At 36.3% G+C, this 288,358-nt stretch overlaps 1 protein-coding gene and 1 long non-coding RNA gene across 2 annotated transcripts; both read left to right on the top strand.

The window, feature by feature from the left end:
* Window positions 1-87,183: 87,183 nt before the first annotated feature.
* On the top strand, window positions 87,184-114,662 carry LOC106491189 (uncharacterized). The gene is made up of 3 exons (XR_001293733.2): window positions 87,184-87,253; window positions 88,992-89,075; window positions 114,523-114,662. It is a non-coding gene; the product is annotated as an uncharacterized lncRNA (long non-coding RNA).
* Window positions 114,663-114,769: 107 nt separating this feature from the next.
* On the top strand, window positions 114,770-244,506 carry NLGN4X (neuroligin 4 X-linked). The gene is made up of 7 exons (XM_067296210.1): window positions 114,770-115,349; window positions 162,108-162,167; window positions 165,653-165,805; window positions 231,709-231,894; window positions 233,896-234,685; window positions 243,303-243,589; window positions 243,620-244,506. The coding sequence occupies exons 1-7, from the start codon at window positions 114,878-114,880 to the stop codon at window positions 244,150-244,152; spliced, it is 2,481 nt and encodes an 826-aa protein (XP_067152311.1). The 5' UTR covers window positions 114,770-114,877; the 3' UTR covers window positions 244,153-244,506.
* The last annotated feature ends 43,852 nt before the right edge of the window (window positions 244,507-288,358 follow it).

The raw sequence follows: 288,358 nt of genomic DNA, 5'->3' as shown, positions 1-288,358 counted from the left end.
TTCATTGGCAGATGTTCTGCTGCCAAGCCATAATTTAAGAGTACATTAAGAAATCATAGGGAAGGCTTTTTACAAGATACTTGTGGCAGTTAGGTAGCCAGCTCCCACTTGTGCCTTAGAAAAATTTCCTCCAACCCATTCTTCCAATTAAGTCTTTGATGCATCCATATTTTTATTATTTCTGATACTAATGATAAAATTTCATGTTAGATAGATATGCAGTAATGGCCCTAATCATCCAACGTCTCAATAGTGAATGATGTAAGGACCTATCAGACTGTGATTGTTTCGAATTCTAAACTATGGGAAGGATTTGGTTCTGGCTGTAGCTTGGAAATATCACCAAACAGCTAGCTTTTTTGAGCCCAACATATAGAAAAAATCTCACAAGTCTCATGAATACTGCTTGTGAATCTTGGGCCCTATAATTAGCTACAAGAACTGTCTAATGAGATGTTATTACTGAAAGGGAGGTAGGATTCTGTGCATTGTGAGCATATATAATAAACTCTGGATTTGTTCCAAAGCTTGTTGTAGCTGTTGGGAAATGTTCAGTATATTACAGTTAGCCTTGTACCAGACCTTATTCTGTACTGATAGTCGGGGTAACGAAAGCAGTGGAACTCAGACCTTCAAAAACTCTAATTTTTTTCTTGGAAGCCTAGTCTGAGATCTGTTGTCTCAGACTAATTTCACTTTTTTCTTTTCTGTTGTCTGAGAAGGTTTCTGCATCCCAGTCTTCCCACTCATCAGGGAAATCGTTCAGCTTTTTTTCCCTACTTTTGTATTTCTCTTTTCTTGACTTACATAGTAACTTGGGCCCTGTGTGTAAAATACATACGGAACTAATTAGGATACAAAATAAATAAAGCAATCAACTCTACCAAGGTGTGACCAGAATCTGTATCATCTTTGTCTCAATATAACAGCAGATGGGCAGTAAGGAGACAAACTTTTCAGAGACATTTTATAGGCAGTTCTTCTTCACAAGGAAAATACCTCAAATCCCACCAAATTCCACACATAGGAGAGTTAGAGATGTAGGTGAAATAAAATAAGGAAATAGGAAGCACACAAAGTGCTATTTATACAAATCCTTAATGTCACCAGACTCCTAGACTGCTAGGAGTCTTTGTTGGCTTGTTACTACAAGGTCAAGGAGAAAACAAGGAAATTTGAGATGACTGTGAAAATTCAAGACCCATCAGACACAGCTGACTAGAATTACATCCCAACCTAGTCCAAAACTAAGCTTGTTTCAGGGAGGAAGTTATCCTCAAACATTATAGCCATTGAACTGTGAGCAGTACAACTCTGGTCTACAACTCAGGTGTGCTATGTACATAGATAAACCACACCATCAACTCCAAATATTTGTGAACTGATCTAAAATCAGTTCTCTGATTGTTAAAAACTATCTGCCTGTATATTGGAGGAAATTGTACAAATCTTGGTTGATCTCATTAGAAAACATTAACCAAATATCATTTTGTGAGAAATAAGCCTTAACTTTTTCTAGATAAAAGACCATTAAAGTGACAAAAGCAACTGAAAGAGGACAAAAATATGTGTGATTCTAAAATGTACAGCTTATGGCTGTTAGAAGAAATCTATGATGTACCTTACTTCTCCTAACAGAAACTATAAAGGCATTTTGATGTAGTGTGTATGTTGTTTGTATGTAGTAAATTAGTGGTCTGAAAATACTTAACAAACCATCCAGACCTTCTAAAACCAGTGAATATCAAACCATTTTTCAGGAGGAGAAATGGTAGAAAGTTATCTTCAAGATACCTGTTTTTCCTCCTTCCCTCATGTGCTCTCTAACTCCTGAACAAGCTTTTGTGCATATAAGAGAAAGTAAGGAATGCGGGTGACATTGGATAATGATCTCTTTTAGATGGAAGAGGATATAGGTTTTTCTGAAGCAGTATGCACTATTGTGAACAAATTTATTACTTCATAGAAATGGTAAGGGCTACTGGTTAATTAATGCATTGAGTGAATGACTCATCTGATTACTCCTTCTGCAGTCATTGGAGGGATGAACTGCTTCTCTAATGTCACTTTCTCTCCTTACAGTGAAGGTTCTTCAGTTTCTACTCTACCATTCTTTCTGCAAAGAACAGGGCAATAAGTTGCTCTGTTGCTTGGATAGCACTATCAGCTAGCAATCTAAACCAAATGGAAGATGAGCAGCAAGAAAGTTTTAATCCAAAGAAGAAAATCGCACTGATTGATTTTAGTGGTAGGACAAACCTTGAAGTCAGTTGTTAATGACTAACCTGCAGTACTTCCTGAGGGAAAACTGGTAATCAAAGAGAGCTTCTGAAGTTCTCTGCTTTTGGACAGTTTGGGATATCACAATTACTTTCTTTCACTGGTCTTTCCTGGAAAAGCTATGTAACCTTTTGTTGTTAATGACTGGGTGTCTGCTTCTTAACAATTTCCTTGCTGAGCTACTGCAACTCTTTGTACTGTATGTATGAGTTACCTAAGAGTCTATTGATTACTGGTCCTGGTTTACTTCAGGGGTTGCATTTTATAAAATGGTGAAATTAACAGTAACATTTTAACAAAAACAGGTCAAGCACCAGATGACATGGTCTTCAGAACAGAATCTAAAGTATACTTCTTTATTAATTCCCGAATACAACAACAGCAGCAGCAGGAGAAGCTCAGAACAGAAAATGCTTGACAAAAACAAGGAGGGGAATGCATCTCAATAACATTGTAGAAAGGAAGTGTATATATAGTTCGCTTGCTCAGCCATATCTAAAATTTAAGTTCTTTTTTATAAGGCACTCAAATACGATAGTGATGCTTGCTTGAATAGAACTCATGTAGACAGATCTGGACTTTTCCTGAAGTGAAAAAGATTGATGATGTCTGCTATTACATGAAGGATGGGTAAGTGGCTGTGAATGCTGTTTTATTGACAGTGCTTGAACCTTGACTGATCTCAGAGGAAAAACAATAGATGTATAATACCACTTCATCACACAAGGAGCTTTTAAGACACGTTGCAAATGATTTGTAACGATGTTTTATCACAAGAATTTCAGATACCAGTTTATTATTACTTATTTAATGTATTCAAATGCAACAAACATAATTAAGCATTGATTAACTACTCATATTTATTGCTTAGAAAACCAATGTCTTTGGAGAACAAACATCAGATATTATTAGGATGTTAAACTTTTGTGTGTGTTTTGCAACAGTGACCACTGTCAGGATTCAATTACTTTTTATGCAAATGCTCTTTGATACCATTTTGGCAACGTAAATGGGATTTAAAGTGAGAATTACTTTAACTTCTTAGTTGGAGAATTTACTTCACTGGTGGTATAAATTTTACCACAATTAAAAAGAAGACAATTTTTAAATTAATGTGCCCAAGTTGGTTTTCACAGTACTATTTCAGCTATTAGTTATGACTGAAAAGCCTAATTAGAAAGTTACAGCAGCTTTTCTTAGTAATGCATCTGGTTGACTAAATGAAATACCGTATCTTGGGGCTTTTGACAGCGCTGCACCCTGGGTTTATGCCCTGTGCCCATGCATTTAAGCCAAATGCTAAGCTGTTTAAATTTCTCTTGAAAAGGTTGGTTTGATTTTGATTTGCCTTAAAACTCCATGCAGTGAACTGTAGTTGTTCAGAAGCTGATCTACAACCAAGTCAGCTGTTCATGAACCAGAGGATGGAACAGAAAAGATGGTAGAGGAGATAACCTTCTGAACTGTCTCAAGCCAAATCATCTTTACTCACCACCCAAACTCTTAAACGCATATACAATCATTGGACATACAATGTCAATTCCTGCTCTATAACTTCAACACAATATCCTGTACTTGTGGACTATTAAAGTGTTATTCCTAGTATCATCACTGGATTTAAAAGTTTATCCACAGAGGAAAGCTTGGTTTCAGTTAGTTTAAAAAAAAAAAAAATTTTTACTATTTCTAATCTTGTTAGGATTTTTTGCTTTAGTCATTCACAATAAATTTTGATGAGAAAATATTTAATCTTATGTCTGAAAGTCTTTCTTTTTCCTTGCTTCCTAACTAATTCGTTTTGCTGTTTAACATTGATCCCCAGTTTTGGGGGGTATATGGTGAACTATTTTATCGAGTAAGAGTTTTTGCTCCACTTTTAAATAAAGTCTTCAAAATTTTTTCTTTCTTTGATGTCACTAAGACTTAATCTGCAGACAAAAATAGTTCAGTTTAACTTAATGATGATAGTAATGTGTTAAAGCTGCAGATAGGGATTCCCCCGCTTGTCCCCACATAACTTCTGGCGCAGGTTTGGCTCATGCCAACTAGCTGCTTCCCAGACATTGCCTGAGCATAGTTTGGAGATTATGATGGGCCAAAATCATTCTCACTAGGTAGCACAGATGAGGCCACACTCTTGTTCCTGGGAGGGGAGGCATGGACAGAAGGAGAATGTAATGCATTTCATTAAAATGAGTGATCTTGGCTCATTTCCTCTAGTAACATATACCTAGCATGTAAGAACAGTGTGGGTTTTAACATTGGGGAATTTAGCTAAATCGTTCTTAATCTTAGTTTTGCCTTGAAATGAGACCATGTTCTAAATAGTGAACATTTTAGCTGTGTGTGTGAGAATACAGAGTTCTTTCTCAGCTTTTTCTGTTGAAGTTTGCTCAATTTCAAAGTGATCTTTCTTTCCCTTCCTGTCAGAGCTATGCATTCAACCTGAGATTAGAAAATTGGTCCATTCTGTCTCATTTTCCTGGACTCTCATCATCTGTAACAAGGATTTCTGAGTCAGAATCAAATATATCAACAAAAATGTCAGCTACATGAAATGGAGTAAAATCCAGCTTACTCTTCTATAGCTGAATTAGTACTGTAGTGTTAGCTATGGTAAAAGCTTACTTTTGTCAGGAAAGCAGTTGACTTGCAAAAAGAATAGCCAATATGTTAAATAACAAGCTCCATATTGACAGCCACTTTTCTGACTATAACCACAATCTTCAACAGTCCATTTTAACAGTTCCTCTGACAGAAAATTCTCCCAGCAGATTGAGTTTAATAAGGCGAGAAAAAGCACATTATTTTTAAAATACTACTTACAGAGCCCCCAGCATTGTTAAAGTTATAACAAAATTCTGTCTCTGATAGGCATTTCACTGTATTTTAAATATATAATATGTTACGTAGGCAAGATTCTGCTAGGATCACAGACGCAGGTATAGCAAATCAACACATTCATGAGGACCTGTATGAAAAAGACAGTTCTTACCTTTACCTTCCTCTCCCCACTGTGGTCACTGGATATGCTAGTATCTGAGACTAAAGTCAGATGTGCAGTTACTCTTAAGTGACCCAGAAAAGATAATGAGAAAGAAATTGTCTGGCTAAGTTACAGAAGTTTCTGTTTATATCCTCTTTCATGTTTATCATATGACAGCAATAGCACCTGATACAGCCTTTCCTCCACAATGTAGATGAATCTGAAGTGACAGTCTTGGCATTCTTGATCTACTACCTTAGATTTAATGCCAAGGGTATGGAGGAAGTGCTGTACCATATCATGTAATTTGAGGTAGGGTACATAGTGATTGTCATAGTTAGATTGTTCAATAGCCAATTCCTGTACTTGTACAACCTGAGCTACTTGTACTTGAGCTGGCGTCACAGGTTCTCCATTGTGCCCTACGCTCATTGAAACTTTTTTTCCTCTGCTTGAATATCCACTAAGAGTTAGGAGAGTGCTTTGTGCTGTTTAAAATTGATTGTGTATTACAGAGTTTTCCATGTTGTCAGCTTTCTGAGAGACTGCAAATTTGCAAGGAAATAATTCAATGTTATAAGTGTTTTTATGCCTTATTTTATGTATACAGAGTGGTTTTTTTGGAGTGCTTACCTGAATTTCAGGTGCTTTTTAAGTGTCTGTTTTAAAGTGTCTTGCTGTGTAACTCCTCATACATCATATTGAAAAGGTACCTTTTTGGAATGTCACACACAGATTGAATAAGGGTTTATAAATGCTGATCCTAACTGAAGAGCTTTCAAGTCCTGTTTTATAAGTCTGTCATTCGTATCCCAAGCACAAGGAAAGATTTGTAGATCAAAACATTTTAAGATTTATTAGCGTGATTTAAAAAATGTGTAGTCAAAAATGCATTTTACTGACTTAAGAAGCTATGCTTTAGCTAGAGATGATATTTAAAATAATTGTTTCTAAATCATATTCTTGTGTGGGATTTAATAAGAGGCTTTTATAAATCCTAGAGAAAATATGTTATTCAAAAATTCAAAAGTGCACATTTTAGGTATACAAATAAAAAAAAAACAGAAAAAATGCAAGTTTTTTTGATGCCCATTTTCCTCTTTATCTATCCAGTTACTGGGAACATTCTCCATATCTTTTAATGTCTTTTACATCAATAATGAGAACTTATTATCTCTGAAAACACCGGCCAAGTTTTGGCTACCTGAATCAAGCACATATGAAGCCAGTGTTATAAAAGCTGTATTTTAAAGACATGCACAGGATTATCAGTTTTGCTATTCAGAGGTCTAACAAACTAAAATAAACCAAAAAGATGAAAAAAATCTGGCTTTATACTGGCATATCTTTCTATCCTAATTAAATAATCAAGTTAATATGGTAGTAAGAAACTAGCTGTCTTAATCCAGTCTTCATTTTATCTTGATTCAGGAATACAAGGATGTTATACTTCTTACGTGATTTCTGATGCCAGTGACAAAGGACGTATAGGTTTTTCTTAGAAGATTATACAAGAGCTTGAATGACATGATAGGAATTCACATTTTGTAAATGCATGTAGCAAAACTCCCACATATACAGAAAATCAGTATAAAACCATGCTCTACTTAAAGCTCTCTCTACTTTGGTAAATCTGCATAGAACTATTATCATTTATAGTTGTTACATCTCATTAGTATCAAAGTGAATGTACAAAAAAATATATTGTCTCTTATTTAAAAACAACAACAACAACAACAAAAAGCTTGCATTGTCATAGTTTCAATCACTAAATATTCCCAGATCAAATCAGTAGTCCTTATCTTCAGTATTCTGTCTGAATAACAGCATTGAAAGAGTTATTTCCTTGCTGTAGAATTAGATCTAGTATTAGAGCAAAACCTGGAACACTATCAAAAGAGGTCTTGACTGTTTCAGGATTTGTTCGTTCTTAAGTTTTTCTGTTTCGCACTGTGGCGTTGTCTCTTTACACACTTTTCTGAATTCATGAGTAAAAGTTTAACTTTTATTCATTCCAAATAGTAAATCCTGGAAAGGGTTCCTGTTGCATGCTGGCCTTATTTGTAAACTAGAACAGAGTCTGATTCTTGAGAAAACATCTATGCCAAAGGGCATGCAGTACTCCGTGCATTCAGTGATCATTTTTCCTACTGTTTTTTTCTTTTGTATTTCCGTTCTGATATATATTCTTTTACTCACTAATATGAATGTAGAGAAATTCAAGCAGGAAAGGAGCCTGTAGAGGTTTCTGAAAATGTATTGAAAAATACTACTGGGAAACACTGCCAAAAAAACTACTGGCAAAGTTGACAGTAATTTGGAAACATGAAACATGATTAATTTTTAATTATATTTATCATGGTAGTTCCTGAATACCGATCAAGAATGAGTGCAAATAGTGCTAGGAACTGCACAAATACAATGTTAGTTGCAGAGATTACACACTGAACAGGTAGAACCAAAATATGGGAGAAGCATAATATCCAAGTAGGGACTGTAGTCTTTGGTAGTAAAGTTGTGGTTAGGTTGTTCAGTTTTGTTTCATTATTTTTGGGGTGTAGGGAATTAGTTTGTGGCCATATGTGGCCATATAGAAAAGAAAGAGAAAAGGACATTCTAGGGTAGAGGAACATGTGAAGGAATTATACCACTGAAGTAAAAACGTTGTTACAAAAGTGATATTAGAAAGGTTGAAGATTTGGGCTGAAAGTAAAATCAGAATTCACAAAGTTCGTTAAATGTATGGAGTTTAGCTGGCCATTTCCACTGACTGGAGTATCTATCTGACCCTTTTAAATCTCTTTTAAAAAGACCATGTGATATGAGGAGGGAATTTGTTCTTCTTTGTGCTCTTCTGGAGTTAGAAAAGTCTTTGCAGGGAAGTAAATAAATAAAGTAATAATAGTTTATTATTAAGGTGTATTGTGACTATGGACAACTCTAGTCGTTTAACTAGTGAAGAATATTGATTTTAATTTACTCGTGTATAACGTAATAATGGCCAGAGATGTAAGTAAAAGCAGAAATCTGTTTCAATGTACATAGGTAGTATCCATAAATATACATAGTAGACAATGCATGGCCTGGTTTATGTCACAGTGAAAAGAATAGGTGGAAAGGGGAGTCAAGAAAATTTCTTGAGTCTTTCTTTAGTTCCAACAAGAATATTGGAATGATAACCAGTCAATTTGTAAGCATAACAATACAGTGAATAAGAGCTGACATGGTTTTATGAGGACCTCTAGCAAATCTTTTGAATAGAGTGGAAACAATAAAAATTGAATTTGTCTGACTAAATGTACTGCTGACTCTAGGTTCCTTACACAGCTAATATAGAGAGTGTCCAGTTCTGGACATCAAAATTCAAGAAAGATGGGATGGGGCTGAGTGGTGGTCCAGAGTACAGCAGTGAGAATGATCATAGATCTAGAAATCATGGCCTACAAAAAAAAGACTAAATGACTTACATCTGTTTAGTGTACAGATGGATACAGAATGAGAGATGAGACCAGTATGCACACATGTAGAAGGCTGCTGTAATAAGGAGGGGAATAATCAAAGGTAATTAGGATAAAGACTGAAAGGTTTAATTCACAGCAAAGGAGATTTATTTAATTTGAGAAAATCTTTCTAATAAGAAGTGAATTAGAGGGGGTTGCCTGAAGAAGTTGTGGAAAGGTTGTCATCATTTACAAAGAGGTTGCATGAACTTCTGTCAAGTATCATGTAGATACGTTAGTCATGTCGGGAAGCAGAGGACCAAAGCAGATGAACTTCTAATGTCAGTCCTAGTATTCTGTGTTTCTCCATTACCTAAAGGTGAAGCCAACTATTATAATATATATTGAATTAGAGATATTCCAATATATATTGTTAGACATGTACATCTATAGAATACTTCCAGTTGCAAGAAAATGAATTATTTACATTAAGCTAGAACGTGGGATGCTTGGGTATATCTGAACCAAACTGAATTGAGCCTCCTACGTCCCAGACTGATCCGGTCAAGAATGCTGTCTGCCTTTATTCTCCCTCCATCCCCCTTCCCCCCCCCCCCCCGCCCCTTTCTGACAACGATCAATTAAACCATCAGATGAAGAAAACACTCCTGATTAAATTTCTTTGAAAAAAGTTTTGATTTAGATAAATCAATACTTCTTCTTTAAAAAGATTGTTGGAAAATTCTTAGTCGTTTCATCTACAAATTAATGTAATCAGCTTCTGCTGTTCATTCATAGGAACATTTTTGTTATGCACTTTCCTGAAGAAAAAAAAAAATCCTGTCTACAGCAGATGTTTATAAAACATCTTTCATCCTTAAAGATCACTTTATTATTATATATAAAAAAGTGGCTCTAATCTTGAAATTATTATTCCTTAGATTTGTATTCCCTTTTTGTGTAAAGATTGTAAAAATTGTGTAAAGATTTATGGAAATGTGATCTGCCTCTACAGTTCTGTTTCTAGAGCTAAACCACTGAAAGCTGCTTAACATCCCTTAGTCACGTGAAACCATAATTTCATTAGAGTGCTTAAACTTCTTACTGTTGCTTCTCCCAGGCTTTTCTGTAAGTCCATTCAGACAAGGAAATATAGATTCCACTTGTGGACTAGGAACAGCCATAAGACTGTCCTCTTTTATGCTTTTTTTAACTCGATAAAACATCCCACATAATTCAACAGATGGAGTGCCAATATGGTAGATGCAATATGGTGATGACACTGCAAAGGTTAAAAAGGGGAATATTTTCTGTTTAAAATGGTCAAAGGAAAAATATAAACACATAGCTTGCGTGTGGAGAGACATTTCCATGATAAAATTCAACAAACATCAGATTTCTACCCTGAATTTTTTGTACAGAAGATGCTTTTTGTTACAGCTGTGATTTCTATTAGGTTTTTTTTAAGCTTCATGAGCTCTAAGTTTGAAAAATCTGCTTTGCAATCTGTTTAGTAAATAACAAAAATGATTTCTAATTTGTGAAAATAAACATAAATTTAGCAGTGTTTTGTGTCAACATTTGTAATTTTATAGGCAAATGCCAGCATTCGCAGTTACCAAAACATTGTAAACCAATTGGTAGCCACAATGTTATTTTACTTTGACAACTTCTTTCTTGATCTGTCCTGATCCTCTTGCACATTTTATACCATTGTCAAAGTACTACTCACTCTTCCCTGCAGGTATTTCTAGTACACTTTTAAAGTTTTCCTTTGCAATACATTTTTCTACCCAGAGGTGATAAGAAAATACAATTTTCTTTTATCAATCTGCAAACCAAATACTTCTAGTTAAGTTACACTATTATAGGGAGAAAACACAGCTCACTCCTACCCACTAAGTTCTTGAATATTAGAACTATAACTGTAGGCCCAAAAGGGCTTATCAAATTTCAGGTTGCCTTAATATCTTTAAGTTCTCAACAATGACCAGAGAAGACTTCTCTGGTTTGGTTTTAAGGCAAAAGATGCTATTAGTCTTTCAGAGAAAAAAAAAATAGTATTACTTCCATTTTCTCTGTAGGAAATAAGCCATTAATAAAATTTGCTGAAAGGGAAAAACATGTTAGCAGTTGAAAAGATTCCGGGTTTTGACTGACAGGCATTTCTCTTAAGAAAAAAGTTCATAGTATTTTGTTAATGGTGCTAAAATCATATTAATAAATACCAGTCTCCAGGTAGGAGAGCTGCAATTAATTTGTATTTATTATTATAGACATAGGATTTAAAGTAAATGAGTAGAAATTGTATCCTTTCCATGTCTGGAAATTTTGGAACCACTATGGGATGTGGAGAACGGAGGAAAATAAGATATATGGAGTTAATCATCCGTATATTGTCACAATTTCTGTTACTGTAGCCAGTTTTCTTGCAGTCTCAGTCTCTTTTCTAATTCAAATGCTCAATTTGTTGCAGGAAGGTAAGATATCATGGCAGCAGGTTACATTAAGCCACTTCTATTCATAATGAGGCGCTAAAGTTTTCTTTAGCGAAAAGAATGCTTCTTCACAACTTCTAGGCTAACAACCCCGTAATAAAACCATCTTCAATCCATTCTTGGTAGGAGTGTAGCAGGAGGGTCAGTCCTGCTGACTTTTTCCTTTAGTAAAAAGCTCCAGGAAGAACCTGCTCCAATCTGCAGGACTAGGGGAAGGTGCTTCCTTGGAGGCTGATTGCTGGTATGACTTAGTGGAGGAAGGAGCATATGTACTGATGGATTTCTATGGCTAGATTCTGGAAACCAGACATGGCCTAGGTTAATATATAACCTTAGTGAAATAATTTAGTTCTTTCTTCCCTTCCAATGGATAATTTTACAGTAGCACTAACAAACTGAGAACTGAAATGTTAAGTTTAGAAACACCTCACAAAATCTCAGCATTCACTTTGAAATGTATTTAAGCCTTATGTCTCTAATGACAAATTTGAGAGAATCACCTGTTACCTACGGCCTTAAAATTCACAACTTTGTATTGTATTTGCATTTTATTATGTTGAGATTTATATCATGATAAAATATTCAATACAGTCTAACAATGCACATAGAACTACTTTAGCCTCTTTCTTCAACTGTAGTTATAATTCAGATTTATTCTTTCTTTCAAAAGGGCCGTGTTGCCATTCAGAGAGACCTGGACAGGCTGGAGAGATGGGCAGAGAGGAACCTCAGGAATTTCAATGAAGGGAAGTGCAGAGTCCTGCACCTGGGGAAGAATAGCCCCACGCACCAGGACAGGCTGGAGGCTAGAAAGCAGCTTTGCAGAGAAGGACCTGAGAGTCCTGGTGGACAACAAATTGACCATGAGCCAGCAATGTGCCCTTGTGGCCAGGAAGGCTGATGGTATTCTGGGCTGCATTAGGCAGAGCATTGCCAGCAGGTCAAGCGAGGTGATCCTCCCCCTCTACTCAACCCTGATAAGGTCACATCTGGAATACTGTGTCCAGGTCTGGGCTTCCCAGTACAAGAGAGACGTGGAGCTATTGGAGCAAGTCCAGCGGAGGGCTACTAAGATTATTAAAGGACTGGAGCATCTGTCATATGAGGAAAGGCTGAGAGAGCTGGGCCTGTTCAGCCTGGAGAAGAGATGACTGAGGGAGGTATCTGAAGGGAGGGTATCAAGAGGATGGGGCCAGAGGAAGATCCTCTTTTACCCCTCCTGGGAAACCTGCATGCTTGGTCACCTCTCTGAAATGCCTGTACACCAATGCACGCAGCATGGGGAACAAACAGGAAGAACTAGAGATCTGTGTATGGTCGCAGGGCCATGATCTCATTGCCATTACAGAGACATGGTGGGATAGCTCGCATGACTGGAGTGCTGTCATGGATGGCTACGTGCTTTTTAGGAAAGACAGGCCAGGAAAGTGAGGTGGTGGAGTTGCTCTTTATGTGAGAGAGCAACTGGAATGTATTGAGCTGTGCCTAGGGGTGGATGAAGAGCGAGTCGAGAGCTTATGGGTAAGGATTAAAGGGCAGGCTAGCATGGGTGACACTGTTGTGGGTGTTTACTACAGGCCACCTGATCAGGAAGAGGAAGTCGATGAGGCTTTCTACAGACAGCTGGAAGTAGCCTCATGATCCCAGGCCCTGGTTCTCATGGGGGACTTCAACCACCCTGATATCTGCTGGAAAGACAACACAGCTAGGCACAAACAGTCCTGGAGGTTCCTGCAGAGCATTGATGACAACTTCTTGACACAGGTGGTGGAGGAGCCAACAAGGAGAGGAGTGCTGCTGGACCTCATACTAACAAACAAAGAAGGACTGGTTGAAGATGTGAAGGTCGGAGGCAGCCTTGGCTGCAGTGACCACGAGATGGTGGAGTTCAGGATCCTGCAAGGAGGCAGCAGGGCACCAAGTAGGATCGCAACCGTGGACTTCAGGAGAGCAAACTTTGGCCTCTTCAGGGACCTACTTGGAGGAATCCCATGGGTTAGGGCCCTAGAAGGAAGGGGTGTTCAAGAGAGCTGGTTAATATTCAAACATCACTTCATGCAAGCTCAAGAGCGGTGCATCCCTATGAGTAGGAAGTCAAGCAAAGGAGGTAGGAGACCTGCATGGATAAGCAAGGAGCTCCTGGCAAAACTCAACCAGAAGAAGGAAGTATACAGAAAGTGGAAAGGGGGACAGGCCACTTGGGAGGAATATAGGAACGTTGTCAGAGTATGCAGGGATGCAACAAGGAAGGCTAAGGCCCGTTTGGAATTAAATCTGGTGAGAGATGTCAAGGACAACAAGAAGGGCTTCTTCAAATACATCAGTAGCAAGAGGAAGACTAGGGAAAATGTGGGCCCTTTGCTGAATGGGGTGGGTGCCCTGGTGACGAAGGATGCAGAGAAGGCAGAGTTACTGAATGCCGTCTTTGCTTCAGTCTTTACTGCTCAGGCCAGCCCTCAGGAACCCCAGACCCTGGAGACAAGAGAGAAAGTCTGGAGAAAGGAAGACGTTCCCTTGGTGGAGGAGGAGCGGGTTAGAGATCATTTAAGCAAACTTGACACCCACAAATCTATGGGCTCTGATGGGATGCACCCACGAGTGCTGAGGGAGCTGGTGGATGTCATTGCTAAGCCACTCTCCACCATCTTTGAAAGGTCATGGAGAACAGGAGAGGTGCCTGAGGACCGGAAGAAAGCCAGTGTTACCCCAGTCTTCAAAAAGGGCAAGAAGGAGGACCCAGGGAACTACAGGCCAGTCAGCCTCACCTGCATCCCTGGAAAGGTGATGGAGCAGCTCATCCTGGAGGCCATCTCCAAGCATGTGGAGGAAAAGAAGGTGATCAGGAGTAGTCAGCATGGCTTCACCAAGGGGAAATCATGCCTAACCAATCTGACTGATAGCCTTCTATGATGGAATGACTGGCTGAGTAGATGAGGGGAGAGCAGTGGATGTTGTCTACCTAGACTTCAGCAAGGCTTTTGACACTGTCTCCCATAGCATCCTCATAGACAAGCTCAGGAAGTGTGGGCTAGATGAGTGGACAGTGAGGTGGATTGAGAACTGGCTGAATGGCAGAGCTCAGAGGGTTGCGATCAGCGGTGCAGAGTCTAGTTGGAGGCCTGTAGCTAGCGGTGTCCCCCAGGGGTCAGTCCTGGGTCCAGTCTTGTTCAGCTTATTCATCAATGACCTGGATGAAGGGACAGAGTGCACCCTCAGCAAGTTTGCTGACGATACAAAACTGGGAGGAGTGGCTGATACACCAGAGGGCTGTGCTGCCATTCAGAGAGACTTGGACAGGCTGGAGAGGTGGGCAGAGAGGAACCTCATGAAGTTCAACAAAGGCAAGTGCAGGGTCCTGCACCTAGGGAGGAATAACCCCATGCACCAGGACAGGTTGGGGGTTGACCTGCTGGAAAGCAGCTCTGCGGAGAAGGACCTGGGAGTGCTGGTGGACACCAAGTTAAGCATGAGGCAGCAATGTGCCCTTGTGGCCAAGAAGGCCAATGGTATCCTGGGCTGCATCAGGAAGAGTGTTGCCAGCAGGTGGAGGGAGGTGATTCTCCCCCTCTACTCAGCCCTGGTGAGGCCACATCTGGAGTACTGTGTCCAGTTCTGGGCTCCCCAGTACAAGAGGGATGTGGCACTACTGGAGCAAGTCCAGCGAAGGGCTACAAAGATGATTAGGGGACTGGAGCATCTGTCATATGAGGAAAGGCTGAGAGAGCTGGGCCTGTTTAGCCTGGAGAAGAGAAGGCTGAGAGGAGATCTTATCAATGTGTACAAGTATCTGAAGGGAGGGTGTCAAGAGGATGGGACCAGACTCTTTCCAGTGGTGCCCAGCGACAGGACGCGAGGCAACGGGCACAAACTGAAACACAGACAATTCCATCTGAACATGAGGAAAAACTTTTTCACTGTGAGGGTGACAGAGCACTGGAATAGGTTGCCCAGAGAGGTTGTAGAGTCTCCTTCTCTGGAGATATTCAAAACCTGCCTGGATGCAATCCTGTGCAATGTGCTCTAGGTGACCCTGCTTGAGCAGGGGGGGTTGGACTAGATGATCTCCAGAGGTCCCTTCCAACCTCAGCGATTCTGTGACCCTTTTCAGTGGTGTCCAGTGACAGAACAAGAGGCAATCGGCACAAACTGAAACACAAGGAGTTCTGTCTGAACAGAAGGAGAAACTTCTTTACTTTGAGGGTGACAGAGCACTGGAACAGGTTGCCCAGAGAGGTTGTGGAGTCTCTTTTTTTGGAGATACTCAAAAGCCATCTGGACAGGGTCCTGGGGAACGTGATCCTGTTCTAGGTGACCCTGCTTGAGCAGGGGGGTTGGACTAGATGATCTTCAGAGGTGCCTTCCAACCTCAACCATTCTGTGATTCTGTGAAAGTAGGTATGTCTAGAATTCATCATAATTTCTTAACAAGGATTGTGATTTGACCACAGAATAGATACCAGCTGACAGAATTTTCACCTTGTTATTGCTGGAACCTGTGTTACTGACCATACCAACTCAGTTTTAAACGCCATAGGCTTCTTTTGGGGGGGGTGGGGGGGAACAAATAAGCAAGAAAACCTCAGCCAAATCTTTAAATGATCTTCATTCAACTGACACAACCACAAATTTAAAAAGGGTTTTGTTGCACATGTCTGCAAAGTTATCTAGTACAATTTCAGAAGTTTACACCTATTCTTGAATACAGTAAGGCTATGGCTCTAGTGGGTCAGCCAATATCCTTTTCCCCAATTAAAAATATTATATGCTTATTATGTAAAGAAACTAACAAGGTAAAATTTCATCATCTCAGAATGCTCATTGACTAGGAATGTGTCCGGGCATCTTTAGCCAAAGAAATGTCCAGGCTTTTCAAAAACAAAGTTTACTATCTTATCCATCTCTCTGAAATAGAGAATTCTCTTTAATAATAACCCCATTTTGCAGCTTAAAAACCAGAGGCACAGAAAGATCAAATGGCTTGTCCCAAAATTACTTAAGTGTTCTCTGGTATATCTGGGAATCAAATCAGATACCAGAACCTGGCATCCAAGTTTAGTTCTGTAACTGCAAATGTAGTCTTCTATTTTTGCTCTTAAGAAGATAGGATATTGTTCCCTTATCCTATGATTATCTTTTATGGATGCCTTGTCAACGTTTCCTTAGAGGAAATTTTTTAATATGTCTCTTTGTTACCTATTCTTTTACATTTAAGAGAAAAGACTACTACAGTGACCCTAAGGATGATTTTGGCTTTAGGGGTCACAGGTGGAACCATCTGTCTCTTCTCTTGCTGCTGAATATTTTTAGCTGTTGCTGAATTTTTTCTATTTCTTCTCTACCTGTAAAGTAGCATGTCTTTGCCAAGGCATTCTTGAAGTAATATGAACACATTATTCACAGCCTTAATTTTCTACAGCTAGTAAATGCATCATTTTGGAAATAACCTAACAACACAATATAAATGCTTAATTTTAATGGTCACCTATCTGCAGGTATCTATTACCCTCTGTAAAGTATGTGGTAAAACACACAGAACACATGACAGTTATAAACCCCCAGTAATTGCTGCATATGAATTTGTTCTATTTTAAGGTTTAGGAGTTTTATTAAATATGGCTTAGATAAGGCTCAGTAAATTATTTATTGGGCAATAATCCTTAAAATGAATTTGCTTTTGTTAGTGGTTGACCAGTTACAGCTGTTTAACAAACCATTCATAATAAAATAAGTACAGGCTTAAATGCTGCATAAACATCAACCAGACCATTTTAAATTAATGTAATCATCTGTTTATAATTCTTGGTTTGATTCAGTGATTATAGCAGCCTTTTACAAGAAAAGAAAACTGGCCAGAGTTATTTTGTTTGTTTTTATTTTATATATGTTCTTCTTCTGGGTTTGTGGGGAAAATCTTGATATTATAGTAAGGCCATGCAATATACTTATAAGTTATGCATTTGCTGGGTGGATTTTTTTTGTCCAAGCTGGGTATGTGTTACAGCTGTTATTTGCTAATATTTTCTTGAAAAATGACTTTGTAAGAAGGACCTTTTCTTGGCTTCCAACAGTTAGCTCATCTCAGCTCTCACATGATCACTGTGGGCAGTGAATCACCAACGCTGTAGTGATTCACTTACTTTATACAAACTGTAAAGGTACAATATAACTATATTTAGTTACAGTCTATTAGAAGATTCATGGATTTATCTATTTGTGTTAGAAAATGATAGATCATGAAATGATGTTCCACAGCACTCCCTCCACTCTTCATCCATATGTTCTTTTCCTTCTTGATTTCCTGAATTTTAACCATTTTGATGGATAATTTCCATGGCAAACCTGTGCCTCAGACTGAAATTTTCTTTTGAAATGTTCTGTTAAAAGTTAGTTTGTGAGGTGTAGAAAAAATGAGTTGTTGCTGGTGTTAATTATCTTCTCTGAATTGGCCTTGAATTTTGGAGCAGGGGCCTGGATTTTGGCCATGGATTTTTCTCCCTTTAGAAACTTAACAGGGGTGTTGTCTGTGAATACCTAGCGGAGAAAAATTCTCTAAATATTTGTGCTTGCTCACATAATTATCTTGTATGATCAGGAAAGACAAACTTCCAGATGAGTGCAGGCTGGAAGGTAGGATCAACACTTTAATATAGGAGAGGTTGATCTTGGTTAAAAGAAGGTAGATTGCAAATTTTTCCAACATTTGATGTTTCTTCTGTGTTTTTTGTGGCCATTTGAGAAGTCTCATTTGGGAAAACAGGTGCCACTCGTCCATTCTACAAACAGAAAAACTGAGAGATTGCAAAAGTGCATTTGAGTAACCCCCTCTCCCTCCGAATTTCTAATATGATGTTCTTCAAAAAGTTACAATAACATGTCCTTCTGAAGGAAGCTAAGTTACGTATTTTTCTTTTTTGTGAAGATTAGATCATGCTTTCTCAGGGACCAGGTACTCTGTCTCTTCGAACAAAAGATGCTCAGCACATATTTCTAAAAGCCGCTGACTACACCAGTCATGTTGCAATGGAAAATAATAGTTTACTCCTGCTACTAGTCATTCCTCTAGAATATATAGAAGATAGGAATTTTGAAACGGTAAGCTGCTAAAATATGTAAGTATTTGTTTCCTCTGATGCTTTAGTTTTCCCTGTTGAAGTCTTCCTGCTACATGTTTCATGAAGTTATTGTTGTATAGATACTGAAATTCATTTAATGCATAAGAATGTAATGCAGAGAGGAGACAGAAAGAGAGCTTAAAGTGTAATGACTTTCAAAAGAAATAGAAATAAATAGTAATAAATTCTTCAGCCATGTAAGTAAAAGGAGAAGTGGGCATGGCATTGTGAAATGAGAAAGATAATCCAGGTATAATCCCAAAACAAAATTGAACAGTGTTATCACATGTGAGGATACAAGCAGTGTGGATAATGTGAACAAATGCAGGACGGAAAAATGATAATTATATGTGAAGTAAAATGAAAGGAATGTGATATGCTCAAATTAGATTAAATGGACAACATCCTGTCAGGATTTTGAAGAGCTGGTACTTGAAAACTCAGGTTATTTTGACCTTGATAACATGAATGACTTTAGAACATTTTTTTTAGAAAGAAATACAGATGTCAATGGAGAAATGTGAATATTTCACTCACCCGAATCTTCTACCAGTGGCAGATTATGCTGCAGTGATATGGTATCTTTCTTTAAGATAACTGGTCTAGATGAAGTTAACACAGAGGCATTAACCTATCTAGATTTCAGGATATTTGATATGAAGTCACATAGAATTTATTAGTCCAATTCCAAAAGAGTAACTAATTAATTAGTGGGAAATCTTTAATGCATGTATTGATTCAGCAGGAGGAGATTCAAACAGGTTGTGATAAAGAGAGAGTTTAGGGTGATAAAGGCCCGTGATTAATCTTGTGTTGGAAATGGTTTCCTCAAAGATCATTCTGGAGTTAATCTTGTTTAATTTTTGACCTAACATGGTAACTAGGAGTATGTTAGTGAAGTTTGTTGATGGCACACAATTTGGAGGGGATCAGAAGATAATAAAACCTGGGTGACTGTGAGGGAAGAAGTCATCTGCCTTGTGAGAGTAAACAAGTTCAGATCCTGTAGCCTAAGAAAATGAAGGCTGCAAGGGAGTATCTTTCCTTTCTATGACAATGATGAATCAGGAGGTCCCTCCTCTCCTTTGTTCTTACGGGTTATGCTGAAATTCAGGAGAGATTCACACTATCTTTAGTTTTCTCTGACACTTTGTAGCTGAAGTTAGGCAAGACTGCACAATTAAGAGAATTGAATTGGAGTGACTGTGGCACTGTTAGTAATGGTGGCTGCTTTCACAGCAGGGGTAGTAACCATGCCACATCCTGTGGCTAGATGCAGCCTGTTAAAACGGTTCATCCGCTCTCCACCTTACTTCCTGATGTGCCATTTCAGAGAGTACAAGGCCCTGCAGTTCCTTCCTTCTGATTACGTGCCCATTTATGAATCCAGCATCTCTTATTAAATTGCGGGCATCACATGTCATATGATTATTAGGTCAACTATTAAGATTGCTTGTACCTTCTGGCACATGCCAGAGGATACCAGTATTTTGGTCCTGTGATTCAATCCCTGCTAGTTGTGATGCGGGCTGCAGCATACTGCTGTTATGAGCTTCCACAATTAATTTTTCCCCAGTTTTTGCACCACTTTTCACTGTCAAAATAACTTGGTATTGTTCTCTCGATAGCTTGCATTTACAGTAAAAATTAATGCAAATACAAACTGCAGGTCAAAAAGTACATAAGCACAGCTCTAGCTTTACCATGAGAAAAAAAATCACCTCAGTTTTGTGGAGATTTCTCATATGCTTAGAGTTCGACACATTTAAATACTTTCTGGAATCATGACCATTAGAACCATTGTTCTGCTTGTATCAGACATCAATTTCAAAAGCAATGTTTCAGGAAGATTGGTTGGTTGTTCATTTGGGAGTTAGGTGTGTCTAAGTATATAAAACCAAACCAAACCAAACCAAACACCTTATAAAAAATTACTCTCTGAGGTCAGAGAAAGGGATCTTTTTTCTACTATTCTTCTATTCAACTAAATGAAAAGTATTAGAACCTGACAAATTTAATGTGGCATCTCTGCCATGAAAATGAATAGGAATGTTTTCACGTCAAGGGTTTGACTCCAGTGAAGACTTTAAAAACAAAACAAACAAACAACTGTGATTCTGTGAAAAAAACAAGGCAACATTAGCTGCATTTATCCAAATGAGGATGGGAATGGTCATGTCATATCCTTTCTTAAAGATCTAACTTGTGGTTAAAATGACATTAAACACATTACTTAGGCACGTTAAGTACTCACTTTATTCATTATTTTATTATGTTAAGATCTCAAATCTTTTCCATTTTTTCCACATCTGCTTAAAGGAGTGTTCATGGTCATATTATCTCTTGTTTTCTTTCTGGAAAGTTCTCCAGAGCAGAAACATACGATTCCTTTTTGGCTGCTGAGTAATCATTTATGTCTGTAATGTGATGTAATATGGTAAGATAAAAAGTCCACTCTGCATCAGCTCTGCACTGTTTTCTGTCTGTGTATTTTTTTTAAGGCAAGTAATGGTGTTTTAGTGGGAATGTAATCAATATTATTAGGAAAAACCCTACTGTACTGTAGTATTAAATGTCCAAATCTTATGGTGAATTTCATTTAAATCAATTATTTGCATGAATTAGCTGAGTTTTCAGACAGTCTGCTAGGATTTTATCTGGGATCTTGTAATACTTTTATGCTGAGTCTTTTATTTCTCAGTTTTCAGGTATCTTCTCGTCTTCATTTGTGTTTAAAATTTTTTTCTATATGTTATCTTCATTGGGCTGTGCAATATCTTTGGGTTTTGAGATTCTGCATGAATTCACAATGCAAAATATCTTTAACTCATTTGTATGCATTTGTGTGTACATGTGTGTCTGAAATGGATGTATGAATTAGAGAGATCTTTCTTTTTCCCCAAAAGATTGCAGAAAACTTATCAGTCTGCCTTCTTAATTTTTTCCAGTATTATTGTACTTATGCCAGGAAATGTCAGTAAGACAATTTCAATTGGCCTGTTGCAATGACAGTTCATGCAGAATAATTTCACAGGGTGAAAAGAAAAGTCAAACAAAACCAGAGGAGATAACCATGTGCACTAGAATTGGAAAAGATTCTTGCAAAGAATGATTCTGTATCTCGTCTCATTTACTGCTGTCACTGTAAATCAGGAGCATTTGTAAGGCAGTTGGAGTTTGGCTAATACGAGTTAGAGCACAACTGGATAATGCTTAGTTATTTACCTGTTAGCACTCTGTGTACAGCTAGTGTGCAGTACGGTGTTTTGTCTCACTGCCAGAGAAGTTATCCATGAAGTGTACAGAAACTCTGAAGCAGAATATGGCCTCTAGCAGAGCCATGTCTAGAGCAATGAGAAAGGAGACTCCCATCTATTTCTTTTTGCCCCCGTTTTCTGATGCTAAGAGGCTACTACCAGTCCTCTCAGCTATTTCCCCTTCACACTTGCTCACTCAGCTTCTAGGCCGAAGGAGCAACATGTTCATTTATCTTCTGTGCAACGTTTCACAGCTTGGCCCATGGATGTCTCCATAGTGACAGTTGTTGTGGAAGGCATTCCTCAAACAGCCTTGTTCAATAGGACTGAAAAACCTAAAAGTAAAGTGCCCTGGTACTGAAATTCATGAACCTGATTTGATCACCTGGAGCTTGGTCTACTGTGTATACATCCAAACTATAACCAAGTTCTCAAGGGTGCAGACCAAGCACCCCATTTGATTTATGCGGGCTGAAGAAACACATTTTATATGCAGAGCCAGGAATTTATTGATAGTCTAACCGAAATGTTAATAGTCTAATCAAAGAGATATTATTAATCAAGTTACAGTGATACTAATAGTCCACTACTATAGTAGTCCACTTACAGACCAAAGTATTTGGTTATTGTTAGTTTCATATAACAATAATACAGTTGAAAACTACATACACAAACCATCTTGTATCTATGTGTTTCTCTGGTGCTTTGTTCAGCCTTCCTATACTCTTCTGGGTTCTAAGTACAAATATGCTAGCCTTTCTCAAGAAAAGGGAGGATAAGGTTTATGTCAAGGCATCAGCCATCAGAATTCTTCACTGGGAGGAGCAGTGGGGGTTTTTTTTGTTGTTTTTTTTTTGTTTTGTTTTGTTTTTTGCTCTTCTTGTTGAAATCTGACTCTGATTGTGTTTATTTTTATACATTTACTGACAGTCTGTTTACTCACTTCACTGGTCCTTGAATTGTACTGGACTTCTAATATGTATGGTGTGTTTTACATTAGCTGGATTATTTTCTTTGTTCTTTGTTATCCCTTAAACCCGATATACCCAGCTTCCAAGGTTGCATTTCTTTAGTGAAAAATGCACTAAAGATGCAGTAAATGCACTGACCATTTGTGATTTGTGTTTGCGGTCCAGAGGCCTCTGTTATCATCTGTGCCTGCACTTTCAAGGCCCTGTGCTTGTATTTTGGAAGTCCTTGTTACAAACCCCTGTGTTCTTCAGCAGTGTTCAAGCTGTGGTTTCCTGATAACTAATGTTTTATTAGCACAACCAAGTCACACGTATATCTTTGTCATGGGTTCACTGAAAGTTCATTCTATAAGAAATAATGATCCATTAGAAGAGGTATCTGTAGATAGAGGTATAAAGCTGTGATAACCACTTATTATTAATACTTATTAGTTACAGGAATATCACTGATATATTATCAAAATCACTTTACAACACACTGGAGAAAGTTAGGTCAAGTTACATAAAATTGTTTGAGCTAATCTGTTTGAAGCCACAAAAAGAAAGAGTGGTTTTCTGGGTTATGTAATGTTTTTCTTATGTCTTGATAGGGATGACAACAGTTACATGACAGAGTACTGGAAAACCCAAAGAAGTCAGTAGGAAACTCAAAAAGATGTTTTTGTGTTGGGGTGGGGGGAAGGTGTCAGAGCTTCTAATATTTGCTCTTCTTCATGAGCTAGTCACCTCTAATCAAGCTGCATCTAAAAGCCTTTTCACAATAAAAATTAAAGCTTAAAATTACGTCCTTTCTTTAGGTGTCAGGAGCATCACTCATCCACCTAGTAGTGAGATCAGCAATGCAGAAAGAAGGAAATGTATTTCTAGGCCTCCCCAAGTTAAGAGGAGATTAATTCATAGTCCCTATCCCTCAGAATTTCCCAGTAACCAGGCTGAACTCTGCACATTCCGGAAAGATTTTGCTTCAAACCTCATATATTGGAAAACTTCAGCTATCCTTTTTTTTCCTCATTCTCCTGAGAACAGGTATATATGTAGCAAAAAGTCACTTTAGGAGCCTTAGTTTTGTTGAATGCCTGTACGTGGAACTGCTAATGAAGCTTGCACAAGATCTACAGCTTTTTACCACTGCATTAGTCCATACTTTTGTTTGGACTAATGTAAACTTAAAGCAGTGTAAATCCCTTGCAGACCAATTTAGGCTAAAATCTCCATAATTTTCCAGCTTTAGGATGATGCCTTGGAACTGCAACATAGCCAGGTAGATTGGATTTATAGCTTTTTTGGTAGAAATTCTGTTTGTAGGATACATTAGGATATTTAGTTCCTATTACTTCCTAGTAACTTCAGTGAAGTTACCTTAGCATAAAACTGCAGTGCTGCAGTGCTGAATCAAATGCAAAGTTTTCTAACCAGTAACGGTAGCAGTTATTTTTGGATACTTAATTTATGTACAGACACAAAATCTTCTTTCCACAAATGAGTATAAATTCTAGGAAGTTATTTTCCTTAACTTTTCTGAATTCTTGAATATGAAATACTTGCTTAAGAGCTATGTATTATCCTTTATGTAGCCATGTTTGTTTTAAGATACACTTTGTGTTAAGCCTGAAACAGCAGTGAAGACACTTTGTGCTTGGGATACAAGGACAATAACCCTTGCATTGCATCACAGTCATACTCAAAAGTTTGTCCGGTATTCCAGTGCAGTTACCTACCAGCACAAGCAATACCTTGAGAGTGTTAGCATGGGAAAGGTGCTTCCTCCTGAAACTTTCTGAGGTTGTTCTACACTCAAGTTACTCAATACAAAAGGGATGAAAAAGAATTAACCTCCCAACCAGTTTTACATACTAGATCCAACAAAAGAGATGGGTATAATCTAAAATGCTCTGTTTATGTGCATAACCCTGGCATGTAAACTCAAGAGATGGCTTGCCTTTTCATATTAAAGTCTGAAACTACTGGAATTGTAGTTCTGCTATGCTGCAGTGATTCAGTTCTGTACCTGCATCCCAGAGAGAAAGCTAAACACAAGTTCTTAAGCTTTTCATTGTAATGTCACTACACTGCCACATATCTTTCTCATAAAAGCAGTGGTTAATGATTCATGAAACTGAAGAAAAGATCCCAAAGTGCCACTGCAAGCCAGTGGTTAGAACACAAACTAGGGATTCCTAAGTTTTAGACCATACTTATTGGACTGTTTTTGCATTTCATGTTAAATACTGATTAAATTATATTCCTCACAAATACATAATTGTGTTGCACTTGAAAATTCTTCACCTGCTGTGATCTTTTTCTGATCTTATTCTGAAGTGTCAAGCTCCCCCCATGAATACTGGGAGACTCAGTGCTCAGTTCATAATCCTTATTGGCTCTGTCCCTACATTGTCTGATCTTGTACTTGATAGTATCTTATGACATGGAAATTAATCTTTCTGGTTTTATATATGTAAAGTCTAATTCATCTTTTATTCTCACCACTTAAAAGTGTATAACTCAACTGGGACTTTAGGCTTCTGCTGTGGGTCAATGGAAAACAACACACACTTATAGAGAGAAATTCAGAGCACCTTTGTAGAACATAATGCTCCATCCTCTGGAGTTGTCTCTATAGGAGCCCAAACAGTTCTATTAGATTCTACATTTACCTCATGAATAATTAAAGCTAAATGAAATGAATTACACACATGGATTGGTTTTAGTTAGCTGTAGAGAGAACTATTTTAACAATGTATTCTTTAGAGATAAGAGATATAATCAAAAATGCTTAGGTTAACTTGTGACTTCTTTGCTGGGGAAAAGGTAGGAAACCTCCTAAAACAGAGTCCGGTTACAGTGGAGGTGCAAGCATTGTACTTTACTAGCACTCCTTCATATAGTCCATTTTAGAGGACGCAGACATTTCACAATGAGAGACTATTTTTAGAAGAGGAAAAGACTTGTCTCCCCTCAAAAGGCTACATCAGCAGATGTTCTTGCAAATCCTCTGTTCACCAAAGAGTTAAATATTAGTGATTGTAGTTTTACTATAGTAATAAATGCAACATATGGTGTGATGCATGTTATGCATATGCATATTTATGTGTTCTTTTTCATGTAAGAGCATAGTCTGCTTAATCCTAGATACGATTTTGGATTAGAAGAAAAAAGGAAAAGGGAATTCTCCGAAGTGGGAAATTACAGGTATAGTATTCTTTGAAGTGTAGTCTGTTTTGGTTTATTTTTAATGGCTCTTTGCTCTTGTCTCCCTTGACTTTTGGTAACTTACCACAGATATATGTAGTCTGTATGTTTAGCAGACTTCTCACCTTGTACTGTGATTTTTATGAAATCTTTAAAAAATAATCCAGATTGGATACTTCAGTACCTAGTCTGCACTGGGGATTTCATACTTATATCCTTCTTGGAGTCTCAGTGTTGATTCAAGTAGCAGCGCTCTTTCCTGCATCTCATATGCTTTGAGCATGTTTTCACTGCCAGGCAGGTGTGAGGTTGTTCTCAGGGCTAGAGGTACTTACTATATATATATACAGACACACACACACACATATATATTACTATATATTACTATATATATATAGTTATACACACACACACACATACACACATACATAAATACATACATACATACATATATATATTTTTTTGTGCAATTTGAGCTCTAGTGTAAGTGATCTAGCAGTCAAAAGCTGGAATATGTTTGTACCATGTTTTATATTCTGGACAGATTGAGCACAGATAACGTCAACTATACTATTCATTGAGCTTCTCACCAGCAGGTTTCCTGAACCTGCTTCTTCCCCATGTATAGATGCTTTCTTCTTGAATGACAACTGGGCTAGGAGCAAGCAAAGTAGATGGAAGAGGCATGGGTCCTAGACTGGTACAATTATGTTAAATCCTGAGCCTGCTTATAACTTTGCACTATAAATACAGCAAGTTATTTTAATGCATGATCGCATATCTTTTTTTTTTTTTTTCCCCCGCTCTCCAGAGGTTGCTAATCCTGGTGTCCCGGCCAGACTGCAATGTAAGTAATTCTGTGCTGACTTCTATGATTTTTTAAATCATTTTATTGCAATATATTTCATGTCCAAGACTTAATGCTAACATAGGTTCTGTGTTTGAATGTAGCTGCACTCTAACCCAGAATGAATGGCATCAGTTTTGTTAGGAAATCATAGCTGTTGTTAGTAGGATGTTGAAATTTTAGTTCATCAATCTTTATTGTAATTTTTGAAGTTAAAAAAGAAACTGCTGCAGAAGTATAAAACTATGATACATTGTATTTTTCTTCTCCAAAGAGATATGATTAATTATATTAACTTATATTAATTTATTTTATTTATAAATTTATATTGATACTGTACATATTAATTTGTTTCTCACTATATCTGTAACCAAAAGCGATGTCATGAAAATATTTTTCATAAAATGAAATTTAAAGTTGAACTGTTTAAATTAATACTATAGTTGTTCTTACATGAATATATACAGGATTTTACTTTCTGTTACTTACATGGAAGCCATGAAAGCGTTCTGGTGTGTCTACCCTGTTGATGCAGAGTTGCCAAAATCTCATGTTCTTCTGGAACTACCAGATCTGGAAAGGTGGTTGCAAACATATAAGGTGGCTCTGCCTCAGGTCTGGAAACAGAACAGCTGTATTCAGTCAGTGCTTGACCTGATCCAATAAACCCCACCTAAATTTTTAAGGTATGGGTATATTGGATTAGGTCAGTAAAAGCTCAGGGACACTTACAACAGTGATCCAAAGTATGAACAAACCTAGGCGTATCTTATGGTAATACTGGGGCTGAAAGTATGTATTCAGTCCTAAAGAAAAAAGATTCAAAGTCAGTGAAGTAATACTAGAAGTCTATTCAGTTTATGAAATTTTAAGACCAATCCTATTACCCTTTGAGATAATGAGTTTTGTGACTGAATAAGCTGTAATCCTGATTAGAATCTTTATACAAAAATTGCATGGAAGTTAACATATATGCTTAACATGAACAAACCATGAAATGTAAAAGTGTGTGTGGGGAAGCTGAGTGGGAAAAAACACAGAACAAGATTATGTTTCTTGTGGTGTGGCACTGCCTTCAGCTCGTGAATTTTTCTTGGGAATGTTAAGAATTTAGAAGAAGTGGTGATACGTAAAGGAAAAAAATAAAGGGAATATCTTAAATTATTATAAATGTATAATAATTTATAATGTGTGCACTCTGGGCATGCATCAAACACTAATCAAAGACTAAGGATGTAGAAATGTAGTGGAAGTCTTCCTTGACTCTGAGTTGCAATGGCAACCACCAGAAGGGAATATTTGAGGAAATGATAAGAAGTTACACAGTTAGAGTTTTGTAATGTTTTATTAAATATGTGTAACTCAGAGTCTTCTTATCTTAGGGTGTAACATTAATTATACCGTGGCAACTGAAAAAAAAGCAGCAGTTTTTCTGTGGGATCAGTTGTTGCAGAAAATTACAGCGAACAATTACTATAATGCAGATTTCTTGCAAATTCCTCACAGCAGGGAGTTAATTTCTGAAAGAATACCAGAGTGGATAATGGAATCAAGACTGTGGAGAAGGAAATGTGCTGTACAGTTATCCCTTTCTATTTTGGCTTTTTACTAGCACCTAACTCTAGCTAGTATAGGTAGGTCTAGCATAATCCAAACTTATTCCCCACAGTGACTGCTCTGGTTGATCATAATATCCCATTTTCTTTCTTGATGACAAATTCGTTTTCTATTTGAGACAACTATTTTGACATGAAATGAATTCTGCCTTAGAAATGTCCTTCCTGGATTTCTAGTTGACATTTAGTGTCCTCACTGCAGACATCTGGAAATCCATCCATTCTTCACTGCGGTTAGTTTACCCCTCTTCTGTCCGCTAAAAGTTTTCCGTGATATTAGTGTTTGTTTCAGCTTGTACTCAGCTTGCCTGATGTTGAACAAGGACAGATCTGCATTTCTGTTTTCACAGAGTAATTAAACTGTCCACAGTGAAAGGGGAAATTCTGCAGAACTGGCATCTTCACTATATAAAGTGTCCCCATGCAGTCAAAAGAACAGAAAAGTGCTCTCAAAATTAAACCATGGGGGAAAAAAGAAAAAACAAACAAACAAACAAAAAAACCCCAACCCTTCATTTACTACAGTAAATCATATTCTAGATTTTAAAAGGGCTTGGGTGTATTTTTTGTTTGCTTTTTTACACAAGCCATCACTATGCTACCCAAAATACAAAAGAAAACTACTAGAAAGTGCTGATATTATTCCTAGTGATTCTTCCATTTTTTCGAATTCTAGCACTGTTACTATAGTTCATACCAGTGCCATTCACACACTCTTAAACGTTTTTTTTCCTGAAGTTTAAGTTCCTAAGTTTCATTAACTACTTGGAACCTCTAAGAAGAGTTTTTGGAAGTTCTTGGTATGATGACAGAATTCTGTTTGCATACGCTTTGTGGTAGCGTCACTCTCATTTTGCTTTTCTAGCTCAGGATTTCTCAGGAAGGTGAAATGTAGGTGGTGAATAGAATTTTAGTTCCCTCCCTCTAAATCATATAGTAATTTTGGTGTGTGTGTGTATATATAAAATCTAAACAAAAAAAAATATGTCTTATTATTTTATATATATGTTTACTTGTTTATTATTATAGCTATAGGATTATTTGTTCATTTTATGACACTGTTGTTTATAATAGCTTATCTTGTTTTTCTGCCATGGTTTAATTGCTTTATTGGTTTAACATCCCAAAAGAGAATATTCCCTAGTTGCTTGATGCCATATTTGTGTTTGCATAATGCTTTAATTTAAGTTACTGTTTAAGTACATAATGAGCTCTGCATGTTTTAAGATAAAAAATATAACAATGTGCCAATTTTGAATATTTTGCTTAAGAAAGGAGGGTATGTACTTTGAGTTAATTTTCACAAGGTATCCAGAGTATAAGACGTACTAAAATGACCTCATTGGTCTATTTGAAAAAGATGGTATTTTCTTGAAAGTGCTGCAACCTCAAGCATGACTCTAAATCCTTTAAAGCTTTCTCACAGAATGAAGAAATTGTATTTATATTGTATGTTCAAAGTTATCTTTGCTGCAAAGACAATTGCAAATGGATGAGTTGTTTTCTGTCTAAATTGAAATGGTAATTTTAGTTCATTTTATGTATTGAAACAACTGGAGATAATAATAAATAGAAATAACGGCAGCTAACACATATAGCTTTGCACTGCCCAGCAAGGCCTGATAAGAAGATAAATGATGAGGGCTGTGAAGTCTGCTCATTGCAAAAAAAGTTTGGAGCTGTTTGGCAAACTGGGAGAAGATCTGCAGCAGAACAGACTGGGTACAGAGTATTTTGGAGAAACAGATTCAAAAGTAGGAACGAGAGAAGTGCCAGCTTTTGATTATTAAAAAAAAAAAGAAGGAAAAAGTACTTTGTCAATTTCCCTTGTAAGAACAATCCTGCAAGATGCCAAGTATGCCTAGCCATTATGTACAAAGGAATGATCATATGCAGAGGGTAAGTTAAAAAGAATATTGATAATGGATGCTTTTTGCTTCCTACTTTCCCATGTTAGCAGTGACATTAATTTGTTATAATAACAAATTTTATACATTTAGATTGTAATCTTTTATAAGAGACTGATTCCTTATCCCTCTATGTATGTAGCTTCTAGTGGAATTGAGTTGTTTTAAGCAGTAGTAAGCACCTCTGTGGAAAGAATAATCATTGTCAAGCTATAGTTGGTCTAAACTGTTATCTGTGACCCTGATCCAGAATTGCTGTATACAGTGCAGGCCATTAGCTTTTCCTGTATCCATGTGAATAAGGAATCAAAGGTACTTCCTGCATTTTCAGCCTTTGATACGGATAACAGTTTGATCTTCTCAGATATTGGCTTATTCTATTTCATGTACTACATAGGAAAGAAAGGAAAGTATTTATAACTTTGTTTTAGAATATGTATTTTCGCAAACAGGCAGATTTAAAGTCTCCTGGGTATGCTTGGGGGCACAGATTGAATGTTGTCTCCATGTTCTCCTCACAGGAGCCTTAAAAACTAGGACTGTTGGCACTTTATAAGGCATTCATTTAAAGTAAAGCCCCTCTATGTGTGGCTGACCTATTATATACCATATGGTATTAATAATGAACTTATGTAGGAATACTATTTCTGGGCTTGTGAGACTGGTTATCTCCAGCAAAAAATAGGGGAAAATATATTTTGACTGTCTTTCAGCATATTTGTCATCTGAGATATAGTCAGGTCAGATCTGCCAGATGATTTTTGCTGAAGAAAATCTAGTGTTTTATTTACTCTTTCTTCAAAGATTCTATATGATTTAAACTAACATGTTATATCACAGAAGTGGCAAATAATTTAAGGACTGCTTGGTAACTTACCAAATGCTTTATAAGAAGCTATAAATCTAATGCCAAAATAATATCAGAGAAAGAATTAAGTTTTAACAGCTCTCTGCTTATGTCATTTTTCAAGGAAAAAGAAGAAAAAATAAATTTTGGGCCACCCCAAGACATTAGGAATAATAGTATGATACTTAATGTATGTGGCATTATTAGCAAATATTTTATTAGCTCTAAATTATAGAATGATACAAAGGTACAGAATTTATGGGGAAAGAAAATGAAGCTATAGAGGAAATCTCTGCAAAAAGATGAAAAGTGGGGATGACCTTTCACAAGAAACTGACTCGTAGTGTGCAGACTTCCCTTCAGTAGGCATCACAGACGCACACTGAACAAGAAGATGAAATCAGTTGATTCCCAGAGAAAGCCCTACAGAAGAAAAGCATCATTTGCTCAAAAAAGAAGGGAGGGGGGAATGAAGGGGAGGAGTGAGGAGGCAAGCACTTTGCTGTTCATATCAATATCTCAAAAATAGGCTTTTATTTCTTGATTGTACCTTATGCTGACATGGGTAAAGGAAGCAAAAATCATCAAGGCAAAGATTTCAAGAAACAGTCTACATCATTCAGCCTTCCTGTGAACAGGAACATGGACAGAATATTAAGAAGAAAAAATGCTGTCATTAATAAGCTCCAAGGAAGTGCACGCATACAGAGTACTTTTACATTCACTCTTCTGCCATGAGGATGTAAAGGCTTAAGTTACAATTTTAAGGACCCAGAGAAACTGTCCCTAGATGTTGCTCAGAAAGCGTGACACTGAAAGGGGGGAGGGAACAGAAGAGTTATTTTTCTTTGGGGGGGGTGGCTGAGAGTGTAGATTTTTGACGCTAAAACCATGCTGAGTGCTTTGAAAGCATACCTACTAATAACACACTGTAATGTTCAAGTGGATCTGTGGTGTCCCTTGCCTGACTGATAGTAAAAATAATACGTACTTTCAGCCTAGAAGAACAAGAAAGTAGTGAAATGGCATGAATCATGCCACAGCAAGGCACTGAAATTGGCTATTGTGAATGTACACTCAATTCTATTTACTTGACTGTGAATTTCATTTGGTTCCCGAATCTGACTCCAAATACTATGGGAAAAAAAAATCTTAAAAAAAAAACGAACAAAAACAGCTTTTGGGCAGACTTTACCTGGAGTACTGGATTTGATAGCACCAGGTGACAATAGAGGAGCTGTCATGTAGCGAAATGAAAATGCAACCAAAGTTTATAGTATCATGCCTCTGAGAGGAAGAAAAAGTGGTTGCTTTGGTGTGTCCCTCCCCCTCTCTGATTTGCTGCACCTAGATAAAAGATTAAATGAGTGGAGTGTTTAATACAACAAGGCCAGTCATTGCACTTTTAACACCCCAGTCATTTAGAGAAAAATGTTCTATGACTTTTCTCTGATGGGTCCTTAGAAATCTGTTCTTTCTTACTTTCTAAAGAAATAACTTTGTCAAGAAATCTGAGCATTTTAGATTTCTGAGAAAAAATAATGTGGTCTTTAATATGTTCCCTCACCATACTGAGAAGGAATAGTCTTTTCTACAAGAAAGCCTCTTTTCTTTGACATACAAATATGCTTGTTTGTTTATTTTACAAAAATAAAACTGAGCATAGCTGTGAGATCTGTATAAGCAAGGAAAATACTCTGGATTCATTGAACAGATACTAGTAATCCTTCTTTGCTTACAATATTGCTGTATCTGGCCAGAAATATTACAGTTGACAAGATCAATGGACAGCATTTAAGACAGACATATCTTAAGACTTTTTAAAATTACAAATCATTATTGTGTTTTTGAGCAGGAGCAGAAAAATTGTGGTCTATTATTAAAGAAAAATCTTGTAATGGTTCTTCAACATAGACATTTGTCTATGTTTTTCAATGTTTCTAAGCATTATTTCCTGCTCTATTATGGTATATGTCACCTAATATTCTTTGCAATTTCTTGCATGTGTGTTTAAAAGCAAATTCAGTAGCAAAAGAACCAGGCATAGGATGGAACCTGATGCTCTAAGAGCCTTTACAAGTTGAGGAGATTTAGCAAAAGCATGGGATCCCTGTAACCTGGCAGCATCTGTTATCATATTCCTGTAAGAGAATTCTCATAAGAGAGCTGAATGAATTGCATTGGTATCATTCTCTGCTGCTACTTTAATAGACTGAAAGCTGCTGTCCCCACATTATCACAGCTGATGACAGGTCAGGAACTTGCCTTGTGTTTCTTGCTGCTTTCAACAAAAGTCTATGGCTGTTTCCAGTCTGTCTTTTCCAATTTGCAGCAGTTATGTGGTTTCTCACCCCACCCCCCCCGCCATGAATGCGAAGAACTTTCTCTAAATTCAGGATGAGCCTTGCCATTTTGTTTTTGTATCGTGGAGTTGAGAGGGAAGCAAAAGGAGGTAACATTTGTTGTGGAAAGTAAAAGATTTGGCCTTGAACATCAATCTGTTTCACACCTCTCCTGAACAGTCAGTAATTGAAGAACAATAGATCTGCAAAGCATTAATGGTCATTCTGGAGGCTTTGCTTCATAGCAAGCCCAAGACGTGAGAAGTCTTGAAGTGGAATTATCTCAGAATTGTTATTTAGATGCATTTGTTGAGCTCTCATATAAAAGAAATGAAAGGAGATACTATCATGGTAGTTTAATGATACCTCATGTATCTGTTGATAAGCTGGCAGAACACAACTCTCAAGGGGAAAGTATTCTATCCTCCCTCTTCCCAGTGGGGGGGGGGGGAAAGCATTTTTGTGGCTGCTAAAGTTTAGACAGACATTTTGTCTTGAAAAGAGACAGAAGTGTGACAGGATAAAATGCTGTCTTGTATCGGCGTGTTTTTAAACTTAATTTTCTCAGCCTAAGCAAGAGTAGAAAGGAAAAGAAATGCTTTGGCTGTGATTAATACTTATGTTATTAATTTCACACATGCGTAGGGATAACCTTTACTTGAAACTGAGGAAGGAGTGGCATATGGTAAAAATTGTTTTGCTTTCTTTTGGCATTACTATATTGATATTCCGTGTGTTTGTTTTAATAGCCAGGCTCCTTGTACTTTTATGTTCTTTGTAAAGAAATTCAATAATGAAATTTTTGTAGTTGGTGTTTAGCATGTTTTTAAAGCAAAATGTGTTTTAATCCAAATCAGATTTTACAAGTCTACATAGTGAGTTTTAAAAATATTAAGATATTAAAATGGTTGGAGGACTTTAATGACTTTGATTTGTCAGTTAAAATTTTCTGACTTTGCCCTGTGGTATGGACCAGCTTTAGAAACTGGAAAATCCTTCCTGGATAACATTTATTTGTTTCAGGGTTTGCTCTCTAGTAGCTGTCTGTGAATAGGGAACATCACTGTAAAGTGAAACAAAGTACTTTACAATGATGATGGATGCTCTGAGATTCACGCACTGCTAACTTTTAGAGTCAAGCATTGGGTTTTAGCAAACGTCTGGAGTTAAACAACAGTTTTTAGTGATGTAGTACTTTAGTGATTTTCTAGGTGTTTATCATCATTTCAGGACTATGAAATGAAGTAGAGGAAGAGGTTCTGTAAAGTCCCACTTTGTCCTTTTAGATGAGGAAGTTGATGGTTTCAGTTGGGAGAAAATTAGTTCATTTTGCTAACTGTGGGGCATGTAGCAAAGACAGATTGCTATAAGCTTAGAAGGAATAAGGAAGGAAAACAGAACACGTATCAGAGGAAGCTTTTCTGTTATTTGTATTTGGAAAAAAACTCCACTGACATAACTGATGTTTGCAGTGTGAATTGTCTCTTAACTGATACTGATAAGAGAGGACAGGGGACATTGAACATAAGGAAACCTTCATGTCTTTTTTTATATTTCAAAGATTCATTTCATAATCCTGGGTAAGGCAAAAGAAAAAAGAGTATCTTTCTTAACACTGCAAATAGTAATTAAAATAGTGTGTTAGATGTGTCATCATTCTCTCAAAATGAAACTCTCTAAAGGAACTGGTGAGCATATGAATGTAATGTCAGAAGACTAAATCTTACCAATGCAAATTACTATCTGTGTTGAAAGACGGAAGAATGGGTTAAGAATGGCTTCATCCAGAAAGTATGCCACTTAGATTAAAACAAATAAATAAGGGCCCCCACCACTCCCCAAAGCACACAAACACAAATTGACACATCTTTTATTTTGCTATGCCTGAAACTGCTGACCATGAGGCAGTGCTGTGACCTCTACTCTCAGCTGTGATCATGGCATTGAAAAGTGTCATTGTGAGAAATTGGAAAAGCACAGAAATTTCGTCAATGACTGAGTGGACACACACACTAAGGGATGTGCTTATTATGGAAAAAAATGACATGCTGCTTACAAGATAAATGTAACAACAAGGCTGCCACCTGGTACCCTGCTTTTTAGTTTTGTCTGTTTTTATTTTATTTTTGCCAAACTTGTAGGTGTTGCATAGTTTCTAGTTACCAAAATTTGAATAGTTTTAAACATTGGAATGAGTATGTATAAACTAACACATATGAAGAAGCTAGCTATAAGAAAAATACCTCAGCTGGGAAGTCGAATTTTGTGCAGCATTAAGACAATGGTTTGCAGACTAAGCTGGGGCTGTCAAGTGTTCATGTTTGTTTCTTATTGAATAACATGCTGTAACAACAACTTAATTTACAAAGAATGACATATCAGGGAAAGTCAGTGGTGGCAGTGCTATTCCCTAATAACATGTACACAAAGAGTTTATTCACAAGATTAAGACACAGTATATGTTTTTGTATAAAAATATTCCAGGAAAAAGGTTTGGAGATATTCTTGCTTAGAATCACCTAAGAAAACCCAAGGACAGTTTTGTTAGCACATTATGCTAATATTTGTGTTTTAAGTATTTTATACAACCACAATATTTTTAGGTGTTACATGATATCCTGTTCCTATCGTTCATGTCCTGAATGTTCTTCCTCAATAAAATAATAACTATATTTGTGATAGTGGTGTTTAAGGATGATTTTACAAGGCAAATGTTAAGTTTTCCAGACAGTGTTGGAAAATATGCTTTTCTGAGGAATGAGAGAGTTCAGACCTCAACCGCAACAAAACACTTAAAGCACTCTAATCTCTATTAGAAGTAGTTTTCACTGCATGCATGCCTCTTATGGTCTGACACTACTTTGTTCTATAACCTTGTCAGAAGTGTAAGCTGGCTTTCACTTGTAGTACATCTGAGCTGTATAAATAGAGTAAAAATATGTATATCTCAGAAGAGTGCTAGATGAGTTTACATACCACTCACTGGTGAAATTCTTGTTTTGCAACTTAATCCAGTGCTTAAGTAGCATTGCCAAGACTGTGTAGACTGGAACGCTCTGGTCACATATAATGAAGGAGAATGAAATACTGAGGTTTGTACCCAGCTTTTTAGTGATTGAGTCCTTTAAAAAAAAGGTATTGATATCATGAATAGTGTATGTACATCTGCCTTATTTGATAGAACTGTTTTGCATGGAATTACCTAGAGATTAAGACACCATATCTTGTACATGTGATGGATATAGGCCATCAGTTATATTTGCAAGTCATCATAATACAGGTGTGACTCAGATATGTATAAAATGGCTTTCATTAACACAACATTGTGCCTATAGTTATTTTGCTCAGTTTCTAGATGGAAGATGAGTTGGACAAATTTTGCCATTATTTCATATGGTTATCAGTATGAGAGAAATAGAAATACTTACCAAGTAGGGCACAATCCAGTCTGAGTAAGCGTAACATATACTGTGGATTTAGATTCAGTCTCTTCTGCTCTGTAATTCTTTTAAATACCAGCTTTGTATTCATTTTCAGTTTACTTCTGTTTTCTACCTCCTACACATATGGAAGGGTCATGAAATTCTCTTGGTGGAGAAGATAGTTTAACTTGTCAAATTTCTGATAGGACAGCAGTCGGAGGGGTAGGTCCAAGAAATTTTCTGATCTTGTTAACTCTGATCTTGCAGAAATATTATTCCATATAGAGGGAAAAGTTCTGACTGGCTTGTCTTGACTGATATTTTATTTCCAAATGGTTCCATTCAAGGGAATATGATGACTTAGAAATACTTTCAGAGTAAAATACTACTCAGTAAAGATATAGCATGGGAATTTGGTCTGTGATCTTAATATTTCTCCCTTTTGATAGGGAGGGGGAAGATATCAAAATGGAAAACCTTACCACATCAGCATCTTTCCCATGGAAAATATTTTCTACAGATATTAATGTCTCAATGCTGAATCCCCCAAAATTGCATTTTTCCTACCCGAACTCTTCATTTGAGCATTTGAGTGGGATGTGATGCTATTTGTCACATTTGGTTGTATAATATTACTTATTACACTCTTAAATGCTACATAGTCTGCCTTTGGGGCTATATGTCACTTACATGAAGTGTTATGTAAGGTATTTCCAGGAGCAGTGAAATAAAAAAGTACTAGAAAAAAGCAGAAAGGTAGTTGGTTCCTCTTTTTTATTATCATGCACTTTTTTTTTTTTAATCAGGTGTCCTAAAGAGCTATTGCTTCCATAGAGAAGCAGTGGAGGCTTAAGCACACGCTGCAAAAACCAAGTGCTAGTCTTCCTGTGTTATCACTCAGTTGCTCTGTGACCTGAAGAACCCCTGTTCTGTGCTTCTAATCCCCTGACTGAAAACCCTTTAACAGCTGTCATATCTTGGGTCTTTCATGCGTGCACTTACACTGTGTGAAATACAATACTTCTGTCTTGGTTGTATGTTTTGGATATAAATATGTTTATAAAAATAAAGTTTAAAAAAACCTTTGAGTTCACCAGCAAGAACTGATCATACTGTAAAACTGAAGTCTACCCACAAACCAAGTTAAACTTTATTGGGAATTTCCATCAGAAGATTAAGTGATCACTTAAAAGATAGAATTGCAATCAATCTGGAGCAAACTAGTGAGATGGCTAGATGGTAGCTTATTCAGGATGTCAAATGACTAGAAATCAACATGTTTCTGAGAAATACAGCTGGACATGCAGCACTGGAAGGAGCAATTCTATCCTTTTTTTATACATATATTTCCTTTTAAATGGCATCAGTTTTGAAGTATGATAGAAATTTCAGGGCTGACATGACTTACCAATCCCCCCACAGTTTCATATGCAAATCTGATAGATAAATCCTGCCTGTCAGCCCAAGTGGAGGCTTACTTTTTGTAGCACTGATTTGTTGTCAATGCAAGTTTCAGGAGAGACATTCAAAGAAACTCCCCAAAATTGGAGGTAAGGTTATTCCCACTAGTGAGCAAAGAAATTCTGATATTAAAGTTTCTGGACTCCTGATGTTGATACTTGCATTTGTATTGTGAATGTAAACATTTTGTCAGGCATTTATGGGTGTCATGTTTTATGGGTGTGTCAAATGATTAACTAGTAGCTCTCAGTAACAAACAAACTAGGAAGCTTCTATATAGGAAATTACAGGCATCTAGGGTTGGATAGGTCACTAGCATCCTTATAAGTGTGCAACTGCAATTCTCAACCTTTTCAAACTCTGATTAGTCATCTAATTGTGCGTCCAAATTTAGCTGATGCATTTTGCATGCATAATTAATTGATTTTCCTGAAGAACTCTCCTAATTTCTAATTACTGCTGAAGCTAGCATTAAATATGGAGTGAGCCAGTCTGCACACCAATTTCCTTTGGAAACTGGATGCAGACAGCTTGTGACAGGCGTGAGTATTCATGGAATACAGAAACTGGCTGCTGTCTAGGCAAGGACAGGTGAACTTGACCACAGGTTCAGGTTAATTCACTTACTGTCTGGCTGCAGTGGAGTCATTCAGTCTTAATTGGTTACTGAGACATTGCTTAAATATTGTCATAGGAAGAAAACTTTTTATGCTTAAACTCTTCTGAAGCTCTTGCCATTTAAACCTGTAACTGTATCAAAGTGTAAAACCAGGAATACAGGAGAGTGATAAAAACCCTGTCTAATCTGATTTTCAGTGCTGAAATCAGAAACTAGATGACAGTGTGTCCCCCTTCTTCTGGTATGTATTTCCATACCTTGCTAAGCAGATGAATATCTCTGCATGCAACTATTATTTGAGCAGTGATACCACTGAGGCAAATGGGAACTTTGCCCAAGTAAGGACTTAATGATTTGGCCCACTTCTTTCCTCTAATCCAGGTTCTTTTGTGAATAAGGGCAATTTGTCCTTTAGGTGTACATCCTAAACCTCCATAGTTCAGTCAATATACACTGAAAACAGCGGGGGCACTAAACTGATGCCCTCTGTGAAGGGGCTTTGTATTTTGCTAACAAAAAGCTCACAGATTTGCTGAATATGTCCCTATTATCAGGACCCTATTTCTTTCTCCTTTCTCCAGCATCTAACAATCAATGACTTTAATAATGACTCTGCTGCTGTGCTCCAATTTTCATCTCAATCTCTGTTCTGCTTCTGTGGAACAAATCTTAACAAATCAAAACCGGAGGACCTTGCTTCATTTTTCAACTTTTCTTTTCTGCCTTGATAAGTAAAACTCTTTATGTAAATGAACTTGAATATTCTCCACTAGCCTTTCCCAAAGCAAAGTGGCAGTGTTGATCAAAGAGGAGATCATAGGAAATACTTTTGACTTCTATGGCTTGTTCCTTCTTAGTGTCCCAAACATTTTATGAAGTTTGACTGTCTTAAACCTACTGCATTATAGGGAGTAAGTGTTCAAATCCTAAGGATATAAAAACATGGAGAAGGAGTAACTGATCCATCATCTGCCAGAGAGCTGTAGTTAACCCATATAACATTTATATAACATTTATATAGATTTCACCCATATAACTACAGAATGAGTTGCAAATATTGTGTATTTATAGGATTGAGATTTCTGTACTGGGATGTATTTAAAACAGACTTTCTGTTATGCATTTTCCTACTAGAATAAAATATACATTTTATTTTATTGCCACTGTGGTGGCAGATGGTATCAGTAGATTCAAAAAGGAATACCAAAAAAATCATGTGCAACAGATCAGTAAACGGACATTGAAAGGACTAATCCGGGATGACCTTTCTAGCTTTCCTAGTATAACAAGTACAAATGTTAGGGGAATACAAGGACAATGGACCACAAAAAGTGACGAGGATTATGTGTCTAAATAGGATCTCCTATTGCTACTGCCACAGGCAAATATTTGGCTAAATGGACAGTTGGGCCCAGTAAGGCATTTCCTATGTTTTTATGAATATAATAGCTGCTTCCTGATGATATGCCTAGCACCAATCCTTCTGTTCCTAGTAACAGTCTGACCTAGGTATTACAAAAAGTAGTAGAGGAATTGTCTTTTCTTCTCCCTCTATGAATTTAACTTACGTGTTTGTCACTTTAACTTACCAAATACTGCAATTTGATTTTTTTTATGAAAAAGTGAGAGATGTTAAAACAACTAAAATGTTCAGGAACAGCTTGCAGGTTTTTTAACTACATCTGGTCTTTCACTGAAAAAAAATCTGAGGCTTTAAACTGAAAACTGCTTCTGTGTTTTTTTGTTATTTTTTAATTAGTTTCTCTTTATACACATATCTCTAGTAAGACTTCCCTTACACTTAGCCTTACACTTATCACTTGTGCTGGCCTAAGTTCTTTTCCCTCTGCATCCTACTTGTACGCTCTCCTGTCTTTTAGAAAAACTGTATCTGTTTGTAATCATATTCTTTTTCTAATACTGAAGACAAACTGACCTTTGAAAGAAATGAAGACCTTTCTGAATCAGTTTTTACTTGTTCTTTACTTTGTAGTCTCCTTTGTCCTTTGATGGAATTTCGAAATTGCAGTAATAATTACTGATTATTAACATAGTCTTCTACAATTCACCTCTTACCCATGTGCACATCAGTTTGTTCGTGTCACCTTGATTTTTAATCTTTATTTTGTTGATTAGTCACTGCATTAAACTACCATATTAATGCATTGGTTTAAAATCTAGCAGATAAAACCTGCAGGGTGTTATGTACCCAGGTAACTCTGTTAATGGAATATATACTGTATAAAAATGAGAATCTTGCCACAATGAAGACTGATATTTCTGAGTCTTCCAGTACCACCAAGATTAGTTACTGTGTTATTAAGATCAGTAGTGTCAATTCTAACTGACTGAAGAGTAAGACTGCTGATATATCCAGAAGATATCTTAATAGTAGCTCCATCAGAAGAAGCTCTGTTAGTTCAACAGCAATAGCTTCTTTAATAAATGCTTATGAATAAACGACCAAAGAAGGGATACTGCTTAAGAACCACCATCCTTGTGCATTACTATTGTTGCTAGAATTTTCAAATACACAGTCCCTGGGATTTTTGTTCTGTGTTTACAAAGCATCTTGCTGTAATAAGATAATGTTTGACAATTTTGAATGCTGCAACAAAAGAAGTACTACGCAATGCAGAAACTATAGAAATTTGATCTTTTTTAGAGGCTTTTAGAGACTTTGGCAGTGCTTTCAGTTATAATTTTTCTTCATGATGTCTTCTCATTTCTATTTCTAGTATATATCCATCAGTGTGACATCATGGAAGCATTAGTGAAGGCAAGTTTTGGAAGCTAATTGCTAGGTTTTCTTAGCAGCTGCTGCTAGCGACACAGCTCTGATTCTACTAAATTAGGAGAGAATTATATGTCCTGCTTATAATGAGTTTGCAGTGATCTAATACCACATAGAAGAGCAGACCAACTGCACACTGTGGTTGTGGCATAGTAGGGCATGAGGAGAAATTTCTTTGGATACGTTCCAAGTTGTATAAGAATTTATATTATATTTTAAAGATTTCTGAAGTTAATTGGGAAATCAGATGACTACCCCCACTCAAATATGTCCATGAGGACAGGTTTCATGTCCTTAAGAAATAAATGCTCTGTAATACAAATGGGATGGCATATTTTGGACCATCTGAAATTTTGCTAGATATAAGATGCATCTCACTGTCATATTCTAATCTTAAAGTGAAAAACAATAAACACCATTTACAAAATTAGTATCCAAAAGAAAAGTTAATTAAAAACTGAAGGAAAAATACTGCCCTTGCTATAGTTGCTCTGTGTTCTTGAAGCAGGAGTCTGACAAATGCAAGTTTAAGCAATCAATGTCAAACACATATCCAGTGTCCACGGTGAAATTATTAGTCCAGCTTTCATTACCTTTCCAGCCAATCAGCATCATTTCAGTTTTTGTCTTGGTTGATTTTCCATGGCTATTTCTCATCCTTGAATACTGTGTAATCAAATTAAGTGACACTGTAAGAAATGACTCTGAACGGTTACATTATTTAAGACTGGAAGATTAAAACAAAACTTGGGGTGTTCATGTATGCACCTATACATGCTCTTGCATATCTGTAACACATATATAATTAGTTTCAATTCCAGGAAGAACATGTCACATTGAAAAGATTCTTTTCACGGAAATTTCATACATTAGTATTATTAAAATGTCAACTCTTTTCTTCATTTAGACTTAGTTTAAGAAATAGAACAATAACACTAGAAAGCACAAGTGTCCATCTTATTATGGATGTATAAAATACATGAACAAATATTTGTGTGTGTGTGTGTGTTTATGTATATATACATGTATATGTGTCTGTGCTTTTGCTTGTCCAATTCAATAATAGATAAAGCATTTTTATGGTCAGAGTCTGCTTTTCTTGTGTAACACCTAGCATGTTAAAGACCTTATTTTTGATTTGGGCGCTCCTTGTGATAATGCAATGTAATTAATTTCATTCTTGTCCCAACTGATGTTTTTATTTACTTTTCACAAAGTTTTATTTATAATTTTGAGGTCTGGGGGAATATCAAGCCATCCTATGCTAAAAAGTATGACTAAGAGGCAAGCCTCTGCCCTAAGGAGCTGGCTTATAATCTAAATAGAGAAAACAAGCAGTATGTTTTATTATCAAATACATGCAAAGATTCACAAACTTAGTATTTATTTTAGAGGCATGAGCTTTGAAGAAATAACTTAACTTCACAAGGTGTTTCCGTGTACTCAGGCTGATGTGTCAGAGTGGAGGATTTACACTGACAGGAGGTTGCTGGCAACTTTAGGTTGATATTTTTGAGTTAGGAATCAGAAACTGTTCTGTTTGACAAATTGAAAAGTCAACATCTTATTTTTTGATACAGCTGTAAAAGGATAGTGAATGGAAGGTGTCTTCTTTTTGCTTTTAATTTCTGCACATTTTAAACAGTGTCCTGCATACTTTATATAATAGGAAGGTACTGGACTAACAGAGCTTCTTTCATCAGCAAAAAACACCTATAGTTGTCAAACAAGTTCTGAAAGCTTCTAAGTGTTATGATTATAATTACACACACACACACACACACACACACACACACACACACACACAAATGTATACTTGTATATGGTGCTAGATGATCATGCACAAACAGTACACATTTTCTGGAGAAAAATAGTACAACTATCTGGTAATGAGCAAGCCCAGCAACTGGAATTTTGTTTTATTTCACTGTTTTAGTGAAATGCAGTACGTTTTCATGCAGAATGCCAAGGGTACTACACAGATTGAAAAACCTCAACATATGTTCATTTAAAAAGGTCATGCATATATATTCATCAAGACTACAATTAGATGATGAAATATGTTTGTTGGTTAAATCTGAACTCTAGGAGCATTTAGAGGACATCATACAATTTCCACGGGTATATTTTAGCGATGAAAGCCTGCAACATCTGAAGCATTTCTTGAATACCAGTAACAGTCATAAACCTTTCTCTACAAATTTGCTGAGTTTTAAGCATGATAGCTAATTATCAGATGTCATAGCCAAAATTAAAGAAAACAGCATATTTCTATGTGAGAAGTTAGAGAAAGAAGGTAGTTTATGATTTTTGATATTCAACTGATTTGTGACAGACATTAGCCACAGCAAGGTCTATGGAATGGATCTGACCATGCTAGAGTTTGTTTTCCTTTGCCAATATTTTATCTGAGCTTTTGGAAACTTCTGAGAAAAGAAGAGAGCAGAGCTGAAAACTGAAAGACAAAACTTGCATTACATGAGCAACACATACAGCATTAGGTGAGCATCCAAGAGCAAAGACCTTTGGGTTTGGGGATGTATTTTGTTTCAGTATCACAGAATCCCTATCATGAATGTTAGTTTATCACTATTGCTTTTGATTTTTATAAAGTGATTCCAGTAAAAAAAGTGTTTTTCAAAAGGTACAAAAATGTGTCTGATGGAAACTCATTTATTGAATCATAGTATGGTACTGATACCCATTCATATATTCTCTCTCTTTTTGTTGCAAAGATCTCTGATATTTTTTGACAGACATAACAAAAGAACAAGTGACAATATTCAAAGTGTCATAATTATTCATGACTTGGGAGAAATAAAGCCCTCTTTCTCTCTCCATGTTCTGCAGGCCATCCAAAGTGCACACCATTAAACGAGCAAACATTCCACTCATACTTACGGAACAATTTAATGTGTGCTAAAGTCAGTGGGAATCTTTCCACTCCTCTTTGCATTCGCTTGTTAGATCACAAAGTTTTTAGAATGGGGATTGTCTTTTTATTAGGCACATACCATGCTAAGCAAATGTGATCTCAGTCTGGATTACTTAGTACAGATATAATTATCATACAAAATAATAATGGGTTTTCAATCCAATGTATGTATGTATGTATGGCCTATGCAAGGAAAAAAAAAATCCTTTAAAATATTTGCTTTTTTTTCTTCCTCTTTTTAGTGCTAAGTGAAATGCCAGCCTCCTTACACTAACTTGAGTTTAGTATTGGCTTTAGTAGCGCCAAATTTTTTTCCAAAATACCAGTTTAACAGAATCCTACATTATTTATTTCATTTGATACAATTACATCCTTCATTCCTTGTTAATTTTATCTCATTAGCTGCCTTTTAACAAATATTTTACCAAAGCACAATAAAATCAATGCTAAAAAAAAAAGTAGATAAAATTAGATAAAGTATTACCAATGAAGTTCAATAAATACTTAAGATTTGCAACTTATCTATAGCATTCCCATAGGTTTGAGCTTGTTTACTGACTAACACAAATGTTTATTGTAAGTTGTTCTTTTTTACTCTGTACTCAGAAGATGTATAACACATCAAAAGAATACTCCTATTGCCTGGAAGTCTTAATATTTTTAAGTCCATTGTTTCACATCTATTGCATACCATGTTTTATGTGGTTCATTATTTATTGACAAAATTAACACAGATTCCAAATAAGATTATTTTTATATCACTGTTTATCAATCTGAGTTCTCAACTGGGATTAGGAAGATTAGAAAGCACAAACCATAAAAAAGCATAAAGATGTGTTAGCTTGTGGCAAACCAGCAAATCTGTTACCATCTTTGGTTATCTTGTCTATGTTTTGAACAGAGAAGTTGCCTACGGCTAAAATTACTCAGAGACAAATAGTAGACACACTGGCCTGTTCATACCATAAGCAGTGTTCAACATATGTAAATTGGATTTTGGGTGCTATCCGGATCCAGCTAGCCTCTAGCATAGCCTTAGGGCTTCAGTCATCTGTGCTGACAGACACAAATGTCCAAGCAACTGTTCTGCTGGAGAGCATCACTTAGTGCCCACTGCTCAAGCCCTTCCACCTCTGACATACCATCCTGACATCTGGAGTTGGTTTTCTTGCATCAGGATATTGCTGTCTGAACATACCATTCAATTCCTTCACATTGCCAGATTCTCACAAATTGTGTTTGTACGAGACAAAGTTTGGATTCCAAATGATTTGAAATGTGTCTGCAATAAGAATGTAATGCTCTCACAATGAATCAAATTAAATCCAAAGGAGTCCATAAATCAGATCTTTTTGCCTCCTTCATTCACCACCCAATGTATAAAGGTAAATTGTTGGCAACTTTTATAATAAAATTTGTTATTTCTAATAGCAAACACCAGTCTAAGTTAACAGACAAGTTGTAAACTCTGAGAATTGAGGAGCAAACATGGTATAATATGGGAGCACCCCGTAGAGGGGCAGGATGGACAGCTGTATGTAATCACCTCTTGAGTAATCAAATCCTGTAAGCTAGAACCCTTAGAAACCACATTCTGAATGGACCTAAATAGCTTGTTGGACTGTTCAAACACATTGGTTGCTATTTGAAAAGCGGCTTTCTCCAAACAAAGCTTGCAATTGAACACACATTCATTTTGATTTTCTGTGACCTTATCAAGTCACACCTCAGTTCATGTAACCTTAGTGCTTCACTGTGATTTTTTTGATTATTTATTTATTTATTTATTGTTCCCATAATTACCTAAAAAAACAGCAATGCTGACTCCACCTTGTAGTATAAGTGGAAGCAACAGTGTAATCTACTGGGAGCTAAGCCATGGCTTTCTTTGCAGTCCACTCAAATTAGAAATAGCACCCATTTCTAAAATATGGTGCCAGTACAGTATTACTGTATTCACTGTTATCTCCAAAACCCCACATGGGGGTCAACTCATGTGGAAATACAGCAGCAATGGTACCAATGCTAACTGTTATCTTATATTTCAAGGAATCTAAATTTAAGAAGTTATTTATGTAAGTTATCAACTTAAAAAATCACCACCCCAAAAAAGCAGGAGACTAGCTTTTTTAAAATATTGAACCATAAATTATTCAAAATGTGTAAGAAAATTAGATGAATGCTCACTTAGCGTTTGACAGAATATAGCATTTCTTTCCTAGCTTGCCAGCTTAACCGACTTACTTGAAACAAAGAGGCAAAGTGCAAACCTATGAGTGCACTCTCAAAGGTTGGTTACAGTGTTTGGTGAGTCATGTCAAATAGAGATAAAAATCCACCAGCTCTATTTTGTTTTCTTGTGAGTCCAGTGAGTGATCGAGGGGTACTCAGAGACAGTAACTGCATTTGATCACAGTGGATTGTTTGCACTAACCCTGTCAGCTGCATGAAATGACTGACAACTGTGCTAGAAAACAAGGAGTGCTAAAAGGGGCAATGATATGTTGGGAGAAAACAAAAAAGATAGCCATAAGCCACTCTTCTGTTAAAAATAAATTTGTAGGTGACTGTTGTGATGGCTGTTTACTAATCTTCAAAAGTGTTTTTACTGTAATCTTATGCAACTTCTATTCTGCCTGCTCTATCCACCTGTTGCCTCCCATTTTTAATGAATATAATAAGGACTTCAGGGCAGACACTGCCTTTTGATGTGTTTATACTAAATCTCATGGGATACAACTGCAAAATATTTATAATTGTTAATAAGATATGAATTACTGTTCTAATTTTATTAATATTATGAGGTCAGGAAGAACAGGTCATCACCCGTTAAGCCTGTCATTAGGTCTAATGACCAAGCCCTTATTTAATTAATATCTACAATGCTTTTTTTGCACACATCACCCTTTTTAATAGGATATTGCAATGCATCTTTTATTACAGTCCACACAGATTATAATCTGGCAGAGCTCGTTAGCTGTGTTGCCATTTGACAGAGAATTATGGCTTTTTTTTTAGACTGCTGGTCTTAGATATGTCCACTCCCTCTCACTTTTCCAGGCTCTCACAAATGTATGTAGTCATATGAGAAAAGTAAGAGACTACGCAAGCTTGACTTTTCATTACTTGGCATGAATTTAATATGGCTGTAAGTCAAAGCAAGCAACAGTGCTGTAAAGCTAACCTGATTATGATTAAATAAGTGTACTTAGTTACACTTATTGTATATATCCATATTAGTATTTAAGATGTATACTGCAATGGTGTCCAAAGACCTCTATCAAAGTTAGGTCCTGTGTAAAGATAAATAGGAAAACACCTCTTCCACAGAGTTTACATTCTAAATGTTTCACAAGCAGATGCAGGGTGAGAAGGATATGACCTATAAATAAATGAACATGATGATGACTGACACAGTTTTATTTGTTAAATATGGTTGTTGTTGCTGCTTTCCCTAGATAACTCGTCCTGAGGAATTATGTTAGAAACTTGCTGCAAAAAATTAAAAAAAACATCCAAGGCAGATGAGGCTTTAAATGCTGTAATAGATCCTCTCTAGGTCAGTGGAATATTTTGTCAGTGAGGACTTTGATAGCACTAATGGAAGTCCACCTGAGTCCCTACTGATGATAATACTATCAGCAGACACACTGATAAATTATAATGTGCTCAGCAGCAGAAGCAGCCACTCCAGAAGCATCCTTAAAGTGAATTTCCTTTTAATGGCTGGGAAGACAAATGGCTCACATTTTATCATTGGATTCCTCCTCTTTCAGAAAATTGGCAATAAACTTCCTGTCCTTAGCTGAAGATTTGGCAGCACCTTAGGCATAACAATTTTAACCCATTCAATGGCTTTCAGCTGTTTATTTATATCAGTTATTTGTTTAACCCATTCTTCTTAAGCTAACATCTTAAGTATTTTCATATCTGAAATTAGGAGGATTTGTTTTTAAAATGGCTCAAAAACTGAAGTAGAGTTTCTGAAGAGGTCAGACTCCTGTAACATTGCTATTCAGAAGTGATTCCCTGTACTGAGAGCACCTAAATTCACTAGATACTTTCCATTTGTATTTCAAATTTCCTTACTTGCCTGAAGCTGCATTTCTGGTCTTCCCAGAACCAGCATGAACCTTAGTACTTAACTCTTACTAAACCCAGTCAGACCACCAGAGCATGAACTACGAGAACACAAACATGCTCAAATTACTGTGGCTTAATGAGTTACCACACATTAGCTGAGCTTATTTTGCGCTCTTTTAGGACTCTGACTTTCTTTCACTTAGCAAACAGTTGTAACTGCCGCAGTTTATGATAATATTCCCCAATCTCAATTTTTTTGTTCCTGTTCTGCTGCTGAAGATCACTTGCAGCCAAGGTGGCAAAATAAATTTTCCTTTTCTCAGTAACTTTAGTACAAAATTTTACAATTAGTATAAACTCCTATTCACTGCTCATTTAAGCTAGTCTGTTGCTTTATACTAAGTGTCTGTGGCACAGGCAAGCATTTTTTTCCTGATGATTTAGTTGTGAGGAATGATGATCTCTGGTAGAGTTATATCAGTAAAACTGGAGGGAGCTTCATTAATGCTTGTCTATAAATGCCTTTAGCTCATTTAATCACAGAGTAAAACATGTTATTTTGAATCTATGTGAAGAAAATTGCCTCGCTTTTGGGATGAGCTAACATGACAATGAACAGATAGCTCAGGTGAGAGACAGAACCTGACAGTGTTCTCATACTTTAGGGATCTCACACCTAGGTCCTGTAAGTGACTTGCTATCCAAGGCATTTTCAAAGAATGTCTATGCATACTAGCATCTTCTTGCAAAAGTCACTGTCAGACATTAATGCTTCCGAAATTGCCGGGTCATTATATAATAGCTCTTTTTACTCAAGCATTCAGTGAGAGAAGTTAGCAGACTTGGATTCAATGCCTTCATCAGTCTGAGGAGTTAAAATACATTCTCAAAAGACTGCAGTACAATAGAAGCTAGTTTGAGTAGAAAGCACTCTCTACCTTCCTGCTGAAACTGTACTTTGGGTAGCAAAAGAAACAGGATTATTTTGGCTAGGAAGAGCATGAATTACATAATCTGTTGAGAAGGACATACAGAAATGGGTATCATTGCCTAAAACTGAGACTGTCTTTCACGTAATTATTTTGCAAAGAGAAAATAATTCTAATACTTCTAATCTTCTAATTGACTCTTTTTGTAGTCCAAAAACAGATTTTCCAACAAGTTCCAAGAATGATTTTGTAGAAAACTTACTTGCCTTTTGAAGCTTAGAGCTATAGTGTTCTTTTGAAGTACACAGGTCTGTGAGCAGCATCTTATAGACCACCAGTTGTCAAAGGAGTTACCTGCAGAGCTATTATGTTTGGTTTTGAAAGTCCAGATCCTTAATATTGTGGCTGTAGATGAAACCCAAGTTGCTGAAGAGAGCTGACTTGTAAATTAATGTGGGCTCTGGCATTGCCGTTAGATATTTAGGGACTGCAACTCATTTCTCTTGGCTTTCATTTAATGATATTTCTGTTCTCCTTCCTGTGCTGTTCAAGTACGGTTAAGGTTTAAGATGTACATGCATGCCAGCAAAATTTTTTTTTTCGTATATGATGTTAGGCATATTCTTTCTTGTACGCTTTAAATTATGCTATAAAAATTGTTCTCATATTAATAACTTGTCAGTCTGTGCAGCATTTTAAAAGGTTACAAAGAACTTGTAAGGTCTGACTACAAGGCACTTTGTGTCTGTATCTAATTTAAGAGAGAATGGAAGCAGGGGTGAATAACTAGCCTCTGGTTAGCTCAATCTTTCATATCAATGAAAAGTCACAGACAACATTTGTCAAGATCAAATCAAGATCTTTCTATGGGTATGGAGGACAAACTGCACTTTCAGTGTTTATGTGACTGCTACACAGAATTCCCAGAAAAGTATTAATCTGAATCAAAATCTAACTGTATTAACCTTAAAAAATGAGCTGATTGTACAGCACAGGGAATAATTAGGCTTATTGTTGAAGAGGCATAGGTTTGTCTGTTTGCCTGTGCTAGGAGCAAGGCAATCTTTTTTAATGCAGTTATTTATATTAACTGCAGTAGCACCCAAGGAACCTGGTCCCACTGTATCTATGTAGTGCATAATACAGAAGAGAGAAAGGTCTGTCCTCCAAAGAGCCTACAGGCCTGAATGCCAGTAGGGACATAGGCTGTGAGTATGCACAGGGATTGTCTTGATTCACTATAGCTATATTACTTCAGGCCTCGTGCTGTGTTGATGAGACTGGTTTCTGGCCAATTCAGTTTGTGGGTAGAGCAAGTTTTCATCTGTCCAGAATTTATTTCACAGAAATACCCTCTATAGTTTCTGTCATGTTTCCAAGCATGCAAAAAGAAAATAGCTGTTAAACTCATCTCATGATTAACTTGTTCATGTCTGAGGGATATTTGAAGCTTAAAGATACTATGGTTTGGAAATGCTAAGTACTGTTGTCAGGTATTGATCAGCAGTTTGACCCCTTAATGAGGTTTAGTTTCTGATGAAAGGAAGAACCTTGTTTTGAATCATCATGAATGGAAAGAGAAGAAACGAGAGAACTGAAGTCAGTTTCCAATTCAGTGTCATCACTGGCAACCCATAAAGATATTTTTCTTCTGTGTGAAATAAAGCTAGACAGGCACATTGATAATGGAGGGATGGGCTTCATCCAACAGAAGAGAGAAATACAAGTGATGACTGAACACTTGCCCATAGACAGGACTGCATACTAAACTGGTCTCTTAATAGAATGATGTGTGTATTAAAACTGACAACATAGGTCACACTTAAGATGAGACACTTACTTTTTGTAAATCATAAAGAAAAAAAAAAAGGTAGAAATCATGATTAGTAACCAGGAACAAGAGGCCAAGATCAAATGTGATCCTTGGATAAATAAAAATGAGACTTCACAGTAAAATACTGCATTAATATGTGTAGGATGACAATACTACATCCTATTTCAGAGTTTACACTTTAGAAGAGATGTTGATAAATGGTGAAGGTTGAGAAAAGGCTTTCAAGGATGAATCACAGTCTGGAAAACCTGCCTTGCAGTACAAGACTAAAGAAGTAGAATCTAATTATCTCAACAATAAGAAGGTTAAGGGGTGACTAATCATGATCTGTAAGTATGTAAGTTGAAAAAAGAAGTTAATAGCAAAGGGCTCTTTATTTTAGCAGACAAAGTCAAAGTGAAGTCCAACTTTTTAAGACTACAGGTCAGGAACATGATTTTGATGGTGAGAATAATTATCTATTGCTAAAATATACTCAGATAAGGTAGAATCTGCACAACTTGAAATATTTACTTTTTGTTGTTAAGGAAAAGCTTGCACACTTTAGTTCAACAGTAACTTGTTGGCTTAATGAAAAAAGAATTACCTGATGAAGCACTTAGCCTAAATGATGTGAAAGGTCTCAGTAGATAATTATAATGGTCTCTTCTAGCTTTGACTTTATGAAAGGAAATCCAGAGCCTAGCAACTGTGTCCATTCTTCCAGGAGTGAAACATTGGCCCTGTTAAAGTCAATGTCTGTACCCCCTAGTAGATTTAAGATTGCATCTCAAAAGTTGTAAAATTAAGAATTCCTATATTTTGCTCTCTAAAAAAATCTAAACAGGTGAAGTGATCTTTGTGATCTTTCTGTGCTGTTACCTGTGTTTGGGACATTTTATTTTTGAACCTTTCTCAAAAGAAGAAAATAACACTAGAAAATTTTAGTAAAAACACTAAGGAAAATAGAATATAACTAAAAAGTCAGGAACTTATCACAATAAAATTCATATTCTTGAAAGGCTCTACTGAGTATTCACTCTTACAGTATACTATGAAGTGGTCAGAATGGCCATGCAGATGAGACTCTGCAGTATATTTGTCACTTATGTGGCATGTAGCATAAACAGCAATGCAGTAAGCATTTTATTTTATTATAAATGCAAATTTTTGAATTTGGTAATATATATGTGCTTTTTCTGGATGTTATTTTTGTAAACCTGTGTAATTTTCTGTGAAAATACTTACAGATCACCAAATCATATGAAGATAAGCCACATATGAAATAAAACATTTCCATAAAATGCAGCATTTTCAGGCTACCCAACTAGGAAATGCCTACTGTTTCCCCAAATCTCCCTTTTCTGCATATTCATTTCAGAATTAACTCTGCATGTTTCCTGTTTACTTGGTGGACCTGATGGATTCATTATTTAGTTCTTTTCTGTTCTGTAGTTAGGCATGAATTTCTTCTACAGCTCTCATTCACTTTAAGTCTTACCAAGGAATATACCTGCTATCTATTATCATCCTTCTGCTCTGAACTGAGTAGAAGATGCCTTGTGGACTTCAGCCAGTGTAAGATGAGCCTCTTGCACCATGAAGCTGGTAAAAAATGCTATTCTAACTGCAGGAAATGTATTAAGACCATGCAATCATTGGTTCACCCTTGTATAAAAGAGAATGAAAGTACATTGGCATAATGAATATTTGAATAAGAAGACCATGCAGACAACAGAGGGGGGTAATGAGGCAAATGTTCATGCAGTTGTAGAAAGCCCCTCTTGTTCTGCTTCAAGTTTGCATTTTGAATATGAATTGTTTGGAAGGAATAACTAGCCAAAATAAAACAAGATTTGAGAGACACTTTTCTTTTTTAAATGGGTATCTTTATGGGTTTTTGCGGTTACATTGAACATCAGCATGAAAGATACTAAATCTGTTTTAAAAATGAATTTGTGGAAAATTTGCAGTGATTGGACGTGGGAGACCAAATCATGCCTCAGTTTGACTGACACAAAATGGGGTGGCCTGGGATGGAACCCAGCAGAGTTTGGCCGGTCTTCAGTCAAACTGTCATGTACTGTGATTTCTTTAGATTTCACTGTTCACAAGTAGAGTCAAGTTGGGTTAATACTAGAACACAATGTCTGCTTGTAACAAGTGATAGTATTATTTAGCAAGTGGCATTCCTCTCTCTGAATCATTGCTCCTGGTCTCCTGCTTACTGTTATAAATATGCAGTGGACTGCTGCAGATGCCCTCCCAAGTAAGCCACAACTTTCAGATGTACATTTAGCTTTTTGAAAGTTGTCAGAGGAGGAAAGTTAATTATGCTGTTCTGACCAAATGCCTTTTACTTCAATCCTTTTTCCTTTTTCAATGGGAAGGGAGAGGAAAGGGAGATTTTTTACTTTTGACTGATCATATGCTTGTGTAGAGTCTATGGGAGGTTTAGTTTTATTGATGTACTTGTGGATATTTAGGACTGATTTGCAAACATTAGAGGTGATCCTATGATAACCTATAATAAATTGCCTCCTGATATTTCAACACAGGTGGGAGATCATTAGTCAAATTAACTAGTGCATACTTTAATAGCCTCCAAATTTATCTTGTAAAACGCATGACATACTCATCAAAATAAAGACTGTCCTGCAAAATTTGGGACAGATGGCAGTGCAAGATGACATCTTTTCTAAATGTGTCAAAATGTTCACTCAGTCAAGCAATTCGATTGGTTGCACATTCCGGGTGCGTTATTAAAATAACAAAAGCCGTAAAATTCACTTGCATGAACACCTGCTACTAGAGTCACTTAAGTAAGGCAAAACATATAATTACGTCATATACAAATAATTATTTCACTGGCAAATAAGTTAACAGTTTAATGTAGCTGTTGCATTGCTTGAAGTGTTTTATTTAAGTCAGTGAATTATAGCTATACTTTATTTATAACATTTAAAAACAAAATATGCCTTCCTAAGATGATACTGAAGGAGCTACATAAGAAGAACACACACATAACTGGCCTACTGCTGTCTGGTACATGGTGTATTTAAATAAGATAGTATATACTCCTTTACCACTTAAAACAAAAAAAAAAAAAAAAAGGAAGGCATTGAAATGATAAACTCAACATCAGAGCCAGAATCCAGATGGGAGGAAACAAAGCACGGTCATCTGTTCTGTGCTAAGGATCTGACATAATCAGCTATGGTGGTAGAAACAATGAACCTAGGACAAAGCAAAATAAAGCAGGTAACTAGAAGAGTTGCACATTTTTTTTCAGTGTTTTAAAATGTCAAAGACTCAGTGTATGAAGTCTAATCCATGTCTTGTGACAGGAAGGCTCATTAAGGCCTGAATTGGATTTTTGTTTCAAATTATGAAGAGATTGTCAAGAGCCCTTTACTCTCTTGTTCTTGGCTTAGCTGGGAGAACTCAGGCAATCCTCACCTGGTTTCAGTTCAAGATTGCACACTTTGGGTAATAATAAGTGCTATTATTAAAGTGACCAAAGGAACATGCTGTGGAGTGAAACAAGGCGTCTGTTGGAGGCCTGAGCACATATTTGTTACACCACCTTCAGTCTGAAATCATAGGCAGGAAGTGAACCAGAGACGCTGTGTTGTAGTACTTAGAAATAACCACAGGGCCCCCTCTTCAGCCCTTACACTTGACCTTCACAATAGTGGTTAGCTAACTAAAATAAGGACTTTAAACAGCCAGTCTCCTTATGAAAAAAAAAAAAAACTATCTGAAACAATTGGGCACTAGGCAAACGCCTAGTTTGCTGTTTTTGTATGGGAGGAAGGGGAGCAGGAGCAAAACAGTTCAGTGCCTGACAGCAGTGTGAGTAAATTTCATCACAACAGGCTGGTACTGCTGCCACTGTAGCAACCCTCTACAGAAACTGTCGCTTAAAAGGGTTAACAAGGAGTGCACTTGTATAAGATATCGGAGCAGGAAGAGCAAGAGTAAAAATTGTGTGGTTCCCCCCGACACACACACACTTTCTTTTCCACATGTGTAAAATGCCCACCTGTTCAACTATGCAGGCACCCTGGATGATTCTGTCCCTGCTGCGCTGCACTCGGATTAGATGTTCCTTGCAAGAGGTTGTGGATGGAGATACGGTTTCTGTAGTGATGGGGCAGACTGCAGAGAGCTATTGGCTGCCGGCTCAGGAAATTTCATTCAGTTTGGTCCAATAGCAGAAGGAGAGAGTCTGGTACAGCCTGGACCTCTCTTTCTCTCCCTCCTCAAGCTCTCTTTTCCTTGCAGATCAGTCTCTCTCCCCGTCTCTGTCTCTCTGCATAGGCAATCAGAGCTCGTACTCGCAGACCTAACTCTCCCTCTCGCAGTGACTGTAATGAATTTTCTGCCTGAATGTAGGTCGCTTACAACCGCAAACACGAGTTTCCTTCAAATCCAGTGTTGCTGTTTTTCCTGTTGTTATTTTTATTTTTTTTTTCTTCGTGGTCATTGCATTCCTTTGGAGAAGCAAATCGCTTTGGATTCCAAAAAGGAGAGCAGGAACTGTGCGTGAAGAATTCCGGCTGCGAGATACCCTGTCAGGATTTCCTGGCTATGTAAAAAGGACCCTTATGTATTTGCAGCTATTGCAGTGTTAAGGTAGGAGTACCAGATTTACCATTTGCGTGTTCATTTTCATTCTTTTTCTGTTGCTTTTTTCCTTTTTTTTTTTTTTTCCCGGCAGGGGTGGGAGGAGAGGGAGAGGTGTTGCAGTTGGTACTCTGGCAAAGGGCGATCAGTTTGCTGCAGTCATCTGTGCTTTTACTTTTCGCATCATTATAAAGCGATACTTTCTTTCTGCCATCTCCACCATCATATGCGATCTCGATGCCACATATGCATATTTATGCAAATTTATTTCTTTTTTGTCTTCTTCGGTCTTGCCCCCCCATAGCCCCCTTGCACCATAATTTGTTTGGAGGCATTTTGCTGCAATCAGCTATTTGGAAAGGCTCTGGGGTTCTGTGTGAGATGTTTACAAAGTAGCTCTGCCTTACAGCCAAATAAACAGAAGAGTGTGGAGGAGAGGAGGGAAAAAATATCTGCAGTACAGGGAGAGAGAGAAAGAGCAAAGCCCGTTTCCCGCAAACGCGGACAGGGGCAAGAGAGGTACCTCATGTGCGCCTGTGGTTTTGGGGGAAAAACAAAACCAGCACGTAGGTCCTTGGTTAACCGCTTCCCTCCCCTCCACCACCACCACCACCACCACAAAAAAGGGTGGGGGGGGGGACGGAGAGGGAGGAGGCTGTTGAGCAGAAATCTTGGTTTGTCTTGGATTAAGCGGTTCGCCCGCTTTTTCTTCGTTATTCCGTGGGATTTTTTTTCTTTTTTTTTTCTTTCTTTCTCTTTTTCTGGGCTCGGGTAAAATGCCTGCTTTTGTGATGGGCATAAGCTGCCGCACGTGATGGAGCGGAGACTGGCATCGAGGAGAGCGCGTGTGTGCGGAGCGGTGGCGAAAAATAACTAGAGTGGTGGGGGAGGAAAAAAAAGAAAAAAAAAGAAGAAGAAAAAACGCGCCCGACAGTAAATCGGCTTCCCTGCAAAGCCGCGGCGGGGGCGTGAGGCGCCTCCGGGCTTGCCCCTGCCCGGGGGGAGAGGCCGCCGCCGCCGCCGCCGCCGCCCGCTCCCCCCCCCCCCCCGGCAGAGGGGGGCTGCGGGGCGGCCCCCACCGGGGCGCCGCTGCCTGACGGCGGACGCCGCCGCCACGGAACCGGCGCCGCGCTCCGCGGCCGCGCAGGGCGCCCCGCGCCCGCCCCGGCGGGGAGGCTGCGGGCGGGGGGCAGCGGGGCGGGCCCGGCCCCGCCGTATTGTCATTACCGGGGCTAATAATAGAGCGCGCGCTGCCTCGGAAACTTGGCTAATTTTAATATTCGGCGTGGGGAAAAATAACTTTGTGGGAAGGAGCAGGTGCTGCTCTTGCGAGGAGATTCCACAAGGTGGTAGTATGGGCACTTCCGAGTCATTATTCGATTTGATTTTTATTTTGAAGTTGGGTCCTTTGCGTGGAAGGCTTTAATTCCTACTACGTATTCTGGCTTTTAAAATGCCCACTGCATGTATGTTTTAAAAATAAACCGGCTTTTGTAGCTTAAATGGTTTAACACACGGAGTAGCGTAGCAGCGCGCTGAGCCTTGGACAACAAACGACCTGGAAGGCTTTTAAGGGAAAGTTTTTAGCCATATTAGAGCGGGGCGGGGGGAGCAGGGAGCCCGGAAAACCTGTAGAATTGAGATAAGGGATCAAAACTCTGTCAAAGACGGACTAAAATGCGAAGGACCGCCTCTGTTTTTCATTTGCAGATGAAGTGCGCTAGCTTAAATTGTAGTAGCCTTGGTAATACAGTAAGCAGAGCAGAGAGTGATGTAGCCATTTAAATTACGGCACAAGGTGCCTGTATTTAGTTTTTGGCATCTATAGGCTTTATGGGAGTACTGCTTGTCATAATGATGGCATAAATGCATATACATTTTTAGACGCTTTGCATTTAAAAAGAAACTTAATCCCCCCCCCCCCGAAAAAAGCTCTTCAGCTATGTTTGATCGGTGTTGGAGCAAACATCTGTAGAACTCTAGACCGATTTTTGTTTTTAAATGATTGGTAGTGTTACGGTTATATACATGTGTTTTGAAGCAGGGAATTAGAAAGCAAGGGTGATTTGGATGAATTTACAAGGAGTTATGCCAAAATGGAAATCTCTGGTGTTTTACTGCTCTGAAAACATGAATATAACTGCAAGTTTAAATATCTCAGATAAATGGAAGAGCAGTAGCCTACATCCTATGGGACACAAATTAAGTCTATTAATTATTAGATGTATAAATCCTCTGTTAGTATTAAAAAAAAAAAAAAAATCTGTCATCCTAAGAAAAGTATTTCCTCTAATTTTAATTCCTGGATAAAAACTCAAGTTTGCTTTGTAGAAGTGAGATAATTTTTACATCTAATGAATGCTAGGTTTTATTTTCATTTTATTTACCAAATATGATATCAGGTCTATTAATCATTTGATAGTAGGTCTACTAATAGTGGCTATAGATAACACTATGTCTTAAGGTAGGACTATGAAATATTTTTACTTACAGTACTGAATAGGGGGTTGCATACACAATCATAAGCATATTCCAGTGAATCATTAAAGACCAAGGACATGAAAACATGCCGTGCAGTTTCTGGTAACTCAAAACCAGATGATCTATGATGGCATGTAATTTTCTAAGAATAAATTATAATTAAATTTAATTTTGACCCACTCATTCTTAGCATCTTGGCATTGTTACCCCTTTGTATATAAATACAGATGTTATTGTTCTCTTTTCTCTATCCATATGCCTATATGTCATATAAATGCAATTATTTTTGGTATGCTGCGTTCAAGTACAACTGGTTAAGTTGTACCAGGTATTTAAAACTGAAACTCAGTTTGGCATCCAAAACACATTCGTCCTCATGAGGATTCTGATTCAAAGCTATTTTAGATAATTTTTTCCCCTTTAATTTTAATGTCCTTTGGGATTTGTCTCTACTGGAAAACATACGTATGGACAAGAAAATACATTTTCTTCCTTCTGCATTCCTAGAGGGAGTGATTACTTGCCTAGTCTTGCTTAAAAATGCAGTATTATATCACAAACATATAGACTGTAAATACAAAAATCTGTTAATTCCTGATGCTTTTTTCTTCACCAAAGTGTTGTGGTCAGTGAGTATGGTGGGGTTTTGTGGGTTTTTTTTGTTTTTTTTTTGACAGCATCACAATGCAAACAAATCAAAACAAGCCCCATAGCATGAATACAGAAACAAGGATATATTTGTTGGGTTTTTTTAACCAAAAAGTGATTCAAGGGACATTCACTGACTACTGCATAGAGGGTTGCACATTTGTTTTTGACAGGTTCTCAACACAGCCTCCTCCTGGCCATTCAAACGTGCATGCTGCTATTTGATGGCTGAATCACATAGTGTAAAGAACAGCTCCACCTGGGTAGGACAGGAATAAGCATCATGCTATAACCAACATATAATTTAGCCATTCTGTCACTTGCAGACTTGTCATAGAGACTTAAGATCTCTTCTGCATCAGTAAGATTCATTAGTTATGTACACTGGATTGTAAGGCCCTGTTTTTTTTTTTTTTTTTTTAAGAAATCCTAATAAAACCAAGACATAAACATGAGCTTGCCAATGAGCTACTGAAATCAATATAAGGCTCTCATTTCCTTTTGCAGCTATCTGTCACAGTTCAGCTCAGGTGCGCTCAAACAATGTTTGCAAAGCATTTATGCTCTGAGCCATTTTGATCCCCACATCTGACGAGGTTATGTACTCAACTGTCACCTTTTAGTAGTTCTCATTGTATTTGTTTTAGTAGTCCCCAGACTGGGTTTGCAAAAAACAGAAACAGCCCCCGCCCCAACACAAAAATCCATTCCCCTTCATGCCCCAATCTTTGCTGTCTGGTGAAAAAAACTTTTATTGGCACTCTTTCTGGAAATAAGAGAGAGGAGACACAATGAGAATCAGCTTTTTGCAACTTGAAAATGGATTTAAGATTAGAAAAGCAGCAATTGAAAAGTATAATTTATGTACAGTTTACAACAGGTGAATTCAAAGGTGGGAAATTATTCTGAATGTTACATGCAAGTTCATCTCTCTTCAAATCCCTGTAAAATAATCGGGAGTTTTTTCTGAATTTTGACATTAAAAAATACACTGTATCTTAAACATCTTTACTTCATGTTTACATGCACAACTTGCATGATCATTTGAACGTCAGTGGCCCTTCTAGAACATTGCCTTTTCCTGTGAGATTCACAGTGGGGCTTTCCTATTAGCATGGCTATTTCGAACAGGATGCATTTCCATGCACTGGCAAGATCGCTATCGAGAAATGTTCAGATTTATACTGTAATAATCTAAAAATAAATTGTAGCTGTTGATGTCACCATGCACGATTCTGTCTTTCTGCTGTGTTCAGTGCTGAACCCACACACAGCGTAGTGTTATGGGATGTATTTTGGTAAGTGTATGCTACTGAGTAACTTCAGCAGAGGGTTGAGATTTCCCATGCTTGTCTTTCTTGTTATTTATGTGCTCACTGAGATTTGCAACTTGATGGGAAGGCTGAGCCTTTTAAGGTGAGTTAAGCTTTGAAAATGAATGACACTCTTATTAGAAAAAATATTAGAGATGGTATCACACTGGACTGATTTGATTCACTCTGAAGACTAGAGAAGGACATAGCTGTTATCATTTTCTATTATTCAGATTACTTTCTTTAAAAGTACTTTTTTTACTGCTTATAGGGAAACTACTTTAAGTATTGCACAGCACCACACTGAAGAGTGATTATTGTATTAGCTAGAATATATAATTATATTTGATAAATTATAGTCATTTCATAATAATGTAACTATATACGAGAGTTGTGGAATTGTTTGTTTTTTTTTCCATAAGTTAACCAGCAGCCATATAGCCATAATTCTGAAGTGGTTACTCTAACTTAATATATAGAATGAAGTAGCTCATTTTTGTTGACTATTATATGAAATTATTTTTATTTATAATGAAGTTGTTATTTCAGATTTAATTACAAAATCATTGAGATTAGTCACTACAATATTTCACTATAATAAATGACAGATGAAAAAAGTATGGGTGTAGCGTCATCATCTGATGGTAGTAAACTTTTATCTGACAGAATCTTTCAGATTTGTGTTTGTTGAATGCAGTAGAAAAAAGTATAGCTGCTTCTTAATACAGATGATTCCAGAAGTAAGACCTTTTCTTTTTCTTCCAAATGGAGATAGTCACTGTCATTCAGAAGAGGCCTAGTACAGCCAGAACTGGAAGAGGGGCACCATAAACAGGCATTTGTGTCCCAAGGTGTTGTCTTAAGTGGTCTAATAGCTTAATTACTTTGAAAATACTTATTCCTGTAAGGCCTGGGTAAGTTACTGGCCCAGTAAAGACCGGGAAGGAACAGATTTTCAAACTTGTGGGACTGTGCTCAATAATGTTGCGATTCCAGTTAATGGCCTTTCCAAATAAGACTGACCGGCCATGTTGATTAGTGCCATCATGTGGTGATTTTATGATATCGTTACATCTCTGGGTTGATGATCAAGCTTCTTTACATTTTGAAGTCCGATTTGGACCCTTAGTGAAAAACAGTCAGTTTAATGGGAACAGGTTAATCAACTTGTTCTTTCCCAAATCTGTTTAGAAATACTATGAAGAGAGCTCAAATAAATTAGTTATATTTCATATAACATAATTCTTTTCCTTCTTTTTAACTTCTGCAGAAAACAAGTTGCAGAGCTTTGATAACTCTTCCCTTCAGTGTTTTTGCTCCAAAACAGAGTGCTTTATTCAGCTCGAAAGACCTATTTGTTCTTTTAAAATAAATAAATAATACAGTATGTGTCATACTTTTGACTTCTGATATATAAAACCACTACTTTTATTCCGCCAAATATAATTAAACAAGGGCAAACCTGATAGACTCATTTTGAAATGAAGAATTTGGAATGGAACCAGATTTTTTTCTTGTTTGTATCATTTCAAACTGACATTTTAAGTCTAGATTTAGATCTCATTTTTAAGTTTTCCAAAAATCTTAAGCTTGCAAAGTAAGTGTGGCAGTCAGTTTTCTGTTAAATATACAGGTATTTTCAGACATTATACGGATTTCTGGTATTAAAAAAGGGGTGCAGGGAATTACTTAAAAGTTATCAATATTATAGTTATGCATTTGAAAATTATTTTTCTGAAAATAAAACTTTTACCTTCTTCTTTACTTCTTTATTTGTAATTCTCAGCAGATCTTTATCCCTTATCCATGAAATATCTCTTTCAAGCACCTGAACTTATACAGAACATGTTGCAAAACACCTGAAGGTTATATAGGGAACGTATTTTCACTTGTGCTTTGACATACAATTCTACCTTTGCTGATTTGCTGTGAAATATTTCCAGACCCTCTTTTTCAATAAACACAAATAGTATTTTATTTATATTTAACCATATAAGATCTTAGCAATATGTTATCCAACATACAACAGTTTTTTACTCATTTTCATATTGGATGTAGCACAGACCATTATTTTTAACAGATTAGTATAATGGGACCAAGATTAACAGACCATTGACAGATTAGTGTCATGGAACTAAGGCTGCTGCATTCAGTGGAAAGATTCCTGTTGATTTGAAAAGGCTTTTGGTCAGGTCCTGTGAATAGGTAGTATTTGGATAGAATTATATGTAATATTTGAATAGAACTGACAATGTCATACAGCTTAAAGGGTCTCCATCAACTTAATGGTAAGTTCTGCTTATGAAATTGCCTTGTCGTTTATGTGCAACTATGCAAATGTGCAGTTCCATCCCTTCTTTGAAGAGCTTGTTATAGATGAAGATGATTATGTACACTAGAAAAATATCCTAGATCATGTAGGTACATGTATGGGCTCAATTCATGTTTGTTTGGTGACTGCATTTATAAAGACAAATTGTTTTACAGACTTTTTACTTCCTGTGATTTCTTTCTGAGGTTTCCTGACTTTGTTTTTCAATAGAAGCTGGGTATCTCTTGGTAACTAAACTGATGGATTGCACAAATCCAGTTTGTACACTTTTCCATGCAGTGTAGCTGTGGTTGTGTTGAAGAAGTAGTTTTTGCCTTATATCTATACTAGCTTTGTAATACTGTTATATAATCTCCCTAGATTTTTCAACTGTATTGTTCCTGGATCATAGATTTCAATACTGTTTTATCTGAGATTCTGAGAAAAAGAACAAAAAAATCTTTCTTGAATTCCAGAGGAATTGTGGAAGAAGAGGTGACGCTCATGTAAATCTTTGACATGTTTGCCATTACCAAAACTCACTAATTTAAATTAGGAGCATGATAGCACTGCTTCTGGATTTTGTCAGATCTCTCAGGCAACTGAAATAAAAAGATTCCAGTAACACTGAATATTGACAGGCAGCCAGAGAAAGAGATAAGCAGCTTGTGAGTTATTGCTGTATGAGATGTTCCCTTCGCCCAAAGTCTAGAGCAAATGGTTCAGTGAAGTACTTCAAGACAACATTCGTCAGAGAGAGTGTTGCTTCTCAGTCAGGTACATTGTCACTGATTTGTTGGCTGGAGTCTTCCAAGCCCAGTATAGCACTAGCACTAATGTAATTATTATAATGTCTGCCTACTGCATTTTGCATCGTCTACATGAAAGCAAAGATAAGATCTCAATACACAATGGAGCGAGGAGGAAGTAGAACTTGCTGCAAATTATGCACAGCTGGACAGATGAGCTGCAGCGCTCGAGGCTTTGAATTTATATTAACACAGCCTGCAGTAGGTCTTCTGCCTGAATTAGAAACGTTCAGTGTTTGTAGTTTCCAACATGCAGGTGGTGAATGGGGGGACAGATGATGCCGATCCACTGGCTTTGACGGATTAAATATTAGTAATTGTCGTAACTGGAAATTAATCTTAGAGCTGAAGGTAAGAAATAGTGAAGGTAAGAAATAGTGTATTAATTTCATGTTCATTGTGATAGTACTTTGCCTTAGTTGAGGTGCGGAAGTCACAGTGCAGGATATGGTGGATTTATTGCTTCAGTCTAAAGGGGTTAACAGTTATTAAGAAAATACATCAGTTTGTTTCACTGAATTATATTTAGTCTTGCATTTGTTATGTCTTTCTTTTTCTCAAGACCTTGTAGCTGATCCATGTTTGAATTATGGCCTTTAAAGAGAAATGATTAGTGTTTGTGTTGGTTTGATGTCATCTTTCCATATACATAGTGCATCAAACACAGTGCATTAGGAATATAATAATTCAGGCCATGTATCTAAAGATACATGGCATGTGTATCTAAAGAACAGAGTAAATTAGACGAGCCAGTAAGACTTTAATACTACTGGGACATGACAGGCACATTGCATAGATGTATCTGTCTTGATCTGGTACAGAGATGTGATGTTACTGGAATGCAGTGGGTTAATGGTGCAGTTAGCATGTACCGTTACCTTACACTGAGTTGTTTATGGTCAGGTGGTGGCATCTACGCACAACCAAAGGTAGTTCCCATCTTCATTTACACTTTTGTTTAGCCAATAAATCATTCTCCTTGGAATTGTTGGCCTGAATTTTCCTTTCCTTGAGAAAAAAGGTGTTCTAGTGAACTGTCCTCCTGCCCAAATCTATCTTGTCTAATAGTTCTGGCTCCGGAAAATTGAAATTAGAACATGCAGTTAGGATCTTCCATTTTGTCTATTTCTGCCTTTGCTGTAAGTATTTTTCTTTCCTTTCCCTTAACTTAGTAATTTGTCTTGGCAGATCCCAGATCCTGTGCACTGCTTTCTTACATTCATGAGTTATTAAGGGTGTAATACTGGTCAAAGTGATGACCATAGCCACAACAGCTAAGCAGCAACCCATTTATCTCTTGAATGATTTAAAATAGCAGTTTTGTTTTGTTGATTTTGTCCTGGCAATAGAAATCATATAAGTTATTTTAGCAATGCTGGAGAAAAGGACAGGAGATCAGAGCAATTGTAATAGTAGTAATGTGTTGAATTCTGTTAGCTATTAGCTACGTAAGCGTGAAATGCTAGACAAATCTTGCACTTGAATATATGAGTAAATGATTATGATCATTGGGCCCTAATACTTCATAAAAACATCTTTCTGTGGTGGATTTTGCTTTCTGTTTGCCCCTGGAGAGTTACCATTTGGTTAGGCTTGGTATTTCACTATTTTCTGAATTCATTTACCCATGTTACAAAATAGTGAGCTGGTTTATCAAGAGGGACCAAAACTCTAAAGTCTGGAGAAGACACTGTCTGGAGTGGGAGGAGTCAATAGGGGTGGTGGAAAGATGGTTCAGTTTCTTTTTTTGCTGCAGTCATGAGTTTCTCAACAATAATGATAACATTTGTAACACTTCTTCCACTCTTCAGGCTTGAAAGCAAAGCACTGAGTGGGACAGTTATGATTATAATATGTCTGAGATGGAGAGACTGCATATTCCAATTCTTACTTTTTCTTCTGTGCATGATGAAGGTACTTCTCGAATAACTCCCATCCCTTATTCTTCATCCTAGCTTGGTCTGGTATTTTCCTTCTGTTGTTTCTCATCAGTCCAAGATGGACTTGTTAGTTAGTGAATGTAATTAGGCAGTGAGGTGCAGACAGATTATGGGGTTCAAAGAAAGGCTAGCATGGTTAATTTTCAAGGAAAAAGAAAAGCAATGAGAGAAGGGTGAGTGGGATGGGGTAAGAAGTCAGTTGCATTTGGGGTAGAGCTCAAAACAAATTCAGGAAACTCACTGAAGATGGAATAGGAGAGCATGAGAAAAGACAGGAAAGAGGGGGTGACATTTGGGGAGTAGAGATATTAGAGCAGAGAGAATAGAGAGTAGTGAGAGTTCAAACAGTAGATGCTGGATAGCTTGTAGTAGTGGCGTATGAGTCAAGACAGCCTTACGAGAGGAGGTGATGGTTTTGAAGATAAGAGTTTGGTTTTGCCTGAGAGTGTCCAGTATACTGGAAATAAGTTTACTATATGAATCACATAAAAAAATAAGATTCTTAGTATCATCATCACTCTAAAGGGATCTAGATTATAGTCTTTGAAACCAGTCTTTTCTTTTGAAGAATGATTTAAAATACTTTTTGTCCAAATAAAGCACCTATTAAAATATCAAAAATTTATTTCTTTTTAGTGGAACTATATCTAATTGTGTCATCACTTAATATATTCCTATTTTTTTATCTCATTTTTTCCAAAAACTACAATAAACTTTTCTGTTTCATTTCAAAGATATATATATTTTACAATATGACAAATACGACTGTTAACCCACAGTTTCTGAGAGAAATTAGTCTTGCAGAGGAAGCATGCAGAATGTGAAGAAATTTATTTTGTATTATATAAAAACAGGCTTATCAAACTACGTGGGTTTTGATCATTCTGCCATTGGTACATGAGGAAAAAAAAGAAGAAAATTGGAATAAAATTTATCTTCATCCTACTCATATACATCACTCAAATATAGTAATTTAATAGTTGATGAAGAGTCCATGCATGGGCTGCTGTACCATTACATCACATCTATATTATATTCTATAGTTACGAATCTTTTCTTTGCTCACTTTTTAAGCAAAATAGAGTTGATGTACTTCTGCCCAGCCAAAAGTGTTGTCTTGTGAAACAGCACATCTTTGAGATAAAAAGGAGCCAGAAGAAATCAGTCATTTTTCCTCAGAATGTGTAAGGCACTAGCCTTCCCTTTCATGTTCCTAATAAAGAAGTTTCTCCTATGCACATAGCTTTATATAAAGTAGAGTGTATACATCATGACTTTTAAAACAAGTTTTTACTTTACTTGTTGTAAATTGTATGTTTGAAAGACTACGAGCATGACTAAGATCCCATTAACACTGTTTTTACCTTGTTTTATACCAGTGCCTTCAGTGGCACTGTGCCTAATATTTGAGTGTCTAGAAGTATAAATTTATATGCTTAAGAAAGAAAGTCAGGCTCTGAGTTTTTTCTTTTCCTATTGCAGCTAACATCTCACCATTAATGTATTAATTTGTTAGATGTCTCTTTTCAGCTAAGGAGAACATATTCTCTGTGGAGTAAATTGTTTACCAGCCAGCTATATGTGTTTGCCCTAGTGAATGTGAGTGAAATGGTTCATCACAAATTCCTGTAACTTCATTAACCTTCTTGACACAGTGACTCTGAGAAGTTAAGATGAGGATACAAATGAATGACAGGAAGTGGTGGAAAGCAAATTCTTGATCAAGACACACATTTTACTGTGCGTAAATAGGTTTAGAATTTAATCAGATCATTTTCTGAGAAAAATTTTTGTTTGAAATTTATTTGTCCCCATGAGATGATTCTTGTTAAACAGGAGAAATTTATGTTATTGGAATTTAAAGGTGAAAATGTTTTAAATTCCTAATCTGTACTGACTTCTAATATGTGCTCAGATTTTGTGTTTAGACAACTAGAACTTTCATGTATAGGAGGATGAAACATCAAATGGAGGAGGAAAAAAAATTCCCCGACAAGCTACTTTATTACCTTATACTGATTTCTGTCTCTGCTCTGACATGCACCAGGATTGATTATTTATAGTACATATTTTCTATGAATAAATAAGCACTGAATTTTATGTCAGGAGATACCTCAACTCAACCCAGAAGTCATTTTCCAGAGAAGGCTGATAAAATGTTTGGCCAAAAAAGAACTCAGTTTTTGTAGAACAATATTCTGTCTTTATTTACAAAAGCATGAACATTTTCAGAGATACATAAAAAGTAAATAGAGTAGATTAGAAAAAAAAAGAAGAAGAATCTAGACTTTGTCTAGACTGCTAAGTGCTTTCCAGATTCTTTGATAAATCTTTGGGAATAGGGTTTTGGGTGGAGAAGGGGGAAAAGGCGTGAATTTCTTGTATTTTTTGTTTTGTTTTAAGTTTCTCTTCTTTAGGAGAGGAAATGGTTTCAAATATCTAAACTTAAAACCCGTTTCACACATTTACAAGATGGCAACTTTTGGAAGGGAAAGGGACAGTGAATGGGAACCTTGTCCAAATACAGAATCAGGATATAGCTGGGTCATGAACTCCAGTCCGCAGACTGACATATGCTTCTGGGTTCTCTGATCTAGATGTAACTGAAGTCGTGCCAGAAGTTATGTTGGCCTTTTTATCGGCCCATGATTTTGAGGGCAGTGAACTGACTTGCTGACAACTTCAACTCATTCCTTTTTCCTGGGCAGTGTTTTAGAGATACAGGAAAGAATTCCCATCCTGAATTTTCTTAACTACTGTTCCGTGAAGGATGCTGAGACAGGCTGGTGTACACAGAGTTTTATTAGAGGGGTCTGTAGCTGATGGCATACATCAACTCTAACGATGAAAGGTACTTTAGGAGGAAAATAAGTAAGTAAATAAAAAAGAGGAGGGAGAAAGGAAAAGGGCAAACTTTCCCCAGTGATCAGCCAGGAAAAGCAGTGTTGGGGTCCTTGGAAGGCATCTTCCTCTCAGTGTTCTTTCTGGTGCAGTAGCTGGTAACAATGAAGATGGAGAGGATGATGATGATTTTTTTGACATGCTTCCTAGCACTGTATAAGTCAATACCTGCTCAAACTCCCCACTGGAAATTTCCATTTTTTATTCTATTAGTTCTGACTGGAGTATGCTAGTTTTTAGGTGCAAGCATTGCACATTGGCTCTTAAGCTTCTGCACATGTATGTTATTGGATAATATTTATTAAGTATTTAAGTGACTATTATCTATTCTGCTGTGTACTCTATTTTGGTGTTTTTTAATATAAACTAAAGTCTACAAAACAAAAGGTAAGGAGGGCGGGGGAAGGGTGGGAAGAGGGGCCATTCTCATATCAGTGGTGGTTGTTTTCCATGAGAACCCCCCATAATAACATTATTTGCAATTGCAAGTGTGTGTGAATAATAGTGCAAGACCCACCGCATGAGAACGAGGGGAAAATAAAAATACTGCTACTAAGGCTCTGGAAAACACTGCCTCAGTGGCTTTGGGGAAAGCTTACAGAGCTGCAAATACCAGGCCCTTAGCATTATTAAGGCTAAGGTGCGAGGTTCTTAAGGCAAAATATGCCTTAAAAACATTCAAGAATAAAAAATTCCCAGTAGATCACCTAAGCTTAGAATTAGAGATATAAAAATTAGGATCATCTAAACATAGCTTAGGACTTTCTCTGGAATATTACCCCTGCAAAAGAAAGTAGAGAGAGTTCAAAGGGGCTTATGTTTGTTTAAATTGCTTTAAACTCTGGCACAACATACCAGTATAATACTTTTATTTTTAAAAAAGGTGATATTTTAAAACAAAAAGGTAAATTTAGATTTACCTAATGTTTTGTTCTATTGGTATAACTACAACCAGTACTTGTTTGTACACTGTTTCAAAATATGAGGTGATTTTGAATCCCCTTATAACTTCCTAGTATTTTATGATGTATCCTTTGGAGGGAAGGGCCTTCTCTCTTTCTAAGACTACATGACTTAGCAAATAATTGCAACCGTAAATTTAAATGCACTGTGACTTTTAAATCATAAAAAATGCCTGATATCCACATTACCCAATGCCTCAGGGTATTCCAAAATACAAAATTTAGCCACAGGCACTAACAACACATACAGTGAATTCTGTCATATCTTGGTGCTCTTCCCAGAAATGCTACATTCAGAAAGCTGTACTTTGAGGAATGATGTTGTAGGATCAGATGGCGAGATTCATTAGAGGCTGAGGTAGCTCAATAGGGAGTACAGAGCTATCCTTGATGCTCTTGACTTTTGTAATGATGGCAAACAATAATGATGCCCACAGAATTTTTTGAGCTAGATGCAAACTGATAAAATATTCCTAAATTAATCCCAACAGTTACAGATTTGGTTTTTCATCACATCTCTAAGCCTAGCTACAGTTTTCTTTCCTGAAAAGCTATGCATTGAAGGATTGCAAAAGTTTCCTAATGATCCAAGAAACTACTTCAGATCATGTGAGCAGCTGTCCAGTGGCTGGATGTGTCAGACTAGTTATTCCCAGAGTTTGGCTGTTGTGAACACAGGAAGCTGAGGAATAGCAACGGTTTAAATTCTTGACTGTTCTGTCATGAGAACAGAAAACAAAAACAAACAAACAAAAATACCCCTTTGTTTTACCATACGCTCTGCTCACTGACTAGTACTTGATGAAAGATCCGTGCAGGGCTGCTACAGTTGTTTCCCACTATGTATATGAGGCCAATAGCTCCAAAGCAGCAAGACTGTGTTTAAAAACTTTTATCCAAAAAAAAAAAAAAAGTGACTACATTACACAAACTAGCAAAAAATTGGTTCTATTTTTGGTTCACATATTTTAGGTAATTTAATCTGCATCTCAAAAATACGTCATGCTGTCTCTTTTCTGCACCTGTTTCAGTGAAGCTGGTTTTGGTGTAAGACACCAACAGCCTTTGGGTTTCTGTGATTTCTCTTCCAGTGAATAACCATCTCCTCCCCCAAAGAAGTGTCAGTCAGATAAATGACAGCTCTGTCTGTCTGCCAGTGCCTTTGATTCCTGAACTAGTCTTTTATACCACTATGTTGGCCCAGAAATCACTGAAAATTAGTACTGTGGTTCTGAATCTCTTGGAACTGCAGCTTTATTGGTTGTAGAAGAGTTGTAACTAAGCCTAAGAGTTACTACTCTTCCTCTAGTCCAGATACTATAAGATGCTACCTAGATGAACTTCATAGCATCATTAAAATAATATGCAAATACTCTGTAAGATTTTTCTAAAATTTTTACAAAAAAGACCTTGCTTGAGTCCTCTGTGAAACAACTCATCTCACCTGCTACAGAGGTCTGCTTTCAAAACTGTAGACATCTACATGTGTACTAGTTACTCTGGGCTCCCATTGGAAATGGGAAGAAATAAGAACTTCTGGAGGCAATTTATCTACCTATTCTAATGTCTTCTTTAGAATGAGATGAAGTATTCACTGTTAATATTTGTGAGTAGTAAATTCTTTTGATCAGATGAATCCTAGCCCTGCATATTTGACTTTGGTTAGTTTACAATGCTCCATGGACTGCATGCTGTTGTTTTTCTTGTTCTAAGGCCTTGTCGAGGAAACTCAGACACATATTATTTCTGAAGCAATAGCTGTGGCAGAGGTACCTTACAAATGAGCTTTATTGTTATCTCTGCTATTGCAGAGTTGCTAGTCTCCTTCTAACATGAAGGACTGCTCTTTTCTTGGCAGTAAGATTCTTGATGCTTGACCATTTGTATCATTTTCAAGTACGTTTTCCTTAGGAAGGTGCAGGATTGTTGGATGTCTGATATGCTTGAAAGCCAGTGATATTCTAGACTCCACCCGTAATTTGAGGTTGTTACGTTTATCAAAGGCCTGAATGATCAGATTATCATCCTTTTTGAACTTTTGCCTGCTAGTAGGTTTTTCACACAGCTTCCCGTGGGTTGTTGTTGATGACAATAAACCTCATTCTTCTGTCCAGCCCAAGCATATATTTTTAACCCTGCATATAGCAGTTAAACTTTCAAAAGCAACAACAGAAACACTGTTTTCATTTTCTAGGCAATCTCTAGGCATTCTCCACCCAAAACTTTTTTAGCACTATGAATAAATTAAAATAAGAAAATTTGGAAGCATAAGGCAAGTTTCATTATTTATAATCATGTTTTAGCACAAATATGATCATTATATAACTCCAATTAATGGCAATTATTTCAATTTCATTTTAAAACATTCCATAACAGTACCAACCAAGGGAAGAACTAGGGTTATTCCCTAGCCATACTGGGGCTGTTGCAGGGCATGTCTCTCAATTCACTAGCAGCAGTTAATATTTCTGACATGAAGAGGGTTAAAAAGTTTAGACATTTTAGGATTTTTTGTTGTTAAAAACCATCTAAGAAAATTATTTTTAAAATAAAAATGTGAACATTTGCAACATTTTTCAAGTTCTGTCCATTTTTTATATAAATATATTTTTAGCTGTTTTAAATCTTCATTTTCTATTGCCAAATACAAGAATTGCATATAGCCACTTGATAATCTTGAACTGCTTTTATGAATAGCATTTTTTCACAAAATCAGTTTTTTTAAAATACATTTGAGACAATTGCAAACTCAAATTCTGAAAATTTTGACCATCTGTAGCAGTTCATTTGCAATGAACATCTGTCTCTAATACCAGCTAGGGATGTTTGTTTTTGTGATGGCATACATTCCAGTTAGGTTCTTGAGTAAAACAGTAGCATTTCTTGTGCATAGATAATCAGATGGTGATTTCTATTCACCTTATGTTTGGAAGCGGTTACATTACAAGAGTCTCATTTCAAAGGAAGACCAGTTGTGTTTTATACAGATAGGGCTCTTTCTCAATATCTCAAGTTCAGTTGTGATTTATGGGGATGTTAGCCAAAATATTTGAGGTCTTCCTTAAAATAATGATGTTCTGCTTACTGACCAAATTTAATTATTAAATTAATTTATTAATTAAAACCAGCTGATGACTACGACAAAGGCTTTTATCACTTGCCTATCTGTAAGTCTTGCTCTATTGCATCTTAGATGAGTCAAGAGGAAAAAGGGAATAAAAAATAACTGCAAACTGCAGTGTGTTCTTAATCATGTTCTAGACTATTTGTATGAGCCTCAGAATAATTAACTACATGTAGAATATCTTTATTAACATAGTTACCTCTGGTGAGGAAATTTTGCACAAATAGGCAATTTATTTTTTAAACACAACATCCTGAGTTTACAGTGCCTGAGAAAGACAAGGATTTTACTGCTGCAGTAGTTTGACACCAGTAGGATCTGTTGGGGAACTGGGTTTCAAAGCTTTTGGAAATCAGGCCATTTAGCTGCCTGAAGTGGACTTAAACTTTATTGTTATCCTTGATATAGATACTGACTACACATGTACATTTCTAGAGGCTGTGTGTGCTCAGAGGACATCTACAAAGTATTATGCAGGACTGTGCAATGTGTAACTCCAAACTAGCTTCAAAACTGGGCTCAGTACAGCCATATCAGCACAGTGATGGGGCAGGGCTGTTCAGCTCTCCTGCATGTTCGGTGCTTTGCTTGGGTGGAAAGTCCTCTAAAGTCCTGCTTCTGGGACCTGAACTGTTGTCTTTGCACAGCACTACAGCATAATACGTGACGTACCAACCTGGTCAGAGTTAGCTTACTTTCTCTAGATAACTCTTATGGTGTATCATCAGTTCTTGTAGCCTGTTCAGATACAATTTGTCTTGTGGTCTGCAAAATGGCAGCAGTTTGGCTTTTGTGCAAGGGACTTTAAAAAAATTATTTTCTTTAAAGCTATATTTAGAACTTGGGATAGTTACTGTTATTAAAATCATGTTCGTAGGTGTGATTCATAATTTTTTAGTGGCAGCCACCACTGAGTACAGTTACCTATCTCATGTCATAATTTCCTCCCAAAATTATTTGTCCAATAGCTTGCAGCAAAGTATGAGACAACAGGTATGAGACATGGATCCTTAGACCTATTTCTGCAGTCTGGTGATCTCATGAGGATTTCTATTGACTTCAACAGGCTCTGGGTTGATCTCTTAGTTTCTGCTCATAGCATCTATACCCTTTCTTTGACTTTGGGAGCTAAAATACAAAAGGGCCAACATATTTGTAATTTATTTACTACTGAATATTGCTGTTCTTCCAAGTAACCAGTAACAGCAGGGCAGAGAAAAACAATTGGCTTTTCAACCAGATAAGTGGAAAGGAAGTGGAAATATTGGACTCATGACAATCATAAATTTATTTTGATATGACCTGTAATCAACATCATATGATATAACCTTTTGACACTGTCTCCCATAACATCCTCATAGACAAGCTCAGGAAGTGTGGGCTAGATGAGTGGACAGTGAGGTGGATTGAGAACTGGCTGAATGGCAGGGCTCAGAGGGTTGTGATCAGTGGTGCAAAGTCTAGTTGGAGGCCTGTAGCTAGCGGTGTCCCCCAGGGGTCAGTACTGGGTCCAGTCTTGTCCAACTTCTTCATCAGTGACCTGGATGAAGGGACAGAGTGCACCCTCAGCAAGTTTGCTGACGATACAAAACTGGGAGGAGTGGCCGATACACCGGAGGGCTGTGCTGCCATTCAGAGAGACTTGGACAGGCTGGAGAGGTGGGTGGAGAGGAACCTCATGAAGTTCAACAAAGGCAAGTGCAGGGTCCTGCACCTGGGGAGGAATAACCCCATGCACCAGTACAGGTTGGGGGTTGACCTGCTGGAAAGCAGCTCTGCGGAGAAGGACCTGGGAGTGCTGGTGGACACCAAGTTAAGCATGAGGCAGCAATGTGCCCTTGTGGCCAAGAAGGCCAATGGTATCCTGGGGTGCATCAGGAAGAGTGTTGCTAGCAGGTGGAGGGAGGTGATCCTCCCCCTCTACTCAGCCCTGGTGAGGCCCCATCTGGAGTACTGCGTCCAGTTCTGGGCTCCCCAGTACAAGAGGGATGTGGCACTGCTGGAGCAAGTGCAGCGAAGGGCTACAAAGATGATTAGGGGACTGGAGCATCTCTCTTAGGAGGAAAGACTGAGAGAGCTGGGCCTGTTTAGCCTAGAGAAGAGAAGGCTGAGAGGGGATCTTATCAACATGTACAAGTATCTGAAGGGAGGGTGTCGAGAGGATGGGACCAGACTCTTTTCAGTGGTGCCGAGCGACAGGACGCGAGGCAACGGGCACAAACTGAAACACAGACACTTCCATCTGAACATGAGGAAAAACTTTTTCACTGTGAGGGTGACAGAGCACTGGAACAGGTTGCCCAGAGAGGTTGTGGAGTCTCCTTCTCTGGAGATATTCAAAACGCGCCTGGACGTGATCCTGTGCAACGTGCTCTAGGTGACCCTGCTTGAGCAGGGGGGTTGGACTAGATGATCTCCAGAGGTCCCTTCCAACCCCAACCATTCTGTGATTCTGTGATCTTATGGGGGACTCAGTAATGTTGCATCCACTGTTCAGCTTTAACCAAAAGTAGCATGCCAGAAGACAGGAAGCCTCTCATCTGTACACTCCCCCTAAATGGATGTATTTCCAGTTGTATTCATTGTCTTCAAGTAGATCAGAAAGATATGGTGGAACTTGTGTTGCTTCTCTCTCCCTCTAACATATTGCTGTTGCAGGTAGGAGATCTAAAGATGACTGACAGTATTGAAGAAGCAAGGTCTTGTTGAAAACAGAACATTCTAAATATGGAACAATGACTTTATAGTCTCACAGTGGGACAAATCTTTTCATTTCTTGCTCTGATGGGAGACAAGACAGGATTTATTACACTTTTGGGAGGCTTCAGAATCTTCAGCAAATATTCCAAAATACTGAAAACATTTTAGTCAACTTACTCGGTTCATATAATGAAGTATAAATAAATTTACCAACATACTGATTTTCTGTCCTGTAGAAATTTAAGAGATGTTTTTATTATTGTATTTGTTATTAGCTTGTTCAATTATTCTACACTGTCTGGTGCTAATTTTGGAGAAGTAATACTAAATTTAATAGATTCAGTTAGTACACTGAATAATTGACTAGCTGAGGAAGATAATCCCATTGCATGGATTCATTTCTGTTGTTGATGTTCCAGGAATATATAATCACTATTACCCTGTAGATATTTATGTAACATTTACTGCATGGTTCATTCAACACAATAAACAATAAGAGTATAATGAATAATTAAGTTATAAAATTAATGAATTACACTTTATGCATTGGACAAAATTCTTAATAGAACATTAGACAAAATACATTTGTTGTACAAATATCTCTTGAATATCTGAAACTAAGATTTAGGGCCACATTCTCACCTGCTATGGCTGGCTTTTCAAGACAGCCTCGAGTCACAAAATGCAATGAAGGCATGCCGAATAGTGTACTAAATTCTTGCCTCAAATATTTCAATTAGATATTTCAGCATATGCCTTAAGGTTAATGATATAAATCCAAGGAATCTTGTGTAATAATTTTAACATGTTCGCTGGGATACTTGTCTACATTTTAATTATCAATGATTACTTGGCTAAGATTTGTCTAAGGAACCTGAAAATCAGTTTGCTACAACAGGACAATATAACTGGATAGAGGTAAGTATAAATAGGGAGACATTATTTTTAAAAGAGAAGACAAACTTCAAAACCAGAAGAGGGATGAAGGTAAAGCTATTACACCATAGTGCATGGTCAGTGTATCCCCCCCCCTTTTTTTTCCTCCAGCACACCCAGCAAATTAAAATATGGTGAGAGAGAAATAATCAATATTCTGTGGAATAATATTATTTCTGTGAAATAATCAAACACTGTGGAAGATATATAGCAAATAGCAATAACAATATGAGTTGAAAGAAGGGATGCTTTGCTATTGATATTATATTAGCCTGCAAATATCATTCAGATGAAGAAAATCAAACACGCAGAAGTTAGAAATTGGCATATTTAAGGTTGCTTGGGAAAAACAAATTCTTCCAGCTTGTTCAGTGAAAAAAAATAGGTAATTTAATTAAAGATTCTATCCTTTAGTGGGGCCAAATCATAAGAGGATCAAATTGTTTTGATAATTCAGTTTGACTTTTGAATTTAAAACTTTGCAAAAATCAATAATGTTCTTTTAAGTTTGCGAGTATTTTTGAGTTGTTTTTTGTATGCTTTTGAGTATTGCAAGTTAAAGAAGAAAAAAAAAAACCAAACATGTTGTATTTAGTACAACTCTTACTACACCTTCTGTAATACAGCCAAAGTTTCAAGACACAGCATGAGTCTGGTAGCAAAGAGGGAGGTTGTGTCTCAGGTACAATGCCCAAATCTTAAAGGGAACCTAGTTTAGTTTTCTATCTCACAAATGTCTTCCCATCCCCTCTCCCTGCCACATAGGCTTCTAGAGATCAGGGAAAGGGGTTGGTCCAGATGTTTCTGTCAAGATAGGATCCCTTCTCTCGCATTCTCCTTAGGCTCTCCCAGTATTGTAGTAGTGCTGGTAGCAGCTGCCATCACTGCTGTCATGTTGCATTTTGGCTGCAGAATGGATGCACATTTTTAACTACTTGCTTCTTCATGTACTATGGTTCTAGAAGACTGCCAAAACTTTCCTGAAAACAGAAGGTGAGAGAAGGGGAAACTGATAGTTTCAAGTAAATCCCAGATAAGCCAGAATGAAATGTCACTGGAGGAAGAAAGGTTTCCAGCCAAAGATCTTTCTCCCCATTGAACTCCAGAGAAGAAAAATGGGGACCTTAGATAAAAATTTACAGTATTTTTTTGTTGGTTTTGCTTTTGGTTGCTAAAGCAAATTCTGGCTGTGCTCAGGCTGGAAGCTGGAGGTTAGGAACAGCCTGGGCAGGCTGAGCTATGGGCAGGTTGGGCTGGGATATGGAACTGCACTGCTTTCCCTTTTACTCCTCATCCTCCCATGTTATAGAATTTGTTGGAAGGAAACCCATATACACCAGAAGGAAAAGGAGCTGTGATTTTTACCGAGGGCTTCTGATGCAGATGGCGGTGGGAATGAGGACTAGGGGAAGGCAGTAGAGATACAGCCACTATACTGCAAGCTAAGAAGTGCTCTCACAACAGTCATGTGAAACATGGGCTTGTGGTTTTCAGTATGTGTTGCTTTACCTAGTGAGGCAACAGCTGCCAGACAGAAACGTGAGTGCCTTTCTGCCCGTGGCAAAGAGGCCAAGGGAGATTCCTACATCCTGTTTCATGTCATGCTGGAAGAAGATGCAGCTGTTTCTCCTTTTTCTGACCCTATAACTTTCCATTGCTAGGCAGGTGATTCTGTACCATGATATAAATCAAATAGAAAAGAGTTAAAATACATTTCTCCCCTCCTCTCTTTTGGGGACAGAACAATCCCTGGCAATATGGGGCTGTTCTGCTTGACTTAAACCTGGCTTTTGCTCAGTTTTGCACAGATATTCACTTGAGATGTGGAAGATTATGGTTCAAGCTTTTCTTCAGTTACTAATACCAAATGACACTGCTCCAGAAGGAGAAACAATGATCTGAGTCACTGGTGATGTGAGTCATTGGCATGAAACCAAGCACTGAACATCTGCTATAGCCCTTGCCACATCATTCTTATAGCAGATTCTATCTTTCTTGAAACAGGCACATATATTTACAGATCAAATTTTGGCTTAAAAAAATGTCCGGAGAAATCTATTTAATCAATTACTGAATGCTTCTAGCCATACCCAATCTTTTTAAAGAGTCTTCTAAGATGATCCTGTCAGATTCCTGTTGTATTTTGGGTCTGCTGCTTTCCCCCCTCCCCCTCGTACTTTTGTGATAACATTATTCTTTTGCAACAATCACTTTGAGACAAGGAAGGAGGCTAGAAAAACACTTATCTCTCAGTTTAAATTGTGTGGATTTTAGTCACTTGCTCTCAGCAATCAGGAGGTCTATTTGGAAAAAAAGAAAAAACAAAACACAAAACCTATGCGCATTATGTTTTCATAGCGGCTCTTACAGGAGTTCAAATCAGGCTGTGAATGCTCAGGTCCACCCAGCATTTAGCGTAGACAATTTTCTGTAACTAGGAATTTATCAAAAGGTTCATGTGTCAGTCTAAGGAGGATGTGTTTATGTCTGTCCTGAGTATGTGATGATAACCTCTGCACAAGTAAAAACTACTTAGAAGAAATAATTTGTTCAATACCTTTTGGAAGGAGAAACGGCAAGGGTTAGAGAAGGAGGCAGAATGTCAAGGTAAATGACAGGAAATGATTCCTAAGTAGTCTCAGGCTGTAGTGCAGTGCTGGCCACATATTTACATTGCACATATTTACAACAGTTTGAGAAATTTATTTTCAGCTGTTCAGGTGGCTGTTACCACCCCTTCCTCACCAACCTGCTTCCAAACTCAGTCTGTGGAATGGAAAGTGCTAGTTTACTTCAAAACAAGATTAGCTTAAACTGCTGCTGTAGATGGCTTGAATTAAGGCAACTGATGTTGCACTGAAGTATCTGAAGATGCTTCCGTGTCTTGTTCTCTGACTCAGCTGTGTGGGTTTAACAAACTCCAACTGAGTCAATGGCAAATACTGTTTCTACTATGACCCATTGCCTGGTTAGATGTGTTGGGTAGAACTCATACATGCATTTAGCTGGACTATTGAAGTAATCTTAATTATTTAAAATGTCTTCATCCAGCTACTGTTACTGTATTAATAATGTGTTGCTCTGTGTCTCACTCCTATCACTTGTCTGTTTCAGCTTTTTTGACTAAATTAATTCTTGTTTGTATACAAGATATTAATCTGTGTGGCTTTACATGAAGCTGTCAAGATGCCAAAAGAAATGAAAGTACTAATATATGCATCTTAGGTGGGAATTTATCTTCATTCAAAATTGATAAATGGGGTAGTAGAATTAATATTACTTTAAAGAGGAAAGCCCTGATTCTGTCCTACATTTAATCTTGGATAGCCTATTATCCATGTATGATCTGAACCAAAAGTGGTTTTAAGACTTTCTATATGCCATTTTATATACAAAACAAGAAATAACTTTCCAAAGATCAGTGGGAACACACTTCAGATGAAGAGACATCAAAGTGGCGGACCTCTAATTTTTGTATATAGAATACATTCCTCAAATATTTTGCATGCTCTTAATTCATTTGGGAGGAAATAGAACTGAGATGTTTCTCCTGGCTCCCAATCTTCTTTGATTTTAATTAATGATGATTTAATGTAAAATGCAAGGAGATGGAACAGTGATCTCATTGCTCCATCTTTCTTAATACTAGGATGAAGACCATTCTTATTTCATTTCATTTTTGATTGCTCAGTTTTAAGTGGAGACCTGTTGTTAAAATTTCAGTTCGGTAGTTTCAGAGTTTAGTAAGGTTTGTGAAGAGAGTTAACATCACTCATTACAGCAACTGGTATGCCTTGAAAAAATGATGAGATTCTGGATGTAGAAGACCATCTCCTAATGGGGTGAAACCAAGGCAGAAAACTGTGTGCTAGGCAAAAGCTGTCAGCGATTATTCTGAGCATTACCTCCTAAAGAAATGTAGTTAAAACCACTTTCGCAACATAATTAATGCATCAGTTAGACAACTTGAGAGGCCCACCTGTGTAGCAGAAGTAGGAGGTGGCTCAGGTAATGAGCACTGAGGATAGGATATTATAAAAACTGAGGGCTTCTCCAGAGAACAGAGACAAAAATAATAACATGCCATAAAATTGATGTGTCTTTGGAGTCCGTAATTTTGTGTACTTGTTGGAGGTAAGGATTTAAGTTTTCAGGTTGATCTTAGAGGTTTTAGTAAGTCTGGGTGGAGTATCAGAGCTAAATTTTTCAGTGATAGAGGAATTATTTTATAAAAGATGGTCTTTCAATGATAATTAGTTGTTTCCATCCTTTCCTGATTGTCTGTGTGAGTTCATTCTGCTGCAATGTTTGTTTTTTTGTTGTTGCTTTTGTCATCCGCCCCCCCCCCAAAAAAAAAACAAAAAACAAAAATAACCCACATAGTTCCCATGAAGTTGTCTGGGAAGCAGTATATCCCAGGCTTAGGATGTGGGGCTTTCGATGGTTCTGCCGTGGGTGGAATTGATGATTGCAACGAAAGGGCTGTGCTCTGCTTTTGTGTCTGTACATCACTCTGGTTCCAGCTGGAGTTTTTTGGTACATGAACAGTTTATTTGCAGTGACGAGTTTAGTAAGGTTGTGCCGGGGTGCTACAAGGGCCCAGGGCTTGCCAGGGCCAGGGCCAGTGTCGAGGGTGTCGGTGGGGGCTGCCAACGGGGCTGGGCTGGGTCTGGCCACCCGGGCCTGTTCCCCCGCACCGAGGGAGCAGGGCCCCAGCCCCGGGGGGGCGTTGGGCACCGCTGCGGGGCCGGGCTGGGGCTGGGGCCGGGGGGACCCATGGCCAGGCAGGGAGCGGGCCGTGGTGGGGCTGGAGCCAGCACTGGCACTGCTGCAGCGTTGTGGGGCAGCGACTGATGGCCCCGGGCTGGGCTGAGATGGGGTTGGAGCTGGGAGTGGGGGAGGCCGGGGTACAGCGAGGGCTGCCGAGGTCCCCAGGGCCCAGACAGGTTACGAGGTTTTCTGTGAGCATTTATTTTAGGCGTACAGCATAGATGGGATAGATACTATGATTTTTTTACTGAAATAGTTCAATTTCCTTTGGGAGTACTGGCATAGTTTAAACATTGTGAAGGTGAAAATGGGTAAGAGTTCAATTTTTAAAACAAGGCGGACCTGGAAATTCTGATTTTCTTAATATTCAGGACTCTCTGCCTTGTATCACTTATCTCAAAAGATATGCTGCAATATTTTATTTAAATTTCAATGGCCAACTTTTCTATTATATCAACATAAAATAGGAGTAGCTCCATTTTCTTCAGGGAAACTCACTGTGCACGTCCTATCCACTGGGAAAATATTTAGATAGTACAGGGATGCAAATTTATACAGCTAGATCAATAAAGACCTAAGACAGACTTTGATGAATTGATTCGTTTGATGGGTTTGATTACATTTCTCTCACCTTAACTACATTTTAACACTTGGGGTGGTGGGACACAGCTCAGTGTCTTATATTCTTATATTTTGACTGTTTGTTAACCAACGATCATCATATCTGTCTCTTTTATAAGAAAACTGGTGTGTAAAATAGAGATATGAAGCAAATATTTTCCATTACGAGAGGATTTTCATAAATGAATTTTCATTGAATGAATTTTTGTTCATTCCGGTCTTATATTTTCATTGATCTTTTGCCTACAGTATTGTGTATTCTTACTACAATTTTGCTGAATCAAAACAATTCACTTAGTTACTAAGTTTGAAAAGAGTGTAAAGAAACATTTCTTTTTTCCTTTTCAGGAACACTGCTACACACTTATATCTATACGATATGCAAGCTGCAGTTTTCTCTTATTGAAGAAACTTAATTTTAAATAGTAAGTTAGATTGCTCTTCTCGAAGCAGCATTATGCAGTTACATTCATTTCTGCTGAATTTCAGTGTGAACCCTCTGAGCTGGCGCAAATCACCTTCTATAAAATTTTGTTGTGTGTCTTTATTCAGCTTTTGGTTATCCTCAGGAGAAATAAAAAGGCTGAATTAAATGTATTGAAATTCCTTTCATTTAGTCGGCTGTTATGTATAAAAATGTAACTGAACAGGAACAGTTCAGGTAACAAAAAAGGGTAGGGTTTTCAGGTACAGGTATCAGGTACCTGTATCAGGTACAATTGCCTATGCTGGATGAGCATGTTTCACCTGCAAGTAGTGAAATAATGAGCAAGGTTGCTGATGCAGCTTTAAATAAGCTTCAAATTAATACCCTTTTAAGATGAATGGATAACACTGTCAGGATTGTCATAGAAAAGAACATTATGAAGATGGTTTAATAAACAGAATAGCTAGAAAACCTCAGCTTAAAAAAATATATATCAACAGTATGTAGTAATTAGAGGAATTTATCATTTCCTTGACAGCAGGGATTTGTAGGTTAGTGATTGTCAATAGTTGACAGCTACTGTCCAGTCATACAGCAGATGAAGATGTCAGAAGTTTAATCTGATTTGTTTATGTTCTGGCTAAGAAAATTTTAGGAGAATTTCTTCTTGAGTTACATAGGCTCTTAAGAGAGTCATATGGGAGAAAGGCAGATACATTTATTAGAGCTTGCTTGCGCACAGAGTGGCATATATGATTTCATCAAGGGTAATTGCTTTACTAGTAATAACTTGGAAGTGACACAGATAGTCAACATTACTTCAAGAGCCTCACTGTAATAGATGTTTAAGTGCCTTTAGGCACATTTCTTGCTGTTACTTTCAGAAACACAGAAAGAATATTAAAAGGCCCAAGGAGACTTAACTATATATTTGAAGTGAGGACTGAAAAGATAGATGATCTGAACTCCATGCCACTGGATGGATTATTCTGTCTTCTATTCATCTGATTCTCTATCTACAGTCTCTGAAAACTATACCTTGACAGTCTTGAGGATTATTATGTGGAGCTCTTGCTGTTCCAACTGATCTTTAACTTCAGTATGTCTCAGCATGGTCTTGAAGCTCTCTTTGGATTCTGTTCCTCTGACTTCAAGTTTGTCCTTAATCTCTTTTTTCTTCAGATTGGTCTTTTCCCCTCCCCTTTGTCCCCTGTCTCTCTTCTTTAGCTGTTTCTTGGCCTCTTTTTCCTCCTCCTCTTTAATCTCAGGCTTGGCCTTTCTCTTCTTCTCTCTGATTTGAGGCTCAGTTTTTCCTTTTGACACAGGACCGGCACTGTCTCCCCTTCTTTTTGACCTTAGACTTAGCCTCTTTATGTCCTTCATTTTTAATATATTTTATTCTACATTCTTTCCTGGTGTTGCATACTCTCTGGCCTGGAGTTCCCATCAGGAGTTTACCATTCCGTCTACCATTCAGATTTCTTAACATGGCAAATCACTCTCTTCTGCATCATCAGCATTTCTATTGTTTGTTTTGCTGTTTTGGGCTCAGACAGCATGAGTTTAATTCTTCCTGACTTCTATACAGCAGTTTGCAAATTCTTCAGAAGGTTTTGTTTTGTTTTGTTTTGTTTTTTTTAATCCAAAAGGAGTCTAACATCTTTGTTTTCAGATTGCTTTTGGGGGGTTGTTTTTTTGCTGTGTTTTCTTTTTTGCTTTTTTTTTTTTTGTTGTTGTCTTTTGTTTTTTTCCCCCTCAGCAGTTGTGTTCTGAAGCGGCTCAGGTTTTTATCTGCAGTATTTATTTTTAGGTTTGTTTGGAAGCTCATTGCACTGCTATTGTCATCCTTTTGTCCTTTAGATTTTCATTTGTTAGTGTTGTGAAAATCTTCAGATTTCCTAATAAAATGTATATCATATGTTACCCAAGTATTTACTCTTATTCTTTTTTCTGATCAGGAGTTTTCAGTGGTCTTCTCTGCCATATCACACACAGTATCTTTCATTTCATAGGTATCATAGTTTGTGATAATCCTGCTGTAACCTACATGAGAAATGTAACCACATTTGCCCTTAGTCTTATTAGCAAAGAATATGCAGGTGTATCTAAACACTTTTGAAGACAGGAAGATATTTCAAGAAATATTAGTTCTGGTGTACTTGGAAAAATAAAGTACCATGTCTTAGAAACAGCTTCATTCCTCCTTCCTGGTCTCCATCCAGTGGAGGTGGCCTCAGCCTTTCAATTTCTGTGATATCGTTCCTCTGCTGCTGCAGTTGTATGTTTGGAAGCAGCCCATTTTCTCTGAAGAGCAGTTTCAGATTGTCATTTATGTTAGGCTGTTCTGCTTGCTTTCTCTGTTCATCTTTGGTTTCTGCTAGGATTTTTCCTGACCTTGCAGACCTTGCCACAGATTCATATCTCTTCTTTCTTTTTCTTTTAGCTTGTCTCTGAAGCCACCCACCTGTTCTGTGGGAAATTCTAGTTGCTTGTGGCTGAGGAAACAATCCCTCACCTCTGACTTCAGAGGAGTGTCAGTCTCTCTTTCCTGCTTTCTCTGAGCATGCTACTTCAAGGGGATTCTTATGGGACAGGCAGCAATCAAGACCAGAAGCACAGGTAGGTTTGTAGGTAAAGCAGACAGATGTAACAGAGGATTGTGACGAAACTACTATGTTAGAGGGAGAGAGAAGCAACACAAGTTCCACCATATCTTTCTGATCTACTTGAAGACAATGAATACAACTGGAAATACATCCATTTAGGGGGAGTGTACAGATGAGAGGCTTCCTGTCTTCTGGCATGCTACTTTTGGTTAAAGCTGAACAGTGGATGCAACATTACTGAGTCCCCCATAAGATCACAGAATCACAGAATGGTTGGGGTTGGAAGGGACCTCTGGAGATCATCTAGTCCAACCCCCCTGCTCAAGCAGGGTCACCTAGAGCACGTTGCACAGGATCACGTCCAGGCAGGTTTTGAATATCTCCAGAGAAGGAGACTCCACAGCCTCTCTGGGCAACCTGTTCCAGTGAACTATTACCCTTGCAGTAAAGAAGTTTCCCCTTCTGTTCAAAGAGAACTCCCTGTGTTTCAGTTTGTGCCCGTTGCCTCACGTCCTGTCACTGGGCACCACTGAAAAGAGTCTGGCCCCATCCTCTTGACACCCTCCCTTCAGATACCTCCCTCAATCATCTCTTCTCCAGGCTGAACAGGCCCAGCTCTCTCAGCCTTTCCTCATAAGAGAGATGCTCCAGTCCCCTAATCATCTTTGTAGCCCTTCGATGGACTCTCTCCGGTAGCTCCACATCTGTCTCGTACTGGGGAGCCCAGACCTGGACACAGTACTCCAAGTGTGTACTCACCAGGGCTGAGTAGAGGGGGAAGATCACTTCAGATTTTCCATGTTAATGAGTTTCCTCTCCCTTGCTTAAGAGAGAGTTCCTTTACATTTACGAGCGAGATTAGCAAACGAGAAGTTACATTTTACTGCCTTCTAAATTACTTGATGCTTACATTTGTTTTAAGTAAAGAAAATAAGGTGCCACCACTTCTTTTTTAGATATCTGTAAGTCAGCTAGTGTATGTGAGGAGTGGATGGTTGTTTTCTTACTTAAAGCCCATACTTTTTGACTCATGAGATCAGTCAGTCTTGTAATATTTGGGATGCCTAATTTTTCCCATTCAGTGTAAAGGAAGCCTGAGGTCAGATTTAGATATTTAGCTTTTAAATTCCTATATTAGGGCAAAAGTCGATTTTGTTTGCATACTTCTGACACTCTTCCAGCTGGTATGTGTCCATTTCCTGGTGCAAGATCTACCTTTAGCTGCCTTTCCTTTTCTGACCCCCTCCCCCCCCCGGCCCAAACATTAAACAATTAAAAGAGAATAATCTGCTTGTCAACTATTCTGACTTCTGGGCAATTGATACTGCGAGAACATCACAAAACTGCCCAGACACATCTATCCATTGTCATCTCAATGATTTTCTGATTATAGTTTAAAAAATTTGAAAAGCTAATTGCTATGGAATGTGTCACCACATATACAGTGCTTAAATTTTGATTTGAGGAAAGCTTATTAATAAAATTGTCAGAAAAAAAGAATTAATTTGGTATGAAACTGAGTCAATAGAGAAAAATATGCAAGCACTGTAACTGACAAATTTAAAGATGTATTTAAAGATACATTAAGGACTGCATTTAAAGTTGCTGCATTTAGAGATGCTATGTTTTTTTCAGAAATATCCCATGAACCTGATTGCTCAAATTGAAGTTAATTATGATATTCCAGTCATTGTGATGAATAAAATTGAGCATGAAAAACTAAGTAATTCTGTTTAGGTTATGGCCCGATATTGCAAAACACTGTTAGAGGTTTTCAGTATTGCTAGGGAGACTGGGTCGTAATGTTAAAAATGCAAGACACTTCTGAGACAGAGATTTAATTTCTTGTAAATGTAATGCTAGAACATAAGTCTTAGTTGTTTTTAATTGTATTTGCTGTATTGCCTACAAAGTCAAACCGTTGTGATAATTCTAGGGAATAAGCCAAATAAGTAAGGTCAAGTTGAACGATATTAAAACTAGGGTGATTATAATACCATCAGACTTCTATATTTTGTTTTACAACTTGACTACTAGTGATTTTATGTACCTGTGCTGCGGCTTGTGCCCAAGAACATTCTGATACAAAGGAACTGTAGTGTTTGCAGTTGTTTTTAAGAGAATGATTGCATATCAAAGCAATAAAGTCTGAAGAAGAGAGATCAGTGGTTTAGCAGTCTAAACTATAATCTAATAATCTACAATTAAAATCAATCTAGCAAGGAGAATTAGGAGATCTATAAAACAAATAGAATGGAGATGAAGAGGATAAACATGGAGGTACAAAGTTAAAAACCTGGAAAACTAAGTCTTCGAAAACCTAATTGACAGATAGCACTTCCTTCATTCCTTTTTGTGCTTCAAAGCTGAGCATTGCTTTGGTGCTATGCGGAGACCTGAGGTGAGTTTTGTTCACTTCCTGCAGTAGGAATTAAACTATAAAGAGTGACAAAATAAAGACATACAAGTTTAAACTTAACTGAGAAGGGAAAGAATGTTAGGCTTAGTGGATATCCACTGTCCAGCCATTCCTTAAAACCTTCCTTATTTCTTATATCCTAGGTTTAATCACCTACTACTCTTGGAGAATTGGAATGGCTGTCAGAATCTACATAGTGAGCAGTGAAATCTCCAGTAAAAGTGACACTATCATATGGAGAGATTTAAGACATTACCATAGCTTGGAATAAAGACTGCCCTAAACTTCAACATCTGATTCCTCAATGGGTGTGTATGAAAATTTACAGTGTTGCCAGGCTTCCCATGCACTAAGTGTCCAGATGGACACTTTCACAGTTTAGCTAGGATATTTCACACATTGTTTATTCATGAGGAATTGTGCTTTGCTTCCATATTCTTAAATTTCTCCCTTTCAGGCAGAAATACGTATATTCAGCTACCCATCCACTGATATGTATTTTCACTTTCTAAAGATAATCACCTTCTTCATACTGAAGTAAGTCCTGCGTTTGCAGCTCTTAAAATGAATTGCACTTACATTGAGTGGTTTAGTTGCAGTAAGTCAAAGAATTAATGAGAGCAACAGTTATTCAGTGTGATTAAGACTGCAGAATCTGCCAGTAGCACATAAGGATTAAATTCTGATTTCATTTACACCACTGATTTTGGACAAAAAGTCCAAAATCTGACTGATTTTTTTTTCTTTAAATGATATGAGGATATTTTCTGAAATCCAAGATGGTAACTCAGTGCATTAAAATACAGGTTTTTTTGTGGTCCTTAGGATCTGCATTGATAACAACCAATAATTTCTTATAATAGACTATAACTATATTTGCATACTTAGTGTGTGTTTGTGTTTGTGTGCATAGGTATATTGTTTGTGATGGTAGTCATGTTTTAGCAGTTATCTGGAAGTTATTTCTGTTCCTACTGAAAAGTACCATGTAGATGGACTTTGAAAGCCATGTAAGTTTGCAGAATATGTTTATCAGCTCATTGCGGAAGTGTTTGCACTCTGTTAATAAGCGCTATACTGTGGCCAAATGCATTGTGTGATATTTCAGACGCTGTTTGTTTGCTTCAATTTTATTACCAAGCTAGTAGGAATACTGGATGGCCTAACCCTTGCCTCTGTAATGTGTTTTGAAATTCTATTTTCCACACAAAGTGCTCGCCTCTAATGATTAACTTAATTATAATAAGTATAAATGATATGCAGTGCCTTCATGCTTTGATAGGGGTACAGCAAAAAATACAAGCAGTGCATGAATTTCCCCTGCAAAATATGTGTAGCTATCAGTGCCATAAATTCAACTATGTTGGCCTTTTTGAGGAGAGAAGTATTTCAGCTAGCACAGTCTTGGAACATGTTCAAATGATCTGAAATAGCTTTTTTAACACATTAAGGCCAGAGTTTTAAATTGCAGTGTCTCAGGATAGTCCTCACAAAAGGGACCGCTATTGGAAAATTAGCTATTCATTGAAATGTCATTTGGAGTATAAGCTATGGCTTTGAATTACCCATTGGTCACAAAGAGACTTCTGGTAAATGCATATTGTAATCTGGCCATCATTGCTTTTGTGGAGAGAAAAAATAATAATAAATAAAAGCATTATATACTGATGTGAGAAGACAGGTAAATCCTGGGAAGAGAATTGAACTGCTAGTGACTGTTGTGAGAGGAGTTAATATACTATGATCAATGTATTTGTCCTCTGGGTATCAATATTCTAAAGTTTTTTTTATCTTGAAAAATCAGAATTACAGCTGATTTCATAAATACCTTTTCTTCACCATTTGTGACTCATAAACTTGGAATATGGGAGAGAGGAATGAATTTTAGCCAGCAGTATTTTCTTTTTTTATCTTTTATGGAACGTTGAAAGGATGCATAAAAAGAAATTGTTATGGGGACTTCTGTTTATTTATTTATTTATTCATTCATTCATTCATTTATTTTTCTTCTTTAACTGACCAGCACCATATATTTCTTCCTAACAGGGAAAACTGCTGCTGCAACTAAAATGACATCATGCTGCTTCCTTTGGGAGGATTCTGAAGGCTTCTCAAAAATACGACACAGTGGTAGGTACTAAAATACATTCAGAACAATTCCATTTTCTGTAAAAGTATATTAAAGAAATGAATAATGATTCTCTGTTGCTGGTGTTCTCAAATTTGTTTGAAGTATGTCTTTGCATTGTGTATTTCCAGCTAAAATGCTTACGGTTCGCAGTGTATTTATACAATGAGACATGGAATGCAATCCGTTCCAACATTTGTGCTGTTTATGTGCTTATTCTTGATAAGCATGAATTTAGTATTATTTTTCAATTCTGGTAAAATTAACTGTAACTAATCAGTCTTTGGTTAAAAAACATGGAATTAAACCTGGCTACTGTAACTTTGCTAATGAATAAAATTTGGGTTTTCCAGGCCAAACTGTATTAGATAGAGCTGAAAATCTTCAGTTTTCAAAACAAGGTTAGGTTCCAAAGTACATATGGAGACAATTAAATAAAAGGGACTTGGTTGCTATGGCCTTTCAACCTTTGTTTCATATTGCTACAATAATGATCTATCTTTTCTCTCTATTTTATTAGCAAATTACGAGGGAATATAATTTAATAAATAATACACCCATAAATGTTCACACACACACACACACACACATATATAAACATTCCTGTGATATCAATATGAAATATTAAACAATCAATATGAATAAAAATAAATAAATAAAATAGCAATATGAAATATAAACATTTCTATGATAACAATATAAAATATTAAACTGGTTTAGAAATCAATGTGTAGAATATATTTTATTTATAAAAGAGATAAGATTAATCGAGTCACCCTTCTTTCATACCGTGCCTGACACATTGATCAATAAGGAGGGACATATACAAATGGCCAGAAAAGAGTTTCTCTGATTCATAGGTCTTCCTTCTCACATTATATGCACTATGAATTTCCAAGCAGATGTGGCTTTTGCTGTGATCATTGCACTAGCTGCAGTGCAATGAAGTTTCAATTTAGTATTATCATTGGGTCCTAAATTCAAGGAGAAGGAATAGTAATATATCTGGTGTGATAATAAAGTTGTGAATAAGCAATAATTCATACTATGACAGGTTAGTTATGAGATCCAAGGGTACCATTTTGTGAAGTGTAAAAAATCAGACAAAGAAAATAACAGCTTTGAAAACTCCTGTGATTTTTGCATCACTGAACCACATTTATTCCAATTTGTTGTAATTTAAATGTAATTGAATAAAAAGCATTTTCTGAACAGGAGCCTGTTTAATAGCTTAGCATCCATGCTGATCATGATCATAGCTAAACTCTTATTGGTTATTATAACAATAGTACACATATGCATGAATATCATCCATAGGATTCAATTACATAGTCTTCTCAAAAAACACATGAAATTTCTTCACAATAGAGGCAAGGAATTGGTGTAAAGAATCCAAAGCTGCAATCAGAGTCAAAGTAATCCCTGAATTCCTTTGGAACTAGCAGTTTATAGTAGTTTTGCATCACCTTGTACAAGAATTAGCCACAGCCCTTTTCCAGGAAAGGAGAGAAAGTCTCTCCTCAAGATATATCACAGTACTCTGTGATAATTGTGAAGAGAAAAAAAGCAACCAAAAACCAGCAGTTCATGAAGGAAGTCTGGAGGAGACACTGAGGGGGAATGGTGTGATTTTAATTTTCACTGTTTTCTGAAAATTCTGTTTGCTTGTTCTTAATAATGCACAGAAAGAAAGTCAGAGAGAGAGAAGGAGAAGAAAGGGAAACAAACAACATTAAAGCAAAAAAGTGAGATACAGCCTATTGATGTCAGTTGTTTAACTCTCATTCCAACTTAGTGGACATCAGAAACCAGTTGTGCCTTTTGAAAATTTTCTTGTTAATGTGAAGTGATAATTGGAATATACATAAAAGAAAACAGAAGAGTAGAAATTAAAGCTGTAAATATGCTCCTAATTTATTTCAGCTTCTCCTCTGCTTGCTAATTTCCTGAAGTACATGTAGTGACAAGCATGTATGCCCATTTGCAAACTCCAAGTAACTTCAATAACACACAACAGAGATGTGCTGGTACATGTTAAGGAATTTGTCCTTTTGCCTGGAGGAAGCTTGAATTCTTGTGAGAAGTGTGCCTAGAGACAAACTGAAATGGATCTGAAGACTTTCAGAAAAGTGTAGGACCCAAGGCAAACTAACTTTGACGATCACAACTGAGTATTTGCAGTGGATCATAGTGATCTGTTTTTATGAACAGAAGAACTCTGAGAATGGTGTGAATCAGTATCTGTGTTGGTTCAAAAGCTAATTAGGTGTGATAGCTTAGACAAATTGCTGACAGGTTGTTGTATAATGTGCTGTTCTTATGTTTAAGAAAAATACAGAAAAGACTCCCCATGCCACTTTTTTGTCACTTTTTTTCTTGCTATCACTCTCATCTGAAAATGTAACAAAACTTCTTCATCATAAACTGATGATCATAATGAATTTTTTTTCAAGAAAAGAAAAGTGTAATTTATTTTTAGATTATGCAGCAAGTTTTTGCTGGCAATGGGCAATACAGTAATAAATATGAAAGTGCACAGATGACTGTTTGCTTTGTCCTCGGATGTAATCTTATTTCCCAAGTAGACGCTAGTTTAAATGATAGGATTTCATTCTAAAATCCTGACCTGACAGCTGACTGTGCAGATGGAGCCCTGTAGTAGTCTGTGGGGTGCTGTGTAGGTTCTTTGATGTAGCCACATACTGTCAGATTCTTGATCGTGTTCTCAGAGTCTGATCAAGCCTTCTGTCTTGTATCATGTATGATAACAAATGTGAAGGAATAATAAAGATTTCATATTAGAAAGCAGGAATAAATCATTCCAGTTACAGTCCTGGGAGTTTTAGGAAAGGGATCAGCTCTTAATTCACTGAGGAAAACCCGGGCACAATGTCACCCTCCTCCTTGCAACTGTTGACCTCTTCTCAGCCTCCTTTTCAGCTCTCGGCATCCCACTCTGTTGATCAGAATCTTTCCTTTGCCTCCTGTTGTCAGGGTTTATGACTGCTGAATGTAAATGGAAGCACACTGAGCAGTTCGACTGCTTGTTAAACAGTGCCTTCAACTCTTCTTTCTGGTTTCCTGGTTGATTTTCACTGTATTTGATACTCCTAGATGGAAGGAAAATACTCTCTCCATTTTTTCTCTCTTTGGGGAAAAATTAGGATAATATTAGCATGAGACTGAAATCCATCACTTAACTAGGTTCTTAAGACCTATACTGTGATATAGAGGTTGTGCTGACATTGTCTGTAGTGCACCATCTTCCACCAAATTCCCTTAATTTTGAAACGGAACCCAATTTGAAGTGGCCCCTTTTGAAAAGATAAGAGGTGTATTTTCCAAACTGAAACATAATGACAAGTAAGAACGTCTAATGAAGTTATCGGGTGAATATCCCAGAACTGATAGTCTGGTCTTGTTGATTAGTTGTGGCTGATACTCAATACTTCAATAGCTTTCACTGAATAGCATCATGAGTAAGTAAGTGAAAGAGAAATAGAAAATCATCATGTTATGCATTTTTCATACAAAATTTATTTGATTGATTAAAAGTGATTTTTTGAAGTTGGGTCATGTTCAATTCAAAGAGCTGGAGTACAAGTTTTATTACTATCTGTAATGGTAGAACTTGAAAATGTTTTATCACCCTGACACTGTACTGTATTGAACAACAAGTAGAGGTGTTATATCAGCTTCTACAGGGAACTTCTAATTCTTGAAAGAGAGTTAGAAAAATTGTGGTGTTTTTTTTCTAAAAAGAACAACAGCAAAACCTTTGAACATAAGGTCCCAGTGTAAATGAATTACATGTAAGAAGTCATTCTTTGTGCTATCAAGGCTCAAAACACACTGCATCTTCATTATTAACTACAAGACTGTGATAATTTTTGTTTGTTTTATGCATAACTCAATAGTAAGGGAAGGGAAGGGAAGGTCATCTCCCATATCTTTTGGTAAAAATCCCTTTAGCTTACCATTAGTCATTCAGTTGCTACCTTTTTCAGTATTTATATACAAGGTATAGATCTGAAAGATTCTCTGTAAGAGCAATATTTTGTGTGCTTATAGAGACCCCATGGCTTAATTTGAGCTCTGTATACTGAACTTTCTTTTAGAAACAATTGGCGGAAGGAGATCTCTGGGAGCATCAACTGTAGTCTCTACCATAAGAAGAAACCATATCATGTAATCCTTTTTATACAGATTATGATGTAGGGTATGAAGCCAGGGGCCACACTTATAAAATATGCAAGAGTCTTAAAGTAAATGACCTTGTACATACATGAATAATTATTTTTAACATACATAAACCACTATTTGTTACAAACAGCTCAGCATCAAATTTGAAATTTTGGCAGAAAGTTGTTAGAAAATCAGTAATGATAGAATTGCACAGTTATATATTTTTTGTGCATATTTAAGAAATTATATAAAGCTGAACCTTTTTGAATACAGCTCTCATGGTAAATTTTTTCAGCTAATTTTACTGGTGAGTTAGCTAGCCACGTTGTGTGAGTGTTTATCAATCAGGAGATCAGGAGAATTAAGTTTTTTTGGTTCTTCAAGAGAGATTTGGTCATTTAAATACAGACTTCTCATACAATTTTAGGAATCCTGTCTTAGCATGTTATGGTTCTAGCACTGCTCCAGAGGGCTTGGTTCTCCCATAAGTCCAATGTCTTATCTACCAGCCGTATGTAGAAGGGTTGAATACTCAAAAACATGCACCTACATTTCATTTAATATTTTCATATTCTGAAATTCTGACTATGTCTCCAGACTGCGTTAAACAGACTAGATCCCTATTGACTAGCTAGACACCTTGCTCACAGGTAAACTACTACATTTAGACACCAAAAAAATAGGTGTCTGCTATCTGGAACTGAAGGTTGTCCCTAGTTTTTGGTCTGAAAACATACATATGTGTGAGGTAAGCAGCAAGCCAAGATTTTGGACATCTGGGCAGGCACAGAATCATATCCTTGTGTGTCTAGGGAAAACTGTGGTTCCTGTGAGCTTTTCAGATGCCTTGAATAGTCGCTGGGATTTTGAGTGTTACACCCAAAAGTTCACCTGCAGATTTTTGTGATTTTGGGCCTCAGAGAACATCACAGTGCCAAAGAGGCAAAATTGTCTGAGTTTAGGCACTTCTAAAGTTAAACAGTAAGTCATATGAAGACTATTTGGATCCCATTCTGGATACAAATCCTGTGTGATATACCCAGAATTTATTCGATTTAACCTCCACCTTATGGAGGTGCATCACGGGGAAGCAGAGGATTGAAGAGGTGAAAATCTTTTAAGTGAAGTGAATGCTGACAAGATGCGACACAGCTGCTCCATAATGTGAGGAATGAATTTGGGAGTGCCAGTGTTGGATACAAGTCTGGAGGAGAGCAGAATGGTCTGGGTGATGTTTTTGAAAAGCTGACTGAACACTTCATTTGGTTAAGTATCTTTAAAAGTCCTAGTATTGCATCACTTGGGGAAACAATGTAGCATGAAAAATACTGAATTATTTTCACTCTCTGCTAAATGCCGATAATCCGCCAAAATTATGCTAACCACTGCCCTGAAAACAAATTGATACAGCTGTTGAGTGACCAGGGAAAATGATGATAAATTTCTTTCTTAAAAAAAAGGAAACTAAACTGCTTTTGCCAGCAGGAAGTCAAAGCATTTACGGAATTCTCTTAGAATTGAAAATTATTATGTGATTCTGAAGGAAAATGTGTTTGTTTGTATTTGTGAATATAAAATATATTTAGCTTTAGTTGCATGCCAAATTAGACCCAGACCTCAAAGTATTGTTCAGCAGTATATTTTAAAACAGTATTTTGTTTTGATTTTCTATTGAAGTTGTACACAAATTATGTATATGCAACATTTTTCTATTGAATCTTTTAATATAAAAGCAGAAAGTATCTGAAATACCCTTTCTACAGGTTTTCATTATCCAAAACCACATTCTCTTTTATATATACTGTATTGCTATCCATTGTTCTTTCCCAAGGAAGAAGCCCAAAAAAGGGAACACAACACAAATTTGATAATATTGCTATCCACTACCTAGAAAAAAAAAGGTTCAGAATTATCTTTGTGCAGATGACTTTACTTAGGTAAAAAAATATTTAGATTCTATCTGTTTTCAGGTATTGTAGTCTCTGCTTTTCCTCAACAGATATGGACCAGTACAATTCTCTTTTTCATCTGGTTACAACTGTGTTGGTAGCGATGGAGATTCACACACGCGCACACAGCATGAATGTGACTATAAAGCTTACATAGTTATTCACAGAAAGTTAGCAACACCAACTTAATTTTTTGTTTCAAAATGACTTTAGAAAGTAAGTGACAAAATTTGGTCCTCAATGTTACTATTTATTACCTTAAAATTTTGTAATTTGTGTTTGCGTAATAAATTAGCAATCTGCTACCAAATATCTATTCAAATTCTGTTTCAGTTTGCCATGGTGGAAACAAAACTCTTTTAATCGGTACTAAATCACTCACTCAAATAAAATTTATTTTGCAATCATTGGAGTTAATATTACTTAAAAGTTAGATTGCTCTATGATATGAGACTTTGTGATTTGCTTTAAAAATATGTAAATGTTATTTCCTACTCTATGTTATATACCTGTGACTACTCTTACCGGTAGAGCTATCTCATGAATTTGTTTCAAAACCAAGGATAAGATACAAGTCCTTGAAAATTCTCCTTGAATAATGAGCAATCTGACTGTTACTATAAGTTGCAATTGACTCTTACTTAAAGCTAATGTTACCAAAATAAGATGTTAGACTGCAGGACACATATTTAGACTGCATGTAGGCAGTATTTGAAATTCATCTCTTTTGCGTGTAAAAAGATAATGTAGGAGACCTTAGAAAGAGTATGACTTTGTCTTAATTATGAAATGCTATTGAAAGTTTTCAATAATCTGAATTTTCCTTCTTTCATTTTCACTATTCCTAACTTAGTAATATTTTGATATATAAAATACACAAAGCTTTGTGTGAAGCTTTAAAAAGTGCTTTTTTTACATCTGTCATCCTTTCTGTCAAAAAAGACGTGCTTTTACACACATGCATGCATACATATATGCACACCCACACACACGGAGTATCACTTGAAATTTAAAGCTCCAAGAAAGAACACATTAGGAGGCAAAGGAACCACACCTATTTTTTAATGAGGATTATAATAAAAAAAAGCTATTACCATAGCTAATTTCCAATTAGTTACTTTTTTTTTTTTTTTTAACCACACTGAAAAACACTTGCTTTGTATTTTTAGATTAGTAATTCAAGGAATACAAAGAAGTCTTTCTAACAACAAGTTATCTCCATGACCAGGTTTGTGTTTCTGAAGCTGATCTGAATACTATCCAAACTCATGTAACAGCCTTCCTGTCGTTTTACATGGGAATGCCTTTTGTGAGTTGAATGCATGTACGTTGCCAAAATTCTTTGGGAAAATTAAGTTATCTGTACATCTGAAATTCATCTTATTCTGATCCAAGGACTTTGGTCTTGCTGACTTTAGCGAATCACATGTGTTATTTTCTTCACTGACAAGAAAAAAAAGCTTCGAATATAAGACTTTTGACAAAGGTATGAAGAATGAATTATCAAAATTGGGAAACCTATAAATGTAAGAAAGCTTTTGAGAAAATGTCTCCGGTTTGTAATACTTGCTAATTAAAATCACATCACAGCATAAACTGAATATACACTAATTTCAATTTAGCTATAATTAATTCTTTAAAAGATTTATCTCAAGTTATATATTTCTCTGTCATTTTGCTTTGAAAATGCAAGCTGTCATTGGGGAATTTTGAATCTTTTAATTTGCCATTTGAATGATAAATGATTGGCTTGTTTGAATGAGTCTTTACCTTAGAAAGTGTCTGATACTCCAGCATTGTAAGATGGTAACATACATATTTAACAAATCAGTTTGACGACTGTTGTTCATTAGCAAAGACATGCTTGTAAATATTTTTTGCAGTGATTCCGACATACAAATTGTTCGTGAAAGAATATTTTTATTACATATGACCCAATCTTTTCAATATATTTTCTTTTAAAGATAATTTAGTTTATCTGAGAAGCAGTGTTACATCTAGATATCTTCATTTAAGAGCAATTCAACTTTTCTTCCTATAGATTTTTAAATAACAGTAGCTCCCTTTCTGTTTCATTAACTGGAGCTAGCAAAAAGGAGAAGAAGAAAAATAAGACTATTATATTACTGGCTTATGTTATGTAATGACGACCAGTCAGTTCAGCAGTTAGGGGATGGATAATTAGAGACTGACAGCCTGCAATGTAACTACAGTTCTGGTTAACGGAAAGTAATTACAAGAAATATACTGTATTAGGCCAAATGAAATGAAAATTAGATATTTTAAAGGCTACTGAAACCATTATTATTTTAGTATTTTTATGAAAGTATTAGTGAAATGCATCTGACTGAGTGCAGTGGTGTGAGGATACAATACAAAGCTCATCCAATGGCAGAAATAAAATGTATTCTCCATAAACTTAGAAGCCATTGCAACAAAAAAGAAAGGTGTGAGCAGGTGGGCTAATGTGCTATATATGGGCACAAGAAATTTAAATCTATTATTCTCAATATAAATTGTAAATTAATTCAAAAGCAGGATTCACTAAAGAACACACAGCTGGAGGACAAAACTTTGATGATAATGTGTTTGCTGACGATACAAAACTGGGAGGAGTGGCCGATACACCGGAGGGCTGTGCTGCCATTCAGAGAGACTTGGTCAGGCTGGAGAGGTGGGTGGAGAGGAACCTCATGAAGTTCAACAAAGGCAAGTGCAGGGTCCTGCACCTGGGGAGGAAGAACCCCATGCACCAGGACAGGTTGGGGGTTGACCTGCTGGAAAGCAGCTCTGCGGAGAAGGACCTGGGAGTGCTGGTGGACACCAAGTTAAGCATGAGGCAGCAATGTGCCCTTGTGGCCAAGAAGGCCAATGGTATCCTGGGGTGCATCAGGAAGAGTGTTGCCAGCAGGTGGAGGGAGGTGATCCTCCCCCTCTACTCAGCCCTGGTGAGGCCCCATCTGGAGTACTGCGTTCAGTTCTGGGCTCCCCAGTACAAGAGGGATGTGGCACTACTGGAGCAAGTCCAGCGAAGGGCTACAAAGATGATTAGGGGACTGGAGCATCTCTCTTATGAGGAAAGGCTGAGAGAGCTGGGCCTGTTTAGCCTAGAGAAGAGAAGGCTGAGAGGGGATCTTATCAACATGTACAAGTATCTGAAGGGAGGGTGTCGAGAGGATGGGACCAGACTCTTTTCAGTGGTGCCGAGCGACAGGACGCGAGGCAACGGGCACAAACTGAAACACAGACAATTCCATCTGAACATGAGGAAAAACTTTTTCACTGTGAGGGTGACAGAGCACTGGAACAGGTTGCCCAGAGAGGTTGTGGAGTCTCCTTCTCTGGAGATATTCAAAACGCGCCTGGATGCAATCCTGTGCAACGTGCTCTAGGTGACCCTGCTTGAGCAGGGGGGTTGGACTAGATGATCTCCAGAGGTCCCTTCCAACCTCAGCGATTCTGTGATTCTGTGATTCTGTGATTCTGTACTCTGTGTCTATTAATTTTCAAAGCAAGAGTTTTCAATAGATGATCTTGACAAGGAAAATAAATGCATGAGAATTTCCAGCATGGATATTGGAGCTGGGGAAGTGCAATCACAGCAATAATATGTAAAATGATTTGTAGGTGCCCAGTGTGAAAGTCTGAACATATTTCATAAAATAGGTGTAAAATGGATTCATTTGGCATAGTCAGACTGGTAGATCTATCAAAGAAGAAATTACCCTTTGACAAATTGTAGATGAACAACAGGACTGTAGAATAGGTTTGTATTTGGTTGCAGAAAAGTTTGCAAAGGTATGTATTGGTTACTAAACAGGATGCAAAATATGTTGTTAAAAAAGAATGAAGAACACGCAGGATTTTGATTTGTAAAGGATGTGATCAGTATCATTGATCAAGGATTTAACATAGTGCAAACTATAAAGTCATACTGCTCTCAAACATTTTAAGGTCTAACCAGGAAAATATTTGGAAACTACTTTTTCTTTTTTTCATATACTTTGGCTTAATTGGACTCAGAAACTCCACTTCATTTTGTTCTTCTTATGAATATATGTCTGATACCAGCGCTAGTGCTTATGACTGGTTGCTCTGAAGTAGCATCTTCTCTTACTTTGCTGCCAGAGATCAGAGGAAGGAGCAACCAGTTAGGTACTTGGTATGAAAGTGTCATACTGAAGAGAAGTGACTTTGGGAAATTTGTTTTTGAATGTATGAGAAGGATAGTTGTATACTTTGGCCACTGAAAATGGACTAAATACAATACTGTGAAGGGGAAAAACCAAGAAAATGAAATTTGATGTGGGATTAAATGCATTTAGACAAAGCAGAGGTTAATTTCTGCTGTGTTTCAATTTCTTGACTCAACATTTTTAAGTTTTTGTCACACATTTTGCTATTCAGAAAACTAAAGGAGATACTGTACATATGTGCTACATATACTACATCAACCACCATGTTCCTCAAACACTGGACTTCGAAATAAAAATTGAAGTGCACTACATATTGCTGAGTGAAAACAGCATCAGAAAACTGTGCTAACAGCAAACAAATGCTTTAAAAAGGATTTCAGATACTCCGATAATCAAAGTATTACATGCTGAAGTGTTCTCAGGTGTTCACGTAAGGCAAGGTTTGGATGAATCCAGCCATGAGAAAAGCACAGAATTCTGAATCTACTTTTAGGCATTTTGAGACACTGCAGGACTTAGGCATCATTTCAGGTTCTTTGTAGCTCCGTATGCAGTGCAAGCAGTGTTCTGCTGACTTTTCTGCAGTGTTCAGGAGAAAAATAATTAACCGCAATGTGAAACTGTCCCACTTTTTGCAACACCATTTTTTGCAAGGACAGATGCTAGTGACAGGATGTTAGACCATCTTCTAGCAAAAATGTTTCAATGACAGCAGAAGAAAAGGCAGAGGTTCTTTGGCATCTTTGCCCTTCCAAGCAACATCATCCTTATTTTGTCACCATAATTTGCTCAACATCCTCAGAGTGTTGCTGTTCATGAAATGTCATGAGGAAGGGTATGTGAGAGGTGTCATAAAATGGAAGTGATAAATATTTTGAGAACAATCTGTAAACCTTGATATACAGTCTTTATGCAAGACTGTCATTCAGTAGGATGTTCCCTGATCACCAAGGGAAATGTATACATTCATGCTTAAAGAGAACTCCTGGGAAAAGAAAGAATAGATCTCCCCCTAAATCTATCAAGGTAGCAAAACAATAGTGCTAAAATTAGCCATATAACAGAAGTGATTTTGTAAAACATACCTGATACTCAGAACTTGATAATGAATTGCAAACACAAGAAAAATGTTTTTAGTTGGCCTGGCTGTAAGTTTCTGGAAAGAGATGTTCTTTCAGGAATGCTTCTTATCTGGTGTAAACAAGGGATTGAAGGGCAAGGAGTTTGTTGTTTTAATTGCTGAACATTTAACATATAACTTTGACAAATTCAAGCGAGGAAAAAAAGGTCCAGTCTTAAAACAGTTTGAGGAGGTAATTCTTTGATGGGTAGCCAACAAAAGGAACTTTGGCACCTCAAGGCGTAAGAGTTTATTGTAATTGAAGAGATGAAATTGCATAATTTGGGAATTGGTGGAAATCATATTGTGTCATAATGCAGTGTTAGTCTGGCCACACAGTGCATAATGACAGCTGCTAATCAAGATATTAAGCACTGTAAAAACAGAAGCAGAGGTGTTTTCTTCTGTCTGGTCATGAATAGTGCTATCACAGTTAATATACCCAAATCTGAAATCTTAAAATACATATAGGAAACAGTATAAAAGAATTTTTTAAACCCCGTGAAATTCATGATCATTATTGTCTCCACATTGTAATAGAACAGAAAAGTGAGTAAAATTATCAGTGGGCTACTCAAAATATTTCAGTTCTAGCAATTTATAGGTACCACTAAGGAAGACTGACCACACGATATAAGTTTTGGATGAATTTATAACTGATAAATTAAAAAAAAAAAAACTCTTTTGGCAACTCCATTATCTTTTGGAGTACAGTCTTCAGTACTTTAAAATATTTGTGCAGTATTAGCACAACAGGGTTCTGAGCTCAGTAACTTCTAGATATTACAATATGTTAAAAGTTGGTTTGAAAACAAGTAATTAGAGAGTTATCACACCTTTTGAATTTGATATGATGATGTTCTGGGCTAGAACTTCCCCCCCACCCCCAAATGAATTGTAGTCAGAAACAAATTGGGGTTCATTTTATATGGAGTTTTTTCTTTTTTTTGGAAAGTTAATTCATGAAGAATTTCATTTAAATTCATAACTACACAGTTTTTAACTATTGCTGTTTATGACTTAGCGTTTTAATGTATAGGCACATAATCAGCAAGGTGTTCGTAAATGTGAAGTATCAATATTGCCAGAATGTTACAACAGCACTTGTAATTTTTAGTATTACCAGTGTACCTGATATACAGAAAGACAACCATCCTGTTGACAGCATTTAGGAAAGATAAGTGTTGCAAATATGCTGAAATACTTCTAAGATTTCAATGTGCCAGGAAATCAGAGCCAGAGAAATAATGAATCAAGAATACTGGTTGGTTATCTCTAATGCATATGGGCGAGAACAATACATTGCAAAGAGAAAGTGGTTAACAACTTGCCAAGGTGATAGTTATATCATCCCTTTGGGTGGCAGACTTCAAGAAGAGTAGCAGTTGTCTAAACAAAAGCAAAGAGGATATTTGATTTTTTTGTTCTAGAGTCAGTAAAAATACTGCTGACAAAACATATGTGCACTTTCCCACCACCTTAAAAATAAGTAATTATAGAGAACAGCAAGCAATGCCTTTAGATAATAGATCTCTCTCTCATGCCAAAGAAACCATTATAGAAGGAATTATTTTGATGAATAAAAGTGTAAGTCAGATCAGACAGGAATTACTGACATATCTCCAATATGAAGTAGAATAATCTTCTCCTCTGTCAAAGAGATTTAATTGTCTGCCCTGACCTCCATCTGTTCTATTAATTGACTGCATTAGTTTGTGGTAGATATTTTTGGTTGGTATTATGTTTTATTAGTAGGATTTCTTAAGCTGATATAATAGTAGCACACACGAAGCTGTAACTCTTGCCATGTGACAAGGTAAAATTTTTTCAATCCTGACCTAAATCAGTTCTTCCTTGTCAACTTGAGAGCTGCAAATTGTTTTTGATTCTTTTGTTTCTGCTGTATCATCCCATAAGGATGTGTTAAAAAGCAAAAAAAAAAAAGGGGGGGGAGGAGGAGAAATCCTTTACAAAATAAATGAAATCTATATTGCCTGAATTGAAGAATGAGAAAGAAGTACATATGTTTCTGTACATGTCTTACATGTATGTTAAAAGGGAAGAAGGGAAGCTAGAGAGAAATAACCATGGAGAAGAAAACGCCTGTAGGAAAGAGCTGTAATTTGGAGAAAAGAACAAGCTAGTGGAGTGCAGTCAGTGAGCAAGATTTGAGAATTAGACATGAAACTGAGAAGCCATGTGTGAATGAGAAAAATTCTAGAGATATTTTGATAAGAGGACAGATTTTGAAGTAGAGGAAAACAAGAATAAGAAAGGTCTTAGAAAGATAGTGGACCATAATGTTTTGTCATAAAGTCATACTGTTAAAACTTATTTCCCCTCATTATATAATGTGCCAGCATATTTACTCACCTTCTCCTGTTCTCTTTACTCAACTGTGATCAGAATTTTATATCATATAAAAACCTAGAGCACACTTAGTTTAAGAAGACAGTGAGTGTTGCTGTGTGTATAATGATGTATTATATGGTCAAAGAAATCTTTGAAAGGATTCGTTTGATAGGATTCATTTCTGTATCTGCTTGCAGTTATGAAAGTCCCATGTAGTTTTTGATGTCCTGTGAAAACAGGTAGAGTTCTAAATAAGATGATGTGTAACGATCTTGCACAGCTTCCATTAGAAAGTTATTCATAAGTAGTACTTACTGCATCAAAAAATTATGGGAAACATTAGAAGAGTGATATGTTTTCTATCTATTTGAGAGAAAGAAGCAAAATAACCATACATTTCTAACATAATATTGTTTTTTTTTTCTCAAACCTATCAGTTTTATGTTAGTAAAGACTAATGTTAGGTGTAGCTGGTGGAAATAAACTGATAACCTTGTTCAGTGAGATATGACTTTGCTTCAGGGAAGATATCATGCAGTGGAGTTTTCAAAATAACACAGAGAAGGTGATGAAAAAGAAGTTAATATTAGAGGATGAAAAGAATTGAAGGTTATGAGAGAAAATGGCTGAAGTTCTTTCTAAATTCTATATACTTAATTTCTTACCAATGCATTTCACATCAACTTTTAACCATCAGTAGAACTAGTCAAAGAACAAACAAACACTATTAGAAGCTCAAACTAGAATATGTTCTTTCTGATTTTAGTCATGAGGACTTGGTTCACATATGAAATTCACAGGAAAACTGCAATTTTCCTATATTTCTGTATCACGGTTTTAGGGATAATTCTGTGTATATTGTTAAGAGGTGAGGGAAGAAATCTCTTGCCATACTTCAGCCAGCCGCCAGTTAGATGTCCAATGACTTGGGCTCCTTAAACATAACCTTCAGAATGTTTTTATGGTGTTTTGTCTCATCTCATGTTTAATGTCAGACACTGTTACAGTAGGAATAATAGCTGTGTGAAGTGTATGTCTCTAGTTTAGGCAGAATGTCTAACTTTGTCAGATAACATTAGTGAGAACAACACTAGCTTTAGTGATGAGCTGTGAGGTGTCCAAAGTAGAGGAGATACCTTTTCATGGTGCTAGACAGAACTGTAAAGTTCCACTAATGGTAGTAGCAGGATGAGCAGGAGAAGGAGAAATGACCAATTCTCAGATTCATTGTTGGCTTTCATTTTCTGCTTTGATAACAGTTCTACACACTACAAAGCAAATATACTAAGTTAAAGTTCTGAAAAGCCATGGATGCAAGAAAACTTAATTAGCTAAACATAAGATGATTTTAGAATTGTTATGCTTGTAGCAGAATGGTAGGGGCTGTCAAGCAAATCATTTAAAGAAATCTGTTTCATTTTTTTGTTCTTGTTTTGTATTGTTTTGTTGTGGTGTGTTTTTTTTTTCCCCTCACAGGATAGCATTGACTTAGTGATTTTGAAAATTCTTTTGGAATTGTGAAAAAGACCATGAAAGATGATCTGATTTGTATTCTTTGGGGAGTCAGGATTGGGAATAGAAGATCTCTCTAACTGAATAGGTAATTTACTACAAACAATTTGTTTTTTACACTATTTTCATTTCCCATCTCAACATAGCTTTCTGTTCTTTTCCTGTTGGCCTTTTGGGCTTCAAATAGATACATTTGGAAAAATAGTGATTAAAAAAAGAAACACAAATCATTGATACTGGGAAATTTTGTTCAGGCCTCTGTGTGTATTGCATTTTGTCTTGTAGTTCATCTTCTTGGTACTTTGTGTAACTTAATTTCCAATGTCCCAAAAGAATGGAACTTCTGCTACCAGAAGTCTGTCTTAGGTTTCTAGATTTTATAGTTGGATTCTGGACAATTCCTTAATATTACTCGACTTTCAATGTCTTTTTACAAACTCATCCCGCTGTTTTGTTAAGTTTATATACTCTCATATTATGGATTTGTCAACATTTGTGAAGTCAAATGATGGCTAGATTTCATGAATTTCCTGCTGGAATTCCTCAAACTTTGTTCTTATTTTTCATATCTAGGCAATAAAGGGACAGCCTGTACACTAAATAAAAGCAAGTAGAGGCAATCTTGGGTTTCAAGCACTGGTGGGGAGGAGAAAAATGTCTGGTTCTGCCCATGAGGCTATGTCTAGTAGTAAATGAAAAGGTCCAGCTCCTGTTCTCTGGCCCTGAGGCCATGTAGCACAGCACAAATTGCATCCATATAGTTAAAATCTTTCTTACCTCTAAAAAAGGATTGCCTTATCTGTACTGCCTGTTGAGGGCAACTTCTGGTTTGGTTCCTTGATCATGCCAGTGCATTGGCTTAGATATTGTTATGTGACATTTTGCAAGGGAGTTTGCTAACAACTGTGCAGGATGAATATTGTGGCAGCCCTGTGCTGACGTCCATGCACTAGCTCTGTTTAGTTTACTACTTAGAGCTAAACTCCAGTGCTACTGCAGTGGCTTAAAAACAGCCTGAGATCTGGATCCATATGGGGACTTCTGTATGGTAATATTCTGCATAATGCTGCCTAGCTTTTGGGTGTCCACATTGCAGAATAGAATCTACAAACCCAGTAAAGTGCCTAAGTCCACTATTAAGTTGAGACAAGCTGTCCCTCTTCCTAAATATAAAGGGCTCAAGCCAGCATTTACAGGAGAAAGCCCTTTCAGTTAGGCAGCAAGAGAGCAGCACGAGAACAGAAGTTGTAGGGCGTTCTTCCCTTCTGCTGACGAAGTTGTCCACTGTCAAAAAGAAAGCAAACTTCATGGAGAAAAAGCTCAGTTTGAAATCTAATGCTTGTAACATGAAAGATGGGAGGTGTGGATTTAAACTTCTTCGTGTATACAAGGTAGTCATCCAGCTCTCCCAGTTCCAGGATGTGTGTCATTGTGTCATTGTCATATAAATGAACACCACCTGGTCACTGAACTAGGTACTGCAATGAAAATGTCATAAAATCTCTATCTTCTACTTAATTCAGTGTTATGGGTGTGTTTAATAGCAGAGCAGTGACTGTTTTTCTGCTATATAATATGTTGGAGTGTGGGAAGCTACATGCCCAGCTAGTTTAATTTGCTTTTCCCACCCAGTTTTTAGCTACTGTAACATTGGTAATGTTTTTTCTTCTTGTGCTGGAATGACTACAGGAAGAGATCCAATCCTAATCATTAAAGAGCCCAGAGATCAAATTGCCTAACGAACTGAGTTGGCTCGGACTAGGGTTTTAGTTCCTCTCATCCTTTGGGAGGATGTGCATGGGTTTAATGGAGAAGACAGGTAGAGAGGAAAGAGACCTATGAGTTTCCTAATGAACATTTAGACAAAACTGATAGATTCCCTTAAGAATTTTTCTTTTCGGTGGTTTGATCTTTCTTACTGGTGAGAAGTTAAGCCTGTTCTGTTAGGAATGTTTAATTTTTCTATCTTGGAGTGGTAATGGGTGATGATCTTTGATATTTGTGTAGAGTCAGTTAAATTACAAAGATTACAAAGATTCTATAAACCTAAAAAAATGTGTAAACCAGTGATTATTGTATGTATTTCTTTTCATTTTTTTATATTCATAATTGATTTTTTTACTCCAGGAGCGAGATGTTTTTCTCTACAGGAGCTTTTGTGTTACAGAAACTCAGTGGTGAACATCCTCTTTCAGACCATAACACTTTCTTTTGGAATAACACATCTGAATTTTTGAAAAGAGAGGTGCAGCAAAGAAATAAAGGGACACTCCAAGAGAACTACAAATCTTTTACAAGGTTATGTCAGAAAATCTGGCAATGAAATCAGGAGTCCTGCTAGACTGTACTGATGCTATTTTTATTCATTCACCTAAAATATATTCTTGATTAGAATTTTCTTAGACTTTGCAGCCACGATCAAAGATTACCACATTGATGTGTGTTGTGATCGTCACCCATGGTCATGTTTTAGGCTTGGGACTCTTTCTGAATGAGAAAGGCTTAGTACCCTGTCACACACTACCCTGCAATCAGAATTCATTTTTGCTTTATTATCTGAGAATGTGTCATGACCTCCCTGGCATTCTGCGTTCGGGCATTTTGAAGGTTTCAGGCTACAGTGTCCATTCAGTCATGAGAAGCTCAAATTCATATCATGAATAGTTCGGTTTGGATCTGACTAGAACACAGAATGAAAGTTTGAGATAATTAGTAATTTAAAAGAGTTTAAACAGTTTATGCAGGTTTTTTTCTTTTTCCCCTTATACTGATAACTCATACTTATTTGCAATCTTTATCAATTTATCTCAAGAAGCAGAAAATATCATCAGAATTATCTGACCACTGAAATTTTTCTATGCATCCTATGTGCAATAACAGTCAAAGGTGGAGTTTAAAAGTCAGAAGGATAAGCGCAGCTGTCTAACTGAGCATTTCCTGTTAGTCTTATGTCCTCCTGGACATGTTTTTTATCATTTTAAATACAGAAAAAAAGTAATGGAAGGCCATACCTGTGGCTGTTCAGCAAAAAAGCCAAAAACCTGATTTTTTACAGAACACTTTAGAAATGTATTTCTTTTGCTTTTCTTGGAAGGGAGTGATGGTCATTTTTTTGCTTTCCCTCCACTTGCTTTTCAAGTTGTTTTAATTGTTGAGAGAATTGCAGTTTTCAAAAACAATTTAGGGACCAGACCGCACAGCCTTTTCTCATAATCCCATCATTCTTTTAGATAGTGTACGAGATTTATAAATTCAGAATAAGAGTGGTAGCTGCAGGAAAGAAGCAATAATACAAGATAAATGTGTATCCATTTTCTGAAAAGTAAATGGTGATTGCAGTTTCTCACCTGAGGGATCTGCTGACATTTTCACAGCTTGTCTGAGAGACTTTCTGGGGATGCTCAGAAGAGGGTAAATGTAGTATGTCAGTTGAAAAAGTGGATTATTTGAATGTTTGTGTATCATTTATATTGATTTGCACATTTTCTTTCTATATTAAGAAAAAGAATGATCTACCTTTGTCCTCAGCTAATTCTAACCATAAATCTGAGATCAACTTCAAGTTCTGCAGTGTTGTTTATATAGTTTGCATTTGTTTTCACTTTAAGAAAAGACACAACATAATTCTTAATTTTGTATTGCTGATATTTAACTTCATTTCATTTCTAGTCTTCAAATCTTCAACTGAGTATTCACAGGGAATTAATGAGGGACACATTAGAAAGTGAAGTAAAAGACACATGGCCAAAAAGTAGTATTTTGAATCACTAAAAATCCCTCCTAACCCCTGTTACCTGTTGAGTTGCTCTGATTGCACAGTAACCTGATACTACAGCAATAACACCAACATCTAACTAGGTTAATCCAGTAGTAATGTAGCTATGCAGATCGTATACTCAGTAGACAAAGTTCAGTTGGTTTCAGTGATCTCTCATCCCTGGTGAAGTTTATAATGATGAGTTAGGGGCTTTTTTTTTTTTTTTTGGTTGGCAGTACTTTGTGGTGTCACAGGTGAATATTTGTAATTTTTTCCCTAAGTGTAGGCAATTAGCATAATAAATCCACTTTTGGAATCTATTCTTGCTGTGAAATTGTTTACAAAATCCAAAAAATAAATATATAGCTTCTGTTGTGAAAAATAATTTGAGTCATAAGACTCTGCTGCATGCTAATTTGAAGCTACACCTTACTATGGACTCAGTTTTGAAATTTAACAATATATATGGTTTGCTAATTTCAGTTAATAAGCTTCCCACCAACTTCATAGTAATCCAGGCCAGAAACTGCATATTAGCTCATGACTGGTGTTCCTTTGTGTTTTCCTTCACTGTGGTTTTGTTTGATTTTTCTGAATAGCTTTACGTAGCATGAGGAAAAATAGAGCTAAGTTCATTTCAATTCATGAAAAAGATATTCCTAGAAATTGGGAAAAAGCCTAAAGAAGTCATAATTGTATATTATTTGAAGGGGTGGTAGACAGCAATAATATGTTTTTGATGATACTTGATGATACTGTTCTTATGTTATTGAGCAAATGTTTTGAATAATTAAAGTGATGGTTATGAGATTGTATCAGAGTCCAATACTCTCTGACCAGGTTCTTTTAGATATTCCACACATGGAGGGTGTAATGTTTAATATCAAAATTTACTTATTTGAAGGTATTTGATGTTACATGTGATTTTTAATTTAGCACAGTGATACAGCACTATACTGAAATCACAGTACAAGTGTACATTACACTTAGCAAAATATAGCAATTGCAATATACAGTTCAATCACAATACCAATGGGATTCCCATTACTGTTCTCTATGATATGCTCACCATCAGGACATGGGTGTCCCCAGTCACTGGGAAGGAATTTGTGGGTTGAAACCAACTCAAACCTTTTGCTCTCTGAAATTGTTTAGTTTTTATACTCTCTGTTGGGCTGAGTCACGTATGCACTCCTCCCATGCTGGTCTGGCTAACTCAGGGAGACATTCACACTCTTTTGATGAACTCAGGGAGAAACATTTACACCAGTTGATCCACTCAACTGGAATTCAGTGAGCTGATCCACTCAACTGACATAGCTGTTTATCTAAAACAAAGGCCACCCTCCAGTCCCCTTTGTGTTGAGATGAAGTCAGCTTTCTGTGTGACAGCTGTGGTCAGTCACACCCTACATTATTCCTGAGCTCCATGGGCACCTTGCCCTTGCCCATCTCCTCCCTGAGCCTTCTTTCATTGAATGGGTTTATTGACTGGTCACAGGTTGCAAAGCTGAGTTTGTTACTGCCAGAGTTTTAAACTTGGTATGGGAAGAGCTTTTACAGAAAATGACTGTGTGATTAATTCTTTGTTAAATATCCAAATTCTATAAATGTATTGTTAAAAGTAATACTAAAGGCTTATTCACAAATTGCTATCCCTCGGATCGTTCTTATTTATGATCTCCTGCCATGGCATTCATTTATTCTAGAATAAATAGGTAGGTATTTAGGTAATAGGTAGAATAGGTAGGTATTTATATTTAAAACAGGATTTTTAAATTAATTTTAATAAAAGAAAAAAAAAGAACCCAAAAATTTACTTTAGAACTTTCCAGCTGACATCTTTAGAGGAGAAGAGAGAAGGGAAAGAAGGAAAGCCACATTTCCTGTTCTTGGTAAATGAAATATTTGTGACATCCCAATATTCTGTAAAAATGCATTAAATACTATACAAAACATCACTATAGGGAGAATCTGAAATTGCAGTGTTTATATTATTTATAATTCTTGTTCTGGTGATTAGGTTCCAGCTAATTAAGCCAACTGTGTGCTCTCAGAGCATATATCTAAACAAGAGAATGTGGGACTATACCCTGCCCATCCCAGACTCTGTATTGGGATCAGACCTATGTACACATCAGAAAACTTGCCCCAGGGGATTTGGACAGAAGGGAGAGACAGATGGTAAGAGACTGAAAGTTGAGGTGCACAATAGTGTACTAGTCAATTTAGATAAAGCCAGAGAAATCCCAGGAGATCTGTGTAGTCTTCAGTCTCCTGTGTTCATATCGTTTATATTTGTGTTTGCTTTTCTTGTCACTGTCCATGATCCCCACAAGCAGGTCACAAAAACTTGAAATCACTTTAGAGTGTGTTGTCAGACCCTGGAGCAAAGAAGACTTATAAGCTTTGTCTCAAATTTCCCCAGCAGGTACAAAATCAGGATAGAGCTATTGACATACTTAGTTGCTCAAGGTGGAAAAATCAGTAAGTGCTAACTGCAGATCCTGGAAAAAACATCAGGTTTGCCCTGAAGGCCTGATTCATACACTGTTTAAGCATCTCAAACTGTGGCTTGGGGCTTAGATTCATAATCAAGCATAAGTGGTGTTTTTAGTAGATGCATATCAGTGTTAACTTCCATCTACATTTACTTCAAAGGCCATAAATGTCTCATTAGCCTCAAATTACGCTCCTCTACCAACAAAAAAACACATGCATAAAAGTGTGTGATTTCAGACCTTCTTTGACTTCTTTTCATGTGTCAAGTTGGCAAAAGCTGCCATTTTAAATCTAACATGTTTTTGATTGTTTCAGTGAGTGATGCTTCCAACTAATAATTGTTTTTACAAGCCTATTTGTGCACATTTTTCTAATATTTAAAGAAGTAAAATAAAGAAAAAAAGCAGAAAAAATAGGATTTCCTTTCCTTAATTTAACCATTTAAATGTTGTCAACGTAGACATTGAAGTTCTCCCTGTAGTCAATGGAGAGCAGGACTATCTCACATGGCAATTCATGCAAAACGTGTCCAGCATGCCTAATTTTCTGTTACTCAGTCACACTTCTTTCCAGTCCAGAGGTAGATCTAGAAATAACCTTCAGTTTTCTTCCACGTGGGAATTAACAGGGTAGAGAAGATTATGCATTTGTAAATAAAGTTACCATGTTGTCAGAATGTGAAAGGATATGTGCTTTTGCTGCATTCCACTGTTCATTGTTTCAAGTAGCACCTAGCTTGGGAGAGACAATTCCCACCAATAGTAAATAACAATGATGAGACAGGTACATTTCTTCCTCTAGACTCAATATGTAAAGGTATATTAAATAGTTGACTGGATGAATATAGATGTGCATCTAACTAAAAAAACCCCATAATCTTGTTATACAGTAATACCTAAAACATTTTAATATACACACTGTTTTGTACTGAAGATTAATTGATTAATCTCTAATTGCAATTTGTGATTCTCTGTTTATTCTGTGTATTCTTTATTTCCAATGTTTTTAAAGATGTACATCTGCTGTTTCATGAATTTATAGATAGCAAGCTGCCCTACTTGATCTTTTGATACTCTTACTGAAAATTAGTCTGTATATCTTTCTGTGTGTATAAGTGTGCATGTGTTTCATGTGTGAAACTAACTTGATTAAAATGATAATTTCTCTAGTAATAAGTCAACAAACTGGTAATTGTGGGATATTTTCTGGCTAATACAATCTATGAGAGGCCCTTTCTTCATTAGACATATAGCAAAATATCAATACATGCTTTATTACTTAAGTAAACTTTTTGAAGAGAACTATTTAATAAGAAATTATTAAAAACCTTGATTGTTCCTACTGCCATTTAATTGGATAACAGCAACAATGTTTAATAACCAGAACATATTACAAAAAATAGTGGTCTTAATCTGTCTATTTATAATCTTAGAATTGCTTTTTTATGGTATATACCTTGCCTGTGTTAATGCACTTATCACTGCTGTTCATTTACACTTTTGTGCTGATTGTCAAAGGCTGCAGGTCTGTCATAGATCAGACTGTGGGGCTGAGACAGATAGCTATATTGTTTATTAAGTCACACCTTCCACAGCTGTTTATTATCTTTAGTATGTATATTAATTGAGGACTTACACTTTCCTTCATGTTGTCATTTTTACTTCTTTCCGTGCTGGTAATGCTTTCATTCTTGTTTATTTGTCATTCTCATTTTCTTTCTTTTCTTTTTTTTTTGTTTCCTTTTTTTTTTCCTTTTTCCTATTTGCTGATTGCTTTCCCTGCCTAATTTTCTCTCTGTTCACTTTTTATCATTTGGATCACTGTCTTTCCTTCCACCTTGGCAATTTTCTCATAAGTTTATTCTACATTTCTTTTTCTTGCAGTGGTGTTATAGACTCCTGCAGTATGGGTCTCAGGGGAGTAGGACCTGCTGCTGCTCCCTGAGCACAGAATAAAGCTTCAGTTGGCCACTTTGTGGTGCACAGCCAGAAAAGTGTTCCAAGGTCAGGATGGAGAGAGAATGAGGAAACAGTACCCAAACCCAATTGCCCACTGCTGCTTTCTGTTGTTACGGACAGTAGCAGAAATTGGAAAGGAAGACAGTACCTGAGGAGGAGTTTCTGGTGACCAGTACCAGCTGACCGCTCTAAGCGTCAGGTATCAGCAGGAGTGAGGCTGCCCCCGCTGGGGAGGATGAGCTGGGACTGCAGTGCCCGCAGCACAGCAGGGCAGCGCCCTCTCCGACAAGCGCCATCCTGCCACTACTGAGGATGGATGGATCGGGGCTAGGGACAAGATCCTTCCCCACTTGGCCATCATCCAACTGGGAGAGTCAGGTCTGAGGTCAATCCAGGAGCCCCGTCAGCATGTCAGGGCAGCAGAGCAGGGTGCTGGACATGGGCCTGGGCACAAAGCTCCCCATAGCACAACTTGAGCAGCGACTGAGGGCCCTGAGGACCCCCTGGGCCCACGGGCAGGGTGTGGGTGAAGACCTCACATAAGCCTGGTTGGAGCAAGTAAGGCTTTTCAGGGCTCTCAGAGCCCTGGCACTTGGGGCTGTTACTGGTTGTTCCTTCAGAAACTACGCTTAGGTGACAAGGTCTCTGGGGCAAGCACTGAGGTCTATTGTCCACCAGTAGAAGAGCTAATAGGAATTTTGATTGAGAGATCCATAAATCTCTAGATGATATATTTCTGGAGTGTATCTGGTTTCTTGTGTTCAGGTATTTCACAAAGTTTGTGGTGCAAGTGCTAAAAACGAAGTCATTAGAAGAATTCCAGAGGTATTGAAAGAATGAAGTATTTTTCTTTTGAATGTCTTTCTTTGTATAAAACAATCAGAATAGCTCCCTTCTGTATTTTTTTTAATTGAAATCACTGTCAATAGCTACTTACCTTCTTTTTTTCTGCTCTTGAAAACTCATTATATAACTTCATGAGACAGTCCTGACTGAAAACAGGACCTAGTAGTCTGCATATATATGGTTTATATATAAATTATGTGATCATCCTATCAAAGGTAAAGTATCAGTATCAATTTTCTATAGCAAGGATTTTTTAGCTGTAGAATTGTTATCTGTGATTTTAAGTGGGAAAATGGGTAAAAAAGGAACCCTCAATTTATTTGGTCAGGGAGAAGAATGCAAATATTAACAAGTGTTGTATGGTTATATGTATTATTTGTAATGGTTACATATGTATATGAGTTACTTATTTGTCATTAAAGATTAACAAAATTATAGTATAAATTGCCTTCTGTCAAAAAATGAAAAGTAAGAGCATACAAGAAGTAAGGTAATGCTACGTTGTTACAATATGTAGATCACAATCTGATTTCTCAGTGATTTTTTTTCAGTTTCCATTGTTCCTTTTTCTCAGATATAGGACAAGTAAAACAGACATGAAAACCAATAACTTTGTACCTGATTTTGACTAATTCTGTTCTCACACTTTGAACTAATGAAGTAGATTGTCCAGTGCAGCAAAACATTGAAAGACTGTTTGTTATGTGAGTGCAAATATGCTTAAGACAGAGATACTGTTTGCTTAGGGCAGAAAATACCCTGGAGCTAGCCCTTAAATGTGAGACACCCTTCCTGAAAGCAGTAACGCTTGGATTGTGGTTCGGTTTGGAAGCATATGGGGGGCAGAATGTTTGATTTGTGGTATAACCTGGGACAAGTTTGTGGCTTTAATTTTCAGCTTTCCTATCTTCCTTACCTTGAGAATCTCATAGCTAACCATGGTGGCTAAAGTTCATAAAACGTTAGTGGGCCTTGGAGTGGAACTAATGCATAGATTAAAAATATATATTTAGATTTATGCCAATATGAATGTGTCTGTTGATTTTAATTGTCTCTTTTCTCTTGGCCACAGGCTGACTGAGTGGGCTGCAATTCACTGGAAGGAGCTGTTGTGCCAGGGAAGTGGAGTAATTGTGGATCTCTCCCCTCTCTACTTGTTGGAAAGTGTTGTGTCTTGTCAGGATTAAGCCAACACTGAAATCTGGGATGGGCCTCAGGGGCAAACACTCCCTTGTTTCTTCTGACGTTGGAATTTGTCTACAGTCAGTCAACTGAGGCACCTGCCACTCATCAACTTTTGTTTCTTCTCTGCCTGAACAAGGTTACGTTTTCCCTCGCTTCATCTCCTTTTGACTTTTTTTTTTTCTTGACTGATTAATTTTCTCCTGGCTGTGGAAAAGAGAGCCCTGCTGATGTTGTTTTAAATAATGTCGAAACCAATGGGACTCCTATGGCTGCCTTTGATCTTCACCCCAGTCTGTGTCATGTTGAATTCTAACTTCCTCCTGTGGATAACTGCACTGGCTATACGATTTACTCTCATTGATGGCCAAGCACAATATCCAGTTGTTACCACGAATTATGGCAAAATACGTGGTTTAAGAACACCTTTGCCCAATGAGATCCTTGGTCCAGTGGAGCAGTATCTAGGTGTTCCTTATGCCTCCCCTCCAACTGGAGAAAGGCGTTTTCAGCCCCCGGAGCCTCCGTCTTCTTGGACGGGTGTCCGTAACGCCACACAGTTTGCTGCTGTCTGCCCTCAGTACCTGGATGAGAGGTCACTGCTCAACGACATGCTGCCAGTCTGGTTTACAGCCAATTTGGATACTGTCGTGACATATGTTCAAGATCAAAATGAAGACTGCCTATATCTGAATATCTATGTGCCCACAGAGGATGGTAAGTACGCTAACAGCCACACTGCAGATCACTCATCAGTTCTGCAAAGGATGGGTAGGCAGGTTTTTATAGCGGCTTGGCCAGTTTCCTCCATGTTTTATCTGTGGAAATGAATCATTTCTCTTTACACTCATTGTGAGTAATACTATACAGATCAAATATGCTTGGATGGATTCTCTCTCACGTATCTGTGTATCACCAGACTTAAATTTATTTTCAGGCAGTGGCCAGTGTGTGTAAGCCAGTCTTAAGTTTACATTTGAACTACAGCGGTGCATCATTCACAAAAGAGGAAGGGGAAATTAAACATTAAGCAGAAGTAACATTTTATTTTTCCACGTAGGAATGACACAAATACTGCAACATACTCATTTTAAAGGAGAATTTTCCTTTTTTTTTTTAGTATTATTTTAATACCTTTGAACCTACGTTTAACTTTGTTGATTTTAATAGATAAAAGAAAATGGTTATAGAAGTTCAGTCTGCATTTTTTTCCAGGATTACCAATGAAGTTTTTTAGTTCAACTTTTTATTCTTCATTCACTAAACGTAAAGTGAAGTGAACATGATTATATTATGCAGAGATGTTAAATAAACAACCAGACTTAAACTTTCGTCTATTTTCTGCAGTCTTCTTTCAGGACTACTTTAAACCACTTTCTATAGACAAAAAGGATGAATACAATTGGTAACAAGCAGTTCTTTGAATGTTTTCATGATCTCCCTTGATCTTAAAGATTCTAGTTTTATATCACATTAAATGTATCTTTTGAGGTTCTGAGTGATATTGCTTCCCACTGAAAACAAGACCTGTTTTCATCAAGCACCAAATGATTAAAGTTTACTCTATATCACAAGGAAATAAGAAATTCTAGTGGCAATTATATGTAATATTGTGCTAAAAGCCAGTTGTTTCAGCCACTTAGAATGTAGTTACCAATGCATAACACGACAGATTTCTCTCAGATATGCAAATCCCTTCACTTTAGCGGACAGCTTGATTTGCATAACCATGGCATTGTTATTTCTCAGTAACCATACTCTAAATATGCAAATTTTTGTACTTTGATTATTATTATAATCTTTCTGCCTTGATTGGCTTCTTTAGTCAGAATTTCCAAGCTGTTTGCCAGCAATAAACGTACCACCTTCTTTTCCTGTTCTCATCAGCTAAAGCAAAAACCTGAAAATTAAAAATAAAGGGGTAAGGTTTGAGAATATGGGGAGCTCTGGCAACATAAATACTACCAAACTGCTTAAAGGAAAAGTATTTTGAAAGAAAAGCTCTGTGTATGCATGTGTGTGTGCGTGTGTGTGTGTGCGCGCGCACGCACTCCTACATGAAGGAGTAAATCTTCCTGCTCAGTTCTTTCTCTCTTCCAGTCTCACTGCACTGCATCTCACTCCTAGCACATTAACTTGGATAATTCTTTCTCATATTTATTTACAACTGGGGTTTGATCTTGCAGCTTTTAATTAGTCACTAGGATAAGTTTGTCCTAAGATAACATTTTGGGTGTAGGTCCTATTTTTTCACACTGGAAGAATCCCAGCTCTGCTAACCAATGCCATTTTAAACAAATTCATAAATTTCTCCTGTCCAGTAACAGGAAGGTTGTTCCATTAAGGAAGACAGGAAATCAGAAATAGAGAAATATATATAAATGTCTAGGAAAAAGATTATTTAATATCAAATAGATAATAATACAATGCTGTGTGCCCAGTGAATAACAGCCTACAAAATTGCTCATCTTGCATGTAATAGCTAATGGTATTTGCTTTTAACTTATAAACAAAAAGGACTGTCAGGTTTCATTGTACATCTTGTAGACTTTTATGTCTACTTAACTCTGTAAAAGCACAAATCTTTCTCCTCCTCCCAGTTTTTACATGTCAACTTTAATGTGATATAAGATTTTTTTGTAATGCAAAGTAGCATGCAAAGGGAATCTATTTTATTTTATATACCCCCTTCAAAAAATAAACCCATGTATACAAGAGTATATAGCTGAATAGTGACAAATACAGTATGGTGTCAGTGATGACAAAGCAAGATTGAAGTGAGTGAAGGCAAGATTGATCCTGTGCTATATGACAAGCATTTTTAGCAGGCTGCAATGGAGAATGAGAAATTTAAAAACAAATATATGGAATGCATGAAGTTTTAATTGTGTACTATATATCTTATCACTAGTTAAATATAACTCAGTATATTTTTTTGGTGAGAAAATATGCAACCTTTTGCTCATAAAGATGATTAAAGAGACTGACCTACAAATCACAGTTTATAAGTTAGTGTGTCTCCAAATCAAACTAAACACAAATTGCCTTAAATTGTAGTCCATACGATCTGATTAAACACATTATGCTTCATTATATGGGTCTTAGTTGGCAGCAATAAGCTACGTTGTTATGGAGACAGACCATGAAATTAGTTTTTGAAGCAGGGTCTCAAAGTGAGTGACTTTGAGTTCAAATCACATTTTCAATTCCTTCTCAAGTACAGATTTCTTTAAAAGGGCTCTGAAACTGTTTTTTGTCTGTATGAAAAGGTGGATGGAATCATCCAAACCTAATTAATGTTCTAACTATGAGACTTAATCTGAATCATTTTATGTTGTCTTTTTTTTAACCTCCAGTGAAAAGAATTGCTGAACAACTCTAATGAATCAACTGTGGTCACATGCAGTGCTTACTTCAAACCAGTTCTAGGGAACAACTAATCAAAATGCAACTCCTTTTTTTTTTTTTTTTTTTCTTTCTATTTGGCACTATATAGCATGACCTATCTCTTATCACTTGTGTAGTTTAGTCAAAAGGAACAAAATTTTGATCTTGTACTTTGAATGAAGTGTTGAAGACTATATGCACACATGCATTCATCGGATTTCAGAACTGCTTCACTGGAATTCTGCCAGTATAAACTAATGGAAATAAAAGTAGAATCCAGGCCCATTAATGGGGTAGATAAGATTACTTATTGATAATAAAACAGTTTGAAATGTTACTGCTTCAGTTTAAAGAAGTGTACTGAAATCAAATGACACAAAATTCTATAGTTCCTTAAAATGGTTGGAAAATCTAGGTAAAGAAATTAGAATGGCCTGTTGCACATTTTAGATCTACTTTAAACATAGCCTCCATTTTTTTTGTTGTTTTGTTTATAACCCAGGAGATTCTGGATTCAAATTTTTGATGGCAGAAGCTGAAAAGCCCTTTCAGAATTTTCTGTGTTAAAATGTTCCTACAAACCTACTCTACTATCTTGTTTTTAGGGATTTTTTTTATTATTTTTAGGTGAAAATGTTATTTATGATATAAATCAAAACTGATACCAAACAGAATATTCCTGCAATTTGTCTGCATAGTTCTTTTTTTTTTTCTGTTGTTCACTGGATGAATGGTTTGTACTAACACATCCCTTAGAGTAACCTTTATATTTCAGAGAATCTACAGTAGCTGGAGAACTTCTTTGTGTGTTTGCCTCTGTCTTTGGAGGTGAAAGAATTGCTAACGTTATAATCCAGTGCTATATATTTGTTTCATCATAATAAGTAGAAATAATAAGGTAGTTATTTTAAAGATACTTATTAGTGTAAGCATTAAAGAAAGATAAAATTTAGCAAATTGCTTTTATTTTCTATGTCAAATCTATAACCATAAGAAATTACTCAGGACTGAAACAAATAAAATATTTATAGAAAAATTATCATTTTATCCAAATTGCTTTCTAAACATTGGCTTCATCTTTTGAATAAATAATATCATAGTTGTGTGGATATCTGTTGTAATGTCTGATTTTCCTTTTAATGTAATTTTCCGCAAGAATACTTGAATGACAGTTTTGAGGAGGTCATCTAGGGAAATGATATTGAGGACAGTCTGTTTATTATAACTTCAATCTGAATATGGGTTTATCTACAGTGGAAATGCTGGATTGAAGAGGACACAGACTGTTAATCAGCTGTGTTTAATCCCTGGCCTTTATCATTTGAATCTGTGGATGCTGAAGGAGATTGCTAACTCTTATCATAACTGTAGAAAAAATATAACAAAAAACAAACAGAAAAGCCCTTTAATTTGGATTTCTTTCACTATAACCTTAAAAACTGTATTAGTATCAAGGCAAGATAAAAAACTTATTTAAACAACATGAGCAAATCTTTCATTTTTCCGTTTAATCCCTGCTCTGTTCAGAGCAAAATGGAAAAGAAAAAAATAGATGACCTTTCTTTGCGTGATCAATAGTAAGCGTAAGTACTTTACTTCTTTTGGTATATGTGAAAAGGGTGCATCTTACACAAGTAGGTACCTTCTCAACAGCTCTAGATCTGTTAGGGATAGAAGTGTAGTATTTAGCATCTTCAGAGGGTTGCTCACTGAAAGTGCTCTGTGGATTCTTGTCTCATTTCAATCACAATAAATAAAGTGGCAACAAAGGGTGATAGGCCATGATAATTATTAAAGGTAGGGAATGATTTATTACTTGCACTAGGAGAACCAGAGAATATTGTCCAAGGTTAGTGATATATTTAACTGTGAGCTATCATAAGAAAAAAAGTCATAGACAACAGCAAAGGGATGAACAGCATTTCTTCTCTGAACGATAGTCTGAAGGAAAGGTACCTGCATCTTTAGACTCTTTTCCTAGTAGACTAAGCAATAAAGAAATGAAAAACTTGAGCAAAGCTGATGAAGAAGAGGGACATAAAATGATTTCTATATCGCTTGCACGCTGTGCCCCTACTTCATGTTTGACAGATGTCTGCTTAGTACAGAACTGAGCATGCACAGCCTTCTCCACATCGTTGCTGTTCAATGGCAGTGTTGGTTTAACTTGGAAGAAGTATTTTATCAAAATTATTATGATACAACTTGATTGATAAAAATTCTGTTGATAGAAATTGTTTTTTTTTCCTTTGGGGTGGAGGAAAGAAAGGCAAAGATAGACGAAAGATGGGTCCCATATTGATAATCTTTTGATGTAAAGAATAAGAAAGTAAGCTACTTAGAGGCTTCTTTGCTAATATGAAGAATAAAGGTCAGTACAGAAAAGTAATAACATAATGTACAGGATATGTCATTTTTGTTGAATTATTAGTAGGTGATAATAGTGACTTTTTTTCCCTAAATAAGTCTAAATTTCCATAGACTACACCATCCTAGATTATATGTAGTTTCAAGTTTCAGTAGATGTATATCTGGCATGTATCAGGTAATCTCAAAATAGCAGTTTTTCTGTTATTTCTTCACTCCTTTTGTAAATTTAAGCAGCTACTTAGGAAATCAATACAGTGTTTATGTGGATAGTTTAAACAAATTCAGAATCCAGTATCTGTTGTTGTTCACATGTTAATATTTTTGTTACTTCCTTTAAATCTTTATGTGTTTTTTAATTAATTTGTAATTTATATAATTGGTACAGGAACACAAATTTGTATTCTGTTTTATGAGGTATTTTTAAAAGCAAACTACTTAAGTTTAGTTATATTCAAAAAGATGAAATAACATGTTTAGTTTTTTGGTTTTTTTAAAGGATGATAATGTTTGAACAGTTTCACAATCCAAAAAATGTCTTTTTGAGAAAAAAAATATAAAATGAATTTCTCCTCACTTTCAAGATTGTCACAGTTTCTGTTGATGACGTGTTTATTTTTGACCTCTACCCTTTCAGTCAATTCTTTCTCTTCTTTGGAAAAAAAAAAAAATCAGACTTAAAATTCTCCTGTTATTCAAATGTGTTTCCAGCTTATACTGTACAAAAATCATACACAATAAGACATATCCTCTTGTAAAATGCTTGTATAGCTTTCCAAAGTGAGAGGGATTAATAACAGAAAAGAAGTATTGCACATAATCCCAGTTAACCAGAAACATAAACTGAACAAGGGAGAAAAAATCACTCTCCATTGTGAAGGATAAAGTCCCCGTTGTGTCTGAGTGCCTCACGCCAATTCTTTCACTGTTAGGGTCCGATAGATCCCCTCCTCCTAATCCAGAAATATCACAGCATCTGTGAGAGAGGAGAAGGCATATGTTTGACTACCCTCTTCCTAGCAGGATAAAGCTGTGGGTAATCCAGGCCCTTATTTTACATTCTTGCTTTTAACAGTCACAAAGACGTTCCGACACTGAAGAACAGGATTCTAATCTAGATGAAGTAAAGTTCTTAAATCCTTAGTGATAAATTCAGATTTAGCTGCTGATTTCAAAATGCTGTTCTTCCCTCAAGAGTTGCCCATTGCACGGGCACGTTGCAGATTGTACCCAAATGACCTTTTCAGGAATTGATATACGGTGAAGCCTAGCAGAAGGCTCAGCATTCAGTATGGCGTTATTTAATCCGAACAGGATTTTTGGCACAATTTCCTTGAGTCTCAGCATTGCCTCATGTTGAAAAAACTGCTAGAGTGGGGGGAATGTTCTTTAAAACACGATGAGTTACTGTTTCTGCTGCAAAGATAAATTAATGTTATCATCCTTTTAGTCAAAGAGCAGTGCCTTTGGAGATGTAGAAGCTGTGCCATTTGGTTCAGTGACGCAAAAGAAACAGTCTTTAGTCATGTGGGTCATGAGACAGATCAGACAGATGATTTAACTTCATTCTGCCCATTGACTGCTGCTAGTCTTTTCCTTTTTTTTAATGTAGTTTTTCTCTACATTCCTGCAAAACATGTTCATATACACTGCTGCTTTTCACTGTGCACCTTCTTGCTTTCTTCCAAAACACAAACCAATATGAATTCCCCTAAAATTAAGGCATTCTGACCTAAAGACAGTGGAGTGGGTCCTCCCTAGATTTTTGGGTAATGAACGATGTGGAATATGCTCTGATCTTAGCAGTACTGTAGTTACACCATTTGTATTAGTGCTGATTTCGTTTCATCAGTAGAAGTGGTAGAAGATTAAAGGTTTTATGATCTCATTGATTTTCATTCAGGTATGTTTTGCATAGATCTGTCTACTTTTTAAAAGTTATTTTTACCTTATTTCAAATTTTCTTCAGTTTCTCTTACTTAGCACTGTATTTGCATCTTCACACAAAACTGACACTTGTTGAATAGCTGAACTAACTCCCAAGGATGATGAACCATCCCTCATCTATGGAAATACCTAAAGGAATTATTACTTTTCTGATTAGTAGAAATTAGACCTATTGTAACCTTGAGAGATATTAGGGCCTTGGGGTGATTTTCCAGGAGAAGTGACAGAAGCTTGCTTTCACTGCACATTTAAAAGTAGACTGGAAAAGGAATAGAAAGAAAAGATGGGAATGACAACGTGATAGTCATAGGTAGTGTCTGATCCAAGCTGCTATGTAATTCTGTACTGTAAATGCTGATGTATTTAGGAAATAAATGAACACAAATTGAAAGTAAAGCAAATGCCCATCATTTTCTTCTCAGAATTCCTCAGGCAAAATTGTTCACAACTGCAGTGAAGGCAAAAATTGCTTCTGAACATATTAGGTCATTGCACAATGCTTCAGTTTGGCATCCTTTATCAAGTGAAAGAGCATTACCAGCATGCACGTCTTCACGTCAGTGTCTGTTACTTACAATTCCAGTTAAAGTTAATAATCTTAGAATGACGTGTAATCAATTAAATACGCTTACATTTTGTGGTGTTAACGCATTAGTTGTTAGCCAAGTAAGAAAGAATATTAGAGACAGCATATTTCATTTCTGTTTGTGATAATATCATCGTCTAAGGGAATATGGCTGGTTTTATCTTGTTACTTTTTTTTTTGCTTTCTTTAATGTAGAGGTAACATCTATCATTATATTGCCCCTGGTACCCGAAAAGACAAACAAGATAGAAATAATTATGAAACGATGAAAATGAACTAATGCTTACAGCTATCTGGTGCTGATGTACTAAAAATCCATTATAGAAATGTTATAATAAAAGGAAAATTTGTCTTTTAAAGTACTTGCTCTAGGCAAACTTATAGTGAAGAATAAATTTATTTGCAATGCTAAGTCAGCTTCTTACACCATTTATATAAGGAATTTTAGTTGCAAATAGGATTTGTGGTGCCTCATTCCAAAATGCTTATTATTTCTGGGTTGGTATTAAATGGATTTTTAATTGACAGGGTGTGACATATTTAATCTAATGGAGAGAAATTACTTTGTGCTCACTCAAATGACTATCCCATTAATCATTCGTAATGTTTATGAACCATCATAGCTGAAAATCATGGATACATTGTCTCATTTAATAAATATGCAGTGAGGCAAATGAAAACCCAATCCAAATATATACATTTCATCCTATTATAAATATGTAATAATCAAATTATCTTTTATGTGGTACTTTTAGTGTGTCTAAGACATTTTAAATAACACATTCTGCATGTGTAATACTGCTCCAATGGTTATGCTTTCACTTGCTATTCATGCTCTATTCAGCCAGCAGAGGGAGCACAAGTTACCTAGCAAACTAATTTTTTCTAACACTTGACATCATTGGAGCACCGCAAATAATGTTGGTGTATACAGAAGTAAAACATGCAAATAGGTGCTGGTTTATGTCCTTAAACAGATAGGAAGACATCATATCCATCTTTGCCAAGCTGAAAATTAATAAGGTTGCAATGTTAATTCTATTTTTGTGCGCTGAGGGTTTTATAGAAGGAAAAATACCTATCCAAACAAAACATGCATTCACACTGACAAACTCACACCAGACAACTGATTTTTTAATATAAAATAACAAAGGTTTAGAAGAGAAGCTTACTGAGAATTCACTAGTTTGTAATTGGGTGGTAATGCTTGATCTGAAATTCTTACAAGGGTTTGGATGGCAGAATTGATTCTAAAGTAGAGCAATTTGGTTCTATTAGGTTATGATGAGTTAGGGTAAACATTCTTGCGTAAAAAGCAATTATTTTGTCCTCCTAATTTATATGTCAACTTAGGACAGAGATAGATTTATCAGAGGGCCATTGATTCTCCATTTTCCATATTATCTTTACAAAGCTGAATATACAAAATGCCAAATGCACTTTGCATCCTCTTATTTAACTGAGACAAAAATGTTAAGCATGGTGAAGTTTCTGCCTTGCTGACAATGCACCGTATTTAAAGTTTTTGCTATCATCATGTTGGAGTTAAAACTACAGCTATGTTAAGTTATCCAGCGTGCTATGTTATAGGAGGGAGAGCTTTCACCCTGCAAATGCCTTGCTATCATACCTGATGTATCTTGGTCAAAAGAACTGATACATTTATGCCTTTGCTGATGCAAGCCGCTTTTGTCATTGGGACTCACTCTACCTAAACTATGGCTTGTGCAGCCTTCAGGGAATAGGTGCAAGATGCTGAGCTGTAATTGATAACTAGGTTGTGTCCTTGGGAGTTGGATCAAATCAGATGTGTACTGTGATGGAGATGTTGTTCAGTGTGAAACCATCCATATGGAGTAATTACTTGGCCTTGTCACTCACAATGACCCAAAAAATATTTTTAAGTCAAAGAAAATATTGTACAGAAGAGAGCAGCTGAGTATGACAGTCTCTCAGAGGGAATATTTTAATAAAAACAGGTTGTAGAAGAATGGAATACCAATAAATTCAGTAATATGAACTCAAATGGGAAAAGTCTCTAAAAATCACAGTGGATGCTTTAATCTTTATTTCATTATCAAGGGATTATCCTTATGCCTTCAGTCTCACTCCCAAAACTAAAACAGGGTAAATGAATTTAATAGGTAAACTTTAATTTTTAACTCTAGCCACATGTGTTTTTTACCATTTTCACAATAAACTGTTAATGGATATTCAAGCCATATTTCTTTTCTCTTTATTCAGTTTCACTGTTCCTTGCAATCACTTATTCCACTTGTCATTGAATTTTGTTGTGGTCCCTATGCTCACTTTACAAGTGAATACCATATAACAGATGTAGTTTCAATTTCCATTTCCCCAAATACATTATTCAGAGATTCTTCATTATTTCTTGTTTTACCAAAGTTACACACAAGGAAGAGAAAAAGGAAAGGAAACATCAGCTAGGGCTCTTAAATAATTTTTGGAAGGGAGACAGTTAAGGAGTATGCAGACCAGAAAAACAACTACGGAGGTGTAATGAGTTGTGTGAAGGAAGAAGGACTGCTTCTATCTCATAGCTTAGTCCCTCAGTACTGGATTCATCATTCCCTGAGTTCCTTCAATGGCCTGCATTTGTCCTGCAAGGTACTACTTGAGGATCCCATGAAGTCTGTGGTGGTACATTAGTGGTTTCTTTAATTTAGTTCATTTAGGCTTTTTTTTATTATTATTATTTTTTTTAAATCTGACCTACACTTGCTAGGTTGTCTGTTGTCATCATCAAATGCTTGTCCCACACCCTATTGTATAAATATGCTCTGCAAGTACTGGGGATATTGCAAGACTTGGGGAGGGGGATAATTTTTCAGATAATGGAAGCATCAGTTTTCTAAATGCATATAGTGGCCTACAAAATGCCTAAGCAAGACAGGTAGCCAGCTAAAGACCATTGAAATACCTCCATCATCTAACACCTATTTTGCTTTAGTCCAGCAATTATTTTCATTTTTAGCACCTTTGAAAATGTGGCCTGTAATACTTAGATAGTTTTATCATATTCTTAAATAATTAAATAATAAGTGATATTATATGTATAATACAGCAGCATGAACAAGCCTTTAAAAATATTTAAAAGTAGTTTATGCATTTTGTGAATGTTGCTTCCACATGTGTTATTTTTAATATGATATTGAACTTCTGAATACACACCATTTTATCCTACTTGTTTTGCATAATATCTTATATGGGCTATCTAATACAGAATATCTAATAAATCAGTATGGCTTAGTGTTAGGATTATTAACTGACTTTTTTCAAAATCCGAATGTGGATTTTGGATTTGCTTGTCTATGTTCATTTTTTTTTCTCCTATGATCATTCTCCTGCTTTGTTTCAACAGAAATAAGAATACAGTCACCATTACTTCAAAAAACAAGATGATAAAACAGTTCTTTCTGCACTAAAAATGGGCCTACTTCAAAGCATCTGTTCCTTCCTGATGTGCTCAGTGAATGATCTTCTTATGTCTGCTATTTTACCAGAAGTAATCTTTTTTGCTGTTTTGTCACTTTTCCATTTCTTTTATAAGCATTAGTTGGTGCTGTATGCACTCATGAAGTTACCTTCCAATTTCTCCTTTTTACATGCAGGTTTATTACAGCTTTCTGTGGGAATATGCAGATGTGAACCAAAATTGACTGTTTTTTTGTTCCTTTCTTTTTTTTCTACTGAAAGTGTTGTATGGTTTTTGTCTTCTCTTGTGTTTGCAGATTTTAGCATGTGCTTCCACAGCACCATGTTTTTTAATAACTTTTTATTTCTTAGAATTTTTTTAATTATTTGAAATGTACTTTCTTAAAGTCTTGTTCATCCTAAGCAACTTTTTTGTGAAGCCAGTCTTCTCTGAGAAGAATTTGAACATTATTTACTTACACATGCTAAGTTATTTTCTCCCAGATAAATAATTCTTTTTTATTCTCTAAACTTTTAATTTCTGTTCACAATTTTTTCTTCTCTGTAGTCAAGTTACTGCTAACTGGAATTATTGTCATTGATACTTTCTGATCTCTTTTTTATGTAAAGACCCACAAAATATAACTTGTCAGTATATTCAGAAAATTTGATTTCTCTCTCTAAAACAGTGTTATTTAGGATATGCAGATTTTTTTTTCTATTTTCACTGCCATGAATATTCTCAACAAGTCAGAACTTTACAGGTTAGGGTTTCAAATCAAGGGATCAGACAGAAAGATTTCTCAGGGAGAATATGTTGGGACTGAGATCTGAGGGCAGTTCTTCCAGAGATCACATTAAATATTTACCGATAATCTGCTACATTTGTGCCTTGGTTGCCTGTTTGGAAAATGAGGATTATATTTGTTTTCTGTGATTAAGTTTAGAAACTTGTGAGAAGGAAATGCCTCTGGGTGATAAAAGGCTCAAGTTACTTCCCATATACTTAAAACCTGATAGACTACATCTGTCCATTTACGTGCACTGTCTTTTTTAGGCTCTATCTTATTCCCCTCTGTGACCCATTTACCAGCTGCAATTTGGCTATCATTGCTATTAGCTTGTGACCTCTAAGCAACACTCTGGCAGGTCCAAATGACAATAGATTTGGGAGCCATTGTACCATGAAGATTTTTAAGTATCCAGTAAAGAAGTTTAAAACTGGGGCATCTAAAAGATGATCTGACTCATTTATAGATGGAAGAGAGAAGCCTCGCTATCAAAGTTTACATTTAATTCTTTATTCTTGATGTTCATAAAGTAGGGCCAGAAATGAGATAACAGATATAATTTCTTCCAAGAGATAGAAGACATATTATAAGAAATAAGAACTATGCCAGAAGAGGGTCCTAGGACATTCAAATATTGAAAGATGAGAAAAGCTTTGTGGATGGATATGGCATACAAGCTGCCAGTGTAATGTATTTAAATTCGTAAGATAAATTGCTGATGAATGGAAGAAAAGCTGTGCTGCATAGTTAATGTGTTTCTATCACAAAGCTTACCAAAAGCATGAATGAAAACAAAGCACGTAATAAAGTTTAGTAACCAGAAATGGGTTTTGGAAGAAAGTGTGCTGTTTAGAGATGCGAGGTAGTCATTTCAAATGTCTTTGAGAGCCCTTTAATTTTCTTTACTTTCTCTCAGCTAATAAAGAAATTACTCCTGAGGAGAATATGAAGTGTTTGCTCTAGCAGGTCTGCCAGATGGCTGTGACCTAATTGGCATAACCCTTGTGCATCGTGCTAAAATGAATACTTCGCATGACCTATAAACACCCTCCTGAGACTGCATCTAATGGGCACACATGCTTGTACACTGGGACCAGGCTCTTTGGGAGCTCCAGCTGCATTTTTCTTTCGCACAGCACTTGCTTAGTACTCCTTGCAGCGGGCTAAGACAGTGTAGGCCAAAGACCTTACCCCATGCTGACACTGTTAACTTCCTTGTGGCTGCTAAACAAACCATACACAGAGCAACCAACTACTTTTGTGTTCACAGCTTAGTTCTTCAGAGGCATTGTATGCTTATTGCATGAAGCACACTTAGGTTGAGTAGGACTAGAAAATATTATTTTTTACTTACAATACCCAAGAAGTTTTTATCAGTAGAAAAAGTCACATTTTTCCCTGGTCCCAATTTTCTTAATATAGCATTTGGTCATGTATTCCCTAACTTGCTTTCTCTGAGCAGTTAGCTGTAACCTCGGTTGTAACCTTGATTTCCTTTCAAAGTGGAAATGGTGCCATGGTGGATGTACTCCCTTTCCACTGACAGACGCATAATCCTTTCTTCCCCCCAACCGAGACTGATTTAAAGAGCTCAGACACACAGTTAGGCTATTGCAGTACAACAGATAACTACCCAAGATGACTGTGTGCTCATCCTTAGTCTGTTAATGCATTAATTTGTAAACAGAAATGTAAAAAGCATTAATGAAGGATGTTTAAGCTAATGCATTTTACGTTATGTTTGTTGAGAGTTTAAGGTACACATCTTAAGAATAGCCACAGCTCATCTAATGTATTGTAATGGTAATGATTCACACCTTGCTAATTTGAACATATGTCAGCTCTACCAATCAAGATGATATAAGTATATACAATTGGTAATTTTATTCTAATCATTATATCTGAAGGTAATGTGAACTTCAGCTGAAATAGAATAAAATACCAAGAGTCACTAACTTCTATGTCTACCAGCACAAAATCAGGCTGATCCTCCCCCCTGTCCCCACACGACATATTGTAGAAAATCAAGTGAGTGAAGAAAGTTTTCTGTTTTCTTATCAGTAATATTAATTTGGTCATTTGGACAGCCTGGGAAGATTGTGACTCTGATTTGTTATGTTTTTTGTGAGAATTTTGAGACTAGCATTTCTTAGCATTTTTCCTTAGTAACACAAAGTGTGACAGACTCCTGCAGAGTTGATACCACTCACATATAGTCTAAGATAGTTCCTGAAGTTTACGAAGAAATAGTTTTAAGAGTCTTACCTTCTGTTATCCAAAAGCGTGATGGCTTGCCTATAACCCAGAAAGTTTATCCTTGTAAATTTTTCATAAATAACACAAAAGCACTAACAAATTTGATTTATAATTTCCTTGTTTGCCTTATAATTTCTGTGCAATTACTTTTGTATTTGATTGGCATTTCCTGCCACATTACCTTTGTACTCAAATATAGTTCACTGCTCTCAACTGTGCAGTTGGGTAGCATAGACGGAATCAGGTAAGAGGCCTAAGGCCAAGCTCCACATTTTTGCTCAAAAGTCACACTTAATAGGTAAGGTCATTGGTTACAGAAATGAGTAAAGAAAAATAAATTGTTCTTTTGTTTCCTGAGCAAGGCTGACAGTCCCATAGGTTGGAGGAAATTAGTTTAAGGAAGCTGGTGAATCTCTCAATTCTTCCCCAGAATGGAAAACTTTTACTGAGTTTATCCCTGAGTCTGCCATTACAATTTTTGAGGGGAGTTGTTTGCTCTGTTAGATATAATTTAAGCACTTTATCTCTTTCCTTAAGTTCAGCAGATGGTAGGTTGGATCTTGCCCAGTGCCCTGACAGGACACCCAATAAAGCAACACCTGATAGCAGCCAAACCATTCAGCGTGCCCAAGTTAAGTATTTAGGACTACCATGGAGAAAGCTGGCTACCGCTGGAGAGCAATCCAAAACTCTAGCAAAATGGGAAACTGCTGACTGTTAGAAAATAAGAAATTTAATTACAAAAGGGTATCCTGTCCCTTTCTGACTCGAGGTAGCATGGAAGAGTTCTTACACTCTGGACATGATAATGCATTTCTCAGGTCCTGCTCACTGAATAGGACTGACTCGATAGCAAAGGTTTTGGAGGAGGAAGGAGCAGCCACCTCTAAAACAGTCAGTAATTTGCACGCTCACTGGGAAAGTCTGGCCTGGATTCCTATCAGGCCATAGAGTTCACAGAGTGAATCATGTTTCCTCTCTCATAAGGTGGGTCAGGGTGAAGTCAGTCTAAGCTTGTAAAGGAAACCTGTATTTTTCCAGAAATAACAGTACAGATATCAAAGGATAAAATGTTCAAAAAGCTTGTAATGGGATACAGACTATCTTTCTTATATTTCTATTCTATTATATTTCTATTATTATTATTTCTATCTTTCCTACTATTTCTGAATATTCCTTCCTATATTTTTGATAGCACAGCATCTTAACTATTTTTGGCTGTGCTCCCTTTAGTCTGTCTTTTGCTCTTTCTCTGAATAATGTACTTTTCTAATATACATCTCTAAGGACTTTGGCCCATGCTTTTCTTACATCAGCCTTTATCTTTTTTTTTCTTCTTTTAGACTTTTATAGACAGGTCCAAATAGTCGTATTTGGTAGTTCTATTTCTATTTTTTAGTGTAGGCCGTAAACAGTCTTTTGTGTAGACTGAAATGCATTCTTGTTTCCTAAAAAGGTTCTAATCTACAATATGATTATTTGGGGATCTCTTTTTAGGATTTCACATTCACAGAGTCTAGTTTTGGAGCCTGCCAAAGACCATATGAAAAAACAACATTGATTTGTAGAGAATTTGCATCATACTTTTAAAAGATTAAATATACTGCAATAAGTGAAAATGAAATCTACACAGAAAAGTGGAAATGAAATCTACACAGCGTTTTGTATTGGGTTAAATGTGTTCATTTCAAAACCAATTAAAATATTAAAGGACTCTTGCATAAGCAAACTCTTAATTTCTAATATATCCAAGTACATGTATATATTGAAATATCTATTACTTCAACTCCCATTTCATTATATCCACTCTATTCTTTAATAATCTGAGTTCAAATATTTTAGTTGAAGGTGGCACCTAATCCCTTTCAAGGGCTGATGAGAGACGTCTATCATAGGAAAGAACAAAATTTCATTTGAATCATGAAATTTGAGTAGTTCAGGAAATCTTTTCCCATTTTAATTTGAATATATTAATTTTGCAGTTATTAATGAACATTCATTGTGTGGGTAATTAGAAACTTCTCATGTTCCACTGCAGTCTTAAGCGTCTTTTCAAGTTTATGTCTTTATTTTTTCATTCTCATTCTTCTCCAGTCGTGATATTAACCTAGGATGTACTCCTGTTTATTTCTTTTTTTTTTTTAATTGACACATTATATTAATTTTATTACAGTGGTTTCAGTAGTTCCTTGAGTTTGAAAATGTTTTCTTTTTGCTGCATGTTTGCTATCTTGTGGTTCTCTTTATCCCTAGAACATAAGTTTCCTTTCCAGGATGTCTCATAGATGCATCTGAAAATAATAGTACAGCACTTTATTATACACAGAAGCCACCTGCCTATGTCTTCTTCCTTTTTTTTTTTTTTTTTTTTTTTTTTTTTTTTTTTTACTATTTCTGACTATGCAGATGGATGTTCCTTTGAAAGACTCATCAAGGTTTGTTCATTGTCACCATCACTTATAATTGCCTACTCATCCATTTCACAGTTACAGCACTGCATCCACTGGAGGCTTCTGTATCAGTCTGTATGCTTGAGATTTCACTGGACTGCTACAGAAACACAAACTTATTGATAACTTCCTTAATTAACATTAATTCGCTTAGTAATTCTTGGTTTATTTCTTTTACATCTGTTTTTTTAAGCACAGGCATGTAAGTAACTTAATCTGGAAATAAAATGTAAGTGTGCTTCGGCTGATACAAGAGTCTTCACTGTGAGAAACTCCACTTTTGTTGATCATAATCAGGCCACTGACAGGCACCAATGAATCTTTGATCTGACCCAGAACAGTCATACTTATGTTCTTTTGCTGTACCCATCCTGTAAAAAACCTGAATATTTCTGGTTTGAGAACTGTCAGCATAGCCCGTTCATTAGAAATAAATAGATTTAAACCTTTCAAATTAGGAGGGTAACTGCCTCAAAGCCTCCAAAGTGGCATCCAAGTCGTATGACAATTTAGATAGTTGTTAGGAAGATTGTTGTGTGATTCAGTTTATTCTATCATTTTTCATGAACTCTTCAATTTGACATATTTGAGTATAAATAAAATTTCTCTTTTTACCCCTCTGAACTTCCAGTCATTATCTGCTTGAACAACCTCAGAAAATATAATGCTGGTACTGGTCTTTTTTTTTGACAATGTGATGTCTAAATTTAGCTTCACTATAAGCAGAGCAAAGCCCAATCAGGAAGTCCTTGTTTTAAGCATACACATTATCAATAATTTAGTAGCCATGCAACATGTAGCATTAGTAGCCATGTAACACACCAAGTTAATGTTTCAATTTGATATATTTGGAAGCTGTTGCATTTTTTTTTACTTATTATTAGTCTTTTTCTTTCTTCTAGTGATTATTTTAGTATTTTAGTATTTTGAAATACTACAGATAATTCTCTCAGTAGATATTTTCAGTCTCCACATTTTCTTTTTAGGACACTCTGATACAAGTCACATTTTAAAAAATAGTGTAGAACTGGAGAATGCAGAAAAGAGCTATTTAAGGGCCAGAGACAATGCCTTGCAGCAAAAGATTTAAAGGGCTCAATCCATTTAGCTCATGAAAAAGAAGATTTGAAGTGACTTTATTACAGTGTTTAGGTACCTTTACAGGGAGAAAATAACAAATACTAAAAGACATTTTAATCTAGAGTATGAGAAAGGCACAAGAACAAATGGGTGAGATTTTGAAGTCAGACTAATTAAAATGGGAAAACAGTCCTAAGTGTGATTATTTTATTTTATTTTATTTTATTTTATTTTATTTTATTTTATCAGTAAGGGCTATGCAATATTGGAACAAAATGTTAAGGAAAGTGACCATTTAGTCTTCATATCAAGAATATATTCATCTAGGGTGTGCATTAGAAAAATACAAGTTGAGCTCACAAGGTTTCATCTGAGTATAAAGTAATAGTAAAGAATATACAGAATTGTAGTTAATAATTTGTATAATTCGTGCTGTCTTTAAAGATTATGAATATGCTGAGTTAGATATTTCTTTAACTTGAAAAAACACATTTTTAGTATCTTTGTTTTCCATGATTCAGAAAATGCTTGTTAGATGCCTTTCCCACTACCAGACTGGCTAGACAGTCTGTTCTTCCTGCCTGAGTGTTTTCAGTCGGGCCATGGGGGGCACATGCCTGGCTGCATGGATGGACTTCTGCACATTCAAAAGGGAGTGTAAAGAGAGACCTCTCCTTGCAGGAATGGTATGTTGTTGCTTCTGTGTCCATTCAGCTGCATTTCTTGGAAATACATGCAATGTATTTCTTTTACTGAAAGGTCAAAAGTGGCATATGTGGGATTAATTGAGATTAATAATGCCAGAAGAGAAGAGAAAAACAGTGCAGGACGGAGTGTGGTTTTATTCTGTGCAAAGACTCTATTGTTTCTAAAAGTATCATAAATAAATCCTGAGTCTAGTAAATCCTTTTTATGAAATGCAGATTTCATTGTGTTCATTCATTATTAATACTTTTACAGATTCCAGTGGTATTTTGTCAATGGTGTGGATTTACCTAAGCCACAGACAGGAATCATTCCACCTGTTCTTTAGCAATTAAATAATGGTTGTCCAGAAAGGAAGAAATAGCTTCTGATTTGTATTTTATTTTCAGCTTTGACAACAAGGGGCAAAGTTGATTTGTCACGTCGCATGCATTTATAGTATGAACTGTGTTGTAGCCTTTAGGCTTATGTGCAGTTTAAAAGCAAATATTCTCAGACTTCTAACGCTTTTATAGATTTTTTTCAGGGATGGATTCAGGAGGGCAGAAGAGAAGCAGATTCCCTTTAACTCACTATGTGACATTCAAGGCACCTATGCAGAATGTGGCAGGCAGCCCACTTCTTTCCTCCACTAAGGGAGCATGAACCCACATGTTCCTCTCGAGAGAATGGAAAGTGCTTCAATCCCCATACAATAGGGTATTCTAGAGTGGATTTTCTTAGCTGTTTCCATTTAGAGGGCATCAGATTGCTGAATGTTTGTTGATCTAGGCAGCATCATAGAAAAGGTTGTTAAGGTGCTGTTGAAGGAGGGAGGCATCTGGTTTCTAATTCCCGCTTCAGGGAATACTTGACAATTGTTATTTCTGAGTGTGGGAAAAAGAACTACCTCAACAAGAAACTTTGAAGTTTAAAAGAAATAGAATCCAATACTTCAGTATAAAGCATATCAGTTACAAAAGCAGCTAAAATCAATTTCTCTTTCTTTTAAACTTCCTTTAACACTGTCACTTTCTTCCTCAAGTCCTCTGTTTTTTCTGTCTTGACACTTATATTAAGATCGATTCTCTTTCTTGACACCTTTGTTGGAACACAAGTAAACTTCACTGCACCCAGTTCTCTTCGGATTTCTTATTAAATCCTATTTCCCTTTCTTTCTACTAAAGAGATGAGACTTTCTTTTTTCCCTGGCAATTTTCCATGCACAAGTTTTATGCTTTTCTCCATCCTAGCACAAATATTTGACATATTTTCACCTTTCCATTGTGTGGATAGTACTATGTCTTTGATGCCAACAGCTTTTGTGTGGGTCACCAAAGCTAAACTATGCGAGTAAAACACTACCACGGGGTATAACAAGAAAAAAGAAATCAAAAAAAAAAAAAAAATCACAAAGGAGATTTTCATAATGTGAGTTAGAACCACTTTTTTTTTTGGTTCCTTGGAATCACCATATCTGAATTGGATATCTTTACAGATTAAATACATAAGGACAGAAAATGTGCCTTCCCCCTGCCCACCTTCTCCAGTGTTTAGCATTATGGGAACTCTCACATAATATTAATAAATAATAATTGGTAGAATACAGCAGAATTACAATTGTTTGTTAGAAATTGGTACCTCTGGTCTCCTGTTCAATCCCTTTGCCTCCCTGCCTTTTACAGTACTCCCAGATCTTTCCATGTCCCCTGTGACAGTTCAAAGAGGCAAAAGATGGCATTGTTTTGGGTAGTGCCGGGGTGAACACTAAGTGGTCAATGTGCTACTGTGGTCTGGGCTGCTGATGGTTGCAGTTGGGAGGGTAAAATGTCTGAGTTAATCCTGCCTTCCCTCAGAGACAGCATTAGACTGGATCTCTGCTGTTGATTTTTTTAAATTTATTTATTTTTTTTTAAACTTGTAGCAACCTGATACTGAAATTGAAGCTGAAATAAATTAGCAGTGTAATTATTTGTATGGATGGACACGTAATTCCCTGAGTGTCATAGCCATATGAAACCAGGCTAAAAATGTAATTGCGAAAGAAATGCTACAGTCTTTCTCAGAAAACCTAAAAAAATGTAGAATAGCTGTGCATACAACAGTCACAAAAATTAGTGCCTAGGTAACATAGGAAGTTTCAATCCAATTTTTGTAATTAATAGGCCTGATGGCAGAGTTATTATTTGTAAAGAATAACATATGTACGGTAGATGAAAATACTGTCAGGAAATTGTCAATATGCACGGGGAGTACAGGGTAGTATCGGTTAGCGCTGAAAACTAACTAACAGCAGCAAAACTCTCGTGGTTCAAATTTACTGTTTGAAGTAAGAACAGCAGTATCATACGAATAACAACATTAAATATAGAATAGAGCCAAAAGAATGCTTGCTTTCTGTTCTAGAACTTTAATTAAAGTAGCAGTAAAAATCCTTGCATAGAAAAGAGATTTAATATTGTAATTAAAATAAGAAAATAATTCATGACTTTCTGTATAAGAAATCAAGTTTAATATAAGGATAAATCCTTGTTAAATTTTGCACTGAAAATGTGTTTATCATTCCAGTAGCTATTTAGGCACAGGAAATGAAGGGCATTCCTAGTGTTTTCTTCTTCTTACATTCTTCTTGAATAAATTGAATGCAGCAGTAATCCTAATGCTCTAACCCTATGTATCCTGGTTGCTAGACATTTTAGAAAATTCATTTTAGCCATGCAGCATTTTGAGAGATCTGTTTGTAACAAGTACCCAATGTTACAAATAACAATAGCAACAACAACAACAATACTAATAATTTGTAATAGAAAAACTAAAGAAGATTTTGTAATCTGCACCAAACAAAAAAAAGACTTTTCCACTTTTCCACAGTAAACATCTTGGAAAGATGGCATTTAGGTAGTACAGTCTCAGAGTAGAAAGCAAATAAGATGTAGGGATGCCAGCCTCCTTCAGAGTTTATCAGGGTGAGAACATTGTACAAATGTTCAACTCAAATATTGCAGATTTTTTAGCAGAAATGAATGATGGTCAAAGTTGGATGAAGCAGGGCACTGTGAATGTGTAAGAGGATATATTGATGATGTGTCCATTCATGCCTATGTAACAACCTTCACTATTGTTTAATTGTAGCTCTCTTTCTGGATGTAGAATTTGGCTTTTTGTTGTAACCCAGGAATATCTATTTAGGACTGTTTCATTCTCTATAACGTCATGGTTTCTATCATAAAGTGTGAGATTTCCCCAGGCTTCTCAACACAGCAGATGATGAACATGCAGGACCCTGCGTGATACCACCAGATGCGGTCCTCAATAATTATGTGGTCTTATATGGCTGTAACCCTCATAACAGGTCATGTGGTAGCTCCATGGGTGAATGTGTAGTTGAAGTTTGGAGCCAGGGGACAGGCTTTCCCGGCACGAGCCTTTCAGCACACAATGCTTTACAGATTCATTTCCTAGGCATGGCTCAGTGCTGTGATGCCATCATGTGAGATTATAATTACAGTGAGGGAGCCAGGATGATTGGCACTGAATATTATCGGAGGGCATGGCATTTGGGACTGGTCTGAAATGATCTGGAAATAATACAGATAAATAAATGGTATGATTTCTCTCAGGGTTAGAGAGATATGACAGAGGTAACTTCATTAGCTTATGTTTTGGAGGTGCTTTGCTATCACGTTGAACTATTTTAGCTGAATTCATGGAACTAAAAATATATATATGGTCTTTTTTTGTTTGTTTTTTACCAGGAAAAGAGAGGAACTGATCTTTTTTAACTTGGCACCTGACATGCAAAGCCATTATTGTAACATATATTATTACATTAAATTGTAATAATAATACATCTAGAATAACATATACATTAAATTGTAACAATAATTGTACAGTTGCAAAGATGCAACAAAACTTTTTTTTTCTTACAAAGATAATATTTCCTTTGTAAACATTGCTATTTGATAGTACCAAATTCCTGGTAAGTAGTCAAAGGTAGTGCAGTCAAAAAGAAGAGGATCCATTTGTGAACTGGGAAACTTCTAATTTCTTTATTTTGTTAAAAGACGCTATTTTAATAATTGCTTGAAATTATGAAAAAAAGCCATTAGAAATCCAAGATGTTTCAGAGACTGAATATAATACAGATGAGTTCCAGCTGCTGGAGGCAAAACCTTCAGAGGATGTCTTCACTATAAAATACAGGACTGTATTAAGTATTCCTGAGCTAACCCCAAATGAACCCATGTATCTACATTGCATGGTGCTGAATGGGGAGAAGAGAGCTCTCCCTACCCAACATAATGGGTCGCTGCACCCAAACTAAGTATTCTGGCCACTCCGAGCTAATTAACTTGGGTCATAGGAATGTGATATAGTTATTCTGCTTCTAGTTGCCAATGAGCTTGTTCAGTGCTAGCTCAGGGATCTCTGTGCTCGGCTACTTCACACATTGCAGACAATCTCTAAGGGACTCATTAAAGCTGTTTTATTTCTCCCCATAATTGAAACTCTGGTGTGTTGCCTACATTATATATTTATTAATGTAAGCTTCTTTGTTTTCCAAGTACGTTACTCCTCTGAAAGCTAATTTGGTTCTTAGTATTACATTTCAAAGTTCTTTCAATTTCCTGTCTTCAAGGTTTTACTGCTTGTGATGTAATGTGTAGGTTTTTGTTTAAACAATAGACTGTCAGTCTGAACTTCTGACAGGATGGGAGAAACTGTTTTACAAGAGAATACATATTTCATAATTGAAACACTGACTGATTGCTCATAAATCCTGCCTATCACTGGTGGTATGGATTGCTTTTGGGAGAAGCTTCCCCTGTCTACTGTCTACTGAGCCTCAGTTCTTTCTTTTCTTTAGGGGCCTAAGTTGCAAGTCGAAAAGAAATTTTACACCCTCTACGTATGCAGAAATAACTGGGCTTATTTCTCTGCTCCCTAGTTCTCTGCTCTTTATCTAATATTGCACAAGCAGTATTTACTTCTGTGAGTAATTACATTGATTTCAAGCTGTTCACAGTCATTCAACAAGTAGTATATGGAAAGAGGGCAAAAATGTCACTGCGTTTAGTTAGAGGTTAAACCATTTCATCTTTATAAAGACTGAGTAACTGATATCTGTGGAGAAAAAAAAAAAAGAAAAAACACTACAAAGACATTAAAAAGGTGAAATCTGGAACCCAGACTTGGGCCTGCTCCTGGTTGTCACATCTGTTACATTTGCTGTAAACTGGAGAAACCAAACATAACTTCCTTAACTGAGCGTTAACATGAGTCTCAGGATCTCAAAGATCTAACAACATGCAGCTTACTTTTTTTGAGCAAATTTAAACCTCATATTTGAATTTTGGTCAAAATCTGTATAAATGTGTGGGATCCTCTGGACAAATACTGAAAGTGTCATTGTATATGCTCTATTTGTTATTTTAATTGTCTATTTATTTTCTTTCCTGATAGTCTTCATTTCTGTTCATGAGATAAATATTTTACAGATTTTCAATTCATTTGAAGAATAGTTAAAAGATAACTGTATATGTGTGTGCAATTCTGACTTTTGGTGCTCTCTGACTCTTTCTAATGCCTTTGAACGTAATAAAAGGCATGGAAATGTTCCACTATCACTCTCTCTTCTGAAGTCTGCTGGAGTGGTTACCTTTGTTGTTGATAGGTTATCATTTTTCCATTCCATTCCAATCTCCAAAGCAATACAATTACTTTGTATGAGATTATATGCAGCCACATTCTTCTGTCATATATGCCATGTACTGAGTTTGATTAAATTATCTTGGATTTTCAGAAGTAAAACTGACAACAGCTTTTGGCCGATAGCCATCACACTGTTTCCAGAATGAATTCCCAAGGGAACATGATTGAAGCTAGTGTCTTACAGTGTTGTCTGAGGCAACTAGTCAGTAAAGGAAGGTAGTCCTGAAGAGCAGGCATTTCTTTGCATACCTCATCAGGAAGTAATAAAGATCCCATCAGAGTTTTCAGGTAAACACATGTCATTTTTTATTACTTAGACCATTAATGCAGGTCCTTTTGGTAGGGCGTGCTGTTTGCTTTCTGCACATTCTCTTCCAGTCACTGACTACATATGGAAAGTTGGGAAAGGGACTTTAATACTGAAACTGTTGATGCTAACTTGTATGAACAATATGATGCAGGTGACATGCATTTTGGGGAACAGGATCTGTTGGTAAAATAGGTTTTCTGTAATTCAGTCCCTGGAAAATACTTTCTAATTTGTATTTATCCATAAGTCTCTTGTTAGTTTGGATTGACTACCAGAAGTAATGTTAGCAGCACAAGCTGTACAGTTTCTTTTTGTAGTCAGTTAATGCTTTTATTTCTCTTCGAATTTTAGGTGGACTTGACATTACAGTTCTCTGTTAAATTCCTGCCTTCCTATAGATCATTTCCAGGTCCATTTGCAGCATGTGCATAAGCATTGGAACAAGCATTACATGGACATATACCTATGGTTTGCCATTCTAACAAGTTGTTTAGATTATATCCTACAGCCACCCTAAGAGGGCTTTCTCACAAAGCTCATGTTATGCTCAGGTATGCCGAGGGTAAAGCAAGGACCAAAAGGACCCTTTGATCCTTTTAGGATATTTAGGATCCACAAGCACATACTCATGTGCACATATAATAGGATCCATTTTGGAAAAGAGAGGATGCTAAATTGAATATGGGTTGAAGAAGCAGGATTTTTACTGTACTAACTTTGTCCTTTTTTGTTTCATTTTCCCTAAGCTGTTGAAGGCCTACTTTTTTCCCTGGTATTGTCTTATTTACAGCAAATGAATACCATAAAGTAGTCTTTCTCTCATTCCATCTACAAATAATAATAATAATGATATTTTATGTGGAAACAGACATATTATTTCATTATGTGAATGAATGTAATCTGTGGCTATCCTAAAGTCAACACTTGTTTCACCCTCTTTTATGAAGATGCATTTCTACTAGTGCAATAGATAGTAAGACTGTCCTGTTTAAGATTTGGATTAGGGTGTCTGTATTTTAGCAATGAAAATACTGATAATATAATGACTTAAGATAAATCATTTTCAGTGTCCCATTCAGAGTGCACAAGGTGCAAGGAGTGTAGCTACAGCATTTGGGAGAGAGTAAATCATGTTATGTAGAAAATTCATGCTGGGGTCAAGACTCCTTGAGACTGGAACTTTTAAAAGCATTACTAGGTTCCTCGTGGTCCTGCTTTTTCTCAAATAGTTATGTACTTCATTTTAAATTTCAAACAACTTTGACATTGTGGTAATTCAGATGCGTGAATTTTGCATTTTATAAGTAGGTGAATGTGACTATCAACAAATATTCATAAAGTTGAATACTTTTCTGTACTCACACTTTATTTTGATGTGCCAGTGTGCATTTTTTCAAATTCTCCATCATAAAGTCTACTCTGTATGTTACTGTTATATATATCATGACTGTATATCACATCCTTTTTTTTTTTTCATTGTGAATATGAAATACGATGCCACATACTTCATAAGCCAAAACAGCATTTTGCTAATGACTTCACTTGCGGGTGACAAACTGCTGAAGTTTTCATTCTGCTAGACTGTACTTTTTCCTCATTAACAGAAGTCTCATTTATATAACTTAGCTTGTCATATCATGAATCTTTGCTGCTTGGGTGAAGGAAGGGCACAGCGCTTTCCTCTAAGATGGCAGAAAATTCTAGAAAAAAGTGTCCTACTAATTATAAGGAAATTTAGGTTGTTTTAGCATAAGCCTTAGAGCAAGAAGTTCAGCCCAGATTTTTCCTTTAAAGGCTTTGCATAATCTAGAAAGGAAGACTTTTCAGCTTACTTAATGTTTATGAGATTCTGACCTGATTCTGAGTTTAACAATGTTGCTGTAGAAAAGAATCAGTCTTTGCAGGAGTTGATGTTATAAATAATCACTTATGGCTCGACCATGCCTTCCGGCAAAGCCTTGAGTGAAGCCTGATGCATAATTAGCACTGTCCCAGAAGGGGCCCTGGAAGGTATAGTGCCTTAGAGACACCCTTCAAGCTCAATCCCCTTTTTGTTCCCTGTTTGCTCCAGGGATTTAGTTATTTTAATATAGCAGAGGTAAAATCTGTTTGCTGTTCAAATACAGTATCTAAAAATTGTTCTCCATTTAAACCAATCCACATTAATATAATGTCATATTCTCTGCCTGCACCATTGCATTTACATTAGATTTTTTTTTTTTCTTTAGAACTGGTCTTTTAAGATGTAACCTATGCATTACTTTACTTTGAGTAATGCCTGACTTTCTAAATTGCCCTGATTTCATAGGGACTGCATGCCTAATACATATATAGACTTTTGCAGAAGTGCCAGAATCAAGACCCCATTCCATATGTTTGTCTTTCTATTTCAGTCATAAGTAGTCACTCTGACTGTGCTGTGATTTGCGTTCAGGCATTTTATTAGTATTTCTTCAGATACTCTGAAGAATAGGGGTACTGTATGGCATGTCCTGTCACTGCAGAAAGAGGACAAGGGAGAATATGAGCAGAAATGAGATGAAATATTTCTTTTGCAAATCAGAATCACTGATTTTTGAGAATCAACAGTATCATGACGCTTTTACTGTCATTTTCTGGCATCTACTCTTTTATAAATTATAGCTCCTGCTTCCTCATGACATAATACCACTTTACTTTCCAGCTCTGCTCTTAGAGATTGAATTAGTGTTCATCCTTCTCCAGCAAATTCTTAATCCTTGCTAAAGACTTCTCACCTGCTTAAATATTTCAGGGAAGTAGATACACATCCTTTTCGTACTGCAGCTGTACCAGCTGACAAAGTTACTGCTTGTCACCCTCCCAGATTGCAGTTGCTGCCTCTGCTAGCGAAGCTACTCATATGGCTGTCTCCTGACCCATTTCAGTCAGAATGCCTTAGCTTAAGCAGTTTAAAGAGTGGTTCTTTGCTAACCTGACACATTTTTGCCTGAGATGAGCTTTGGAGAAATCACACAAGCAGCTGAATTAGCTTCTAGCAAGAGCATAGTAATAAGCAGGTAAGAGAGAGTGTAGAAGGGGTGGGATTTAGTCTAGAAAGGGTAAACTCTTTATGACTACAGCTGCCAATGGAAGAGGATGCAAATTCACATCTAAGTCTCAGACCAACCTTGAAAATCATTCCAGTTAGAGTCAGTTCTTCAAAGGAAAGTGATGCTCTCTATGTGTGTGTGTGTGTGTGTGTGTGTGTGTGTGCAAGCTATGAGTAGAGCAAGGTGTGCAAAGTGGAGCAGAGTAGAAAATGAGCAAGGCTATATAGAGCCACTGTGTATGCCTTTAATCAAGGTAGACAGAATGGTTGAAATATTGACTGAACATGGACAAAACAACAGGGAGAATACAGTGTGCTTGGTAGATTAGATATGCTTTATGCTCAAATCCAGCAGCAGAAAAACCAGGAGAGAGACTGAAACATATGTCAGTTTCCTTTCCAGGATCTGTGCATCCTATGCTAAAGGTGCTTTCCCTGGTCACCATCTAAACCTGATTATTAAGGAGTACGGGATTAATAAAAGAGTTAATACATTTGTGAATACACTATTCATCTCTGATATGCTTAAAGATTGAAAGAAAAGAATCCTTTCCCAAAGGATAGTATGGAAAACTGAAGTGGGAAATAATAAACTAACTGCAGTCTTATCTACAAAGAAGCAAGCCTAATCTTCATCTCACCTTGACCACTTCTTTTCTTTTTCTTACTCTAGTGCTGGTGCCAGACCCTAATGCTTGAGCAGCATAATCTGGATATAGTTGTGGGCAATTTTACCAGATGTTTTCTATTTGGAAATGTGACGGATATTTGAATGCACAGCTGTAGCTCTTTCCTGTCATAGAGTATGGCTAGTTTGTTATTCCACACTAGGCAAAAGATTACTGTTGCTATGGAGTATTTGGCTCTAATCACGTTCATTGCTGCTACCCCATCTTTCCGAATAATCTCTGGGCAGCCACACCACCATCAACCACAGTTTGGCTCTTATGGACTTGGGCACATGCAGTGGAGGCACTGGGCATGGGGCTGGGTGCGGGGCTGCTCTGATGCCTTCAGCAGCCTGCCACTGCCTGGGAATGACTGCTGCAGCTACAGCCAGAGCCTGCTTTGGTAGTACAAGAGCATAACTGCTGTGACGTATTGGGAAACTTTACCTTATCCTAGAATTCTATTCAACACAGTCCATAAAAAATGCAACTCTGGTCAAACAAAAATATGTATTTTATATTTAAAGAGGTAATATGTTTATAATAAGAGTGAAGCATCTGAGATTTTCTTCCCTGCTTTACTTGCTTCTAAGTTTACTATATAATGTATTCAGGTGGTTGGATGTATTTTCATTTTGTGGCCAGACCAAGCCTACCTGCATGCTATACACATTTGTTATATATGTTTAGAACATATTTTAGTTCTTTTGGCCTTCCTACTTTCCTTAAAACAAGGAACTTCATGAATACCCAGAAATGCTGTAGAAGTACAATGATTTTAATTAACACAACCACAGCCTGTTTTGGCCATGGTGATCCTGTGGACAAGCTGAAAAAGTGCTATTTCTTTAAGTAACTGACTAAATGCGATGTGTGCATTGCATTGCGACGGGTTACATCACTGGTCGTAACATGATGTAACCCAACGCAGCATGATGTAAGCGTCGTGATACATTGGAGATTTAAAGAAACAGCAGCATTTCCCTGTGTCCCTCTGCCCCTTTCCTCGTATGGGCTGTTACTCTCTTTCCAATTACTAATAACCCAACCCAGTTGACAGTCCATGAATACTCATGTCTGATTATTATCATTTCTATTAATAAAATACTCTCCCTTCTGATAAATGCAGCCTCAATCCTTAAAGGACAGATGTTATAATTTTTATATGCTTATACATTTATTATATGTATTATAATAATTAATTGTTATAATGATTAATTATTAATGAAGTATAATTTTTATAATTATTTATATATATATAATATTATATTATATTAGGCAGTTGTATATGGGAAGGAGTGCCAGACAGTCACAGCTTTCCTAATTTATCATTACAACTTGATGTATTTTTTCCTAAGACCATTGCAGCTCTTGATCAGGTGCGCCTATCTCCTGTGCTGCTGTGTGGAGGTCAGGGTGAAGCTTTGTGCTTGCTATTGCCATTGCTGCTTTCAGGACAGATCACTATATATGTCTTTTATTACTGTGTCCTTTCTGAACATATGCTCATTAGTAGGCACATACTTACACTGCAAGTTTAAATGATCTTTAGAAAATAGGTTGTACCTCTTTTGTGTACTCCCTTGGCTTTTATTTTTTGAGGAAGTGTATTTTAAGACAACTGTGAAGCACACGTTCTTAAAGATGAACAGAGGTCCACATTTATCCCTGACAACATTTCTTCTAGGATGCTAAGGTTGGAAGAGAATATCACATCATGAATCAATTAATACACTCAGGTTTACAGGTAGAATAAAAAATAAACCCTGTTTTAGTTTTGTCATTAGGATTAGAAATATATGGTGTACAAGCTAAGCAGTAAGTTTACGACAAACACCCACACACAGCAGAGAACTTTTCATTATGACTTTATATCATTAAACACACATACACACACTAGCAAAGTAAGAATGATTTCTTCCTTTAAGAGATTATGTTCCAAAAACCTGAAATGAAGGACTTTCATCACACACCCAGTGGTTTCATTGTCTGTTTTATTGTGGGGTGGAAGTGAAACGGAAGAGCTGCATTTTTATTGCTACTATCTCTGAGAGATTGGCTGAGAGAAGGCAGAAGGGATCCTCCCACAATAAACACGTGGAGCTGGCATCAGCTTCACAACTCCTCCCTTCCCTTTCTTTCACTGAATCTCTTACTTTGGTAAAGCCATGCCAGAGAAGGTTTAATGGTGAGGACAGCGGACAATAGCAGGTTCTGACTTCGATCCTAATATTACTCTGGCATTTGCACGCATCTGCTTTCACGGTTGTCTCATCCGGAGAGTTTCATCCTTGTACATTGCTGTACCGGTGAATTTACTCTGATGTTGTTAAAAACTGAAGTCGAAATGGTTGTTCAGGATAAGCCTGGTGATTTTTATCCTGTTCCTCTCTCTCAGACTGGCTGCTTTCTCATGCTTCAGTACAAGAAATCATAACAGTTTAAAAAAAAGAGAATTCTGTCACAAGTAAACTTCACTGGAATTTTCCTCCCAGGTAGCTGGTGGCTGATTTAGACAGTGGAACATACAGCTCATGATTTCTGCAGTAGAAGCTCGATTTTGAGCATAAAGCAGTCCTGTTTATTTCAGCACAATAAACAGTGATAACTGTCTATTTTCTCTTCTATTGAGTTGTTGATGGCAATTATATTGTATAATATGTTTAAAAGTTATTACAAAATGTTGACGAGTGTCTGATATTTCCTTCTATGAGTTATGAATGCATTGCCTTTTAAAAATATCTATTTTTGATCTTTTTTATTTCTGCTCTAAGTTTTGTGTGAAAAGGAAACTGGAAGTGAATGCAACGTTCCTAGTATACACCTGCCATAACTAGTTATTATACATTAAAATACAAAATTACAGTATTTTCAGAATTATCTTGTTTTATGCTTTGACATTCTAAACATTGTATTAGGGGTTTTGTTTGTTTGTTTGTTTGTTTGTTTGTTTTGTAAGGTTCTCATTGATATGACTAGAGTGGTGCCCAAGCCTTTTTCCTTGGATGTTATGGATAATTTGGAACCTAGCAATTGTGTATCTAGCTCAAGTTATTATTTCCACTGGGCATGACTATTCTTTTTTAAACATCCCACAGTACAGGTATCTCCATCTCTGTGCTAACCATTCCTAAGCCCACATTTTATTCAATAAAGAGAAAAAAAGCACACCTAGGTTGCAATTCATCTCAACCTGGGGCAGACATTCTTTCTCTCCATTGACTGTAGGGAGTGTCTAGGGTGAATTGGTCGTATTTTTTTAGGTATGTAGATGTATGTTTGACTTCAGTTCAAAAAATAACACCTTAAGAGTCATCCCTCACTTATCCAGTTTTATAAACTTTCTTTGAAGATAATCACATTCTCTTTGGCCTTGACTCATGTAACTTGTAATACTGAAAAATTTTACTATATCATAATTCATCCTTTTTTTCAGCTCATTAACAGAATATTAAACAACATCAGCTTAATATAGAGCATCATTTCACTACACCGCTAATCTTTTGCTACGTTGAAAATTGACCTGTGGTTACAACTTAACGCACTCTGTCTAGTTTGTTTTGGATCCATGACATTATTTCACCTCTTTCTCTGTGACGAATTATGTTCTCAACATCTTCCCACAAAAAAGGGTTTATCAAAGGCTTTTTGAAAACCCAAATAAATTTTATCAACAAGTTTCTTTTATCAAGTATTCTATGGAAATGCCTAAAGATTTCTAGTAGATCAAAGCGGCATGCTTTTTCTTTAAAGACAGCTGTGGTTTATTTTCTATCAATGTATCTAAATGCTTTATGATGCTTTTAATTGCTATTTTCCTTGGGTATCATAACTTTTTTTTGGGGGGGAGGGGGATTAATATGTACAATACCTGTTCCTACTAATCCTCCATTATATTAGCTTATTTTAATTAGACACTGAAGTATTTTGCCTGCAGATCAATAATTTTATCCTCAAGCCTTTTTAAGAATAAAATATTGGTTTATCCTTAATGTATCTAAGGATATAGGGGCTAATTTTCCTCTTCTGATACATCAGTTTATTAAGCTGTGGCTTATTGTAACTGTCTCATATGTGTCTTTGATTCCTGGGTGCTCTAAGAGAAATACTCATTATCCTATTACTTCTTGTAAAACTAGATACCCAGAGAAGAAATAAAGAGTAAATGAAGAGTAAATACCAAATATGAAATCAGAGAAACCAAAATAATATTCAAGTATTCCTGGACTGCTAATGATGGTCAATAACTGAAGACAGCATGGAATTGAATTAATTTTGATGGTGCAGGATAGTACGTATTAAAGGCAGTTGAGCATGAGGCGAGGGTAAACTTAAATGAAAAAAAAGAAATGGAACATCATGAAATGAAGTAGGAGGGAAGAGAAGGATCAAAGACTCATAAGGCTGAAGTAAAAATATTATTTCAGAAAGCTGACCAGCGTGAAGAAAAGTATGGCAATAGAGGATGCTATGAGATGAAAAGGAATGAGGAAAGAGTTGGAAGAAAACAGCTTGTCAGATTATATCACTTTCTTGGTGAGAAAATCTGTGAGCTACTGTGGAGAGAGGGAACATTATCAATTATTTTGATGGCCTGTTTTGTACCATACTGCTGATATTAATGGATTTGGAACCTGTTTTCAAAGGCAAGAGCCTGAATCACAAATTAAGGTTTGTTACAGGAACTGCTGCTTTTTACAACAGGAATTCATAACAAAGGGAAGAGGGAAGCCATGCAGAGACTTGGAAATAAGAGACTAAAATGAGATGTGGTAAAGTCAATATGGGACAGAAAAGGGTAGTGCACTTTGATCCCTAGGAAAATTATATCATCAGAGTTAAAATGTGGGTGATGGCAAAGGTTTATTTAAATGCCAACATCCAGAAGGACGTTTGCACTGAACTAAAGATTCAAATTCTGCAGATCCTGCCATTATCCTTTTATTGCATGAATTATTAAGTATATGGCAAAACTAACGTGTCAGAGGTTTTAGAAGATACATGCCAAACCAAAACACTCCTCAGAAATACCATGGCAAGTTCTTAATAATTTAGATCTAAATATTGTTGTGATTGCATGAGGGTCTATTACTGAATTTATGGTGAAATTGGTGCAAAATATAGCATTCACACAAAATTTTGCATTCATCCAAACTCTCACAGCTTCCCTTATTTCTTAGAGAGTTCAGTGGCTTTTTTATTCATGAACTGATTTTTTTCCCTTTCCCTTCCTCCACTGTCTGTGGCCAATTTTATCATGCTTTGCTGGTAAGAAGTGTGAAAATACCCATTGTGGTGCCTGAGAGATAAAACAAAAAGCAATAGACATTCTTAGCATTTTCCTGTGTTGTTAAAAACTCCAAATATGGAATTTTAAAAGTATGTATAGAATATGGCAAATGTCACACAGACACACACACAGGCAAACAAGCACACAGCAAAACTGATGAAATTTGCCTTTTGGCAGTTTTCCAAAAGAGCAGCAACAACAGCAACAATCACCTTTCACCTGGCGTATTTTTTGTCTTCAAATTTTGTCTCAGGTGAAAAGCAGTTTGCAGATACTGCTTTTTTTGTTCAGTAGCAGAGTTGTGCATCAGAGTGCAGGGGAGAGCTCAAGGTTACAGAGTAAGTTCATCTTGCTACATCATTTAGGCTTCATCAATGAGTTTTAAGCTTGCAAAGGCAATTTCATAGATGCCTGAAGAAAACTGAAAGTAATGCCCGGAGAAACTTGACCACAGCAATCATTTTTTAGTATTTTTAAGTGCGATATCTTGTTGTTGTTGCTGTCAGTGGAAGAGAAGCTGGCTGTGGTGCCAGTATTTCTGTTTTGATTCTGTAAGTGTATTGCAATCCTGAGATGAATGACAGATTGCCGACAACATACAGGCAGGTATAATTTGGACAGATGCTGTGCCAGGTCTACCATCAGACACCCACGCTAATTTACTTTGTCAGTGACCTTCAACTTACTTAAGTTCCGTGGCTTTTTTTCCTGAGCAAAACTGCCAATTACATTTAATTTCCTTAAATAGGTGGTAGGTGTTTTAAATTGTAAATTGCACTGATTGAGACAAGAAAACATTCAGATCTCTTTTGCAGCTGAATACAAATGCAATACTAAGTTCTAGTTTTCTCCTGTAGGAACGGTAGCACACATGCCAAACAATAGATAACATGAATATATGTATAACAATATTCCTTAAAGAAACCAAAGAAAGAAAAACATGACCTGTTCCTTCTCGCAGGAGCCATTCATTTATACTTAGCCATAGAAGATTGGAATATGACTTCTTAGAAGTAATTGCATACACAAGCCTCATTATTTCACACGTAATTCTACATGATTTGTATAAGATTCCCTTTAAATGTAAAATTCAACATGTCATTCTTCATTGTGATTCTAACCACCTGTTTTTATATTAGCATAATAAAATTATATAGTACATATGAATCAAAACAATCCTTTTTCAGCTTTAAAAATTTTAGTTATTCAAAATCTCAAAACAACTTCCTAAGATGCTCAGAACTTGTGCTTTGTAATATTAGAATCAAAATATTGTGGAATGTTGCACTTTCTGTTAGTGCTTTTTTCTTCTTCATCCTTCTTCCCTAATATTTTTCTGTGAAAATTTCCTCTGAATCTCACCAAGTGGAGGAGAAAGGAGTATTGCCAGAAATACTGTGTTTTCAAAATGCAACTAGTATGGATTGATGGATTTTTTTAAAGTTGTTCTTTAATGTAGCCAGATGCATGAAAATTAAAATCCTGTAATAACTCTATGCATATACTACAAAGTCCTACAGCTGCTTAGCACTCTAATGTTCGAGTGACAGGGCTACTCCCAAACTTTGCATGTCACAAACTTAGAGCTAACAAACGATAACATGAACAAAAACCAATGTCCCTTCTGTTTCCAGATTTGTTTATTTAAGTCTAGATCTGCTCCTTCTCATTGCCAGGATCTTAGTGAGACTCTTTGTGAAGTGGCCTGCTCATGAACTACCTCCTTGTTACCCTGTGAGTCTATCTCCTGATGTTTGGATGGAGTTGCACATTTTCTAAGTGGCCTGATCCTCATGTCTTTTGGTCTTTACTTATGCTTCTGTAACAATAATTCAAAAGTAGAATGCAAGATTTTCTTCTTTAAAAGTACGGTTTTTGTGTATTTTATTTAGAAGCGTGGCAGTGAATATTTCCCCCTGTATCTTCTCAGAGCATAAGCTCTTTGGAAGACAGATTCTTAATATGTGTTTGGCAAAGTCGTATATGCTTTCAGTATTGAATAATGAATAAAATATTTCAATAAACCTTCCTTATCAATCTCCATCTTATTTCATAAGCATACACTATCAATCCTAGTGAAAATCTTCTCTGCATGTGCGCTATTTTTGGAAAGTATTAGAATAATTAAATACTCATACTTCAAGTTACAAAGGTCTTCATTAGATCTGATTTTCCCTGAAATAGTTAGAATATGTTCTATGTCATCTCTTTGTCTTAATTTTTAACTTTCAACTCTTTTTACTAATATTTTAATTGTTTGCGAGTGTAATTGTTTAATTGTTGTGAGTAGATGAAGATGTCATGGAAATTTAGTAGAGACAAAAAGGAAAACTTGGCATCATGTGCTGAAAAGGAAAAGGAAAAGAAAAAAAAGGAATAAAGTTTTGCATGCTGTCACATGTATCTCCTTTGAATGTCTTCTATCTGTTAGAGGTCTTCTACTTACCTGGTAACTATTGTGTCCAGAACTCCCCCCAAGAAATAAGATGTTAGAGATCCAGTAAATATCAAAATTACAAGTGAATATGGTGCAAAATATTCTATTATGCATTACAATGGAATAAAATTCCATTCTCACAGGATCCACTGAAATAACAAACACTATTAGTTCTGCATCTCTCCAAAGACAGCTGCCTATTGAGCCTGTGCTCAAAAAGAAGAATTAAAATAGCAGCACCAAATGATTAGAGGTATTCTTAAGAGCTGATTTTTCAGCTCACAGCTTGGTGTCTACAAATACCCAACAGGAAAGTCTGCAAAAACAACTTCACCACCAGTTGTTGTAAATGCGAAATGTGTTCCTGGATTATTCAGTTATGTGCACACAGGATTTAACAGTTACCGCAAGTTACTAAAACTGGATGTTAATTCAGATTCTTTTACAAGGCAAGCACATTCGCTTTAAAGGGTGCTCACTTATACACTTTTAAACTTATTTGAAATTACTCTGCCTTTATAAGTAATGCTGTGCCAAAATGATTAAACCCTTTCTGCAAAGTCGAGTTACTCATAGACTTAGGAAATTTGATCAATAATAAATTTGACTTGTGCCTTCAAATTTAGAAGTCCTATACATTCCTGGAAACGTAACTGTAGTATAATCGTCGTAACTGTTTTATGCCCCTCTACAGCTAATCATACTCTGCCCATATCTTACACCTGCTCACTTGCCAATACAGTATGTTATATGTGCTGCTGGACAAACTTTGCAGCGGGATTTATATAGTTCACTTCTGGTTATTTTTATAGTAAGTGGGACAAGTATGTGGGTAGACCTGGTCAGGTGTGCAGTTTCTGCCTCTGTTCCATTACAGCAGAGTTCTTTGCTAGCACGGCCACGGAGAAGGTGTGCAGTGGACAGAAATCAGTGTCGGCTGAATCCTACAGGGACTCTCATGTTCTTGGCGCTTGAATGTAGGCAAAAACTTACTCGTATCTGTCCTCAGACAAGACTGAAGCTAGCTTGATCACAGTGCTGAAGCTTGCGCATATCGGTACTGAAATCAACAGGACTGCTCATACGCTTAAAACTATGTATGTTCCTAGGAGCTTTGCCCGGTTAGAGCCAGCATGTGTAACACAAACAGAAGGAGTGTTGTTTTCAATATTTGAATATATCTGACTGATTGTTAGATTTTGGATTTTGTAATGCAAGAAAGAAGCATCCAGTTATCTTTTCTGAATTTCAAAATGGCTTCACTGGCGAGGGAGGTGAGACGGGTGAAAGCAAATGCTCTGCTTCTACATAGCAGCATTGTGCACGCAGACATTTTAGCATTTTTACATTCATACCTCATCAAGTGCACCAATTTAGCACAGACGTGTAAGCTGTTTGAGATCAGTGCCACGCTTGCATATAGACAGTATTCTTCCTGATGCTCGTAGAGAGAGAGAAAAAAAAAAGTGCTTCTCTTTGAATTAATTTATATAACTATATAGTAGATTTTTGCTTTTTAATGAGTGTTTCATTATTCAATCAGTAAGAACTGCAGGCTCAGTCCAACCCTAAATCAAACAGAGCAGATTCAGTTACACTGGAAGTGCAAGAAACACTCCCCTTATCTGTTGGAGGTCACTGAAAGGATAGGCGGCACAATGGCTTCTTTCTTTTCTGCCATTATAGGCTGTTATGTCAAAGCAGCGTACTGCATTTAGAAGACTTTAAGCTCTAGATCCTCTCAGGCGGTGTAACTTGTGTAACAAAAATCCTTACAAAAAGGACTGCTGAACATACACAGCTACGTCATTTCTATATTCATAATAGCCTTTAATTTTCTAAATGAAAAATAATTAATAAAAGCAATAATTATTAAAACCTCATTAAAAATGATTGTCTTTGATAATTTTTATTCAAAGCCATTTATTCTAACAAAAATGATTGCACATTAAAATAAATCAAATATTTTTGTTTTGATTTTTTAAGTATTTCTTATGTACCATGATGAATTATTCATTAAAAAAACTGATGCAAGAGAACTAGGTAGTGAAATGGATTGATACAGAATGAAAGATCAAACTGGTTTTATCACCTTCTCCAGGATGAATAAATACAATCTAAATAAACACAAACAGTTTCAGAATAGGGGAAAGCTTTCAGGTGTGCCTATTTTAGCAGCTATGATAAGTGTCCAGTCTAAATGCCTAACTTTTACCTACATCACAGATGTATTTCTAACAATCTCCCTTAAATTAATGACTCATTTTCCTCCATGGAAATATGTAGAAAGCATTGAAAACTGGGAGAAGGAGGGAGAAATCCCATTTGTCTAAATATATTTAAGTTGAGGTTTTATCTTTTGAATCTTTCTTGGAATAAGAGTCAGTAGCAACCCACTGCTGATGTGAATACAGAATAGGATAATCAGAGTGTGAAAGGAAAAAAACTTTGTATAACAGCATAGCTCCTAACTGATAACTGTTGTTGCTATTTTTTGTAAGCTCTTTGTGGTCCTAACCAATGATCAGGATCACATTTTCTTTTTCCATCTGAACAAATAGTATGAAGACTTTCGCTACCCTGGAATCTACATAAATCTAATATCTGATCAATGTCACATAGGCTCTGTCTTTACATATCTGATACATATCATGTTCACAGTGCAACATGAGTTATCTGTATATTGATAAGCATAGAACACCCCTTTTTCTCTCTTGGGGTTTCTTTTCTTCATTGAGATGAATCTACTTCAACATATTGCTGTGGAATAAACTTTTAAGAAGAATAACTCCCATATCCATCATAGTTGATATTGAAATAATAATTATTAATAATTATTACTAAATTTCACAGAATTCTCACCTTACAAAAGTGCTTCCATCCTTCTGTGGAACTGTATTGGACAATGCAATAGCTCTACGTACCAATTAATATATTCCACTGCCCTGTATTAACTTGATGGAAGATATAACCTCCTTTGAAGCATGTGAAACTCTTGAGTTTTGATCTGATTTAATGTACTTACTGTCATCTAGGGAAAAAGCTTGTGAAAAAAAACCAACATAATTTAGGGCATGGAGGAGTCATTATTTCTGTCCTTATCCGGGAGGAACATAAATATAAAGAGTACTGCCATTTGTAAAGTATTGCAAGTGTTATCCCATTTTCAGTCTCTGTACATGGAACAATTAATGCACTAAGAGATGCAAACAATCTTTCTGAAAAAAAGCCATTTGTCATCATGTAATTGAAGGCTATGTAATGCAGAGCAAAGAACTGAGGTTATTTTAGAATTTCATAATTTTTGATGCAACTGCTTTGCAACTTTCTTTTCCTATAAAATTTTCTATGTAGATTTTTTATTGATAAGGTTGTTATTTGAAAGAAACCTATGAAATATCATTTTCTTTTTGTTTTAATTCTCACTAATGCATGGAACACAGAACTCTAGGGATTTTGCAGCATTTTCTGGCAGCCCATCCAATTTTGAATATGACACAAAATTGTCCTTTAATTTTCTTTTCTTGAAAAGACACATTTCCTGGCTATACAGCAGCAGCTACACATTTGCTCTGGTCTGGAATGCTAGTGACTTTTTTACTGTTGCACTGGGGCCATTAAGAAAGTGTTGTGGAGAAATACAAATTCATTTATGTTGCTCGTTCTTTAGTTAAATGTTGCTACTGTACAGTGCCAGCCATTGCAACACAAAGGATGTTTTTTTGTTGTTATTGGTATCAGAATGATGATGACTGTAATCTGTTGTCTTCTGCTATTCAACTATAATATAAGAATTAAAACAAAACCAAACAAACCTAATTCCAGTAAATTTAAGTAAAACTCTAGGCCTAACAAGCTTTAATTGGCCTCCACATTAAAGACTATGGGACAGCAGGAATCTAAGTTTACTTGTTATTTAGGAGAGAGATGGAAGGCATCTAATTCACGGCTAAGATTGCTTTGAAATCATTGAAAGCAGATGTTTTTAGGAGTTATGTATACTACATAAAAGATTAAAATTTAGAGGGTGAAAGTTTGAACAAACACTTGAACAACCACTCAGAATTTCAAAATAATTACAAAAAATAAGTGAATACACTACTGCAATATGGTCACCTCTTTGATGCAAATTCTTCTCATAGAATGTAATATTTTTTCTAAATATTTTCTATAGTGATAGTCAAAATAAATTTTTGATAATATGCATGTGTTCATAAAATAATACTTGAATGCAAGCTTCCCTGCCCAAGGGGAAAAGAATGCATTCTGGTTAATCAGTGAGGTTGTAGGATCTTCTATTTTTTGCCCCTCCTCTGATCCTCCTTGTGCCTTAAACCTAATGTAAACCTAATGCGGGTGTACATGGGGGAGGTGCTAAAGTCACTGTTTATTAGTTCGGTTTTCCTGTAATAACATGAGTCGACTCTGACCCACCATCTCTTACTCCAGTTTAGTTGTCCCTGAGGATAAGGGATCCTTGAACCAAGACATTTGTGGTACATTTTGAGATGATCCTTGAAACATATGGACTCCTGCAAGGGGAGACATAAGGTCTGTGTGCAGAAGGCCTTGCTACCCATGCATGTCCTGTGATCTTTGAAATTTTCAGATTGTCTCTAATTGTAGCAAAACAATCTGTTACAAATTCATGATTTTCTATCCCTTGACAGGTAATTCTTGCAGGGAAATCAGAATCTATACTGTAAGACTAATAATCAGTAAACTGACAAACTATAAATTGGGTAAAATTTGCCATGGAAATGATGGAGGATTAATAAGTATCCTCAGTCCTACATTTGTACAATCTCATACAGAACACATACAAATCTGCTAGATAAATATACCTCCTCTCAGAAAATATAAGTAAGCTGCATTTAGCATACTGTTTCATACATTTACATAAACTAAAGTACAGGTCCTCCTACTTTAAAGTTATATTGTATTTAAAAATGGGAGGCTAATTACATGTATACATGAATCACTTACAATGTTTCCCGGATGTTCACTGGTAGGTATATCAAGAAAAGAAATGATTGACATCAAACTATAAAATCCCTATATTTTCCTATCAAGTTTACTTTTGTTACCAAATTATAAGTTCATGGGCATATAAAATAATTACACTCCTTCAATTATTATTTAATTAACCAGATAAATTGTCTAAAGAAAAAGTTGTCCAGAACAGTTATAAGAAATCATTGTTAAATTAATTTATTTTGTTATCCCAGAAAATGAGAGTTCTAGAATATGTATGTCTGCCTTCTGACCTCAGAAAATAACCAGAAAATACCTGGTTTCTGCGTATGTGGACAGTACAAATACCTCAGATCTAGACACGTAAAATTGAAAGACTGTAATTTTATTTTAATGCCATGGGAAGGGAAGGACAAAGAATAAACCCTGTGTTCTTTCTGAAAGACTATTAACTATATAGTGTTTTCATGTTTATATATTTGTGTGCAAATACTCCCACATACAAATGCACACACACATTGCCAGTTTTCAGTAAATAGTTGAGAATTATTGGATGTTTAAATCTACAGAATATACATATATGTCTCCTTCTTGATTAAAATCAACAATCTTTTAAAAATACAGGTGCATAAATAGATATCTTCCCTTTCTTTGAGCTCTCTCCTGGTGTAGGTGACCCACAGCCAGACTCTAAGACACTTTGACAAGCTGTAATTCTCGATAATCTTTTTCTTGCACTTTTATCTGAAATGCCTACATGCCTCTTTTGATCTTTCTTCAGCTGCCAAATGAGAATTTCTTGGTAGAGCTATAAAGCCAACTTAAGAGCCTTGGCCATAGTCCTGGAGCCAGGGATAGTGTTATGACAGTCAAACCCACCAGCTGACAGACCCCGCTTTTGGGAAGTGTAATAACTTAAAGCTTGTGCACTAAGTAAGAATCAAGGTAAAGCCAACCCACAAGTCTCACAAGGGAGCTATGGGAAAAATGCAGAAAGGAAAGGAAACTTCTGCTTCCCTATTGCTATTCCCTTGAGATGGTAATGAACTGTTGACTTGAGCTGATTGTAAAATTATAATAGTTCTCATGGGATGGGAAACCAAGAGCATTAGAGAGCTACTGGAATAGCTGTATAAATAAGACATAGAGAGAATGACTATTAAATCCTTTATTAATCTGGTATGAGCTAGAAGTTTCCAGAAGGTTGAGCATGCTGTGTGTGAAGCTGGGAGGTCATACAACTAATAATGTGCTGTGTGATTTCTGAAAACTGAGTGCTTTCCCAAACTTTCATGATGTCAAAAGGTATGCAGTATGACAGATAGAGCAATTGCATATAAAATGCAAAGAAATGGCATCAGCTTAAGCAATAGTTGTAAATTATTTGCTGCTGTTAAAGGGTGCAGAATGGATACCTAAAATGCAAGCACTGGTAAACTGAAGGCAGAGGACCTACTTGCATTACATATATATGATATATTTGACCAGATAGGAGAAAGATTTAGCACAAATTATGAATACACCTGCAAAGACCTGCAGCCACAGAAAATGTGTTTCTCAATGAGATTTTTATTCATAATCAAAGGAAATGTGAGGGAGTGGATGCATATTTGACTGACTGACAGTGGGGTGACTTCTTCATTTGTGATAGATTTCTACGTGGAATCCAGACAAAATGAATGTGGGAGTACAAGATGAACCTACAAATAAGTGAAATTAAGTAAATTTTTAAGTGAATCAGCACGTAGGTCAGCATTTCAAAATGAGAATCTTTTTAAAGAGAGATGCTTGCTGAATTAAAGCTTACAACTACATTGCACATAGAGCTTCTTAGGAAGAAAGAAATAGCCCAAATGAAACTTTGCACTACTATGGCTAGGCTGGCTGGCCCTAGTTTAGGAATGGCTTATGTGCTACCTTCCTATGTTCTGTACCTGTAATATAGAAGTACATTCTAAAAGATAGCAAACATTTTCTGACAAGCAAAATTCCTTTATAAAAGAGGTTTGACAGTTCAGTGAGTAATTATGCCATGCCTTTTAGCATCACTCAGCAATCAATGGAATTGTAGGGCAAATGTCAGGAGGTCACCCAGCATTTGGTACATGGGTTCTGAAGTCACATCTTTCTCTAGTCATCGCTAACATTAGAGACTCTTAGAACTTTCCAAAACATGAACTTTCATAGAAATGTAATCCTCAATAGATCTACAATATATACAGCATACTTAATATATGTGATTAATAGTTCCTGGTTTTCAATAGTTTTCAAAGCTGAAAAATGATTTCCCATCCTATTAAGAATTTGAAATATTTTTCTTTGGTACTCTTCATCTGCATCAACTTGAAACACTAATCTTTCAAACTGAAAACTCTGATATCCAGTCAAACCCTAGGTTGGTCAATAGAATATGAGATATTCCTGGAACTCTGTTTATAATGCTCTAGATCACAGTTGCTGCCTGCCCTGTTCTCCACTCTACTGCCAGTGCCAGGACGGCTGTTAAGATTTACAATCTCTCTATTTCATGTTGGCTGAATGGTTGAATATTTGTTAGCTTGCAGAAGGGTTGATCCTGTAACACAGTGATAATATTCACTTGGCTTGTGGGAATCCAAGGCTAAAGTTACTGCTCCTATAACTTTTATTCACGGAGAAGAAAAATGCCTCAATCCCCAAATCCCCCCAGAGAAACCCTAAAGAAGAGGGAAGCACTGGTCTGTGGAACAAGCTGTTTGTGCAGGTAGGGAGCTCCCCTGAGCCATGCAAGACTGGTTCAAGCTCCCATTCTGTCTCCTTAGATTAAGGACTTGAAGTGCAACCTTAAGCTATTCTTAGATGGATAGTGTGTCTTTTCTTTTTCCTAAGACAGGGGATAACATCTTCTTACAGAAGTTTCAGGATTAATGAATCAATATTTTTAACAAAAAAACCCAAGCAACTCAGTTGGAAAATTCTAAATCTTTCATGTCTGAAATAATAATTTTGGTTCTGGTAGCTTATATTTGGTAGCTTATATAAAGGTTGATATAATTTTTTTCTAAACTATGGTTTTAGGTATATGTGTCTGGTGCTACTTAAATAATTCCAGCAGTAACAATTCTTTTCTCCTCAAGCTGTTCCATACTAATATTATTATCCACATGGTTAGTACCTTTTCTATTTAGTGGTACTAAAAAAAAAAAAAAACATAAAATCATGGTGGTAGCAACACAGACACCCAGTTTGAGAATTCATTGATGTAATCTGTTTTATCAGATCTCAAAAAGAATAAAAAAACCAAACCCAACAACCTGGACAAGAATTTAGTCATAAAAGTATATTTCAGTTAGAAAAAAACAAAAACAAAAACAAGGGAGGCTCACAACAAATGAAAGAATGTTACACAAGAGGTAAGAGAAACAGCATTCCTACACAACACACTGTAATACGTTTTATTGTAGTATTAAGCTGTTCTCAAAATAGGTGACTCCATGATAACTTCTTCAAGTTGTGAAGAATGAAAAAAGAAAAATTTTCAAATATTTCTAATACCTCATGTCACATGCATGTGTTATGTGATGTTTCTGTTGGATCACATCTAGTAGCATGGTGTAGAGACACTTCCTAAATTCTCATTACACTTGAGTTGTTCTTTCTGATGTACCTTGAACCAGGGTCATTCTAGGAAGCACTACGTTAAAGAGAAAAATCCATGCAGTAGCTCACTGATGTGTACTGATGATTCTTCTTTCTGTTTTGAATAGTATCTGAACTGAAACATTATGGGGCATATTTCCTTCTCACACTCAAAGTCCTTCAAAATGGATTACAGTCTAAATAATTGCACCTATGTTATTTGCCTACTAGCACTATGATTATGGGATCATGTAGGTTTTGTCAATTTTTAATCCATACAAATGACACAAGGCTACTTTTTTTTCATGCATCGTAGTTGATTTGTATTTGACATGTGAGGATCATATGTTGTTTTATCAAGTAATTAGAAGGATATCTCACTGGAGGAACTGACGTCAACATTTCTTGTGTTATATGTTTGCAACCTTGTGGGTTTATTATCTATGAATAGTTATTCTTCTTTTTTTTTGCAGGGCTTGAAAATAATGGCATTTTACAAGTGGAGTAACTGTTATATCTGACTACAAAATTAATATTATTTGGGTGGCACTTGAGAGAAGATTCTACCTTATTTGGACTAAAATCTATGTGTAAAAATTAAAAAAAAGTGCAAATTTGGATGATGACAGAAATTTAGAGCCTGTATCTGACATTTGTTAACAAAATTGATAGATTAGCGAACAGCCATATTTCACTGTCAGTGAAATTTCACCTAGTTAATTATGTATTGAATACATATAACTGAACTGACTCATATACTACATACACAGTTACGTGTGCAACTGAATCAAAGATACAGGCTTTGGGTGGAGATGGAATCTCATCCACACATTTGACTGACTAATCAGCCTCACTGTTAAAGCATTCAGTTAATGAGAAAGTAAATGTTCTTCACTGGAATGTGAATTGGCTATTTCCAATTTTCAGCTAGCATGTATGATATATTGGTAGTGGTACCAGAAAATTTCTGTACAAAATCCACATTCCATCTGTATCAAAAAGGCTCTATAAAGCAAGCTAGTGCACAGAACATAATCCTAAAACTATGTGTATTAACAAGTCTTTAGTACTTTAACAACAATTAAGCACATTCTGTCTTATTTACAGTTATTGGTTGGGGTTTTTTTGGAACCTTGAATTTTGAGGGAATAGTGACATTTTAAACAGAAGGATAGAAGAAAATAATAAAATAAGCATTTTAGCTAAATGCAAATATAAAGCTTTCCCTTCCTCCCAAAGTAAGAAGCTTGAATTTCTTGTAAACCCACAGGAGACTAAATTTCTTGTTCAAATTTCAGCTATAAATTAACTTAGAAATTGAGTTTCCAATTCATATTTCCCTATTTAATAAATATTTTTTTACATTGCAGAGGGCTACTTGCCACAGGAGTAAACACAATAAAATGTAACATCCGATGTGAGGATAGTTCACTGTCATTTTTTTAGTCAAAAGACCAATTTATTACCAAAGGAGAAGTGTGGGGAAAAACTATCATGTTTTGGTTCCCTCTGCTCCTGTAAGCACAGGCTATGGTGTGTGTGTGTATGTGTATGTGTGTATGTATGCGTGTGTACACCTAAAAAGTATTTTGAGAAAGCACACTGAATGCAAGGTAGAATTAATTCTTTATTATTTTTTTTTTTTTAAAAATAAGCGCAAGTTCATTATTTTGGTAAGTAACTGTTTTCAATTAATTTCTAGATTTTTTTTTAAGAGCATGAAATGTGGTATAACATGAACCAGAGCTACTTTTGGACCAATTTCATATTTGGGATTGACTCAACCCTATTTTCTCCTTCATTTTGAATTTGCTGTTTGAAATGTCTTTTTGCTCACACAGGAAGCAAGGTTGAAAGCAGGGCTATCTGGTTTGTCTTGGTCCCTTCAAGTTGTATAAGATTCAATGATAATTTTATTTGCATTGGTTCCATTTGAAATTCAGGTTGTGGCTAGTAGTTAATATATCCTAATTGGGATGAATAAAATGTGAAATCATTGACAATAGTGACTGAAGGCATTATTTCTTCAAGGTTACAGAATGGAATATATCAATTGCATTTCTTATGTAGAAACCATAATCTGGTGAATTTTTAAATATACTTTTTTGGTTTATATTATTCTTTTTTAATAGCACATTAATTTTGTTTTTGCAGCAATCACTTTTAACTGAAATAACTGCATTGTCACAGAATATGATACATTTTTTCAAGTATTTTCAATTTGTTCTTCTTGACATTTTATGTTTATGTGCAGTTTGCATCTTTTTTGTTTTTCAATTTCAAATGTAACAGATTTTGGCATTTTTGTTACATTTTTCTTTTTTTTTGGGCTAGTGTTTTTTTTTATTTTTGAGAACCTGCTGTTTTTGAATTCTCTTTTTTCCCTTTATTCTCCTCCTCACTATGACCCCAGGAGCCAACACAAAGAAAAGCGCAGATGATATAACCAGTAATGATCGTGGTGAAGATGAAGGTATTTTTTGTTTTTTCAAAGCTCAACCCTGATGCATGAACATAAACTTTTTTATTATTATTATTACTATTACTGTTATTATTGTTATTATTGCTGTTATTTCAACGTGATTTTTAGTCCCTTATTTGCAAGGGCACACTTGAGTGTGCTTCTTTATTTTCTTCTTGTCTAGAAACTACTTTCATTGTTTTTCTTTTTTAAATCCAAATTAGCATATAGATGACTGCAGTTCCTCTGTGACATAAGTGTAAAGGTTATCCCTAAATATGTCTGAAGTGATTAGTGTAAATATTATTTACAACCACATGCTTTTCCCCCCTATTCTTGCTTAGGACAGAGAAAAGGAGTTTGAAACATGCATGTGGTCTTTTCCCTCTTATACATTTTGTAAATTCACTTGTTTGAAACTCATGAAATAGCTCACATATATCCTTCCTTTCACTTCCACTCTTTCCCCTGTGCACATACCCTATGTTGGATGCAGTTGCATTGTGCTTCGTTTGTGGTATTTTTATGTATTTTTTTTCTCACAGGACATGGTTTATTTCGAGGACACAAAAGTAAAGAAAGCTGTTGATGTTGCTTTATTGTTTTTTTCCTATAATCAGCTATCCTCTGAGATACATTCGTTCTGGCTTTGACCAGGTTCCCACTGAAATCAATGACAATCTTTTTCATTGACTTCTTTCAGAGTTGGATTGGATGCCCTGAAAGGAAATGATAAAGTTCACAGTGAAGTACCCAGAAAAAGTTTTACAATGAAATACTTTTTTCTTGCCTTGACACAGCAAGCTATTTAGGGTGCACTGAAATGGAAAGAAGTCATGAAATCTTCCTCTGTTCTCACCCTTCCTTTTCATTAAAGTTACACTGACAGTTTATTTTACTTTATATCCTTATCAAATTCAGAAAAATATTTTCAAATTAATTGAGTAGCTAACAGCTTTGGGCCATTTATTGTTCCATTTTTGGAGTAATGTATCCTTTATTCCTCTCATGCTTGACCAATCCCAAGTGCTATTCCATGTCTTTGTCCTGTTTTCTTCTATCTGACATCAGTTAAAATAACTTTGAAACATTTGTCCTCCCTGTTCCCCTTAGAATCGTGTATACTGCAGCGAAGTCACCTTTTAATCTCCTCTTTTCTTGAGAGTTCAGCTCTACTGGAGCTACTCTAACTATATAAAATACAGTAATAAAAATCACTGGTCTTTTATTCACACTTGTTGCCCTCTACTGTACCACCTTCATTGCTGAAGTACACTATTTCTTATAACACAGAAAACACTGTGCAAAGTACTCCAAAGTGAACCTGCTATTACCTGAATAACACATTCTTTTTTCTGTGAAACACTTTTTTTTCTCCAAATTGTGGTATCATCATTTGCTATACCAACTCCTGTAATTATTTTTTAAGCAAAAGATAAGTAACAAGCAAAACCAAAATTGCTTTAAAAACTTAACATAGATACACTATTATGAATAGATTATTATTCAGGCTTCTTCCAAAATTATAACATGTTAGGATTTGATGATTAACAAGGGCATCCATTTGAGATCTAATCACATAAAGAATGGAGCTTGTTCCTTTTATATTGAAGCTAATCATGCTCCCATTGAACACAAAAAGGAAACCTCCCATAGACTTCAGCACTGAAAGATTTAACCCTCAGGTAGAACTATGTAATAAGAAAAGATTAAATACAACAGATCATGCCGTGAGTCTTTTGGTACAGAAGGAAAAGATAATTCTATAACACAAATAATTGTAGCTTACCTCTTTTGAGGGCTTAACTGAGCCTTCACAGAAGGCATCAAACACCTTTTCATGTACTTTGCTGAGAATACGGAGAATGTAACAATATGTCCAGTACAATGTGTCTCATTTCTTTATATGATCTGTGTCTAATGACAGAAGAGAAGCCTCAAACTCTTGAGAACTAGACAGGTGTAGATTTGGAGCTTGACTGTATTTTCCTTGAATCCCATTGACTATTCTTGGTAGGGTACAGCATACATATGAGGAAAGTGAAAAGTGGGCCATAGGATATGGCCATGAATAATTTACTTTTAAATAATCTTTAAGTAGTTCCATGTACAAAAAATATTACATGTTTTTTATAAGTATATGTAAAAATTTCCTTTAGAAGAGATTTTGTCTCATTGTTGGTCAGGTTTTTGGAAGGTCAGAGTATTTCCCAACAAATCTGAGAGGAGGGAAGAATCTTGGAAGGCTTTCAGACCCAAGTCTCCTACTCCTAGCCATTTAGCTCAGCTTTTTCTTCCCCCACCTCCTTTTTTCCACTGGTCAATATCTACCTAATCTACTCAGAAGAGAACTCAGTTTTTGTTTTGAATCCTGATCAAACAGTCAGACACTCTGCTTTGCCTAATATGTTGTATTATGTGATTCAAAGAAGTTCTTCCCATGCAGATGTACTGAATTATTTGTAAGAATTGTGTAGTTAATGAAGAGAGAAATTTTAAGGTAGGCTGCCTAAATTGCATTTTAAAGGTGGCTTAGCCTCTGGTTTTTTTCATAGAAAATGTGAGTTCCTAGTTTAGGTAGTCTGAACCATCCCTGGAGTCAGGAGCTTAATTTTTTGATAATTAGAAAAAGATATATGAACGCAGTACTAAATATACCTCTATACCCCAAATCATTAATTTTTGTATCTTTATAACTCTGAAGTATGAAACTCTTACTGTCAATTTCATTTAATTTTCTTTTGGAAACTAACACCCAGCTGTTTATCTGTTTGAAAGTAGTGAAGAGCTTTTCTGCATGTACAAAAGACCAACCATGCAATTCAGGTTCCTAAATTCAGGGCTACTTTTTAACACCTAACTACTTTGAAAAGAAAAAGTACAACAAAAAAGACTTGAATAAATACAAAAGTCTGGACCCTGAATTCAGTTAAATTCTCTGTGTTAACTCCTAGGCTGCTTTAAAAGAGGGATGATTGGCTATGTTTATTTTTAACAGAACAATTTAGTTTTGGGATATTATCTGTTACTGAATATTGGAAATACAATTTCAACAAATATGTCTCATTTGGTGAGGAGTAGGAAAGTACAGATCATTATTGTAATTTTATTGTTAAATGTACAGATATTTGTAAATTGGTATATATATAAATAGGAATATTCTAAAAATGATTATTCCATGATCTGATTTTATTCTTGAGACTTTCTGTTTACTTTCAAATTAAATTCCCTGTAATATTGAAGGCATCTCTAGTTTTCTGAGAACATTTTGTATGAAACAGTGTTTGAAATAACAGACAGAAATATTCAACCTATAAACCTATTAAGCTTGTAGATGATCCTGAACTTTGCAGTCTAGCTGATTAAAAGTGGTGGTGATGAAATGGATAATATGGGAAATAATTAAGAATTTTTGTTAGCATGTTTGTATATAGCTAATGCCATTTTTCATTATTTTTTATTACTTTACTATGTTTTCCTTACTTGAATTTTTTCAGACATTCATGATCAGAACAGCAAGAAACCAGTTATGGTCTACATCCATGGTGGATCTTACATGGAGGGTACTGGCAACATGATTGATGGGAGCATTCTGGCAAGTTATGGAAATGTCATTGTTGTCACCCTCAATTACAGGCTGGGGGTTTTAGGTAAGTGGCTCTTTTGTTCATCATCAAATGTATATTGCAGTATTTAGATGGCATTTCCATTAAATGACTGCTTGGAGAGAAATATTTAATTGCTTAATATATCCACTGATCGATCACAGCTCCTTTTAAGAGCACTTGGACCAGTTTTGTTTTTAAAGAAGAACATTCTTGCTGGTGGATAGCTTGTCTGTATTACTAGTACTGATTCTGAATTCTGTTCAATATTTCATGGAAACTGAGCTAGACTACATCTCCCCTTCCTTTTGACAGATGCCTTCACCTTAAACAAAAATGACTGCATTTTCATAACTACATTAGTTTATGTTAAATTTGTCATCATAACATAGTTGTTCTTGGCTTGGTGATTTAACCAGTGTTGAGTACTAATATCTCTTTTACATTAAAATCTCCTCCATTACATGCAAATAAAGAAGAAAACTAATCAAGAAAGAGTACTTACCAGTTTCAAAACCATTCATAATGGTAGGAGAGGGGAAATGTTATTTATTTGTATTATTTTGATGGGGAAATTGCTTTTTAGGGCAGAAGATGTAGAGGTAGTACAGACAAAACAGACTATATACACTAATAGAATTTATGTTATAGGTAAAATGGAGTCAAGGGGTTTCAAGGAATGATGTACATTATCTTTCTGAATATCAGGAACTCCATAAACATGAATTATAATGTTGAGTGACATTATTATGCAAACTGATAAGAGCAGCATCTCTTGACATTGCAAATAATCCCCTGTCAACATTAGATTAAATAACAAAATACTAGGCTAGAATGCATTTTGCTTGAATGCTCATATTTTCAGCATTTTAGATATACAAGGTAAGATTTAGTAATTTCTCAGTGTTTTTGATATAGGATGACATTTACAAAGATTTTAAATCTTGTTTTGTTGATAGCAAAGGTGGTCTGTGTTCTTGGTATGTACTACTTTGGAACAGATGAAGCTTCTTTTGCTTGGTTTATTTATTACTGTGTTTAAAGTGTTTAAACAATTTTCTATCACATCAAAGTACTGAGATTTTTTTTTTCTTGGTCTTGATTTTGACTCATGTTTAAATGTGAAACAGTGTTTTGTCTAAGTTAGCGGCAGATTTAAACTTAAAGCCAGAAATGGAAAAAGGTCCTTTAGTATATTTGCACATGCAGTTCTGAACACAGATACACAAAAAGAAAGAAAACAAAAGTATATATGAAAAATTCAAGACACTTTTATGGGCACATACATAATCTTTCACAAAATGGCTTGTTTCTGTGTTAAATAAACTGTATGCGCAGGAACTTGGTGATAGTTACCTATCTGTGAAAAAGATTATTGAAAGGATTTCAGTAAGTTTGTGTTAGTTTCTTAAAATCATTGAAGGATACAGATGATTATAAGTAGTTTAAGATGTTTCATTGTCCAGCTGCTATATATCAATCTAAAGGAAAAAGCTTGTAATATTTGTATTTATGAACTCATGTTTTATGTACTTATATTGAAAATAAACAAAAAATGGGAGAAAGAGAGACAATACTTTTTTTATATTATTTTTTTAGGAAAAAAAGGCACAATACAGAGGTACTCATATGAGAAACTGCAAAGTAATAGTTGTGAGTTTTTTAAACGAATTGGGAAAAATAGAATGTTATATTTGGCATAAAATAAATATGCCTCTCAACAGTAGCAATTATAAAATTTGAGACACCACAGAATTTATTCTTTGCTATAGAAGGACTACATTTGAATTAGAAGCCAAAAGATATTCAGAATATCTGTATAGTATGCACTTAAAACAAATCAGAGGAATTGTGGCTTTATGAACATGTTTCTGTTTTTTTCTTCCTCATCTTGTGGAATATGAAAATATGATACTTGAGAATGCATTAGATTCCATAGACTTTGGAAAATGTTAGAGGAATTCCAAATATTTTTCACTTAATCTGTAAGGAAAATAATGAAAGAGAGGACACATTTCTTCAGGTAAACAAGCATATGGAAAACAAACATATTTGTTCATAAAACAGTTAACAAACTAGTATAGTTAGTGCCACATACTTAAAAAGCTATCTAAGATTTTTTTCCTCTGACAAATATTCAGAAAAACACAATGATAAACAGGATTTGTTTGTAAGGGATGTACTCATACCAAGGTTTTACAGAAATTGCTTATGCAAAGCCTGAAATTTTGAAGATTGACAAGATCTGTATCCAGTAGTTCTAGTTAATTATCTTTTTTTTTTTTGAAAGATGTATTTATATCTGTAAATATGGTGTTTATACATAGGAGGACACATACAGACCTGACTTAAATGACAGGGCTGTGTAATTCTATTACTATTATCACATCCTGTGATAGGGGACTATGCACTTCATCAGTCAGAGATAATAATAAGTTACTCAAACTCCTTAAGTATATTTTTCCTTCCTCTGGAAAATTCTCACCTGAATGCACCTGAATCCTATATGTTATTATTCTTATCATAAACATTAGTCCTATAATTGTGGTACATTAAATTCTCTTCCTGTCCATGTATATTGTGTCTTTAACAGCAATAGAAAGAAAATCTGTGAGGACAGCATAGAAAATCATTATATGACATTAGCCAGAAAAATCTCAGTTTGAAATCCAGAGATCAAATTGATAACAGTGATTACATGATGTTTAAGAAAGTCTGGATTTTTGCAGTGCATCTTCATAGATGAAGGAAAATGAAAACTGTTAGGGACCACTTATTGTACTTGACTGTCTTTCACTGAGACAGTGTTTGGCCTCAAGAAAAACCTATACAGCCATGGCATTTTTATCAAAGTGATAGAAGATAAGCTGTCTGGGCTTTTTCTTTATTTTTTTTTTCTTTCTTTTTTTTTTTTACTGCATTCTATTGTCATTAATTTTTCATTGTATTTAATGGAAACTGTGCTCATCCTATAACTTACTAAAATCTTATGATTTGCAAAAACCGGCTCACAACACACACCTCTACACCCCTAGAATTTTAAAACTAGATTTTAGCAGGCACCCTGAAGACAAGGTTTCTGTATCTGGCTGCAGTCTGGTTGACTATCGGCTATAAGTGAGATACACTTTTAGTCTCAAGTTACTAAAAAGCAGGCATCTCGGTCAGGAAAAAAAATAGTTTTACTTGCAATAGCAATAACATAGTGACCTTTAGGGCTATAAATCATTTTAACTGGATGTTAGAGACAAATGTCTTTATCTCTTTCTTTTCTTCTTGCATCTGGCTAAAATAAAGCCTTTGGATTGTGCTCTGAGTAGTATTTATTTTCATATCCAAAAGACAGGAGATCCACATTCCCCCCCCCCCTTGAAGGACTGACTGCAGAGCTACCTTGGGAATAACTATCTCACTTCTGCCTGTGTGTTCAAGTAACGTGATGGCAAAACAATGGACAGTGACGCCGGACAGCTTAGCCTGGTTTAGCAGCTCAGCTAAGACTTTCCAACCTTTTTATTATCCCTCTCTATCCTTTGAATAGCAGTACTGTGGGGACCTGGGGTACCTAGAGCCCTGAGAGTGTATACAGCCATAATATAATTGTTCACAAGGCCATATTTTCCCTTTGAGGTTAGGTTTCCATTTATCAAAATCTATCCCCTGGATAGGATCCCTTGGGATAATAAAAGAGAACAGAGGCTTAGTTTCTCCTTTTGCTTAGAGTGCTCCTGCGCCATGTTGAAGTCTCCATGCAGCCCCTGAGGGTCTGGCGGGACTGTGCCTTGCCCAGCTCAGCACCTCCTGGTTCCTCGCCCAGGGACAAGGGCAGGTGCCTCTGGGGCAGGAGGAAGTCGCCGACGGGTCCCCAGTGCAGGGTAGTGCTTTCATATCTCAATGAATTTGATGCCCTAACATGCAGAAGTCCTATACCCCAGTGTCCTCTCCCCTCCCACCCCCAACCCGGCTTCGAGCACTGTATAGGATGGTGTTTTCTATAATGCCTTTTAGTTATTCAACATTTAAGGGGAATTTTCAAAATTCCCAAACTCCTTGGGGCATTACTTAACTGAAATAATAGAAATTCAGCAGGGCGGGAGGATTAGGGAAAAGAGATACCTTCAAGGAATGTTCTAGTAATATTGAAAATGGGATAGTTTGAACAGTGATTCACTCGGTCTAGATACTCCTCAATTCTTTTTTATTCCCTTTATGCTCAGTCTTCATGGCTCTGCTTTAAGAAGAAAAAATATCTTTTCAACCTAGGGATAAACACTCTCTGTTAGTGCCTTTTTTCAGGATTATGATGCCAGGAAAAATACGGAATGGGGATTTATGGTTATTATTATTTTACTGTTACATGACCTGAAGTGTCTTGTGATGATTCTTGAATATGCTGAGTACCAGGTTAGCCTGTGTGACAGTGGAAATAAAATCTGGTGAATAGGAGAGCTAGAGATATTTTCCATTTTTTAAAAGAGCCCCCCAAACAAACCATAGCCATATTTTTATGCAGTTTAATTCAGAGATGGTTTTATAAACTTTGAAAAAAAATCTTCAGTAATCCTCACAAAGGTTTGCATATTCAAACATCAACTTGATGTTTTCGTGTGAGCTATTAAGGGCAAAACCTGAGATGAATTCTAGGAATATGAAACAGGCATTTTGGAAGCCAGAGTTCAATGAAATATCTAATGCAGCAAATGAGACGTGCTCAGAGTTCAAAATATAAGTAAGATTGACTTAATATTTTCAAAATGACTTACAATTTATTATTTTCTTCCTCTAAAAACTCCAAATCATGCAGATAAGAATAGTCTATCTTTTATCTATCTTTTTTTGGCAGTAAGTACTCTGTCTTAAAAAAATGGATTTCTTTTCAGTAGAATTAGATCCACATGCAATTATAGTTCTCTGTAAATGATCATAATAAGCAATATTGATTAAATCAGGGTTTATTTTACAAGGAGGCTCCGTACTTCAGCAAGATATTGAGATCCTTAGCTTTCATTACTTCATTGAGTGTCTGGTATGCGATTTAAAACATCAAGCACTGAAGTAGCATATGTTGTAAAGGAACTGCTTAGAACTTGACTGACCAAAAGCATGTTATAGGATTATAAAATGTGATGTAGAATTTTAGGTAATTTATGGATTCTTTAAGAAGTCATTATGTATTAAATAAGCAGAATGTGGTGGAATTTAATTTACTAAGATTGAGAGATTAGTGGGTTTTCAGAGATAAATCTTGAATAAAGTACTAATTTTCTTGTAGCAATTTGAAAGCCTATTTTTCCAGGTAACACACGAGTGAAGTAAATAGTTATTGACCATTAACATGTGTAACCTGCAAGCTGACATTCTTGCGCACACCCTATATATAATACTAATTTGTAAAATTATGCTCTGGAAGCTGTATGGCAGTAATCAAAGGAATGAATTAGTATTTGACCTTGCTTTCCAACAGAGCAGATTCCTTCATGCTGGCAGAGCCTGTCTGTACAATATCCTACAACATGTCGCAATTTTATCTTCGCGAGTGTAATTGTTGTACAGAAGGATTCTTTTGTGGGTTTTTTTGAATTGAGATATCAATTGAATTGAATGCAATTATTCATTCCCTTTGTGCTTCCATGTTGCCCTCCTCTAGCTCCAGTGCATGCGACTCCAGTAGTATGGGGAACTTTAAGGTGATACGCTGGTAGAAAGGACCAGGGTAGATTAGTACCCATGGAAATGGTCCAGGAACTGGAGTGCATTAAGTAAATCACAGTTCCTTGCTTACACAGGAAAGGAGGTTTATTTAAGCTCAATTTAGCTTACAGTGACTGTTGGTGTTGATGATGCCAGTGTAAGCTTCACTACATTGCCTCACCTGCATCTCTGAGCTTCATGCAAGGAGATTCTATGGTTATTTTGTTCCCTGGCCTGTCCTGTTAGTTTCCCAATAACTGTGCCAGATAATGTCAGTTGTGCTGACTTTCTACTTTAATGGAGCTCCTAAATTCTCAGCAATGATAGATAAATAGTATTTCCATGAATGTTAACACCTTTTTGTATGCCTCAGAATTATGCTATTTTTTATTTAACTTTTTGAACAGCATTTTGTTCTGTTATTTTAAATCTTCTGATGCTGGAAGCCACAAGTACATGAGTTACAGTATCATCAGAAGCTAAATGTACATTCGTATGGTTTTTAACATTAGATATGTTCCTTACATAGAGTGAGTACAGATTAGAAGTGTCATTATTTCTCTAAAAGATCATAATAGCTTGTTTAGCTCTCACATGGCTTCCTTTATAGAGTCTGAAATCATCTGAAGTCTTAAAACTTCTGACAGATTTAGTTAACTTGTACATAATTCTTCAGGGGCAAGTATTTCTGTAGGGGCAAGTATGGACATTCTTAGTATGCAATTGTCAAAATTGGATTTTAGCAAGAACCTTTTGACTGAAGGTTCCTCTTACCTCAGTGCAACAAAAAGGATTTCCTCCAAGCCTGATGGATTGAACCAGCTGATTGAGCTAGTAAAGCATGCTTTCAAAAATTTTTTATTATAGACTATATTGTCAAATAAAGCAAAAAGCTACAAGACAGCATAGAAGAGGTTACAAAGATATACATTTAGGAAATTCACTGAATTTTGACAGTCAGTGAATAGCCTGATGATTGGTCATCACTCTCACCATACTTTGTTTTGTAAGAATATTTTATGTCAACTAAGATTTATAATGTTACTCTTTTAATCAGTTTGTCCCTAGCTTTGTGCCAAAAAATTAGAGGTTGGTTATTTGAAACTATGCTCCTATGCTGGTATTTAGGCAGTTTGAGAAGATTGTCCTGATTTGGTGATTCATCTCTGGAAGTGATGAATAACAGGTGTTCTGTCTTTTTTTTTTAAGACTACTTTTTGTGTTGATGCCCAAATATGGATAGAGGACCTGAATTTTAGATGGATAGCAGTAAGGATTGCTAGATCTTTATAAATAATATGTGGAATAAGTGAAATCAAAATGATGATACTTTAAAAAAAAAAAATCTGATATCAGGCAATAGCTACTTCCAAAGGAAATATCAAACACACAAAATTATGCATATATTGACATATAAATTTGTAACATGCAGGTTTAAAAATAAATGATAAAGTCATTCAGAGTATTTAAAACTAAAAAACTAATTTATTTAAACATTCTATGAGGTAGCCTGCACAAATTGAACTACAATGAAACTATTAAACATGTTTGTATAGGAAATACAAGTTTTTCAAATCCCTAAATCTCATTTAAAACTAAAAAATATTTAAGCACATTTTTCTGTGGTACATTTTTATGCAATTGAAAGCTTGTTTAGCAAGATTTCTGAACCTGATGAAGTGTATGTATATCAGTGTATTTGTGAAATGTTGCCACATTGACTTATGGTCAAAACTGTGTTTTCATGGGTTTTTTTTAGTATTAAATTGTTTTTACATAATCCATACAAAGCTTGTGGAGATTTCATAGTTAATCATTTTATAGAAAAGACAAGTTGTTATAAAATCCAAGGAAATTTTTGCTGAATCTCATGTAAAAAATGTTGAATCTGGATTCCTCTGTTTTTCCTGTGATGTTTTGAATTCATAACATCATTACTGAAGCTCTAAAATGTTTATATTAATCAGTGACCTATTGGCACTAAATGTAACATGCTATAAGGAAGCTCTTTGTTAGCCAGCTTACATTTCCTATTGCTGCATATATATAGAAGCACCATAGTCATCATCTGATGACTTCCAGCATCATCAAGGTAAGTGCTATTCTACCTAGATTAATATCTTAAAATAGCTTTCTGATTTGAAACATGACTATGAAAATGTGACAGTTTTTCATAATACATGTTAATATTTAGTTTTTAGTTTTATATATATATCTATTTAACTGTAATAACATTGAAGAGTAAGAACGTCTTGCAAGGTTGAGTTTATTTTTCAAACTTCAAGCCCTTAGCTGATCTATTTTTTTCTGTGAATAGCTAATTCCTTTCTTATAAACCTGTGTTTTTACATTTATCAGTGAAGCAGTAGTTTGCCTGTATTACTAATATTCCTCAAGAACATTTGAAGAAAAACAGACGGGGATCATTTATTTGAGAATTTGCAGACAGGCAGTTGTGACAATTTGTACTTTAAAAGTAGCAAACCTTGACCATATTAGTACCATTTTTTAAGACTTGAATTATATTTAAGAATAGTTTCAATTCATTATTATTGAGTGGAGCTTTTGCTTGGAAGTTTGCAAGAATAGATCAAAGTTAGGGTCAGTTCCATCCTCACATATATCCATAAAATAGGCTGAGTGTATAAAAATCTCAGAGTATAGTCTGTTCAGTTTTTATATTGAACTCACTGTGGATTTTGTGTTACTATTACAAAATTCAGAAACTGACTCAATGTCAGCGCTAAGCTGGTATAAATCTGAAAGTATTGCCCTACTGCCACTGGGCTAATCAGTGATGAAAAAAGTGTAACTGATTGGAATAACCTGAGATTAAACAAATGCCAGTATAAAATGACCATTGGTAGAAAGAAAGTGATTTGAAAGTTCAAGTGAAGTTCAAACTTCCTTTGACAACTAATAGAGTGTATATAACACTGAAACGGAGGCGGGGGGGGGTGAGGGGGGAAGGTTGCTATAAAACCTTCCGTTTCATCTTTGTTATTGGCAAATCTATTTAAACCTAGAGTAATAGTTGTCCTCCTCACAACTACAGAATTTCAGTATAAGTTCAAAGGGGAGAAAACTAGAATGACAGATTACTCAAGCTTGCAATGATGTGCTAGCCTGCTCTACAGTGTCTCTCAAAAATCTCATCTTGTAGAAACAAAAGCTGTCAGTTTTTCTTTCATGCTTATCTAAGCCTGTGATGGCCAGCAGGCTTTTATGCAGGAAATTCTGTTTCAGGCACTTTGAACTTACTAACCACTGTGTTGTTATTTTTCCTCCCTATGCAATTAATACTTCGTTTTGGTGAAGTTAGTCTGATTAAAGTTTGCAGTTTTTGGAACTTTAAAAGAGGTTGGAAGCCATAACAAAGGCGAAACCAGAGTGCGTGCCATAAGGCATGTAACGCTGACCTTGCATTTGAAAGCGACGAGTTGCAACCCATTTTCCAGCTACAGTTTCTAAAGGCTAACTGGCAGCTGTCAGTTTCTTATTAAGGCTTTTAGTAAAATCAGATGCTGCTTAGGATTACTCAGTATTTTCATTTGCCTGTGTCTTGTGAATGGTAATAAAAATTCTTGCATAGCATAAATTGTATCCATTCTTTAACACTTAAGGAATTGTCTTCAACAGAAATGCAAAAATGGTAGAAAATGACTAGATGAAACGGTGGGAAATCTGAAACTCTGCTGAATCGGTGCAAGAAATCTTGAGTAGAAAGACGGGGCTTCTTAATTTTTTTTTCTTCTTATGAGGACATATTTATTTATTTATTTATTTATTTTCTGGAGAACCAAGCCAATCAGAGCGTTGGATCTACATTATAATGTTGTTCATATCTGTGAACTGGATGTTGTGGTGGGATAAATCGTTAGGATTTTACTGGATGTTGCCTATTATGTTTACTTCTCATTTTTATTTTCTTTTCAAATTTGTTTTTAATATACATAAGATTGTCTTGTCAGCTTGGAAATATGAATTGAAATCTAAAAATTTACACTTGACTTCACAACTGTCAAAGAATGTAAAAGGTTTGAAATGCTTTTATATGATAGAATAAGCTCAGGTAATATGGAAAAGTCCACCAATATTTTAAGACGATGTCTGAATTTGGAAGTAAAATATTTTCACAATATTTTTGAGATTTTCAGGCTTTAAAAACACTAATTTAGAGCATCAGGCTGAAATAAAAGACATGAGAAATCCTGATGACAATATATACCTTGCTTGCATTGTAGTTTATTATAGAAAAAGAAATATGGCTGAAATTCTAGGTCCATTGAAGTCTATAAGAAATCAGCTCAAAGGGGTCAAGATTTCAAAGTATTTAATCCCTTTATCTCATAAAAAGCCACCAGCATTATTGTCTTTGTTTCTTAGACAAAGGTATGTATAGTTTCTTCAAAAGTGTAGATGTACATTGGCTTAGTAATACCATAAAGATTATGGCTGGCCAGAAGATATACATGTGAAATCTCTCATCTTGTATGAAATCTTCCCTTGTCACAGTGGTTTGCAACATTTTATGCAGAAAGTAGAAGGAATAATGTAAAGTATTATTCAGTCTAGCCTTTCCTTGGAAACTATCCTGATGGCAAAAGTGTGTGTGAGGCATCTGGTAATAGTACGAGTATGAGTACGCTGTTTCAAGGAGGCAGGGGAGTTTTGTGCAAGAGTTCGCAGAGTTAAAGTTTCAAGCTTGCAACAACCCCTGACATGCAATCTCAGAAGGACAGCACCAAACAAATGTATTTTTTTCTTGAATTATTTCAGACCTCCTTGTAGGTGTTCCTTGAAATCACAGACTGTCTGTCACTGATTGAAATATTTCTTAGTGTTTTGCAATACCCTATCAAGCTTTAGCTCTGTAGTACTAGCTGCTATATGAATAGACACTATACAGAGTTAAAAATATGTCCTTGTGTGTTTTGGGGGCTTCCCTTTCAGAACTGACAATAAAGTTTTCGATTTAATGACTCCTAAAGCCTATCTAGGGTATCTGAGAATATTGAATGAATAAAGCTTTTCCTGGTGATGGATGTTAAGCGGGTTCTTTGGTAGATACCTGCTGGTAAAGGTTAGCAGCTGAGACAGGTCATCAATTTTCATCCTTTCATTTCTGCCTTCTAATTGAAAATGATGACTTCCATTTAGGGAATCGAAATAATGTGCTCCTTTGACATTCATTAATGCCAAGTCTCCTGCAGTAGCAGCGGTTCTTTTAGAGCCTAGATCGATTATGAGAATGTATAGCAATGTGAGATGTAATAAAATTGCTGTAGGAAAAGGTGAGCAGGCTTAGAACAGGCAAAAAATCGGTTTCAGATTTTTACATTTTTATTTATTTGTTTCCCATTTCCCAAGATATCTATGGATTGCATTATTTATATTGCCTGAAACTAAATACCTGCTTTGGGATCTGGGAAAGAGTAAAATAAATGCTTATAGTCTTCTCAGAACTTTAGAGGAAAGAATAAGAGCAAAGGGAACATAGTTTCTTCTCTGATTCAGCATTAATTTGCAGAAAATCAGAGTTTGGAAATTTAAAGAAAATCAGAACTAATCTCTCTGGAATTACTGCATAGGTTTGTGTCTTCATTTCCTCTAGAAATGTTAAACCATTTTTTAACATTTATGCAGGCATGTGACTATTTGTATTGTAAATATAAATTTTCACATTTCATTTGTGTTCCATGTATAACAAATCTGTTTGATTATAAATATTTGTGCTCAGTGAATATGATCTTTTTGCATTAAATTAGCAAGTAGCTACCTAACTCCCTAGTGTTTCTGTTATAATCTAATCTACAGATAATTGAGTTTCTATGAAAATATATTTCAAAGCATTAGAAAGGTATCAAATAATACATTGATTTACACCAGAAGATTATATAGCTCATAGCCAGTACCAGACAGAGACTAATTAGTCATGACATAAAATTTTTATGCTCACATGCTCTCAATAGGATCACACTTGCCCAAGCAAGACGTAAAAAGTGAAACTCTTGGTCTGTTGGGACTCTTTTAAGGAAAAGAAACATCACTAAAGCTTTATGCCTTTGGTAAAGATGACCTAGTTACTGTAAACTTTTAGGAAGCTTGACTGTGAAGCTTCATAACACAATGTTACACAAACATATTATGCAACTGGTGTGTAATTTTCCATTTACCAAAGAAATATCACCATTATTCCTGTGTTTCTTAAACAGAGAAAAAAGCAACTCCTGTCTTTTTTTTTTTTTTTTAACTGTGGAAAATAGGAGGAATCAAACACATACATTCTACCCTAGGCACTCAAATGTTTTTCATCAAGGAGCTGAATTAGTCCTGGATGCACATACAGAGAACTCAACTCTGAATATCCTTGAATAAAGGGTAGCTCACAGATGCTGTGCTCCTAGAATAGAGCAGAGAACAAACTATGACTCATAAGGTCCTAATTTCATCTCTGCTTTTGCCTTGCTCTTGAAAGGAACTACATTGCTTCATTTAATGTCTTTTCAAGGAGCGGAAGATTTCTCTTTTCTTTTGACCAGGGTTACAAATTGGTAAGTGGAGTAAGCCTTTTTGTTCGTGGCAGAAGAGCGATAGGAGGATAATCGCTTTTCTTTCCACAGAAGTCTCTGGAGAAGGCTCCATCTTTCTGTTGTTTGGTCTATCCAATGCAAGGGATGCCCTTATCTGTGACTGCTGCTCCTAATTGACAATGCAGCAGAAATTATTAAAGTATGAAGAGCAAAGACACCTCCTTCTGTTGTTCAGGAGGCTAAGAGCTCTCAGAGTACCATCAGTCAGATTGGCATGAATAGACTCAGAGTCTTCTGGGTGGCTTTGCTTGGACACCTCAAGATGAAGGCGCAAAATACAGATTCCAGTTCACAGCCCATTAGCTTAGAGCTTATGCCTGTTTGCATCTGTTTGTGTAGACACCCATAGCCTCTACCATGTCAGTCACCATTTCATTTTTAAAAATGGTCCCATCTTCCTTTGCAAATATTAAAATTGCATTTTAAAGGGGAAAATATTTTAGTCACTTACCTTGATGCGTGGAAGTTTCTATTTCCTGTCTGAACGGCTGAGTTTAAATCACTTGGCTGTTCTATCAAGAAATAAAAATTGGGCCTTTGTCAAAAACCTATGGACTCTCATTTATTTGATTTTTCTTGTGATTGTGGTCAAGGCTCAGCTGAAATGCAATCTAATTTTACTGACATCTTTATAGTGCCTGCTGAAGCTGGCTAGCTTGTGTCTGTGTCTAATAAGAGAGAATCAAGCCTAGCTAGTCGTCTTCTACTTTTGTATTAGTGTTGTGATTTCTTTTCTCTCTAAGAAATAGCAGATATTTAATGAAAGCCTATCTTTGTAAGGGATGCTTATTTATTAAAACTCAGTAGTTTGGTCCACTCTTTATGACCTTCATATAGGACATGTACATGGGCAGCATTTATGAGAAAATATTCTAGAGATTTCCTTCAAATACAGTCTTTTAAAAGAGAAAATTTATAGAGAGGAAGAAACCCTTTCTGCATCCATGCTAAAATAGCACAGACCTTGATTATTATTTCTGCTTCATAACTGTATTCAATATATTCAATAACCTGTGGGGCAAATTTGTCTCACATTCATGATGAAATCCTCCTGCTGTTGAAATCAATAGGACTTTTACCTTTCAATTTAAGGCATCCAGTTTTCACCTTCAGATTGCTTTCTGTAAAAGGCATCATCTTTTCCTAGTGCAGAGGAGGTCATCCTTTCATTTTAATAACTTCACTCTCTCTACATTTGCAAAGATAATAGCAAGAAGCAAATCACTTGGACAAAGAAGTATTTTAGCCTGCTGATCAGTTACCTGTATAGCTGACTCATCAAGAAGCAAATTGCCAGGATCTGTGTATCTGTTCAGATGTGGTAACTAAAAGAAGACTCTGGTAAAATTCCCATACCTGGAAATATCTTCTATATCATCTCAAAGACATTTATATTCACAAACAGAAAAAAGCAAGCTCCTGCAGAAGTTCTAAATTGGCAACTTTGTCCCCTGTCCACTTACAGTTAGTAAACTTTTTTTTTCTTCTGAAGGCAGTTCTTTTACAGTAAACACAATATGCCTGACCTTGATATACCCTGCCTAAGGGAAATTAAACTGATGGGATGGGGAAATAATATACAGAGAGTTGCTGCTTTGGAAAATCTAATGAATCATCTATATCATTTTCCATTTACAAGAAAAAGAAAATAGAGGACAGGATCAGAAAAATGAGAAATTGCCATGTTGATCAGATATTAATATAGTTAGTAAATATACAATACAATATATTTTACTTAGGAAACAACTATGCATCTTCTCTTTATTAGTAAAATGAAACATCTTCATGTTGTTGTCTACAGAAAAAGCAAGATTGCATAAAAAAAATTCTGAACAAGTCCTTGATTAGTCTCATTGATCACTAGTACGTGTAATTGGTTAAAAAATATAATTTAACATGCTGGTTCAGCAGGAAGTTCCTGTACTTGGTTACAGAAGTTAGACTCTAATCAGCATGCTGGTAAGCAAGTTGGGATTTTCTTACTTTTTTTTTTTTTTTTTTTAATTTGTAAGGAAAACTGCAAGGTCAGCTTGAACTGTAACAATATTCAAAGAACTATATCCAAATCAGTGTGCTAGTTTATGTTCTAAATAATTGTTTCAGGTGTTAGCTGCTTTTTCCTTAGTACTTCGCAGAAACAGAATAATCAATCAAAAATAGTTCACAGTAATAACATGACATAAATGGCAAGTCTGACCTGCGGATGTTAAGCAAATTTGCTTGGGTGCCTGTGAACAGCAGCAATAGAGACATTTTACAAGATATTACAAGATATTCAACAGTGTATTGTTTTAAAGTAGGGCTTTTGTTCATGTAATTTGAATCCTGAATATATAGTTTTTTTAAAGGATATTGAATAAGATAAGCATTGTTGCATTCAGGGATACAGTCAAATTTTTTTAACTTACCTCTTCATAGGCTTTGTGTCAGAGAGCGCCTTGCTATCTGTTTCGTGACACGCTGTTATTCTTTGCTCTGAATGCATTGCAGGACAGCAAAAAACAGGTATTTGTCAGTTGCTTCTGATTCAGTGTTTCCGTCATCTCAATATGACGGCCAGATTAATGCAAATATCACAGGATTTTTCACAAGATGGTAGATTTATTCGATAAATATAATGGGTAATTTTGTTCTACATGCATTTGACTTGATTTATGAACAAATGTTTTCAAGGTGCTCAGATACGCTCTCTTGGAAAATTTATGGAAAGGAATGTCTTATTAATAAATCCCTGTATTTTGTGAATGGGGACACACTCATCTGTAGTCTTGCTGCTCCCATATCTGTAGTCTTTCTGAAGGAGTCTGGGAGGGGCAGAGCATCAGAGGAATTGTTCTGGTACACATCTTCCCCTATCGTCTTTTCCAGTGCTTCAGCGAACCCCGGTCGTATGATGTGAGGCAGATCTAACATGTGACAAAAACACAGTTAATCACTATTATGTAACCAGCTGATCATGAGGTGCAGAGAAGGAAGGTTACTAGTGTTTTGGTCTCATCTCTTCTGAGCCAAGGTGTGTGCCATAAAAAGCTATGTGGGCCTGTGCAGCTAGCGAGTTTCTCAACCCAGATCTAAATAAATATTTAATAATATTAAGTAATGTCATTGTGTATAATTTACTCCATGTATGCCTGACAATGGGTAAATATACACAAAGAATTTACCATCTAAGCAAATGTCTAATCCCATATACCTATGACTTACATAAAACATTATCTGTTCATTTAATAAAATTATGTGAAGGTGTTTGAAGCCTTAATTGTCTTACTTTTACAATTTATATAAAAAAATATTGATTTATACTAAAAATCAAGCTATTAGTGATGGCAAATTATTTTCCATGTCAAAATTTTGTCCACTTAGAAAAGATTCTTGAATCATTCTACGAGCAACAGTGGTAGCAGGATTTCAGATAAGAAAGAACCGCAGATGAAAATATGTCTAGGCATGGGAGATAGTCTGGAAAACTTAGAAAATATATGGGAGCTGTACTGTAAGGGCTATCAGCACTTCAGTTTGGAAAAATGATCAGGGAAGCAGCATTTACTGATAGAACTGACCTTTTAGCTTTTTTGTATGTATTTGTGAGCCACAATTTACAGGTAATGCAAAATTCTGAGCATTAGAGACTCTAAGTCTGTATTTGCCTATTTGCTTCTTTTACCTTCTAGTGATTATGAGATAGAATATTAAATTACAAATAAAATCTACTCTTCAAGAAAAAAAAAAAACTTTAAAGAAGTTTATTTAAGCCAAACTAAACTTTACACATCACTCAGAAGATTAGGAATTAGAGTACTTCCTCTTAGATAATGCTGTTTATTTACTGAGCATCTTCACAGGTAAACTTATATACTCATGTTACAAGAGGGAAGGAGAAGTAGTGAGAACATAGTGAGAGACAATAACTTTATAAAAAAATCCAAAAAATCAGTGGTAAATTCAAGAATAAAAATCCCATTCTTTGAAACTGAGGCTAGTGTGCCCTGTAATAGGCAATAACTATTCAGAAGCAACTGCTATAGGAACCTAAAACGTGATCAACACATCAAGTACGGACGGAGGTAATTCCACAAAAAAAGGATGTTTCGGTACATTTATTTTTCTTTTATTGAAAGGACTCATAGGTGGCCTTTTGTGTCGTATGGGAATATTTAATTCAGCAGGAAACTAACTTAAGAGGTTTTTAATTTTTGTCAGGTAAAGAAAATATGCTGTTTTAATTCAATCCAGATTGAATTTTTCCTCTCTTTCTGCCTTTCTCCCCTTCTCCTTTGGTTCCTGAATCAAAATTGAACTGTTTGCTTAAACCTACTCAGTTTATTTTTCAAACTGTTATGCAGAAGACTAGTGCTTGAGGTTTTTTTTTTTTTTTAAGTATTGTCACACTTTTAAATAATAGGTCTTCATTATTAAATACAATCATACATTTTTGAATGTAAAAAAACCCAGAGTTTTGAATAAAATGCAGATATGACTATTACACAATTTCTTAATAAACATCCACAAATATATAAAGACCGCATTGCTTCTAGAAAATACGAGCTACCTCAGAGTCAAAACAATGTTTGATATATTCCTAGTCCTTGGTTTTCTAGTATCTTTTAAGTTTTCTCTTTCAGAACAAAATGGTGTTGCAAGGCAGAATTTATGGTTTGGGAATACAAAACTACAGTGATTATTAAAATATTGGCTATTTTAAAATGTAAGGAACTTAGTAGATAAAACATCAGAGCAGAAGTAGTGAAGGACCTATTGACTGGAATGTTATATTTCTTCCTCTACTCCTTTGACACCTTTTTTTTAAACAGTTTTACACAGTTCCCTAATTTTGGCTACAGTGGAAATAAGGTCAAACATTTCTAATACTAGCTCTTACAAGAAATTTCTGCTTAGATGGAAATTTCTCTAGGGTACTTACTCTTTCCTGTGTCTTACAGAATAGAGTAACACTTTAAAAATTGAAGCATTTGGCATTATTACTGAAGATAACAATTTGTTATATTGTAAAACCAAGAGGTTAGTGAATACTACCAAGTATTCGCTATTTGGAATCAGCTGAAAGTACGAGTATTCACAGAACATTTTTAACATTTTTTACTGTGTATGTTAGGGGAAAAAAGTCTGTTCCCCTACCCTGAAGTGTGAGATCTTTTGTAAAAACATACCTTCTGAATCTTGATCCTTTCAACATACAATAATTGCTCTTTTATTCTTTAGTTTCTTTGTGCTATATGCAGCTTTAATTAAAAATTACACTTGGTCATGGTTGTGTTGAAAAAACTTCAGGTCATATAAAGTGCTTTGTGACCTTGAAATCTCAGTTATACTCTTTGACCAGTGTATTTTTCCTTCTTCCATTCCACTGTGATGAAAGATTAGGACATGGGATGGAAATCTGGGAGGACTTGCCTTGACGTGTATAATGAGCAAATCAGAGGTAAAATTATTTTCTTTAACCTGCTCTACCAAACATGAAGCTGTGGGCTGAGATAGAGCAATTCACAGATGTGACTGAATACTGTTCCTGTAAATCATAGTTTTAAGTCTCAGCAAACTCATCCCATTTACCCGTGGCCATATAAGCATTAGAACTGACAAAGGAAGAAAATAGGAACATGAGGTTGGGTGCAGAAGCCTGAAGTTTAAACCAATCATGAAAGCAATAGGTTAGAGTTCCTTCTCAGGTGTCTTCAGTATCACAAATATGTGTTGTCAGTACCTCTAGAAATAATTGTGAGCATATCAAAAACTGTGCAGCCCAAATCTGTGAAACTGTAGCCCTTTTATACAGAACTGTGGTGAAATGTGTCCATCAGACTCTATCTCTTGCTTCCTCTAGCCGCTACTTCTCTGTAATGCTCAGTATCTTCTAGTGGTCCTCACTAGTAGGTTGTACATAATGTTCCCCAGGAAGGTGATTACTCAAATGCAATCAAACTGATCATGAATATAAAGCTTGTCAATAATGAGAAGATCCCTTTAAAACAGTATGAAAAATTTTATCTAGACCATGCTTTGCTCTGTCTTACGCTTTTTTCTGTTTTTGTTGTTGTTGGGTTTGTTTGTTTGTTTGTCTTTTGACAACGCTCAGGCAACTTAGAATGGTGTATATACCAAGTGCAATGCAAAAAAGAAAGCAAAATTAAAAAAGCCTTTCTGGTTCTAGCCACTGTTTTTTTGTTTGTTTTTTTCTTTAAGTCTACTCAGGATATTCTATCGCCTATGCCACATAGAGTGGCAATCTTTGACCCATTCATGTAGGGACATAAAAATATTTCCTAAAATTGGCTGCTTTCATGCATTCCTCCTCTTTAAACTGTGTATCTTGGTTCTTCCCGGTAAGTTAGGAATCACATTCAGATCCTCTTAGAGCTGATTCTTTTTCATATGTGTGAGCATTAGCTGTTTCCTGAACACGGCCTAAGGACATTGGGCTGAAGGTTATCTCTGACATGGTTTCAAGGCCTGATGCGCATTGTGCCCTGAATCATTTTCTGAAGCACACTGTATTTTGCACATGGACTGCCTGTACAGTTATATTCAAGGGGCTAATGGTCTTCTAGAAAAAGAAAAAGAAAATCAAAATAGAAAGAGAGCAAAACTGAATTACAGCATCAGAGCAAATACCCAAATACCAGGTGAAAGAAACAGCAAACACAACCAAATCAGAACTAGGTGATTACCTGTTGTATTTGGGCTGGATTTGGCGATAGGGCTAAAGACAAAAAGAACTCCAATCGTCAGAGTAATTATTAACTATTTACATTTTTTTAAGATCTATTGACTTAATATCATGTCCTTTTAGTTACTATCCAAATTGTATCATACTACATTTTTTGTAACTACTAAATTATCTGAAGCTTTAGTGCTATTGTATAGCAGTGCCTGAGTGGCAAGAGTACCTGAATGAATGCTGTAAGTATTCATTCAAGGAAAGGCTATAGCAGAAGTATTGTGTTCTGTGGGTATCACTGAGCTGAATGTGAAAAGCCCTGATAAAAGTCCCGGTAAAAGCCCTGGTGGTTTGATTGTCAGGCTGGTGTATTTAGAAAATAGTCTGATCTGAGAAAACTTGCTTGATAAAGAACAAAGATCTAATTAAACACACAAATTCTATTTGCTTTCAAAACAGCTGTTTTAAAGGAAGGCATAAAAAAATAGGAACACGTTATACATGCATTTATTTTTATATATATCAACTTTTCTGAAGTCCTGTGTAGTGCTCAATTACAGTACTAGTACTCAATTACATTTGAGAGCCTTGTTTATTTTCCATATTCTAATTGCATTGTCATAAGTTGTAATATCTTTTTCTTTTTTTTTAATAAGCTGTTTTGGGATCCTTTGAAAATTCTTGGGATAAAGATATTCAAACTGTAATTATGACATTGGAAATCTGAATTATACCTATGCAAGTTCTAGAGTTTGTATGGGTGTTGAAGGTAGACTCAGTGCAAAATTTTTTAGGTATACTTCTCAACACTAGTAGCTTGTGTTTTTAAGTGATTCTAATCCTGTCTTTTGCCATCTATTATCAGCCCAATTTGTTAGGCTCACGTTTTGCTTGGTTAACTCTCTGCCTGTCTGACATACTCAGATAGGTATATAACTGTTTACACGTACTATGATCATTATTGTGGAATAGGTAGAAATAACAAGGATTCATTTTCTCATGAAGGGAAGAATCTTATCAAAGTCCTTCTTATCAAAGAAATAGAACGAAAAGCAATGATCTATTTCTGAAGAACACCGTCTGGTGCAAGGGAAGCCATGACATTCACCACTGGTATTAACACCCTTTTTAGTAAAAAACTGTTATTTCGATATACTGGTCCTTGTGTGATGTGCAAAAGATCAGTGCATTAACACATTCTAATTATTTTCAGTGCTGAAATGTTTTGTATCCTTTGGCATAAACTACTTTCTCTTCTGATTTTTTTTTTCTGCTTAAACATAAATACAAAATTGAAAAACAAATTCTGCAAATTAAGTTGTACCACTTAAGATTTTCGGTGAAGAAGCAGGGATTGGAGTGGTAACTTCAGAAGGTAAAATTTTGTTTATGGTCATGGAACAGACAAACAAAAACTAACACAAAGCTTTTACCAAACTCTGAGTATTCTAAGTAGAAAATATGTGTTAAATAAATAATACATATCTAACCAAACAAAAAATACTCGGCAATGTGGCAGAAACAGGTGGTCTGTGTCTCTGGGTATATATTCAATGTTGTACCAGGCAAACCTCTTAATGAACTACAAAAAGAATATACATCTTAATTTTGTTTTCCTGAAGTGTCTTTACTCTGGATGTCCCAAACTGTTCCAAATTGTTACATCAATTCAGTCTAATATCTTTCTTTATGTGATACACAAACACACATACACATACACACACACACACACACACACACACACGAGTGTATATGCATATTTATATAACATGCATTTATATGCATATAAGTATGCATCTATAATATGTATATTTTAATATGCATATTTATATATAATATATATTCATATATAATATTTATATAAAAATAAATATATGTATATAATATGTATGGACACATATGTCTAATATTTATATTATATACATATATTTATATGCATATAAATATACATATATATCTATAATATGTATAAATATACATATATATCTATTCTTGCTGAAGCTTGCAAGCTTCTGCTTTGTAAAGCTGCTAACTTATAGGTGCGCTTTTGTAATTCTAAGTTTAGTGTGTGGGCAATACTTTCATCTAGGCATTTGTAAAATAAACAATACCTTTTCAAAAAAATTTTTGCTTCCTCAGTTGCCATGTAAAAAGATACTCAGGTCTAATTACAGTAAATAATCCATGGACTGGAGAGAAAAACAAAGGTCTAGCTGGAGATGTCTTCTTCCTTATCTGTGGTTAAGATGTGTTTTCTTAAGTATGAAAAAGCACTTTAATGCATGTTTGTTTGTTTGTTTGTGAATGTTTTTTTGATCGCATTAAAGTGAATTGGATTTGAATATCTTGAGCTTGAAGAAATGCCGTTTTCACAATCAATATATACTTAATTTATGTGTTAAATTGCCATATTAAATTCTTGTCTAATGTTTATTGATCATTACTTACTTAGTGGCGATTATGTTCTAAAATCTAATCCCAGTCTTCAAATAGAGCAAAAAAGACTACACTAAATAATTACCAGTGAGAACACACACTGTATAAACACAAAGGGAAAAGTTGGTTGTTTAAAAGTCTACTTCAGTACTATGAAGACTGATTGTGTTTGTCAGTACATTGCGGCTTGATAACAAACTGATATGAGACATACCTGTTTCTTATCACATTCCTTTCATTTTGTTAGAAAGCATAATTTAGTCTTTTATCTTGCCCTGAAGAATATACTCTGTTGTGTGTATGAGATGATAAGTTTCACATAGATAACCACTTCAACTGGTCTGTGCGCTAGCCAAGAGGAGGGAAGGACTGGTCATATACTAGATAGAACTAACAGTAGAAGAATAATCAAATTGAATCCAAAAGACAATTGAGATGCTAATGATACTTAATGGCACCTTGTCCTCTAAAATAAAGGAGACCATTAATGTGAATGAAGTATGGCTGAGGTCTGAGGTTTCCCATAAAGTCAGTAAGAAGATTAAGTGGACGGGGTTCTGTGAAAAAGGGAGGCCTTCTTGCCAGGATAAAGGACATGTGACGTATAGATAGGTCCTGGACTCCCAAATGGATGCTGAGTATTTAGAAAAGCTCTGGCACAAATGTTTTTATTTTTACTTGCTCTGTGGATGTGTCTAAGGTTCCTCTGGAAAGTCTGTGTCTTATGTGCTTTATGTCTCCCAAAGACTTAAACTGCAACCAACAGTACCCCCATAAGATTAGAGATCTGTGGAAAGTGTGCTAACACTATTGGTCTTACTGGGAACATATTTATACTGCTAGCATGAGTGATGGGCCATCAGGATTCATATTGAAATTTCCCTTTGTTTCATATGGCTTTCAACAACTTTCAGTCCAGGGGCTGGAAAGAAAGCAGTGAGGTTGTGAAGTAAGCAGAAGACTGGTCTCACCAGGCTTGCTAGATAGTCAATAAGGGAATGAGGCTCCTTCGGTGAGTGCTTTAGAACAGTAGCTTGATTCAATTGAATGACCCACTGGAAGATCCCACAAATCTCACTGACTGTGCAAGGAAAACAGTAGAGACTATGTGCCTAATGTAGGTGTCCAAATTCAGTTTCTTCAGTAAAAGAAATCAAACCCTTTCCTTGAGATCCTTGAGAAAGCCTTTTTGGGGTGGGGGGGGGGATCCTTCTGCTTTTAATAATTGCTTGAAAAGAAATCTTCCTTTGTGATGTTTTCCATAAGAAATAAGAACTTCACTTTTCAGAGATGGGGAGAAAGATTATAGGATATAAACAACTCAGTTTGAGACACCGACAACATGCGCACTATGTATATTGCTCATCAAGTCATGGTTGGCACAAACCTGCAAAAAAAGAGAAGGGAAAAAAAATAATCAGGAGTATATAGTCAGATGGCTACAGAAAAATATTTTAAGTTATTAATTGAAAGGAAAACCTCTATTCAAACAGTAATGACTTGGTCTAACATACACTGAACTTTTAAGGTTGAATTTAGGAGGTTTTGGATTAATTCTTTTAAATTCTTAAAAATGTCAACAACTACTTAAGAAGTTAATCGAATGGGGGAAATCAAAAAAATCAGTTAAAGATCATTGCCACACAAAACAGTAAGAGGCTGTCAGGGCACAGCAAGGGCTGGCAGCTCCCCAGGTTAGGTGAGCTAGAAGCTGAGGGTGCTCCCAGCGCTGGCCATGCCCTCACCGACGGGGTGTTGTCCCGCAGGGTCTGCATGTGGTGGCAGAGCTGGGGCTGGCAGTGGGGTCCATTGATGGCCCCTGGCACTGTGAGCAATGAGGTGGGTCCGGGGTCCCTCCAGGAGCTCCGACCAGGAGCAAATAGGAGACGGGGCCAGGGACAGGGACAGGGCTGGGGATGAGCTGCAGTGGCATCCAAGGAGGCTCCAGGAGGGGAGCTGCTGGCAGTGTAGGTCCCCCAGGAGGCAGTGCCGTGGCGGGGCTGGAGCTGGCACCGCTGCAGCATCACAGGGCAGGGACTGACGGCCCTGGGCTGGGCTGAGATGGGGCTGGGGCTGGGCAGAGGGTTGCCCAGGGGGTCCCCAGTGAGGCTGGTCAGGACCTGTAAGGGTTGGTAGTGCCCTCACAGCCCTGGCAGGACCTCAATGTAAAATAGAAGGCTAGCAAATAGAAAAGTAAACATTATATGTAACAGTAAGGATACATTAGCCTTCTTGTGTCTCTCCAAGACTGTTTCATAATCGGCTGTGTCAGAGCATATTACCTGTTCATCTTCACATGAAGATATATAAAAAGTTTTTCTTTTCAAAATGACAGGCTCAGTCATCAAATGAGTGAATCTGACACTTGATTCTGCAAGATGCTGAGCAGTTGGCACTGATCCAGCAAAACATTTCACTGGTACTTCAGTCTCATGAATACTATTCATTTAAAAAGCACTAATGAATAGAGCTTCACTGTTGGAAAAAAGGAAAAAAACCCCAAGCCTAAAACCTATGATGCAATTTTAGCAGATTCATTCATTCAGGGAGACATTTGAGTTGTTAGTTAAAGCTCTACTTTTAAACCTGCAAACAGTCTCCGAAAATTGGATTTGAGCTCTGTTTTGTTTGTAATGAAAGCCTTACTATTTCTTTCATTCTCTGATTTGGCTTTTGGTAAGGTAGAAGGGTGTTCTCTCTCTTTGCATGCTTTATTTTATTATTATTATTATTTTCATTAATGTTATCAGGAATAGGTCTGATCTTTCCTAATGTTTTTGGAGGATCACAAGAGGATCACTGTAAAAGACACAGAGTATGCACAATTGCAGAATTGTATTATCATCATCATTTTAATAAGCAAGTTAGCATGAAACACATAAAATCTTTAATGAAGTGTTCTCTGATTCACTGATTTAGAATATTGTGCTGGGTTTGAGTCTACCTAGACTTAAATTCCAGATGGGTAACCAATTGACTTTTTTTGTTTGGTCACCTCCTTACCTAAATTCTGCACTGAGATCCAACACACCCTGACCTGAACACCTAAATGTCCTGGAGAAACCTTGAAAACTAGACAAGCTCAGACCTGTAATTAACTTCATCTGACCTGATGGTTGTGGTGGATTACTATCTAGTGCTCTAGTGGTTACAGTACTCAGAAAGTGGAAAACTGGGGTTTTTGCCTGTACTTAATGTTGTGGGAAATATAACCAGTAATTCTGTGCTCAGCTGGATTTGAATGTGAATTCTGCACTCTTCTAAGTGCTCTAACCCTAGAAATTGGGCTTTCTCTTCCCTGTTATTCCTGACATCTTGCATTCCCAGCTGTGCAGTTTCTCAGCTTGATGAAAAGGAATAGTGGAGAATACTGTACATGCATATGATATATTGGAGAATAGGACAATAGGACACTCTTCTGGAGACAAGTTGTCTTCTTTAAGTAGACTGAAATCAGCACTTTGTTTGACTTAATTTAGCTCTTGTTTTCAGAAGAGGACTACTCAGCCTAAAGTTCCAGTGAATAACACTGCATGACATTTCCTGTACTCTCAATGGATAAGGTTGATACCTGATCTGGGTAGACTAGATCACCCTGCCGTATCTATTAATAGGGCCTAAGTTAGACACTAAATTGATGAAGGTGGATTACATGTTTGTTCTTTGAAACTGAATAATTTCAACCAAGACAAATAGAAGTTGGTTGTTAAATAATTTGACTAAGGAGATAGCAAACTACCTGCACAAAATTTTAATACCAAAGCCTGAGAACGAAATGGAAAAGAAAATTTCAAAAAGTTTTATTTTAACAAAAGATGTGGTCACCAATACTTCCCTACTTGCTTCTCAAAATGGCAACACTAACAACTTTTTTAAAGTTTTTCTATTAAGAAATGTTTCTAGAGCATCTGATAAATTTTAGCTTGAATGCCTCATGCTGCTATCTGTTTCTACAAGCTTGAGTTTATGGAGGTGCAGTACTTTCTTCATGAGGCAACAATATCACCTCTTGAGGATTTAGGAGGCGAGGTCTGATTAGGAGCTCAGATTGTATGCTCCCTACATAGTAGATGTAGACAGAATTAATCCGATCCATTTTAGGCACCCACTTAGGAAGAAAATAAAGTCTTGGAAGTGCCTTCTTCTCTGAACTTACTGTAAAGAATGTCTTGACAACTCAGATATGAAAGTCTATTTGATTAGTTGAATCCTACGTTATATGCCCAAATAATATTCCACTGAAGTATTGTGACATTCTCCTGAATCTCATTTTTACTTGTTTTACACAATTAAGTTGCTCTAATATCAATAAAAAGTTGAAAATTTCCACAGAGAGCAGGGATTGTTCAGAAAACTGGTAACCAGTAACAACTGCTTGCAGGTACAACTATGTGCACTAAAAAAAAGAAAAAAAAAAAAAAGGAAAAACTTGCACAAAAAACCTACTCTGTAAGACTCCAAAAGACCTCAAATATTTAGGCAATTACGTTTTCTGTGTAATGGATTTCAAAGCACAAGCTTGTTACTAGAGAAGAAAGGGTTTTTTTTTCAGTTTTTTCATATAGGGGAACTAGCAAGACAAGGGTAAGGACTGCAAATGACTCAGAATCACCTGCTGAGGGGATGATTCTGAAAAAAAAAAAGTTTCCATGGGATACAGGAAAGCAGTGCTATATTGCTTTCCTGCACAATAAAAATAATATTTCAGACTGGGCTATCCTTTGTTTATTTATTTTTTAGGCATTCTTTTGGTTCACGTTGTTTTTTTTCACCCCTGTAACAATCATGTTTTGCAGGGTTTCAGAATCTGAAAACCTTGAGGAAAAACTATAATTAGCCTCACGGAGTATTTCTTTTGACTATCATTTGAGCTGAGCCATGTCAGTACTTGACATGGGAGAACATACATAGGCATAATTTATTTTGTTATATTTTTGTCATGTAGGTAATCTTACAGTACAGACAACAGCTTTCGTGCTTTTTCTTTATACTATATGTGTGTTTTCTAAGTGGAAATATTTAGAGATGTGCTTGAACAAGAAACCTGGAAGTAGTGTAGTCTTTCTTAGCTTTTGGAGCTATATAAAGAAGGATGTGGTTTGATCCCATTAAACAGATAACTGTGTTCAATAGCAAAGGTTGAACCAAAACTTAAATTTACTCATGCATTTTGATGCAGTCTCTGGAATGAATTGTTGTTCATTATCATGATAAGTAATCTTCTGTTCCTAGTTTGTCATTTTCAAACAGAAAACAAACCAAAATAGCAGAATATGTAAACATATTCAACAAAGTTTTAAAGCTTTTTTTTTTTTTTAGAGTCAAATTATCCTTTTTATGCTTGGCAATCCAGTAACTACTAAGTAAATGGAATCCACAAGAATATAGAATTTTATTAGGCAATAATTATCCAATGTCCTTAGCCTGCCTTCCTAACTGTGTATTCTTCCCTGGGTTTGTTGAATGAACAGTGTAACAAGATGTGTAGATTTGGGGGATGAAAATAACACTATATGCATGAAATACCAAATAGAGGTGGCGTAATGACACACCCGTTGGTGTCACTTACACTGCAAGACATGCTGAATGAAAGGAGTCCTGACACCATTCCCGGAGGGGACAGTATACACAACAGATAATGGAAACACTGCATCTCAACTCAGGAACATGGAGAAGACATGACAGCACTAACGGCTTTGACAGCAGAAGATGCAGCTCCAGTGTTTGGCATCTGACCTTTAAGAAAAAATCTGTCTCCCTAGCTATTAAGTGCAAAGAATAAAAAGGATTTGTCAGAATGGGGTGACTGAGTCACCATTTCCTTCAGCATGACCAAATCCAGGACAGAACGGGACAAAAATATGTGCATATCCTGGGTTTTCGTTTCCTTCCTCCAAAGCTGGTATTTTACATTGCTATGTGACAAATAATAGTTATACCAGAGGAATGGAATATTGAAAAATATTTTAAAATGTCATCTACTTTGAAAACAACATACTGAAATGAGTTTATTTTTTACATGACCTAACTAGCAGTTACATCTTATTCACATAATGATCTTGTAGAGAGTTGGATCCAGAGAGGGCCACAGCAATAAAGCCAATGAATAGAAGAGCTCTTTGTATGGCAGAGGAGAATATCTTCATTGTAGCTAAAAGGTCCAGAAAAGATATTTAAAAGAAAAAAGACAGATTAATAAAACGATGTATATAAGACATCATTTTCCTATTTTGTCAGGAATGTGTAGTGATTTTCAGTTTATAATTGAGATGTTGCATACAGGACTTTCAGATGACATTAGATCTTCTCAAAACTGTTTTGTGTAAAAAATGTAGTTCCACTATTACATCCAATTGGTGTGTAAGATACAGAAGCAGCTCAAGAGAGGAGAAAGGAACAAAGAAACAAAGTGAGGAACAGAAAATGGACTAAAAAGGAACAAGAACGTTTATTTCTCCATCTCATGGTTTGTTCAGCAACCTGCATTCTGTATGTGGCAGGCTGTACTTACTGCTGTTGTTTTATTCCTATACTCAATAAATACCTTCCATAAAGAAACCAAGTCTTCTAGCTTGTCCCTTACTTTATAGATTAAATGATCATATGAAGTTGTTGTCATCACTTAACCACAATTTTTAATTACTGAAATTGCTAAAGATTATTTATCTTCTAGTGACAATGTTTTAGTCCAGAAGGGAAAAAATGGAGTTACTTGGGAAATAATAACTTACAGTCATGAAAAGGAGACATCATTTTTGCTGTCCATTTAGTTCTTCAAGTACAAGGCAGTAATTCAAATAAATAAAAATAGAAACTATGGGATATAACTGAAATCACCTCCATTTTTCCTAATGGAACTGATTTTTTTTTTCACAGAAATTTTTGATTATTTCAGTTATCAAATAGCTAGATATATAAGAGAGTTCTTAAAAAAAAATGACTACTGTGGTACTGTCATGAAATTTAATATGCTTGACTTTTGATTCCATTCTCCTCAGCTGGACAGACTCTTCAGATAAACTTAACCTACTATCGACTGTTGCCAGGCATAGACTGTCTCCTTTCTCCAAGTGAGAAGCTCTGATGTATTCTAGCACATACACAGACTAGGAAGACTGGCCTTTACAGGAGAATGAAGCTGTGCAGAATACAAATCACAGCTCCTGTAAAGCACAATGACAAAAATTTGCTTTTCTCCAAAAAATGTTCAGAATTTTTACTGAAATTATCAACAGCTTAAATTGAATTTTGATTGATAAATCTCTGTCTGTTTGTCTTTCTATATAAAGATGGATAATCATTTGGAACTATTGAAATGTATGCACAGATGCAAGGCAATTATGTTTTAGCCACAGAATTCCTGGAGAAAATTTATATGAGTGCATGATACTCATGGCGAAAATGGGTGGTGTATGCTGCGTTTCAAGAATGGTAAGATTTACAGCCTCGCTGCCACTGAATTCACTCAAACTTTAGAAACAGTGTTGCTATGCAAAGTCTTTAATGTACTAAAATAATCTTGAGACAGTCAACAAATGGTAAAGAAATGGAAAAAAATACTGATGTACCCATCAACTACTGCATGTAAAAGGCATATTAATTTTTTGAATTTTCCTGATTTAGAACACACCCTCATCTTTGTCTACAAGCACAGGACATATGGCAGAGACAATCATCAACCCCATCAGTCCTTGTCTGCAGGGATAACCTTTATCAACATTAGCAGCCAACATGTTTTACGGAAACCCAATGACTGCTTATAAGGGGTATAGCATGTTGAGTGTGGTGTCTCCATGAACATACATTGAAAGAATGAATTCAAGCTCTACTTTGCATCATTAAACATTATGTTTCTTCAAACCTTCCACCTGACTTGTGCATGTGGCCTGTCCAACCTGTAGCACCTCACTTACCTCGTTTATTTCCACACCAAAATACTAGCAGGCCTACCTAATGATCTTATTGAAGGTTTTCAGTTAGTCGGTGTACAAGATATGGCCTAAAATGATGTTAGCTGGAGAGGAGAACATGTTATTTGCAACTACTTTTATTCTCTTCTCTCTCTGCACTATCCTTATCCCATTGTCTGTTTATATACAGTTGGCATCTGCATCTAGCTTTCAGGCAAATCAAGATGAGGAAGGAATCCTGCTATGGACTGAAGCCCTACATACTTTGGTCCCTGAGTAAGAGTAAGCAGCAGTAATCCTGGAGGGCCAGAGCTTGAGCACTGGAAAGTTTGAACTGAGTGGAACTTTAGTTGTGGAGACAAGTTATTTCAAGGTGCTTTGGGAATTGAGTGTGGGTTAAGTTGTCTCTGTATATGTAGCCATGCTCAAAGATGTGCATGTGGTTTGAATCTTTATTTTTGTATTCAACCATTGTATGTTTAAGGATCTCTTCAGGGTATAGGTGGAGGGCTATGTTTTAAAAAATGAGAGTGTATTTTCTAAAATTAGAGTATGTTTTTTAAAGGCATTTTAGTTGGACAGTTTGTGAAACTTTTATCTGTGCTTAAAAACAAAGGTAACAAAAGATTATAAGATGAAAGGTGTCATTTATCTTCTGGGTTGTACAAAACTGTGTAGTAACGTAGTAGAGAAGTGCAGCATGTGTCCATGCATATTTCTGAGATAAACAAGTTTAATATAAGCAGAAAGATGTGAACTGTGTTCTGTGCCTTTGTGGTAGAAATTACCTAGTGTTTCAAACTTCTGTTTGAAATTTAAATTCAAACTAGAAGGGGAAGAGGGATGCTAAAAGGAAAGAGAACAAAAGCATGAGATTAACTTCTTTGTATCTTGGCTGAGCTTTTGCTTTTGGTAATGATACAGATAATTTTCTAAGCTGAATTATTTTTACCATGTTTGAAGTGAGTAATGTTTCATGCAGAGTGAAACTTCTCCTACATGAACATATAGCATGTGAAAAAAAAAAAAAAGATTGAATAGTCTTTAATCAGGGAAAAGCTAAAAAATCATCATAGCAGACAACCTAGTGTTACTCGGACAAGGGGAGATTCAGGTCTAGATTCAAATAACTAAGTTTAGATATCTTTACTGTGGGTGTTTACACGTGAGTTAGGTCCTATCAGTGGAGTCAAGGGAGCTATTTAGCTCTCTCTAAAATAGATACCTACATTTGTGCAACCAACTGATATCAGTTCCATTGATGGTATTGTTTAGATCTCTGTTGCTTCTGATGGGAGTTTAGACACCTACCGTATGTGCTAAACTTGACTCTAGAGACATGTGAATTTAGAATTTTTATATGAAATCAATAAAATACTGAATGCATAAAGACTCCCTGATATTACTAAAGTGAACAAATTCAAGGAATTAATATTAATATTTATAGAGAGGATATTGACCTCTCTAAAAATAACATCAGCTTAAATAACTGATTTAGTCCTTGCAATAACAAAAGAGAAGAAATTGAAAGAGCATCTTAGTACAAGTTTTATCTACTTTATCTTTGTATGTATTACTCTCTGCTTTAATATCGTTTCCTGAAACATATTGTCTTTGTCTTTAATGCACTGTGTGGCAAAGAATTTCAATCCTGAGCCTTTTTTTAATGTCTCAAGAGATCATAATTTCCTGCCAAAGTGTGAAGATGCAGTCTAGAGAGCTCAAAGAATTCAAATATAATAAAGATTTGGATAGCCTTGATATAACATTATATGGTGGTAGGATCTTGAATAATCTTTGATTCCTAAATAGACTCATATGGCAATAAGAGTCAAAAAATTCTCAAAATTCTTCTCTCTTTGCTTGTCCCCAATGCATTGAGGCTCTTTTTGTGTTATTATTATTATTTTCCCTTTTCATCCTAAGTGCTTAGGCTTTTTGCCTAGAATATTCCTTGGCCTAGTGTTTGGAGCAGTCTTTTGGAGTGTAGAAAATGTGACTTCAGTTCCTGTGTGGCTGGGTGGGACCTAGAATTAGAGAGAGAGAGAGGGAGGTTGTGTTAATTTTCTATTCTCCATCTCAACCTCCACTGATCCTCTAAGGATGATGAAACAGGTTCATCCAGCGGATTATGGGGGAAACACCACAAAGATGGAATCTGGTCTACCTAACATAGGTACTGAACCCCTTACATTTTGCATGTCTTGGCCCAGAAGTCTATTCAAATGACTAGTATTTTCCAGGGAAACCTGGGAAAGGACACAAATCCAGTCCTCATACTGTATTCGCTCCCTCTGTTAGAAACCTCTCTTTCTCTATATATATCTCCCTTTCTGTTACTTTTTTTTTTTTTTAAGATATTTTTAACTATGTGAATATAGAGGTCCCATTATCCAGTTTTATAATCCATATATTATTTATTTAGCTTTGAACAGACCTCTAACTCAACTATTGCCACCAGGCTCTACTCCAGTTGACCCCTACACACTAGATTTATTTTTTGCATTAGTACTGCATTACATTGGCACGAGTATACTGGGCTTGTCTTTGGATTTTGCCTTATCATATTGCAGAAGGAGCAACGTTCTCTTCCAATGTAAAATAAAACAGCTACACTGATTTAGCTGAAGTATTGTCCATTTACATCAGGAGACAACTAGGTGAAATTGTTAGCGATTTGTATCAGAAGATTTGTTAAAGAATGCAAAAAGAATTGCCTCTTTTACTTTATCAGAGTGCTGAACTAAAACCCCAATGTACTTAACAGTTACATTAGTCACTAATTTAACTACACAGAGTGTTGGCCTGATCCCTTGCTTCCATGAAGAATATCTGCTGCCAATATCCAGCAAGACACTATTTCTTAATAGAGGGGTTTCCCACCAGAGTAGTTTGTCAGTGCTACAGTCCATCACTGAGTACAGCCAGCTACTCTACTGTGACCATCTTTCACATAAAGGAAATGCTGCATGGTTCTTCTCCCCCTCAGAGATAACACTGCATATAAGCAAAGTCTTTATTCCTTCTGTAAATTTTTCATGAACATGCAAACAGTTGCTAAGGAATTCTTTTCTTTTTTATAAAAATTAACAGGAATTTTCTAACATATAATCAGGTGAAATATATCCATGGAAATAGGTCAGTATTTAGACTTCCTATGGGAGTATATTCAGTTGTAGAGAAAATGGTTTTGCTCCTTTCTTAAAATACACTAAGCACTATGCAGAATAAAGATTTAACTTACACCACATTTTTGTACTTTACATTCCATTTTTCTTGCACAGAATTTTTGTACTTCCAAGTGTGTCTTTGGAATTTTGCTTATTAGTATTTAGTATTCCACTCAGCTTTGGGACAACTTACCTACTTGCAACAGTTTGAAATATTTTGCATTTGTTCAGAACAGAGAAGAAGTGACACCATAAATTAAGATGGTCAAATAATTTATTTGGATGGTTAAAACTGATCTCTTCACTTTTCTTTTTCTGAAGGACTTTCTGTGCTGTGACATCAAAGAATTACAGCTTAGACTAACATGTAAGATTGATATTGGATTTTAACTTTGTTTTTCACTTCTGGAAGATTTCACATAAACTGATCTTCCTGTGCATGTTCTAGTGCCTAAAATAGCTTTTGGATCTTAGCAAAATATTCTGAGTGTCTAAGTCAAATTAATTGTGTGCGTTCTGTATAAACATTGTGGGTAAAATCCTGACCTAACAAAACAGCAGCAAAATGTTCTCCTGAATTAAATAAAGCCTGCTTTTATCACTGTTGAAGCAATTGAATGCTATTATTATTACAAGGAGTTGTCATGCAGAATTTTGGTGGTAGGTACACAGAGTTTCATTGATAATGTCTGAAAATTTAGTCCACTTGCTTGCAGGTGCAACTCTATGCACCCACCATGTGATACACTGTAGTTATAGGCAGGCATATATATTGTTGTTTCTCAGAGAGAATAAAAATGATGAAGCTCTACTGATTTTCAAGGATATCATTTGCAGTAAATGTTAATTTTCTATGAATTTTTACAAAATTTGCAAGCATAATTCTGTCCTTTGTGTTTACTTACGGACATCAGGACCTGGTCAAGATAAACTGTCATGTATGTATTTAATTTCCTAATAACCCTGTGAGCAATTCATCCTTTATATGATTTATTTTCCAAAGCTGGAGACTAGCATTTTCTTGTTCTGTTTTGTGTTTGTATCCTTATTTATATGTCTTTGACCCACAATACTCTTAGGGATCATTGTCAATATCATGTTTAATTACTACTACAAAATTGTTTGGGAAGCTTTTGAAAAGATGGAGATGGACTGATTGTTGATTTTTTCCCCTCTTCTTCAATTTCACTAAGAAAGGATGTGTCCTTTTTTTTTAAAAAAAATATTAATATATACAAGTATATAGGATGAATATAAGCTATAAAATATGAATAACCTTTGGTGGCTTCAGGGGAAATATTTGTGCTCACTTGAGGCAGCATTTGATCTTAGTATTAATCAGATTTTATATCTGTGGGACAGACAAGAATGATATCTGTGTTAAGAAATATATAGACAGAGCAGTGGGCAGTCTCTGTACTAAAAACTTAATGTAGACAGGCACTCACATGGAAGGAGGATGGCAGAGGAACATAAAGAATGTGGTGGTAGGAGAATTTATTTGAAGAGAAGGGATTCTTAGGAGGGTCATCTAAGTGGAAAGAAAGAGGAAATAGGCAGAGAGGAAGGATAACTGAGGTGAACGCACTAAAGACAGGAGAGCTAAGACAAGTGGAAAGGAGGGAGAATTAGGAAAATGTGGACAAAGAAATTTCAGTCAAAAACTGCCAAATATTCAAATGTCCAGCTTCAGCTTCTGCATAGTGGTTCTACTAGCCTGATTTCTTTGTTGGTTTGTCTGTTGTCTTCTGCCAGGGCATATGATTTGGAAGGAAAGTGCCATCAAGTCTTAATTGCCTTTGGAGGCAACTTCATTTACTAGTTTGCACGCCGAGAACGTCAAAAGGAAGCAGAGTCTCATTTTACCTCTCTAGGCAGTGCAGCCTTTGGTTTGGTTGTTAGGGCGCTTACTAGCTTCATGCCTGCAATCTTTACTTGTATCCAGTTTGCCTTATGTGTTGACCTACCCAGTGAATACTATTTCTAAATGGCATAGGAGTGCATGAGATAACATAGGAAGGTGACCCAGCTGCTGAATGTTACAAAAAAAAAGGGGGGGGGGGGTATGTTTTGGTTCAGACGGTGTATTAATTTAATTTCAGTGTTACAGTAACTCTTTGCTATTCACTTGCTTCCAAAACATTGCTTCCAGTACATCGGACTCAGTGCAGCTTGCACATGACAGTACTTGAAAAAGTAACAAACATTGAAAACACAGTACAAAAAGACAGGAGGTAAAGAAAGAAAATGAGATGACAAAGACAAAGGGAATTATACCATTTGCTTATCTGTACTTGTAACAGTAAGAGCAGCACTTTTTGTTTATTTATGAACTATTAAATCAAACTTAAAAGTTTGTCATTGTTTATTTCTCTTTTCTGTTGAAAAGATACTCTTCATTTCTATGTAGAGCTACCACAAGTAATGCATTTTTAAAATGGCCTTTTTTGACAAATAATCAAGTCCACAGTAAAAGAAGTTGAGAGACTTTGTTATTCCTCTGGTTTGCATAAATTTATTCAGACAAACACTCATAAATTCTGTGTTCTACATAACTAAAGCTGGAAGTAAAGCCATAAAGAAAATACATAGTTTATTTTATGCAATGAAATCATGTAAAAGTCAGATTTGAAAAACTGATTTTCTGAGCAAAATCTCTCTCACTAGCAAGTCTGATGGTATCATTTTCTTATTCTCTTATAATGCAGTAAACACATTTACTACCTGTATGAGAGTTAGAACCTAGCAAGGAATAAAAGTAAACCAAATAAATTACATGGAATTTATCATATATCACTTCTGTCTAATCTCTTCTTCTTATAACAGCATGGTCTCATTCTATCAGTTGCAGTCTTTCATAACCTACTATCAAACAGCATACTGAATTTTATCCTTGAATTTGGTAGGGTTCTTTTAATTCATCCTTTCCTATCATGACACAATATCGAGGGAACTGATTTGATATCTTCTTGTTCTTACCTCTTTTGAAAAATGTGTAACAATGTTTTCTTTTATGAAAATAATAAAAATGGAAACGATGTTGTCATTTGTAATCTTCTTTCAAGTGAATATTTTATTATAAGTTAGCATTCAATGTTTGGGTTTCTAGTCACTCTAACATCCATTCATAATATTAAACTCTCAGAAAGATGATGGGCTGAAACAGATTTCGGTGATGTTTCTAGGAGTTTGGAAGTGTTATTGAACAATAAATAAATACAGGAGACAAAGCCGGTATTTTATAAAAGGTTTTTAAGAGTTTCCAATGGAAAAGATGCTTTGGAAAGATGCATTAAGAATAAAACAATAGCTCTTCTGCCACATTGTTTTTAATAGTGTTTGTGTCCATTTTATGTGTATTTAATCACTGTAAATGTTATGCATGATCTAGGTTTTGCATAACAGCTTGAGAGCCACAGTCCTGAAGTAAGTCGGAGGGCATTCCTAATGCTTTCCTTTCTGTGAATTGCAAGTGAGATATAGAAATAAAATGACTATAAAGAAGCAAGTGATTCTTTATAGGGATTAGATAGCAAATAAAGTGGGAATTGAAATAAGCATTTTTACCAAAGGCAGTAATTTGAGTGAGAACAAAACAACTTCTGAGCTTAAAGACCAATAATAATGAAAATGGAATAGACAACTGGACTAATGGAATAGACAAGAAGAATCACCACCCTTAAGTGTATATATTATTCTTCTGTAGTGTCAGGTTAGACTTGAACTAGAAACGTGGTTGATAATGATCTATGTACATTGTGTAAATACTTGTCTAGCCTTGAGCAGAGCAGCTTACAGTGGGATTCTCACAAAATGGTCTTTTTCTTGCAGTATAATTCATTTTCAGGTTTGCATGGCAATTAGAGAAATTTATATTGACTACCCACCTTTATAACTGAGATAGCATGTGTTGATTTGAGAAGGCCATAAATAAAGCCAGACGCTTCCCTCCCTCTTCTACCTCAGGACATGTGTCTACAGAGGGAGCTATTTTGAAAGAGATACTGCAGGACTCTTTATAAGTAGCACACCAATCGGTCTCCTCTGTTCAGGGAAACTTTGCTTCTTGTTTCTTAGATATTTAGATCACAGTAAGGATCTCATTTGCCCTTAGGGTTTTTATCTTGTGTTTGATTTTGTTCTTTTCTTCTCCTTCCAAATATCATATGGGACATTCTGAAGTTTCTGTGTGCACAGTCGTGATGACAAAAAAAATTTATCTTCATATAGCATTGATGTCACTGCATGTCACTCTATCACTAAGTTTACTTGCATAATAGGGCAAGAGTATGAAAGGATATATCACTCAAAACATGGCCTGCTACTGATATCAATTACAAATGCCAGTCCTTTGGCCATACTGGCCAGTGCAGGATTATGTGAAGGCTCTGAAGATCCTGTATGAAACCCAGCTTATGAACGTGGCATTTGCAGCTGTGTGTATACTCACACAGCAGTAATGTGTATACAACTGCTCTAGAATTTAGCATAAAATATTTTTCATAACCATCCATCTGAAAAATTCTGAGAATCTCATAGCAACCCCTTAAGTGTCACATAGAAAGACCAAAAGAAAGACTCTTAGCCTACATGAAAAATGGGCAAAGTTGCCTTTAGGCAGTTTCCATTGACTGGCTAAAAGAAGAACCTAGATGATAAGCTTCAGCAAGGCCCTTTACTCAGATATTGCTTAAGTTAATAGAAAAGGAATCCTACTCTTGACTTCCTGCTCTTAACTTCTGGGTTTGGTGATACTTTTGTAATACTTTAATACCTTCAGTTGAACTTAGGTAGCTACATCATTTTCCTGCCTAAATGAGTTTTTGAGACCCACAATGGAGAATTCAACTGTGTATCCACTGTATTGTTGCTGCCAACTGTGTGTTTAGTCCATCTGTGTAAGAAGTCTCATAAGCAGAGCTGGACAGGAAAAATCTGAAAGGAAGCTGACAGTCTAAGATGTACGGCATTTCCAATTTGATTTTCACTTGCTTTGTTAAAAAATATTTGGATTAAAAAAAGACTCTCAAAAATGACTGAGATCATGTCAAAAATGTAGTGAAAGCTTGAACTGACTCATGTTTTTCACTTTTTAAGGCAAAGAATGACTTCTCCAGTGCTAATGGGGCTTCAAACTGACATTGACATTTCAGTATATAAGGTTTAACTTTTTTCACTTGTGTCTTATGTAGATGGCTGAACAGACTTTTAACATATTTGATGCTCTACAAAATGTCACAGAACTGAATCTGTTAAAGGTCTAATTTTATATTTGAAAGGACTACTGTTGTGTTAATTGTACAGTAACTCCAGATAAATAGTTGGTAGTCACTGTGCATAGTTCAGATTACAGCTACTTATAGAGACCGGTCCTTTTTTTTTCCTTCTTTTTTTTTCTTTTTTTAATTCAGAGTTTTAAATGAAGCTGTCATTGATTTTAAGGAAGTTTATCCTGAACAAAAACTGCTTCAGCTGATATTATGGCTCTTATCCAAATCTTCTTGAGTCAATGTTAAGCTTTCTATGAATGTGTTTAGGATTTATGCTATTGAGCAGAAAGGGTGCACTTTCAGTTAAGTTTGAAAGAATGGGGTTCACCTTCAAATATTAGCAGACTTCCTGCTTTACCTTGGTTTTATTTAGGCCTTATTCTCAAAAGAGTATAAACACCTGACATTCAGTTGGGTTATGTGCTGCATGATTTTGTTTCATTGTCCTATCTGTAGTAGAGGGGTAATTACACTTTATTTCTCCCACCAGTTGTTTGACTTTTCTGTCAATTTAAGCAGATAGGCACCCATGTTTATATCTCCCTGATATTTTTGAAATCCCCTGTTCCCTACTGGCTAATCCCTTAAGAGCTAAGGTATCTGTAGGTTCTCTATGTTAAGTTATTCACAGAAAGGGTGTTCAGAGACTTTTTCTCCATTTTTTTTTCTTTTGTTCCTTTTTTCTAAACCCCATCTTTATGCAAACTTAGGAGACAGAGAGGATAGTAGCATAAACGTAAGTACTCCATGAATTTAACCTGGTGATTACCAAGTGTATTGTTATTGAAATAACAAAGCCTTTTTTTAAATAACAACTATCAATCTGACTTCAGGTTGACCACATAATAGTACATAAGTATCTTCAAGATAGGTAGGGTCTGATTCTCATCTCTACCACAGTATATTATACTGTCAGAAGCAGCAAAACATGGCAGAGTCAAAGCGAAGTCAAAAACACAAACACATGCAGAGAATTTGTTTTGAGATTTGAGAAGATATAACAATAATGATGTCCAAATATTTAAACATATGTGTTTAAATTATTCAAAGCCTTCAATTGCAAGTAAACACACAATCTGCAATAGTAAAATCTGTCATACATGCTATCATATTCAAACATTGGCATGAAATCCTCAGCTGGTGATCATAAATCCATCTATATCAGATCATAGGCTAAAAAGATGCAAAAATGATGTTCATGAGCCTGTGACTTGACCATAAAACAAGAATTATCCTTTATTTTGGGTTGCTATGTCACTCATTTTCTGTATTATTTATTTTATTGTAAGGAGCAAAAATATGCTTGTACTAAGTGAAAGAATATGAAGACAACCTTAAAATACGGAAGGACAGATGAGGAGAATGGGAAAGAAAATCAGAAAGAGAATTGAATATATCGTAAATATTTTGATATCTTGTTTCCTGATTTTTAAATAGCCAATATTATCCTGCTGGAAAGTTCTGTTTTGTCAAAAACAAAAGTTTGCATTAAAATATATTGATTTTGATTACAGCACACTGGGAAATCCAGGACAGAAGTACTGTTTGGGAGAGAGTCACTCTGCACTGCAGCTTAAATACACACCAGGGGTCTCATTTTTGTTGGGGCAGAAAAAGTGGGAGGGGTACATCAGAGATATTGTACACATAAGTACATAATTTGGAGAAGAGAGATAAATTTGGGATGGCCACGTCCCAGGTGACTACCCCTAACTGTGAGTCCTAGCATAAAAACACCTGAAAAAATCCTGTGTGCAAAGACTATATTGCATTCAAAAGTGTCTAGAGAAATGCTTGAAGCAGCAAGGGTTTCTGACTTGAGAAGAAGATTTTTTTTTATTATATGGCTTCCCTAACAAAAACAGGCAGCACTTGTATACACTGAAGTGCACAAGAAGAGAGGGAAAAGTTCTTCCTCCTGTTTTTTCTTCATTTGTCATTGCTGGCAATTGAGAAATTATATATTTTTCGGTTGCCAGCCAGTTCTTAGTAATCACCAGCCTTTTGTGAGCACAACTGAAAACTGTCAGATGTCAGTTCATACCTCCCAGAAGCAGCTCAGTATGAAGTACTCCACTTATTCTTTCCTTGTGCATTGTTTTGAGAGCAACAGCAAAGACTAAAATGAAATCATAACAAGTATAATTAAGAATTACATGTATTAGGGAAAGTAAAGCTTTACTGCTGCTGTGGATGAGGGGAAGTTTTTACAGGTTTGTCCTTTTGTCCATAACTCTTTATTCTGAAATGTTAATAGTGTACTGCTGTTTTGCATTCATATGTTTGTAGTAATTTTGGAAGTTTTTTTCCTTGGGATTCTGAGGGATATAGTTGTTATTCCTAATGGAATCCTTATCCATCCCCCAAAGTATTGCTAATAATATTTCTGCATGATTTATTTATATTATTATTTCTCTGAGTTCTCTTCTAAATATTTCCTTCTATATTAACTTCTCCCATTGACTTTCCACTGTCAAGGGCTGAGCATGGTTTCTTCCTTTGCGCTGTTATGACTTAATATTATCACAAATATCTTATATATCAAATATCAAATATATCTTATATAAAAGATAAGATCTTATATATCATATATGTCTTATTATATTTGGTTTTATTACATCACAGTTGCAATAGTTCTGTCAAATTTTCATCTTTTGGGACACAGCAACTTATTTTTCCTTTTAGGATAACCTTTGTTGAAGTTTGGGTTGTTTTCTTTGCGCTGTTTTTCATTCTTTAACCCTAATGATCTCACTTACTTAGCTGTGAAAACTTTTTGCAGTAGTTTTCGTCCTGGCAAAGCTTACTGCAAAAGGGATGTTGTGCTACAGTGCTTCTCCTGAGGTCTGATAAATAGAATTTCTGCCAGAGGAGCCGAGCTTCTTAACTCCGCCTTTCAGTTTGATAAATGGGCTACCATTTGGGGGAGTTGTTCCTCCTGTAATATAGATGTGGTTGCAACTGGAGAAAACAGTTTCACATTGTTTAGCTTTTGACTAATCAGGGAAATAAGAATAGAGAAACCTCTTCTCTAGTGGAAAGTACATTACAGTCTGGTGTTTTTAGATAAAGCCTAGTTTGTTGGCAGATGGTAAATATTAAATTACAGCTACTGGATTTTGCATTTGGGAAATGGTTTGTACAAGATATGCAGTCTCTGATTTTGCAAACACTTAGGAACGTAAGTGGGTCCATTGATTTCAGAAGGCCTAGTCATATGTGCAAAGCTATCCCTGTCTGTAAGCGACACTCTGCAAGAGTGGGACTTAAACAGGTTTTCTGCCTAGAAAAAAACTTGCTATCATAGCCATGTTAGTCTAGAAAGGCTAAGGTTATTCTTTATTTCAGCATTTTATTTTGCTTCACACAGGAGGTCTGTTAAGTCACCAGTGAGTCTGTTGTTTGTTTTGAGCTTTGTTTTAATCTAATTTCTTTGCATTCTCATGGCAATGTTCTTTTTACAAACATTGTGAGGCATTTAATAAGTAGGCAAATGCATGTAATTGCCACTATCAACTTCTTGGCTTAAAAGATACAATGGATTAGTCTGTGTTGTTGTCTTAAAATTAAATAACCAGATACTGAAAATGCTAGTTAAAAATCCATTCTGTTTTCCCTGTTGTTCACTCCATGACATATCTGTATATCCCTTGCCTCCCTGTAACAGATTAGTTAAAATGCAATTTAACATGCAGATTTGATTCATATTTTTTTCAGTAATTTCCAACTGTGGTCTGACCAGTTGCTGTCTTTATGATCATGTAGTATATTTAGATGTAGTGTTTATTTTTATTTTTCAGTTCTTTCTCAAATAATATTTTAGGAAAGAGTTCATTTCTATATAAAATCCGTTTGTCTTTTTTCTTTTACTTTAATGACAGGAAGAGCATATAAATATGAACATTGATGGCATAGTAATGTAATTATATTGTTTCACATTCATGGCATAGTAGTAATGTAATTAGACTGTCTTACATTGCTTCAGTTATTTAAAATTATTATTTTTAAAGGAATATGGGCTTTCCTACCAGGCAGTAATTTAAAACCTCATCCCTCCCCCCAAAATCTCTAAAATATGCTGCAAACTTATTTTTTATGATTTTGTCTCTATATTTACCAGAACAATGTCTCGTTTTATATATAAAAATGATTCACCATTAGAAGAAAATAACCCTCAACAACAGTTGTCATAAGTAACATAAAATCCCTGTAAGTGACAGCAAGAAAACTGGGTTATCTGTAGAATGCATTTAGAGGAAATCAAAGGAAAAGTTAATATCCATTTTCTCATACAGCTTAACACTTCTCATTTAAAATGGAATTACTGGTTTGTGTTGTATTGTACAGGAAAGGTGATATGTCTCAAAACTTAAAGATTCTGTGAGAAACATAATTTCTTCAAGAACTGTTGATTTAATGCCATGGTGCAGCTGAATGGCTATCCTAAACAACCTGTAGAGGACAAGATAAAGAGACAAATGGTTCCCTGATTGTTGTGTGGGTGATCACAGGTTACCACATGAAAATCCCCCTTTATATCCTTGAATAGCAGCGATGTGTTTTCACAGCATTGTGATCACCTGCCTCCCTTTAGGGCATGCAGTTCAGCAAGCTGAACTGAGCACCTCCCGGGGCTTGGTCTCTGCTCTGGTACACTGAGCAGTGTAAGAGAAGGAAAATCTGATCAGGAAAAAAATAGCTGCAAAATAAAATGGTTACACACTAATGGAAAAATTCCATGGAAAGAAGAACGGTTCCATCCTGGAGGGAAAAGGAGCTTCCACCAATTTACAAAATTGAAATGTTTAATCAAAGGGTCAATTCTGATGAGTGATTTCTTATGCTAATACTTAGTGCTGCCAGTTTAATACTGGCTCTGCAAGAATGTCAAAATACCCTGTAGCTCCCCCTGCTGTGCTCTGTGTCAGCTCTGCCATTCACCTGCCCTAGAAAGAGCCCTCCATGCCATCCTTAATGGGTATGCAGAAATTTCAGGCGAGCCATCTTTTGGTCCTAGGCTAGAACATAAGATTCAGCTCCCTTCTTTATTGGTAGTCTGAAAGTTAACCTGTGTGCCCATTGAGATTGCAATATTATAGCCAAGCAGCATCTTCACAGCTGTGTCCTTTCCCTAGGCAAAGATGTGTTTTGTGAGATAAAATAATTCTGCACTTAAATTTTATGCTCCTGAAACAACTTCTTAGTGGGGTTGAAGTCAACATAATGCACTAACCATTAGATTAATGTATCATCATTACTTACTCTTACTGAAAAGCCTGCATCTTTTATACCTCATTTGAATTTGTCTCACTTTAGCTTATAGCTGTTTTTTTCCTTTTATGACTTTCTGCTGCTAAGTAAACATTTTTTTTTGTCATCAGAAAAGTACTTTTACATTGCAGTTAAGTCATATCTCAATCTTCTTTGAGCAAAAACTCAGCAGATTGGGGCTCCAAAGTCTCAAGAACTGGATTGACTTTTAAGGGAGGCCTAGAGGACCAGCTCAACTGTCTATAGTGATTACATCTGAAATTAAAAGAGATGAATCCTATTGTTGCTCTCTGTCATTTTCTCCAGTTCCTACATTTTTTGGCTTATCCCTCATTCACACTGATAATCTTTTAAAATAAAATAACATAACATAACATAACATAACATAACATAACTCAGAAAGGATGGCTGTGTTCTTAGCAGGGATGAAGTCATCTCCCCGTTCTTACAAGCTGCTCTCTGCTTATATATCCAAAGATAGCATCAGCCCATTGCACTGGAGTCTTCTCTTCAGTTGATCTAAAAAACCCTAGGGCTTTTTTAGTCATTGATTTCCAGGATACTGTCCATTGCTTCCCTCATATTAACACACATTCTGTAGCTATGGCTTCCATTCCTTGTCTCTATATAACTCTGCACTTTGCTTTAAATAAAGATTTTTTATTTGGAAAAAAAAAATCAGAGTTCTAAGTGATTTTGTATCATGCTGTCTGGGTGCTTTATCCTCATTGCATCAGTCATCTGCAAAATTTATTATCAGTGATTTTCTATTTACTTTCAAATCATTGATGAAAACATTCACTTTATAGCAGGCTGAGCTCAGGACTGGGAGCCATGTACTTCTTTATTCTATTATTAATTCTAAAAATGTTTTTCTCTGTTACTTGGGGTTTCAGCTTCTTTGCTTCAGATTCTCCATTTGTAAAAGGAGGAGAGTTCTACTTTCTAATTCTCAAAGGCATGGCACCAGTGAAGTCTCTTGCTGATGTGGCATAAAAGAGAGAAGAGGGGAAGAGAAGGCAGGAGGGAGGAGGACAAAAGTAATCCTACGACAGGAATGACTATGTATGCCTGTAGTCAACAGAGGCTAGCAAGGATGTGGTTGGAGAGCATGTATATTTATTTTTCTCTCTCTTTCATGCTCACCTTTTCCATCAGTCCCTGTTCCAGAGAGCAAATCTGTAGGGGCGCATGCGCTTATTGCACTTATTGTTTGGGAGATAGCAGAAGAAACACTGACAGTCTTCTAGTAATTTCACATAAAGCCCATTAGTATTAAACTGTCAAAAAAGATTCTTTTTTTTTTTTAACCTAAATTGTCACCATTTGTTTTATTTGATTTAAAATGAACATTAGGTCTTCAAACTTCAGTATGAACAGGATTTTTAAAAATCCGCAGATATGAACTGAAGGAGCTGGGAACTAGAAGCACAAGGGAACTTAGAAGCTGGCACTTTCAGAGTTTCAGCTCTCCATGTAGCTGAAACTTTCTGCCAGGCAGCATGGAGTATGACCTAAAGGTTAAGTCTCTGGAAGCAATAGCTATGGTGATCTAACAAGAAACTAAAAAGTTTCAAATCAGTCTATGAAAACTAAAAATCCTTGGATTCATATATCTTCTAACCAGAAAGGAGATATACACATATATAGGTATATCTATATGTTAAATATTTCAGACCAAGTTTTAGAAAAAAACACTAAGCTTCTGTTCAGGGGATTGGGGTATTTTCCTGGTTTAGTTTTCATTCCTAGACCTTGTTCACTGTGCTCTGGTATTAGAAAATGCAAAATATATATATATCTGTGCACTGATATGTCTCTGCAGCTCATTCTCAGGAGGCTAATACTGTAAGGAAAAAAAAAAGAGTATTTTGTATCTTGGATCAAAATAGGGAAAAAAAGAAAAACTGTGAATGGGCTCAATGACCCACTTACAAAAATATTTGGTGACCTGCCATGAAATAGTTAGAGAATGAAGAAAGCACCATAAAAATCCTGCATCCTGTTAGGAGCTCTGATATCTTCAGTAAGAATATTGGTACAAAGACTTGTTGTCACAAAACAGACAAATAGCGCTTGTGAGTCATTCTTTGATCCCAAAGTAGCATGCAAGCGGAATTGTCTCTTTATATAATGCAACAAATTCAGCAAATGACGGCAAACAACTAACCAACTCACATAAAAGAACATTCACAATATCCAGGCTGCTTTATATGGTTCACAAATTGTTAGGCAAATACCAATTACCATTAGCTGTTTTACCACAACTCACATATTATTTACCCATATAGTATTTATCATGCAAGAAAAAAGCCCTCCTTGTCTTAGAGATGTGTGACTCTAAAAGGGTGGGCTTTTTAAAGTACTCAGGAAGTTCTTTTTGAAATAAATTGAGATGTTAGCTCTTAATTCTTTTTTATTTACTTTTTAAAATTCTATAGTAAGCAGTGCTGCAATTACTTCTGAAGAGAGTATTTCATATGTTTGTATAGATGTTGAATTGTTTATTTGGTTTTGTATTGCCAGCAAAATAAGGTGTTCATAGGATCACAGGCTAGTTCAGGCAGGAAGGGACCTCAGGAGGTCTTTGGTCCAACTCCCTGCCAAAGCAGGGCCAGCTCTGGGGTCAGACCAGGCTGCTCAGGACTGTGTCCAGTTGGGTCTTGAAAACCTCCAAGGACAGAAATGATACAACCTTGCAGGGCAGCCTGCTCCACTGCCTGACAGTGCTGACAGGAAAAAGTTTCCCCTTATATCCAGTCTGAACCTCTCTCATTTCAACTTGTACTGGTTGTCTCTTTCCCTCTCACCATGCCCCCCGTGAGGAGCCCAGCTCCAGCTCCTCAATGACCCCTCATAAGCACTGGGGGGCTGTTTGATGCCCCTGAAGCTGTCCCTTCCCCAGGCTGTGCAAGCCCAGCTCCCCCGGCCTCTCCTCATGGGGCAATTGCTGCAGCCCCAACCACCTTGGGGGCCATCCGCTGAGCTTGCTTCAGTTTGTCCAGGTCTTTCTTCTTTGTCTAGGTGACCCTGCTTGAGCAGTGGGGTTGGACTAGATGATCTCCAGAAGTCCCTTTCAACCTCAACCATTCTGTGATTCCTGTACTGGGGGTACCAAAACTGGGCGCAGTAGTCTAGATGTGGTCTGATGAGTTGCTGCATAGGATAATCCCTTCCCATGGTTGATTAGCTGTGCTTCTGTCCATACAGCCCGGGGTGCTGTTGACCCCTTTGCTGCCTGCCATGACCCCAAGGCCTTCTCCACAGAGCTGCTCCTTGGCCCTTCCCTGCAGAGCTGCTCCCTGGCCCCTCCGTCCTCTGCCTGTGTCATTGCAGGGGCTCTTCCTTCCCTGGGGCGGGACTTGGCATTCGTCCTTGCAGAGTTTGATGAGATTCCTGTTGGCCCGTTCCTCCAGCCTGTCTGGGCTCTGGGCCTCTCTGAATGGCAGTCCTGTCCTCAAGTTAATTGTCCTTGCTTAGATGATAAACTGAGATACTACCTCATGAACCTTTCAGATGCCTGACTCCACAGTTAGGATCTATTCTTCAAAAATAAACCAAGTTTCTAGCACAGTCAATGAAGAGACATAGGCAGCTCTGAAGACCTTAGGAAAGATTCACTTTGCCTAACTTAGGTGTCTCCCAAGTTAGGATGAAGGATCCATGCAACTGAAGGTAGGCAGCACTAGGTACCTTCCTCTTAGGAACCAGTCTGACTTGCACACAGTGGTAAGCAGCATATAGAAACAGCTGTCTGCTCACCTTGGGCAGCATTATCTGGTAGTAGTGTGTTCACTAAAGAAGTGGGAAAAATAGTTTTCTCATTTATTCAGCTCCCAAGGAAATATTTGGAGTGATGGTAGACTCTATTTTTTTCTGGTAAAGTGAGTTTACCAAATAAATAAATTAGCTAATAACTAATAAATAGTTATTCAGGCAGACTTGAAAAAGTCATGGGGCCAGAAGGTGAAGAGGCAAACAGAAACCATGTGGTATCTGGTGATGAAAGCAATTGTAGGAGGAAGAAGATTACAGATTACATCTGCATTACACCTTAAATTCCCATGGGGAAAAAAAAAAAAAAGAACAACAGTCCAGTGAATAGGGTCTGCAACCTTCTCCTAGTTTAGAGCTTTAATTTGCTTACATTTCCTAGCAAATTTCCACTTGGGGGTGGAAATGTTTAACAAAAGGCATATTTTTTTAATTGCTATTTAATGAACACTATATATACATATACATATGTATAGGTATATAACTACACGTATATAACTGCCGGTGATATGCCAGAGTCAAATGCAGAAATACACAAATATGTAGAAAACATACATAGGGAAAAAAGTATAGTTCAAGCTGAAAACCAGGAAGGGAATTACATCTTTTTTGCATAATAACAGTAAAAAAATATAGATGTCTGAAAAAATGCATTTGAAATCATGTATGAAATCATGTTTTTTTTTCATTGTATGATGACTGTTTTGAATGAGGATGGACTTATACAAATGGTACTTTTTTATGCTTGTCCCATGAGGTAAATTGGAAAGTACATCTTAAAATAATTTTGTGTTTTTTTTCAAGAAAGACACCTTGCATCATATTTACATCCAAATAAAACTAGAGCAATAAGTAAAGTTGCGGAGATTGAATGCTGTAGCTCAGCCTCGTCTTTGTGCCAGCAATCTAGTGAATGGGCACAATAATCCATTTACAATATTATCTGAAATGCTTTGAATATAAAGGAAAGACCATAAAATCCAGTAACCTGCTAAGGTTATTGCTATCTTCAGTAAGAATGGTTTATTGTCACCATACATAAAGTGACTGTAACAAAAAAAAAAAAAAAAAAATCTCTAAACAGAAGGGTAAACAAACTGGTAGAATAAAGAGTAAGTAATTTTCATCTGTGATTGCTTTATTTGTTCATATGTTTTAATAATATAAAGTAGCCTTCTGTTCTGTCTCTAGGCAACACAAAATCATTCCATTTTTACAATAAAGAATAACAGTAAATAACCATTTTAATAGGCAAATACTGCAAAAGAAATAAATGACTGGTTTACCCTCTAAAAGAAAGAAAAAACATATTTTTGAATAAAAGGTCAATAAGAATTAGATTCAGTAAAAAATTTCAACAAAGTACAACCATAAATATGAAAATGCTTTTTTACATTTGCCTCTAGTAGCATAACAACAAGAGACATTTGGTAAAAAGTTACCCTCACTTTGGTTCCGTTCATTTTAAGAATAATTTTATTCCTTTCAGAGATGTATGCAGACATACCAGAAATTGTTATTTCTGAGGATCCAAATATGAAAACAAATTCACAAAGAGCATTCTTTTTTCACATTATTTAACACTTAATGCTTTGTTGTCAGAATTCTTTAGAAGTATGATAGAGAGAAGGGAAAAATTGTTCTATTTCTCTAGTCATTCCCAGGGATTCCTGGTTTCTGTTGAGCAATAATTTAGGGATGGGTAAGATGCAGTGAATGTGCTCTCAATGTGGTCAATGCTAACATTATCCTTAACTTCTAGAGGACTGAGAATCTCTTAATTTTAAGATTATATTCTTGAACATATGATATTGGGGAGAGATTTGAAGACGGTTTCATTTTATGCAAGCACTGTTTCTCTCTTCTCTTCCAGCTTAAGAATTCCTGTAATCAAAGGATAGGGAACAAATATTCATCTCTGGCTTTCTATAGAAACTGATACAAAGAGCTTTGCGAAAACTGCAGAAGGTGAACTCATTGTCTTCAGAACCATTTGTTAAAGAGACCATTATTTGTGTGTAGTTGCATTCTTTGCTTAAAAATAACAAATAAAAAATTACGATTTTTCTAGTAACATTTTGAAATATTCAAAATGTTAATACTGAACAGTCTCTAATTTGTTTTTTTCCTCACAACAAATAACATCTGTTTGATAACCAAAAGAATACAGTATGGAAACAATAAAGACCGTGTACTCAACAACTACACTTTTATTTCATAAAATAAGATGTATATCCAGAAGCAAATTTGTCTTTCCTATATACTTTATAAGTCCCTTCAGGACTTTCTGTCATAATCTTTTACTGTTTTAAAGAATCTGAAGATACGAGAACAGTCCCAAGAAATTAATATTTTTGTTTTTATAACATAATTTAACCATAAGCTTTTCGAGCTTTTCAGATACATTTTCTGCCATGGGGAATCATTTCAGCAGATCTGACTTTCTCTATCTCACTGGAATAACCAAACTAAAGTCTGGAAATGGACAGACTGTGCAATAACTATAGAAAAATTTATGAAGATTAATCTTCCCCTGCCAAATTTTGCCTGTGTGAATAAGATCCTCTTACTATTCACTTCTTTTTCTGAAGACAAATTCTGAATACTCTTGTGATTTTTTTCTAACAACCGATCAAGGATTTGCTTTGCTTTGTATTTGAAACGTTGCTTTGAGTACAACAGCACTGGGGAGGATAACCCCCAAAATCACCTCTGAGAGGAAGCGACATCACTGGATGATTTCCAGTGGTCTCACAGAAATCATCAAAAGTGAATGTATCCTGCTGGAAAAAAAGATGATCTTGAGCAATAATTGCAGATTAGTCTAGAAGTCCCAGAATATTGGCTCAAGCCAATTCTAGTTTATTCTATGTCTTTATTCTAGTATTGCTAGGTTTCTCACACTGTATTAGTGAAATCACTCAATGGCTAGGTAAACGGTGCAATGAATTAAAAAAAAAAAAGAGACTGAACAAAGTAAATTTATTTTGAGTCTCATAAAAGTGATTTTTAAAACTAGGGCATAATAATTCATTATTGTTAGCTCTTACGGTGATTTAGTTATAAAGCATACACTACTAATTCCATTTTCAAAACTCCGTTGTGATATTAGATAAGTAAGTACAGCTAAAACAGGGAAGTTATAGAAGCCATATTGCTTACATTATTTAGAACTAAACTCAAAAAAAGCCAAGTACAAATATACTATTGGGAAAATCCCACTTTATGTGGGAGATTAGATTAAAAAATCTAATTGTCATTTTCTTTTTTTAAATTACGAATATAATCATTAAAAATCCATTTTCTCCCTAATCCCCAGAGTAATTCTATTAGGAAGCCATTATATACCACTTAAGAGAAGGAAGTTTATGTGATATCCATGAACATGATGTCAATTGAAGTGTAAGCTCAGGTACCAGTAGGTGGGGTTTGTATTACAATGTCCAAAATTTACATATTGGTTCTTTCATAATATTTTTAGCATTAACCCTTGTCTCAGCTGTTATTACAGCTTTAATAAGCACAAAACCATGAAAGAAAAGCACCAGAGCCATGAATAATTAAATAGAAGGATAAAAATACTGTCAGATCAGTAAAAGTAAACAGTATGTAGGGCAAGCTCCTTGAGGAGCAAGTGTCATAGACTATTTGGCTGAATAAGCCCTTTTCCTCCTCAAATTCCTTTTTAGGATTATATGCAGATCATAGTATGATTGAGAATAAACCTAACTGGATGTGGTGCTAAATCTTCAAAAGGATATTTAATTCAAAAATAAGAACTGCAAAGGAAGATGCAGAATTTGTATTTCTTATATATCATCAGATATTGGTTGAGATTGGTACAAAATAGCAAAAATATTTGACCTGCTATGATAATGTGTTAGGGCAAGACTGCTCATTACCTTCCATATTTATTTAGGGCTTTATAGAAAACTTCAAAAATAACGCATTAAAATAAAGAAAAAACTTAATGTTTTCACTGATCTGAGCATACCATATTATTATTGCTAAGTTATGATTTGTTCAAGTTGAAGAAATGCCTCAGTTTAGAGAAAAGAAGTAATTTATGACTCACAATGGCTGTTGTTTAGCAGATCCTGGCATTACATAGACATTTAGTTGATATTTCTCTAGGTAACTCAGGATTGTCAAAGTATTCTTTAAAATATTTCAGATCTCTATGTTTAAATGATTGGATTACAGAGGCTGCAGAATTGTTAAGAGGGGTTTTATACTTCCTTTCTTCTTTTTCAGAAGAGTGGTTTTGGCACATAATAATTCTACAGTCATTGTAAACTCCTTAGAAACTCAAATCAGAATATTCCATGTGTGTGAATGTGCAGGAGAATTGATTTGGATCACTTTGTTAGAAGCCCTGCAGAACTATGAATGCTGGAGCATATTATTTAAATCCATTTATTTCTCACAGGAGATTCATGATGTACAAAACTAATCTGAGACAATCTATTTTAATATATTCTGAGGATTTCAGTGTCAAAGACTTAGAAAAGATAGCTTTATAAGAAGCTTCCTTAAAAAAAAGTTAATGTGCATATAGAACTATTTTTCTGCCAGCAGAAGTCACAAAATAATATGCATGTTTTGAGTATATTACTAGGATTTAGAGAAATCTGTTCATATAATCGCTGAAATATGCCTGATCTGATTCAAGTTTTCTGAAGCTCTTTTTTAGATAGCAGGTGGAAACAAAAGTACATAAACACTTCTAGCTTTCTAAAAACCTAACTTTAGCCCTTTCTGAAGCTGCCTGATGGACCACTCAGACAGCCAACCCAGTAAGTACGAGGCTTGTGAGGGATGGGAGACTCGGTCGCAATGTTGCTCTCACCAGCATCAGAAGGGTTCCTGGGAACCCTGTAATTCAGCAAAAGCTTGAAGGCTCTTTAAGGTTTATAACAGCCTAATTAGTGCAACTATAGCTCTGGAATTAGAAAAGGTAAGGTCTAACTTCGGGATGTAGACACTGAATTCATCCTTGCATGCCAACCAGTCTTGTACTGAAAAAGATTAACTGCACCCAAAACTGATCCCTCTGAATACAGCCATTTTGGGCTATCAGCAATAGAACTCATAAAATTTGCAGTCTTGTCTGCCAATTAGCGTGGATTAAACCCAAAGTAAGTTTAACCACATTGTGAAGCATGTTAAGAAGGAACAAATATTAGAAGACCAGAAATTATTTTTTTTCAGGCTTTTCTTAAAAACTGATGCCAAAGAAAATTGGCATAAAATTGTTACGTCCTGCATAATCTTCTGCTTTAAAACACCATTTTTTTTGTTTAAGTGGGACATCTTGTTTTCATCCACTTACTCGAACTGGGTTCTGTAGCAGGTATTTTAGATGATGCATTGTATCTTAGAAATTGCATTTTAAGGGAGCATGTAGGACTGAAAACCTAGTGGATCAAGATAAAAAGCTATGAATCATTTACTCCAGTTGGAAACCATTTGTGCTATGCCCTTCTCAAAGGGGTCTGTATAGTATGCTTATTAATCTCTTTTACAAGATATATCCAGAGTATGTAGCATAAAAAGACTTTTGGTAATAGTCTTTCTCTTCAAGTCTATTTTTGGCTCCCAGGAATTTTATTTAAGGTTTTGTCAAACCAGTGATTAGTCACTATCAGACCAGCAAGTGGTAAGGTTAATTTCTCTCCAGTCCCTTTCCTTAGTGCTTTGTCAAGGAGTCAAGCATTTTTCAAAGTATTAAGGATATTACCAATTCTAGTCAAATATTATCAGCAGAGCTGATTTTTCTAATTCCTCAGCAAATCCTACTGCATGTTATATGAGCTTTCAGAACATAATGCTATTTAGTTTATAGGTTATTGATGCCATGCTTTATAATGGTATCCACCACAAATTAACAAGTGCAATGGCGTTATCAGCTTTGTTTGATAAAGAGGTCAATAATAATTGGTTAGGATTAAAATAATGCAATATACTTGGTACTCTTAAACAATTTGCTATCAATTTAATAGTAATGATGGTCTGATGATCTAAAAATCCACAGCAATCCACATCATGAAAAGCTCAACTCTTATGTCAGTCTAAATAAACATAGCATTATTTATTACACAAAATAAATATTTATGAATTGTTTTGTTTACTAGTACAAAATTTTTGGAAATTAAAATTATGATGGAAGGTAGAGAAATAGAGCGAGTGCTTTATTTGTACTAAAAGCCAGTTTACCTTTTCTCTCAGTTACCAACAGTGTTTGTTTTCTGTGTGCTTATCAACAACAGCCATTTTGCTTCACCAGTGTTCAAAGAATGTTTTTGAAGGCAAGATCCAGAATTAATCCATAATGAATTCATGGCTCCCACACAGGGCACTGATGAGTGTCCAGGCTTCAAACCAGCTGAATATTACAAACATAAAATCTCTATTTGCTAAAAGAAGAAGGGTTAACTGTGATGCTTTTTTTTCATCATAGATTAGCTGGCACTGATGCAATAGCTTCTGGCTTTCAAATGTTGCTGAACGAATAATTGCTGCTGCATTGGGCCAGGTACATTTGCATTACAGTTCTGCACTTGTGTTCTTCTGCAAGCATAAAAAAAGAAACGGCAGCCACAATAACTGGACAATTTGTGGATATGTAAAAGAAGTATGAGGATCTCTGCCTGTGACCAATATACCCGTCTGTTTCTCAAGTTAATGGTTAGAAAACAGTCATTCTTTAAGTACGTCCTGCTGTCATTATTGGAGGGCCATATAGTTATTCTCCCTTAAAGCCTTGAACTCTGAAACAAAACATTATACAAAAATATTTCCAATTAGAAAATGAGGAGTTTGTTCTTTTCTTCAGCTTGGTATACTTCTATTCTAATTTAGATTTAAAAAGATTTCTTACTCTGTATTTTTTAGCCTGAAAATGGACATACCTCTTTGATGAAAAAAATTTCATTAAACCAAAAAAGTTCAATTTTTAATTTTAACAGGATTTTTATTCTGAAGCTAGTATTCTGTATTCTAGATGTACAATATGTTGCTGTCCTTTAATATTTCTAGTTGAAAAACAGCAAAGTTCATTTTCAATTGTATAAACTAAGCAGTCTAAATGTTGGGCATTGTTTGCTATTTTAGAGGAATGGGCTTTGTACCTGGATGACAACAGAAAGGCACACAACCCCCAAGTGAGGTAACTCCCTATTGTCTGCTTCTTGTAACTGAGAACGGTGTTTAAGACAGTAAGATGGTTGTCCATGGAGCAGAAGACAAGTAAGCTAAGATGCAAGCCAACATTAATGATCAGTTGTTAACCGTTGCCCTCTTCCAAATGGTCAGTCCTCATTAGAAATTTGCCATTTGAAAACACATAACTTTTTCTAACAGATGAATGAAGGCTTGTTGGCTATTAGGGAAAGGTTTTGCTGTATTTTATTACCTGCTGCTTTCTCTTTTTTGCATTGTCCTCCCTTTTGCATTTAAAAAATACTTACCTCTACAAGTAGTCCATTCGAACTAAACAAATGCAAATCAATTATTTTTAATGAGGTGTCTTGTGCAGTGTGTTACTTATTCAATATCTGCTGGTCCTCCGCTTCCTGATACTTTTGCTGCATACATCCTTCCAATTACTTGTTTTATGTTCAAATTGAGACGTACATGAAAAACATGAACACGGAGGCACAAAGCTGCACCTTCCTTTGGGGGACATTTGTTTCAAGTTGGGAACAAGATTGCAACTGACGTTTGTGTCCCCGTTGATAATGGGGCCATTCTGACACCTGATCAACCCACTGGAAACCACAATTTATGCCAACTACCTGCATGCCCATGGAGGCATTTTTGGCACCAAGGCTCACCGAAGACTCTTTTCCTAGATCATCCATTCTGCACATTCCCAAGGAAGATGGATGAAGCTGATCTGTAAATACCTATTACCTCTCTCTAGGATAGTGATAAGGGCATTGTAACTTAGCTAAACAGACATATCTGTAAGAGGCCACAACTGATCTCAGAATCAGTGACCCTTGCCACATTGTTTTTACTTCCATGTGACCCTTTTTTTCTACTGTAGTGACAATGTAGAGTGCATGCATCGTCCTACTTCCAGCTTTGCTGCAATCCACTGAATCCTTACACTTCTCATTCTGTGAGAAGCAGCATTACTGTGTGAGCTGGGCATGCTACCTGTAGGGTATCTGTTGCATCAGTGTGCATCTGCCTTGAAAGCACCAGATTCACAGAATCAAGGTTGCTGTGCTATATGCACTACCCAACATAACAGTGTTGTTTTAGATATGGAAACATACAATTCCAAGTGTCTTTCCACTGGAGCTAGTGGAGACATATCTCAGTGTTTCAGGTCAGACAACTTGAGTGCTGTGTGTTCCCAGACACTTATTAAGACATCAAAGAGCAGCAGTCTTATAGGAAAAGATGTGGCTAAGCAACAAGAAGATAAAACTAAAAGTCTAAAAGAGAGTCTAAAGTCTAAAACTGAAAGAGATACATGTCAGTGTTGGTGGCTACTTCCTAAACGGCCAACAGGATTCATGGGGGAGCCATTTAGGTAAACTTTTAATTTGGTTAAATATTACTACACATTTGGCTTTAAGAAGTACACCTGCCTGTTTGCAGAGGTATGGTTCAATCATGGTATCAATCACATATCCACCAGCAGAGAAGCCTGCATTTCAGTGAGCTTCTTTACAGTTCAATAGAGACTTATGGGTTTACAGTGCAATTTTATTTTTCTTAAAAATAGCATTGTGCAATAACAGTAAATCTGTTGGGTAGCTTTCTTTTGATATTAAACAAAAGAAAAATAGCTCATTGAAGTTCTTAAAGCGATGAACTCTTATTTCTCATTTTTAAAGTGACTTGCCACTACTTAATAATACTATCTGCTTGGTCACTTGGTGTTTTTCCTAGCGAAAAAAATTATGCCTAATCTCCTATAATCCTTTTATTCAAAAGATTCCAATCTTTTGAAGCTTATTATTAAAGGTAAAAATCCCCATGCTGTGTTTGCAGCTGGTTGCCATTTGTGTCATGCAGGTTAACTTTCCTGTCATTCTTCTTGAGTAAGCTTAATATCTGTGGCTATACAATAAGTAATTTTTTTCCCTACGTCCTTTTAATTGTTCTCTAATTTGGATGGCCAGCCAAAGATGTTGTCTCTTCCTTACCATATTGATCATTTAGTTGCAAAATCGAAAATATGTTAATTAAGTCTTGGTTTCATGTATAAGGTTCGTATATGTTTGATAATAATAAAAAATAATAATTCTTTACGTCTGTTATAGAACTACAGAACACAGTCTGTTCTTGATGAAATAGTCATTACCAAAAAAGACCAGATGCTTTGGGAATGGAGATATTTGCCATAACTGTGGAATAATTAATAGGTTATTCACCTGATTTTCTATACTCGTTATGCATTTCTCTTGTTTGCTAAGTGACCATTTAGACCAGTGGTTAGAGAATAGTTTCTAAACATAGACTGCCTGAGTACACCAGATATTTGTAAATCTATTCTCCAACACATGCAAACTTTTTTTTCTTTTTCCCCCAACAATAGCATTCTTAGATCAATTGATTGAATTTAGCCTCTTTTTTTTCTTTCTTTTTTTTAAATTGGGCTGTTTATAATGCAGTCGACAACAATCTTTTTATAGGACCTGCTGTGTTATTGATCATATTTTGCTTAATGGCAAGTTTACTTGTGAACACTTGGGTAAATAGTAAGTGAGAAGACAATAAATCAATTAATGTGTTTTGTTGTCATATTTATTCACTATTTTTTTTAAACTACATTCATATCAAATGGCAAGACCTTCTTCAGTGGCACTTCTTAAACAGTTATGTGCTAACCACCCTGAATAATGATGATAGAATTGAATGCTGAATCTCTAATACTTTAGACAATATTCATTGGCCTAACCTGCAGTAGTTTCAGAGCTTTTTACATTGAATGAGGCAAATTTAAAAGCAGTTAAGGTGTCATGTACAAACTTTCAATTGGATTCATTAAAAACATTTTATGGTAGAAATAGCACAACGGTTTAACTAAAGGAGGCTTGTTGACCTCACTAATGCTTTGCTAAATTTATGCTTTATAAGAGCCTTTTCACTGTTTTTTATTTATATATATATATAAATATATATATATATATATATATAAAAATGGGTTTTAAATCTCACTAAAATGCATCCTATTGTCTTTTCTCATTCTTTTCTCCCTAAGTGTTCTTATAAACATAGGAGATCCAGGACATTTTCAAAGGGCTTTTATATATTTAAGGCTAGATTTTTCTCTTTAATTGCATAGGGCACACTTTAGATTTCAGTATTGAAGCAATATAGAAACAAGCGATAATATTTTCACTTCACCCTCCCTCTGACCTATTCTTTTGTACCACATGTGGCAATGAGCTGTTCTTTCTAGACAAGCAGACTTAGCTTTTGTCTTCACAATAGAAGTAATTTGAAAGAATCCATCAAGGTAGAATCTTAAGAGATTTTTTTTCTTGCTTACACCTGAGTCGGAAAATTAGATTAAAGTCATTGCTATCCTTTATAACTTAATCTACTAAGTGATACGAAAACTGTAAGCTGAGTTGTCTTCACTACAATTTTCTTTTCACTTATTGTATTTTGAGTTTAAATTGAATGAGTCTTATCTGGAGCTGAGTAGGATAAGAGGTCATAAGGTGCAGAAATTTCCTTCTGTGACCAGCGTTTTATAGTAGAAGACAATATCTGAGTGCTTGAGTTGCTGAATATTAAAAAAAATAAAAAAATTGCTTTGCAAATAGCACCTGCAAATCTCAAACCATTTTGCAGCTGAAGGAAAAGCGTTATTTTTTTTTTGTTTTCAGTATGAAGAACTATCTACCTTAACATTATTTCTATACAGACCCATACATGGCCGCTCTACAGTCCTCCTATTTGTCATAGTCACTACATAACTTATCTCAGGATCACTCTGCCCAGGGTAAGTCTATGCAGAAGTGATGTTCATAGGATTGCATAGGTCCTTCATGCTACAGGGAAATTTCAGTGGTGTTTTTCTTCCTGCTAAATGTGTGCCAAGGACACCATCTTGCATGCCACCCTCATTCCAGTAAAGTTTAAACTGCACTGTCAAAGTTAAGCATAGAATCAAAGTAAAAAGCAGTATACAGAATATGATGATAAAGGAAACATAATGACAGCTACACTGATTCCAACCAATTGATCATCAAGCCAAGCATCTGGTCTCCAAGCAGTGTTGGGGATGCTTGGTGATGTTTAGCAGATGGTTAGGGAAGGTTAAGCATAGAACAAACATGTGTGATAGTTCCCTCTAACAACCTCCTAGCCTCCAACTATTTATATCTCAGAGACTTCCTGAACCAGCTATGGTCTTCAAGTACACAGTAATCCCCAGTGGATTTCCTTTTACATTTGAACACTTTAACATTTGAGTTCAGCAGGTACACTTTTACAGAGGTAAATGTGATGTGTACAGACAAAAGCCATTAGAAAATATGAAAACCCTGCTGTATACTTTGCTTTAAAAATGCCCTGCTCTGGCATTTCACAAAGGAAACCAAAAAAGACAAGATAATGCTGTGAAGCATAGTCTTTTGTATCTTATTTTATTGCTTATGTCATAGTTTCTGGTCAGCTCTTGTACAAGTCTATCTTCTTCGCAAGAATTTTGTTTGCCAGACAAATTGCAGCAGGCTAGACAGCTCTGGGCAGCAGGTGTGAAGAGGCATAAAGACAGACAAAATCTGAAATGAAAGAATACAGCGGAGGCTTAGAAAGGAAGAGACAAATGGGATATAATGCACTAGCTTGTTTATTTTGTCCAGGTTTCCTGATGATTGATATCTCACTATGGTATCTTGGCTACTCAATGTGGCTTATTAAGTTTGACATTAGTCTTTATGTAAGAGCTCTGGCTTCAGCTCATAAATTAAATATTTTGTTTTTAAGAAAGTCTACGAAGGGCAGAAGGGGAAGCAGAAGTACTTCATTTTCAGGGAAGGGTGTACCTCATTTTCAGATGCACTTTTAAAATTTCTTGTAGAAGCTATTAAAATATTTGAGAGAATGAGGCTTTTATCTTTCATTATTCAGATTAATTTTTTCTGTTAATTGTGAAAAAATCAAATATAACCAAATATCAAATCCAAATATATTTCTGCATTGTGATTTTCTTTAAATCTTAAAAAGTTAATATAATTACTAATATTGAATTGCATTTGTAAATTTTACTACTATTTTGAAACAGTAAGAAAATATTGGCTTTGATACACCAAATCAGTCTTTTCTGTTTTCACTGGGACATTTTATACTATCCACTGCAGTATAAATTTAGAACACCAAAAAATTTCCCAAGAGCTACTAGAGTGGTGCAAAAGCATTCATCCTTGAGAAAAGAAAGCACCTATTTATTTATTTATTTATTACTATTGATAAAAGTTACTGAAAAAAGACAAGCTGCAAAAAAGTCACAACAGGGAAATCTTTCTCATTTTTAGTTGTCCCTAGCTTCCCCTTATGTTTCTAATAACTTCTAGTCTGTTACACCCTGGCATGGTCTACAAAGAACTATGTTTGCACCCAAGTGACTATGTATATCCATTGGGAACACTGTAAGAGGAGGAAGAAATGAGCATACGTTAGTTAATAGTTAAGCAGAGAAAGCAAAAGAAAGAAATGTTTTAAAAGAATGTAATGTAGTAGAGGTGTTATCAATAGTTGTTATCACTGTTTGGTTCTTCACTTAGAGCAGGCAACTTTTATCATATAAAACTTTGTTATTGGGGGCTGCTGTTCTTCATTTACAGCAGCTGGTGTTGATATTGGAATTCAAGTGTCATTGCTGACTGATGCGGAAAGGATGAGTAAGGAAGCAATCAAAAAAATCTGAACACAGAAGTGTAGCTCAGTTTCCAGTGTCCTGCTAGCATTGCTTTTTGAGCAAACAAACAGAATAAAAAAGAAAAATAAAGGGCACAAAGCAATGGAGGAACACTCACAGTTGAAATTCAGGCTTTCAGCCAGCTATCAAATTGATTTGATATGGATTAGGCCCAGGGGCCAAAATACAGAGATAAAGAATAGGCTTTTCCTGCAGTGATATAATACTGGATAATACTGTGTGGGAACTGGCAAAGGAAAGTTGTCATAGTGTTTTATTATTGGAATGATTTAAAAAGAATGAGAAATCAGTACATAGGAATAAAATGAATGCAAATTGCTGCAGGATAGCAGTTATCTTGGTGATGGCATTTATCTCTCAGGCTGAAGCTATAGTTCTCAGGACACAATCTACAGTATTTAACTTCATGGTGGCTTTTTTCTCTTTTTCCAAAGTGTATGCATTTTAGTTATTTTTCTGTTCTTTTTAAAGTGAATTTTTTAGTCATGCAAATGGCTTGGTTAATAATTCTTGAAAGATAAAACATCTCCGTTTCTGTAGAACTACTTCAGAGCAAGTAGGAGCAATGAAAAGTGTCCTCAAATGGAAGCAAACTTCTCTTCATTTTTCTACTTGTTAAGTCCAGGATAGCTGCAGTGAAGTCAAGGGAGTCATTCAGTATTTTCATCTCCATAACAGTCAGAACAGAATCTTCCTTATTTCCAGTCTCTCTGTCATGATCAACAGGAGCCACCACTACTAGAGGTAACATTATTCTCTAGGTAGGTGCTGATTTCACCTTACATTGCCTAAAAGATAGGCAACGGGTTTAAGCTGGTCTTTTGTCTGTTGGAAAGTTTGTCTATTTTCCACAGAGAAAGAAAATTACTTTGTGATGGGAATTCGACTCTTCCAAAGATGGGTGTGTAAAAAGCTGAAGCTGCTTTTAGAGATTTTTTTTTTTTTTTGTCTCCCTGCATTAGCAGTCAGGTTAGTACAAATAATATTAGATTACAGACAGAACTTTTAGATAGCTAAAGTTCACTGAGATCCAATCATCCTTTCATATCTCCTCTGATCTGGAGCTCTACATGACGCAAAGATGTCATGATTGTTGCTTCTTGACATACTCATGCTGTTTCCCCCAAATTATATATTCAGCTTCCATAAATCATTGCATAACTTTTAGTTGTGAATACTATTTACTAAGTATTAGGCTAGAGTACTTTCCAATATCTTATGAAGTGAAATGCTTTATAGTTGTTAAGCAGTCTCGTGAACTGTTCACGTATCTGGGCAAGATCCACAGCTGAAAAGGGGCTGTACCAGAGCTTGCTCCTTGCACACTGAGATTCTGTTGCTGGAAGATTATCATTTTGACCCTGAGTATATCCACACTAGTCTTTCAGTTCAGATCAGGAGTGCACTTTCATAGGAAACCTCCAGACTGTCCCCACCTCCTGCACATTATCTCATATTGCAGAGTGGTCCTGCAAGGTACAAGCTGGATTCCTTCTAGATAAACCTTCACTGGATGATGCACTTGCCCTAATGCTCCACCTGCCAATGATCAGTCCATGGGACCAGACAACAGCTAGTCCAAAGTAAAAAACAAAATGAGCAAATAAAGAAACTCTGAAATGTATAGAGTGTACATAAGGCCCTCGCAGTGACTTTTCTGTTCTGCAGACCCACCTTTATGGGTTTGCAGTGCCTGCTAATGCAGGCATAGCCCCCATATATGAGACAAGGCAAGAGATGGGCAGCAGTAAAACTGCCTGGGTGGACTGTGGGGATTTTGGATTGGCACTGGCTGTATCTCACTGCAGGTCCAGTCCTGTTTTACTGCATAACTTTTTAGTAGTTCTCACTGTGCAGGGGAAATATCACCGCTTGTTTGGTTTTTAGTGTCTCAGTAAGATTCCAGTGGCATAGTGGGAAAATCAACTATAGAGATAGAGCGAGAGATTTCCTCTTGTGTAAGTGGGATCCAGAGGAGCTGGTTGTGTAGCTTTGTGTCTTCATTGTATTATTGAAACAGTACAAATGACAGCATGTGACTTATGAGTCTATTCATTTTTAAAGGCTGTGGAAAAGGAAAATTCCCAGTAATTTCCGCTTACAGTCTTCTTCCCTTTTCACTAATTTAGCTGGTAGCTAATTTAGTTGGTTAAAACGAAAGCTTTCATCTAGAATGCTTCCATTATTAGAACCAGAGACAAATCAAAAAAATTTTTTTTTTACTTCAGAAAACTCATTTTGAGGAAGCATTACTTTTTTCTACATGAAAGAATGTAGAAAAAAAAGACAACGCTAATTGCAAGTCACATAGCAAAACAAATCAAGAACTCTTTAGGCTCCCTTTTATTATCATAAAATGGTGTATTTTTATTTGTTTTAATGAAGTAAAGCCATAGGAAAAAATGCTAAATTCACATGGTTTAAATCAAATCAGGACAAAAGCAGTTTATTGATTTATTAATGACACATAATTAACCAACAATCTGTGGGCTATACATTCAGGATCAATATCAGCAATACAACAGATAAACCACAACACCAGACACTTACAAAAGGTTAGTAAACAGTTACAAGTTTCTGAACAGCCTTGTAAAACTAATCCTAAAAGTTCTGATCACATCCTGCACACCCATGCACGTGCGTGCACATACCCCTGCACACACACGCACATGCACACACACGCACAGTCGGGTGCCCCCTGGCTGTGGGGGTCAGCAGCGTCCCTGGGAGTGTGGGTTCCCCTCTTCTCCCCGTGGGAGATGCAGATACTCCATCGATATGTGAGGCCCCGCCGCCCCAGACACCCCACAGACTCTCGCACCGGGGGACACCCTGCGAAGCCCCCACACGCCCCCGGGACTGGTGCCTGTGTGCCGCCCCACATGGCCAGCCCCCGGCTGGGTGCAGGCGCCCCACAGGGGGATGCTCTGCCCAGGCTGGATGGAGGTCGCAACGCTGGGGCGACTTTCACAGTGTCCAGCCCTGTTTGGGAGCTGCCTTGTCCCCACTTCCCTCTCGCGTCATGCTTCTTTCGCACATCCTTCCAAGGGGATTTCTCTTTGCTTGCAGATGGCTGCTTTGCAGTCTCTAATTCCCTGGTTCCTGTTCAGACCAGCTGATTGGTACCTTCCTCTTCATCATGACCAGTCTGGAGCAGGTGCCCCGCAGGCATTTCTGGGTCTTCCATGCACACGCAGGGGCTGCACTCGCACTCCTGTTTATCTGCTGTTGTTATCCGGGACATTTTGCAAAGGGAACCACGTGGACACCCTTACAACTTAATATTTAAGGGAAGAAGTTTTGTAAAGTCAAGAAGTGAATATCACAGTTGATGCCTTTCCGTGTCATTACATGAAAGAAAACCCTTTGTTTTCCACATTCAACTATTGTAATTCCTTCCTTTTTTGTATTAGAATAGTGAGAAGAACTTCCAGATTCTGGCAAAACCCTGGTCGAGGGATTTTCAGTTTGCAGACTGGCCTTCAAATCATGCCGTACAGTAAAACTGAAAATATTTTTACTGCACTTAAAAACATATACCTAATGGCCACAAAGGATAAATCCCCATTTGAAAACAAAGCTGCGTTCATTTTTGTTCAGGATTTTAGAGTGACACATGAACATACTGCTGTGAAATCTTCATAGTGGCCACACAAAGAAAACATTCTGATAGTGTTGTGTATTTCTGGACAAATAGCTACTCCTTGCCTGAATTTCTTGAAATGGCTTTGAAGAAATATTTCGATTCAGTATGCAGAGCATGAACATATATATATCCTCATCAAGAAAAGGCAGATTTATGAATTCATTTTGTGTCATGTGAGCCGACACTTCACTTTGATGACTAGTTTTTAAATTAGGAAGATTTGCTTTTGCAATTAATGAGAATCAGCAAAGAACTGTGGAAACAAAAATTCTTCATTTGTCTAACATCAGATATTCATTGATTGCAGTTTCACTCAGTCACCTTTTAGTACATTTGGAAGGAATTCAAAATCACAAAGATCAACCAGCTTTAGCTTGATGCTGCTAGAAGAGCTACAATGTGTTTAGGCTCTGAATATTAATTACCATGCTGCTTTAAAGGTTACAACAGTCACTTTCTCCCAAGGAGGTCATAGTTCTGATTGAATAAAGGCTTAATTATAGAATATTATAGAACATTGAAGTGAATTGCAGAAACAAAACCAGCAAGTGGGTTATTCTTTCTTTGACAGTCCTAAAAAGATAATAAAGGCGTGTGAAAAGAGAAAAACACATCTGTGGAAAAAAAGGGGGAGGGGGCAATTATGGATTAATAATTTGTTTGTTTTTTCCCCCCACTTGTACGGAAGCGAAATAAGATGTAACTGCTCTTATAACTATGGTGGTTGCTATTATTAGAAAATTTTTTATGAGAAAGCTACATCAAATACTAGGTAATAAGGGTATGATTCATATTACTGCAAATTAAAGCAACTGTTTTGTGATAAATACAGGGGCTCATGTGACACTCACTGACATTAAATAGCTATTAATAATAGCTAATTAAATATGAAAAAGAGTTTTTCTTGGTGCAAGATAAAACATTTCATTTAACCATGGCCAAAATTGCATGTAGAAATTTATGCCACCATAATGTAGACTATATAGCTATAGACTATAATGTAGACTATAGTTTGGTCTTTATGTTATAGTATTTGAGGCTGGATTTTGCATCCCATGGTAGGAATTTTACCATAGAAAACAATATAGAAATCCAGGTGTGATGAAGTCTGACAGCTCTGATTTCTTCTGCTTCTTTCCTCTTGCTCTTTCTTCTCTTCCATTTCCTCTGTTTTCATTCATTTATTGGCTTTAACCTTGTGAATTTACATTCTGCCCGTCACTAAAAAAATAATCTCAGCCAGCACAAAGAAAGCTGTTCCCCTGTGCCAAAGCAGTTCAAATGTACTGCAAGGCCTTTCTCCCCTAGGGAGCTCGGGTTTCCCTTACAGCCCTTCCTAGGAGCACAAAGGTGTTTTCATGGCGTGCTGAGGTGCCTTACAGGATTACAGACAGTGAATCTCCCTTTCATTGCAAATCCTTTCAGGGTTTGCAGGACTGCGTATCTCCTGAGTCCTGGGGCCCTCTTCTGGCAAATGTATCTGAAGTTATAATTGACTTGGAAACACCAGCGAGTGATTCCTTGCTTTGTCTTGATAAGCAACAGTCAGTGGTGCCTAAATCAGTAGCGTCCACCTGCTGTAAGGTATTTCTAATAGGTCTCTTTATTCCAGTTTGATGGGAAAAGGTCTGTGGGAGTTAAAAAGAGGAGTGTGAGTACATAACTCTGTGTGGTAATTTGGACATAGCACAAGGTCTAGCCTGTGAATAATGGCGAGGATGAGTGTAATGTTTCAGGTTAGCAGGTTTCAGAAAAACAAAATTAATCTCAGTCCTAGTCTCTTGGTCATTTTGTTCTAAGTTGCAAGACAAGCAGCAAATATGTCATGCTTTGTTTCTAAAATCTGATAACCACAGTGCAGGAACAAAAAATAGCAGCACAGCTTTTCCTGCAGTTTCCAAGGAAAGAAACAAAGCCTGAATTGTTCAGATAAAATCTCCATACCAAAGGCTGAAATGTGGGGATTTACCTGCTATCTTCCTAATAAATATCCTTTGCAAAATTGGAGTGTATTTTTTTCCTAGGCTTTTGCTGTTCCTTTTATTTTTTTCTTCATTTTTCTTTTTCTATTTCTGAATGTCTAGCTGTATCACAAGTGCAATAGCTTATATAGCGATAGCGTATAGTATAAACTAGAGAATAATTTTGGTCCATGGAAAGAAACATTTAAATGAATATGTTAGGGAAAATTGTCCTTACTGAAAGAAATCCTATCCCACTTCTTCCTGAATGTTGTCTTTGCACAAAAAGTAAGCATTTCATAAGTTTTTGTACATTACTCACATACAGTTATCAAATATTTAAAATCTTTGATGTCTATTGTTCCTTTGTTAAAGAGTTATTTCAAAGAGGAAGTAATGATTTTTCACAAAAAAACCCTGACCTCTGCAATAAGAAAAAAACAAACCAAAACCAAACAGCATACAGAATGAGTTCCATACTTGCATTGGAGACATTTAACTGGGACTGTGACCTTTAAAAAAAGAAGCAAAAAAAGGCCCAGAAGATGAAAAGATGGGAATATGTGTTGTGGATATGTGGATACCCTGTAGCTAACTCTGTAGCTGGTGAACTAAAATTATCTTTTTTGCCTTATAGGTTTTCTGAGTACTGGGGATCAAGCTGCAAAAGGCAATTATGGATTGCTTGACCAAATCCAAGCTTTGCGTTGGATCGAAGAAAATATTGGATCCTTTGGAGGAGACCCAAAAAGAGTTACTATTTTTGGTTCTGGGGCAGGAGCTTCCTGTGTTAGTCTTCTGACACTCTCTCACTATTCAGAAGGTAACGATCTTACAAAGTAGAGCAAAGTAGTTCAGCTATGGTAAAATGATTCATTTTTTAAATCTAGTGTGACTAGGTTTTTTAACATTATAGTGTAAGGCAAATGGCCATATAAGGCAGGCTCTTAGAATTATGTGAAGTCTATAATTTTTGTAAAATACCTTCTAGCTAGTGTTCTACATTCATATTAGTCAACATAAATATTTTTGACATTAAAAAATAAATGCTATTATAACAGAAATTTTATGCAAAAAGTGCTATGGGCAATATATTTTTTCAAGTTTTGTCAACATTCTCCACTGACCCTTCTATCAAAGAGTTTGCCCTAATTAAAATAGAAAAGGGCAGAGACCTTTTTCATTTCTTATGCACTCTTGTCTGCACTTCCAAACTGTATTTAGATGCTTTCATTACTCATTACTTAATAATAACATAACAATCTTATTCAAAGATAAGTTAACCCCCCACAAGTAGTGTGTGATCCTACACAAAGGTCTTAATATTTTGATACGTGTCTGAGCTGTGGGATTTCTACTCTCAAAAAAAAAAAAAAAATATATATATAAATATGTATGTATGAGTGTATATATATATGTGTGTGTGTGTATATATGTGTGTGTATGTAGACACACACACAGCAGCAGCACTGAACCATACAGGTTCTCATTGGTAAGACCAGCTCTACAAAGAATTAATAAAAGAAGACAAGACCAAAATATCTGCTGTATTTATAACCCCATGCTCCTTCTACTATATTAAACATCCAGAAATCTATGTCAGAAGGCTAAAGCATTGCAGGCAGTTGTAGCAGAGCTGCTAGTAAGAACACCGTATTTGGGAGTATGCAGAATTATCCCTGACAATTCAGTGTATTGATACAAATAGGGTGTATTGAATAACTGTTGAGTAAGCCATGCCAAAAGCAAGCAGATGGAGCAATGAAAAACTTAACTAATTGCAGCATTGAAATTTTGTAGCGTGTGCAGTAAGTAATCATCACAAAGGTATATCAACCAGAGCAACTTTTCCCTATAAAAACTTCTAGTTTTTTAAATTTTTTTGAAGCTTTTGCTGTCTTAGGCATTTCAAGAGCTCGTTGTTGGAAACTGTGTGCAGAAGAGGCCCAGGCATTTTAGCTTAAGTTTGAAATGGGCCATTTTAGCAATGCTATCAAGAAAAAGCAGGTGGGGCAGATTCACCAGTATGCTCTAGTTGCTTTTCAGTGCTCTAGTGACACAAAGAAGCTCTTCAGTCTGTATCTTTGGTCAATCTGTATATTGGTACATAGAAAACAACCAGAAAGGACGATTGAATCTAGTCTCTCTTCAGAAAAACACAAATATATTTTAATTCACCACATAGGCAATTATAACCAAAGAAAAAATAGGCATATATATATATATACACACATATACAGACACACACATATATATATGTATGGATGGTAAAGAAAAAATGATGTCAGAGCAGAAAGCTCAAGACTATTAGACTGATTTTAACAGAGGACATTTTTTCAAATGATGTGATGCATGGCTTCTGTGAAGGAAACGAGAGTGTGTAATTTTCGTTTGACCTTTAAACTACTGAGGACCGCATTTATGAGAGTCATTTACATGGAGAAGAGGATATGATTGCTTGTAGCTGCCACTCCTTTAAAGGAGAAAGTTTTACAGCACTGCTGCCGTGCTAAAGCTAGGGGACTTCCATTAAAGATGCAGAAAACTACATTGCAAGGATGAGTTTTGTTCTTGAAACAGTAACCTGAAACCTTCATGCTTTCTGTGTATGAGCATCAAGAACAAAAGAGATTTTAATTAGTAGGCTATTGGAGATGCTATAGAAAGGGAGAAGTGAGTAGAATATATGGAAATTGAATTGAAATATAGGAATTTGCATCCTTTAGGTATCATACAATCAAAACATTCTTTGCTTAGCGAAAGCTGCTTTTAATTATTTTTTTAAATATAATTTAATTTTCATTTAAACAATTTGCACCTGCAGGTTTGTTCCAAAAGGCAATCATACAGAGTGGAACAGCCCTGTCCAGCTGGGCAGTGAACTATCAGCCTGCCAAGTACACTCGGATTTTGGCAGATAAAGTGGGCTGCGACATGCTGGATACCACTGATTTGGTTGAATGCCTTCGGAATAAGAACTACAAAGAACTCATTCAACAGACCATCACTCCAGCCACATACCACATTGCCTTTGGGCCTGTGATCGATGGGGACGTGATTCCAGATGACCCTCAGATTCTCATGGAGCAAGGGGAATTCCTTAACTATGACATAATGCTGGGCGTCAATCAAGGGGAAGGTTTAAAATTTGTGGATGGCATTGTAGACAATGAAGATGGTGTTTCCCCCAATGACTTTGACTTTTCTGTCTCCAATTTTGTGGACAATCTATATGGTTATCCAGAAGGGAAAGATACACTGAGAGAGACCATTAAATTCATGTATACTGACTGGGCAGACAAAGAAAACCCTGAAACAAGACGGAAGACCTTGGTAGCTCTTTTTACCGACCACCAGTGGGTTGCTCCTGCTGTGGCCACCGCTGACCTACATGCGCAGTATGGATCTCCAACATATTTCTATGCATTTTATCATCACTGCCAGAGTGAAATGAAACCAAGCTGGGCTGATTCAGCTCATGGTGATGAAGTCCCTTACGTATTTGGCATTCCTATGATTGGTCCCACAGAACTGTTCAACTGCAACTTTTCCAAGAACGATGTCATGCTCAGTGCAGTAGTTATGACATACTGGACAAACTTCGCCAAAACTGGGTATGTTTGACCTCCAGCATTCCTTTTGGTTGATAACATGCTTCTAAAATATTCAGTGTTACATAGCAGTGTATTCAAACACTGATCTTACTATAGTATTATAGGACTATTCGGGATGTGTAAGGCAGTATGTAACTGAGTCTTATTCATATTTAATAGATTTTTAACTAGTGTATTCCCTCAAACTATTTTCTTTCACTAGCTCAGCGAGAAGAATAATGCTCTGTACTTTTGCTGCAAAAAATAGGGCAATTATTATTGAAAAAGCATGTCTCAGAGAGAAAAGGCAGCTCACTAACTTGCTGAAAATCAGAGGAAATGTCTATTACTTGAAGAAGGAACCGTGAGGCAGATAGCACTTATTTGTTACAAAAATAAGGAAGTTCTTAGGGACCTTCATGGGAATGGGAACTCAGAGAAGATGTGGGTTAGAAAGACAGACATTGGAAAGATTTTTCCCTTAGAGAGTTATAAAGGCAATAAGAAGTAATTGACTAGAATCAAGAAAAGTGTCAGATATAAAATGTGTTTCAAGACAGTTAAAATTACCAAACCATTAAAGACATGAATGTTTTGCTGCAATGGAATTGTAAACATCAAGGAAAGAACCCTCAAAGCAGCTTAATATGCAAGTCCTGTTAATAACTTCTGTGCTCTAAACCCTCTTTCTGTAGCATTCTTTTAAAGAGTGTTGCAGTGCTTTACTTGAACAGCAAGGGCTTTATTGTTAACCTTGAGTCTTTGGTACTGAATTAAAATAAAGATACTTGTGGCACAAAGGGGCTGTAAATCTTTTCAATGAATGTTTAATGGCAGGATTGGGCTCTGGAAACTGCAGCTTTACTGCAGTGCAGTGAATGATATGCAGCAATATAAGAAAATTTCGGCATGCCTAGTGTTCTGACACTCAGGGGTTTCAGCAGCTCTAGCAGCCTTTAATGAACCCAAATGACATTGTAGTGAGGGAGATTTTGCAATCTTAACAAAAAGCTGGAGCATGAATTGAGTGAAAAATAATCAAATGCTTCAGGTCACTTTACAAGACAAAAAGAAACCTTTTGTTGCACTGCATGCTAGACAAACAGGTACTTTTGCATGCAGAAATCCCACCACACTGCAACAATAGAGAATGAAGAGCGGGATGTTTAGACGTGTTTGGCAACAAGAAGTCATCAGTACTGGGATGGACAAACTTAAGGGTGAAAGCTTGCTTTATAGACTAAGAATGCCGCATGCTGCCTGTATTCCATGCTCTGAAAGATTATTTTACCATCAATCTGCCATTATTATTATGAATGGAAAACAGGACTTCTCATTTTTAAAAAAAATACATGATCGAATTATTATGGAGATGTGAGATCTCTACTGTGTCACTATTATTTACAATTTTTTTATATTTTATATTTTCTTTATACACACACACACATACACACACACACATATACATACACCTTTATATATCTTTATATTATCTTTTGTACCCTGTAGAGTAAGGAGTCATATTCAGGTATTATTTGAGACTGAAAGGAACTTCTCACAGCCCTGCCTGCCACCATTACTCATAATTATAAGCAATCTCCAGGTATTGCTGCTTGAAAGCTAATTTCAGCAGGCTACACATACCATCACCAAGTCCTCTGTCTATGAACCCATGATCATGCTACACCTGAAGACACCACAAATACTTTGGGAGGACCATTAATCATTTCCGAAGCTTCTTCATTGCTGATATGCACAGCAAATGGAAATGAGACAGGAATGCAGCATATGTTCTGTTATAAAATTTCCTCTTTACAAGTAGTCTGAAAAATGTGTCATTTATAAAAGACCTGTGACTGTAAAATTTCAGTTGTTGCAAGGACAGGAAAAGAGCAATGCAAGTCATGTTACCTTTCTTTTTTTTTTTCTTGGTTTATATGAACAATGATTAATTGTTCTGCGTAGTGCAAGACAATACTTGGAGGTAAAGAATATTTAAGATTACATTTACTCTGCACCTCTGGTGCATCCAATGGAAAAGATTGTAGCCCTTCAAACCAAGAGACACAGGGGACTTCTCTGGGGTAGCTGTTCTCCTCTCTACCCTCCCACGAGCAATCTGGAATTCATGTGCACGCTCAGGTCCTCCAGCTCTCAAAAAGACTGATACGGTTCAGGGCTGGTTTTAGTTCTTATTTTATTTATTTATCATTTCCCTTCTTTATTCTGATATAACTTGGCTTCTTTTGTGTTTGTACCCATGGTAACATGTATTAAAAAATCTGTTAGCAGGATGGCTGCAGATTTATTAATTTATTTTAATGTCTCTAACACTCTTCCAGTCTTGATGACTCTCACACAGAGGCCATATCCAGGTACTTACTGCATAAATACTGCTTAGTTAGTGCATCTTTCTTGATGGGCTGTGCTGGGCTTTTAACTGACACGCACTGCCTGCTGCTAAAAAACACACATTGTTTAGTGGGCCAGCTGCCAAGGCTGGGTTTGGAGGGCAGGTCAATGCCCTAAAATCACTAGGTGTCAAAGCCACAGCACAAAGCACAGTGCTTTCATTGTGTTTTACTTTGAAGTCAGTTACTGAAGCTAGCAAATAGGAGGTGACAAAGTGACAGTTTAATGTCAAATGGATCGTGCTTGAAATGAATACTTAGAAGCTGCATTTTGCCAAGCCTTCATTTTTTACCTTGCTGAGACTATGTTTTTTGCATTCACAATCATCTTAGCCTTTTCAAAACTCTATGTTTCTGAAAACATGCCTCAGGAATAGGGAGGTAATTTGTTACAGAGTAGGTGTGAGAAACCACATTTGGGATATAAAAATGACATGAATATATGGCTTTTGATCCCACTGTTTGCAAAATTATATGTGAGAGCTTCATTAAGAGGTGTGCTGAAAGCTTCCGTCTGCTGCCAGTAGTACAATCCTAACTGTAATGGTAATTTTGCATGCTCAAATGTTCTGTTAGTTAGGGCCGTGTTACAGCGTTCACAGGTACCTCTGTGCAGGGGGAGTGAATGACATGAGGTGTTACGTGCCAACCCTTCTCAAATATTCTGCCAGTTACACTCATGGAAAGAAGGATTTGAAGTTTCACACGATAGATATGAAGCCATGCTCTCTTTTGAGGCATCTGTTGGGTTTCTGATAATTACCCTCTTTTGAGTAGATACGACACTGTTTTTGCCCCCATTCATCCAGCTCTACTTGTGTTGGTAAGGGAAAGATATAGTCCTAAAGGACATATATTTGTTTTCTCTGTAATTCAGAGAAATTCTTCTGAATTACTTTACTACCACTGTTTCTGAAGCGAATAGCTAACTGCTAATAGCAAATTATCAGATAGCTAATTAAGTACATACATGCTTTATATTCAGTTTGGCTTTCTAATGGAAGACTCAGTTTAACTTACAATGATTAAAATGTATTTTCAAATCAATTCTCTGTGAACTCCTTTATGAGACTTGCATTTCTTTTTTATGTCTTCATCTGAAGATGTAAGTGTCTCCAGTGACAAGTCTGTGTTAGTCAAATGAAACAGCGCAGTTACCGTTTGGCTTCTAGAGTAGTTATAATAGGTGACTGGGAGCATGGCGAACAGTGTGTCATGGTGATAAGTGAGGAAAGGAGGTAGGGAAAAAATGTGCTCATGCACCAGTATTTCAGGCAGGAATGGCTGTATCATTATTATTATTGTGATAACATGGAAAATCAGGGGGAGCATGAAGAAGCTCTGTACAGCTTTTTTTTTTTTTTTTTTTTCTCTCCTATGGAGAGAAAGAAGACTTCTGAAAGAAAATAAATGATCAAGGGGTCTTTTGGTGTCTTGGAAACAGACTCAGTATGACATACGTGCTGACTGTAACTGTTAAGACATTTTGTTCTCCAGTGAAGTCAAAGAATGACACAAAAGAATGAAACATTTTAAAGCCTGGAAGCACTAATGTAACAATTCTGTTGTGCTGAGTAATGGTTAATGCTGTTGTGACAGTACATAAAAGACAAATATCATTTCAACATCTTATATGGAACTCAGGTTAAGAAAAATTTCCTAAGGTTTCTATCATTCTTCTGGTACTGATATCACCTGGTGTAAAATACTTAGTTCCCTCATTTGCCCTACAGGTGAGCTACTAATTCACCTTTTGAATAGGAATGTTTGTTGCTCTTCAATCAGTGTACATTGCAGACACATTTATTGTATAGCACTTGTGAAAAAAATCAATGCTTTGAATGTACACTTGTAGCCCATGAGGTGCGAGTTAAATGACAATAAACTGCAACATGCTAAATTGAGCAAAATCAGTGCAGATTGAAAGTGGAAAAAAGGGATAGGTGAAATCAGATGATTTTTCACGTTAATAAGAAAACACCTTAGATAAAACAAGAAGGACCACTCACATTTATTGAAGGCAAGTTCACTACATAAATTTCATGGTGGGGGCATTTCGTGATGGAGAAACTATTTAAATTTAATTATGTAAGTGGTAAAAATAAACAATTAGAGAGCAAAATGAACAACCATAGCTAACAATTTTGTTATAGCAATTGAATGAAGAAAAAGAGTGCCCCTGCCAACTGATGGGATTGGGAACCAAGTTACCTTGTTCCTATGAGAGCTATTAATGGAGGAAGTACAGCACTGAACCTATATTATTCAGGTTATATTTTTATCATTATGATTTACTGTGGGGTTTTAAAGAATGGTCTTTTGTTCTGTAATTACATGCTTGAGCCTCAAGCATGACCAGAAACTGAAAGGTGATGTGAGGGGCTAAAAATAGAAACAGGAAAGTTATAGTTCAAGTGGAAGATCAAAATTATTGGCAAACAGCTAAGTGGACAGAAGAAATGGTTATGTACATCTATGTTCTATGTCTATCTATAATACCAAAAAAGTATTTATAGTAGGATAAACTGTACTACATACCAAGAAAAAGACATAACACATCATAAGTCATAACCTCATGTTTTTATGAACTTTCACCATGAACATGGAGACAGGCCAAGGAAGGTAAAAATCTTTTATTTATATCCACTGAATAATTCTGGTAAATTATCATTAGTCTGCAAAACCAACATCCATGTATTAGTAGATCCTCTGTCTAGGACTGGACTTAGTTATTTCATTGACTTGTGAAAAAATACCTTCAGCTACCTATCCTTGAAATTTAGAGAACTAATATTCAGACCATTTATTCAGTTATTAACTGAATATATGTTACTGTCGCGTGAAGGGAGGACAAGGGGTAATCAACTTTGCCTGCCAGAGCCCTCCTCAAAAGGACTTTCACTGAGTCAAGTTCGCAAAGTTGATCAAAATAGACAATTTATTAAAGTGACAGATCAACAGGTTCGAGATTGCCGGTGATAAATGCACTTACTGCAATAAATTCTACTTTTTCTGAGCTCAAACTGATAATTAAGCGCTTTCAACAATGGTATTTTTCCCGGGGTAACATCCCACATTGTCGGAGGTGCAAACCTTACCAAAAAGGCGTCCCTGTTTTGGGGAGGAGAGAGGTCCAGGCCCGTCGACCCGTCCGTAGGTTGGTGTTCTTGTCCTCGAAATGGAGGAACATTTATGCGCTGAATTTATACTCTTGGCGAGGTGGGGCTGAGTCAAACGCTGAGGGATGTTTGGTCCTTGTCGAGCTCAGCAGAGGGTGTCAATGGCTGCTGGCCTTTTTTTTCTTTTGCCCCTATCAACAACACCAGGCTGCAAGACTCCCGCCTCGCCCCAGGTGTCATTTTGGGTAGAGCAATGTCAAGTGGCAAGACCTCCACCTCGCCCTGGGCGTTGTCTCACCCCTCATCAGCATGGGCATCAGGCTGCAAATCACCCTTTGAATTCACTGTTTACCCCACGGCAGGGAGGATCACAGATAATCACAGACCATTATTCCACAATATATCAACTCTATAGTTCATGTCAACTGTACAGTTCTCCCACCCACAGCAAAACAATGATATGTCTGTAGGACTGGCTGATTTGGTTTCCTGCTCCTTCCTTCACTGAGCAGCTTCATGCCCACACACAGCCATGTAAAGAAACCCTGAAATACAAGACCATCCCTATATATATATAATTTTCTCTCTTGCATTTGGAGGAGGTGGCAATGTTATTGGCTACTCCTAGTAGATACTGTAAAAAAAAAGGAGAGATGTAGGCCCAAGATGAGAGACAGAGAAAGGAAAAAAGAGGTTGATATTTATTTGTTTTGTAGTCTGTTTGTAGGGAAGGGAGTGTTAATTTCAAAACCATTTAGTTGCTAAAATCATGGTCTGCTCTCCTTTATGTAGTGACATGAAAAAAAAGTGATCAGTCTAAGCACTCCAGTACTTTCAATTTTGACAAAAGACAAACTTTCTGTGGGGCCAGAATTACTTCCTTCATTCTCATGTATCTCCACCTACGGAAGGAAAAGGGGGAAGCCAGCTATCAGGACACAGAGCTCATTAAACTGAGTGCTCACCTTCTTCATCTCCCTTATTTTGTCTGGAGAAAAACTCATTTACATGCTCTAGCTTAATTTATATGTCTTCTACAGCATTCTTCCTAGAGTCTTTAGACTTAGGAAATAGAATAGCAAGTGCTTAAGTCATGGGTAGAATATATGAGAGGTATTTTGTGCTGTAACACTTCCAGGATTTTGAGTTTCTGAAAAGAAAAATGATTTGTACTTTGACAATCAACTTCATTTTTTATTTGTTTTAGAATTTATGTGTTGAGCCCAAAATTACTATAGTAGATGTATTGTATTGGGCCAATATCTTCTCTGGATTTACCAAATCCTCCTGTCTGTTCTTTGAGAACAAAAGAAATACCTCTTTTTTTCCTGAATGCATGTTAGAATCCCTCAAAGCAGCAGCATATTGAAATTTGCTGCTGTACTGCTTGGAACTGGATATTGCTCCCCAGCTTCAGCCAGTATGAACAATTACTATGAAATTAAGATTTGTTCAGAATATACAGAATTTGGCTAATGATTACTACATAAAATAAAATAAAAGTCATAAACTAATAGCCACAGTTCTGGAATACCCAGTTTATACCCTCTTCAAATGGGAAATAATTGATACAGTATAATAGGAACAAAAGATAAATAAAACACAGTACCAAAATTAAATAGGAAGAGAATTCTTTCTTTCACTCAATAAAATAGAAATATGAATTCTTTCAGGTAAACATGTGAGTACAGGAATCATTAAATTATTAAAGCCAAATTACCATACTGGCTTATGAATTAAGGAATACCTCTTTATGAATAGCAAAGGAACACTGAACTAGGTAATCATGCTCATGAGCATTTGGAAACAGAAAAGAAAAAAACTAAAATGCTTTCAAATCTGTAGGAGTGAGTATTGGAATTCCCATAACATAGATAACAGTATATTAGAAAAAAAAAGAAAATATTAGAATCATTTTCACAAGAAATAAACTAATGCATATGGGAATGGAAAAGAGAATGGAAAGTTCTCAGAGTAATATACAGAAAATGAATTATATACTTTCAGTACAATATATTACAAAGTCCAAAACATAGGCTTTGCTGCAAGAGAAGATTCAAACTCATACACAACAGAATACTAAACTATTACACTTATTTTTATGCTTGTATGTTTTTTCATGCCTAGAGAAAGTAATATTTACATAAGGTTTACGTAGATTATAAGGCTAGATACACATTAACCAAATTTAAATGTTTTTTGTGCCATTGGTTTGCTTTATTTTGAACCTATAAGAAAAAAAGGGAAAAGCATAATTTAAATTAATATTTGGCTTACCAACTTGAAATTATCTCTCCAGTTCTGTAGTGTACTAATCTTATCTCTACTACTACTTAACTATTATAAAACTTGTTGACCTCATCTATTAGATTTCTCATTCTTAGAGGAAACAGACTTAAGGCTCACTAAATATAGTTATTTAGTACCATTGAATGCACTGAACTTTCAAATAGCAACCACTTAATGGAAATGATAGAAAGATTTGCGATGTTCAAAAGCTTTTCCCTCAGGTAGATAGCTGAAGAAAGGACTTGCTAATGGTTACATCAAGAAACACAAATAGTAGTGGTTCCCATTTATCTGTATTAGTTCTGCTACTTCATGTCTTTAAGTTTTTACGTAATATATATACGAAAACCTCAACTGGTAAAAATTCTCACGGTCACATGGATTGCTGACATTGCCTTGGAGATTAGATGCCTGTATTTACTATCCACAGCAAAGGTACCTTAAATAGGAAAGCTATTGTCAAATCTTGAGAAGAGCTAAACCTAAACCTTTATGAACCTACACCTACAGGGAAGTACTTTAGTACCTCTCAAAGTTTGTTTCAGAGTATGAGACTCAAGGGCAATCACAAAAATCTGGGTGAACTTTTAGGAGCTGAAACTTTTTTTTTTTCTGTTTTCATGTAAAGAAATATCATACTGTTTGAGATTTGTTGTACAGTAAGTAATTATTCATTTGTTTATATATTAACTTCTGTTGTAAAGTTTGGGAGACTTTTTTTAACTTCTGTTTTTAGATTGGGCTAATTATAGGATAAAGTGTTAACCCTAGGACATTTTTTTAATGTGATTATAATATTGCTTGTTTTTATTTTTGTAGAGATCCAAACCAGCCTGTTCCACAGGACACAAAATTCATCCACACAAAACCCAACCGCTTTGAAGAAGTGGCCTGGTCCAAATACAATCCTAAAGACCAGCTTTATCTGCATATTGGCCTGAAACCCCGAGTTCGTGATCACTACCGAGCAACAAAAGTTGCTTTCTGGTTGGAGCTTGTACCACACCTTCACAACCTAAATGAAATATTTCAGTATGTTTCTACAACAACTAAAGTCCCCCCTCCTGACATGACATCATTTCCGTATGTTACCCGACGTTCTCCTGGTAAATTGTGGCCAGCCACCAAACGCCCAGCGATGACACCAGCCAACAATCCCAAGCATTCAAAGGACACCCATAAAACAGCTCCGGAGGATACGACAGTTCTGATAGAAAACAAGCGAGATTACTCCACAGAGCTGAGTGTCACCATTGCCGTGGGGGCCTCCTTGCTGTTCCTCAACATTTTAGCTTTTGCTGCATTATACTACAAGAAAGACAAGCGGCGTCACGAGACTCACAGGCGTCCTAGCCCCCAGAGGAACACAACCAATGATATTGCCCACATACAAAATGAAGAGATTATGTCGTTGCAGATGAAGCAGCTGGAACACGACCACGAGTGTGAATCGCTGCAGGCTCACGACACGCTGAGACTCACCTGTCCGCCAGACTACACCCTTACGTTGAGAAGGTCCCCGGACGACATTCCGCTCATGACACCCAACACCATAACCATGATTCCAAATACATTAACAGGCATGCAGCCTTTGCATACTTTCAACACCTTCAGTGGAGGACAAAACAGTACGAATTTGCCTCATGGACATTCCACCACTAGGGTATAGCTCGGCCCTTCCCCCTCTACTCTCATAAGCCACTTGGAAGAAAGAAAAAAAAAAAAGAAAAAGAAGAGGAAAAAGAACACCATCCATAGAACACCTTGTCAAAATATAAAGTAAAAGCAAGTAAAAGAGAAGGACAGTCATTATTTTCTTACTGATCCTTCCCATAGAAACTCTCTGATATTAAAGATCAACCACAAACCCTGTGAAATGTGAAACGTGTACATTGCTGTTACGATACTGCTTTAAGATCTCAACCACTTTGATTGAAAGTTGAGGCCAGAAGAAGTCATTTAAAATGGTGTTTTGAGTGTAACAAGCAAAGCAGAATCTTCTGGAACACAGAGCCAGTGACTGTACAGGTGTTTTGTTTTGTTTTTTTTTAATAAATAAAATTTAAAAAAAGTTCTTTATGTGCCATACCATGAATGGCCCTTGTTAAAACAAAGACATCACCATGGGCTTTTACCCAGCATATGAAGCTGTAATCCAGAAGGGGGAAATAGGATTTTATTATTAAAAACAAAAAAGAAAAAAAAGAGGAGGACTGACTATGCAGTAAAATACGTATAGTTCTGTGCAAAGAGATGACTTGCCAGCCTGAACTATATTTAAAGAAACTTTGTAAAAATGTACATAGCTGTGAGTTTAAAAACAAAAAAAGAAGAAGCTTTTATTGATGTTTTCAGTTTGAAAAGAGCTTTTAGAAAGATTGTGCATTCAGTTGTGACCTATGTGTATATACATTAGTCATATCACCTCTGTTTCCTCCAGGCCCAAAGGAGGATTTTCTTCTTAATTACTAGAGGTAAACAAAGACATGAGATTTTCTAACATGTTTCATTTATACCAGGCCATGGCATCATGCAGAGGATACAATTGTCTGTGTGACCTGCATATTTCTCTTACAGGTTACACTAGTGCATGTTAAAGCATTCACAGGAGATTGTTGTTCTTTTCTGAAATGTTTTTTTTTCTATAATTTAATTTTGTGTTAGCCTTCATGAAATTGCAACGCAGCAATGGATTGGAAAATGGAAAAAAATTACAATTACTATTTTAAGCTTGTTGAACTGAACCAAGAAACATCCAATAATATATATTCAAAGAGTCCAGTTTGTAGTTCTTGATTATTGTGATACATTAGGAAGAGTTTTGTGCCCTGACAAAAGCAAAGAAAGCCTGCTTTTTGGTCAGCCTTTTCCAAGGAAAACTTGCTCTATATTCACCAGCAGTTGCAGAAGAATCCGAGCTGAGAAAGCTCCTTCTCAGCTTTGCTAAACAAGACAAAAATGCAATATGAAGGTGGGGAAACGGTGGGTTGGTTGGTTGTCTATTTTTTAAAAATGTTTTAAAATGATCAGTGCATAAAGAACTACTCTGCCCAGTATCTTGTTTTTGTGCTTGAGAGCATACCTGTCGGAAAATACTGTTTTTGCTGATCTGTTATACAGCAGTCCTATAGTCAGTGAACATAAGGAGAGAGAAGCAGAGAGGTCATTGGATGTTCTACATCTGAACATAACTGCAAATTCCAGAGAGCGTCACTGTCAGGAATGGCAAAATTTGTAGCTGATTATTCCCTTCCGCCTTTCCTTAACTGGAAGACTAAGGGCCAAGCAGAGCTATCAAACAAAGAACTTAACAGTTTCATTTAAACAGCTGATCTCAATGTGAAAGGCTAGAAATAGGTTCTCACAAATGAAGGTTGCTTTATATTTTGTCTTAGAAAGTTACTGCAGAGAGTAACCAAAGATATTTGAACAAAATTGGTCTGCGTTTGAACCTGATTATTAATTCACGACTAAGCTGCATCAAATATCATATGTCCCATACAGAATCTAACACAAGATGCCTTGTACCTCATTTTATTTTCTGTTCTTTTTGTTTTTAATAAAAGGCTTTGTAATAGTCATCCCAAAAAATAAAATCGTAGATGAGGTGATTCACTGAGGTCTATTCATCTGCACAACTCCCTTGTTGTAGCAGGCAGTAAAACATATTCTGAAAGAAAGAAATAAAAAGCAAGTTAATGACATGATAAAAATGCAACAAGTGGCTGATATAATTCTGTATATGTGATAAATGTACTATACTCCTGATCTGGATGATCAGGTTGAAATTTGAAGAAGCAACAAGCCCAAAGTACAAGTAGCAGCAAATGGAAAACTGTCTTTTTCACTGATCCATCACATTATGTTGATTAATGCTGACTCTCTACCAGGCCATTTCCACCACTTATGTAATGCCTAAGCTGAGATGCAGCAGTTCATGACTCTTAAAAAAAAATGGGGAAAAAAAGAAAAAAAAAGAAAAAAGAAAAAAAAAAGAAAAAAGGCAATGATGCTTGGCATCATAATCAATTGGGTATGTTTGTAATGTGAATTACAGTATTTGTTTAGTACTTCCAATTGTCTTCTGCTAGCAATATGTACAGTACTGTGTCAGGCTTGTGACATTTGGGTAAAAAAAAAAAATCCTGTAAGTGAATGATTTTAGCTTTTAAAAGTAATTACAATCAAGTTGATTTAATAATTGAATACATCTCGACCGATGTATGATTTATAAAAGGAACAGATTTATAGGGACTTCATAGAATTCTATAGTAATGGTATCAAAACACACTTTGCAAACTGTAAAAGAAAAAGTACCTTCCCAGGCTTACATTCTTGACCTTAAGAGGCACGCAGGGCTTAGTGGTTTCTTTTGTTATTGTTTTGCAATTTTTTGTTTTTTTGCCTTAAGTAATGATAGAAGATATATATGGCTGGACACATATGTATAAACTTTTCAGCAGCATTTTTAATAATAAAATATCACAGTATTTTCTAATGCTTTGTGCAAAGAACTACGTGTTCATCCTTTTCTGTAGAAAGTTTTTCAGTGGTGTGTTTTCTTCCCCATGCCCATTTCATTATCTAATGTAAACTATGCCTTGACACACAGTATAAAAATGTTAAAGTAACAGAGGTTGCACTTTTAAGTTATTGAGTTATCATGGCTTTCGTAGTTCTATAAGCCTGCCAGTAAAAGGAAAGAAGCTCAGACAATGAAGATATAAGAGAATTAGCTCCATATATTTATTACCTGTATGCACTGCAACTCCCATTGAACTAATGATTTATTTGTTCTGTTAGTGTTTTCTATAGCACTGAAAGAAAGCTTAGGTAAGCAGCTTCCCATGTTAGTGTATAGCTTAGCAGCTGAAAAATGTATCTTCCAAATTAAGGATCAGAATAATTCAGATAATAAGAATAATACATTCAGCCTCCACAAGTAAATATACTTTCATTTTATATTTAAAATTTAGATAAATAAAGAGTTTTGTTAGAAAAAATATGTAAGAGTAGCAATATATATTTGTTACTCATATATATTTAAGGGATCTACATATTTTGCAGGTACGTGACTGTCATTCTTCCTTTAAGTTGAGTAAGCAATTACAGTTTCTTCTTTTATGCTGTTAAATTCCATTTATCAGCCAGGCTTCCTTTCACTGGAAAGTTACATAGACATTTTAGTGATTTGGGTTGGGTATTGTTTGCTTTCTGTAACTATTCTGTTGAATAGAGGTACTAACAATAATGTTTGATGAATTTTGAGCATATTATTGAAGAGTATTTGCAAAAAGCAAATTCTAAATGTTTCATATCAAGCTTTTGATATGAAGAATCAAGTTTTTGAAATAGAAACGTATTATGTGCCTACTGACCTAATCAAACAGCTTGAATTTTGAATATTGAATTTGTATATAGAGCTTTTGCAAATAAACTGCAGATTTAGAATTGTTCAGTAAATATGTTTAATTACAGTTACACTCAGAAAATTCACAGCTTGCTTTGAGATAATTCATACACAAGAGAAGAGGCTACAATTGTGTCATTTCTGTGAACTGTTCACCTTAATTGCTGGGTGAACTCAATAAATCACCTTCTTTTCAGTTAATCAATTTCACATTAAAAAAGAAAAAAAAGTCAGAAGTTTGTTCATGCTAACTAAATATTGTGTTGTTTCCTTTCTTTACTGTCTGATATATAAATCTGCAGATTGGAATGTTCCTATTTGCACTTTGCTGAGAGTATGACAATTTATTGGTATTTAAAATCACATAAAATCATATGAAATAATACCATGACAATTATGTGCTTGTCTCAGATTTGTAGTTTTACATCTGTATTATTTCTTGTCAACTGTTTCTCATATTTTCATCTACAGCTGTTTGACATCACAAACTTCATCCTCCTGAATCTCTCCAAAGGCCATTAGCAGCTGGTAAAAACTGGGATTTTCATCTCACTAGAAATTATGATATTATGTATTCAATATCATAATATGTTAAAATGCTTATTTGCACCTCAGATTAGACTGAAAAGCAAAATATTGACTTTTTATCAATGCAAATAAAAAAATAAGTGGTTTGGAAATGTCTAGATATCTGGTCTGAGCTATAGCATAATAAATAACATTTCACGTTGGGATGCAGTTTTGATTTAAACCATTTTGTTTGGTATTCAGCTGTGGCCACCAAGTTTCTCACTGTGTCTTCTAATAGTTATAATTTAGGTATGTTATGCTTTTGCAGTGTTTTATGGCCCACCCAGACTACTTTACCTCAATTATACCCAGGTCAGTCAGGGATAGAGTAGATGCAATCCAGCCATGAAGCCCAGACTACAGAAAGAACTTTGTCTTAAACCAAACAAACTGCACCTCCCCTGAGACACTGTGATAATTAAGGAGAACATACATTAATATTGAAACAATTCAAATGGAAAATAAACATGAAAGAAATTATGTGCATTCCATTTTTTCAATGGAAAGTTGACAAATGTTGACAATACCTACAATTTACTTCATTTTCTGTCCCTTCTACACAAAGAACAGCAGAACATTTCCAGGCAGTTCTAGTCATTTCTGGTATGCCCATTTATGTAAATGAGAAATGAAATAAGAGATGATTTCTTTTTTGTTTTCCCTTTTAGAGGAAGACCCTCAAGTAGAGAAAACATAAAAAATTATTCCTCTACTATGTATTCCAAGGGATTAGATATGGTTATCCAGATGCTTCAAAGTAGTCCCATTCCCAAGAGTACAGATTTGATTAAAAAAGGAAAGGTCAGACTCAGAATTGGCAGAATTTGACTGTGACTTAGGTTAGAAAGCAGAGTTATATTTCTTTACAACAATCAAAGACCTGGCATTAAAATTATCATGAACATTATCTATGATTAATTCAAAAAAAATTGCATTTTTGGAGACCACATTTTCTTTCCTCAGGTTTTGATGTCCGATATCATGCTTTTTCCTGTACCTAACTCACAGCCATCACTCATTTCTGCCATCTCTTATATCACCTATCTCTTTTATCACTATTTCATCAGATACTTTCCTGAAAAGTACAGATAGGTTTCCATGTTTTTTGCTTGCTTGTTTGTTTGTTTTCTGTCACAACAGTTATGTTTGTCCCCAGGTTTGTTCCATTCTGTACTGTATGACTGTGAGAGAATATTTTTCATCTGTCATTTTTTTTGCTCTGTTTTTAGTGTTAAAAATGTTCCACTGAAAGAGTATTTACATAACAATATTCATCGTCCTTGAAATGCATCGATCTCTATGTCTGTCTGCACTTCGTGCCAGCCCAGCAGTCATGGTTTGACATAGTGTTTGTCTTAGTGGGTAGTGTCAGCTTGGAGCCAGGTTCTCCTCTTACTCTGCTGTTTATATCATTGTTATTATTCGTTGTCAACATTCAGGTCTTCTCAATATTGATCTTGAATCAAGGATAAATTAAAGTAGACTGTTATTGTATTGCACAGCAAGACTTCTCAAACCCTAGAAAGACATTGTTCTCAAGTCTTGCTTAACTACAACTAGTTAAACTGTATCAACGAAATGTAAAAACCTTTCTAAATCTTTCATATTTCTTAAACCTGCATAAAAGTTCTCCAATCAGAGCAAACAAATAAGTAGCACACACCTCCTCGTGTGACAAGAATTCATGTATCAGTGGATAGTAGCTCCCACTTTGTGAAGAGGCTTGTGTCATATATCTAGGGAAAAAAATACAATTACCATTTTGGTGTATAGAAATTTCATTACGTGGTGTCAAGAGTAAACAAGACCTGAGGTAACTGCAGGGGCTGAAGATCGTCCTCTCGTATCCTGTATTGGTGGTTATTTTGTAAAGACAACAATGTGCAGATTGATAGAGAACGGCTTCATGAGTACTTAATATGCTTCAGTCACTGGATATTCCACTTTAGAAGCTATAGTTCAATTTTTGGATTTCAAGAAATTAAGATGATATTGCAAAAGTATTTTTAACGGAGTTTGTGGTTTCAAGAATGCCTATAAACAGCAGCAGAGAAACTGCAGGAAGAAGTGTTTAAAATAAGTAGGAGTCAAATACAATCTGTTTGTAAATGAATTTGACAGAAGTTGGAAATGGCCTGACCATAAAATAACACAATAGATATGTTATGTGTGAAGGACTAATAGAAAAATGAAGGAGTATCTCAAAGGATACATTTTTGCATGGACTAGTCAAATGAAATCACTGCATATAATGAGATTATAATGGGATTTTGAACAAAGACATTATGTCATAATGCTATACCATATGGATTTAGAAATGTTGAACATAATCTCCTGTGCTCATCTGGATATTAAGAAGTATAAAATTAGATCCCAAGATGTCCTACTTTAGCCAGGCAACGGTGCTACCATGGTCAATAATACAGCAAAGTGAAATGTGCACTTGTGTCAGGAAATTATGCAAGTCTGCTTTTCTCCTCATTTTCCTGGTGCAGAGGCTTGGAGAGGGAAGGGCACTGGAATATGCTGTGGTCCAGGAAACACTGGCCCTTAATCCCTCAAAAATCACTGCCAGATGTTTTACATTAGAGGTTCCTCTAAGCTGGAGCTGGGGCTGAGAAACAAAGAATAGCATTGGTTGCTGATTACAAGACTTTTTTCTTTTCTGAGTAGTGGACAGTCAGGAGGAAGTAGGGGATCAGGAGCCACATGCTGCCAGCTTTCCCCAGGACTCAGGGAGAGTCAGACAACAGCCAGCCAAGCTCCTTACTCTGTTCTTAGTAGGGCTGCCAGTTGCAAAAAAGGCAATGGAGGCAGTTGGGGAGCACTGGTTAGGGAGGGAGTTGCTGGAGATGGGACAACGGTCACCTGTGGAGTTGGTTAGAGAGGCTTTAACACCTATCTCTTCCCAGTTATAATGGGCTTATTCAAAAAATTCTAAGCTGATCCCCTGACTGTAGATTCTGCACCATTAAATTAGTGGAAAGTCAGTAAGAATGTGAGTAAAAAATAATCAAATAAAAATGTCATCACCAAAAACAAAATCTCCAGCATGTACAAGAGAAGGAATACTCAGAGTTGTTAGAATCTTGTGATCTAACTGCAGATGTGTCATTATATTTTCAAAGTGGACACTTAAGATAAGTTTGATGGAGGCACTAGGATAAATTATCACGTGTATGTGCACCTGGTTAGAATGTGGTATTTCATTTGCAGCGACTCTGTCTTGCTGCATCAATAAATAGTAAGTATGAAATTCCTGCTGTTCCTGCTGAGCCTATGGGATATGAGATTATATATGTTAAGGACACATGGAGTAACTGCCAGCAGCACTCAGACCTGCAGCACACGGCTGAAGAAAACCAAAGACATCACTAATTGCCCGAACTTTGGACAGTCGAGACCTGTATTGGGAACCTGGTCTTCTTCAGCTCCCATTGTCAAAAGGCCATCCAGATCTTATGTGCGATGAATTTTCCTGTGGAGGGCAGTTTCTTCTTCCATAGGCTGACAGAGAACGTAGACTTCTATCTAACCTATGCACATTTAAGAAATGTCCGGAATTAGGTGGTGCAAAGCCTCTGCTAGCTGTATGCTTCTTGAGATACGTCCAAAATGCTGTCATGTATCTAGGCACTAACACAAATTAAAAACAAAAAAATAATTCTTCAAGAGGGTGATAATATCTCACTGAATGGACAGACCTCTGCAGAGTTAATTTTGGTCAACTTTTGTGACACTCAGCAGTTTACTAATAGATGAATCATAAGAAAAAAATCTTTTTTACTAAGCACCATGTGAGAGAGAATGCTGAACACAAAACAGAAAATGCAGACTACTTGTTAATAAGTTCACTGAATTTTAACAACTGCAACAATTTCTATACATCCTTATGAATCTAGGATATCACACTTAAAAATCTGGAAGTTTCAGGTAAGCCTGGTGGAATAGATAAATACTTTTTAGTATTTATCCTTATAGCTGTCCTTTCCTTATATCTGTCCTTATGTGCTCTCACTTTATCCTTACATCTGTCCTTCTCAGGACAGATTTCTGCATTTAGGCTAAACTAGCTATCCTTCTCTGTTTTGAACTCTAGATCTGATCTCATCATTATTTGTCACCTGGAAATATTTGGGCTTGATGCCTTTCTGCATAATTTAGGGGTCTATACATTCTGAATTTATAGAGCTTTACTGTTGTCAGTACTTTCCTTAAAAAAAGAAAAAAATTACCACAGGACAATTAACACATTTTAGTCAACTCAATAATTGCCTGAAGAAGACAGTAAAGTTGTTTAAGAGACAGAGTGGCATACAAACTTTTACAACTCTCAAATTCATACTGATCTTTTTCATTATTAATCGATTCTTTCATATTTTCTCATGATACCTTCTGAATAGGGAGAATGGTGCTTTAGGTCTGAAGCAGATGACTGATTATTACTTTCTGTATTCTTTTTTCAGCTATAAAGAAAATAAATCAAATATAAGGGATAATAGCACTTTTCTTCTTGATGGGGTGGGGTCTCATCCAACCTGACATTTGTTAACACTGTAATTTCTTTTTCCTTTAAAAGGTTAAAAAACAAATGCAAATTGATTAAAAGAGGTAAACTTCATGTATAGATAAAATTATCACATATATATACATGGCTGTTATTTGCTGCCTGGTTGCCAGATTCCAGTGTTAGAATACAAAAATTATTTTCAATTAATTATGAGTAACAGAATTTAAAATATACAGGTGCATTTCACAGATATTTTGCAACTGATCCTTTTACACACATTTTTTTCCAGAGTCATATACAGGCTTTCTTCAGAAGACACACATCAGTGTAACTGAGGGGAAGGTGAGAGGGTAACTTAGCTTGTTTATTTTCACACAGCTGGTGAAAATAACTCCTCAGCTGTTGTAATTCTGTTGCAGTATCTAATCCTCAGTTGTTCCTCAGAGAAAGGGAATGAATCCTATTCATCTGTGAAGAATAAGGTTACAGAAAAAGGGTAAAAGTGAATGATGCAGAGTGGAGAAAACTGAGTCGGGAGAATGGCAGGAGCTACAGGAGAAAGGGTTTGTTAATGAAGGACACAGGAGGAGAAACTTCAAAGTGATCTGAACCTGTATTGACTGAACTCAGAGGGAGTTCAGAAGAAGAAAAGTATAAAAGAAACCAGGAAAAGAGAAGAACCAGAAAGCTCATAATGCTGAAAATAAAAATCCAGCAGGGCCCAGGAAAAATAAGTAAATTTGAACTGCTAAGGAGTATTTACGTTTGTATTTTTGTCTGGATCAAGACTTTATTTTTAAAGCAACCCTCCCAGTCCTTACTTATTAAAATCCTCACAAACTAAGCTTTGGTTTGCATTACAAATGGTCTTGGAGCATGCGAACAGGATTCTTTTGCGTGAAGATATATACTGAAAGCTACAGCGCAGGAGTGCTGCCCATGCCTCCAAGCGACGCAGGGAGGTTTGTGGATGCAAACCATTCTCTGGCACGTCCCCATGATCCTGGCATCAGTCCTTGTGCCCTTTATTTAATAGGCTAATAACTTAGCGATACGGCCTGCAGGCGCAACAGGAGTGGTTTTCCCACCACATCGAGGCTAATTCATCCTGCTGCCTGTGTTCAGTTCATGGTGCAGTGACTTTGATTTCCACCCCAAAATGCCTCCTAAGCTTCCAAGTCCTGAAACCATCTACAAAACACTTATTGTTTTGAAATCCCACTCAACTCTGTGAAAAAGGGAAAGGGCAGGTCCCACTGTTGACTTCACAGGGTAGATTATTCTGACAAAAGGATATTTCTTTTCCCTTTTTCTTTAAATAAAACAGGCACAAATCTGAAAACAAATTTAATTTTGCTCCTGGTGGTTTAAGGATTCAGCAGTGAACTGGGATTTATTCGTTGTCTACTTTTAGAACTCAAAATCTTTTGGTAAATATGTTAGTGGCAAAACAGGCCACCTATATATTATGTTAAATGTTCCTAACACTAACTTAAATAGCCAGCCATCTGAGGATGTTTGGAGTGGACATGGACAAAAAAAAAAAGCCATCACAACTTTAAAGGTTTGGTGTTTTTTTTTTTTTTTTTTGAATGCCTAATTTTATTTTAATGCCTTGGCATTATCTATTCTAGGCACTACTTAGCATAAATTTCTTGCAAATGTTATTTTACTTACTCTGGTAATTTTTTTCATTATTAGATCTGGGGGGAGTGAATTATGAATTTCAGTGTGCGGTGCCACGGTTCTTCCCTGCTTAAATCTTCTGAGTAGAAGAGTAACTATTACAACCACAGACAACAGATTTGTCACTCCACTCTGCAAAAGGAACTGATAAGTATGTGTTACGGTTTCTTTTCTGTTCCTGATATAATGAGGATTCCAGTTTCAAAGATGGGCTTTTTATCACCTTAGTCTTACATGTTCCTGTTACAAGCCTTGGTGTTAACTAAGAACTGGACACAGAAAAACACGTGCTTTCCATACTTCCATGACAATTCTGAGATCAGATCAAATGAAGGAGCTCCTGGTATATCTCATAATATCCTGAAAAGCATTAACTTTGAGATTTTCTCAATTTAAAGACCTATAGGAACATAGATCTTTTTCAATCCACAAGTTAACTTGCAACAGCCTCTGTTAAAAAAAAAATCTATAAATACAAATATACATACATACAAAGAAAAAATAATTTTGGAAAGCTTCTTATTCTTGGAGAAAACAAATCTGGCACCTAATGCTGAATCTGATCCACAGCACATGTAGTAGCCAGTAGTCTAAAGACATGTCTTTCTACTGTCACTAGAAGTGCAAATGAACAGAATAATCTTTAAAATAGCTTCTCTATTTTGAGTATGTTAAGTTTGATTAAATTAAAAGTTTGTAAATATGGCAGTTTAAGTCTCACTTTATTTCTCTTTTTTTTTCTCTTTTTATTCACTGAAAATCATTAGCTTAAACTTGTAAAGGCTTTTAAGACTTTCCATGCATCTGAAATCTTTTGAACAAAGAACTTCTATAAAACCACCTACAAGTCTAAAGAATCAAAGTAATACAGCTAATTACATAGAGCTGTCATGTCTTACACTCTTGTTGAAATAGACATGAATTAAAAAAAAATCCATTGACATTTAATATAAAAAGGAACTTTATCCTGTAGTGTCATAGCTATATTGAGCTTTTTAATGCAGTTATGAATGAGGAAGTCAGAACATCAAAAAATCTTGATTAAGCAGAATACAGTATGGGTTGTCATCTCAGAAATTCAATCTTTCCATGCAAAAGTTTAAGATTAAAGTGGCCAAAAATACAATTTTGTAAATAATGCAACAACAATAAAACCCCACCAGGGACATCTTCAGATCTGAGGAAAACGGTGTTCTTTTCCTTACTGGACAGTTGAATTATGTTAATTTGAACATTATTTATTTCTGAATGTCTGAATCTCACCTGCATAAACAAAATTATTTAATATGATGTTTAAATCAGAATAATTTTCTCAAAACTGACTCAAGGTATATTAAGTAAACAAAAACAGAAATGATAATGGAAAATAAATCAAGATAGGAACCGAGCAAGATGATCTGTAAAAATAAGAAAGGTTGCTCAGTACAGGAAATATGTGAAAAGTGTGTAGTACTGAAATACTAAAGTAGAAGTTGAAGTCCTGAGAACTATAGTATTTTATTTCACTGACTATTGGTCCCTCAAATGGCAAGCTATTTCTGCTGTGGAGATCTCTGTTTTCTGCAGCTCTATGAACATTTCTGGGATATCACATTTGTAGCCCAAACAAACACATTAGCCATAGGAGAATAAGAAACACAAATATTTATGACACACCTATAAAAGGAAAACAAATCTATAATGAAACTAAATAATATTTAGTTGATTAGAAGAAAAATTAACCTATTGAGTTAATATCAGGTATTCTAAGAAAATCAGAACTCCCATATTTGGATATTGACATTTTTTTGGTCTTCTTTTCATAACCCAAAGCCCTGTAACAAAATAAAACAATCTGAAATGGTCAAAACCCATTACCTTTTAATCATTATAAAGGGAAAGGAAATAAAAAGCTTGTTTTAAAGGAAACAGTTAAAACTGAGTCCTTGTAAGCTCAGAGTGGATATTACAAACTGGAAATGGCAAAGCAATCTCAACAGAGCTCCTGAAATGTATGTTCGCAGAAAGAGCATGGTTTTATTGCTGTTGAAGCATTTGGAAAATGAAGATATTCTTCAGTTCTCTATCTTTATTAATAGCTTTTTCCATGGAACTTAATATCAATAATTCAGATGCTCTGAACCCTCAAACAGCTGACACTTTCAAGCTTCAGGCACAGTGATTTCCACAGAGTGGAAGAACTGCACCAACATCTGGATCATGTCATATCATTATGGCTGTTGTGGCTTTCCCTGGCATCACACAAAAAAGAGTGATCCAACAAGGCATCAGCTCTATCTGGGAGAGAAGTCCCAGTGCCCCTCATCTTCAGCAGAGCAGGCTGGGCAGGCCAGTGGTCCTTCTCTATGAATTTGATACTCAGTGTATCAGCTTTCTAGTGGTTTGCTTTAGCAACTGGAATTGAAATGACCCCAAGGGACTTTTGGGAGAGGAATTAAAAATGGAAGCTACAACCACAAGCTGTCTTTAGCAAGCATCTCAGAAGCAGTGTTCTGCGACCTCAGCATTTGTGTTGAGATTTCACAGTGAAAAAGAAACAGCTGTTGGGGAAGGGGGTAAAAATGTAAAAGGGTTATATAAAACTCTGAATAGGTGAAGGCAGTGTTTACATTTACAAGGGTGAAGTAATGGGCATATGTGACAAAACAGAAGAACAAAATAGATGAAGGATGAAAGAGAGCATGAGGGATAACTATTAGAAAAAATGTATATACAACTAAGACAAGGACAGAAGACCAGAAATAACTAGAATAGCAACAGATAAACAATGGATTCTTTCTCCTACATTTATTTAACTGTTGTAGAAATACTAGACAAAACTGTGTAATTTCTTTATTAAAAGTGTGTCTAATGTGTACATAACGAGAAAAGCAGCAATAGGCAGCAGATGCTGGTGACATACAGGTATTGTGAGAAGATGCACATAATAATATTGTGCAAAATGCATGCATTCCTGCACTGTAACTGATATAACCATGTCAGTTCTGCCATTCTCTAGATTACCGATACATACCTCTGAAGGAATAGTACAAGAACATATAGACCTTTTTGATTCTTTCTTTGCTTCTCTTCTGGTGATGTGGGCCATAGTGGCCTGTGGGTAAGGTTGATGAGTCTACAGCTGAGCAATCTGAATTTTCTATGGAAAAGGTGAGTAACTGCAACCAGAAGATGAAAAAGTAGTTTGTTTTGTTCATTCTAGAAAATAAGCTACCGTGTTCTACTCATAGTTTGTCTTCTGAACATACAGAAGATGACCTTAATGTGTCTTTGTCATCACAGTCCATTTTTTCTCAACCAATGAAACATTACAATGACGTCTAGTACCTTGGTAGTACACTACTGTAAGTCAGCTATTCTAGTACACTATTCCTTCTTTTGGCCTATCATTCTGAGTTCCAATCAGAATAATAAAATCAGCATTCCTATTTCAAATAAGTACTTTTTCCTTTCTAATAATTAATTGTGGAAGGTAGGGTAAATCTCTAGTTCCTGCTTCCTGTACTGTATTTCATTGTGTCACTGGTTATTAAACAAAAGTCTTCTGAGAACAAAAAACAAGATCCAGGATTTAGCAATGTGCTCCACTTACTAGACTACACAAATCTAACTATTAATTTACTGCCCTGCCCTCCTCTGCACGCATACACGCAGGTGCCTTTTCTAGCCTGAGCCCGGGGAGCTCTTCAACTTCAACGTTGCTGAATCCAGCATGATATTCATACTCTCTCCAGAATAAGACAAATGTGTAGCAGTTGCTGTGTTCTTGCTAAAGTGAGGCCTTTTCTGTACGTTTTTCTTCTCTGTTAGAAGCTGAAAAAAGAAGTTGCTCATGCTCTGTTCATATATGTTCTAATTTTAGTTTATCCGTAGCAAGAAAGTTACAGTTAAGACTGTATTTATAATCTATTTGCAGGACTCATTTGAATGTCTAAAACACATTTGGCAGTCAAATTGTTTATTAAAAAATGTCATTAGAAGTGATACTTGTACTAAATCTCCAGATTTAAGTCATATAATAGTTGGAATCATAATTTGCCACTGAAGATTGGGGAGAATGTTGTTTGTTACAAAACAATGCTCAGTCTCACTAGCACTTTGTTAGATAAAGTAGTATAGAAATACCACATTCAGAAAGTGAAGCCCCAGGAAAAATTCTCCTCAAGGGAGCTGCTCAAATTACTCAGCTCATACCAAAAAATAATTTACTCCAGTGAAAGCATAACTTATTTTTGGTTACCTCATCAATGATTTCCTATGTGTGTTTAATGTTACACTGCACTGATACCTTATTTGACAATTTGATTCACCTCTTTTATCAATGATATCCTGACATCTCCAAGCTCTTACTTAGGTACATATTTATAATTCTGTTTTTTTCTTATCTATAGAAAAATGATGTGACACATACCTGAAATAACAAAAATAAGATTTAACAAAACATAAATTAAATGTCACTTTAAACTTTAATATATTCCTGCTTCGCTCAGCGTGCACATTTCACCATTTAGATTCAATTCACATATAATTCACATATAACTGTCTGTAATAATTTCCTCCAATATTTAAGGAAATTTTGAGGGACGGGGGAAAATGAGAAAATGACTGAATTTTTATTATACTATAAATTTTTCACTGAATTGTATTAATATTGAAATCTTCAGTATATTTTTCCAGAAATAAAACCTGGTTATCTATGAAAAGTATGAAATCAGAGTGACTTCATTTTTATATATATATATATATAAAATATATATATATATTTTTGTAAAATTAACTTTCTATTTTTAAAGCAGAATAAAGCATGAAGAAGTCCAAAGTAAATGAACTAACAATTTACTCAATTTACTCTGTGGATTGTACACAAGCAGTAAACAATGATGTTCATAGTAAACAGATAAAAAACAAAATGTCATACCAAAGAAACGCTATCACCTATAAAATGATATTAATGGACCCGCATTGTGCCATGACTTACACACAAGTGCATTCTTACAAGGGTTCACTTGATCTCACAACAGAATAAAGGGAAAATGAGATGCAGTAGTTGGAGTACATCTGAGTTTCTAATGAGCAATCACATCAAATGGTAGTTAAAAAATAAATTCAGCTTAGCTTCAGGATGGACAGAAATAAGGATAATGACATATGACACTAATTAATCTGAGAGGTGTTTGTTTGGTTGCTTCAAAGTGAGTAAGGTAAGAATATGCTTTATTTAACCCTGCAATAATTAAATAATTGTCAAAGAAATAAGCATTCAAGTGTTTCCTGTGTGACACAGGTGACATATTTAGAACAATAATTGTCTTCATTAGCTAGAGTACTCTTTCACTTTATACTTCATATTTTGCAGAAGAGGTTGAAGGGTGGGTTTGATTTGATAAGGACATCTATGCTACCACAACACTGAATCCAGAAACAAAACAAAGGAAGCAAACAAACTAAAACCAGCTTGTGCAGCAAGAGAGATTCTGATAGTGATATTGAAATAGAGTGAATCACTCTACTAAACTGGATGGAACTTTGTCAGTTTATAGCATATGAAGATCTGCCACTGCAAGTCTTCCTCACATGCTTTTACCACAGAGATGTATGTTTTTATTACCTTCTTACTGTTAATATTTATAATAGAATTATCTGTACTCAACTCTGTGCTTTCAAGGCAATATAAGCAAATGATTGCAAACACTAGTTCCCAGAATACAATTCTCAGATCAGCTTTTAACACTTTATCATCACTGCCACCATATCAATATTAATTTACAGATAATTAAGGATACCTGAGACAATTTTAGCTGGTCTGCTTTCCAAGAAATGTAAATTTTATTGAGGTATATTAATCTCTAAATGTAACATGAAACTCAGTTGACAACTTTCTTAGGTTTCAACTTTTTTTTTCTTTTTTTTTTTTCATGTTACAAAGCTTGAGCTGACTTACATTTGCAGTATATTTGTCTTTTCAGTCTTTAGCAGCAATGCTGAAAGTTTGTATCTCTGCTCTTTACTGCTTCACAGCAATATGGCTATTCCTCCACACTGTATTGGACACCATGCATAATACTGTACTGTTTTGCTGCTGTTAGTTGGTTGGTTTGTTTGTTTTGAGCGGGCTCTTTCCCATTTTGTTATTTAGTGTTATTTGAGTGATTTTTTTTTTAGTGAAATTTCACTCTTTAAAGTCAGTTTCTGTCAGGAGGAAAAAGTCGTCATCTCTTTTCCGAGGCTTTCAGTTTCCTTAGTGTGTGCCTTTAAATTAAGTTGCCTGCAAAATCTAAAATTACAGCAGGAAAGAAACGAATGATCGTGACATTTACCCTATGGAAAGAAGCAGGCAGTGCTACTAAACAAGCATCCATTTTCCAAGCAAGTAGGCTGGAGGGTGGGAGGAGAGGAACTATTCGTATCTGGATGGAAGCAATTGCTCTGCTTGTTCTCCACTCCTGCACATCTAAGCTTCAGGTCTTGAACCTACTCTTACTGACAATCCTCAAAGTAGAGAATTGCTCTCTGATAAAATACTCATACTCTGCTCTTCAGGGAAGAGTATACTGCACTCTGCTGTAGAGTGGAGTTGCTTGAACGCCTTCATTTTTTTTATAAAAGTCAAAGTTTCACAGAAACATTTTTCCTTTCCCCCAGTCAACTGAGAAGCTTTTCTTCAGAAACAAGACAGAATAAATTCCCATATAGGACCTACAAGGTGTTTTGAGAATATCAGCTCCCCTGGCTTTCTTTGTGCTTTTGAAAGAAGGAAGCAGACTGCCTGGCTTGCCTTTTGGGTCTGTATGCTTTGTAGAAGAAGGCAGAGAAAATGTATGAATAAAAAGCAGATGGAAAAAATATGTTTGTTTCTGTAGAAATCCCTTTCTGTTCACTAGGAGCTCTTTCTTCACTCCAGCTTGTTCTTCATCTTCCTCAGAAAGGAAGAGACCAGGCTGCTTTAATTCCTACTTCTAAATAACTGTGCGCAGCGTCAACTGCTTTAACACAGACGCTACCTTGTGTTTGAGAGGAAAGGAACAGAAATATCGGTAAAAAACATATGCGAGAGTCTGAATTTCAGTGTATCCTGCCTCATCTGTATCTGTCACCTTTCTCAGTCATGTACAGTACGAGCCTGCAGGATTCAATACGTTACTTATAAAGGATCCATCCCTTTCCTCTCCAGAGTTTGTTTTGCACTCTCTGAATAAAACTGATGGCCTTTATTTCTCTCAAAGAGCTTTAAAAGAACCAGACCAAATAAAATCTGTAGTATGTTGCACTGACACTAATTTTTACTAAGACCAGGTTCATGGCAGATAAAGAATTTGGGAGAACAATTCCTTAAGCCATAGTTCTCAAATTTTCTCCTTTGCATCTTAAAAATTTGTAGTAGCTTCTTTTTATGTTACTACTAGAATCTCTTACTGGTCAGAGATCTATTTAGTTCCAATTCCTAGCAGTGAATGGGGTTTTCTTGAACCATTAAAACTTTCACCTCTAGATCAAAATGAGGTCATGAATCAGTTGAAGACCTGCAATTTAACCTGAGCTTCATGTTATTAAACTGCATAACTTTTTAATCACAGAAAAAAAATCCTTAGCTGTCCTTATTAAAGGACAAAAATAAAGTTATAAAAATTGGGAAAGAAGTAAACAAATGAATTCCTGTATTTAATGCATTCTTTTTGAATTGATTTTTTCTAGAGCTTCAAATTAGCATTACCATCATCTGCACACTTCAGGTCTCACGTGCCATGCTATATTAATGAAATTTGCTAAATAGATGCAATGTCCTGACAATAACAGCTTTGCAAATCAGTTGTGATGATAATAATAAGAACAGCAACAACAGCTTCCTCCCTCAACTAATATTATTAATTCTGTGACTCATTATTCTATGTACTCACTCGAGCAGGACAAAAAAACTCACAACCATAATGTTGTAATTTGCCCATAGATAAAAACAGTCATTTTAGATAATGGCTGACTGTTTTGTTCCCTCCCTCCCCCCCATCACCATTCCCTCAGCTCCTTAGCTTTCTGTAGAGATAGGTCTTAAATCAACCTTTTTATATCAGACTTGCATGTCTACAGGTGTTGGTACTTTACTTCAGTGAGAACAATGTCTAAATAGTCTTAACCAGATCTCTCTTTCTAAAGAAATCTATCATTTTCAGTGTTGCTGAAAGCCTAAAATATACAGAAAGAAAGTATCCCTTTAGGAAGTATATTGATATTTCAGATCTGGAGGCAAATACTGTTCAGTAAGTATTAATTGGCAGATTTATTCTGCCAATAAGGATACTAAAATAATAATAATAGCAATAATAATAATGCAATATTTTTTAAAAAGAAAATATCAAGTGATTTATATCTAACTTTTCAACCTCCATCAACAGGGAACCATACTGCATTATCAGACTCTATAACATTCTAATAAGCTTTACAGCATTAGAAGTAAAGCCCATCAGAAGAAGGCAATAAACAAGATTTTCTGAATTAATGATTACTGGAGATACTTAGTATCTATATTCTCACCAGCACTGCCTATTTAACTGAAATGTCCGCTGAGTTTTGCAGGTATATTATAAACTCATATATGAATTCAGGTCAAAAGTCTTTATTTTTTGTCTCAATATTGACTGTTCTCTAAAACATTGTCAGATGTTAAGACTAAAGGCTTTCATGGTTTGAAAACATAAAATGTATCTTTTTTTTTTTTTTTTTAACTGTAATACAAGATAATCCATATAATGTGAATTGACAAGGTTTTGAATTTTGAATAGACTGGACATGAGCCTTACTTCTATGGAACTAAGTAACCATGTCCCCAGAGTTTTAATTTACATTCACAGAATATGTCTCAACCATACAGTTACACAAGATACCATTAAGAAGGCATATATATAAATTGAGCAATTTGTGGAATTTTCCTCCTTTGCTGTTTATTATGGTCTTCAAATCCCAATATTTTAGCTTTTACACGAAGTAAAAAGTATTGTGATTGTTTCTTCTTATGTTTTTATATGGTTTAACATTTTAGTAAGCAAAAGCAACACAAAGATAAGGAAAATTCTCATTAATCTCCCCAAATTTGTCACTTCTGTTTCTATCTGTTGCATGAAGAAGAACCACTTTTAAAGGATAGGAGCCTACGTGGAGTGTAAAGAGAAAATATTGTCCTATGATTCTGCTGGAAGTCTTGCTAACTAAGTAATTTATAATATGTGCCCCATATGCAAAACATCAAAATAATCAAGAGAAAATAGCAACAAAAATAAGCTTAATAAATGCTCTAAGGAATCCATCCAGCGTTATTTCTCATAGTATATTACCAGCATATTGTAAGATTGAACATCATGTGGCTTGATCAATTGGAATTTAATCACTTCCCTTAGGAATTCAAAGATTAACAATAGATCTTAGCAGTAGGATGTCTTTCTTCGTTCTTTCCCTTGTACATAATTACATTTCACTACTCTACTTGTCACTGTAGCTTCTCATAATTTGTTCTTGTTCAGTGACAAATATCTCCCTCAAGATGTCTGTCCTACCGTATTCAATATGCTTCTGCAAAAGCAATCCAAAACTGTGTTGGGTTTTTGCTGCTGAATTGTGCCATATTACGTTGCAAGCTACTGGCATGATATAGTATAACCTCTACTATCGTGGCTCAAGGGAAAGAAATCAAGAGAAACTTTACAGAAGCAGATGAAGTAGATACCTTCTACAGAGTAAGGATACAAATCACTCAATCTATTGCTGTCTACAAAAAGTAACCTTCAGGACTGAGTCTGTAATAACTAAAACTGAAAAAAGTGCTCTGAATGAAATGAATAATCATCCACCCCCTAGCTGTCCCCACCACCACCTCATTCCAGACTAACTGAATTTCCCAAGTATTAGGAATGGGGGGGAGAGAGAAATCGTAGAAAACACAACACTTTTTGATGATTTTTTTTTAAAGTACAGCATTTGATTTTTTTTGTTTGCTATTTTGAAACAACATGGAGCTATTGTCAACATCATTTGTTTCTGATTAAAAAAGAAAGATCTTTCAAATGAAACAGAATACCTTGTAGCTCAAAATGGTTCTGCTTCAGAAGGAACATGCAATAGGTTTTTATTTTTAGTATTCTTTGGTAAATCCTAGGTATTTTAATAATTTTTTGTTCAGCAGCTGAATGAAAAAAAAGTATTAACTGGTCATATAACTGATTCTGAGCCATGCAGCATACTTATGTAAAAAAACCAATGTTTTTCTTTTTTTCCAGCTACCACTTTCCTTTTCTTTCCTCCTACAAAATGTATATTTTCAGGCAATGTTCCTGACACAGCAGCTTGGGTTTTGTTTAATATTTAATCATGTTATTTATCATCTTTGTTATCCGCTAATCTTTGTGGAAGAAAAGACTTGCTATGGTATCAGTTGTATGTTGAAACTAATGCCTGCAACTTCTCCTAATGAAGTACTACTTTAGAATTGGTTTCACTTGACATTTCTTTTTCTCTTATTTTACTCTTTCAGACTGTTGATGTATGTTAGGTCTTAGTCTGTTACATACCCCTGAAAAATGCCCAGAACAGCTCTCCTATTTGTCATGATTCATACTTGCAATTTTTCATGATTTAAAGGTGATCAGGCTTTGGATGAGGAATAGAAGGAAAGAAAGGACTGTCAATCTTTCCAGCCTTTTTACACTCCAGCAAACCCTTCCTACCACATTTGGCTAGTCATGCTTGCAGGAACATTAATTTCTGTGCCACATTCTTTATCCACCAGCAGACATGTAGCAAAATGAAGTCATCATCTGAGAGTCAATAGCAACATGACAATTAACTTTGAGAAGAGAGCACAGGGCAAACCTCTCTGTTTTGAATAAAAATTCTGAACAACATGCAGAAAAGTGCTCTGCATGGATGAGAAGAGCATTCACGTGTGTTGTAGGCAAGGATGATAACAAGTCTTTTTTTAGAGCACTTCTTTTTATAAATCCAGGGAATAGAGACCTGGGGTGGAGTTGTGATTTTCTGAAAGTGTTTTTTGCCAAACTGAAACTATTTCAAAACAGAAATTGGCACAATTTTCTTTGTGCTTGTCTTATACTGATTTCTCTTCATTCATCATCTTGTTCCCACAAACAGGTTCCCCAGAAAATAATATCTTAAGTTGTTCACCAAAACCAAAAAATATGTCTAAGACTTCCATATTGCTTTGTGATCATTGTGGGTTGCGGGCCTGCAGTGGGAACAGGGACAGAATGGACAAAAAGACAAAGCCTGGATGAGGGGAGAACAATAGATTGTACCATGATTTGAAGGAGAAAAATTGGAAATAACATGACTTAGACTGGTTAAGAGTTAAACATGGACAGGATGGTCAGGAGTCAAACATGGAGAAAATCTTAGGCAAACCCTAGGAGAACATGTCCCCTCCAGGCTCCAGGGAAGATCCCTAGAAAGCTGAGTGCCCCCATCCTCTGTGGTGCTGCCCCCTTCTCCCAGTAAGAGGGGTTTCAGGGAAAGATTCAGTCACACAATCACAGGCATCCCGTGTCTTTTTAGGCCTTGTGGGGTATCCTCCTTGCTTCCACCAGCCAGTTGGGAAGTGTGCAGGTTTCCAGTAAAGCTTGCCTTACATATGCCAGCACATAGAAATATGTTAAGTATGAAAAGACATTAAGAAGGAATGTTTACGAAATTGAATCCAAACTTAAAAGTTTCTGTGATCAGCTACATAGAAGCTACTGATTAAATTACAGCACTTTCTTCTGTACATGTGTATTGGGAACAGTTGGTAAATGGGGGTGAGATTCTGCTTCAGATTCAGACACCTAAATATGGGTGTTTGTAATATTAGAGTCTATACTACATTTTAGTGTGTCTACACTGTTATCTAGTCAATACAGCCAGTTGTGTATTCATCTTAAAGTAAAATCTTACCGGTTATCTGAGTAGCTTTCTAGTCTTCAGTGCCTGTGTGGCCTAGATCTCCATTGATTACAAAACACTTTAGAGAGCTACCTGACATATAAATTTAGTTTCCAACAGCCTGGCTCTGAGTTTCGTCCCTGATGTTCATGATGATTCAGAGACACGCTCCCAGTGGCTCAGAACATCCCAGGTATTTCCAGCACTTAAAATAAATAGGAATCTTAACTTAGCCATAGCTATATGGCTTTGTTACCAATAAGCCCTAAAATAAATGAGATATTCTGCTGTATCCTGTGTGGAATCAAGTCATTTATTGTTATTTTGTTTCTATTTCATTTCTCTCTTTTTTGTTTTTTATTCTCAACTGAAATATTTATTGTCTTTTGTTTATTCCATATCTCACATTGCTTCTCCTTTTCTCCATTTCTTCATCTAATTAACATTTCACATCTCTTAATTTCTTTCCTGGATTTGAGTAATTTAGTCCTATTAGCACTTCAAAAATCAGAGTAAGAACTTTGAGCAGATTGCTTAATTGCATGAGTAGTTAATTTGCTATTACAGAGAAACTCATACATAGTAAGCGGTCTTTAACCTTTTAAAATTTCACATTAAAATTACAGTATGAAAGAATTAAAAAACCTTTTTTATACTAATTGTTCTTGCACTGTTTTGAAATGAATTATGAGAAGGAGTTAATGTATTTTTGTATTAATTTTTATCAAAGCTTTGTATACGACTGCTACACCACCATTCCCTTAAGGCTGTATCCCTTCATCTAATACACTCTGAAATCATAGCTATCTATCAGAGTCTTAGCTTGACAAAGAGAGAATCTCTATAAGGATGTTCCAAGTCAATTCATAAACTTGGCAGCATCTTTTTTATATATCTCCTGTGAAAAGCCTTGTCAAATGCCTAACCTAAATCTGTATAACAAATTACAGATAGTGTTTTGTCTTCCGTTTTAGAGTTTTTACTTTGTATCTGACTGATTTTAATTTTACAAGGAGATTGTGATAAGGTCCTGGGCATCTAAACACAAGCCCTTTATTCTTTAGTCTTTCAAAGGTGTGATATATGAGGCAAAGGTGACTTTAAGTCATAAAAATACTTTACTCCTGTAAATCCATACAGTCTGGTGAAGGCAAAAGAGTTGCAAACTCTGATTTAAAATAATAAAAAAAAAGGTCAAGATACAGATCTTGACTGGTTATTCCTATACAAGTGACTCTAGAGGAAAAGGAACAGAAAGGCAGGAGAAGATAATTCTAAGCTGGAGCAGATTGCTTTGGTTCAACTTAAGTCCAAGATGTTTAAGGTATTTAACCTACAGGTCTAATCAGACTTTCATTATCTAAAGACTATTCTGTGGAAGCATGTAGGTATGTTCCACTGTAACCAATGGGATATAGTTCATTAAATATCTTTCAAATGCCTGACTAATGGCTCTGACTAACAAACAAGGGCTGTTCAAAACCCAGCTGGGGTATGTGTCACTATCTCCCCAGTTTGTCCCAGTGATCTCCTCAGTTCTTCCATTCCTCGTTAAATAGCCTGCTCACTTTTCTGTCAGTCAGATCCTGAATGAGCACAGTTTACAGTCTGATGCATTAAATGACTTAAAAATTTGTGTTGGTTTCTTTTAAAAAAGGCAGGATGGTTCAGTAGCATCTTCAGAAGTCAGCTATGAGGTAAGAATAGGCACCTGTGCAGGAAGGGAAGGAGGAAGGGCAAACCCCTGGAACTGCCTCAGAGCAAGCCCTTCTCCACTAAGGAAACAAAACCATAAATCCCAGCTTGAGAAAGTACTTTCACATAGATAGTGTGAGTAATATATTCTTTTGTAAATTATTTGTTTAAAAAAAGATGCAATCTGGAGAGACCGAAATTATTCATGAACAACTTTAGTGAAAAATTGACATTTTCTTTTAACTGAAGTTTTCATATCAACATATTAAAACTGAAATATTTACATTGTTTTGTTTTGAAACATTTTTTTCCATTTTGAAAATTATTAGAACAATAAAAAAAAATAGGTTGTCCTTTCCCTCCAAATAGAAGAATTTTACTTCAAGGCAAATGCAATACTTTGTTTGACTTTGTTAGTTCTGAGAAAATAAGCACAGTGATGCTTTTAATCAACCCAGTTTTTATTTTCTATTTTCCATCTACTTAAAAATTTCAGTGTCCCTACCAAAGAATCAGTTTTTTGTACAGCTCTGCATAGGAACCTAAGTCCCACTGAGTTTCAATGAGTCTTTCTGTTTGATACGGTTCCACTGAAGTCAATGGGTGCAGGATGAATCCCTTTATCCCTCGTGCACTTTGTAAATGCTTGAGTCACACCATGCAGCCAGGGAAGTGGGGCTATCAGCCAGAATTGTCAGGACTGAAGCCAACGTTGTTTTGTTGATCAGCTCATAGGAAGAGCCATAGAAGCATGCAGATTAGTCCTTGCCCTTTGCTGAAACTAAAAGCACTACTTAATGTTTCTAGATGCCTCATTTCCATGAAAAACATCCCCAAAATGCTGCTAAATTCTAATTTCACGGACTATGGTTTATAATGACTGTAAAATCACTTCAGTGACAGTTTTCTTAATTTTTTAGGTCCTTTAGCAGTTAAAAAAAGATTTTTGTCATCCTATATATGTCATCCCTGTATCTCCTATAGATAATCAATGACCCCCCTTCATTGGTTCACCAATAGTTCACAGATAACATTTAATACTTCCTAATAAATAAAACACACCAAAAAGATCATATACCAATGTATTAGGCTTGAAATTTATGATAGTCCTTTAGAAAGAACCCCAATTTTACTGGCAGCTGATATTATAGTGCTTTTTAGAATGATCCTGAAAAAAAATGGAATTATAGTTTTGCAGATAGTGCTATTGTAGATAGATATATTTATCAGTAACAAAATCAGCTGTAAAGAATTATGAGATCAGATTTGTATATTGGAGAGAAATGATTTAACAATAAAGTGTTTGTACAAGGTTTAATTTCCATGTACTACATTTCAGCAAACAATGGGGGAGGAACACTTCCCTGTAATGAGCATCTCTACTGCCATTGAGCATTTTCCTTGACTCTGTTGGATCAAAAATAAACCTTTCAGTGATAGAGAAGTATTATGTTCAATGTGTAGAATTAATTCAGCCCTGAGCTGGATTAGCTGTCCCACAGATTCCCTGGGCAGACCATCAGAGCACAGAGGACAATGTATATTATAGAAATTTCTGAAATTATTTCCAGTCCAGATATATTCTCTTGTCTCTTTACATTTATGAACTACAAAAGGGAAGGCTTGGAGACTGCTGACAAGTTAGCAAGTTCTTTGCTGAGAGTCATGAGTGCCAAGTAATGACGAAGTTACATGGGCATCTTGCTTTTGCATGTAGAATTACCTGTTTCTTGAAGCAAATTATTTATTCCTTCCATTTCTATAAAACTGCCAGATCACAAACTCCTGTAACCAAATATTTCATTAACCCTGTTAAACCAATTAAAGGCAGAAAGTTAAGTTATGAGTAAATAAACTGGTTGGATGAAATTTGTTTTTTCCTCCACTCCCTATCCTATTTTATGCTTGGTATTGTGGCACACACTAGGACTCATGCAGAGCATTTTGCAGGTAGACAAGAAGGCTGTGCCATGAGGACTTCACTTTCCTAATGCCAATCTTGTGCTGTGCCTCTACAGAAGAAGGAAAGCAGGATTGAGAAATTCTGTCTTCCAAATTAGCAATCAGATTATTTCATTCTTTACCATTCTCTTCTTTTCTCAGACCCACTGAATCCTCCAAAGGGCTGAGAGGAGGATCACCAAGCCTTACGCTAGTGAGACAGATAAAGACACTGCATGACAACTCTCCCTTTGGGTTGGTAAATTAATGTTGTCAGTGTTTACTTACATGCTTTTCCCCTTGCCATTTGAAAGTTTCTTTTTAAGCAAGAGACATGCAGAAAGATAGTTTTAAAGATGCTTCTGACAGCCTGGTTCCTGCTGGAGACATACTGAGAGAAAGAACAAAAAAGGAGACATCCATATGCAGGCCTTGAAATAGTGCAGCTTCAGTCCCATTTCCTCATTAACCCCTGTGGCAGAGTGAGTGATCCTCTGCATGGGGGCATTTGACATTCAACATATTGCCAAAAATAGAGGTTCTATATTCTGGTCTAGAAGTCAGATGAAAAAAAGAAAATAGTGCAACCTTAATCTATGGAATAACATATTACTGAAACAACCACATCAGCGCTAAGCGTAATTTTGCACAGAGCTCTAGCTTACTAGTGGTTTGGCTTCAGTAGAAGAAACAAGTAAAGGAAGAATTTATTTTTTTCTTCTTCACTTGGTGCAAGTGTGATTAAGACCTTTAAATAATGCACATAAAAAAAAGCTGAAAATGAGTTAACTGAGGAAAAGAAATACTTACTAAATTGTTAACGCTATTTGCTGTTGCTAAATTGGTTGTTGGAGAAGATCCCATTGAATCTAATAGAATATGTCTGATAGAAAAAAGAAATAATGGAAAGCGTCTACAGTCAGTCAGATTTCTTTTGTGCTTCTTGGCACCATAGTAATAAATGATTCTGTTAGAATAGAGGGAGTCTGCATGCATTGTCTTGTCTGCACTCCAAATTCTCATACACAGATTTTTTTTTTCTACTGCTCTTTCATTAAGACTTTCTGACAACAGAGAAAAACAAATCTTGGGCTAGACTTTGAATTATGTTAGCACTTAAATTGCTTGCAGCATGACGATGTATAAGGTGTGCTTTATTTATTTGCACCACTTACGTTGTTTATCCATTTTAGTCCAATGTAATTTCAGAAGTGTAAGTAAAACTGTGTCATCAGACCTGTTCAGGTAGATATTGCACAAAAATTGTCTGAGAAAAGAAAAAAAAAAAGAAACAAAGGATTAGGATTAGCTTTCTAGTTTCTAGCTGTATCAAAGACTGCAAGTGAAGACTCTCTATTAAATGCTTAAGTCTGTTTCTGTGCTATAATAAATTGTCTGAAATACAAATATTATTCCACAGACTAATGCAATAGAAAAATAGTTTCTCAATCTTCTGGTGAAATCTGTTTTTCTTTTTTTTTTTTAGCAAAATTTAAGACATCCTTTTTATGTTCCTGAGTCTCACTGCAGTAGAGTTATTTCAGACAAAGGTAGAAACATACAATACACTTGTTATAAACATCAAATCGGTCTGGTTTTCCAATGAAACAGCTATTTTATAACCAAAGTCAAGGCTTTAAGAAAGCACAACTTAAAAATAAGAAAGTGGGCACACGGGGGGAAGGAGCACTAGCAGGCAATTCTAATGCTTTTATTACTAAAAGTTTTAATGAATTTCCAGGATAAGGGTTTAGCTCAAGAGCTTCATATAGTTCTGATCGTTAAACATTATGCAGAAGGAAGCTATCTGCATATTAAAAACTTTATGAACTTTCCTGCTTCTGAGAAATAGAGAATTAGATGATGGTCTCCAGTAATCAAATATAACTCAAAAATTTTTTTAAGGGTCTCATCAGACATGCCTAAACTGACCTAAAATGCAAACATGCTATGCTACATCCTAGAGTCCTTTTTTGTCCTGATTGCCTAGATTCAGGACTTGGTTGATAATCTGTAATCTCCTAGTTACATACCCAGGTTCCATACATGTTCCATACATGTTCCATACCAAGTGATAAAGGATGTGTAGAGAGTCTGGATGTGGCTACACTATTTACTTGGAGTTTTACCCCTTGTCCCCAGTAATTCTGTGAAATTTTAAAAAAGAAGCAGGCCAAAATCTATCCCAAGTCACCCTGTCCAAAAAGAAAACAAAAAGGATAATAAAACTATGAAAGAGAGAAATGAAAGAAAAAGGATAAACATTTAAAATAATACAAGAAATATTTTAAATTGTAATGACTTTTTGGCATATTTTAAACTTAATCTTTCCTGGAAATTAGATTAATTTTATCCTACTGTGCAAAATATTTTGCAAGAAGGGAAATAAAAGATCAAACTGTGTTTGCTATGTATATAGATATAAATGGAAGCAATATGAAAAAAAGACTTTGGAAAGAAATTCCATGCTGAAATAATTATTACTGTAGTCTGAAAAAGATTTAACACTTATGAAATGTAATTTAATAAGCCTTTCTCTATTATAGAAAGGAAAAACACCATGGACCTAAAACCAGTAAACAGCATAATAGATTTATTAATAAATGATGTGAATAAATACGTTAGAGAAAACTCTAAGAAAAGCATTGCAGCAAAATGACATTGTCCTTACTCTGACATAGGGAGAGAGAAATAAACAATGTATTTTGTTTGTCTGATCCCCATGTGCAGTAAGAAACACAGAAAAAAGTAGAAATAAGCCATATAAAACTGATCTCTTTCAGGCAGTCCATTGGTCAGTCTAATGTCTTGCATTTGAGTTATTTTGCAGTGGAACAATGCTGTTAGCTAGCCAACTGGCATAAAGTAACACTGCTCTCTAGTAGTGTCTCATGTATTATTTTGTATATCTAAAGAGTGAATACTTTAGTGTCTATTCATTAACAAAAGTTTGGGTCACTTTGACTGCTTAGAGTGACATTATTTGTTAAATTTACTTAAAAATAAACTCTGCCTCCCTCCCTCCCTCCCTCTCTCTAATCAAAAAAGCTCCTCTGAAACATGTTAATACATACATTTTTTCAGTGGATGTAAATGTCACAATTATTATATTGTCCATATGCAAAAAGAGATGTACAACTTTTATATGAACATAGCAACCAATACTGTGTATTGGGACTCAGACACAACTAGAAGGCCCAGAACCTATATTCATATTGGTAAATAAAAGAAGGCTAAAGGATCCCCAATGGTGTGGCCAAATGGCACTGGCTAATTCATATTGACCCTGCAATGTGCTGCTACATCCTGTACCAGACTTTGGACAAAACTAAGTTCACAGCAGTCGAGTAGTGAACTAACAATTAAACAGCACGGTCAGCATGGGGCCCAAGGTTTGAGCTTAGTCCCCACATATTTAGCAGCATATATATACCTACTGTAGCTGCTGGCCAGACTGTGTTTTACACCACCTCCATAAATATAAGTATTTGTATTATTTAGGACAAGAACATGGATTATATGGGTTCCATATTTCAGTTCTCTTGCTCACAAAGGAAAAAAAAAAATTAAGTGACAGTGCAGAGAGCTAGTAAAAAGGCTGGTCATCACTTGAGGGGCACCTGAGGCCAAACTTGAACCTGTAAGTCAAGCAAAAGCCTTCACATCTATGGATGAATTGATCCAAATGGATAAAATCCTACCAACATGAAGGAAAGTGACTTGTACTATCTGAAAAGACAATGGGAGTCCTTAATGATGAGAAAGTATTCTTCCAAGATAGCTATAGTTTAATAGAAGTAATTGGCAGCTTCACATTACTTTGTGCAGCTATGAAGTAAAAAATGTACACCAGTACAGCAAGACACTTACAGCTGATTATTATGAACATGCCTGCAAGTGATACATAGTATCTCTTAATAAATTCATTATTTACATGTTAGTACTACAACAGAACAGAAATTGTCATCAATATTTAAGAACTTATCCAATACACTAATCAATCCATATTATTTTAAACAGATTGAAAGGACATCCTCTTTTCTGTAAGTACTTCAGCAATGCAATTTGTGATTGCATATAATTGTGCTTCCTCTCAGTCTTGTTGCTCTGATGAATAGAATGGGTGAATTAGTGCTCCAAGGGGAAAATCACATTATAAGCCCCTTTGAAACAACTTGAGTAAAACTGAATAAATTCTAGTTTCAGTTATGTTAATGAGACTTCAAGGGGACAGTGCAGCTAGGAATCGCAAATATCCTACAATAATGCTGGTTTGCAGTAGCTAGTTGGAAATCCCTTTTGTAGCTCTCAAAGGCATCATTTTCTTATGATGAATAGACTGCTGAGATCTATCGTCTTGTTTTAATGGCAGTGTGCTTTTTGCCTCATGGCAATAAAGGGCATGACTGTATCTGTGACAGAGAAAAATAATCAAATATTTAGTAATTCTCCACCACAATTTTCTTGAATGTGGAAGTTTGATTACAGTCATGTGGCAAAGGGACATATATAGCCATGGAAGCCTGCAGTTTATTAAATCTGGAGGAAAAACACTTAAATATAATAGCTCTGGTTTTGCAGTAGCTTAGAAGTATATCCAGTCTCATTCTCCTCCACGTGCGTGTTATGAAAGGACAATCTGACCTCAGCTTTGGCTTGCAGAGCCTCTTTTCTAAGGTGAATATTTTGCTTTTTTTGATCATGCTTTCTGTACTACTGTGGAATGCATGCAATGAAGTAATTTAAGGGTGGAAATACTAGCTGTTACTGATATTAATATTTTATATATAAATTTTACTAGGTCAGATTGTTGGAAAAAAAACACTTGATAAGCTTTTATATCAATGAGTAGGCAAAGTCAAGAAACTCAAGAAAAATGGAAATTTAAAAAGACAAACTTTGGGTGTTTCTGCTTCTAATCCTTTCCCATTATAGTTTTCATACTTAGACCTTTAATAGTTAATAACCACCATGCAGAAGCCAAAGAAGCCAGTCAGATAAAATTATTTAGCTATGTTTTGGTATGGGAAAAGTTCAGTTTTTATCTTTATAAGCTATTGATTTTTTTTGCTTATTTTTAAAGAAAATAGACCTGAAATGTCAGGAGAATGCAGGGGTTAAACAGTCAGGGCTGTGTACGGTCCCCAGGAATTATCAGGGTTACAGTCATGAAGAGATCAGCTGTAATTGTGATGTTGCTGTTGCTGTAGTTACATAATTAAAAAAAAAAATGTAGGTCCCTAGCACACACAGTATGCTGATGCTTAGGTTTAGAGATTAGTAAATACTCTTGATATAGATTACAGCAGCTATTCACCTGTGAAGGGAGAGTGAGAGAGAGGAAAACTGTGCTGCTTGATGATTAGGGAATGGCAATGGCATGTGGGAAAGTCAGGTTCTAGTGAACATTGAAGTTATTTATTCTTCATATATGCAAAATGAAATTGATTCAAAAGTAACCATGTTCCTCTTGTGGTTAAATCCTTCTAAAATCCAAACAAAATGTTTTCCTGTACAGTTGACCAGTGCAAGAGAAAACGGGCCCTTGCAAATGTCCATCCCTGATTTATTTATAGACAGCATTCATCTTCTTAATTTAGTTCTTTGTTAAGCTTGTCTACATAAGTTAAGTTCATAAAATATAATGTTTTCTCCTATGAAAGGCTCATTATTTGCCATTTGTCTAGTAACTCTTTGTGCTTACTCAATTTTGAGTTTTATTTTCTTTAATATGGATGCCTGGAGTTGTCCACAGAACAGTATTATAAATGGGTTCCTGAAAGCTGCTGTCTTGTTAAAACTTCCCATTGTCTATCAGAAATAAATCACATGATACGTTCAGAGTTTTATAAGACACTTTTTTACCTCAGTGCTGCATTATACAGGTGATTCTGTCATCCATATTTCTTTCTTCTTTTCCACCTTGCCTTTTATTTTGGGAGTGTACAACTTTTTTTCCATTTCTTACCACTGCTTTTATATTTAGTCTTTAGTAATAGTATTCAGTAGGCAGACAGCCAAGATTAGATTCAGTACCCAGTTGCAAGACAATGCATTCTGTTACAATAAAACCACCTCAGAGTTTAAGATTAGCCATTTCTTTCTGCTTCCTCTTGATGATGTTTCCTTCCTTTATGACATTAGCAAATGTCATTATCACATTCCTGCTCTTAGTGCTAACATCATTAATAAAGATATTAAATAAGATTTGTCCAAAATCAGATTCTTGAGGAATTGTGCTAATACCTTCAGCATTCTGTGTTCATTCTCTTAGTCCTATTTCTTATTTAGTCAAAATCTCATCAAATTTTATCTATTTGTGCAAAAAAATTACATATTTGTAAAGTGAAGATATTGGCAATATACACTGAATGAAAACAGTGAATAGAGTCTACAGAACTGGAGGTAATTTTTTTTCACTTTCTCCTTTTCAATAGACTCATGCTCCTAAATGATTAAGATAATTTTGAAAAAACAAAGAACAAAGCACCCTGCCTTCTTTGTCTTCAGCCTGTGTTCTTCCTAAGTCACTGATATTTGCATGGTCAGTAATTAGAAGACGTATTTCGGAACTTGAGTATTATTAAACCATTTTAATTTCAAAGATGATGTCAATTGCTGGTGTTGGATGTTTAACATTCAGTCATACTTCTTTGGATGGCTACATATGGATATAGAAGTGTTGTTCTAAGCATCTTGCCTTGAAATTCTTGGTTAAACACATTTTTTTCATAATTTTAATATCCTTCTTTTTGCTTTCAAACCAGTTCAGAGACTATGATTTTATATTTTAGGCTATGTCAACAAGAAACACCACATGATTTTTTTGTTTGTTTGTTTCCTTTGGCCTACCAATTTCCTTTAAGGTTAACTACACATTTAAATTCATGAATTAAGATTTATCAGAACAAAATATACCAAGTTTTTGTTTCTTTCCTTGGAGTATACCTTCTCATCTCATTCTATTTTCTGAAAATTAGTAATCCACAGTATGCTTGATGCACAGGAGAATGAACTATGTAATGGAAGAACTGTGATAAATAACTTTTTATATGTTAAAAAGTGACTGTAATCCATGTACAAGACTGCACAGTAAGAAATCAAATTCTACCTGGAAATGTATTAACAAAGAATGGATATGTCTTTAAATGATCAACATTTTATAAAGACTAAATTTAGTTTGGTTTGCCAAAGATATGAAACTAGATGATAGACCTATGCTCAGAAGATGTCATGGATATTTGCTCTTTTGAAATGAATGGTATTTACACAGTGGAATCCACTGCTTTATGTGAGATAGTTGCACCTGAACTTACATGTCTTGTAACCATGTAGCCCTATAATACAGTATTGCCATTGCTAGTAATAGATCATAAGCTTTGTACTGAATTTGCAAGGACAAATGCTTGTCAGGCTTTCTCAGTCTGAACTTTCCTTTACCTGCCTTCAGCTTTGTTTGACATGGTTTAGCTGTGACAGCAATTTCTCTAATTGACCAGGTGTCTATGGCTCATTTGTTTTATTTTTGGGTATCTTTGCACGGTACAACAATAGTTTTATATAGCCAGCAGTATCAAGCAGTTATTCTACGTTGAATGAGATATTTACAACTCTAACACACTGATGCAGTGTAGAGAAATACAGACCCGGTAAGAGAGCAGAGACCTTGAGAACTGGCGACAGAGGATGCGCTGCAGAGGAGTGCAGGCCTGAGGGGGTAAGGGATGGGGCAAGGGCTTCGCACTGGAGACCCCACAGTGAGAAAAAACTCACCAATGATCAGTTAAAAGAATGCAGACTTGGAGCTGGACAAAACTGTTTTTAGGGGTGACAAAGAAATAGTATTGAACAAATGTAAAAGCCACCATATACAGTAAATTTGGATGTAATGTGAAGCTGCAGACGAATGAAGAAAAAGCAAAAGGTGATAAAGTGTGTTATCAAATATAAAAATGACCCTGACCGGATCCTAGAGTGTGGAAGAAGAAACCATCAACAGGAACATCATCCTCCTCCCTGCAAAGGACACCACATGCTGACAACCCACCACAGCACCCACTACCACCATCAGAATGAAACCACCAACCTTAGAACCCAGAAGAGTAGGGGAAGGGTGAGCAAAACACCAGGAAAAGGGGGAGAAACTAAGAATGTATAACAATTTTAATCACACTATTGTTATTTATTTTTCTGTAATAATTAGATCTGGATTATTAATGAATCTTGAATTAAACTGTTAAGATTTTGATTATACTAACAATAAATTCTTGGATTTACTTATATATAAGGTGTACTTCCTCTTTGCCCATAAAAAGAATTTTGAGTGTAATAGCCTACACATCTTTCAGGATCCAAGCTTTGAATTGTGCTGCAGTAAAATATATGGTTGAAAGAATTTGGGATGGACCTAGCTTGGTTGCTCCTGCATAGTGCTCCAAAGTATGGTATGATCCTAAATTATAAAATTTAGATGTCTTTTGTGAAAAAACAAAAAGGGGAACAAAATAACCCTCCCCGACTGCCTTCCTGCCCCAGAGAAAAAACCCTGCGACTAGAAAGCTGATAGATGTCTAATTCCTTTATGATTTATGTCAAGTTACTGCCTAAATGACATCTAAGACAGGCAATACATTCTCAAATGTATTGAATATTCTTTATCCAAGACTGTGTCAATACAACCACTCTAGTCCCTTTTACTTTTTGTCTGTCTAAACTAAACTTTTTTGCCACCGTTTTGGTCCCCACTCAGATAGATTTTCTAACCATATAATAATTTTTGTCACAGAACCTTCACTTTCTGGGAAAGAGGCCCATATTATAACACTTTGCATTCTCTTATATGAATACAAATTCAACTGTATAATCTTTTTTACTGGAATCTGTGGAATCTTTACCATTATTCAGCACTATCTGAAATTCCACTTCTCTGACCAGATGTATCCTTAGTGAAGAGATTATACCTGCTAATGCTAGTTATTGTTATATTACTGATGTGTCAATTCACTGTGTATCAGAAATAGATTTTCTGTCAAGATACCATATTTTTTTCAATCGTTGAACCGTTTTTACTCTCACTGCTCCCACAGTCTCACAGGTTTTCAATAGCAAAGGATAATAGTGGTACAATTGGGATACACTATTTATTTTTTTGGTGTCTGCTATTATTTTGATCTTCTCAGGATATTATAACATTATCTAAAATTTCAATATTTGGATGTCTACAGAGTGTTGCATAACTCCCTATTACAGATCCAGATTCTGCTTTAATGATCTCAGCTCATTCTTCCTCCAGTTTTACTGTCCCATCCTTCACAAGATATTTCATGTTTTAAAAATATAAAACTAATTTCAATACACTTGTGCTTTTCTGTATCCAAGGAATTTTTTGGTGTGGGTATACCATCTTTATGACAAAAGGATACAAAATTATTCAGAAAATAGCTTCTAATAGTTATGCAATCAAAAGAAGCTGAGATCTCCTTTTCAAAGAGTTAGTACTCTTCAGTAATCTAGAGTAAGATCAAAAAACCTGCAAACAAGTAACTACCCCAAATCTCTGAAGTCAACCATTTTGTCTCACATGTTAGATCAAAGGAGAATGGATAGTTCAGCACGTAAACATTTTTTACTCCACATTTCCATCAACGTTCATGAACAGACAAATCTTGCCATGTCGATAGTCTCAAAATCAGAAGATCTGAAGCCCACCTGTCTCTCTAGCAAAATGGAAAACAGAGTTTCTTGGTGCAGAAATGAATAATGATAGCCTGGCAAACATACAATTGCAGAGTTTTTTGGTGTGTGCGTGGGGGTGTTAGGTAACTGATAGATTGATTTGCTTTTTTTTTAGGTTATTGCTGGTGTCTCAAAAATCTTTAAAACAAATAGATGAGAAATGCCACAAGTGAAAGTGAAATGTGTTAAAGGCTGGTATTTGCACAGTAAAAACAAATTAAATGTTAGTTTCTAGCTCAGCCTGATGAAAGATGATACTAATCCAAATGTTGTATGTCTTTAAGGTTTCAGAATAACTTTTGATAAAAGCTTAATTAGAATAACAAGTTACACAGCTTAGCTTAAAAAGGGATTTGAAAGAAGAACATTAACTCAATTTAAGATGACTTTGGGAGACAAGTCAGGTTCTTCATGAAGTTATTTAGGATCCCATTAACAAGATCACATTCATTAAATTTAATTGTTTTAAGCAGTATAAATACAGCACATGTGGCAAATCAGGAAGCAACTGCAAAAACGTAAACAACTGGTAGAGCTGAATGTCTTAAAATTTATAAAACTGAAGTTAAAATATGTCTATTTTGTGAAGACCTAATGGAAGCAGAATATGATTTGATGATATCAAAATAGGATAAGATGCCATTCTTAAAAAGTGATGCAAAAACTTACTAGCCCTGTTTTTGGATGAGGAAGAACTCCACCAGCATTAATATAGAGATACACAGCTGGAAAGATACCCATTAAATTTCTCTACAGTGTCTCAGTTACCTCACTCTCTACTTCTTTTCTGTGGCCCCTCAAAATCATTACTTTTGCCAAGCCTGACTCCATTTTCAAATGTTGTTCTTCTAACTCTAATACATAGCTGCTTTTTTGTCTGTCTCTCTTAGTCTTCATTTCTGTTTCCTAATGACCATATATTTGGTTAAAGCAGTTTCGTCTACTGTGTTCTGGTTTATGATAAATTAATGCAAGTGTCACTGAAACTCAGTAAAGATTGCTTTTTCTGCTCTTAGTTTAGTGTCTTGACTCCTGTAGAGACCACTTCCTCGCTTAATGATTAATACAAATTCTGCTAGTCCTGGAATAGATTATGTTCAATTAGACAGAACCTCTGGGGACTTTTGCTGCAGTTCAGTGAGTCTCTGCTGAGGATGCACTTTTTTGGAGGCATATCATTTAGCCAAATTTGTCTATTTTCATTTGTAATAGATCTTCTATACATCTTTGCTAAGTTTCATTTCACTACTCTGAGAGAATGGAAAGACTTGCTATCCATAATACTCCTTATCTGTGTTGCTGCTGTTCCCACAAATCAAGATATGGAGCCGGATGGCTCTGTACTTCCTGAATATCAAGTTTAATAGAAGATATAGTCAGGGTTCTTCTGTGCAAAAGAAAACCTTGCCTCAGCATACAAACTAGCATCTTCTGGTAAGAAGTTCCCTTCTGGAAGTTATTTTTGTTTTGTCAGATAATTCTGCCTGGTTGAGTTGAAAGGTTTAACTAAATTCTGCTGGAACTTTGGAAGTGGGAACTTCTCCACCTATTGTCCATCATTCTCCCATGTACATTTGTTTTGTTTTAGAAATAGAAAATATGCATATATTCACAGAGTTCAAGGACAAAACCAGAATCACTGGTTTTAGTCTCCCCTTTGTCCTAATCTCATTGTATTTTAAATGACACTTAGTCACCTCTGCCTTGGGCCCCGTAATTGATATTTAACTGCAGGTCAGCTACAGAGGTGTTCTGTAAGCACTGTGTGATTTTGTCAGCAAGATGCTGTTTGTATTCCTATCATGGAGTCCCACTGCCCCAGAAAGTTTCTGTAAGAGTACACTATAAAAAGAGTTGTCCAAGCTACAGAATTAACTTGAACAAAGCCAGAAAGCTACTGGCAGGAAGGAATCCACTCTTCAGTGAAACATGATATAGCACCACATTGTTTGACTTCAGTGAAAACAATGCAAACTGGAAATGTTCAAAGTGTTTTACAAAAAGCTCAGTAATTTATCAATAGGTCCAGCTCTACTTGTCCTTGATAATCTCTCTCCATATTTTCCAGTAAGACGCATTTAAAGTAAAACAGGTCAGCTGTGTTTCTGGAACTGTCTTCTGACCTAATGTAGTCTCCTTTGGGATGATTTTGCGAATAGAACAGCTGTACATTTTGTGTTAAGAGTGATAGATTCAGGCCTGTCACCCAGTCAACACACAGTAAAGCCTTGAATGAGAATGTATGGGATGTAAGAGGAGGACTGAGTTATGTTTCTGCCCCTCTCACTCTACCCTAATACACACATTATGTTGCCATAAGAACAAAAGCCAAAAAAATCTTTGCTTCCTTGCAAGTCAGGGGGCTTCTGATTCCCCTCCAGCAAGATAAGGGGAGGATGGCTAGGAAGGAGCAACTGAACAATCTCAGAAGAGGCAAGGAGGGATATAATAGAGATTAAAATACAGTAGGGAATGGAACTGGGTTAGTATCAGGAAGGAGGAGCTTGGATCTGTTATGAACAAGAAAAGAGATATATTGCTTTCAACAAATAATTCAAAGGTATCAATCTCAATTCCTTGCTCCTGCTGAGACATATCATATCTGGGCTATATCATGTAAACACTAACTGTTCCAGCTCTTGGATGTGTCCCTGTAGCAGGGCTCTTGGGTTTTATAATCAGAATGTGCAATTGATTTAGTATTTTTATAGCATGCTCTGCTCCAGGCTCAAGAACTGTGCTGGAACTAAGGTATATACTTAAAACAAACAAACAAACAAACAAACAAAACCTGAAAACCAAAATCCAAATATTTTATATTCAGTAATGGTTAGTTTGATGATGGAGAATCCAGTATATTCTTCATAAAATATTCTGGTAACTAACTATAAGAGAGGAACCTCATGAAGTTCAGCAAAGGCAAGTGCAGGGTCCTGCACCTAGGGAGGAATAACCCCATGCACCAGTACAGGTTGGAGGTGGACCTGCTGGAAAGCAGCTCTGCGGAGAAGGACCTGGGAGTGCTGGTGGACACCAAGTTAACCATGAGGCAGCAATGTGCCCTTGTGGCCAAGAAGGCCAATGGTATCCTGGGGTGCATTAGGCAGAGTGTTGCCAGCAGGTCGAGGGAGGTGATCCTCCCCCTCTACTCAGCCCTGCTGAGGCCACATCTGGAGTACCGTGTCCAGTTCTGGGCTCCCCAATACAAGAGGGATGTGGCACTGCTGGAGCGAGTGCAGCGAAGGGCTACAAAGATGATTAGGGGACTGGAGCATCTCTCTTATGAGGAAAGGCTGAGAGAGCTGGGCCTGTTTAGCCTAGAGAAGAGAAGGCTGAGAGGGAATCTTATTAATGTGTACAAGTATCTTAAGGGAGGGTGTCAAGAGGATGGAGCCAGACTCTTTTCAGTGGTGCCCAGTGGCAGGACGCGAGGCAACAGGCACAAACTGAAACATGGACAATTCCATCTGAACATGAGGAAAAACTTTTTTGCTGTGAGGGTGACAGAGCACCGAAACAGGTTGCCCAGAGAGGTTGTGGAGTCTCCTTCTCTGGAGATATTCAAAACCTGCCTGGATGCGATCCTGTGCAACGTGCTCTAGGTGACTCTGCTTGAACAAGGGGGTTGGACTAGATGATCTCCTGAGGTCCCTTGCAACCTCAACCATTCTGTGATTCTGTGATTCTATATTCATTGCTAAAAACCTGTTCCTTTAAAAGTGCCTGAGTTTGTATAGCCAATGATTTTAATTCCAGTCAGTAGTTTTAATTGAATTATTGCCTGACAGACTGAGAAAACTAGCAAACATATTGTTCTTGTTAAGAGACTGTGACCAAATTACACTATTACTGTATATTGAAAAATTGAATAGAACAAAATAATTAAAAATTTCATGTCACATCATGATTTTCTAACCTTTCAATGTTCTGAATATACTCCTCTCTGAACTCTCTCTTTCCTGTTTTCCATATACTTCATGCTATTTGCCATGGCTTGATTTAGCTGCCTAGGCTGAGGTTTCCCAGAGTACCTCACCGCAGAGATCTGTAAAACAAATATTAAGATTGGTATGAATTACATAGGAATTACAGTGTATGTGTATGGTTGTACATGTCTGTATTGAAGCTCCAGAAGAAATAACAGAATAAAGACTAGAAGGTATATGTTTGCATCATATGTGTGATTTCATTCAGATGAAGAGGAGGAAAAAAGATAATATAAAAATGAAGCATCAAGAAGTTGCAGAACAGTACTGAAGTGATGAAATATCCAGATAAGGAAATTAAGAATTGTGAAATTCAGGAAATTTTCATGCAATTTATGAAACAAAATAACGAGGCAAAAGGTCCCAAACAGCATCCAATCCAACAGATGTAAAAGGAAGTCCAAAATCAGTTTGTTATCATCAATCAAGAAGAACTTCATAGTTGTAGTGATGTCTTGACAGGTAACTAGCCACATCCTCTATTTTGTACACAAGTGGTCCTCATCAGTTGACTTGTACATACACTTGTTTTGAATATGTGGATGTGAGAATGTGAACAGGCAAAATCAATTCAGAGATTTTGCTAGAAAAAAAAAAGTTTCCTTTCGTAAGATCTCATATTGAGTTTTGTTATATTAATTTTCAAATGCCACCCCTATTTCAATACTGTATTTGTGTTGTGTGGTGTGTCTGCATAGCCCACCCTTTGCAAAATGTCCCGGATAACAACAGCAGATAAACAGGAGTGCGAGTGCAGCCCCTGCGTGTGCATGGAAGACCCAGAAGTGCCTGGGGGGCACCTGCTCCAGACTGGTCATGATGAAGAGGAAGGTACCAATCAGCTGGTCTGAACAGGAACCAGGGAATTAGAGACTGCAAAGCAGCCATCTGCAAGCAAAGAGAAATCCCCTTGGAAGGATGTGCGAAAGAAGCATGACGCGAGAGGGAAGTGGGGACAAGGCAGCTCCCAAACAGGGCTGGACACTGTGAAAGTCGCCCCAGCGTTGCGACCTCCATCCAGCCTGGGCAGAGCATCCCCCTGTGGGGCGCCTGCACCCAGCCGGGGGCTGGCCATGTGGGGCGGCACACAGGCACCAGTCCCGGGGGCGTGTGGGGGCTTCGCAGGGTGTCCCCCGGTGCGAGAGTCTGTGGGGTGTCTGGGGCGGCGGGGCCTCACATATCGATGGAGTATCTGCATCTCCCACGGGGAGAAGAGGGGAACCCACACTCCCAGGGACGCTGCTGACCCCCACAGCCAGGGGGCACCCGACTGTGCGTGTGTGTGCATGTGCGTGTGTGTGCAGGGGTATGTGCACGCACGTGCATGGGTGTGCAGGATGTGATCAGAACTTTTAGGATTAGTTTTACAAGGCTGTTCAGAAACTTGTAACTGTTTACTAACCTTTTGTAAGTGTCTGGTGTTGTGGTTTATCTGTTGTATTGCTGATATTGATCCTGAATGTATAGCCCACAGATTGTTGGTTAATTATGTGTCATTAATAAATCAATAAACTGCTTTTGTCCTGATTTGATTTAAACCATGTGAATTGAACAGTCTTTCTGTGTGACACGATTTTGGTGGAGCATGTGATCAACCTGTTGAATTAACTCGATATCAATAAAGGTTTGTTAAGAACTTGCTGGCTTCTGGGTCAGCAGGACTTCTGGGTTTGGAGAAGAGGGGTTGTGCAGCTTTGAGGACTCCTTGTGCTTGAGCAGAAGGGCATTGTGGAAAGGAAGGCAGTGGATGCCTCCGACTCCCAAAATGACTCTGTGGTACCCAGCTGGTCCAAACCATGCAAAGAATTGGCTTATGAAAATCCATAGTCCCGTTCCTTGGGCTAAAGCCTGGACAGGACCAGTCTGGTATCACTGGGGAAAACTGTTCTAAACTAGCTAAAGAGAGGAATGGTATGAGGAAAAAACAGGTGATCAGTGTATCTATTTGTGTTAGCTATTAATGACCACACCTCAAGAGCGGAAAGGATTGAGGCAGGAAGATAGAAGTTTAGAAGCTGCAAGATGGAGTAGATGGTTGCAATGAGAGGACAACCTGTTTGCAGTAGGGTGCTCAGGGTGCTGAAGCGGGGATGCTTGGCAGCACCAGAGTGAGGGGGAAGTGGCGATGGCAGTGGCTGCACAACAGGCTGAGCACCCTTGAGCACCTTCAGAGGCAAAAGGACAAGGGGAATTAGGACTGGGAAGCCTTAACGGCGATCCTGAGTGGGGAATGGGATCTGGAATCAGGAGATGGAGCTACCTGGGGATCAAGTGCATATGAAGACCAACTCTAGCACCTGTTTAGACCCAAACAATATCCCTGGCACTGGCCAGACCCAGGTTCAGCTCAGAGCAGCTCCCAGCCGGAGTGGGCCCAGGTCGTGGCCTCCCTGCTGCACTGCCCGGAGCCTCTCACTGCCCATGGCTGGCAGGAGGGGGCTGCCCTGGCTGCACAGGACCTGCTGCCCCCAGCCCTGGAGGTGCCTGCAGTGGAGGGGGCGCTGGGGGCCAACATGCCCCACTTATGAAGTGTCTCGAATCAGTTCTGTCGTCGTGGTATACCTGTTAATTGGTACCAGATAGTAACATCTTCACACCCAATTAAATGCAGTGGATAGTATGAGTTTTTCTTGTGAATTATATTATATCTTGAGATTTTCATGTCTTTTTTCTTTGTTTTTTTTTTCCTCTTTGGCCCTTTTTTTCTTCTTCACTACTATTTTGGAATTTCAGTGACTTTTTCCATGTTAGAGGCTTGTTATTTTTTGAGTGGGTGCTTATAAATTACATGTTCCATGTGATGTTCTTCCATCTGTAGATGCTTTTTCTAACAAACAACAGATTGTACTGATGATGGTGTTCAGGGGAAAAAAGTCATCAACTAATGGCATTGTTTCTCTTTACATGTTCTTCAATATCTTGTTCTTCTGTCTATTCATACTTATTAATCAGCTCTTTAATGAGTAATGATTTATATTTTTATACCTTTAAAAATATAATGCATTTCCTTTTTTTTTTTAAAGGATCTTTACAACCATTTTTTGAAGGATTTCCCTTCAAAATCATTAAACAGTGCCACAGGCCTATTTAATGGCCATGGCTAAGTATGTGCATTTTTTTTATTGAGTAAATAATTAGAAAAATTATAATTGGAGAACTGAAAAGTATTCCAAAATAATCTGAATAATCAACTAACTGGTTTTCAATAGTCCATGAAATAGATGAATTATTCAGTCTCTGCAGCAAATCTAAACTCTGAAGATTTAGATAACTGCTCTCCAAAAGCATATGATCAAGCCTTCTGAAATTAGAAGTACAGTCTACTTTAAATGAGTGGGAATCATAGAATGTATCTTGAATTTTCATTGCACCATAAAATGCATCAAGGATGCAAATGCTGGAATATAGTGAAAAAAAGCACCACCTTTTTCTCCCCTCTTCTTTCAGATCCAGAGACTGATAATTGAGTTGCTATTCTATTGGGGATTCTGAAAATCAGCTGTGTAATAAGTGATGAATACTTGCATATCTGCATTATTTAAAACAGAGCTCTCTTTCACAGAACCTTAGTGAAGAAAGTGAAAATATTTTCAATTTACTATTTATTTATTTATTGTACAAGGGCTCTTTATCAACAAGAATACATGACATATTCATTCAACTTATTTTGATATTGTAATACTCAAATGTAAATAAATGGTCCCAGCAAGGCAGAGCCCTTAAACTGCAAATAGAGACTTCCTATATAATAAGCAGATCAGTTATTCTGGAGAGAGATCCACATAGCCTAAATGAGGAGCCTATCTCTCTCCATTTCTGTTAGAGAAAGCCTCAGTCTTTCTGGCTTGTGTGTTGTGAGTCTTGTGGGAGTTTCACAGCTTGTACACATTAAATGAGACACAATCAAAAGTTAGCCAATATAATGTTATAGGAGATTAGGCACAGCAGTATGTCTAAAGAAATGCCTGTTTTCTTTGTGGAATTCCCTTTTGAAAGTATTTGATTAACAGAGGAGGAAGAGCATACCTTTGGACAAAACCTATCGATCGGTTACAGAACTCATGCAAGAAATATTGGGTTGTGCATAATTCTCAGTCAGTGAGAATTTGAACAAAATATTTCTACTGTGCAGGCGCTAATCACCAGGCAAGAGGCCAGATGGGACTATTCTCCCCTCGTCCTTTTAGAAGACTATTACAAATGTAGCCTGACTTTCTTACCCCCCGCAATGACAAGGGCACCTCCAATACAGTCCAAACATCTGTTCTCTTACCCTAATGTAGTTTAGATTATATCCAATGACCCTTAAAGCAAAAATGCAAGAACTGTGCTTGCAGGAAAAAGTAATGGAAGATACAGCATTTATCAATGACTATTCACTGGCTTATGTATATTTTCCCATATAAATATCTCACAATACTTT

The sequence above is a fragment of the Apteryx mantelli genome, chromosome 1 (assembly GCF_036417845.1).
Source record: "Apteryx mantelli isolate bAptMan1 chromosome 1, bAptMan1.hap1, whole genome shotgun sequence".
NCBI lineage: Eukaryota > Metazoa > Chordata > Aves > Apterygiformes > Apterygidae > Apteryx > Apteryx mantelli.
This window is presented reverse-complemented; position numbering and strand designations above follow the sequence as displayed.

Coding starts and splice junctions, on each gene's coding strand:
- NLGN4X (XM_067296210.1), top strand. CDS start 114,878: ATGTCGAAACCAATGGGACTCCTATGGCTGCCTTTGATCTTCACCCCA. Junction 234,686..243,302: donor ACAAACTTCGCCAAAACTGG/GTATGTTTGACC, acceptor TTATTTTTGTAG/AGATCCAAACCAGCCTGTTC. Junction 243,590..243,619: donor TGTTACCCGACGTTCTCCTG/GTAAATTGTGGC, acceptor CCAAACGCCCAG/CGATGACACCAGCCAACAAT.